This window comes from Podarcis filfolensis (genome assembly GCF_964270895.1).
Source record: "Podarcis filfolensis genome assembly, chromosome: 14".
Classification (NCBI taxonomy): domain Eukaryota; kingdom Metazoa; phylum Chordata; class Lepidosauria; order Squamata; family Lacertidae; genus Podarcis; species Podarcis filfolensis.
Genome location: NC_139616.1, coordinates 47064385 through 47350454, shown reverse-complemented (window position 1 = coordinate 47350454; position 286070 = coordinate 47064385). Strand labels below are relative to the sequence as shown.

At 46.2% G+C, this 286070-nt stretch overlaps 5 protein-coding genes and 2 long non-coding RNA genes across 30 annotated transcripts in view; 3 read left to right on the top strand and 4 right to left on the bottom strand.

Moving 5' to 3' along the window:
- Window positions 1-41315, top strand: part of CHLSN (cholesin) — a 139975-nt gene extending 98660 nt beyond the window's left edge. For all 9 annotated transcript variants that reach the window (XM_083585918.1, XM_083585917.1, XM_083585915.1 and 6 more), the window contains 3 exons: window positions 13495-13682; window positions 38835-38916; window positions 40128-41315. In XM_083585918.1, the coding sequence (XP_083442044.1) occupies window positions 13495-13682; window positions 38835-38916; window positions 40128-40310 (453 nt within the window). In that variant the 3' untranslated portion in view covers window positions 40311-41315. The remainder of the gene's footprint in view (window positions 1-13494; window positions 13683-38834; window positions 38917-40127) is intronic.
- A 4301-nt stretch (window positions 41316-45616) lies between these two features.
- LOC310749202 (cytochrome P450 2W1-like) lies at window positions 45617-80140 on the top strand. 2 transcript variants are annotated; one of them, XM_083585803.1, is made up of 12 exons: window positions 45617-46002; window positions 46128-46223; window positions 55952-56149; window positions 60203-60410; window positions 67425-67587; window positions 69978-70127; window positions 70233-70390; window positions 72034-72210; window positions 75152-75293; window positions 76533-76717; window positions 77592-77733; window positions 79598-80140. In XM_083585803.1, the coding sequence occupies exons 2-12, from the start codon at window positions 46174-46176 to the stop codon at window positions 79777-79779; spliced, it is 1755 nt and encodes a 584-aa protein (XP_083441929.1). In that variant the 5' UTR covers window positions 45617-46002; window positions 46128-46173; the 3' UTR covers window positions 79780-80140. The 2 variants fall into 2 exon arrangements, 1 of the variants encoding a protein (XP_083441929.1); XR_014541510.1 differs by lacking the exons at window positions 45617-46002; window positions 46128-46223; window positions 55952-56149 and having other exon boundaries at window positions 60122-60410; window positions 79598-79868; window positions 79985-80140.
- Window positions 80141-95708: 15568 nt separating this feature from the next.
- Window positions 95709-96292, bottom strand: LOC310749317. The gene is made up of 2 exons (XR_014541564.1): window positions 96012-96292; window positions 95709-95905 (listed from the first exon to the last, which is right to left on the bottom strand). It is a non-coding gene; the product is annotated as an uncharacterized lncRNA (long non-coding RNA).
- Window positions 96293-96719: 427 nt separating this feature from the next.
- MPRIP (myosin phosphatase Rho interacting protein) lies at window positions 96720-250245 on the top strand. Of its 15 annotated transcripts, XR_014541485.1 has the most exons (26): window positions 96751-98288; window positions 122320-122397; window positions 124440-124505; window positions 172230-172381; window positions 178120-178204; window positions 188695-188905; window positions 192009-192168; window positions 203311-203452; window positions 204485-204598; window positions 214877-214933; window positions 216556-216624; window positions 216878-216967; window positions 219062-219171; window positions 225214-225805; window positions 227259-227375; window positions 230556-234368; window positions 236763-236910; window positions 237052-237169; window positions 237624-237783; window positions 238983-239102; window positions 239258-239344; window positions 240339-240501; window positions 241076-241161; window positions 242579-242644; window positions 245333-247813; window positions 247858-250245. XR_014541485.1 is itself a non-coding variant. In XM_083585526.1 (25 exons), exons 1-25 carry the CDS (start codon window positions 98169-98171, stop codon window positions 245402-245404), a joined length of 6969 nt encoding a protein of 2322 aa, XP_083441652.1. In that variant the 5' UTR covers window positions 96751-98168; the 3' UTR covers window positions 245405-250245. The 15 variants fall into 15 exon arrangements, 11 of the variants coding, with proteins under 11 accessions (XP_083441649.1, XP_083441648.1, XP_083441652.1 ...); XR_014541484.1 differs by lacking the exon at window positions 230556-234368; XM_083585526.1 differs by lacking the exon at window positions 242579-242644 and adding an exon at window positions 222225-222263 and having other exon boundaries at window positions 245333-250245.
- LOC310749321 lies at window positions 220291-222235 on the bottom strand. Its single transcript, XR_014541567.1, has 2 exons — window positions 221782-222235; window positions 220291-221553 (listed from the first exon to the last, which is right to left on the bottom strand). It is a non-coding gene; the product is annotated as an uncharacterized lncRNA (long non-coding RNA).
- Window positions 250246-253141: 2896 nt separating the features above from the next.
- Window positions 253142-255474, bottom strand: PLD6 (phospholipase D family member 6). Its single transcript, XM_083585891.1, has 2 exons — window positions 254758-255474; window positions 253142-253655 (listed from the first exon to the last, which is right to left on the bottom strand). The coding sequence occupies exons 1-2, from the start codon at window positions 255287-255289 to the stop codon at window positions 253363-253365; spliced, it is 825 nt and encodes a 274-aa protein (XP_083442017.1). The 5' UTR covers window positions 255290-255474; the 3' UTR covers window positions 253142-253362.
- Window positions 255475-258043: 2569 nt separating this feature from the next.
- Window positions 258044-279487, bottom strand: FLCN (folliculin). Its single transcript, XM_083585717.1, has 12 exons — window positions 279327-279487; window positions 277820-278090; window positions 275769-275915; window positions 273691-273912; window positions 270716-270876; window positions 269005-269096; window positions 266854-267044; window positions 264648-264761; window positions 264111-264234; window positions 261912-262043; window positions 260676-260781; window positions 258044-260036 (listed from the first exon to the last, which is right to left on the bottom strand). Exons 2-12 carry the CDS (start codon window positions 278066-278068, stop codon window positions 259835-259837), a joined length of 1740 nt encoding a protein of 579 aa, XP_083441843.1. The 5' UTR covers window positions 278069-278090; window positions 279327-279487; the 3' UTR covers window positions 258044-259834.
- Between the last annotated feature and the right edge of the window lie 6583 nt (window positions 279488-286070).

Genomic DNA, 286070 nt, shown 5'->3' with positions numbered 1-286070 from the left:
TTCACGGGACCTTTGTGAAGATAAAACTATGCTCAGTTACTAGTATGAAAGGACCAGGGGTGCAATCATTATTATTTTTTCCCTGCATTTCATTTTCTTCTGACCTCTCTATGCACAACCCCCTCCACCCTGAAACTCTGGACATATGTGTTTGTGTGTATGTATATATCTTAGAATAACACGTGCCATAATCAATTTGTTAGTCTTGAAGGTGCCATACTCTTTTGTTTTCTCTTATTTTTTTATATACACCAGCTATTATGGATAATTATGTGTTGCTCAGAAAAATGTTTAGTTCAGTATGAAGTGGCATCAGGGCTAAATAGAATTTTAATTGAGTACATGCTGGCTGCTTCAGTGTGCATCGTAGGAGTAACAAACACGTGTGTGTGTGTGTGTGTGTGTGTGTAGATGCACCATTCTCCTTTTTCTTTCCAATAGTTGAAAGTTTTCCTAGCTCAGAAAGGTACAAAAGCTTTCATTTAAATTTAGCTTCCTGGAGAATGTGTTTGGGGGTTTACTGCTTGAGTTGCATATAAAGCAACCTTTCTAACTCTCTAGCTAATGTAATTTCTTTCCAATGTTTTTCCCCCTGCCAAGCATTCTGTGAGATATTTTGAGGAAGGCTATTTAAAGTATTTTGCAAAGGATGACACTTGAAATATTTTCCTTCATTAGTTTGAATATCTTATTCATTGTTCCTTATTTGTTAATTTATATCTGGCCATTTGGACCTGAGGAGAAAACAGCAAAGACCTGATGAAGAGAGCACAGCAGAGATTATATTTTCTGAGAATCCTCCGGAAAAATAATCTCTCAAAGGACCTGTTGATGGCATTTTACCATTGTACTGTTGAGAGTGTATTAACTTATGGTTTGGGAGCTGCATGGTCAAGGAAAAAACAATGTTGTCCAGGGTTGTAAAGACTGCAGAGAGAATAATTTTGTGTGCTCTCTCCACCTTGGATCAAATCTATGCTTCCAGGTGCCATAAGAAAGCTGCAGAGATAGTGCAGGATAGTGCGCACCCTGGAAATGATCTCTATCAGCTTCTGCCTTCTGGAAGAAGGTACAGGGTTATAAAGACTAGGACTAGCCGCCTGAGAATAAAGATTATCGTTTCGTATCGGACTGTATCCAGGCCTACAAGGCTACTATTAACTCCCCCCCCCCCAAAAAAAAAAAAAAAATTCCATACAATTTTTTAAAAATTGCCACACTCAAGAATAGTTATAAAATCAGTTTTAAAACCACAGTGATGAGTAATAAAATCAAGAACCAGCATATACCTAGAAACCCACAATCAGCCACATTTTCCTCCAGGCTACTCTATTTCTTTTCCCTCCCACCTGGTTTTGCATCCCCGTGCGCCAATAATCTGTTACCCTCCTGTGACCACTGAACACTCTCAGTTCACATTGGAGATTTGGGGGTTAGTTCTCCCATAGGAATCCCCTCCAAGATTTTTTGTACTTCTCTAAACCTTGGGGTTTCCTGCAAGTCTAAAGATACCAGCAGCACGGCCCCTGTATCCAGCAACAATCAAGTTCAGCCCTCTGAACTTGCATATGTAAAGACAGGCACTAATCTCCGAACTTAAGAAATATGGAAAATGATTGTTTTTTGAACCAGTTATGTTTAATTTCACAAACAGTACAGTAGATTGATGGAGGGGGGGAAAGAAACATGAGGAGAGCCATCCTTTGGGAGAAATCACCATTTTATTGGGAAAGTATTACTATTTGGAGCGCCAGTCTGTTTCTATCTTAGTGAAATATGAGGTCTGAGATACGTTCATCATACTCAAGAGTAGATCATGGAAAGACCACTTACCGTAAATTTCGCTCCAAAACACGCACTTTTTTGCTCCTAGAAAGTAAGGGAAAATGCCTGTGCGTGTTATGGAGCGAATGCACGGATCGGAGCCATGGCTGCCATCAGTCAAGCAAAGCGGGAGCCGCTTACACACTCTACGAGGCTCTCGCTTTGCTTGCTTTAAAGCGACCTGGAGCCGGGGAGGAGGGAGGGAAGGAGAGTCATGGCAGCAAAGCCGGCAGCAGCCGCTTACACGGGAGGAGGGACGGAGCTAGCAAAAGTCCGTGCGCTCTCTAAACAGAGCAGTGAGGCTGCAGAGGGATGGCAGGAAAGATAAAATTTAAGCAACCAGCAGCAAAATAAAACCAACCTCGAGCTCTGAGCCAGCGCAGTGAAAACCAGGAAGTAAAAAAAAAGGCTGGGGAGGGCATGAGGGAGAGGGGGAAACTTCGCAAATCCCCCCCCCCCCCCCGCGTCTCAGCTGATCCGCGGGACGGAGCAGCTTATTTTCAGGCAGGATAGATTTGAGCATTGTCTGGGTCCTAGTGCCCCTACCGCTTTTTTGTGCTCCATTCTATTGCTGCTGGTGGCTGCTTATCATTCAGGCTGCAAGGAGGAGCGCTTTTACACAGCTAATGGCGAATCCCCTGCAATCCAAGTCCTCCTCACTTGCTCAAATCTATTCTGCCTCAAAACAAGGAGCGGAAGGAAAAGGCTGCAAACTGTTAAATGGAAAAAAAACCCAGGCACAGGGCAAATACCTTAAGTATACCTTTAAAGCAACAGTGCTCTTCCCCCCCCCCCCGCTCAGCTCGCAGAAAAGCTCCTTCTCCACACACCCCACGCGTGCTCCTTGTCCCTTGAGTTCTTTTCCTTCCCTCCCCACTTAAAACGTGGTTACAAAGCATGGATCCACATGGATCCTCAGGATTTTTGCACTGGGTCACCCCAAATTCACCATCAGATCACATAGCATTTCCATGGCTATAGCCTGCACCAAAAAACACACACGCACCCACTGTTTCATGGGGCCGCAATGGCGCAAAAACGTTACAAAGCATGGATCCACATGGATCCTCAGGATTTTTGCATTGGGCTACCCCAAACTCACTGTCAGATCACATGTCTGTGGCCACAGCATGAACCATAAAAATCATACATCCACTGTTTCGTTTAGAATATTTTTTCCTTGTTTTCCTCCTCTAAAAACTACATGCGTGTTATGGTCAGATGCGTGTTATAGAGCGAAAAATACGGTAATTCAGTGGATCTGCTCTGAGTATGACTAACATTAAGTATCACCTGAAACTCTTTATGAATTAACAACAGTGTAGTAAATATATGGAACATGATTACTTATCATGGTTATAATCAGTAACGTATCAGTGCACACACCCCAGGACATCTCTAAAAATATGTGGGGTTTTCAGGTATTTTGGTAAAAGACAAAACATTTTTTGAGGGGTTTTTGAGCACAAGTGGGTGGAATGTTGCCTCCTATTCCCCAAAAGTCCCACCCAAGGTGTGGTGGCAACAGATGGTGATGAGGGTTCTCTCTGAGGTGGTGAGCTCACCCCACCATTTGTTTTCTCTTTCCCCCAAAGCACGGCTCTCTCCCCTTTGGTGGGCTTTGCTGTCAGGGGACAGTTTTATAGCTGCAAGGATGAAGAAGTGGAGATCCCATTTTGAATCAGCCTAGCCCAAAGGAGCCTGGTCCTAACTTGAAATGGGGCCATTTCAGGGGTTTGTATTCTGAACTCCACATACACATGGCGTTTTGCACTGTCTCTAGTTTTAATTGTCTTGATTTGATTTGTATGGCGGTGGGGCAGTTCTTTGGCAGAGCCTCAGTTAGTTAATTATCAGTGAGCCTTTCATCATTAATATACCACCTTGAGATCTGCATAATTTGGCAAAACTGTTTGGACTTCTGTTCAGCTGTTCTGTATTTTAGCTGGAGTATTGCATTCCCATCCATTTATGGGACTCAGGGGAAGGAAGGGAATAGCTCAAATGTTTTCTTGTCTTGTCTTTAATAAGTGGATGGAGACTGCTTATGGACAAATATGAAAAAGGCTTACCAGGTGAGCATCATCTTAGCACATTTTGATGAGCTAGCACCTGGTAATCTATATTCAGGCACTGTATAGAATGAACATCAGTATTCTTTGAACTAAGTGCAGGGCAATGAATTTTTCATTTATTTATTTTCTTTCACAATCTCATCATATTGTCATTTGCCATAAAAAATTCACAGTAGTCAATAGTATTTCCTTAAGGGTGTTTGCAGTGTATTCTTTCTTAGATATTTCACAGTTTTCAGTTTCTTATTCATTCTGTGCTCCTCTTCTGAAGAATAGTTTTATTTTACTTATGTACAGTATGAGACTCAAGGTGGATAACAAATCCATATATGACAACAATATTGAAATAAATAACAGTCCCCATTAAAATATTAACATGGGGGGGAAAGCAAAGTAAGAAAACATCAAAAGATAAAGCATAAAAATAATCAGCCAAAGGCCTTTTTAAATAGCCATGCTTTTAAGGTAAAGGTAAAGTACCCCTTCCCGTCAGGGCCAGTCGTGACCGACTCTAGGGTTGCGCGCTCATCTCGCTCAAGAGGCCGTGAGCCGGCGCCGTCCGAAGACACTTCCGGGTCATGTGGCCAGCGTGACGAAGCTGCAGCTGGCGAGCCAGCACCAGCGCCGCACATGGAAACGCCGTTTACCTTCCCGCTATAAAGCAGTCCCTATTTATCTACTTGCACTTAGGGGTGCTTTCGAACTGCTAGGTTGGCAGCAGCTGGGACCGAACGACGGGAGCTCACCCCGTCGTGGGGATTTGACCTAGCTTCATAAGTTTCTTTGCACCTTTTAGCAGTATGCTAATTCTATTCCTCAAGCCTTACCTGTTCTGTATCTATAAAATCCAGCTTTCTAAATTCACTGTTTTCTCATCTTAGACTCCTTAAAGGCCTGCTATGGTTAGGGCCCTTCGTTGTAACTGGTGAATCCCAAGCAGTTTGCAAGCAGTACTTGGCATAGCAGTTTAAAAATCCTTGCATATGTGACTCAGAGTTGCTATTTGGTGTGTGTGTTTTGCATGTTTGTAGTTGCTGTGAGTCTACGGGGTTATTACCTAGTCAAAGTCTAATTTGGAATGGTGGTGCAAAGTTTGTGGCTAATTCGCAAAGGCAGATCATAGAAATAATGCAGCACAATCTGTTCTGTTATTCTCTGAAGAGGCTGTATTCCAAAATAAGGAGTAAGCAATATTTGTAGGACTGGCCCTAGGCCTTAGAGACAAGCATAGCCCACTGTTTTGATGCTTCTAATAGTCCTGTCCAATAGCTACCCATATTGTCCATCTATTCTCAGAAGTATGCTTCCTCCCCTCACACTTATGCTCTCCTAGTGTGCACTCCATAATGACTTTCTTGCCACTTCTTCATAGGCATACGTCTTAGTTTGAAAGCCCACGTAGGCCCTTTGCGAGCTTTCACAGCAGTAAAGATTGTTCTTCTTGCTCAGGTAAACTGTAGGAACCTTCCCTGGAAAATTCCACATCAAGTTCCTAATTAGTTACTGATTGATGCAGCCTTAAGAGGATGTTTTATGTGAGCCCAATAAAAGTGGGAGAAAGTATTGCAGTAGCGTAATCTAAAAGCTAGGGACGTGGGTGGCGCTGTGGGTTAAATCACAGAGCCTAGGACTTGCCGATCAGAAGGTCGGTGGTTCGAATCCCCGCGACGGGGTGAGCTCCCGTCGCTCGGTCCCTGCCAATCTAGCAGTTCGAAAGCATGTCAAAGTGCAGGTAGATAAATAGGTACCGCTCCTGCGGGAAGGAAAACGACGTTTCCGTGTGCTGTTCTGGTTCGCCAGAAGTGGCTTAGTCATGCTGGCCACATGTCCCGGAAGCTGTATGCCGGCTCCCTTGGCCAGTAAAGCGAGATGAGCGCCGCAACCCCAGAGTCGGTCACAACTGGACCTAATGGTCAGGCGTCCCTTTACCTTTTTAACCTAAAAGCTGGCTTATGTAGTAGACCAAGATTCTGATATACAGTGGTACCTCGGGTTACATACGCTCCAGGTTACATACGCTTCAGGTTACAGACTCTGCTAACCCAGAAATATTACCTTGGGTCAAGAACCTTGCTTCAGGAGGAGAACAGAAATTGTGCTCCAGCGGCACGGCAGCAGCAGGAGGCCCCATTAACTAAAGTGGTGCTTCAGGTTAAGAAAAATTTCAGGTTAAGAACGGACCTCCAGAACAAATTAAGTACTTAACCCAAGGTACCACTGTACTGTTCAGGAAATCCACAATTTGCATCTTGCCTCAGCCAAGAACTCTCTTGAGTAGCCACTTTCTCTCAATCTCTACTTCCTCCATCTAGGATGATAATACCTACTTTGCAGAGTTATTGTAAGAATTACTGAGCTAATGCTTATGCCATTATTTATTATGGCCTCTAGCAAGCCACCCTTTTCCAAATCCAACAGCTTCATTTGTGCAGTAGTGCTAGATGTCTGATAGGAAGGAATTAGTACTTCTTGCTCCAATAATCCAAAAGTTGCCACTTGCTGAGTTTTAAACTCACCTGCCCATATTTTTTTTTTGTCCTCTCCCTTGTTGTTGTTTTGGTTTTTTTTTTTTTAAGCTTTAAGCTTCTGTGTGGACACCTGTGCAGAGCCTTGTCTTGGAACTTTCTGGAGCTAGTCCAGTGTTTTGGCATTGACTGCCAAAACTCTGGTCATTCTTTTCTACCTTTGTATATTTATTTTATTGTTATTCTATCTTACATTTTGTTATTTGCTTTATTTGGTTACAGTATAACTGCTGCTATGTGTACCTGTAAAAAAGCCCATATTTTCTGAACCACTGTTGCAGATACTCTCCCGGGGTTTTGGATAAATGCATCTCAGAAAAAAAGGCTGGCTCAGCCCTGAATTCAGCTACAATCTTCACTTTTGTGGAAAGAGACCCCCTTGTCGTCACTCTCTACCAAAGCCTTAAATTGTGGGGAAACAGTCTACCAGGCCAACCTAGAACTGTATATTACTGAATTAAATACAATAATAATATTCCACAATATGCAGAAAAGTGGATGAGGGTATCATTAAGAGCAGAAGGCACAGAGCAATTAGTGGTGCTTGAAAAGTTATAAAAATATTTCACATTCTCTTAAATACATGCGCTAGGAGGCTTGAATCTGAAAGTTTTGTAGGTCTTGCTTTAATGTAGTTGGAATACTGGCTGTTCCCTTGGAGGTTACCTGGATGAAGGAATCCTTTACTCACTTGGGAAAGCCCCATGACAAGGGAGAACAGCACATAGCTTGTATAGATATAGGGATGTGATTACCATATCTTCCAAATGGAGGTGTTTACAAGGGTCGGTGTTCTCCTGGGGTCTTGCTACAGAACAACAGTTGCTTGTATAGTTTTGGTTGTTTCCCACTGCGGGAGGGGGGGAACAGAGGAGGACTGCAAATAAAGAGATTTTTGATAATGTGAGGAATGTGGAGGAGGGAGAGAAGTGATAAGCATATATTGTAGTGGAGAGAAGGAAGGCCTATGTTATCAAATACATTCTCATGAAGGAATTAGTCTCATTTTAATTCAAACGCTTTGCAGTTGAGGCAAATACAAACAATTAGATTGTTCCACAAAGAAGACTTAAGTCAAGTGTGTCTAGCTGTTAAAATAATCTTTAAGAAACAGTTTGGCAATAAGCAAACTTCTTGCTGTTCCCTCCCCACACCCACTTGGTTCTTGTTTCGTTAAATAGCGTTCCCTAAACAATGGCTTATTGTATGAACATTCTGCATCCTGTGATACAATTATTTCCTTACTTTTATTTGAGATCTTGATTCCACCCCCATCTTCAGTTATTATTCAGTTATTCTGCCAACAATTGCTTCCCCTGTTTTTGATGCTTACAATCAACCCTAATATCAGGTAAGCCAGTGGTGAAACTCCTGTGGACTTTGATCTCAGTGTGGCTTTGACCTCAGATGTTTTATCATCTCCCTGTGCAACATGTGACGGGTGAATCTTTGTGTCATGCTTTTGACCTCTGTTCAGTTATTTATTTAAAAATGTCTCTTTCCCCCATATCTTTGAAAGTTGCGCTGTAACAAACTGAGGAGGTGGGACACGGGTGAAAGCAGAGTGAACATTTAGCACTAAGAAGCTGGGTTAACATCCAGCCAGGCTCAGGAACAAGGTATCTGACATCTAATCAATTCTAAAAGGAATGGGCATCGTCTTGTTTTTCCTGCTTGTACTCAAGATTTACAGCGAGGGTTGCTACAGTAGCTACAGGTAGGGTGTGTGTAGGGCATTAGTCATAACCTCCAATCAGGAGGCTGAAGTGTGTGGTTTTTTTTTTGTGTACCCTTAGAAATGGAATGTGGGAAACTGAGTTATTTAGAAAAGGTGTCCTCTGCCTTTTTTGCAGTTGTGGTGCTCAGGGCAGCTTGCAACTTTCAAAAATATCCACAAGAAACAAACAAACAAAAAATCAATACAGCCATAAAAGCTTTAAAAAACACACAAAGCAGCAGATCAAAACCCTTTTTAAAAAAATGATGCTAGTCTATTAAAAACACGCAACCTGACATGTCAGAACAAACATTTTGACCAAATAAGAGATGATTAAGAGTAGGGGCCAACTGAACTTCCTAGAGAAGGGGATGCCGCTGTTTGGGCTCAGCCACAAAAGAAGGACCTCTTGCCATCCTAGCCATTCAGTCCTCCACCACTATCAGAAAGCAAAGAAGAGCCTCCCCTGTAGATCCTAATTTCTGACTTGACAAGTGGGGTGCCGCAGGGTTCTGTCCTGTCTCCATTGTTGTTCAATGTCTTTATAAACTACTTGGATGAAGGAATTAGGGGGATGCTGATCAAATTTGCAGATGACACCAAACTGAGAGGGGTAGCTAATTCTGCAGAAGACAGAATCAGAATTCAAAATAACATTAACAGATTGGAGAACTGGGCCTGAGCTAACAAAATGAATTTCAGTAGGGACAAATGTAAGGTTCTATACTTAGGCAGAAATAATCAGCTGCACAAAAATAAGACTGGGTACACCCAGTTTGTCAGTAGTACATGTGAAAAGGATCTAGGGGTCTTGGTGGACCACAAGCTTAATGTGAGACAACAGTGTGATGTAACAGCAAAAAAGGAAATGTTATTTTAAGTGACATCAACAGTAGTGTCCAGATCAAAGGAAGTAATAGTACCACTCTATTCTGCCTTGGTCAGACCATACCTGGAATACTGTATCCATTCTTGGCACCACAGTTTAAGAAGAATGTTGACAAGCTGGAACGTGTGCAGAGGAGGGCAACAAAGCTGATCAAGGGTCTGGGTATGTTTAGCCTGAAAAAGAGGAAACGGAGAGGAGATAGGATAGCCATCTTCAAATATCTAAAGGGCTATCACATGGAAGATGGAGCAAGCTTGTTTTCTCTTGCTCTGTAGGCTAGGATTCAAACCAATGGCTTCAAGTTACAAGAAAGGTGATTCTGACAAAACATCAGGAAAAAGTAGTAAGAGCTGTTTGACAGTGGATTGGTTTCCCTTGGGAGGTTCTGGACTCTCTTTTCTTGGAGGTTTTTCATCAGAGGTTGGATGGCCATTTGTCATGGATGCTGTGGCTGAGATTCCTGCATTGCAGTAGTTGGACTAGATGATCCTTCCAACTCTATGATTCTATTAAGTATTTTGTCAATTTAATCCCACAATTGGATTAAATTATTAACAGGGAGCAGGCATATTTGCTGGATATCAAATATTTTGGAGGTCTAAATCCCCAATTTTAGCGTGATTAGCACCCATTATTATCAAAGCCTCAGGTGAAAAGCCCAATGCATATATCTTGTTCCAAAGCAGCTTTCATTGATGCAAAGCATAGTTGGCCAAAAGAATGTGTTACAGTATAATCAAATCGAAAGGTTCAGGGTAATGAGCGCTAGAGCTCACTGGTTGAAATCCAACTTACAAATAAAAAGCTGAAGCCCCAACTCCTTTAAGAACACCAAGAATAGACCAGAGGATGAGTGCCTGCACGGCATCCACATATGGCCCAGCATCTTTAATCCAGATTGCAGCTCCAATCAGCAACCGGATAACAGAGTTGGCCTTAAAAAAACTAGAGCTCAGTGTTTGTGGAAACCACTGTTAGTTTAACAAAAGTGGACAATTGCTAAAGTAAAATATCACTTTTAAAAGAGTGAACAGAAGTGGAGAAAACACACATCCTTGATATACTCTTCTTGTAGTTGAAATTGGATCAAAGAGGTTCTCACTTGTCCACAGTGAACCTACATTTCAGTTTGACTAGACATTTTCCAAATTCAAAACAAAGGCCTCTTGTGAATAGACAGGGCCTCCAGCTTTACACATAACAAATTCCTTGGAACTAAATCAAAAGCATAGAAAGGTTAACGCCTCCGCCACTTTGATTGGAGTACTCTGCTGCATGATGGTACAAAAAGAAACAGTGATCTACAACTGTATGGCTTGGTCTGGAGCCAATTTATTCATCTCCAAGACTTTCAACTTCTTACTTCCATATCTCTCCCCCCCACCCCATAAACATTACAATTGCCTTATGATATATGGGGAGCACAGCTCATCTTAACATACAACGTGTAAAATGATGCTAAAAGGGGCACCTGTCGACTCAAATTCTCTTTTAGTACAGATGGAGGAATACTATCAAGCCTGGATGCCTTGTTCAATTCACACTGTGAAGTTAAATCATGGACATCATGTTACATTTGTGCAAGTGTGTCTACTTCACACATGAACCCTAAAACATGCTTCCTAGAGAGGTGAGGCCTTTTGTGTGAGACAGTCACATGCTTCTCTGAAAATTTGTCACACCAAAGTATCATTGGACACACAAGCGACACATACGGTTATTGAAATTAATCCTAAATTGATATCCTAAACAACGAAATTAATCCTAAATTGATGAATGCAGTGCAGCATGTACAGTGAGATGAGGTGGGAATTGGAGGCACAGCGTTATGGTGGTTCCACTCGTACCTAAAGGTTGATTTCAGAAAGCAGAATTCAAAGACGTCTGCTCAACGTTTGTGCTGCAGGGTCCTGTAAGCTTTCAGTTCTCCCATGCTTTTTAACATCTCTGTGAAACCTCAGGGTGGGGTCATTAGAAGATTTATAGTGATGTGCAGTAAATGTGCTGGTGGCATTTGTCCCTGTTTCTCATTGTCAGCTGAGTCAGGTGAGGTGGTCCAGGTGCTTAGAACTGATAATGAGCTGAATGAAGGTTGAATCCTAACAGCATGGAGGTGTTGACAGGTGGTTTCATGCTTTTAATGCTTTTTGTATGTGTATTTGCTCTTTGCATTGCTGCATTTTATTGTTTTTGCTTGTGATATAATTATTCTAAATAAAGAAACAAAATTGATAAGAAGCAAATATCACTTAAATCACAGTAGGATTTAATTCTGAGAAAACATTCTGCTAGCTTTCTACTGTTATGACCAAAGCAAGCCTATCTGTTTGTTTTTATTTTATTTCTAATTTTATTTCGAATGTATGTGAGATATATGTATGTATGAGATGAAATCTTCCTTGGGCACCACTAAACTGATGTGGGTAACCCAAGTAAAAATATTTTTAATTTGTAAATGAATATTTAATTTTAGTTATCTAGGGCATGTATGTCCAATGTGTTGACCACGATGGACTTGGGGATAACTTGAGGATTTTGGTCGATCACGGCCGCTTCAAGCACCTGGCTCAGCCACCGGCTTTGCCCGACGCCCAGTCAGATGGCCAGCCCAGACAGGCGCAAGGCTCCTGCCTCCGTCTCCTGCAAGCTGCAGCCCCGGACAGGGAGGCAAAGCTGAGGTGTGCGGGCTCTGCATGGGCTGCAGCTGCGGAGGTGCCCAGTCAGCTGGCCATCCGGGAAAGGCACAAGGTGCCTGCCTCCACCCCCTGCAAGCCGCAACCCTGGGCAGGGAGGCGAAAATGAGGTGTGCGGGCTCTGCACAGGCTGCAGCTGTGGAGGTGCCCGGTCAGCTGGCCAGCCAGGAAATGGAGCCGAGGGAAGGGCAGCGTGTGAGAGAGACCATGACGTTTCTCCTCCCTCTCCCCCCTCCCGCCAGTTCCCATGGAAAGAAAACCCTCTCCCTCCTAGGTCTGCATGGATGCTGAACTTTCCCCACCTTTCCAGCTCCAGCCTAGCTGCATTTATTCAAAAGTAAGCCACTGCTGCCCCTTCCCACGTCGCTTTTTCATCTGGTAAAGGGGGAAGTGGACATTTTGGGGCATGTTAGCTTCCCATGTGCACCAACGGCCCTGTGAAGGGGCTGGTGTGGGGGTAATAATTTGTTATTCTTGTATAATCATAATTTATTATGTATACCCCGCCCCTCTGGCTGGGTTTCCCCAGCTAAATATAATATGTTTAAGTTGAAGAATGACCATGGGAGAGTGTGGTAGATCACTGCCAGTTTTTTATATTGGATGGTGGATTGCAACCTGTTGGATGTTGGACGTGCCTCATCTAGGGTTTTCAGCATTCATTTTGCAGAGGTGCTAGGTGCGGCAAAAGCCACGAAGAGTATTGTGTTAAAGACTAAAAGGTTTATTATGGCATAAGTTCTCTCTCACTTTCATGAAAGCAAAATGCTGTCACGCTGTAGCATCATGGGAAGGAATGGAAACCACAGTGAAGATACTGTAGGTGAATAGGTAGGGTTTTGCAAATGAAAGCTTGTTCAGTTCTCAGTGGCTGTCACAGTGTGCTGATTATGATTTAACTCTGCCTTGGACTATTGTCTCTCTTTTATTTGTGTTATAATTTTAATGTGGAAGGCAGTTCAGTCAAACCTCAGTTGTTGAACATAATTCGTTCCAGAAGCCCGTTCTGATTGGCTACAGGAGCTTCTTGCACTCAAGAGGAAGCTGCATCGGACGTTTGGCTTTCGAAAAACTTTTGAAAACTGGAAAACTTACTTCCGGGTTTTCAGTGTTCGGGAGCTGAAACATTCCAAAACGGAGGCATTTGGGAACCGAGGTTTGACTGTATAGCTAAGTTTTTAATAAATAATTAAAATTCAGTTTGATGGAATGAATTAGGTGGGCTGTGGAGTGAGCAAAACTCACCCCTTACTCCAGGAGCAGGAAGCTGGTTTGTTTTACTTACCTCAGTGGTGTCTCTATATGCACCTCTTTTCTTTTCTCCCATATAAGTGAATGGCTGCTTTTCATTCTGCACACGGGAGCATTGCTGTATAAGGTAAAGATGTCTCCTGACAGTGGATGGTTCTGCCTCCATTGACAAGATGGGAACAAATATGTATCTGTGTGCTGTTCATAAACAGATACTATACAGCCTACCCTGACGTTTCTCCAGCATTTAGGCCCTCCCCTCACATCAGTGGCGTAGCGTGGGGGGTGCAGGGGGGGCCGGCCGCACCGGGCGCAACATCTGGGGGTTAGGGTTAGGGGGCGCAAATCCACGGGTTAGGGGGCGCAAATCCACGGGTTAGGGGGCACAAATTACTTGCCTTGCCCCGGGTGCTGACAACCCACGCTACGCCACTGCCTCACATGCACCCTGTCTATCAACATAGAAACTGGAGCATTTTCTAGTAAACAGTAGATTGAGTATTGTACTTTGGTTATTCAGGAAAAGAAACCGGAGGAGGATACAGATGAAGAACTTTCTCCAGAGGAAAAGAGGACGTTGGAAAGAAAGCTGAAGAAAGAGCGCAAGAAGGAAGAAAAGAGATTAATGCGAGAAAAAGGGATCGTAGTTAAGAAAGTAGAACCTAAGAAACCATCACCATCAGAGTTGGCACTAAACTATTTAACTAGGTAAGTTCAATAGCTTTGAAGATTCCTCAAGAGTTGTTGGCTTCCATCTGTCTCAGAAGACAATGGAGTGTGCCTTTGGGGTGAATGTTCAGAGTATGTCATCTGATTTTGTTACTGATTTTTATTCCTGAAGCACCAAATGGAGGCAAATTCCAGTTATTTCAATGAAACTTGTTTCCAGGAAGTTTAGGATTAGGTTTAAATGGTGATAACTTCAACAGGTTGGTTAAAGTACAAGTTCTTAGAGTTGAGGTTAATATTGGGAGACCTACTTCAATTGGTGTGGGACTGATGCAAGCCAGACTTTCTGACAGTCCTTTCAACAAGAGCATATAAAATCTATGCATAGAGTGATACAAAATGAATGATTGGGTTACAAATTGTCTCCTTATGCTCTCCTAAATGGCTTTCTTGCTTGCTTGCTTGCTTGCTTGCTTGCTTGCTTGCTTGCTTGCTTTCTTAACTCAGTGACCCCATATGCATGTGCACAGTATCACAAACCACTTCTACAACTTCTTGCAATTTCAAAAGCAGCGTCCCATGTGGCAGTATGAGGAGTGGGACTTGCGTTATAGAAAAGCAAATTTAAATCCCTCATGGGCTCATGGAACTGGTTCTGTGTATGGATCCCGGCCTATTTACTCCTCCCAAATTCCTGGTTTATTTTGTATAGTTGTCTCCCACTCTCAAGCTGGCATTTGTAGGATGCACAGGTAGCCTCCCATCCAGGTACTGACCAACCACAGATCTGCTTAGTGTCAACATGGTTGTTGTAGCACACACATGGTCTGAAATTGAGTGGGAACCCTTGTTCAGCAAGTAACTGCAGGGAAGTTGAGTGCTGACATTTTCCTTAACCACAGTTAATGCAGAAGAGGCAATTCACTCGCAAGAGGGAATGAGAATGGGAAGGGGTAGGGTGTAAATCTGGAGGCTGGCTCTCAGTTTCTGAATAGTACTTAGGAGGGAGGCAACGTCATGGCTGCACTGATCCAATAACAAGGTGACATAAAGCAGGCGAAACCAATTATATTCAGGCCAGACGTCCTCCTGCAAAAGTGGGCAACACTATTTGTGCCTTGAATCCCAGAAGAGGTTTGCAAGAGAAGAAAAAGAGAGAGATCAGAAACCCTAAACCAGACCTTTAGAAACACATATCAAAGCAGCAATAAACCAAAACGGTTGCAGCACACACTTTGAACATTCACACAACCTTTGTGCAGTTAAATATTTTGTATTTAATAAGATGACTAAATGGAGATAAGTCATTGTTTTTCTGTATGCACTGAAATTGCATGAAGTGTCTTAAAGTCATGCAGCTTTAATGATTCGAGGCAAAGTATTTCATAACATTTGGTTGATAGAAAAGAGCTAAAAGGGTTGTACAGTTTAGAAAGTTTGGTGAAGAACAAAGCCTTATATTTGAATACCAGGGTTTTATAATTATATGCCAGGGTAAGTGAGTGGTTCCAGACTTCAAATAATGATTTACTGTAATTAGATATTGGGCCAGGGTGGGGGGGGACGACAACTTAAAATTCCAGTAGGGGATAAAAGGGAGAGGGGGTGGTTAAAAGTAAAAAGCTTCCATGACAGGCTACAGCCAATTACAGGACCCAGATAAACACAAAGGTGGTGTTTATTTTTTCCCAACAGCAACCCAGTTTCCACTCTAAAATCCAGAAGGCTAGCATGTTACAAAATATAGGTTACCACTTGAAATAGCTCCAGTATCTGATCTCCAGCAGTACTGAGGACTAGAACACACAGGCAGGCTAAATGGTTGCTTATAACTTTTTAGTGTGGAGGGAGGAAATTAATTGCCTTCCAAGCTGGGGAACATGTGTTTTTTGTGACATAACCCTCATAATGGAGTGATAGCAAAATGACAGCAATATTCTCAATATGGAGCATAGCTGGGATTCTTCACCATTGTTTGAAATGGCAATTGGATGGGCAAGTTATATGCCATCTGCTCAAAAAGTACTCTGGAATGTACCGGTAAGTGATTACTGCAGTATTAGCAGTCAGGTTTGACGAATAAAGGATGAAACTGTGGCCTCTTTTAGTCAATGTTTTATCTATTTTGAATATAGTCCTATTTTGAGGACTATTTTGAGTATAATTTTCAACTGACATTAAACAGGAAATCACTCATAACCAGTGTTCGAAACTCCCATTCTTTTAGGCGCATTTTGCGACAGGGAATTTCATTAGCGTGAGCAGTTTCTGAGTTCTGGGGCTCAGTACTGCACCTAAGATTTCTGATTAAAACTGCAGAGTGGAAGGAAAGGGAGAACCTTTTTCTGCCTCTCCACTTCCAGCTTTTCTCTGAAGACTGGAGAAGAGACCCTCTTAAGAATATTAGGGGGGTGGGCAGGGAAGGACTAGACCATATGAAAAATGAACATAATATTTTAACTGCAGTTCATTCTTTTTCAGCTTTGTTTTCTTGTTATAAAAAAGCTCGACTAGACATTCCGCTGATGTGCTAATAACCTAGGTATAAGAAAGCTCCTAGCTTTCATATCTCAATTTCTAACACTGCTCATAACATACTAGGATTGGCTGACATCATTACATCTTGGGAGAAAATGGAAGAGTATACCTTTGGGGGTGAAGTCAAACAATTGGATAGTTACAGTGCCTGCTGTCGCTGTAGAAACCTACACGGGAGAGATGGGTTTTGTTGCAGCTGTGGCATATAAAGGCATTTGGTTGTGTTGATGCAGGTGTACCATGACATTTTCACGATTAAAAAAAAAATGCCATTGTACACCTGCATCAACACAACCAAACGCCTTTATATGCCACAGCTGCAACAAAAAACCTGTATCTCAACAAAAGAGATTTAAAGACTGTCTCAAGGCAAATCTAAAAAAAATGTAGTATAAACACCGACAACAGGGAAACACTGGCCTGTGAGCACTCCAGTTGGAGAACAGCCTTTACCAAAGGTGTCATGGGCTTTGAAGACACTCGAACTCAGAATGCAAGGGAGAAACGTGCTAAGAGGAAGGCATGCTTGGCAAATCTACACTGTGATCAACTCCCACCCAGGAACCAATGTCCCCACTGTGGAAGGACATGTGGGTCCAGAATTGGCCTCCACAGTCACTTATGGACTCATTGTTAAAACTATGTTTATGGAAGACAATCTTACTCGGCTACGAGTGATTGCCAAAGAAGAAGAAGAAATCCATGGCATTTATTCTTTCTGCGCTCCTCCCTGCAGTCATTCTTCCTCTTGTCACTGTTGTGGATACACACCTGACTGTCTCCGGGTACTGTAGTAGTCTTTAAGGGATTTCCCCATGGTGGGAGTTAATGTTGCCAGTCTTCATGTCACTTTTGCAGACATCTTTGTAACACAGAGTCGGTCTGCCAAAGAACCTGGTGCCTGAAGCCAGTTCCCCGTAGAGCACATCCTTGGGGATCCTGCCATCTTCCATCCTGTGGACATGACAAAGCCAACGTAGACGTAGCTGAGTATGAACATGTTGAGAATGTGGGCTTTGTTTGAGGTTCTGTCCTGCCATGTGATGCCCAAAATCTTTCTGACGCAGCACACGTGGAGGGCATTAAAGCATTGCTGCTGGCAGGAGTAAGTTGCTCACATCTCACTACAGTGAAGCAGTGTGCTCAACATTCAAGCCTGGTAGACCTTCATCTTGGTATTGGTCATTAGCATCACATTCTCCCATGCTGTTCTGGAGAAAACACAGCCCTGTTCCACACTGCTTTTTATAGGGAAGGCATCCAAGGATGAGCTGTCATAGTGGAAGGTGCTACACATGTTCTTGTGGAAGGACAACCATCTTGTGGCGCTTAGGTGGGCATCCTATCATATTGAGTAATGAAGCGTCCTTTTCGGTTGACGATGTCAAAGTCCTTTGTCAAGTCTTTGGAGGTGATGTACAAGGGGCGACTCTGCTCTCAGCATTTCTCCTGCAGCTGACGCAGTGTGAATATCAAGTTGACTGTTGACCTCTGAGCTTTAAACCGGCTTTGTGACTCAGGATAAACCCTGTCAGTGAGTAACTGTAATTTGTTGAGAACTACATGGGCAAAGACTTTCCCCACAGTACTCAGCAGGGAGATTTTTCGGTAGCTGTTGCAGTCATAGTGGTCACCTTTGTTCTTGTAGAGGGCCAGAATGCTGGAGCCGCACTTGTCTTGTGGCACAGATCCTGTTTCCCAGCATTGCAAGGGAAGGCCGTGGAGGTGCATCATGAGGGAGGAGTTGAAGCTGGCTTTCAGCACTTCACTTGAGATTCTGTCCTGTCCTGGGGCTTTATCACTTGCCTGATAGTTAAGGAAGGGAGGGACATCCAGCTCTTCCAAAGACAGGCAGAGTCTGGATGCTGTCAACTGCTGTGTCAGCAATCATGTTTTTCTGCAAGTGCTGTTCTTGATAGTGCTCATCTGCTTGCTGCAGTCTGTGATGATCTCTCCAGACAGGTTTTCCTGACTGTTGGTCCAAAGGCTTTCTTCATGCCTTCATACATTTTGCAAGTGAGTTGAATGCTCTGACACAGCTTTAGCCAATAATCATTGGCATACCGTCTGGCAATCCTCTGGGCATCACTCCTTGCCTTTCTCAGTGCAGACTTTAAACAGGAAATCACTCATAACATAATGGGATAGTCATTACAAATTTCCATGGTTGAAGGAAACACCTTAAAGTGACTTCCGATGCTAATAACACCTTGTAATTGAAGGAGTGTGAATACCTGCAGTATAAAGAGCAGATTAATGAAAGAACTTAGTCATGCATGACTATTTAGATGAGAATCCGCCTAAATTTTCAGAAGCCATGTCAAGCAGCAGCTTTCCACAAAGAAAGCCAACTGGAACCTGTGTTTTGGTATAACTAATGCTAAAAGGGTGGAGTATAATTTTAATAATAAACAATAAATAAAATAAAATAAAATAAAATGATGAATTAAGTTGTGTAGTGTGGTGTTTGTTCGTTCCTGGTATTGTTCACGATTACTTGTGTTCAGTTATTAAGCAGAAATATCTGGCATTGCTTTCTATTGGCATCATAATCTTTGTGTTGTTGAGCTACACTCTCTTTAAGTCAGTTGAGCCTTTGGAAGGGCTGAAGTTGAAGAAAAAAATCAACCTCAAAATTTTGAAAAGCTTCTCAAGTTATTTGATTATCTACATTTATCTTGTTTTTTCCCCAAGAGGAGAAGATGGAAGACTTCTAAGAACTGATCCAGCTAAGACTTCCTTATTTGGGGGGGGGGTGTATTTTCAGGAATGAGAAGACTGATAATTCTGCTTTTGATGTAGAAGAAAACAGGAAATAATGAGATAACATTCTTAACAAGGAAGTAAAAAAAGAAGGGTTCGCCCACAGTTTCCCAAGTGTTCTGTTTACTGTTTTATTTGGGCTGATTGTTCTGGATAGATCCTTATGACAAGCATGTTTAGATGTTTTTGCATCAGCCGCAAAGATAAAAGTGAGTGGGTGGGAATTGCAAATGTTAGCTAGCACATGGTACCTTATCTAGAAATGGTCACTTTTGACCTGGGCCATGTAAACAACTCTCCAGTATCTGAAAGAACCAGCAGAGGGCAGAATTAAGTTTTCTCCGACTCCCTAATGAAATGCGAATATGTTTGTCCCTTAGTATGCTTTGGCCAAAATGCTCATAACAGGAAAATACTCTCAAAAGCTTCTGGTGCATTTTATTTAAATATTTCTTATTATTCCTCTTCAAAAAGTGATTCCCGGGTGGTATACAACTGAACTGAAAAAATATACTATGAACTGCATATACAACACACCATAGAAAAAAGAGCAAGCAACAGCATTTGAAAATCCTGAGTTAACTTTGCTTTTTTAAAAGTTTTAACCTGGAGTCTAAAAATAGTATTGGATGCTTCCTTAGGCTTTCACCATGCCCTGCTACTAATTTTAAACCTTTTAAAAAAAAAGAAAATCACATTTTCAAAATAATTGTTACATGCTTCCAGTGTTAGTGAAAAATTCCTACAGATGTCTGAATAGAATTCACTTTAGGTAAAGATGGTGAAAGGTGTGGAAGTGTGAATTGCAGCAAACATGTGCCTAAATGGGCTCCTTCGCAGCTCTGTGTCTTCTAGAGAGGTCCCTGTCTGTGTGTCACATTTAGCAAGTTCTCTTGTTTCCTGGGGGACGCCGGTGGCGCTGTAGTCTAAACCACAGAGCCTAGGGCTTCCCAATCAGAAGGTTGGCGGTTCGAATCCCCGCAATGGGGTGAGCTCCCGTTGCTCAGTCCCAGCTCCTACCAACCTAGCAGTTCTGGTGGGAAGGTAAACGGCGTTTCTGTGCGCTGCTCTGATTTGCCAGAAGCAGCTTAGTCATGCTGGCCACATGACGTGGAAGCTGTATGCCGGCTCCCTCGGTCAGTAAAGCGAGATGAGCGCCGCAACCCCAGAGTTGTCTGCGACTGGAGCTAACGGTCAGGGGTCCCTTTACCTTTACCCTTTACCTTGTTTCCTGGAGATTTATATATCCACTGTTTTCTCTGGGTGTGATGCCATACTTGTAGTGATCAAATGAGGCATAATATGGGGGGCGGGTAGGTGGGTGAGATGGCCACGTTGCTGATTTAAGCATTCACACTGTAGATCAGCAATAGTTTGCTCTGTCTCCTAAATCAGGGTGGTCCAACACATGGCCCAAGGGCCGCATGTGGCCTTCAAGACCTTTTGAGGTGGCCTTCAGCAACATTTGATGCCCCACAACAGCCATTGCACTGCCTTCCCAAAGCGGGGTAAGAATGGACTTGGGCTTTGGGCAGGAGTCACAAGGCTCTGACAGGGTTCTAGAGTCCACCTTCCTCCTTCCCAAAGCCTAGTTAATGCTTTCCCAGCTTTGGGAAGGAGGTAGCAGGGTTCTAGGACCCTACCAGAGTCTCGCACCTCCTTGTCAAAGCCTAGTGCCAACATCAAATTTTGGCTTCACTATCTCCTCCACCACGCAGCAAGGCAGTGTGCATCCCATGGGTTAATGTTGAAGGACTCCTGCAGGCCACTTGGTAAGAAAGTTGGCCCACCCTGTCCTAAATGGATTTCCTGGTGTAAATCATCATAGCACTATAAATCACTAGGAAGTCCCCATTTCAAATCTCCCTGTAGACATCAGGTCAATAGGCAGACTTAGGCAACCTGCTCACTCAGCCTCCACTGCTGATAAGCAATATGAGGATAATTGTACCTTGTAGGGTGGTTGTTAGATTCATTGAGCTAGTATTATCTCAAATGCTTTGGATGTTCCACAGCACTATATAAACAGTAAATATTACTGTCATATTTTGGACTCCTCCATGGGAATGGGGTTGCAGTCTGGACAAGCCGCCTATGATCTCCAGGCCCTAGTAAAGTGTACTCTCTCGCTGTGGGCCCTCATGTCCACCACACCACTGTGTTGCCCCTGACTGGTTAGTCTACTTTGGGGCTCATTAAAAAACAAAGTAGATTCCAGATGTCTAAAGTCTTCCCACCCTCAGATCAGACAGGAGAGCAGTGAAACCAAATCTGGTTTGCCAGTGCTTATTATTTATTTTTCTTTGTTTCCTGCCTCTTGCATGTGACACTCAAACCTTCTTAGGACCTAAGTGTGTTGGTTGGTTGGCATACCAACATTGTCGGAAGACGATGTTTGGCTGTACTTTGTTTGCAAAGGAAACAAGTCAACAAGGTAAAGAGTTTGAAAACCAATTTCTTCTCAGGGGGAGCAGCAGGCTCCTATAGCTGAGGACATTTCTCTCCCTCCCTCCATGTGATTGGAAGTCAGGGTTTGCGTGGAAAGCCCACAGAATGGCACATTCTGTTTACAAATTGTTTAAATTATGAATTCAGTATTAGGCCATGGTATAAGTGGAAAGTGAATAACCCACTGCGGAGGGGGAAATGCTTTCAACTAACTTTAAAGAGACAATTATATATGGTAATTAAGGAGGAATTATGTGTGGTGATAGAGGTGGGGTGCCTTCCAAAAAGGTTATTTAAAGTGCCTTGAAAGAGGTGCTTATATGGCAGCAGCTTCAGTTATCCTATAATAATGTCTAGGAATGCCATGTCTTTTAAACAGGTATTTGATCAAATTGTCCCAGTCAGATAGCAAAATTCAGTAGGATTACCTTGTATTCCCTGCCAAGTAGGCGGAGAATTTGCAGTCTCTAATATACAGGCAGGAACCATTTTGCAAGGGTTCCCGGCCCCGATACAAGTTGGTGGAGTGCATATAAGTTTTGTCCCCCATTCCACCCCTGTTCTGCCTTCTTCAATTGGCCTAAAATGATTGCCGCCTGTATTGTAACTTTGCAGTGAACAGTTAAGTTTATATCAGGCAGATACCAATACAAAATCTTTACTGTATCTGTTGAAATCAGCACTACTTCAGAAGGCCAACCAGGTCTTGGCTGTAGCACAGTGAAGGACAAACAGAAGCTTGACTAGTTTGATTATCTGAATCCAAATCTAAGCATAAAAATGCCACAACTGAAGCTTAAATGTTTGTTGATTAATCCGATAAGTTATTAAAAACAGCAGACCAGTCTACAGATTTAAGATTATAAATACCACACACAGAAATACCTAACTACAAATGCCTTGCATTGTTTTAGAAGAGAGTCATTCCTCCGAATGAGAAGTGAAACTTTTTTGTCATGCAAATATATGCAGTTTTCATTAATTAATCATCTAGAACTAATATGATTTATTAAGATTTCCTTATTTGAGTGACAGCCCTAGTAACAAATGATTTTTTCAGGGTGGGGTTGGGGAGGTTGCCACAGCTGACCTGGTTTCTCAGATCCCAGAAAAAATTACTTTGTGGCACAGAAACACAACACTCTTTCCTTCCTCTGCCCCTTACTAGCAGGAAATATGAATACATATTTGTGTGTGTATTATAGTTCTTTTAAATAGTGTGTTGTTTTATATTTTATTGAATGCTTTGTAAAGTCTGGATTGAGCTTTTTAAAATTTTCCCTGTCCTAGATCCATCACAGCTATCATGCTGCCTTGAATTATTGTTGTTTGCCTGCTTGAGTCATGGAAATTTATCTAATGTTGTTTGGTTACATTTATATAATGCATCATATTTTAAAACATGTCAACAGTTTATATGACCGGACAAGAGGCCCATGCTGAGAAAAATCTGGACTTAATTATATAAAGCTAACTCAGTCTCAGCAGGTGTGTCTAACAATATACTTCTATCAAAATTTTGGGCCCCTGTGGGACTGCTTTCTCTGCCTCTGAGAACATAATTTTTTTGGTTCTACTGACCTTTCTCAACTCAAGTTCGTCAGTGAGGAGCTTCTTGTAAAAGATGTCAGTTTATTACACTTGAATCTATCAACATTTTCTTTAATACTTGTTTCAAGAAAACTTATGTTCTCGTCTAAGAAGTTAGGATAAACTAGTGTTTTCTTAACTAAGAAGTTAGTAATCTGCTGTAAATCCTAATATCCAATTTCAGTATATTTTGTCTCAAGTTCACTGCAAAATAATTTTGTGTACTGGTACTTTTCTTTTACAAAACAGATTAGCAATCCCCATTTAAGTAGTACAATACAGTGAACAGTAAAGCTGTATCTGAATCAACCCTAACACTCCTTTGAAGGGAGGGACTGGAGAAGTAGACACACTTTATAAAATCTAGTCAGTAATTTTGGACAAAACTTCCTTTCATTTGGTATCACCACTGGATTATTAAAATAAATCATTTTTGTAAAGAAACAAAACAAAGCTAAGGGTCCTGATTACCAATAGCTGGATGGATTCTCCTTACACAGATTATTTACTGAGCCTGAACCTTTCTGATGAGGGAGAGCCATTGACCAGCCTAAGTGGGCAGATTCACACTGAGGTCCAGTGCCAAGGGCCTTCTGGCTGTTCCCTCACTGCGAGAAACAAAGTTACAGGGAACCAGGCAGAGGGCCTTCTCGGTAGTGGCGCCCACCCTGTGGAACGCCCTCCCACCAGATGTCAAGGAAATAATCAACTATCTGACTTTTAGAAGACATCTGAAGGCAGCCCTGTTTAGGGAAGCTTTTAATGTCTGATGTTTTAATGTATTTTTAATATTTTGCTGGAGGCCGCCCAGAGTGGCTGGGGAAATCCAGCCAAATGGGCAGGGTATAAGTAAAATTATTATTATTATTATTATTCTAATATCTGGTGACTCACCTCATGTGCATAGAGTGGTGGGTTGCTTTTGAAAGAAAAATAGTCAAAGGGTGTAGTCCGCTTGAAAGTTCTCCCGCAGAGTAGTGTTCTTGCACACACCCCATTCATTTTAATGGTACTTGTAGAAGTTATCTTCAAAAATTCCACTATGTGCTCCTAAAGTAGCTCTTTGATTGTGCTTAAGTAGTATCTCATTTTTAAAATAACCAGAAAAATCAGAAACGAATCTTTCTTTATATTTGTTACCAGATTTGTTTCCCATTTTCTGATATCCAATTAATATGGGGCCACAGGAAATTTAATTACCAAACTGAATGCATGTTTAACTGTTGGAGATGCTGAGTTATTTATTGTCTGCAACCTTGTTCTCCTGCCATCGTGTCTGCATACAGCAAAGCTGTCACAATATTTATGCAGTTTTTTCGGTTTGAACACACTCTTTGGGGTTGCAGCATACAATAGTGAATGGTATGAAGAATAATAATAATAATGCCTTAGGTCTCTGCATGAAAAATACCTGCTGCTTACAGAGTCAGCTGGTGTTGTTTCTGTTGCTAATAGGAGGGGCCTAAGGCCAAAGTACAAGAGGGTATGTGTTTTGCAAAACACCATCAAGACTTGGATCTCAAAAAATCATTTACTTGGGTTAAGTCAGTAAGGCTAGTAATGCCAGGGTCAAGGGCAGTGTCCTACATTTCATTTCTTTTTCCATATTCCCAGTTCTATTTTCTAGAAAAAGAGATACTGAAACTTACCACCCGGGAAAACCAGGACTTATTTTTTCTCCGCAAACTCACTTTTGGGAATATGGCAACCCTATGTGCCACAGTTGCCCAGATATGATTAGTAGTAGGAACACTGGAGCCACTAAGACCATTAGAGAGTGCATTAAATTTTGAGCTAGGTAATCTTACCTTTGGTTAAAAAAAAAAAAAAGGAAATTCGTTTTACCGTTTGCACTGTGAATTTCTGTTTGAAGATGCTGCTGAAGGATATTCTTGATAGGGATGATGCCACCTACAGGAAGGACCAGGCAGAGTCCCCTGAAGCCTTTTGCCTCCTCTCAAGGGGAGAGGCTAAGCCGCCCCACCCTGCAGACCCACTGTTGAACAACCCCTTGACCCCTAAACTTGAGAGTGGAGCAACAGCCTTCTAGCTACAGAACTAGCAATTCATGCACAGCATGTTCTTTACCGGAGATCATTTGGGGTGGGGGAAGGGACTGAAGGCTTTATTGCACAAGGGTGTTATTAACGGCCTGTTGGTGAGGAACAAACTGCACATCTCCCTAGTGCACCTTCTTTCCCAGAGAACTGATGACTTTATTTGTAGATCATCTTGCGACCTTCCTTAGGATATAAATATGCTGCAGGCCATATTAGAAAGGAGCAGGAGAGAGAAGCAAATAAAAACAGATTAAGAGCAGGTGCTAGTTCTGTATGTCCATTAAAAAAAAACCACTTCCACAGGGTTGGGACTTTTAAGCAAAACTATATTGGAACCTTAGCATGTTATGAGACAATTTTGCATGATTAAAAAAAAACAGGTCTTACTCAGAGCTCGTTCCTAGCCCTACTCCTCAAATGCTCTTCCTCCTTGAAGGCACCTGTGGCTGTTAGGGAGAAGGCACAATCTTGCTACATTTGCTCTCCTGTAGTAAAAGAGGAATTCTGAGTGAAGATCGTGATGTGTAATGTTGCTTGTCCTTGAGCTCTGGGATCTGTTTAAATTTGTTTTTATTTTGAATAGTTCTAAGGTCAGTTGCAACATACTGGCAAGGTGGATCTGTTGTTTTGGTTTAATTATTTACTTGTGTTTTATCTTGTATTTTATTCTGAGAACTGCCCTGGGATCTCTTGATGAAGAGCTATATATAAATTTAATAAATAATAATATATGTTTCGTTTTACATTTAGTTTAAGTGGTATGGTTTCATTTGAATGGCAGTAATGGCTGTATAGCACACAGAGTGGCCCTCTACGCACTAGCTGGGGAAAAAAATCAGGAAAAAAATATTGAAATAAAATCGCTATAAATAGTAGTAGTGTTTTGGAGGTTTAATTTGAAATCAAGCTGGATTTGAATTTGTTGGTATTTCTAGTAACCTCCCTCTTACCTCATGCCTGTTGGTTCATATTATGGATGTATGATTTGTATTGCTTTATTGGTACTTTTGCTGCAGGTTTGTCATTGCCTTTGGCTAGAAGAATAAACTTATATTGAAAATGAATTGTAGTAGAAGAGGTTCCGAGGATGTCTGAAAAGTGACTACATGTTGCCTTGTTAGACATTTCAAAATTAACTTACTATATTAGGACTTCATTTTTTAAAAAAATACAATAATCTGGTATTTCCTCCCCCCCCCCCCGCTTCAGTCTGGTCCATGAGTTTATTTAATCATAAACATTCTCAGATAAAATATAACAGCTGTAAAACTGAATTAATATTGAAGCTAGCCATCCTGCTGTGAGCACTTCCTCCAGCACATAAAAGTACGTAACAGGTGTTAAATATCTGAGTACAAAGCTCATATTTCTCTGCCTGAATCCTTCCTGCAAAATAGCAGTTTAATTTGCAAATTTAATTCCAACAAAATACTTTCCTCCTTAATGATTCTCATTTCCAGCAAAATAAAATGTTGTGTAAGTGAATTTTCTTAGCAATTCATTAAACTTCAGGGTATGTAGTAATTATGTTAGTTTAATTGACATTTGCACTATGCACAATGCAAGAAGCTCTGAAACTGTTAAGCATACTTGATGTGAATTTTCTGTGTCTCTGAACAGTTCTTTACTAAACTTGAAAATGTCACAAAAGGGAAATGAATCAGCATCTGGCTAAATCTAGAAACTGACCTTCAGTTTGAGTGTTCACACTCTTAACATAATCAGGGACACTTAACAAATGGCCATTGCGTATTTGCATCAGACTTCTCTTCCCCTTCATACAAACAGCTCCATCACATCTACTTATCTGTATGCAAATTTTCTTTTTATATGGAGGTGCATTCCATCTATGAGTGTCATACTGCAGTCTTGACACTAGTTTATCTCATCTGTTATTAGTGAGAAATAGGGCAGAATCTCACTGTCCTGTGCTATAGCATAACCACATGAAATACTGAACTTTGATTACTGGAGGGATAGCTCAGTTGGTAGAGCATGAGACTTAATCTCAAGGTTGTGGGTTTGAGACCCACATTGGGTTAAAGATTCTTGTATTGCAGGGGGTTGGACTAGAACAGGGGTCAGCAACCTATTTCAGCCGTTGGCGGCTCCACCGTCCCTCAGACCATGTGGTGGGCCAGACTATATTTTGGGGGGAAATATGAATGAATTCCTATGCCCCACAAATAACCCAGAGATGCATTTTAAATAAAAACATGCTGATTCCCGGACCATCCGGCGATTGGGCGGTGTAGTGGCTTTAGGGGTTGCTTGTGCATAAATAGCCGCCGCTCTGGGCTAGGTTGGCTGGTTAAACCATTTCTTGCTGGACAGCCATCCACTCTGTGGCTGTTCAGTCGCTGGCAGAATCCGTCAGTGGGCGTTTCTTAAACCTTTTCCAACATAAAAGTTGTTTGACGCCCAGTCTCCTCCTACTCTCCCTGTGCGGAAGTCTTCTGTGCAGGGAGGGCGTGGGTAGCGGAGGACCTGTGCTCTCCCCGCTGGTGTCCAGTGAAGAGTCCCGGAGCCTGCTCTCTGCTTCCCCCATTGGCCCCCCTCTATCCCTGGTGTTGCGCTGATTTTCTTCCCCAACAGGAGACTTGCCCCTCTCCCTGCTTGGCCCCTCTCCAGCATCGTTGTGGGGCCTCGCCTCCTCCTCTAGTTCCGATGGCAGTTCCCTGACAGGCGGCATCTGGGCCCTAGGCCTTAGGTTGCCTACCCCTGGACTAGAATGATCCTTGTGGTCCCTTCCAACTCTACAAGTCTGTGATTTCTTTCTTTCTCTTTCTTTCTTTCTTCCAGAGGAGGGTCAAACCACACTTCATGTGGGAATACTATAGCTATGATTCTTAACAGCTTTTTAATTTACAAATAGTAGCTGGAAAGACGTAGCCCTTATCCAAACTGGTGTGTCCCACATCAACTGCCCTTGGCAGATTTTTGTAATAGAAAAAGATACTGGGAGTTCCAGTTATAGAACACCCACATCACATGTGCTTTGACCCTAACTTGGGCAAGAATCCAAGGGGCTGGTTTAGATTGCCCAGTGGGATTTTAAAAAAACTTTAAAAATTTATAGTCTTTAAAGAACAGGCACCACTCTGACATATGGGGTCTATGTGTGAGTGTGTGCACGTGTGAGGAAGAGAGAGAGCGCTGTCCATTTAATAAATCAAATGTTGGTCAAGTATTTAAAAGAGTAATTTGTCCAGATTATAGAGAGCTCATAAACAAAAACAACAACCCCACTGCCAAGATCCCAAAAAAACAGTGCATCTCTCTTTCTGGATCCTTGCCCAAATGTTCCTTTGCAGATACTGGTTCCAGCTGCATTTTCTCTGCATTCCAGTACATATTGTTATGTATTGTGAATTATTAAATAATGAGGGATCTCTGTCTTGCCACTGGTGCTTACATATTTCTCTGAGCTGCCCCAGTCATCGACCCTTTCCTCATGCCGACTTTCTGCAGGAAGTGTTTTCGTGGCACACAGGCTCAGTGTGTGGAGTGGTGTAAAACACTTTAAAACCATGTTGGCAAATCAAATGGGTAAAATAAAAATTTATCTGAAAAAATATTTGTTGACTTAGTGTGATTTACTAACATTTTCCTTGTTGAACAGTTTTATACTACGTCTTGTAAAGAATTAATAGCTCTGACTTACTCCTGGGAAACATGAAAGCTCCTCGTTTATGGCCCAGCCCTGTGAAATACACTAGTCCATCCTTGTTCCAGTGAAGCATTTAAGCTTGTCAACCAAAGATAAAATTAAAATTTAAAACAGCTGAACATGATTATTAATCATTCAGCTCCAGGGAGTCATTAAAATTTCCCAACCTCTGAGTACAAATAATAGATTACATCTATAAATACATGAAGAATTTTCATACAATTATTACTTCTTCCATTTTTCATTAAAGGGGTGGTGCCAGAAAAGGTGTAGTTAGTTTTAGAAATGTAGCTATCTTAGTACAAAGTGTTCCTTCTTTTTCTTCTGAGTTCATCTGCCACTGCCACAGGAACAAAGATGGGGGGGAAATGAGATTTCTCTTTTCAGCTCGGGAATATTTTTGTGTTTAAATTCTTCGATAAACTTTCAGGCTGCTTGAAAATTTCTTATGAATGTCTGCTGCATTACTTTCTTTGTACCTTAACATTTTGGAATTGTGAAGGAGAAGTGAAGGAGCCTAGGCCAGGGAGCACACATACCATCAGCTCCTGAAAGAACCATCAAGGACCTGAAAGAGATGTTGAGGCAGTTCCTCTTCCACCATCCCTGGGGCTGCAACAGACCAGGGAGCACACATACTAATGGGTCCCAGTTGGCCTGAGAGACCTCTGTCACTCTAAATTTGTGTTTGTGCGTGTTTCAGAATTCTAAATCACATTGGGTGCCTTGGCAGAAAGGTAGTGCATAATTCCACTAAATAAATAATCGCAGGACCAGATCCGTATGTGGCATAAGTTCTATTGAATTCATGCCTGAGTTCCTTGTTTGTCCCATTTTGCTTGGGAAGTGAAAGAGAAATGCAAAATAGGTCAGCCATTGTGTTTTTGAACAATGTTTTGTTGATGCTGGAGTGCACCAAGTTTTGAGCGACTCAGAACTTTCCATCAGTTGCCGTGGCTAAAAGTTGTTTTAAAAGTTGCCTCAAAAGCTAACAAGCCACATTCAGGGTTGCTGAAAATTAAAGATTGGTCTGGTCTGTACCATGGAAGGTGGCTTGCTAGTTATCCTGGTCCCAGGTTGTTTGCACCTTTAAGATCTTTTCAGGAGACCCTGCTGTACCACAGGGATGTCCAACCGGTCAACCGCGATCGACAGGTCGATCCTCGGGTGATAGCGGTAGATCGCGGGCTCATTTTCCTTTGGAGGGGGGAAAGAGCATCCGTGTGCATGTCATCCTGACCTGGTGAGCATCTCTCATTGCTCGCCCACCGGCGCTGGCGCCCTGCTACGCTGGTGTGTATGAAGCCCCTGCCAGCAGGCTGTGTCAACTTCACTCCAGCAGGAGCCTTCACGGATCCCTGGATGTGCTGGTCTACCCATGTGATCGGGCGTTGGTAGACCGTTCCTGGTGCCCGTCGTCCTCTTCCCTGCGATGGCCATACCGAAGGCCTGCCTAAGTGCTGTATCGGAGGTGAGGTGGGAGCGGCGGAGTGTACAGTGGTACCTCTGGTTACGCACTTAATTTGTCCTGGAGGTCCGTTCTTAACCTGAAACCGTTCTTAACCTGAAGCACCACTTTAGCTAATGGGGCCTCCTGCTGCCGCTGCGCCGCCGGAGCACAATTTCTGTTCTCATCCTGAAGCAAAGTTCTTAATCCGAGGTACTGTTCCCGGGTTAGCGGAGGCTGTAACCTGAAGCATATGTAACCTGAAGCGTATGTAACCCGAGGTACCACTGTATATTCTTTTGTAAGTGATCTATGGTGTACCCCCCCCAAAAGCAGAAGAACTGTGGTGCCCACCCCAAAAAAGCTCAACAATTTTGGCCTGTCCCCCCGCCCAAAGAAAGCTCAAGAATTGTAGCCTGGCCCCCGAAAAGAAGCTCAACAGTTTTGCCCCCACCCCAATGGGTAGATCACTGCTGGTTTTTTATTCCGGGAGTAGATCGCAGTCTCTTGGGAGCTGGACGTCCCTGCTGTACCACAACCAACAAATTATCACTTGGTGACAACACAGAAGCAGGCCTTCGTGTTGATACATTCAATCCTCTAAAACACCCTCTTTCAGGTAATTTGTGAGGCAGAGACAGTAATGACCATTAAATGATACTTTAAAACTTTTATGTATACCCAAGTTCTCCTGCACTCTTAGTTTTTAATTTCTTTGTTTTATATATGGCTCAGTTTTATTTGTAAGAATCGGCTGCATTTTGTTTTTATCTCATTTTTAGGAAATGTTGTTTAAGATTGTGCTTTCATGTAAGCTTCTTAGATATTTTTGTTAAGTGGCAATTTTTTTATAAATAAAGCAGGAGCAGCTGTCAGTACAAAAATATTATCATTTCTGTTCTGCATTCTTAAAGAATGCATGCTGCTTATCACCAAAAAGTTGTTAAAATTTGCCCTAACTCTCAGGATACAGAGCAGGTTAAAAGTCTAAAGCCACAAACACACTTGTATAGGGTAAGTTTTGTGGAGTCTGAGTAAACATGCTTGGGGTTTTGCTATAAATAAATAAGGGTCCTGCAGCAAATTTACCATCTTCCATATGAACTAGAGTTGATAATGACATTGTTAAAGTATTTCACTTAAATGCATTTCTGCAAAATTTGCCTTCATGAAGATGCAAGAACTAGGTGCTTTCTCTTTTTACCATTATAATCCCTAGTTTTCCCTTTGTCCATTATGGTGGAGGAAGGACTGACTAATAGAAGAATACACGGCCTAAAATTTTATTAGAAACATCTGTTCATTCATATTAGGCAGTGCCTGATTACCAGTAAGTCTTAATCAGGGTGATGTACCTTCTAACAGCTACCCAGTTTCAAATCTCTTAAAATAGACCAAGCATGAGAGTAAACAGCACAAGTTCCTTACGAAATGTGCCTGGTTGTAATCTGGTCTTTGGCATCCTAGCAACGCCCAAAGTCATCTGAAGAGTTTCAGATCTCCAGTTGCTTTATAGCTCCTCTGTTCTTTTTACTCAGTTTCAACTTGAGTAGTGTTTTTTACGATACAGCAGAAACACTTCAGAAAGTTATCTTAATAATTTTGCTGTAATGTCATACTGATGGCGAGATGCTCATATTATAATGCTACATTAGATCTTGTAAGGACAACATCAGACAGTGTCAGATTATTAACATTCTTCTGCAGGTTTCTGTTGGATAGAATATCTTTGCTAGAGATTGTGTATAGACAAGTTTGATACTACCTGGGTTAGTATCAAAAAGTATCTTAGGATTTGTTGGCTGCATTTGTATGTACAGTGGTACCTCAGGTTACATACACTTCAGGTTACATATGCTTCAGGTTACAGACTCCGCTAACCCAGAAATAGTACCTCAGGTTAAGAACTTTGCTTCAGGATAAGAACAGAAATCGTGCAGTGGCGGCGCAGCAGCAGCAGGAGGCCCCATTAGCTAAAGTGGTGCTTCAGGTTAAGAACAGTTTCAGGTTAAGAACGGACCTCCGGAACGAATTAAGTACTTAACCCAAGGTACCACTGTAATGTTTTAGCAAGACATGAACAAGCCTAACCACCTTCCAGGCTAACACACATTCTCCTCATCCTCCTGTATGGCTGGAAAGGAGTAGTTCAGAAGCTCTTCAGCCAAACTCCTTGTTCTGAAAGATTCTGGGAGGTGTTCCTGCGCTTACATTGCACAGGGTGCTGTTGTGTCTCACCATTGTGACCATGGACTGAAGGTGTGATTTTGAGCACCTAATACAGAGAGAGAGAGAGAGAGAGAGAGAGCGCACTTCATTGAGGTCCATAGACCCAAATACACAGTACAACAATAGAATATATTAAAAGTTATTAAGGTGTAAGTTCGCTCTTGCTAGCCAACGGGGGAATGTTTAGCCAGTACATACTGTACAGTGGTACCGCCGGTTATGAACTTAATCCATTCCGGAGGTCCATTTGTAACCCGAAACCGCTCGTAACATGAGGCGCACTTTCACTAATGGTGCCTGCTGCGCTGCCGGTGTGTGACTTCCGCTCACATCCTGGGGCAAAGTTCGCAATAAGGGGCATCTACAGTGGTACCTCGCAAGACGAATGCCTCGTAAGACGAAAAACTCACAAGACGAAAGAGTTTTTCGTTTTTTGATTTGCTTCGCAAGACAAATTTCCCTATGGGCATGCTTCGCAAGACGAAAATGTCTTGCAAGTTTGTTTCCTTTTTTGAGCCTTTTTTGAGGTTTTTGAAGACCTTGGTGATTTTTGAAGCTTTTCCAAAACTTCTTTTGCAGCCATTTGGTAAGTTAAACTTTTAAAACTTTTTTGGGGTTTTTGGATTTTGGGTTGGAATCCGTGCTTCTCAAGACGAAAAATTCGCAAGACGAAAAAACTCGCAGAACGAATTAATTTCGTCTTGCGAAGTACCACTGTACTTCCAGGTTAGCAGAGCTCGTAACCCAAAGTGTTCGCAAGGAGTACAGTACGTAACACGGGTTTCCATTGTACATATAAGCCAAATTTCTCCTGTGACACTGCATTTTAGGGAACAATCTGTAATAGCATTTATATAGTGCTCTGGGGTGAGTGTTCAAAGCACTTTTCATATATTATGTTGTCCTTTACAACAACCCTGTAAGCTAGGTCACCATTATCCCATATTGCACTTGGATGGGGGCAGGAAGAGCCAAGGCAGAAGGAGTGACTTGCCTTGGGATGCCTGTCATGGGACAGACTACAGACATGGGCTACTTCACATGTTACAAGCAGCTTCTAACCCAGGAGGGAGGCATTTTCATGTGTGACACCATTGCATGGGGTGAGCTATGTGTAGATTGCACATTAACACCTTCATAGAAGAACCTTTTGTGTGAGGATTTTGTGATGTGCAAAGTATTCCCTGTGCCTTTTTCTGTCATCATCGTTATCCAGCTGCATATTATATCCTACATACTGCTTAGACACTGCAAATTATTGTACAATGTACAATGAAAAAAGCAAAAACTAACTTGCTTGTTTAAAAAGTCATCTTTTGAGATTTCAAAGAGAAAATGGTGAAGCCGAATGAGGGGGACACTACAGCACTTGGGACCTTAGAAGCTGTTCAGATACATAATATGTGACATGGTTTTGGGTGTTTTAATGAGAGCACTTTCCCCTCCCATATTCTTCCATGTTGTTTTTCCTCTTAAAACTCAAATGAGGCCAGGAAGAAGGGGGGAGGGTGGAATCCTCTCCAAATGAAAAATAAATAAAAAATGAAACCAACCAGAAAACCCTCTAATCCGTTGGAAACATCCAAAATAAGCTGTCAGGCTTAGCCAAGCTCAGATCTGCTCCCCACCAAGAATATTTTTAATGCATGTATCAGACAGTTTGTGACATTGTGGTATTGCGGGGGAAGAAGAAAATGAGACAGTATTATGCCTCTTTTTTTTTTTTTTTTTTTTACATTCCCCTGAGGCTGGTAACATATCCATCGCCTGGTGGTTGTTTTAAAAAAATGTGTATAAATGAGAGGGATTAGCCACCCTGTTTGTAAATGATCCCGCATGCTTGAGTGATACTCGTGCCAGCAGTTGGGGCCCACTTTCCCCTCCGCAGCTACCCCCCAAGATGTTCGTTGTGGGAGGGAAATGAAAATAAGTTGCTTTTCCTCTTTCATGTTGCAGTGTTGCCTAATCAGTGCTGACCTCAACCCTGAAGCTGACCAGAATTAGGTGTAAGATAACATGGACATCTGGACAGAACTATTAGCACATCTGCATTGTCTCATAGTCAGCACAGAATAAAAATAAGTAGTCTGATAAATATTCTAACGCTATGCAGATAATGGCTTTACTAATTCTGCACAGCCAGGCTGGGATAGCAGGCTTGTTGGTTTTTGAATGTCTGATGTAGATTTTTTTCAATTTCATTGTTCTGTATGGGACAATGACAATAAAGATTATCATATTGTATCGTATGTAGTGGGGACACAAATTGACACAGGACTGGTCCATGCAATGAGATTGGGGCACACCTCTCATATGGCAGCCTTATCAGGCCTTTGCATGCCCCTGTTTGGACATGATGCTCAGTGCATAGGTGTCTGATGGAGCAGCTGGCTTTCTCCCAAACCCACATGTAGGTTTTACACAGTGTTTGCACAATAATGCCACACACATGGGCAGCCTATAAGCTAAATGACTTCCAGTTGAAGGAGGTGGGTGATAGGAGTCATACTGACATGGTAATGTAATCATTTCCCTGTTAAATTTCCTTGGTTTACTGTGTGCGGGTCTTTCTCTTAAGATTGGACCTAGTAGCTACTGCTGTAGTTACTAATCACAGAAGGTAGAAGGTTTATATTCAGCATTCATCCTTTTTTAATGTCCTTTATGCCCTTCTTTTTGCAGTAACAACAAGAGTCTGAATCCCCATTCCCACCTTACCAGGAGCTATATTTGCAGGGGGGTCAGAAGGAAGCAGAAAGCCTCCAGAATCTATTTGCAGTGGGAGGCACTTTGCTTAGACATGTCCATCGTTGGTTGGATGTCAAGATTTGTATTGTATCGTTTGTATGTATTTTCATGGATCTGTTTATTCTTGGCAGCCTTCTTGGCTGAAAGGTGGCATAACTTAACAAGATTGGATACTCACTTTTTCTTCTGTTCTGAGCAGAGGGTAGGAGCAAATCTTTTCACTCTGTGAGCAAGTGCAGAGATGGCTGATGTAAGTGCCTCTTTTCCCGGTGGAGGGGGGCACACCTGCACCACCTCGTAGTTCTGTCTTTTATTCTGCTCTTTTAGATGTCACAGCCATTTTGTGTTATGCCACAGTCCCACAACAGCCATTTTGTGACCAACGCTGATGGCCCTTTTTCAAAATTTCAAATGTGCCCATGGGCCCAAAAAGGTTCCCTGTTAATCTTTGCTTTGAATTCCAAGCTCAATATTGAAATGAAGGGTTGCAGTGATTGACATTTGCAAGACTGCTCTGCTTGAAACTTTATTTTGGACACACCTGGAGGCTTACATATGTCCAATAAATTGTGGCTTTTGCAACTTATTGATTCAGTAGTAGAGCTGTTGTTGGAGCTGCTGTTGGAGAGAGAGAGTTTGTTGCGTATGGCACCTTACAGACCCCGATAAGCTTACAGTACAGTGGTACCACGGGTTAAATACTTAATTCGTTCCGGCGGTCCGTTCTTAACCTGAAACTGTTCTTAACCTGAAGCACCACTTTAGCTAATGGGGCCTCCCGCTGCCGCTGTGCTGCTGGAGCACGATTTCTGTTCTCATCCTGAAGCAAAGTTCTTAACCTGAAGCACTATTTCTGGGTTAGCGGAGTCTGTAACCTGAAGTGTATGTAACCCAAGGTACCACTGTATAACATTCTACACAAGGCAAAAGACAGAAAGGTGGAAGCTGGGGAAGTATATGCATTTATTTCAGATACACATACTTTGGCTTAATTAGGATATAGTGTCTAAGGGGCTATGCCAAAGACTTTTCAAACTTTGAATTCAGTTAGTGTTCTGAAGCTATTTTTTGTGCTATATTATATATTTCTTTCCTCATTGTTCCCATTGTTATTTAAGATAGGTATACATTGTATTGTGTAAGTGCTCTGGCTGAAAATGCAGCCCAATCAACCCATTTTCCGATAATTTTAGGGACTTTTGAGTCTAGAAAAGGAAGCGGATATTTTTATATTTAGTTCTCACAAAGCCCTCCTGGCCAAATCTTGCGATTATACTGAGTTCACCGAGCAATTTATTCACTACGGTAGAACAAATTTAATTTGTGGTCTGTTTCAGTGTATCAGACTTGACAGCGTTTGAACTATATTAGCACTCTTGCAGAATTCCCTTTCCAATTTATTTTTGAGTTTAATATTACTATGTCAAGTGAAGAATCGTACACTAGATCTTCCTTGCACCCATACCTCTACAAAATAGTGGTTGAGGCTGTAGGAACATTCAATTTTAAAGTTTCGCATCTTTAAGTTTTACATTTCACCATCCTCTCTCACACACCGATAATATAGACAAAAAATCTATACTAGAATATTTTGTAATGAGAGTTCAACTTCAGTTCTTTTCTTCTCTCTATGAGCTTGTCCACATGGGAGTTTAATGTGCCTTAGCCTTTTCCCCCTGGTGCCAACATAACATTCCCCCCTCATGCAAGTGGCAGCCTGCACCTTTTCCCCAATTCAGATTTTGCCAATCAACAGATGGTCCGATGTGGGGAGAGAGGGATCCAATGCGTGTTACCTGGATGTAGATGTGCTGAAGCACATTATAAGACCACATTTTGGTGGGTGATATATGTGGTGGTGTTTCATCGGGTGGTCTCTATCACCACACCCTCTGCTTCCATTTGCTTCTCACCTGAGCACATCCTAGACATTTTCATTTTGTAAACCAAAAGGAAAGGAAACAGTGTGCCTACTTCCACTTACTGTTGGTGAAGCCACTTTCTCAGTAAATACACACATATAGTCATTTTTAATGCAGCTGTTTTGCACAAAACTGGCCTTTCAGGTCATAAACAAAAATCTATTTGTTATCCCATCCTGTCTTGGCTCTCTCTCTCTCTCTCTCTCTCTCTCTGTGTGTGTGTGAGAGAGAGAGAGAGAATCAATCTTCTTATTTTATTTGTAATACATACCGTAGGTTTTGTGTAGATTTACAATGGCTGTTGAAGGCAACCTCCTCTAAGCCATCCCCTCTGCTTTCTGTGTGTGGGGAGGAAAGGGTCTAGAGCATGGGTAGGCAAACTAAGGCCCAGGGGCCGGATCCGGCCCAATCACCTTCTAAATCTGGCCCACAGATGGTCTGGGAATCAAAGCGTTTTTACATGAGTAGAATGTGTCCTTTTATTTAAAATGCATCTCTGGGTTATTTGTGGGGCATTATTTCCCCCCCCCCCCAGAATATAGTCCGGCCCCCACAAGGTCTGAGGGACAGTGAACCGGCCCCCTGCTGAAAAAGTTTGCTGACCCCTGGTCTAGAGAGTGAAGGTACCTCCTTCCACCTGTGCACATGCCCTCAAAGGACCTCAGGTTTCTCTAACAGAGAAAGCAGTAATTGAGGGGAAGGGCAAGGGTCTACCATCCTAATATAGCCCATCAAGCACTGCCCACTAGTGTGAATGGGAAATGTCAAGATAGATTTGGGAGGCTTAAGGCTGAAGGTGCTCATATGTGGGCAGAGTTAAACAAAAGTGCATACAGGAAAATCGGTTCTGTTCAATCCGTGTACATAGCACATGGTTAAACTGTGAAACTCACACAGGAGGCAGCGATGGCTTTAAAATAAGATCAGACAAATCAGTGGAGGAGAAGGCTCCATGATGGCTGTGCTCTGCCTCTGCAACTGCAGCAATGCTTCTGAAGAGCAGTTGTTGGAAACCACAGGAAGAGACAGTGCTCTTGTGCTGAAATCCTGCTTGCGGGTTTCCTACAGGCACCTGGTTGGCTATTGTGAGAGCAGGATTCTGGACTTGATGGACCATTGCCTAATTCCAGCAGGCTCTTCTTAAATGCTAAAGCCTTAGCATGGATACAGCCTCAATTTCCAGCAACATGCATTAGCTTTTAGGCCATGTTTACTCTGTAACAATTGCACAGAAAGCAGCTTCATGTTGACACCTGAAACCCTTGAACTATGTCTGTATATTTAAAGTTTGCCAGTGAGATATTTTGGAAAGCATTTGCAGATATTGCAAATAGTTTAATATGTACAGTGTGTAAAATAAAACAGCTAAAAAGACCACATCTCTTTGGGGCAAAAAATAAATACATACACCTGGAAACACAAAGCGCCAATCAAACTGTGTTGGCAATTGAACTCCTTGAATTTCACACAGCTGGAAAGGGACTGAAACTTCTGAACTGTTTCTGCACTCAGGGACAGCACCAGAGGAGTTTTCCTCCCAACACTGTTGGTGAACCTGTGGCTACTTGAAGGAAAGGTACTTTTCACATGCTTCTATCCTCCCAATCTCTGTGTTCTCCAGTGGTTTTCCCCCTCCCTAGTGCAATCTCTGTTTGAACTAAGGTATGGTTTTGGAAGGTTTGAGGCTCTCATTTAAGGTTGCATGAGAAACAGAAGTTCATTTTCTTTTTTTATATTATAATGTTGAATTACTTCAATTTATTTCTCTTCATTCAGCTGGTCTGAAAATCCCAAAGAGTGGAAGTTTCAGAAGACAAGGCAAACTTGGCTTCTTTTACACATGTATGAAAAAGACAAGGTATGTTCTGGTGCCCCCCCCCTTTAAACAGTAGCAAAATGTGCATCTTTATATAGTCACGGGGCTGAGCAAAAGTCTTGTTGCATGTTACATGATAAAACAAACTACCAGCACATAGTTAATCATTAATTTGTTAGATTATACTGCATATTCCTAACCCATGGCGCGGCACCTCCTCCTGTGCAGATTGAGCAGAGTCACTTACAGCCTTTTACCTCCTCTCCAAGGGGAGGATGCATCCTGCGCTCCAGAGTGAGCCTAAGGTCAAAGGAAGTTGGGTCTAAAAAGTTCTCTTTAGAGGCTTTCCTTTTGTGAAGTCTCCCACCCTCTGTTTTATCTGCAATCTACCCTTCATTCTGACACTTCATTTTGAACTTTTCCCACAGTCTGTGTTGTCACGTTTCCACTCCTTTTTGTGTGTGTGGTTCTATGTCGTCTTTTCCCTAACCCCTCCCTGTTTCCAGTTTGGGCATGGGGCGAGCTGGCTACTGGTTTCTTAGAAGGCACCGCATGGGTATAGTTGGAAATTAAAAGCCTGGGATCTGTGCTATGCCTTTATATCTGACTTCCAAGAATTTCATCAACAGGAGAAGAAGGAGGGGGTTGGCTTAATGTGAACTCTCCTAGCCCTCTGTATTCAGTTCCTTTGAAGACTGTTGGTCCAGTGTGGCAGCAGTGGTGTTTTTAAGGAAATCGCCATTGTGTACTTTGTATTTTTATCCCACCCTTCCTCCAAGGAGTTTAAGCCATTGTTCTATTTTAAAAACAAGATGTGAAGCAGGGTATGCTGAGAGATTTGGATTGACCTCAGTCATGCAGTACATTTTATGGCTGTGTACTTGTATAAGTTTTTTTGTGTGTGTGTAGACAACAGCAAATAAAAAATAAATAAATTATCCAGCTAAGTTTAGAGTGAACTTTTAATACCCCTTTAAATACTTAGCTCACATCAATATGACCACATGGAAGGTTCTGAAAAATGTTTTCTTGGGGTGGTGGTTGCTCCTCATGAAGGTGATAATATTGAAAATCTTAGAATCAGTCCTGTTGCCTGCACAGTCGCCATGAAAAGTCTTCAGTAAAAAATATTTTTTTTTCCCCAATGGGAGGGATGGTTTAACTTAAGCACCATTCTGTCGGTGTTGCTGGTGTCTCAACCCAAAGTCATTGAGTAATGGATCCTTCACTTTCTCTTCCTTTTCATCGTAAAGGTCCCTGATGAATATTTTTCCATTTTGCTGCGGTACCTTGAAGGACTCCAGGGCAGTGCGCGAGACGTAACTGTGCAGAAAGCAGAAGCTGTCATGAAGGAATATGACAATTCTGAAAGAGAAGATTCAAGCCAACTGGAGAAATGTGAGCGGATCCGAAAAGTTCTACAGTTGTTATCATGAAAACATCATCCTATCAAGCGTTCCCACACCCATATATTTTATTACATTTTATTACAGGACCAGAGCTGAATATGGTTCCTAGCCTTTAAACAGTCCTGTGAAATTCAGATTCTCTTTCAAAAGCAGTGTTCCCCCCCATTTTTGTCCTCTCTCATTTTTAAGCAAATTTCTTCCAGTATTGCAAAGGTGATGAAAAATAATTGATCCGTATTAAAACAGCAGCAGTAACAAGACTTTGATTCCTACTGGTATTTTTCTGCTCTTCTTTTGGGAACTATTAACTTTAGCATTTTCCTACATAATTATTATTAAGGGTTTTGCATCTGTTAGTGGCAATTCCCTCCACAATAATGGTTTTAAACCCAACTGAAATGATTAACTTCCATTGAAGCAGCTGAAATCTTTAATTGCTTGAGGCGTCTTTAGTCTGTTAACTGCAGGTTTCATTACTCAACTTGTAGTCAAAGTTGAAGGTCTGGAAGCTGTTAGCTTATGTTGGTCTTCCTTTATTTTTCTTGAAAGTTTTGTTTCTTTTAATCAGCAACCACAAAATAGTGCTGAAATGCACACAACTGTAAGAACAACAATTATGAGAAGTTTACAGTAAAGTAGACAAAGTATCATCACACTTGCAAAGTACATTTCAGCAAGGCTTACAAAGAACCATAAAGCACAAAAGTAATTGTACTGTATTGAAGAATGCTCCAAGCATTATTTTAAGCTGACAGCAGACAGGCTTCCAGATAAGGTCCTGTTTTGAAGATCTTCCTCAGATGATAGATATCACCTCAAAAACATTTCAAGGCCCTGATTGCAGTTTTCAGCTGGGAGGACTTCAGGAATGTTTTTTCTCCAAGAAGTTACTCGATTCCCAGAGGATAATATCACTTCAAGGGTCCAAAATTCTGGCAGATTTTTATTTTAATTACCTACATGCTCATGTGAGATAACAAAATTGTGGACTCTTTCATGTGTTATGATCAATAAAAGGATACATTTTTGCCATTTTGGTGCATACCTGGCCTTCATACTGTCCTTGTGTGATTGTTTTCCTGATGAGTAAATCTTGCATTCAGTTGTTTTGTCTGACAGTCCATCCTTATCATAAGAGAGAAGACTTCTGCAAATAGTCGTGCAGGAATAGTGAATTCAGAGAGCTGGAATGACAAACATATCTATTACTAAAATGTCACAGGTGTTAATTGAACTGTTGTCTAACTTTGGTTACCAGATTTTCGAAACCTTTTACTGTTTTTAATTGTAGCATTTGTCTAGGTTTTTGGCAACCCATCACCAGCTTGACTTGCTAGAGTTCTTGGAAAAAGCATGGAAGATATTAGGAATTCTGAAAGTTGCTAACATATTGCATTCCCTTTAAGACAACTTCATCTGAGAGCCAAATACTTAAGTGAATCAATATGTGCTATGCTAATACAGTAACTATAATGGAATTTAATATACTGGAACAAGCCAAGGTATATATGAATCAGAGAAAAAGAGAGAGACAGAAAGCAAAGCAGTGGGAGGCAGCAAAACCCATCACATACATTTTCTGGACTACCTGACTAACTTTTCTATTGTTCTCTTTCATTTCCTCCCTTCTTCTTGTGTCTTATATTCCTCAGTACAGTGGTACCTCCAGTTGTGGATGGGATCCGTTCTGGAGATCTGGTCGGATCCCGAGGTTTTCACAACCTGAGGACCGCTTCTGTGCATGCGTGCGCGACGAAACCCGGTCACATACTTCCGGTTTTGCTGCTTTCGCATCCTGAAGTTTACATAACCAGAGGGTTACGTAACCGGAGGTACTACTGTATATTGATTGCCAGTTCTTCAAAAGTTAATTTTTAAAAAGGAACTAGTTCTGAGTCAAGTTCATCCTCTCCAAAAAGGAAATAGTTCTGGTTCAAGCTCATCCTTTCACAAAAAGAACTGGTTCAAGGTCATCTAAACATTAGTTCATAAAAAGTTCATTCTTGGCAGAAAAAGAAAATCAGAATTCAGAATTCAGTTGCCGTGCTGAAGTATAGGATTCAGAAGCAAATCAGGGCCACACACTAGCAATCAAATTTATGACAGACAGCTTTTCTCATAATTGTACTTACATACTAGAAAAAAGATTACCCTGCCTCTACACAGCTGTTAAAGGCACAAGCCATCATCCGCTTTGTTCCTGAACCTGCTTTGTTCCGCTTTGTTCCTGAAGCCAGAGAATCCTTTCAGCAGGGAAGATGCTGAAAATACCTTCCATTGCTTCCTTCTGATTGCTTAGCTACAGTGATTAAGTGACTTAAGAGACCGTAGCAACAGCGGTTATTCCATATCTGCCTAATAAAGCTTTAGAAAGTTGCCCAAAGTTTTGCTTTCTAACTTCCTTTATAGATATGCAACTGACTTTTTTAAAAATGAAAACTAATGGCTCAGACCAGCTGTGGTTGGATGGGCGAAGTGAATGTGAACTAGAAGAAAGTTCTGCCCCAAAATGAACTTAATTCACCTTTAGTTTAGGCAGCAGTTATGAGAATGATTTTCGGGTGGCATTCACAGATTTTTGAACTGGTTAAGTGAACTTTGTTCAACTGAACTAAATAATTCCAAGTACTGTTGATCACTTAAAGCAGAAAAATCAAAGAACACAAAAATAACAGGTGATTTGTCTCCTATGTGCAATGCAGATCTTTATTAAAAACAAAACTGAGGTTTGTGTGGCACCCACATCCCTCAGATGTGTTCACTACCTAAGTTTGGAGTTTATTTGTTGGTAAAGCTGCAAATATTACAACATTCAGAGTCTTCCTTTGGAATTGGAAATGTACCTATATAGACCACCCAGGATGACCCAAGTGATTATAATGTTCTGCTGTGAGAAGACTTTTAATTGTCATTAATTGAGCCATCTTTCTGTACCACTGTATCACTTTATGGTTGGAATGTGGATGACATCAATTCCTTAATAGCATGATTTCACTATGTCTGAAACCTTAGGCTCAGTCATGCGGAGATCCAGGAACTCTTTGGGTTATCTGGCCTGTTTGCCTGCACATTTATATCTTCCAGTTATTTCTTTTAACATGGTCTAGCGAGAACTGGGGGCAGGGTTCAGCAAAATTATGTGAGTCAAATCACCCTGTTGTGTTAATAATAAACCTAAAATCCAAGACAAAGAGTATATGCACAGAGCACAAAATTGAATGGTCATTTGCCAACTCTAATTGGCTCTCGGATGAGTTAATCATTGTGTATGTGTGTCTGGGAGAATTCATATATGGTAGTAAGAGAATGCTGAAGTCAGGGATTGATGCAGTATAAAACCAAATCATTCCTGAGGACTGCTGAACCCAGTAGATCTGCCTCTGATTATGGTGCTAATTGCTAAAAGCAGTGTCAATGTAGTGGTCTTCCCTTTAATTTGACTGGTCTTTGCCACACATTGTAAATTTCAGAGATCTATGATGTCTGTTCTCATTTTTAATTTGAAACCATTGCTTTATAAATAAAATTGTACTAGGGAAATAGATCCATCATCTTAAATTGGGAAAGATGTATTGCGTATGTATTATTTAACCAGCACTTCAGAAGTCTGGCCCATTGCCATTAGTTGAACTGTAGAGAAAGGTGAAAGTAGATTGACCTCACACTTTGCCAGTCATACTTCAGTGTTTTATAAACTTAGCATAATAATCGAAAATGAGCAAGAAAATTAAACAAAATCTCCTTATTGCCATAGTTGTTGCAAGAACACAGACCTCCCACATTCTCCTAACGTACAAAGCTGAGATATTGTTTGAACGCCAGTTCTGATTTTTGAAGCATTTTTAAAACAAAACAAAGCACCCCACTATTGAATTTTCTTAGGACTTGTGTAAAGTGTATGCTATGGAGCTGCTCATTTTTTTACAAGGTTGATGATATCTTCTTTGGCGATCACTCATAACCAAGTAAGATTGTCTTCCATGAACATGGTTTTAACAGTAGGTCTGTAAATGACTGTGGACGGTTTGCCAAATGTACTTTCCTCTTAGCATGTTTCTCCCTTTCATCCTGAGTTGGAGCATCTTCAAAGCCCACAACACCTTTGGTAAAGGCTGTCCTCCAATTGGAGCGCTCACAGACCAGTGTTTCCCAGTTGATGGTGTTTATACTTCAGTTTTTATATTTGCCTTGAGAGAGTCTCTAAACCTCCTTTGTTGACCACCAGCATTACGCTTTCCATTTTTAAGTTCAGAATAGAGTAATTGCTTTGGAAGACGATAATAAGGCATCCACACAACATGACCAGTCCAACAAAGTTGATGTTGAAGAATCATATGGTTAATTGTTAGAGTGAAATAATATGCATAAATCAGTCATTCTAATGTTTATCTCATCCAGTTGGCCACCCATATGTGAAAGACATTATAGATCACTGCCAGGACCAGGCTAGAGCTATGCACAGCTGTACTCAATACAAATCTAAAAATGCATATTCTCCAGCACAATGTCCCTGAGGTCAGTCGTTTTGAGTCTGGGGCTGTAAGGCGGGTCTTGAAAGAGCAGCAAGTCCTGAGCTTTTGACCTGGCAATGGCAGAATACCTGGTTTTGATGAGACAAGACCAATACAGAGGATTTGTGCTGCCTGCACAGGTTTGAGTGTTGCCTATTGAGGTTCCCTTCTCTGCCTGTAAAGGGCTCTGAGGCTGGGGTTCACACAGTCCACCCAGGTGTCAACCACAGGCCAGACCCAAAAATCCTGAGAACCTGATAACAACAGTTACAGGCATGGGCAGCCCTTGCATGATGCCAGTGGCGTAGCTAGAGGGGCACGGAGGGAGGTGGGTCCCCTCAGGGGGCACTTACCTTTTGGGGCAGCACATCGGGCACAGAGTGGAAGGTGGCACGCAAGCCCGGGCATCCCGAAATCCCAGTGCACCCGCTCACAAAAGCAGTGCAGGGCTGGGCTTGCAGCATGCCCGAACTGCTGCTCCCTCCCCTCCCTGCAGCCTCCTGGGCGCCTGTAGGCCCACCACTGACTGCAAAAGCAGTGCGGGGGCAACGCACACCCACTGCGTCCCCGGCCAACCATCCTCCAAGTGGAAGGCACCCAGGAGGGATGCGGCAGCTCGTGCACCCTGCAGGCCCAGCACTACCCCCAAAAGCAGCATGGGGCTGGTGCACTTACATCACATCCCCCTCGGCCGAGCTGAGTAAGTTGCAGCTGCCCACTTGCCACCTGAGGCTGCAGATATAAGCCTCCAATTGTTACAGTCTTATTTCTTTCCGTAGGCCACAAGACAAAAGCTGTGTGGGCATATTGGAAGCTAAAGCCCACTGTCAAGAGAATAGCTATTCAAATGGCTTCTCCTGTCTCTCACACTGTAGAAAAGGCGGCTTTTACATAATGATGTTGCTGATTGTTGGACGCTTTTACTTGTAAAGAAAAGAAAAATCCTATTTTTCAAGATGTAACTCTCTTCCAGTGAAGAGTAGTATGCTTGCTAGAGGCAGCCAAGATGCCATGATGAGCCCGAGGGTTGGAAAGGCTGCAGGGAGTGTAACCCCACACAGGGCCACAGGCAAGACTCTTGGCTACCACAGGTTCCAAAATTAGGAATATGGCTTCTTGCTACAAGAACAGAGATGATTCCTGATACGAAGAGGATCATTAAACATTGCTTCACCAGTTTCTTCAGTCCTCTTCCCCAAAAGTCACATGTAAGCTTCTACCCAGTTCTGTGTTGGGCAGGATGCTATTTTAAAATGTTTCGTCAATTTTTGGAAAGGAAGGTGTAATACTCAGGTCCCATCACTGATTTCTCTCCATCTTCATTCTATCACAGTACAGTTTTGAAGAGAGGCAAATACATTTTAACCCACAATGGCAATATGAGAAGCAGCTGGAAGAGGAGAAGTGTGCAGAGGGCAGAGAAACAAGGGTGAGTGGAAGGGTGTCTTATTTGCTGTCATTGCCCGCCCCCCCGGAAACTTGCCAAATCTGCTTTATCTTGGTACTGGCAAGCCTAAAGTGAGAGACCAGGGCGAGGTCAGCAGTTTACAGGAACCCTCTTCTTAGTGAGATTTTGTGGGTGAGCTGTGAGCTTGTTTAGGTGCTGGGTGAGAGCCAGAGTGGATGGGTGGAGCTCTAGGTGAGAGAGAGCCAGGAGGCTGAGAGTGAAGGTATTTCAGAAGGAAAAGCAATTGCTCTTAGCCTATATTTATTAGTCAGTTGTATGAATGTAACATTTGTATACATAGCTGTGCATTTCTGTAGGAAAATTTCGGCACAAATGGAAGTGAAGATGAACCCTATCTTGAAATGCTATCATTTCACTTGCAGCTAATTAGCCACCTCCCCAGAGAGGTCATTTCGGTGCTGCTCACACAGCAGTTTGACTTCACCCCAGAGGCGCACTCCATTGTCTCTCATGACAGACAGATGCCAACAACAACAAATTATCCACCTGCAGTCCTTGTTATCATAAAACCTATGCAGGCATAACACTCCCAAACCTGACCCATGGCTGGAAGAGGGCTTTTATGGATGTATGCATTTAATTGCAAAAATTGTAATGCTTCAAGGTGGCTTACAATAATAAAGCACAGCACAATGCAATAACTGATTAATTAAACAAAATGAAAAGGCAAACCAGCAAGAAAAGGCTTTCTATTACAAGCTATCAGTGCTAGAACAGGGAACCTGCTGTTTTGCCTGAGACCACCCTAAGTGAAGTAACCTCAGGTTATGGGCTAGTCTTTGGGACTTCCTGGGCAGAAATAATTGTAAATCAATTTGTCTGGAACCTTGCCGGAATAACTGCTGTCTTCCTCGCTCTGCTGTCTTTAGATTTTCTGTCTCCTGGCTTTGCTTCCCAACTCTGAACCCCCAGTAGAGCTCCTGGCTCTACTCTGACAGCTGACTACAGATCAGCTCAGATACAGTTAAAAGCCCAGAATAACATTATATACTTAATTTTGGCCTAAAGGATACCAGAGCTGCCATCAGAGGGAGATGTCCATTATTAGGGCTCCACCACAGAAGACACCTCTGTGGCGTTTGCCTCCTAGGATGGGTCATAAGGAAAGGGTTAAAATAGGTGTGATGTGATTGGCCAGTGAAAATGCAAGGGGGGGGGATAAAAGTTAGAGTGGGAGGTTTTGAAAGTCAGGTGGTTGATGTTTGGGAGTTGAAGAAGGAAGAGGGAGGTTTAGGTGTGGGTTGGTAGAGTTGTATTGTGAGAGAGTGAGAGGAATTGTTAGGTGGAGTCAGATAGATAATTGGAATAATCAGTTTGGAGTTGTTAGGAACTAAGAATAAGAAACTGACAAGAGAAAAATTAACTGTAACCATAAGCTTGTTCCTGCATTTAAAAATAAACTTGATTATTTGTTTATGTTAACAACTGACTGGACTCCGTGTGTCCCCGTGAGATATGGGGTGGTGGCAGCGGAAAAAGCAATCACAGTGTGATCGCCACAGCCTCTCTGCTAGCCTCCCACCTGGCTACAGAAGGTGAGGATACTTGGAGAAGGGTCTCTAGAGAAGATCTTAATTGATAGGCAGGCTCTGGTAAGAGAAGGTGGTCCTTTACTACTATCCCTTCCCTTTCTCCCTAGTCCTTCCTCTCTTGCATGTGAATTCTCACAACCTGACTTAACAGTGGTTAAGTCTTACATTAGCACCACAGTTAACAGTGTTAAGAATGCCTGGTTGACACAAACGCAGTGCCAGTTGAAACCAGCTTGAAATCATGGTTGGCTTTAAAGACAAAGTAAGAGTCATGCTGGATCAAGCCAGTCCTCTGCAGCACCCTCTTCTCACAGTAGCTGACCACAGTGGCGTAGCGTGGGTTGTCAGCACCCGGGGCAAGGCAAGTAATTTGCGCCCCCTAACCCGTGGATTTGCGCCCCCTAACCTGTGGATTTGCGCCCCCTAACCCATGGATTTGCCCTAACCCCAGATGTTGCGCCCGGTGCGGCCGGCCCCCCCTGCACCCCCCACGCTACGCCACTGGCTGACCAGATGCCTTTGGGAAGCCAGCAAGCAGGGCATCAGCACAGCAGTACCCTTCCCTCCTGCTTTTTCCAGCAACTGCTATTCAGAAGCATTGCTGCCTTCAACTGTGGAGGCAGCACATAGCCATCATGGCTAGTAGCCATTGGGAGTCTTATCCTTCATGAATGTGTCTAATCTTTTTAAGCCATCCACATTGGTGGCCACCACTGCTTCTTGTTGGAACAAGTTCCAAAGTTTATGCACTGTGTGAAGAAGTACTTTCTTTTCTGTCTATCCTGAATCTTCCCACACTGAGCTTCCTCGGGTGTCCGCAAGTTGTAGTGTTAAGAGAAAGGAAGAAAAACAAAATCTCTATTTACTTTCTCCATGTCACACATAATTTTATCTCTTATCACATGCCTCATACTCGCCTTTCCTGTAAGCCAAAAACCTGCAAATGTGGTACCCGTTCCTTATGGGAGAGCTTCCTCAACCTCTCTTGATCATTTTGGTTGCCCTTTTCTGAACGTTTTCCAACTCTACAATACCCCTTTTGAATTGAGTCAATCAGCACCATACACAGTATTCCACATGTGGCCACACCATAGATTTGTATAATGTAGGGCTGCCATACGTCTGGAGTTTCCTGGACATATCCAGGATTTGTCTGGGCGGAATTTCTGAAAATCAGTTAAAATGTCTGGGAAAATCTGGCCATTTGGCAATACATGTCGGGAATGTTGATTTTTTGGCTAATCCCCCCCCCCAAAATAACATCAATATCATCATTGAGATATCTATTATGACCTCAAGGTCTCATTCCTAGTCAGCCACCACCAGTTCAGTTCCCATGAGTGTATACAGTTGTACCTTGGAAGCCGAATGCCTTGGCACTGAATGCTGCAAACCTGGAAGTGAGTGTTCCGGTTTGTGAACGTTCTTTGGAACCTGAACATCCAGCGCGGCTTCCGATTGGCTGCAGGGGCTTCCTGCAGCCAATCGGAAGCTGTTCTTTGCTTTCCGAACGTTTTGGAAGTTGAACTTCCAGAATGGATTCCGTTTGATTTCCGAGGTACAACTGTATATGAATTTTAAGATTTTTTTTGGTCCTGACTAGTTTGCAATGAGTCAGTCACAGCCAGTTCATTAGATTTCCTGATGAATGTGGAGGGTTGCTAGGAATTCATAGACACAGGAGAGGACAAAATAGTCCTGTTGCCCTCTCCTGATCCCTCCCTAAAGGAATTGAGAGCTTTGAATCTGCATAAGCTCTGTACAAATGCCGATTGTTGCTTTTCCAGTAACGGGAAGGAACACCTCCCTTGCTGGTTTTGGTGCCTGTTAATGGTTGTGGGCAATACACAAAAGGAGGAAAAACGTGTGTGTTCCTATCTCAAGGTTTTATCACATGCAATGTGTTTTTTGTTTTATAACAATGGATAAATCTTTGACAAGCGGATGACTGCACTGAAAACGTATCCAGTCTCCTTTCCTTTCTTCCTGTACCAGAATTTCCTGAACAAATTAAAGCTAAGCCTAATTAATAGGTGAAAAAATGTATCTAAGCAAATTTGCATGTGAGACCAGAAAGAATTTTTTTTTTATCAAGGTTATGGAATAATCCTTAGGCATTAAAGGCAGAAGTTGGCTTTAGCTTCAAAACAGCCTGGAGTGCTGTTTAGATTTCAAGTCTTCGTGGTATTTAAATAACTGAGGCTAAAAGTGACCATCTGTGCAATAATTTGAAACAAAGTTGTATTCTACATTATATTATAGTGGCTCAGTTTTTTTTAAAAAAAGTTGTGGTTGCAAACCATATATATGACATGAAAAGTACAGTAATTTTTGCTATTGTTTCCAGAAACTGGCTAAACTATATAAAATTCTCAGCCTGGCAGCTTTTTCTTTTCCAAAGGCATCCCTGTCTTTGTTTTCTAAATCCATTTGAATATTATTTCAGCTGTCTCTGAACAAAGCAAACCAAAAAACCTACAAATGCAAAGATCAAGAGTACAAAGTACATGAGAAATTACAAAGTTTTATTGGCTTTTCCACGTTAACATATAGGAGCCAAAGAATACCAAGGGTGGGGAAGAAACCAGAATGAAAGAAGTTAGAAGTTAATCCATTTACAGGTTTGAGGGCGTAAGTGAAAAAAACTATTGGGAAAAGTTTTTCCAAGATACTTCTACTGCAGAGAAAATATTTGGGGTCATTTAAGAGAGTCAAGATGGCTTCAGGATTGCTCTGTGGACTCAGATAAAGTGTATTTATTTTTCTGGGAATATTTCCTAATTTTGAAGGGTAACTGGTTGGTTTTCTGTGGAGTGTGGCATACTGTGTGTGTGTACCTTAAAATTATAATAATAATTCCGACTCCCATCAGCCCTAGCCAATATATTCAGTGGTCGGGGGTGATAGCAGTTGGAGTCCCAACAACCTCTGGAAGGCCACAGATGTTATTGTTGTTGTCCCCATCCCCCCCCCCCCCGTTTATGGACATGAGTGGTGGACCTATTAAGATGGCCTTCCCCTGGAGGCCAATGGATTTCTGAGGATGGCGGCATGCAAATAGGTGGGCATGAGGATTAGCAGGTTAAGCTAAAACTTTTGTGCTGTAAGTTTCGCAGAAATTGTGGTTTCTGAGCAAGGATTTGAAGGGAGAGGTGACTCCACACAGAAGCTTGAGGGCAGAGTTCCATATATAAAAGCGTTAAGGGAGAACGTATCCCAGAAGTAGCAGAGTCGAATGTGTGTTCCATGGCACTGCAAAAAAGCAGCAGTGTTGGGAAGTAGGTTGTGTGCTGTGGGGTCTGATGTTCTGAGATCTGGGACAATCCTTTAGCATAAAATGGTCACCTAGCACTAGCAGCAGAATGGTCTACAAGGAGATAAACTTTCCATCTGCATGCTCTCTCTCTCTCTTTCTGTAAAGATTTTTATTTTTATTTTTTAAACTTGGAATGTAGTGCTGATTGCACTGATACAATACTAGAGGAGAAAGAAGAAAGGCCAGAAGAACATGGGGTGAGTGAGCATTCTCCATCAATGCTGAAGTGCATCCAGCATCCAGCAGTTCTGGGCTGTTTTTCAAAATATGCTTTGTGATTACTATCTTTGAAATGCCAAAATATTAAGAAGAAGGCAAGAAGAGTTTGCTGGTCCATCTAGTCCAGCACCCTGTCCTCACAGTAGCCAACCAGATGCCTCTTTTGGAAAACCCATGAAACAGAACCCAGGTTCCCCCCCCCCCCGTGGTTTCCAGCAACTGGTCTTCACAAATATTACATCCTCCAACATCATGGTTAGTTTTTTATAACGGTAGTTTTGCATGGCTGGAGCATCTAGAGCAAACCCTTTCCCTTAAGTTCCCATTGCTGTCAAAGTAGGAATTCATGAGTGATTTTACTAGACTCTATTCAATCTGGATTATCCACAATTCGGAGAGATTGTTTCACATCCAACATAATTAAAAGTTTTGATAGCTTCAAAGAATACCTTGTGGTAAAGGGAAGTGCATGCCTAAAATATTGACTGACTTTGGATTAATGTAGTGTTCCTTATTCCCCCCCTAATAAAAGCTCAACAACTTTGGTCAACCCTCCCCTTAAAAAAAAGCAGCTCAACAACTCCTGGCAATGACAATGGGTAGATCACAGCCGATATTTTTATACTGGGAGTAGATCGCAGTCTCTTGGGAGTTGGACGTGCCTGCTCTAGATCAGTGCTTTTCAAACTTGTTACCTACAGGTAGCCCTTTCCAGATTGCTTGATCTGCCATGGAATCCCTCTGTGTTGGAGGAACCCTGATAGATCAAACCAAAGCTCATCTAGTCCATCCTGCTTCCGGCAGTCGGGACCAGCCCAAGGCATTTTGGCACCTGAGGCGAACCACACATTGGTGCCTCCAAGGGGTGAGTGAAGATCTGCATCAGGAAAAAGAAATAAAGATCTACATTAAGAACAAGGGTGGGAGACCTGCAATGACTGCTGTTCACCAAAAGACTGCTGCAGAGGCAACACTGGGGCTGCTGCTAAGGAGGCAGAAGATCCAGCTCCCAATGAGCGCACCAAACCTGTTACTGCTACCACAGCAGCAGCATTGGGCAATATATTCCCTGGAGGCCAGATCTGCTGCCCCTGTGGATCCTGCTGCCTGAGGCGGTCACCTCAACTTGCCTCATGAGTGGGCAGGCCTTACCTACAGATAATGGTCTTTCCATTCAGGAGCTGCCATTCAGTGGTGTGCTTCCTTGTGACATGAAACTGCTATGGTTCCGATAAGCTATTATATGGCTAGTAGCAACTGGTAGATTCAGTCTTCATAAGAACATCAGAAGAGCCTTGCTGGCTCAGACCAAAGGTCCTTGTAGTCCAGCATTCTGCTTCCTGTGCTGACCAAACAGATATCCCAATGGGAAGCCCTCAAGCACAAAGGGAACAGCCCTCTCCCATTCTTGCTCTCCAGCAAATACCGTATTTTTCGCACTATAGGACGCTCCGTCCCATAGGACGCACCTAGTTTTTTTGGGGGGAAATAAAGGAAAAAAATTTTCCCTTTATTTCCCCCCCAAAAGCAGGTCAGGGAAACCGAACAAGGTCGAGGAACAGCGGGATGGTGGCGCTGCGCCTCCCTGCTGTCCCCCGAGCTTGTGAGGCTGGCTGATGTCTGCCTGGCGCGCGGGGCGCTCTGCTTCAGCGGGCCCCACCCGCCAGGCAGCAGGCTGCTATCCGCAGCGTGGGGAGCCCTGCGGGGAACTCCTGCAGGGCTCCCCACGCTGCGGGTGTCTGCCCAGCGTGAGGGGCGCTCTGATTCAGGGCGCCCCGCCCGCCCGGCAGCAGGCTGCTATCCGCAGCTTGGGGAGCCTTGCGGGGAACTCCTGCAGGGCTCCCCACGCTGCAGATGTCTGCCTGGCGCGAGGGGCGCTCTGATTCAGGGCGCCCCTCGCGCGGGCGGCAGGCTGCTATCCGCAGCTTGGGGAGCCTTGCGGGGAACTCCTGCAGGGCTCCCCACGCTGCAGATGTCTGCCTGGCGCGAGGGGCGCTCTGATTCAGGGTGCCCCTCGCGCCGGGCGGCAGGCTGCTATCCGCAGCTTGGGGAGCCTTGCGGGTAACTCCTGCAGGGCTCCCCACGCTGCAGATGTCTGCCTGGCGCGAGGGGCGCTCTGATTCAGGGCGCCCCTCGCGCCGGGCGGCAGGCTGCTATCCGCAGCGTGGGGAGCCCTGCGGGGAACTCCTGCAAGGCTCCCCACGCTGCGGATGTGTTCCCGAAGCGCCGGGCGCTCTGCTTTCAGGGCGCCCGACGCTCCGGGAAACAGGCTGCTATCCGCAGCCTAGACAGCCCTGCGGGACCTCCCGCAGGGCTGCCTAGGCTGCGGATATGTTCCCGAAGCGCCGGGCGCTCTGCTTTCAGGGCGCCCGACGCTCCGGGAAGCAGGCTACCATCCGCAGCCTAGACACGGCTAGCGGAGCGCTGCGCTAATCCCGAAGTTTGGGGCGTGCGGAGCTCAGCGCGCCCCAAGCTTCGGGATTAATGCAGCACTCCGCTAGCCGTGGGAGAGCTGGGTCTCCCATGGCTAGCGGATAGCTTCCTGAAGCCTGGAGAGCGAGAGGGGTCGGTGCGCACCGACCCCTCTCGCTCTCCAGGCTTCAGTGAAAGCCTGCATTCGCTCCATAGGACGCACACACATTTTCCCTTGCTTTTTAGGAGGGAAAAAGTGCGTCCTATGGTGCGAAAAATACGGTAGTTTTCAGCAGCATCCTAGTGGTTCCATGTCACCATCGTGGCTAATAGCCATTGCTAGACCTCTTACCTCTGCATTTGTCTAACCCCCTCTTAATCCAATTTCAAAGCAAATTTTTGTAGTTGGTAGGCTGAGATGGTAGAAATCAGGCCTTTCCCAGATCAAACTGCAATACAGAGGCAGCACGTTTTAGCAAACTCCTTGCATGTAGTAGCTACAGCATTTGCTGAAGCACTAGCTCTCCATATCTGCTAGCTTACTAGACGCAGGAAGAATTCCTGCTTCAGAAAATTAATTGCTTAAGACTTATAGAATTGTAGAGTTGAGAGGAACCCTGAGGGTCATCTAGTCCAACCCCCTTGCGCTGCAGAAATCTCAACTAAAGCATCCATGACAGCTGGCCACCCAACCTCTGCTTAAAAACCTCCATGGAAGGAGAGTCCATTCTACTGCCAAACAGCTCTTACCATCAGAAAGTTCTTGATGTTGAGTCGGAATCTCCTTTCTTGTAACTTGAAGCCATTGGTTTGAGTCCTACCCTCTGAAGCAGGAAAAAAAACACACGTTTGTTCCATTTCCCATCTGACAGCCTTTTAGTTATTTGACGATGGCTATCGAAACCTGTCTATGATCTTCCTTTTACTGTTGTTTATTAGTAGTTAAATAACGCTTTCGACTGACAAAATAGGACAGCTTTCCAGAGCATGTTAAAATCTGTAAAACATGATGGGACTGGGGATCTATTGCCTCTGGGAAGAAAGGGAGGCTTGTTCAGTCACTTGCTCATTGCTTGAGTGAGCGAAAGGAGTACAGAAACTCCTGTGGCTGAACAGTTTGTGTTGCTGGGTATATCTCTTGATGCTTGTCGTGATGTGGCAGTGACATCTGGTGGCACTAAGACTCTAACAAAGAAGTTAGAACTAAGTACCGTACTTTTTGCTCTATAAGACTCACTTTTTCCCTCCTAAAAAGTAAGGGGAAATGTGTGTGCATCTTATGGAGCGAATGCAGGCTGCGCAGCTATCCCAGAAGCCATAACAGCAAGAGGGATTGCTGCTTTCACTGCGCAGCAATCCCTCTTGCTGTTCTGGCTTCTGAGATTCAGAATATATATTTTTCTTGTTTTCCTCCTCCAAAAACTAGGTGCGTCTTGTGGTCTGGTGCGTCTTATAGAGCGAAAAATACGGTATTTTTGAAGTTTGTTTTTCTAGTCCTTTCCCCCTTAGTCGCAAAGTATATTAATTATACCAACCTCTGATCTTCTTAGAGTTCTTTGGTAAAAGTCATCACCATTTTTCATTTAACATTTAACTGTCCACAACTGCATTCCAAAAACCTCTACAAGTCCCCCCACCCCAGTTGCTGGATTGCTATTACCGCTGAATAGCTTACATTATGATACGCTGATAATTTGATTTGACTCAACTTTGAAACTGTATTATTCTTTTTTTTTATTAGTATTATGTATATAGTGCCTTTCTCCCTAGGCAATGGGGCAGTTTACAATCCCAAGACACCAAAATAAACACATTATGTAAAATGAAGACCAAAGTTTTGGTGCATGTGGTTTTAGTTTTTGCATGCCCCGAAACCTGACTACCAAGCCATCTCAAGAGAAAAAGCATCTGTCTGTGGCCCAGAAACTGCAGCCTTTCAAAAGGTAAGGATTGGAATGCATGCACTGCTTGTAGTAAGAAAATGTCCTGCATTGTCCATCCCCCTTTGTTAAGGAAAAAACTGCAGTTTGAATTTCACTGTGGAATTTGCTTTAATCTTGATTTTAACTGCTTATTTTCCAGACTAGTGCGAGGTTGAAAATCTGGTGATTTTGGTGCTTTGAACAACTTTTTTCCTGGAATATGTGTGGGTGAGAGAGAAAGAGAAAACCTGCAAATCGCCTCACGCGTTTAATTTGGAAACTTTTCAGATGCTGTGGTTTCGTAAAGGAAATTGGCCTAACCATCAAGCTCTGTGATGCTGTCAAGAGGAGAGCTTCTAGAGGACCACCCACGTCTCCTGGCCTGGGAATTCATTCCCCTTTTGAGGCATTATTTTTCACACTCCATTTGCATCTCAACTCGAGCAAGCTTCGCTCCAATTCTCCTTCCCTGGCTCATGGCCTTTGGTGAGTATTGAGTTCCTCTAGAGAATCCTCTCCAATATGCATTTTTGCAGTGGTGAGATGGAGGGTGGAAGGGAACTGGCAAGCTTCCATATCAGTCCTCTTGGGCCCAGCTGGACTAAGAAAACAAACTTGGCAAATATATTCCCAGACCACTTGGCAAATGCAAAAAAATGAAGTCAGGGTACTCCATGGACACAGTATATTCCTATGCCATATATAGGGCTAAAAATAACTTTATACAAACAGTCGTATAGCAATTGGCCAATGAGCTGTACAAATGCAAACAATCGTTTACCGCTTCATATAAAATAAATACATATGTTTGCACAGAACACATTACAGTGGTACCTTGGTTTGCATACATTTTGGATTACAAGCACATCAAACCCAGAAGTGTGTGTCCCGGAATGCAAACTTTTTTTGGATTACAACCCAGTTTTTTTCGAGGCCCCATTGGCAAAAGCACGGCTTGGGTTACAACCTGTTTTGGTTTACAAACGGACCTCCGGAACGGATTATGGTTGTAAACCAAGGTACCACTGTACTTTGTGTGATTATGTACATTTATTGTATTTTATTGATGTGAAGCTACACAGTATTGATTGCATTTGTATGTCTCATTGGCCATATGACTGTTCTTGTGAAGTTACATACTTTCCAGCTGGAATAAACTTCTGTCTTTAAATTTTATTTTACAGAATCCCTCTACCTTCGTACTTGTAGCACTTTATTTTAGTGGTCCTCACAACAAGCGTGTGAGGTAGTCCATTTGGACACCCCTCCTTTTACAGGTGCATTATGGGCACTGAGAACAATCCCCGCTACACAGTGCCAATTCCATCATGTCAGTGCCAAGTCCACTGCTGTTGCAGCAGTTAATTTTTTTTGCAAGGGCTATTGTAATGGCTTTAGGGGTTGCTTGTGCGTAAGTTGCCACCGCTCTGGGCTAGTTTGGCTGGTTAAACCATTTCTCGCTGGACAGCCATCCACTCCGTGGCTGTTCAGTCGCTGGCAGAATCCGTCAGTGGGCGTTTCTTAAACCTTTTCCAACATAAAAGTTGTTTGATGCCCAATCTCCTCCTACTCTCCCTGCGCGGAAGTCTTCTGCGCAGGGAGGGCATGGGTAGCGGAGGACCTGTGCTCTCCCCGCTGGTGTCCAGTGAAGAGTCCCGGAGCCTGCTCTCTGCTTCCCCCATTGGCCCCCCTCTATCCCTGGTGTTGCGCTGATTTTCTTCCCCAACAGGAGACCTGCCTCTCTCCCTGCTTGGCCCCTCTCCAGCATCGCTGTGGAGCCTCGCCTCTTCCTCTAGTTCCGATGGCAGTTCCCTGACAGCTATTGGCTTCAAGGTTACTTCTCTCTGTTTTAATATTTAACCAGGGGCATCTACTTTGGTTTATTTTATGTAGGTCAGCCAAATTATTGAAGAGTCAGCAGTGCCCCTGTTGGAACTGCCTCAAGGCCATGTGTGCTAGTTAGAAATTCACTTTCTATTGACAGTTCCCATCTGTTCCACAAGGGAACATAAGTGATTGATTTGGTGAAGTCCTTTGGACAGACCTCCCTTACATCACCCAGTTCTGCATCCCATAATACGACATATCTATGGACCAGCTTACTGTTGTCTGTAAGTGGGGAGGACCTCTGGCTCTGTGGTTGTGAACTTGCTTCATATCAGGGGGTGGTGAACTTGTGCCCCCCCCCCCCGATGTTTCTGGGCATCAGCCCCAGAGAGCGTGGAACGTGGCTTGGAGTGATTAGAGTGAAGTTTCGCAACAGCAGGAGAGCCATAAGTCCACTAGTCCAGTTTTTTTACACAAGGCCCAAGATTCATTCTTTAGGTTTTAACCATCTGAAAAGGGTTTCCAGACCCTTCAAATGTCCCTATTTTCCAGAGACAGTCCTGGATTTACAGAAGCCATCCCGGTTTCTGACTTGATCCCAGAATAGTCCCGCTTTTCCTTAAGATGTCCCTATTTTCATGGGAGAAATGTTGGAGGGTATGGTAGGACGTCCCTATTTTCATTGGGGGTGGGGGTGGTATGGAGTTACATGACCACCAGAGATAAGTATCTGTACAACCTTTAGAAGACATCTGAAGGCAGCTCTGTTTAGGGAAGTTTTAAATTTTTTTATTATGTTTTTATATGTGTTGGAAGCCACCTAGAGTGACTGGGGCAACCCAGTCAGATCTGTGGGGCATAAGTAATAAAATTATTATTAATAATAATAATATTATGGAATAGGACATCCCTAATGATTGGAGAAATGTTGGAAGGTATGGGTTTTCAGTAGCAGGACTAAGAAAGACCTGAGATGTAGACCATGAAGAACAACTGCCAGTCCAGACACACAGTTCTGGCTTATAGGTGGACCTTTAGTCAGTATTTAGTTGCTTCAGATATAGATAGAGAGACAGAGAGATATATTCATATGCATGTCATGGTGAATTTATTACTAATTTATTACACACAAAAAAGAACAATACAACTTTGCCCTTCCTCTGAGGTGCTCTGGACAGCAGACATGGAGTTTTAGACTTGATTTATTGATTTAACCATCCTTCACAGGCATTTTGGGACGTGGGTGGCGCTGTGGGTTAAACCACAGAGCCTAGGACTTGCCGATCAGAAGGTCGGCGGTTCGAATCCCCGCAACGGGGTGAGCTCCCGTTGCTTGGTCCCTCCTCCTGCCAACCTAGCAGTTCAAAAGCACATCAAAGTACAAGTAGATAAATAGGTACCACTCCGACGGGAAGGTAAACGGCGTTTCCATGCGCTGCTCTGGTTCTCCAGAGGTGGTTTAGTCATGCTGGCCACATGATCCAGAAACTGTACGCCGGCTCCCTCGGCCAATAAAGCGAGATGAGCACTGCAACCCCAGAGTCGGTCACGAACTGGACCTAAAGGTCAGGGGTTCCTTTACCTTTACCTTTACACAGGTATTTCAAACCTACTATATATCTGCCAGCCAACTCATTTCCTATAATTTGATGTGTGGAATGCCCACACCAAATTGACATGTACAGTTATGATCATCATAATAATAATTTTATTATTATTTTCCCCAACCCATCTGGTTAATCAAGATACATGCCCAGACTGCCTCACATCTGGTCAAAGGCCAGCATTCTTGGACCACAAAAGACTTGCCACAGTACTTTAAGCCAGGGTTTCCAAAACTTAGGTCTCCAGCTGTTTTGGGGTTACAACTCCCATCATCCCTAGCTAGCAAGACCTGTGGTCAGGGATGATGGGAATTGTAGTCCAAAAACAACTGGAGATTCAAGTTTGGGAGACCCTGCTATATGTGCTGGTTGCTTTGAGACTGAATTACTGCAATGCACTTTTTGTGGGGCTTCCCTTGCGCTTGATCTGGATGCTGCAGTGAGTGTAGAATGCTGCAGCACGATTGCTACCAGGCCTCATCACCATATAAAACCTTTGCTGTAGAGGTCTACACTGGTTGCTGGTTGCTACCAGGCCAGGTTCAAGGAGCTACTCTTGGTATATAAAGCCCTTAACAACTTGGGACCAGTTTACCTGTGAGATTTCCTTTCCCTTCATGTGCCCACTCATCTACTAAGTCTGGTAGAATTGACATTTGTAAGAACTCATTTAGTGTGGTATCACCCACGCTTTGGAACGCCCTCCCTGTTGATAGCAAGCAGGCATCTTTACTGTATTCTTTTTGTCAGCTCCTAAAAGAACCCCAAAACATTATTGTTTAGGCACACCTACCCAGATGCTAAGAAAGTTGATGTGCCAAGGATAAAAAGGTGGAAGAATGCATTGGAACAGTCCATATCTTGGAAGCTCTAAATGGCAACTGGTGAAATCCTCATGGATGACATAGGCCTCCTTCAGTATTGCCTCATAATGTTTGGCTTTCAGCGGATGGGAAGACTTTGCCCAGGGCAAAGCAAAGTGGAGTGCAGATCTTAGATGTTATGTAATGTGCCCCCACCCCCATGCAAAACAAAACGCTGAGCAGATAAGCAGTATTTGAGAGTTTCTCCATCAATTCTTGCTCTCACTCTCTTCCTTCCAAGTCAGCCTCAACATGGCTCTGTGGACCTTAGTCCTCCTTGACCCAGTCTCAGTTTTCTTGCTGCTTGCACTGATCTTCCTAACGACATTCTGGTTTCTGAGCAGCAGCCATGGGAAACCACCTCTGCCCCAGCCTCCAGGTCCTCGTCCGCTCCCAGTCATTGGCAATTTGAATTTGATAGATATCAGAAGACAAGATTTATCATATATGAAGGTGAGATGTGGTGATGGCTTGTGGTGGGAGGGAGGGAAGGAGGTGTTGGTTCTGTTTTTAAACCTTCCCATTTCAGCGCAGCCAACATAGAGTTTGTTGTTGTTGTTGTTGTTTAGTCGTTTAGTCGTGTCCGACTCTTCGTGACCCCATGGACCAGAGCACGCCAAGCACTTCTGTCTTCCACTGCCTCCCACAGTTTGGTCAGGCTCATGTTTGTAGCTTCAAAGACACTATCCAACCATCTCGTCCTCTGTCGTCCCCTTCTCCTTGTGCCCTCCATCTTTCCCAACATCAGGGTCTTTTCCAGGGAGTCTTCTCTTCTCATGAGGTGGCCAAAGTATTGGAGCCTCAGCTTCACGATCTGTCCTTCCAGTGAGCACTCAGGGCTGATTTCCTTAAGAATGGATAGGTTTGATCTTCTTGCAGTCCATGGGACTCTCAAGAGTCTCCTCCAGCACCATAATTCAAAAGCATCAATTCTTCGGCGATCAGCCTTCTTGATGGTCCAGCTCTCACTTCCATACATCACTACTGGGAAAACCATAGCTTTTACTATACGGACCTTTGTTGGCAAGGTGATGTCTCTACTTTTTAAGATGCTGTCTAGGTTGATCATTGCTTTCCTCCCAAGAAGCAGGCGTCTCTTAATTTCGTGACTGCTGTCACCATCTGCAGTGATCATGGAGCCCAAGAAAGTAAAATCTCTCACTGCCTCCATTTCTTCTCCTTCTATTTGCCAGGAGGTGATGGGACCAGTGGCCATGATCTTCGTTTTTTTGATGTTGAGCTTCAGACCATAGAGCATAGAGTTTAGCTTTCCGTAAATCCCTGAGTATCGTTTCACAGCGTGATTTTCAGAGCAGATCACTTGCGATTATGATGGTGAAAATGTTAAACTCCTTAAATAATATTCGAGGTCCAAGGCTGTAGTCCTACATTCCATGGGCAGAAAACCAGGGTTCAGAATTAGAGGGCCGCTCCAGGTCTCCCCCACCTCAGAGACCACCTACCAATTTTGGCAGTGGCATGAAGAGAGCCTGGGGCATGACTGCCTGCAGCAGCACCTGATTTGTAGAGCAGAAGCGAATCAGTTACGTAAGTTTTCTGGGGTATTTTGCAGCTTCATCCATCCTGACCCAGTGCTGTGATCAGCATCTGATGAGTCATCCAGTGAGATTGTCGCCACTCCCCTCGCCGACACCTTGGCCCTCTTGACAGCTGAGAGCGCAGTTTTTGGAGAGGTGACAGGTCACAAGGATCTAAAGTGGCCAGGGAAGATGCATACTTGTTTCCCTGCCGCCACCAACAAGGCCTTTTTTCCAGCTGTGGGGCAGGAGAGATAAAATCCCCTCTTTTGCACTGGTTTATTTGACTGAAAATATTCATACACCGCTCTTCATAAAAAATAAAAAAAGACACCAGGGCAATTCACAATTGGGACAATAAAACCATACAATAGAAACCATATTTAAAAACTTAAAATTAGAAATCAGCTGACTATGGCAGAAAGATATCTTCTTCATTGCCCACATTTGTTTTCAGCAGGTGTTTAAAAGGTTGAAATAGAAGGTGCCTTCTGAATCTCTATTGGCAGAGAGTTGCACAGGGCTGGGCTGATGACAGTGGCTCGGTTTCATGTTGTTGTCAAGTGAGTCCTGACAGTGGTCCTGGCAGTGTGGCTACGTGAAAGGCAATAGTCTCTGTGTGCCTGGAAATCCTCATTCTCATTGGTGGGGTCTGGTGCGTCACCTCCCCTCCCAGAAGTTCCCGGCTGTCGATGGTGGTCACTTGCAAGGGAAAATCCAGAGGCAGCAGGTGGAGTTGGTGTTCTAGAGCGAAGCTCTTGCTGAAGAAATTGCAGGAACTGCCTGAATCCAGCAGCCCCTTCACCTTGACTGGGTGCCCATTTGGGAGTTCTAGCACCACTTCTATGGCTATAGCTGCCCTGGGAGGGTCTGGTTGGGGCACTTCTATTGGTTGTTGGCTTGGCTGCCGCCCCCGCTGATTGGCAGCCAAGCTTGGCCGTTTCCCTGGTCCTGATCCGTTTCCTCCTTCCCCTCACAGCCCACAGCTCCCACCATCCCTTGCCAGGCCTTTCTTTGAGGGCAGACCCTGGCAAAATGTCCTGGCCTTTGGCAGAGGAAACACTTCTTGTGGGTTTTCCAATCCTTTCCCTCCCTCTTGTGCCCTTCAGTGGTGTTTGAAACCTCATGCGCGCGCCATCTATTTCCATTGGCTCAGCCGGCTGGGGAGGCTGCCGCGGTATTTCAGGAATGCGGTAGTCATGGTAACGTTCCCCTCTCCCTTCGCTCTTCTCCTGCGCCCGCGCTTCCTGTCTCGCTCCAATCGCAAGCACATCCTTGGTCAGCTGGTCCATTGACTGCGGGTGGGGCGCGCAGGAAAGCTCATCCTTGACCGTTGGGGACAACCCCTCCTCAAATAACATCTGAATGGGTTCTGCGTCCAGATCCCACCCAAGCCGGTGGATTAACATCGCAAAGCGCGACCAGTACTCTCTAACAGATTGGCTCCCCTGCTTGCACCCCATCAATTGCCGCCGAACCACATTTTGCTCCACTTCGCTTGAAAACATTGCATTCATCGCCTGAAAAAATTCCCTGACGTCTTTCAAGGCGGCATTTTGCGTTGCCATTAGGGGCCTGATCCATTCCCGCGCCCCATCCTCCAGATGCCCCACAATGTAGGCCACCCTCTCCCCATCATCCGCAAAGTCATCATGCTGCAGTTCCAAAGCGTACTCTATTTCCGTTCGGAACGCGTTGTAGTCCTGGGGCTTTCCCCCAAACTTGTGCACCAGCCCCGGTACCTTCCTTGCGATGGGGGTGGGTCTGACCTTGGCATCCTGAGCCCTCCGTTCTTCCAGCCTCGCTGTCAGCAGAGCCACATGCTGTTCTAAATCTCGGTTCCTCTCCACCAGATTCTGCACTCCAGCTGCTCGCTCCGTGGCGCCGGCTTCTCCTGTTTGACTCATTATGCTCCCCTGCCTGTCGCTGCGCACAAGCAACTTCAGGGACTGACGGATTGCTGTAATGGCTTTAGGGGTTGCTTGTGCGTAAATAGCCGTCGCTCTGGGCTAGGTTGGCTGGTTAAACCATTTATCGCTGGACAGCCATCCACTCCGTGGCTGTTCAGTCGCTGGCAGAATCCGTCAGTGGGCGTTTCTTAAACCTTTTCCAACATAAGAGTTGTTTGACGCCCAGTCTCCTCCTACTCTCCCTGCGCGGAAGTCTTCTGCGCAGGAAGGGCGTGGGTAGCGGAGGACCTGTGCTCTCCCCGCTGGTGTCCAGTGAAGAGTCCCGGAGCCTGCTCTCTGCTTCCCCCATTGGCCCCCCTCTATCCCTGGTGTAGCACTGATTTTCTTCCCCAACAGGAGACTTGCCTCTCTCCCTGCTTGGCCCCTCTCCAGCATCGTTGTGGGGCCTCGCCTCCTCCTCTAGTTCCGATGGCAGTTCCCTGACAGGTACCTTAGACCCAAGTTGCCCAGAGCTTTAATTCAGGGACTTGAACCTGGCTCGGTAGCAGGTGATAGATGGAGTCACATGGCCACTAATAATGAACCATATGATGTAGATATTACTGCAAATTTATTATGCTGTTTTTGTGATGCAGAAATGACATGAGGAGATTTGGTATACTTATTTGTGTCATTTATTATTCCTATGAGCTTTGTTCATGAAACCCATTAAAAAATTGTTCAAAACAGCTATTCTATACCCATTGGAGCTTCCGAACAAGCTCCAAGGGCACCCACACATAGGGCGCATTGCAGTAATCCAGCCTCAAGGTTTCCAGCAGCAGTCGGACTATCTCTGATCACTTGTTGTTCATGGGGGGCGGGGGAGCAGAAATCACTGACCCATTGAAGGTTGCGCACACACAATAAATCACATTACGCACACAGAAGTTCACATTGTTTATCAATTACTTATTATCCAGAAGATAAATAAGGTGCATTTTGAGCTCCTAAAATTTCCTGGAAACAAACTCGCAATCAGCACAGCTGTGGTTTTGGTTTTTTTAAGAAACTCTCCTGACCCTTTTAACCTGGCAAACTATTTTCTCTTATTGTTTTGAAATTTCATGAGGTTCTGAATATCAGAGAATGAGCACTTTAGCACATAAGGTATTGTTTGTAAAAAAGAAAGAAAGAAAAGAAGATCTGTTGTAGACATAAACAGCCCTCTTATTTCACCTAAATGATTCAGTGGAACTACTTAAAAAGTATTGGAGTCTCCAGCACAAACTGAAATTAGGTTTTTTTTATTAAAAAAAAGGAGGATCCGTTTCAGTTTGGGCCGCACCACTGTTTGCGGTGGGAACATCTTAAAGCAGATTGGAAGCAGATTCTTTCTCCCAAAAAAAAATTTGGGCACTTTAGTTTACCCCTCTCAGAGTTCCAATTCCCAGCAACAAACTACAGCGCCCAGATTTCTTTGAAGGAAAGTATGGGCTTTGTATGTGGTTTTAAAGGTCCAGCATGTACAAAGCCAGAGGCAGATTTAGGACTGCATGACCAGTTCCGCTGGACCGGGCACTGAGCCTAGTGGGCGCCGTAGGGTGTTGCAACCATGATGTAGTGAATTTAGCAGAATGGAGGGCAAGAGGCAGAGGGGTTCCAAATTTTGGCCTTGCACAGGGTGCTGCTGAAATTTGAAAGCTCAAACTTCCCAGAGTGGTTTAACAATCAATCCCTCTTCCCAGGGAACACTGGAAACTGTAGTCCTTTGAGGGGAATAGGGGGTCTCCTAGCAACTCTCAGCACCCTTAACAAACTACAGCTCCCATAATTCTTTGGGGGAGGGGGAGCCATGACTGTTTAAAGTGGTATCAAAGTGCTTTAAATGTACGGTGCAAATGTAGCTGCTTTTGATCCTACTTTTCCAATTGAGCCCTGCCTGTGACCATTGCTCCTTCACACCCATGTTCCCCTCACAGAACTACAATTCCCAGAGTTCCCCCCTTCTCTGAATTTCCACCACCACCACCACTCTTGTAGCATTGCTGTGTGCTTTGGCTAGACTGAAAAAGAGATGAAAGATGGAAAGCAAACCATCAACATGCCCTGCCTCATTGTAAAGTTCAACACAAAGGCAAAGAACAGTTGTATGGTGATGTAAACAAAATCTGCTCCTTTTGCCTTATGGGGTATCCAAGAGCCTGTGTAGGAGGCTCAGTAGGAGAAAATAACAGAGGCCAACCAGAGAATATTGAGAAGCCAAGCAGCTAGTAAGCCTGATCTTTATTAAACTGTTGCAACAGGGTCCTCACTCACCACACGCAAGAGGGAGGAGGAACCCAGAACAATGGTGTGCAAGCCCTTATATAGACTTTTGAAATTGCCCACCCCGTAGCTCAATAACACCCCCCAAAATATCATACATACAGCACAGAAGGAGGCGGTCTACAACAGAAATCCTGTCTGCCAGGATACCTGACAATGACCAGCGATTGCTTACTTGGGCAGCCTGGCCATTTTTTTTGTGATAGTAAATACTTTAATTCCTGAATCCAGGTCACAGGCTCACCCTATTCATACACAAAGATGCCCTAAAGACAGGTAAGCAAAAGACAATAGAGAGGCTTTTCCGTTTCCTTGCAGAGAAACATTTGAGGTCAATTTGGGAGAGTCGGAATGGTTTCAGGATTGTTCTCCTGTACTATTTCAGACACGTAGTTTACATACTTATGTATATGTTTGCCTTGTAAATTTATGAACATTTAATTTATATATTTGAGACCTTAAGTTATTACAACAGTGGCATTAAAGTATGGTGTTTTATATTTGCTTGGGCTTCTTTCAACCCCCCCCCCCGAAGTGGCACCAAAGAATGATTATGAAAGGAGATAAACTTTCTTTCATCTTCACAGGAAACTTCCAGCTTCTCCAAGTAATTCATCTTGCCCTATTGATTTTCTCATGCTCCGACAAGGCAGCGGATCCTCTTCCCCCTCACTGGAATGGCGGAGGGGGGGGCAAGAATGGACTATTGCAACCCCACCACAGCCATTCCCCAAGAGCCGCACAACTGCAGAACTGTTGCACAACAGAATGCTTTTCACCACTTGGAAAAGTTGTAGAGCTTAGCTCTTGCATCCTCCTCTGGCAGCCTGCAGCACTGCATGTGGAATTTTTCAGCTTTCAAATTCCAAAATTGAGGGGTGCTGAAAAGTTGTAACATGACTTGGGAATTCAAAAGATATTTTGGTTAAATTAAAATAATTTAGTTAGTAAGTAGTAAGTAAGTAAAATGTGTGTAAAATTGCATAGAAATAATTAAAAACGATTGCCAAGTACTTGCAGCTCCCTCCCAAGGGAGTCTGTCCCACTGTCGAACAGCTCTTACTATAAGAAAGTTCTTCCTGATGACTTAAAATAAACAACTTATATAAAAGAAAGTAATATGCAACGATCTATTAGCGTGTAATAGCATGTTATAGAATTAACTCTTGAAACATTGATGTAATGGTTCTAGGGGTTGCTCGTGAGTAAGCCGGTGCAAACACCTGGCTGGGTTGCCTGAGTGAACCTTTTCTGTCCAGACAGCCACTCACCCGTGGCCGTCTCAATCGCTGGCAGAATCCGTCAGTGGGCGTTTCTTAAACTTCTTCCAGCAAAGAAGCTCTTTGACGCCTAGTCTCCTCCTACTCTCTCTGCGCAAAAGCCTTCTGCGCAAGGAGGGTGTAGGCAGCGGAGGACCCCTACTCTCCCCGCTGGTCCCCGGCAAGGAGTCATGGGACCGCCTCGCCGCTTCCCCCATCTGCCCCCCTTCTCCACTGGTGCTACGCTGATTCTCTTCCCCAAAAGATGGGCTGTCTCTCCCGATCCCTGGACGCTCTCTGGAATCCCTCTGGCTTTTGCTCTCTCCCTCCGGCACTGATGGCAGTTCCCTGACAATCGACAAACAGAAATTCACTCTCAACAATTGCAATAAATCATGACTTAAATTTTAATCAAGAAAAACGTACCAACAGCAAGCTCATTTTCTCTTCCAGCTTTCAGAAAAATATGGCCCAGTCTTCACGGTCTATTTAGGTTTCCAGAAGTTTTTGGTGCTGACTGGCTATGAGGCTGTGAAAGAGGCACTTACGAGCAAAGGCAATGAATTCATCAACAGGCCTCCACTCCCAATATTCCAGCAGATGCAGAATGGACACGGTAAGAGCAACATGGGAGAATACTTTCTGATGCATAGTGTTCCTAAACGGGGCTGCAAGGGCAGCTGAAGGAAGGGAGGGAGAAGCACTAGAATTTGGGTGCTGTTAAAGGTCAGAACTTGTGTCTGTTCCTTTTAACTAGTTGTATCACAGAGTTTGAATTATGCTTTTGAATTATGGTGCTGGAGGAGACTCTTGAGAGTCCCATGGACTGCAAGAAGATCAAACCTCTCCATTCTGAAGGAAATCAGCCCTGAGTGCTCACTGGAAGGACAGATCCTGAAGCTGAGGCTCCAAGACTTTGGCCACCTCATGAGAAGAGAAGACTCCCTGGAAAAGACCCTGATTTTGGGAAAGATGGAGGACACAAGGAGAAGGGGACGACAGAGGACAAGATGGTTGGACAGTGTTCTCGAAGCTACTAACATGAGTTTGGCCAAACTGCAGGAGGCAGTGGAAGACAGGAGTGCCTGGCATGCTCTGGTCCAGGGGGTCACGAAGAGGCGGACATGACTAAACCACTAAACAACAACATCACAGAGTTGGCCCCCACAGAGCTGCAATTCCCAGCACCCATAAAGAGCTACATTTCCCAGGATTCTTTATGGGTGGTGGAAATGTGCTTTGAATGTATGGCGTATATGCAACTCATGTCCCATATCTGAAGGACTACCGAAGCCTGCCTAATTTTTCAGATCCTTTGCCAAAGCCCTGCTCCATGCGTCTGTGCGTTCCAGTGTGAGGTAGCTGGCTACTTGGGAGAAGGTCTTCTCTGCAGCCATGCCTCACATGTGGAATTTTCTCTCCAGACATGTTCTACTTCGCTAGCATTTGCAGGGGTGGGGTGAAGGAAGAAGAAGCCAAGTGGAGAGAGGGGCGGAGAGTGGGGAGCAAGAGGGTCTTCTCCCTTTCCGATTAACTCACTTGCTTTCCCAGATGTGCACATGAGTGTGTGAGAGAGAGCAAGGGAGATGCCTTGCATGTGTTTATGTGTGAAAGAGCTGTGGGTCTATGTGCATGTGTGTATATTTACACACACACACACACACACACACACACACACACACACACACTTGCCTGCTTGTTTCCAGGAGCATCTGATGGGACCCTCTAGAAAGCCGCTTGCTGGACTAGATGGATCCTTCGATCTCATCCAGCAAGACCCTCTTAGGTCTTCATGTTCTGATCACTTAAGCCCCCACAGAACTAATTTATATATCACTTGGATTGGATAACTCCCCCGAAAATTCTGCTTTGTGTCTTTCGTTTATTAATACCCTCAAACAATACATTTTTTCCCTTAAAATTAACAACTCCCCTCTAACCTATCAAAAAGGATGTTTCTGGTTCAACCTTGCATACGGAGATCTCATTTTCCTGCTTACCCAGCAGCATACCTTCCTGGCTTGCTTGTGGATGTACTGGCTCGGGCTGATGGGAGATGTAGTCCAAAACCTCTAAAAGAGCACCACATTGGCAAAGGCTGCAGCAGAGCAGAAGGAGCTGGGTAGAAAGAGACAATGCATCAGTCTTACTGCTTCTCTGGCCCTTCCTGGTACCTTGGTAGGACTTGACGAAGAGCATGCCTCAGTTATTGCTTCCTGCTCCTGAGTATTTTTTTCACCGACAAAAGGCTTTGTGCTGCTGGGCAGTGGAGGCTGGTCCATTTGGGAAGATGGGGCACTGCCCTACCAACCTCAGCCAGCCTCCGCTTACATCCAGCCCAGGAGGTGTCACTGCCTGTCATCTTTCTCCTCCTCCTCTTCAGTCTCGGTGTTGCCCTTACAGAACTCAGCAGGGAGGAAGATGGGGGCAAAATTTGAATTAGTTGACTCTGCCAGTCATCAGCTCTGGTGATGTTAGCCTCCCTGCCTTCAGGGTCAGACTTTGGGCTCTCACATTTCAGCGGCGCCCTGTGTGACACTAAAATTCAGTGACCCCTGCCTCTTGCATGCTGTTCTACAGCATTGTTGTGGTGCCCAGTGCGGCTGCACCAGTCACTCTACCCTAAAACCACCTCTGCTGTCCTCCACCCTACTAGTCGCATTGGGCACCATCCAGCACTGCTGCTAGGTGTGTGTCGGGGCTGCTGCTGCTCTGCAGTTCAGCTTAGGCTTGGTACTGCGCCTGCTGCTGAGGGATGAGTGTGGAAGGTCAACTAGGCCGTGGCAACTAGGCAGTGGCACCTGCAGCCTGGCTGAGAAGGGTCTTTTCCAGAGTGGGAGCTTCCAGGGGTCCTGCAGGATATGCCATATGTGCAACTTCCCCCTCCCCATATGTGCTAGAGCCAGAGGTAAGAACGTTTCCAGACAGGTAGGTTGGGATCCCAGTCCACACAGCTTCTTGTGGAAGAAAACGTCATCCTTGTGTTTTCTGGGTTGTGTTCCTCAGGTATAATTTTTGCTGATGGGGAACTTTGGAAAGCCACACGTCGATTCACCTTGGCGAGCTTGCGGGATCTCGGGATGGGGAAAAAACGGATAGAAGGAAAGATTCAAGAAGAGCTGCAAATCCTGGTTGAGCTGATCAAGTCTTTTAAAGGTGATGCATTTTTTTCACTTTTATTGCTCCTTTTCTATGCTTGCCATCTGGCAAGTGCCACTGTGTTCATTCTCCATTCTTTTCTTCTTCTTTTATGTTTTAAAGGTGAACCCTTTCCGCTGAAGACATTAACTTTAGCTACAACAAACGTCGCCTATGGCATGGTGTTTGGAGACAGGTTTGACTATGCCGACGAGACTTTTCTCACTCTGTTAAAACACATTGATGAAGTGGTGGTCCGCCTGGGAGAACCACAGCTGCAGGTAGGCAATCCTCCCTGCATCTTCCATTGCAAAAATAGTACAGACTTGGTTGGTGGTTTTAGAAACTCCACATGCTGGCCAGTGGAAAAGGGTGCCGTGCCTTAGAAACTGGTTTGATGCAGTCTAGAATCCCGGAGATTTGTCAGGTACAGTGGTACCTCAGGTTAAGTACTTAATTCGTTCCGGAGGTCTGTACTTAACCTGAAACTGTTCTTAACCTGAAGCACCACTTTAGCTAATGGGGCCTCCTGCTGCCGCTGCGCCGCCGGAGCACGATTTCTGTTCTCATCCTGAAGCAAAGTTCTTAACCTGAGGTAATATTTCTGGGTTAGCGGAGTCTGTAGTGTATGTAACCTGAAGCGTATGTAACCCGAGGTACCACTGTATACACTAATCATTTTGTAGCAGTAAAACCACAACCAAGTGTGCTTTTTAAACACACCACAGGCAAAGCAACGATGTGATGGGCACTTAGATACCAACAACTTTTATTATTATATATGTTGACATCCTGCCTTTCCCCCAGACTGGGACTTAAGGCGGCTTACAACCAAATTAAAAGATCACCGATAAAATACAAAAAGCTAATGACATTTAAAAGACAACCATTAAAAAGTAATGAAATTCAAATAGCATTAAAGCAAGCATGAATAAACTGCTTCTGGTGCATGGAACAATGTGATGAGTGCCAGTGTGCGTGCAAATGCTGTTTATCTTCCTGCCGCAGAGATACCTATTTATCTACTTGCGCTGGCGTACTTTCGAACTGCTAGGTTGGCAGGAGCTGGGACAGAGCAACGGAGCTCACACTGTCACGGGGATTCGAACTGCCAACCTTACGATCGGCAAGCCCAAAACGCTTGGTGGTTTAGACCACAGTGCCCCCTGCAGAGCAGCTGTACGAAGCTGGCTTTACTCTCCAAGTGGAAAACTGGAACTGTCCTTGAGTCAGGCTGGAAAGAAATGTTTTTATTTGAAGCCAAAATGAGATTGGGCTCCCGTCATCTCTCTCTCCCCGCTCTCCTTACTGAGCGGGGGCCTAGCCTGTAGGTTCCTGCCAACCCATCTACAAACATCAGTTTGTCCTGGACATCTTCACAGCCCTCCCACGCAGATCCTGTTGCACAGTGCGTAGCTGGTGTTTAAATTAAAACCACATGTAAACGGAGCAAAGCCTTTTTAGGCTGGGATTAAGCCACTGTTGCTCCACACATCAATAACCTTTCAAGCCCCAAATCTGAAAGTCTTTGTGTGGGTTCTCCTCACCATTCCCCCCCCCCCACTTGCCCTGCCCTATCCCTCCCTTCAAGGGGCACTAACACGCTTTGGGTGACTGGGAAAGAGATGGAGGACAGAAGGCAAATCTGTGGTGCTAAGCTCGCGCTATCTCTCCAAAATGTCAGATTCCAGTGAGACATTCCGATAGCCTTTCAAACGGTTCCCCTAATTCAGTCTCTATCGCATAGCACGCCACTTTCAGGAATGCCACCAAGATGACTCAAAGGCCCCTTGCACAAACCCAACGCGAAGAAATGGGAGTTGTGCAAGAGCACTCTATCTGGCACAGAATTACTGTCACATCTTTCTTGCATGCAATCTTTACTTGACTTTTCATTTACTTCTCTTTTTGGGTTCTTCTCTAGGTATATAATGTCTACCCGTTCCTTGGATTCCTTTTAAAACCCCACAAGATGATCTTGGACACAATGGAAAAGACCCGTGTCATTCTGAGGGAATACCTTGCAGCAGGCAAGCAGAGTATCAATGGGAACCTCTTACAAAACTACTACGACTATATGCTAACCAAGCAACAGTCAGAGGTATATCTATCTATCTATCATCTATCTAGATATAAGGCCAACTTTCCCAGTGCTTATTTGGTGCTTGGTGGGGTGTTTGTGTGTATCTGCATGTCTGTTCCCCAGTAAGTTATGTGCAGAGGATAAATCATGTCCCTAAAAAGTGCATGAGCTGAGTTTGAAAGTGGTACAAAATTCAGGGAAAGGGACAGAAGTGGGCAATCCCAACCGTGATGCTGAGTAAGTCTCAGAACAGCCTGCCAAGGTTAGCTGGTGGGCCAATGAGAGAATGGCTAGAGTGAAAAATGAGAAATTGTTTATTTGCTTGTTGAGAAGATTCAGTATTTATTTTCCCAGGGCAGTTGTTGGTCAAGGAAATATATTAGCAGCAAATTCATCAGCTGAGATGACCACCCTAGTGGTCCCGGGCCCTAAGGAAGTTAGATTAGCTTCAACCAGAGCCAGGGCCTTTTCAACACTGGCTCCGGCCTGGTGGAACGCTCTGCCTCATGAGACCTGCAGGATCTGATTTCTTTCTGCAGGGCCTGTAAGACAGAGTTGTTCCGCCTGGCCTTTGGCTTTCCCTCCCCCCCTTTCTTCTTTCTTTTTTCTTTTTTCTTTCTCCTCCTGTGATGAGGCTGCATTTTAACATTTTAATGTTTTAATGTTTCAGTGTTTTAATGTTGTATTTTAATCTTGTTTTTAAGTTATATTCATTCAACTTGTTTTTATTATTGCTTGTTAGCCGCCCTGAGCCCGGTCTTGGCTGGGGAGGGCGGGGTATAAATAAAAATTAATATTATTATTATAAGATAACCTTTTGGCTTATTTTCCATTCCTTGCCTTGAGAAGCAGATTTTGCCATTCTGTGGTTCATCGGTTCTGCTGTTTTACTGTGTTGTGATATTGTTGCACATCACCCCAATCTCTGAACATTGCAAGTTTCCAGGGGTTCCAGGCACACTTACCCAGCGTTCGTGTTTCCTTCTGGCAGTGAGGCATCTTTTTCTGTCTCATTCACATTATAGCAACCCTAATTCTCTCTAAACTCCGGCTGTATATGTTGAGGGAGAGAGGGGCCCCATCTATTTGCCTCTCAGACAGAGTCCCTGGATCCTTTGTTCTTCCTAATGGCTCATTACCCAGGGTATCACCTCATGAAGAAGTTAACCTGGCTTAATTAGCTCTTAACACTTGGTTTAATTAAAGGATTAGAAGTGTCTAGCACACAACTTAATGCACACTGGCTTAATATATACGGGTCTGGCACCTAGTCTTAACACCAAGCCCTGATGAAATTCTAACTCCTGCTAGACCCAGAAATTTAGGGTGTCTAACACCCACAAACTCATAACAGTATTTTCCTGTTAGCCACTCTGAGCTTTGTGTCCTGGCTCTCACCCTGGATGAAAAACTCAAGCTTGGAGCATGGTTCATTCCATAATATTTAATGCTCTTCAGCATGATAACGTAGGCAAAGTAAGATTCAAATTTAAGGCAAGTGCTGTGCTTGGCTAATAATAATAATAATAATAATAATAATAATAATAATAATAATAATAATTTAATTTAATTTATACGCCGACTATCTGGGCGGTTTACAGCATATCTAAAAACATAAAACATCAAGCATTAAAAACCTCCCGATACCGGGCTGCCTTCAGATGTCTTCTAGAAGTTGTGCAATTCTTTATCTCCTTGACATCTGTTTTTTTTTAAAAATATATAAATATTTATTGAATTTTCCAATTTTATACAAACACAAAAAGAAAAAGAAAAAGAAAAATATTAAAAGCAAATCAGTTTCAATGACAGTTTTTCAATAACATGTTTCTTTGACTTCCTCATACCTCCCCTTCTTGTTTTCTAGTTCAAGTTGTTAATCCAGCAAATCCTAATCTCTTAACATTCCTTTTAACTAACACCTTATTTTCCAATCAACTTTTTAAATTTTATGACTTAAACCATATTAATCCCAGTTATTTTTATCATAACAGCTAGAGACCACATAAGTTCAATCCAGCATCTTTCAAAGTTCATTAGTTTTGTAGTATTTTTGTAAATAGTCCTTGAATTTCTTCCAATCTTCTTCTGCCGACTCTTCTCCCTGGTCGCGGATTCTGCCAGTCATTTCTGCCAGTCCCATACAGTCAATCAACTTCATCTGCCATTCTTCCAGAGTGGGTAGATCTTGCGTCTTCCAGTGCTTTGCTATAAGTATTCTTGCTGCCGTTGTAGCATACATAAAAAAAGTTCTGTCCTTCTTTGGCACCAAATGGCCGACTATGCCCAAGAGAAAAGCCTCTGGTTTCTTCAGGAAGGTATACTTAAATACCTTTTTCATTTCATTATAAATCATTTCCCAGAAAGCCTTAATCTTTGGGCACGTCCACCAAAGGTGGACATCTGAAAGGAGGGCATTCCACAGGGAGAGTGCCACTACCGAGAAGGCTAAGCAAGCTTGATCCAACAAACAAACATGCCTCCTGTTATATGGGAATGGGGCAGGCACAACTTCAGCGCAGCAGCAGCTGGCACCAAAGCCGGCATGTGACTCAGGGGCAGCGCAGCCAGGGAGATGGAGGAAGGAACACAGCAGAGCACTGAGAGACTGCACTGCTAAGACCCTCCCCAGGAACTGATTCCTTGTCTGTAACATAATGAAAGTGCAGGCCTGCATCTTTGTTATATATCTTTAGGTGCCAGGCAAAAACATTTCTCTTCAACTAGGAATTTGACTGATTAACATTCTATGGCTTTTAAAATGTGTCGGTGTGTATGTGTGTGTGTATTATTTGTTTGTTTTTGTTTTATTATGTTCTCATTTTGTATTTTTCTGCTGGAAACCGCCCAGGGATCTTTGGATGAAGGTCAGTATACAAATTTCTTGCTGCTGTTTTGTTTTGTTTTGTTTAAATATAAATAAACCACAGCATTTGCACCTTGCTCTTCTTACTCCAAGGAAAGGAGCAAAGACAGGAACTCGTTCCATGATACCAACATTGTGGCCGCAGTCTTTGACCTGGTCCTAGCTGGGACAGAGACCACAGGCACCACACTGCAGTGGGGTATCCTGTTGATGATGAAATACCCCGCTATCCAACGTAAGCCATACTTTTGTGTCTCAAAGTTGGACAGCGTTGCATTCTGATTTTTACTATGAACCAGCCAAACTCTTGTTGCCATGACAAAGATGCACTGGGAGGGATGAATAAAAGGAGAGGTCCTATTGTGGATCATGGTTTGAGTAGATCGCAGGAAGCAAAGAGTAGGAATAAATGGACACATCTCCAAATGGGAAGATGTGGAAAGTGGAGTCTCCGAAGGATCAGTATTGGGACCTGTGGTTTTTAACTTGTTCATGAACTATCTAGAGCAGGGGTCAGCAACCTAAGGCCCATGGGCCACAAGCGGCCCACGGGGGTCGTTTAACCGGCCCATGGACCCCTGCTGCCCGCTCCTGCAGCCAATGGGAAGCCAGAAGGAGCGCCGGAAATAGCATTCGCTCATGTGTGCAGTCTCTGTCTCTGTCTCTGTCTCTCTCTCTCTCTCTCTCTCTCTCTCTCTAACACACACACACACACAAAAAACACACACAGAGTCTCCGGCCCACCGGGACGTCTGTAGGACCATGAACGGGCCCAAGCCACAAAAACTTTGCTGACCCCTGATCTAGAGTTAGGGGGGATCTGTGAAGTGGCCAAGTTTGCTGACGATACTAAATTGTTGAGGGTCATTAAACCAAAAAGAAATTGCAAAGAGCTCCAAGGGGGCCTGTCAGGGAACTGCAATTGGAACTAGAGGAGGAGGAGGCGAGGCTCCACAGCGATGCTGGAGAGGGGCCAAGCAGGGAGAGAGGCAGGTCTCCTGTTGGGGAAGAAAATCAGCGCGACACCAGGGATAGAGGGGGGCCAATGGGGGAAACAGAGAGCAGGCTCCGGGACTCTTCACTGGACACCAGCGGGGAGAGCACAGGTCCTCCACTACCCACGTCCTCCCTGCGCAGAAGACTTCCGCGCAGGGAGAGTAGGAGGAGACTGGGCGTCAAACAACTTTTATGTTGGAAAAGGTTTAAGAAACGCCCACTGACGGATTCTGCCAGCGACTGAACAGCCACGGAGTGGATGGCTGTCCAGCGAGAAATGGTTTAACCAGCCAACCTAGCCCAGAGCGGCGGCTATTTACGCACAAGCAACCCCTAAAGCCATTACAGGGCCTCTCCAAACTATGTGAATGAGTGATAAAGCAGCCAATGCAAGTATAAAAGCCTGCGTTAAGTTGTTGCATTCATACCTGGTTTCACCTCTTTTTTTATAATAACTGTCAGAGAACTCCCGTTTCAGGGCAGGCACGAGAGGAAATCGAAAGGGTCATTGGGCTGGAACGCCTGCCCACTTGTGAAGACAGGAAGCAGCTGCCCTTCAACAACGCCATAGTCCACGAGGTGCAGAGGTTTGCCAGTATCCTCCAGCAGTTTCCCCGCTGCACCGCAGTGGACACTTGCTTCCGCGGCTACTTCATTCCCAAGGTAGGAAGTTTGCCCTGCTGGCACGGCCAAGTGGGCAAGGTAGGCTGGGAGTGCGCCGTGTCTGAAAGAGGACGTCTGGCGTCACAGCTGACCTCCGAGGCTGCATTCACACAGCATGTTCCTCTTTCCTGATCTTCCCTGACCTGTCAATTTCCATGTTTCATGTGATCATTCACACAGTGTAAAGTGGGATCTAGCAGAAGCTTAGTACTAATTACCACGATAATGGTGTCCAGGGGGAAAATCCAGTTGCAACCCATTAGCTCAGAAAATCCTGAGGTGTGCTTGTTTGTGTTGGAATCTCACGTAATTGGAATTTCCCAACATTTAAGCTTTAGTGCACCATGGTAGTATATCAGTCAAAAAGGCCCAGTTCTGTAACGCAGCAGGAACTGCAGAGTAAAAGGGATGTTGGAACTTACTACAGAAGCGCTAGCATTATAACCTGGAGAAGTAATGCAATAAACTGCATGTCTGAATGCAGGCTGAAAAAGGAAGTTGTCTGAAGCCTTCCCTGTGTTCCTGCTGTGAGTTTTTCTTCCTTGAGAACTTGAGAGGCAGTGTGGAGTAGTGGTTAGAGTGTCAGGATAAGACCTGGGAAACCAGAGTTCAAATCCTCACTTGGCCTTGAAGATCAATAAGAGGCCTTGAGGCAGTCATTATTTCTCAGCTGAAGCTGATAAAACAGACAACCAGGTATGCCACCTTGAGCTGTTTGGCAGAATGGTGGGATTATAAATGGAATAAATGATAATAATAATAATAATAATAATAATAATAATAATAATAATAATAATAAGCTGTGGGCAATGGAATGCCTTCCCTCCAATTCCCCCCCCCCCAATTAACAATGTAAACTCTGCTTGCCTCCCAGGGCACACCCGTGATCCCCTCTCTCACCTCCGTGCTGTATGACAAGACCCAGTGGGAGACCCCCACCCAGTTTAACCCCAACCACTTTCTGGATGCCGAGGGGAACTTTGTGAAGAAGGATGCCTTCCTGCCCTTCACTATAGGTAACACAAATTCTTTCTGCAGGCAAAGAAGGTGCTTGATGACGACCACCCTATCTTCCAAGGGTATAGCTATGTTCTGCCTCCACTGTCAGAGGCCTTGTGTCTCTGACTACCCATTGCTGGGAATCACAAGTGGGCAGAGCGCTGTTGCGCTCCTATCCAGATCTCAGGCTTCCCGCTGGGGCATCTGGTTGGCTGCTGTGAGAACAGGTTGCTGGGCCAGATGGGCCATGGGCTCGTGTTCTTACACAACAGGCAGATTCCCCTCCACTGAGTCAGTTCTTGGAAGTTCTAGGCGTGAGACGTGGAGACCACCTGGGAGTGCCGTGTATGTGACCTGACTTTATTATGCGCATGAGATGAGGCCATAGGGAGAGATCAGCTTCTTGCGGCCCCAGACACAGCCCTTGAGGACCAACAGGACCACAGCTAGCTAGGAGAGCAAGTGGCTGATTTGGTCTGAGTGGCTGAACCTCAGAAAGCTCCAAGGGGGAGTCTGCACACCTGCAGCTTTGAACCGCATCGCCACTCTGCCAAGGGTACCTGTGTGCGTTGCCAGACAGGGATGGAGAACGAGAGTCTATCAGTGGTTCTTCTGAAGGTTCCCTGCCAGGGGTGACTGGCTTGGAGCTGGAGGCTGCTAGGTCCTGCCTCAGTGTCAGAGTCTGTGCCACTTCCCACATCACAGCCCCTCTTGGCTCCCCAGGACTTAGGGCACCTTCTTATTATCAGTGCTCCAGTCACTGCGAATAGCCCAGGGTCCCAGCGACACTCCCTTGGAGTGTTAACACAGGGCATGCACTCACCAAATAATTGATAATGTTGTGCACAACCCTAGTCTCCTAGGGTTCAGTTTCCTGGAAACTAAAGTCCATGGAGACTGTGGTGTCTTTAGGACGTATGGTTTTGTTGTTGTTGTTTAGTCGTTTAGTCGTGTCTGACTCTTCGTGACCCCATGGACCAGAGCACGCCAGGCACTCCTGTCTTCCACTGCCTCCCGCAGTTTGGTCAGGCTCATGTTTGTAGCTTCAAGAATACTGTCCAGCCATCTCGTCCTCTGTCATACCCTTCTCCTAGTGCCCTCCATCTTTCCCAACATCAGGGTCTTTTCCAGGGAGTCTTCTCTTCTCATGAGGTGGCCAAAGTATTGGAGCCTCAACTTCACGATCTGTCCTTCCAGTGAGCACTCAGGGATGATTTCCTTCAGAATGGAGAGGTTTGATCCTCTTGCAGTCCATGGGACTCTCAAGAGTTTCCTCCAGCACCATAATTCAAAAGCATCAATTCTTCGGCGATCAGCCGAAGAATTGATGGTTTTATTTACACATATATGTAGCATGAGCAATGGATGAAGGGTCTTGCAGCATTAACACACCAGCCGGTCTTGCCTCCCCCTTAGGGGTCCAGGGGATTCCCCCAACTCAGGTTTGGATTCAGCACAGAGCAAGATGTGCCTCTGTTTCTTTGGCTTCCAGCATCAGCCCAAGTCACACACACTCACAACTCTCCCATACACAGTACCTCCCCTGCCTTGGCCTTGTCGTTCTCCATCCTTGGATGAGAGTGCCATCCAGCCAGGTGAGGTGGGAAAAGCTCCACTCATTTGTCTCTATGACAACCTCTTGTGAATGGACATGTGAATGGTGGCACTTAACTGGCCGACTAAGACCACTACAGTAACAAAGCAACCAGGTTGACTGATTGACCAGGTTCCTTCACAAGTTTGGAACTGACCCATGGGTATCATCCGGACTACCACTGCCCCGCCCTGCAAAAGAACTTACAAAAATAATATTGCAAACTGTTGGACTCTTGCTTCTATTTGCCGTTTTCATTGAAAGTCCAAACCACTGGTTTGTTGCAGGCCGTAGGAATTGTCCCGGAGAAAGCCTGGCCTTGATGGAGATCTTCTTGTTCTTTGTTGGGTTGCTCCAAAGGTTTACGTTTCGTCCTCCTCCTGGAAAGACTGTTTCAGATTTGGACCTCACCCCCGAAGTCACCTTCACACTGAGGCCCCAAGCGTACTCTACCTGTGCTGTGCACTAAAAGGAGAACAGCTTGTCCCAGTGGAAGTGTTCTTTTGTCTCATTTGCCCAGGTGAATGTTCAGATTACAATATGCACATCTGCTAGTTAGTGCATGACGATGCTAAGGACTACAGAGTTATATTGCTAGATAGAGAGGGAGGAAGTGAAGCCTTTCTACTACCTTTCTCTGTGTATGTGTGTGTACCATGTAACGAGACAGACAGGTGTGAGCTTGCTCCCAAGCTTACAGCACATGCTTAGAATTATATTCTGTACTTTCTGTCCAAGAGTGTTCTGCTTATGCTTTCCCCCGCAGCTGCATAGAACAACACATGTATCAGGCCTATGAATATGTAAGTAAAACATTCTAAACTTGCTTAGTAGTGTGTGGTTTGTTCCTTGAAAAAGGGATAGAAAGAAGAGAGCGTCGTAAATGGGATAAGAAGGGTCAAACAAACTATATTCCCAATGCTTCACAGTGCTGCTTAACTTTTGTGAGTTTAATATTTTTCCTACTGGGGGCTCTCTTGTGTGCAGGCCTTTTGTTTCGAATCCAGGCACATAGCTGATTCTTTAGTTGTTCACCCACACAGTGGGTCCACATGGATTAATAAATTTCCTTCCCGACACAGAAGTCATTATCCTGAGACAATAACCCTTGTCTGTACAGAGAGGGGATTCTTGGAATTGGTGCTTCAGAAACGTATCGGCTCTCTTGGATTATCTACAGATCACAGCTTTCCCCCCCCCTTTATGGAGTGATGAACTCCAACCAGCAGAGGGGACATCCATTCTTTGTTCCTCGTGCTCAGAGCCTTCCTGCCCACCTCCTGGTCTCTTCAAACTCCTGCTCTAAGCCTCCTTTTCTGTGCAGCCTTCAACCTAACCTCCGACGGTTATTTCCCATTGATGCTGAAACTGCACTAGCACTCCACCACTTCAGGCTGCTACATCACTCTTTGTAACTGGTGGTCCTCAGGGCTGGACCTGAGACCTGCATGCCAAGGACCTTCCGCCTTGCCTGGGGAAAGTGAGAAAAGGCCTGTGTGTGCACACTATACAGTGGACGCTCGGGTTGCGAACATGATCCGTGTGGGAGGCACATTCACAACCTGCAGCGTTCGCAACCCGCAGCATCGCGTCTGCGCACGTGCGGGTTGCAATTCGGCGCTTCTGTGCATGCGCAAAGTGCAATTTAGTGCTTTTGAGCATGCGCCGAAATCCAGAAGTAACCTGTTCTGGTACTTCCGGGTTCGGCACAGTGCACAACCCAAAAACGCACAACCCAAAGCGTCTGTAACCCGAGGCATGGCTGTACATGGAAACCCCATTCCTTTTTTAAAAAATTAACATATAAAACACATACATTTACATTTACACAATACATATACACAACACACTATCCTATTTTCATAGCATAAAACATACCTACATTACTCTATATAATACCTACCTATACTAGACATATCAACATACCTACACACCTACCCCACATGGACACCCACCAAGTGACTTGACTTCCAGCCGTTCTTGTTACACTACTTTATTTTTCCAATTAGCTTAAACGCATTTCATTAATTTATTTAATCTCTTCTATCTTAATTTTACTCTCCTTTCACTCTAATCATTTTCTGGATTCACTCAATATCTGTCAAAGGTTCGACTTTTTCCACATAGATTTTGATGTATTCCTTAAAGATAGCCCACTCCTTATTGACTTTTTGTACCGTATCTTCTCTTACTCTCCCTGTTAATTCGGCAATATGAAAGTATTCCATTATTTTAGATAGCCAGTCTGTTGGACGCTGCTGCTTTTCCAATTTTGGGCAATTAATAACCTTGCCGCCGTAGTTACATACATAAATATTGGTCTGACCGTTCTTTTTATTTCCTCTGACATGATACCTAGGAGAAAGAATTCTGGGTTTTTTTCAAATGAAAATTAATTGTATTGATTGTTATTGTTTTATGGATTGTTTTAGGAAACCACATTCCTGGCACATTCTTCTCCTCAAAGAATCCCCGGCCCTGTAGTTTACCATCCTCAGAGTTACAATTCCCAGCAATCCTCAATGAACTGCAGTTCCCAGAATCCTTTTGAGGTCCGTTCTTAACCTGAAACTGTTCTTAACCTGAAGCACCACTTTAGCTAATGGGGCCTCCTGCTGCTGCCGCGCCGCCGGAGCACGATTTCTGTTCTCATCCTGAGGTACTATTTCTGGGTTAGCGGAGTCTGTAACCTGAAGCATATGTAACCTGAAGCGTCTGTAACCCGAGGTACCACTGTATAGTGTTTGCACAGCCTTAAGGGTCCACAGATACAGTTTGGATTAGGAGTAGGGCCTCGTCAGAAAATCTGAAACATATACACTGGCTGCGCATCTGCTATTGAACCAGATTCAAAGTCCTTGCATTAATTTACAAAGCTCTGAACAGCTTAAGTCCAGGCTACCTCAGTGATCACTTGAACCCTTTCATCCCAGCTCGATCACTGAGGTCATCTGCAGGAGCATCTCCTTTCCTTCCCCAAGTTGGTGAGGCTCAATTGACCACAAGGAGAAACTTAGCCTTTTGTGTCATCGGTCCAGTCTGGTGGAACTCCTTGCCAGTAGAGATTCAGCGGGCACCTTCTGTGCCAACTTTTAATACATCTTTCCATAACAGTTAGCTGATTTGTAAATGTGGCTTTTTATCCAGTTTTTATTGTATGGTTTCATGTATAATTGTTGTAAACTGCTCCATATTTTCTTAAATGAATAGTGGAATACAGTCATACCTCGGGTTACAGCTGCTTCAGGTTGTGTTTTTTTGGGTTACGGACCGCCAAAACCCGGAAGCACTTGAACGGGTTACTTCCGGGTTTCGGCAGTCGCTCATGCGCAGAAGCACCAAATCACAACCCGCGCGTGCGCAGACACGCCACTTCAGGTTGCGAACACTGCGGGTTGTGGACATGCATCCTGGACAAATAATGTTTGTAACCTGAGTGTCCACTGTACAAATATTTTAATAACTAAATAAAATCCGAAGTTTCCAAGAGGAGATTATAGACATCTGCAGGAGGGTTTTATAATATTGTTTTATGCAATGGTTTTAATAATTCAAGACACACACACGATATTAAGTGGAGCAACAGTTGCATTTTAAGTACACATTTAAATTTTTCTGTGCAAAGCACTGTATACCCTTTATGTTTGTGCATGCACCGTGGTGATTGTATGTCATTTATTGCATGATCATAATCTGCAACATCATAACATTGGGGGTGAGGGAAAATAGACAGTCCTTGCTGGTCCTTTCCAACCCTACCACTCTGATTATAAATGTTCCTGCCACAATCTTCTTTGTTTAGCTGGTCCTTCCTTGCTTGTTTCACTCTGCTGCCACCTCGTGCGCACCTTAGGTTACAGCCATCCAGTTCGCTGTCTACTCTCTGCTTCCACCTATTGACTTATTCATTCAACAGGAGCTCATTTCTCCCAAACGGTTTGCTGTAAAAAAGGGGAGATCATGGATAGAAGCAAGCAAGTCAGCAAGTGGGAACATACCTCTGCAAAATGCAAGTTATCATGCATGAGTACGTCACCAGATCAGAGGCTCCCTTCCTGCAGAAAGATTCGATCCTCATATGAAACAGCTGCATATTCCTGTATTCCAGGGGGTTGGACTAGATGATCCTCAGAGGCCTCTACGTTGGGTGTCTAGGCTCCCAGCTGGATTCCCCCAACCCGGCTCCCATCACTCCCAAGGAAAGATGACAGCTTCAGATCCAGAGGCAAAGCACTCAGCTTGCCCCATGAGGATACCCATCATATGGGTTTACTGGGAGGAAAAGGATGTCCATGTAAATTTCTGCCTAGAACAGGGCCTGCAAGTCACGTACGTCTTAGCTGAGGATTCCTTGGAGGCCCTGCCATTGCACTAGACCTTGGATCAGGCTTGATATGGGGCTTAGGAGGCAGGAACCTCGGATGAGACTGAGTAGGGGGCCATCTCTGACCTCAAGTGTGGGGCAAGTGGATAAAACAGCCTCACAGTCCTAATGAGGACCCTGCCAGACTTAATTAGGTCCACGGGTGGGAGAGGCTCCCCACCACTGACCTGCTGCAAGCCACTGAGACATCTCCCAGTATATCCCAGTCTACCTTCTGTTTGGTCCTGCTTCGTGAATCTCAAAGACCAGCATTGAACTCAGGCTCTCAGGCTCGGGTCCCCAGTCTCTCGTCTCGTTAGCCCAAACAGAGGAAGCATCTTTTGTCACAAAGATGCGAGACTTGCTGGAACCTCACATGCAAATGCACGACTCTGCGAGATGCAGAACAGGCTAGTCCTGCTTCTCTCCGCTGCAATTTCGTTCCCTTCTCTCAGGTTGCTACAAGGCACCTGCAATGTGTCCTTTCGCCATCAGCCATTGTGCACAGAAGGGTGTGTTTTAATACGGCTGGCGGTGGCAGCAGCCCTATAGCAAAAGTCTGGCTGCAGAGGCCAAGTCTTAGCTCAGCAGCTTTTAGCATCGCTCGGGCATGTGATGCTTAAATGGGAATGATTCATGGCTCGGTGAGTTCATTGGGAGTAGCTTCTGTGCCCTAGGGTGGCTCTGCTACCTTTTCCCCAGTGCTCAAGTGGTTGCAAAGCACCATTCACCTGAGGGATGCAGCTGTTTTGCATTTTCTTTAATTGCAAGTGCTTATTCTGCAGCCTTCAAATGTTCTCTCCTCCACGAAGAACCCCCACCCCCCCAAAAAAAATATTGGAGACAGTCTATGAAAATTTTGCATGCCTGTTCTTACATTTTCTCAAAACATATTTTACCAGTTCCAGCTTCAGGTTGCTCCCAATATTATCCACCTTAGGTGCAAACTCACTGGGGACCTGGGTGCTTTTGCACACACAAAATTCCCCATGAAGGGGCCAGGCACCCACAAATTTTGGTGCCAGGGCCATGCACGCTGCATGGCACCCATAGCCCTGGGCACTCCTGTAATCCACTAGGGCAAAAGAGTGCTGTGCAGAGTTTTTTTAAATGACATTAGACACCTGGAACTGCATTGGCTGAATTATATTCCTGCCAGCGAGCATCTGATAATAAGAATTTTCCATAAAGAGAAGCTGCAACATCTGTGTTGGTTTAGGGGTGCCTTCTGGACCCTGTGCAGTAATGCACATGTGGCACCCGGTCTTTGTTCTTTAAAAAAGGTAGTCAGAAAGCTCACCTGAAGTGTAGGCGTAAGAGGACACAACACCGATAACTGACCTGGGATTTGACATGATGGGCAGTATGTCTGTTGTGTAAACTGCAAAGCTGGGACAAAGTAGGGCTCCTGCTTTAGGGAAAAACCTCAGGTTTGGGGGTGAAGTGTGGCCCTCCAGGCATCTCTCTGGCCCTCAGGACTGCCCCCTGGGTTCAGCACCTGCTCAGCCACATCGTCTTTTCTCAACCATGCTCCGCACCAACCCCGATTTTCCCTCTCCTGGAGTGATTTTGCCTGGAATTGGTCCTTAAACTCTAATCATGCCTCTTGCTTGGAAGACCGAGAAGGGTGTCTGTGGAAAACAGCATACTAAATATATTTGTTGCTCTGCTCACTTTTGCCTGTGGCCCCCGGAAGGCGGCACAGAAGGGAAGGTGGCCCTCAAGCTGAGTAATGTCCCTCACCCCTGCTGTAGGTGGGAAAAACTCCAGTTGATTTCTCTTTACATATGCCAGTCTTCTGCTTGTAACAGAATCCAATTACTTGACAGTTTGTTTGCTTATTGCATGTACATCCCACCTTTTCCTCCAAGGACCTCAAGGTGGCGTACGTGATTCTCCCCTCCCTCATTTAATCTCCACAACAGCCCTTTGAGGTAGGTTAGGCTGAGAGGCAGTGACTGGCCTATGTTCACACAGAGAGCTTTACAACTGGGTGGGGATTTGAACTCTGGTCTCTCCCAGGTCCCAGTCTGATGCTCTAATGCAGTGTTTCTCAAACTTAAGTCTCCAGTTGTTGTTGGACTACAACTCCCATAATCCCTGACCACTGATGGGATTTGTAGTCCAACAACAGCCAGAGACCCAAGTTTGAGAAACACTGCTCTAACCACTCCACCACATTGGCTTTCATATTTTTCACGACATCCTGGCTGGGCGACCAGAGGTTTCCAGAACAGGAAAATGTCACAAAGGCCTCTCCCTTTCCTGCTTTGCATATGGGTCTCTGCAACCCCTCCTGCTTCTTGTGACACGCAACAGCAAGAAAAGGTAGATAACCTTTCCCACCCTGTGTTTGACGTAAGTTAGACGGTAGCTGCAAATTCAGTGATATCATGATTTCTCGAGAAACTGCCGCCGGTGGCTACTGGCATCAGAGATGCCCCATTTCCAAACAGCAGGGGGTTAATGATAATCGAACACAGTCAAAGTCCATTTCCTGCCTGTACGACAATTAGTCTGAGCTTTGAATGAGTGCATTCCGGCCTCCCAAAGCTTCTTGGAGGAATGGTGGAATATGCATGTGAAGAAGAACTTGTTTGTATATAACTATCATGTCAGGGATTCTTTAGCTACGATGTCTGCATTTGCAGAGGGTTGGACTAGAAGACCCCTAGGGTCCAATTCTACAGTTCTATGAGTGGTAATAATAATAATACAGTGGTACCTCGAGTTACATACGCTTCAGGTTACATACGCTTCAGGTTACAGACTCTGCTAACCCAGAAATAGTGCTTCAGGTTAAGAACTTTGCTTCAGGATGAGAACAGAAATCGTGCTCCGGTGGCACGGCAGGTTAAGAACAGTTTCAGGTTAAGTATGGAGCTCCGGAACAAATTAAGTACTTAACCTGAGGTACCACTGTAATAATAATAATAATAACAACAACAACAACAACAGCAGCAACAACAACAACAACAACAACAACAACAACAACAACAACAACAACAACAACAACAACAACAATTTATTTATATCCCACCCTCCCCAAGCAAAGCCGGGCTCAGAGCGGCTAACAACAGTAAAAGTCACAATCAATTAATTGAAATACATTCTAAAATCAATTCATTCTAAAATCAATTCAGAGTCAAATTAATGGCAACCATTGGGCTAGAGTTCTATGAGGATTACCAAAGGAGGGGGTCAGGCTGTGCCCTGGCCAAAGGCCTGGTGGAACAGCTCTGTCTTGCCGGCCCTGCGGCAAGATGTCAAGTCCCGCAGGGCCCTAGTCTCTTGTGACGGAGCGTTCCACCAGATCGGGGCCACAATTGCTGGCAAAGAAGGGCAGAGATGTTTGTATGTGTATATTCTCAAGCAGGCACTGCTTTAAAGACGCAGATGTTCAGACAGTGGAAGGGAACTATCGTCTTGTTTCGTTATTGCTCTTATTATGTACTTGGTATTTTTATGCCACAAACAGCCCGAGATCTTTGGATGAAGGGCAGTGTACAAATTTAGTAAACAAGACAAAACTGAAGCTATTCAGATGTATGTATGTTCGTTTATTACATTTTATATACAACGCTCCCCCCAAAACAGCTCAGGCCCTCCTTCTCTTCTGTTTGGTCCTCACAACAACCCTGTGAGGTAGGTTACCCTGAGAGGCAGTGACTGGCCCCCAAAGTCACCCTGGGAGCTTCATGGCTTGGGGGGGGCGTTTGAACCCTGGTCTCAAAGGTCCCAGTCTGACGACACTCTAACCATGACACAACACACTGGTTGTCAAACTCCCATCCTGCCTGATCATGAATCAGGCTGGCTGAAGCTGATGGGAGTTGGGATCACCTAGCAGCACCCATGAATGAATGAATGAATGAGTGAATGAATGAATGAAGAGCTGCTCGATAAACGTCAAACTCACCCAATGCCACATCACCTCCATGCTGCCTGACCTTTGCCACAGACAGCTGCTGGTGCAAATACGGCAGATCAGTGAGTCGATGTCCCATCACTTTATTTTTTAAATATTAGCTAGATTCTCTCTCTTACCTCATTAATTTATTGGGTTTGCGGGGGGAGGGTTCCCCACCCCCATGTTCATAACCCTGTTTTGCACCGCAGGTCCATCACCCTTCCCCGTTGGTCATGCTGGCAGGGGCTGGAGCAATTATAGAGTCTTAAGAGTTGGAAGGTAGGGACGCAGGTGGCGCTGTGGGTTAAACCACAGAGCGTAGGACTCGCCCATCAGATGGTTGGCAGTTCGAATCCCCACAACGGGGTGAGCTCCCCTTGCTCGGTCCCAGCTCCTGCCTATCTAGCAGTTTGAAAGCACGCCAGTGCAAGTAGATAAATAGGTAGCGCTCTGGCGGGAAAGTAAATGGCGTTTCCGTGCGCTGCTCTGGTTCGCCAGAAGCGGCTTAGTCATGCTGGTCACATGACCCGGAAGCTGTATGCCTGCTCCCTCAGCCAGTAAAGCGAGATGAGCGCCGCAACCCCAGAGTCGGCCACAACTGGAGCTAATGGTCAGGGGTCCCTTTACCTTTTAAGAGTTGGAAGGGACCCTGTGGATCATCTAGTCCAGGCTTCCTCAACCTTGGCCCTCCAGATGTTTTTGGCCTACAACTCCCATGATCCCTAGCTAGCAGGACCAGTGGTCAGGGATGATGGGAATTGTAGTCTCAAAACATCTGGAGGGCCGAGGTTGAGGAAGCCTGATCTAGTCCAACCCCCTGCAATGCAGGATGATGCAGCTGTCCCATGCGGGGATCAAACCTGCAGCCTTGGCGTCATCAACACCACACTCTAACCAATGGAGGAAGTTGGAGCCCTGAACACCTGGAGGGCACCAGGTTGGAGAAGATAACATCTCTGATCTTCTGACAAATCTGCGCTTCATAGCTGTGAACTGCCCTCACCGCTAGATGGCTCCAAGTTTCTTTTTGCATCCCAACTGATTGGAAAGAGGAGAATTGGCTAATGGGGCGGACAATCTGGCCTCCTCCAGATGTTTAAACCCCATTAGCTCCAGTCAGCACAGAGCAGGGACTGAGAGTAGCTGCAGACCCAAACATCTGGAGGGTTCCAGGTTGAGGAAGGCTGCTCAAAGGCATGGATAGAGTTGGAAGGGCCCCCGAGGGTCATCTAGTCCAACCCCCTGCAATGCAGGAATCTTTTGCCCAACATGGGACTAGAACCCATGGCCCTGAGATTACGAGTCTCTTGCTCTACTGACTGAGCTATCCAGGTGGGGAACCTATTTGGGAGACCAAGGTTCAAATCCCCGCTTGGCCATGAAGCTCACTGGGTAACCTTGGGGGCCAGCCCCTGTCTCTCAGCCTACCTCACAGGGTTGTTGTGTGAATTAAATGAGGGGAGAACCATGCATGCTACCCTGAGCTCTTTGGTGAAAAAGGTTGGGGAGAAATGCAATGATTAAAATAAATAACCACGAACCCCTCTCTCGGTATTAGTGATTCTCAAGCTTTTTTCCTCTGAGCCACACTTTCAGAATAAAAATCTGCTTGCGCCACTCCAGTTTTTTATTGAAAAAAAACAAAGAAGCAACTTCAGCAGTGATTGATTTATAACATAGAACACAACTATTGTATAATATGATCGTGGGACGTCCAGAAAGTATAAAACAGCGCAGCTGCATAAAAACATGAATCATTCCCAAAATATAATATTGATTGTCCCTTCCCTCCATACTTGCCCTCCTCTCCTGCCACACCAGTGTGGCGCATCACACCCTGTGAGAACCACTGGTCTATGTACTTCTGCCACCTAAGGAGAGTTTGGAAAGAGCTTATAAACCAATTCCACGCTTCCCCTTTGAGGGCACAATTGGACCAGCTGACAGCCCACCTGATCCACACTTGCAAATGCACCCCTCCTTAAGTAGGAAGTTGCATAGCACTGGGGGGCCTCCAGTCCCACCTGAAAGGGTTGTTGTACGTCTTGCAGCCAAAGCAATGCACACCAGGTGCGTAGAACACACACAAATGCTCTCCCAGTGCTTGATCTCATGATTAATAGTATCGGTCATGCACAGAAATAAACGAGAGGTGGGCGGGTTTCAGGAGTTGCAAAAACGATCTTTCAGCAGAGCCGTTCGGCTCCTGCCTCTCAAAAAAATGCATCTTTAATTCATTTCCTGGACGCAAGTGGTTTTGGTGACTCACCCGCTTGGTGCCGGCCTGTGTGGTAGGTCTGACTCAGCTGAAGTGGACCAGAACGGGGCGGGCAGAAGATCATACTAGCTAAATCAGCCATTGCCAACCTCATGGTTGCCAGATCTTTTGGACTACAAATCCCATCAGCTTTAGGCAGCATGGCCATGTTGGCTGGGGGCCGTGGTTGCAGTCCAAAACATCTGGAAGGTACCTGGTTGGAGTAGATTGTTGTTCTTCAGACTTGGGTCCTCAGATGTAAGTGGACTACAATGCCTATCATCCACAGCCAGCTTAGCCCAATAGTCAAGGATGATGGGAGTTGTATTCCACCCACATCTGGGGACCCAAGGTTGACGAATATGGGAGTAGATTGTGTGCGTGCATGCACAGACTGCTTTAGAGCATGCGATGTTTGTGTGCCTGCATGTGCCACTGTAGCATATGCTGAGCATTTCCAAATATTGTGCTCTTCATAGGATTGGGGAGAAAGCCCTCAAGGGAGATGCACACTCACGAATCAGGGCACCAGGAGGGTCATCTAGTCCAACCTGCTGCAATGCAGGAATCTTTTGCCCAACGCGAGGCTCAAACCCGCAACCCTGAGATTAAGAGCCTCATGCTCTACTAACGGAGCTACCCCCTCCTTCCCCTCTCTGGCCCGATGGGGCTGAGGGACAGGGAGGAAAGCTATGAACACAACTCCCAGTCATGCAGAGCAACAGGCTTGTGTGTGCCCATCATCATAAAATAAATACTTAACCCATCAAAGCAATACACTCTGTTGCCTAGGAAATGCTCGCACCAGAAACAGCAGGAGGTGGTGAACTATTTGGTAAACTGTACAAATTTCACCCTGGAGCAATAGTATCCTGCAGTTGCAAATACCTAAGTAGGCAGAGGGCTTTCTCAGTAGTGGCACCTGCCCTGTATCAGATGTTAAGGAAATAAACAATTATCTGGCTTTTAGAAGACATTTGACGGCGGCCCTGTTTAAGGAAGTTTTTAATGTCTGATGTTTTACTGTATTTTTAATATTTTGTTGGAAGCCACCCAGATGAGCAGGGTATAAATAATAAATAACTACTACTACTATGTACTACTACTACTAAAGGCTTCTAGATTGGGGTGTTGTTTTTTTAAATGAACAAATAAGGAAAATCAATTTAGAATTGATGTACCGTGTACTGCAATGAATTTTTGCTTGTCTATCTCGTCCCTGGGATTCTTTCCATAGGATGGCGTGAAATGCATCTGGAACACAGAACACTCATAATTCTGACCCAGAACCATTCAGCAGAAGGTAACATTCAACAATATGTGGTGCTTGGTGCATTAAAAGTGTGCATTTTGCTATATAAGGGTTTAGCAGTTGCCTGTGGTATTCATCGTGTTAAATTTTTAGTTTATTAATTGAATTTCTATGTAGCTCTTCGTCCTAAAGGTTCTCACGTCAGCAAAAACCAGCCCAATTAAAAATAAAATTAAAAAAGCAATATTAAAAAGCTGAAGCTTCTTCTTGTTGGCTGCTTTTCTGGGCTGGCCTTGGATTTTTGATTTTGGCAAAAAAATAAAAATTATTTTAAAAAATGGCCCAGGAACTGGAGACAGGAGTGATCTTCTTGCCCCTTCGTGGGTTTATTTGCCTTTCAGTGGAGGAGAATAAACGTCCGCCTCCCAGCCAGGCGCTGGTGGTTAAGACGGTGTGGAGGTGATCAAAGCCACCTTTGACACACAAGAGAGCTCCCTCCCAGCTGCAAACAAACCACAATTCTATTCATATTTATTTACCAACGTTATGACAATATGGAGGCAGGCTGGCTGGCTGGGGCAGGTCTCTGGGCCCTGCATCAAACAAGGCAGGCAGCATCGCTTTAGCAAAATGTGTCAGCGAGATGCAGGACGGCATCTTCTGCAAGGAAATATAGCCTGGACTCTGGAGATTTGGGATGTTGACGCTGCTCACGCCTCCTTTTAGAGGAGGGTGTAACAGTCCTCATCTTTTGGTGGCGTGGCATAGGATCCAGTCTTTTATTTCATAAAACTTGCATACTGCTTGATTGTAAGGAAAAACAGAGCAGTTTACAAACAACAAGAATTGTAAATAAAAACAGTTAAAAACAGCTGTTTAAAACAGTCAAATAATAATTAAAATAAACAATAAGCTAAACACAGATTAAATCATGTGTCAGCATTTTTATAGCTTTATAATAGTAGTTTAGCCGTATTTCAAGCCACTTTATGAAGGATCTCTCCCCCCTACTTGAGAAACAGGATATTAATACCTAAATATGTAACAAAATCATGTTTTAAAGAAATCAGTGAAGGACAGACTGTGGCAGAATAAATAAAACATATGGTCGTACCTTGGATCCCGAACACCTTGCAAGTCAAACGTTTTGGCTCCCGAACGCTGCAAACCCGGAAGGGAGTGTTCCGGTTTGTGAATGTTCTTTGGGACCCAAACATCTGATGTGGCTTCCGCGGCTTCTGATTGGCTGCTGGAGCTTCCTGCAGCCAATTGGAACCTGCGCCTTGACTTCTGAACATTTTGGAAGTCAAACGGACTTCCGGAACGGATTCCGTTCGACTTCCGAGGTACCACTGTGCAGGATACTGGTGGAAGTCTTCAACACTATAAAATTCATCGAGGGAGGAATAGGAAAGAGAATGAGAAAAGCTGTCTGAGGGAGTGGGGGCGGGGGAGATGTCTTTTACTTTCACCTGTGAAACGTTGGAAGGGTGTGGGAAATACCTCTGAGCATGTACAAAGTGTCTTCCCATTTCCCCACTGACTAATCACAACTCATGAACATGCACCTGGGCTGTGTAGGCAACATACGTTTAAGCACACCCACCCCACACAAAAGAATCCTGGGAACGATAATTTATTCCCTCTCAGAGCTACAATTCCCAGCACCCTTCACAAACTATATTTCCCAGGATTCTTGGGCATGTGCATTAAATGTATAGGTGCACTCCTGGCTTTAGGGCAAATGCTTCCAGGAGAGCAGGTTGCATTTCTTCTTCCTCCTCCTCTTCCATCCTTCCTTCCTCTCCGTCTCTCCGATTATATATACTTTCGAAATTAAGCCTTGGGTGGATCTTGGTGCTTTGCCACACGGTTAAAACAATCCACTAAACTAAAGCAAACAGGAGGTTCCAGGCTGATGGTGTTTGTAATGTAGGAGGGAGTCATAATAGTGCAGAGCAAACTCAGGGCAGGGAGCGGCTGTCCCAGGAAGGAATTTTTGCAGAGCCCTCCTCCCAAGAAAGCACCTTGGACCTTAAGGCTGAAACGCTCTCGCGGGGTGGTTAATGAGCCAAGGGGCCAAGCGAGCACAAAGGGTGCCTTTCAAATTCGCAGCGTTGGCACCCAGCCAGAGCCACCACCCTTGGGAGCAGGCAGAGGGAACTGGATGAAAGGGAGCTGAAAAAAAAAGACCAAAAAAAACCACCCCTCCATGTTCTGCACCTGTTGTCCTGGCAGCAAAATGGACCTCTCTCTCTTTGCACCATTATGAAAGGAATCTAGCAAGGCCTCCGCTAAGTCACCCTCCAAAATTTCACAGGAGAAGTCTGGTTTCAATGTACAGTGGTACCTCGGGTTACATACGCAGCAGCAGCAGGAGGCCCCATTAGCTAAAGTGGTGCCTCAGGTTAAGAACAGTTTCAGTTTAAGAACGGACCTCCGGAACAAATTAAGTACTTAACCCAAGGTACCACTGTACTTTTTTGGAAAGCAGCTATGAGATTTTCTTTTTCTTTTTAATGAAAGAGTGGCATAGATTATATAGTGGTACCTCGGGTTACATACGCTTCAGGTTACATACACTTCAGGTTACAGACTCCGCTAACCCAGAAATAGTACCACGGATTAAGAACTTTGCTTCAGGATGAGAACAGAAATCATGCAGCAGTGGCGCAGCGGCAGCGGGAGGCCCCATTAGCTAAAGTGGTACCTCAGGTTAAGAACAGTTTCAGGTTAAGAATGGACCTCCGGAACGAATAAAGTTCTTAACCCGAGGTACCACTCTATATATGTAAAGAAATAAAGGCTACGTACATGTTACGCCTTTAAAGCTCACTTGAATCACATTTCATACCCTCAAAGAATTCTGGGTGCTGTAGTTTGTTAAGGCTTGCTGGGAAGGGGAACTCTGTGAGGGGTAAACTACAGTTCCCAGAATTCTTTGAGGGAAAGAGTGTGCTTTAAAGCTATGGTATGCACATAGAGAGAAGAAAGGGGAGGGAAATGATAGCAATGAGTGCCTTGGCTGAAGTGTATATAGCATATGCATCGATTTAAGCGTAATGGGGTAGCTCAGCTGGCAGAGCATGAGATTCATCATCTCAGGGCCTTGAGTTCGAGCCCCACGTTGGGCAAAGATTCTTGCATGGCAGAGGGTTGGACTAGATGGCCCTTGGGGTCCCTTCCAAGTCTATGATTATATGAAAGGGGGCCTGTAGCCCTCCAGAAGAGGCTGGACTCCCAACTCCCATCAGCCCCAGGTAGCATGGCCAATGGGCAGGGGATGATGGGAGATGAAGTCAATCAACATCTGCATACTGCAGGCATGGCCAAACTCGGCCCTCCAGCTGTTTTGGGACTACAGCTCCCATCATCCCTAGCTAACAGGACCAGTGGTCAGAGATGATGGGAATTGTAGTCCCAAAATGGCTGGAGGGCCAAATTTGGCCATGCTGTGTACTAGTTGAATGTGGCACTCCAGGCTTCTCTGCCCAGCTCTCAGAACTCTCCCCAGGCACACCCTCTTAATGGCCTGCATTGCACCCTCCTGGAGTATTTTGGTCTGGCTGGGATGTGCCGTGGACTCAGACAAGCCCTCCTGCTTGCTTGGTTGGAGGATAGAAAGGGGAAATTTGCATTCTATTCATTGCTCCTCCCGCTCTTGCCTCTGGCCCCGCCTCCCCTTGGAAGGCGGCCCCTGGAAGGCTGCCTAGCAGAGAATGTGGCCCTCAGGCTGGAAAAGGGGAACAGGGATGAGCATACTCAGGGGTGTTTTTAAATAGAAATTTCCAACTAATATATTTGTGCGTTTCAGAAACAGAAATGGTAAGCAAAACGCAGCGACTGAAATCTTGCATCTTTACAATCCAGGGCGCATATGCTAGGGAAGCAATCTGATGATGCCAAGGTTGCAGGTTCGATCCCCACATGGAACAGTTGCATACTCCTGCATTCCAGGGGGTTGGACTAGATGACCCTGGGGATCCCTTCCAGCGCTGCAATTCTATGATTCCATTGTGCTCAGTGGGGCTTACACCCCTATGAAGCCTGCTTAGGATCACTGTAGGATCCTACTGAACTGGATGGACTTGGTACAGAACGGCTCCCTAAAATGTTCAAGTCCATAAACGCTTTCCTTGGTGGCATTGACTTCTGCATAAACACATATTGCAGATAACATCCAAGGAGAACACATTTTTTAATTAGCATTATTAGGACATTTCCCCATCTGTTGGTTAACGCCGCGCTTGATAAATAACAACACAAACGTTTGAACACTTCTTAATTCAGAACTAATAAGTAATATTTTTCCATCTTGCAAAAAAACCAACGTTTCCAATCATTTCTGGGTTTTTTGTTTGTTGTTTAAAAATCATTTACCGTATTTTTTGCTCTATAAGACGCACCAGACCATAAAACGCACCTAGTTTTCGGAGGAGGAAAACAAGAAAAAAAATCTGAATCTCAGAAGCCAGAACAACAAGAGGGATCGCTGTGCAGCGATCCCTCTTGCTGTTCTGGCTTCTGGGATAGCTGTGCAGCTTGCATTCACTCCATAAGATGCACATACATTTCCCCTTACTATTTAGGAGGAAAAAAGTGAGTCTTATAGAGCAAAAAATACAGTATATGCATACCCCTTAGATTTAAGCAGCATGGAATTTCTTCTTCCAGAGAAAGCTCGGGATAATTTTATACAAAGCCAGAGCATCCATTTGCCTCTCCGACCAAGTGACACACCTTGGTCTTGTCAATGTAATAACTGTTTTTGTAAGTTTGAAATTGCTCTAGTAGAACCGGACCGGGGGACCTGCTGGTGAAAAAAGGGTATTATTGTTATTTATGATTATTCAGCACGTGACACAAGCACAGGGAACTGCGATACTTCTGTTTCTCCTTCCTTTCTTCCAGGCATCTACCTGTACAGCGGGGATTATTGCGCCAAGGGCGCCTGGGGCGAAGCCGTGACGATGGAGCCACCCTTCCCCGCAGATGCCGGGCGCGCTTCGTCCTCCGTGGCACTTTCCGACGTGCAAACCACGCACCCGTGTTCCCTCGGGATGCGAGCGGCCTCGATCTCCAGCGGGCTTCCTGCCAAACAACTGCGCTACTTTTTATTTGCTTTGAAACAACGGGCGGTTCGGGCGAGAGCGAGCCGGGAAACCAAGCAGCGTGGCGTTTGCGCAAAGGTGCGCGCCAGAAGCGCGCTTTGCAAATGCGGACGCCTTTCCCGATTTCACTGCGAAGGAAGAAACCGCCGTTTGTAGGAGGAAAAGAACAATGAAGGAGGCCCTTTTCCTTTGCAAAAAGGGCTTTCAATCTCCAAATTATGCTGCTGCTTTTTCATGGGGGGTGGGCGGGGGAAGGACCGGCGTCCGGGAAGCGCAAATCAATCCACCACCGGTGCCAAACGCACGCGTCCACCAAACCCGATTTTAAGGAGTGGGGTGGGGAGGAAACAGCCCAGCCTCCAATCCCACCCCCATCTCCGCTTTTGGGTCGCATGCATTTTGCACATTGCGCACCAAACACCCCTCCCTTCCCTTCCCTCTCTCTGGATTGGGCAGCGTCTCCTTTTGTTAGCATCCACTCGCTGCCTGCCATTGGATATCCCTCCACGTCAATTAAATGGGAAGAGGAGGAGGAGTAGGAGTGCCCCCTCCCCCCAAACCCGGAGAGCGCGTGAGGATTCCCTCCCCCGCTCCCCGCCCCCCTTTAAATTCCTCCTCTTCTTTTTTTTTTTTTGCTTGCAAACATTTGGTGCAAAGAGGGGGAAAGGGGGAAAAAAAGCTGGGGGAAAGAGAGAGAAGAGAGCGCGGGGGCTGGGTGGCTTTTGCATGCAAAATGCCCCCCTGCAAGCCCTAAAGCAGCAGCAGAAGAATACAGGAAAAGAAAGGGGCGAGAGGAATCCAGGCGTTTCCTCCCCCCCCCTCCTTCCTTCCCTCCCCCTTGGAGGGGCAGCCCGAGAGCGGGAGGAGGCGGTGGCGGCTGGAGCGGCGAGAAGGCCTTTTGCAAGGCGCCGGGAGGACCGGGCTCCGTTCCGGATTGGTGCTGAGGCCCGGCAGGATTCACCCCCCCCCCTTGCCTCGCCGCCTCCCGGCGTTGGGGAGAAGTTGGATTATTTGGCGAGGGAGACGGGCGCCCTCCTCGTCTCGCTCTTTTTTTCTGGGCTCAGCTGCTGTTTCGGGGTTTGGTTTTTTTTTTTGCAAAGGTTAACTTAAAAGGGGGAGAAATCACATTACCTTCTGGATTTATCCCTCTGGATTAATTCCTCCTCCGGACGGTGGGGATGAAGCGGCGGCGGCAGCAGCAACATGGATCCCCTCTGGAAGCGGCGGTCGGCCCTTTGCAAGCGCGCTTCGGGATCCTGCGCGGAAATTGCGCCTGAGGACGCCGACCAGGATAGGAGCAAGTCTGCGCGCAAGGCTCTCAGCATCCCTCCTTCGAAAGCGCACCGCTGCTCCTCGCTCCTCTCCTCCGGGATCTGCCCACTTTCTGCTCCGTCGAAGGCCGACCTGCCCTGACAGCTGGGATTTTCTTTTTTTCTCCTCCATCCGCTTTTCTCTCTCGCTCCCTCTTTTTTCTGGCAACCTCCTGGAGCCTCAGAGATCCAGATTTGGGGAGCTGTTTGGTTTGCAAGCCCCGATCTGCTTTATCTTGCCTGCTCCGGGGCCACATAATTTTTTTCCCTCTTCTTACCATTTCCTCCACGCCAGTTTTTGTTGTTGTTTCGTTTGCCTCTGGCGAAAAAATAAATAAAATCGGGATGTTCTTGCACGCCAGATTCTCTGTTGCTCTGGATTGCTCGCGAGGAGGTGTTTGTGGCCTAGCAGGCAGATGAAAGGGATTTGGCCCTGGTCGGTTTCCACTCTTGGTTTTTAAAAGGATCCTGCTTTTTTTATACATAGAGAAATATTTATACAAAGGAGAACGAAGCTTGCACATTGTGTGTTTTTGGGTCCCTCCCCTTTATTCCTCTTTTAAAATAGTGGACGAAAGTTGGGAAAGGAGAAGCTCTGATTTCTGGCCTCTTTCTCGCCCTCCTGTTTTCCTTTCTTCCCTGGGTAGACAACGCCATGTCTGCTAAAGATAATCCCTGCAGGAAATTTCAAGCTAACATTTTTAACAAGAGCAAATGCCAGAATTGTTTTAAGCCTCGCGAGTCGCACTTGCTCAACGATGAAGATCTGAACCAGGTGAGACGTGGGTTGAGAGAGGGCGTTTTGGTGTCAGGAGGTGGAGGATTCTAAGCGCAATATTTGCAGTTATTCCTGTACTTGAAGGTGGCTCCTACTGAGCGCTGCTGCTGCTGCACACATTGTTAAACGACAGCAGTGGAGCAGGCCTTGCCTGCCTGCCTGTTTATAATACTGAAGTAGTGGAAGAGGGAGGATGTAATTTGAAAAGGCCACTGGCCACAGTTGCTTTATTCTTTTGCAAACAGGAAAAGAATGTATCTGTGTTCTTTCCTCCCCTTTTGACTTTGACCAGAAGTGTGACCTCATAACCGTGACACGCGCACAACAGAACCACTTTGTGATGTCAACACTTTCTGAATCATTTATGTAAAAAAAAGGAGATTATATTTTTTTATTTTTGGGGAGTGGAATCAAAACGGGTTTCTCTTCTCTTCCTAATCTATTAATCTTTCTGACTGGAATTGTTAGCCTGCAGAAGGGAATTTTAACATCTACGCGCCACCCATGCAAGGCCTCTGGATTGCTAACCAGGACACCAGCTCTTGCTGCAAACATTTCTCTCCCCGTCACCTTGAGGGTTAGAACCTTAAAATGTTTCCAAAAGCCTGTCTCCACCATATCAAAGGCAGGCAGAGCCGGGCGTCTGGGAGAGGCTATTTATTTATTATTTTTTTAGGTAAACCCTTTGTAAATTTGCCCTTGCAATTTATTTATTTTTAAAAGTCGTGTAGGTGTAAATGGCAGAATCTGGGACCATTGAATTCAAGTGCGGTGCAGAAGCATGTCTTTAAAACACACCCTCCTCCTGTTCAGGCTGCTGTTGATAAACACGATATTCTGTATATGCACCCCATAAGTAGTGGCGGGAGGGGTGTGGGTGAAGCACATCCCTCCCTGGGCTGATGATCAAACAATCGGTTGCTTCTGTTCCCACCCTCCCCCTCCTCATTCCACACTACTTCTGACATCCATGGTTACAATCCTATTATGGAAATGAGATCAGTCATATTGCAGAGCTGGGAGGGGGAGGGGGCACACACACACAGAGAGAGATAATGTAATCTGGAAGCTAATATGGAAAAAATGTATTTCTCTGAGCAGCTTTGTACAAGTGCATAACTGATCAGAAGTGTTTGCACAAAGCCTGGAGGGGCTCAGGGTTTGGCCAGGGGTTCTTCAAGCAACAGCAGCTGCTTTCTGGTTCTTTGCAAGTTCTGCTTTTCTCTCCTTCTTGCTGTTTAGGGTGAATCATGGAGCAAATTTGTGATGTGGCTAATTTCTCTCTTTCCATCCATTAAAAAAAAACAACAGAAGAAAGCCCGACAGATAAATAACTCTGCATTTGTTTTGCTGAAAAGGGGTATAGTTTCACTCTCTTGTTCAAGGGAGGGAGTTTTACTTATATATTTATATCAAACTTATTTGTCACCTTTTTTGTAAACAAAGTGTAACTCAAAAGCATCTCATGACAATAAACACATTAGATCCAGCATAAGACAGAGGGTGGGGAATCAAATGGGAACATTTTGTTAAAGGCAGGATTTAAACAACCTTCCTGCTTAAGTTCCTTGAGAGCCAGTGTGGTGTCCTGGTTAGACAAGACTAGGACCTGGGAGAGACCTGGGTTCGAATCCTCACCTGGTCATGAAGCTCCCTGGGTGACCTCAGAAGCCAGTCACTGGGGAAGAAGTTGGGCTATAGATGTGTTCAGTAAATAAATACACATGTACCCTGCCTACTTCTTAAGATTAGGGTATTGCTTGGTAAGGTAGCAAGCCTGGCCTGGGTCGCTCAGGTGAGATGATGAACAATGAATTAAATTTGCATGCTGCCCTGTACCTGCAGGTCTCAGGGCGGTTATGGTCACCCTGTTTCTGGAACTGCACCCCTTGAATTTTGGGTCGGGGGCCTGCCACGTGGTTGAGCGCATCTCTGTGCACCTCTCAATTGAAAAACCACACCCCCCAAAGTAATGTACATAGAATAAGAAGATCGTGTGTGTGTGTGTGTGTGTGCATGTGCACATGCACCAATCTGTTGGGTCCGGTGGGTGTGTTTGCACACCTGTCATGCCAGCCCTTCCCACGCGCCAGCCAAGCACACGTTCTGCTCTAGTGTGTTGGCTACAATGGAATGCTTCGTTCCTGCCTCATTTCAGCAAGGCTGGGTGGGTGGCCCTGCGGGTGCTGAGAAAAAGCCTCTATGGGCAGCTGTGCACCCCGGGGGGGCGTGTTGGTGAGTGCCAAGTGCCCTTTAAACTGCTGCAGGTTTATATATATAACGGGGGGAGCATTCAAGCGTGTGAACCGACTCCCCCCCACCGCCGCCGATTCTGAAGTGGTAGAGCCCTGACATAAGCGAGCCACCTCAACATCATCTGTCGAGTGTGAAAAGTAGGCCGTTTTTGTGTTTTTCTGCATGGTTTTTTAAATAACCAGTTTCTGCGTTTTTGTGAATGCGCTTCGCTCAACCGAGAGCTCTTTAGGGACCCAGCTGGTTTGTTTCTGTTGCGTTCAGTGCCTGTTTCGTTTTGCTGATGATTACAGGACAAGGGTTTGGTTTGGGGGAAAACACACCCACCTAACGCATCGTAAATTTACCATGCTACCTTGTTTTGAATCAGGACAATGTTCATCCTGTAGTCTGATGCCACAGTTAGCTGCAATATCAGCAGGTCTAGGTGCCTCTGGGGAGCCCCACAAACAGGGTGCGAAAGCAGCCTCCCCCTTTCTTCCTGTGTGGGGAGTGGGACCCAGTGTCTTCCAGTTGCACTGGGGCTACCGACTTCCATCAGCCCCAGTCAGCATAGGCCCGATGGTCAGGCCTGGTGGAAGCTGGAGCTCTGCAGCATCTCGAAGACCACAGGTTTCCCAGCTTGGGGCTGAATAAGGAAAACGGAGCCTCCCATTTTCCCAGGAGGGTGTTATGTGTGAATGCCATGCGCTGGGAAGAAAGTTTTGCTGGCTGCGTTTCCATGGGGCATCTGGGTGGGAAAAGAAGGCTGGAACAGATGGGATAGCTCAGTTGGCAGAGCGTGATGCTCTTAACCTCAGTGCTTTGGGTTCAAGCCCCTCGTTGCGCAAAAGATTCCTGCACTACATGGGGTCAGACTAGATGGCCCTCGTAGTTCCTTCCAATTCTACAAGTCTGTGATTCTATCTTGGGTCTGTCTACTGAGGCGATTCCCTACGAACCTGAATGCAGAATTGCTTTAAAAATTCCAAGTGGCCCACATAAAAGATCAGGAAATGATGGTTTGGGAGCAATTTAGTACAGAGTTCACGTTCTACTCTTTCCTGCCCTGATTTCAGCCCGTAAATCCACTTTTGTAAGTTGGCACTGACTGTGGGTGGCTGCTTCTGATGACCATGGGCCTCCCTGTTCACCTTTGTCAATCTGCAGGGTGTGTTTCTCCTGCTATCAAATTGGGAGCTGATCCCTAGAAATACCTGGCTGTGTGACAGGGCAGGTTATCCCTTCCCTGGTCAGAGGCTACAGACAACGTGCTCCTCACTGGTTGTAAGCTCAACTCTACAGCAAGGAGCCGCTGCTTGCTTGCCTTCCTGCACTAAATGGGCTGAGAGTTCTCTTGCATATTCCATTGCATAATCTCTGTGTGGGTTGCAGAAGATGGGCAGGTGTTTCTGAACCTTGGTTGTTTAACCATAGCAACAGCTGAAAGGACCTTAACCTAGGGTTACCGGACGTCCCCGGTTCCCAGGGACAGTCCCCAGATTTGCAAATCTGTCCCCGGAGCCAGCCTGGTAGTGCAGTTGGCTCTGGCTGGCTCCGGGCTGTTGACTGCCACTGCCACCGCCACTGCCAAGGGGGAACCGGGGACGTCCGGTGGTACAGATCTCCTGCCCCCTTCCCCCTTTGTTTTGACTGATGGGGGAGGCTTGGGAGTCGTGGGCGGGTGGCCGTTGCCAAGGAGGTGCACTGTTTCTCTGTGGGCAAGGTGCATAGCCCTTCTTTCGCACCCTGTGAAACATAAATGCGCAGAGTTTTTTAAAAACTGGGCAACAGCGTGCTACCTGCCCATGACTCCTGAGCCTCCCCCGATCTCCTGGCCCCTTCCCCCTTTGGTTTGACAGATCGGGGGAGGCTTGGGAGTCGTGGGAGGGCAGCCGTTGCCCAGTTTTTTAAAAACTGTGCATTTATGTTTCACAGGGTGCGAAAGAAGGGCTTTGCACCTTTATACAATATGCATGTGTGATTGGGCCCAGGGTCTTTTGCCTCACCACCCCCACTACTGACTCCCTCTTGCTACTCAGCTTCAAAAAAGAAAAAAAAAAAGTGTCCCCGGATTCATTGAAAAAAACTGGTAACCATACCTTAACCTCTAAAGTTGAGCTGCTGAAATCAGTCTCATAGAGTTGGAAGGGGTTCCGAGGATCATCTAGTCCAACCCCCTGCAATGCTTAGGAGAAAACTAGGAGCGAAAGCGGACTCTCTCTTCCTGAGTCTTTCCGCTAGTAGGAGGTTGAAGGAACCTTTTGGTCTAACCCTAGGTGTGTTTTTGATTGCATTCATATCGTGCCTTTTTCTCCAATAAGATCAGAGTGCTGCACATAGCTCTCCCCATGTTATCCTTACAACAGCCCTGTGAGGTAGGTTAGGCTGAGAGACACAGTGATTGCGCCCCCCCAGGTCACCTAGCTAGCTTCGTGGCCAAGAGGGGATTTGAACCCTGGTCTCCCAACCCTCTGACGGCTGCAAAAGGCTTGCAGACCCAGTTCGGATCCTGCAGACAAATCCTTTGATTGAGCAGGTGGTTAATCTCAAAATTCTCCTCCTTAATCTGAAATTTGCGGCTCTCTACCCAGACTTCACCTCCACACCATGCATTTAAAAGCATGGCTCCCCTCCCTCCCCAAAAAAGAACCCTGCAGTTTACCTGCACAGAGCTACAGTTCCCAGCACCCTTAAGAAACTACAGTTCTCACAATACTTGGTGAGGAGTCATGTGCTTTAAATTTGTGATGTGGGCGTGTGACCAGATCACATGAGTCAGATCATATGGTGACGGGAGCAAGTCAGCAGTAAATCACACAGAGAAAGTTGGAGTTAACTCTTTGTTAGCAGAAACAGGATTGACACGAGGGTCAGGACTAATGAGTGCAGCAACTCATCTCCAAAAGGCATTGCCCCCCCCCCTGAAGCAGTTGCTGAAAGTCTCTGCCTCCTCACAGCTGCCTAAGTCCCTTCCTCTTCAGGGTTTCCCCCAAGCAATCTGAGATTGCGCTTGCATGAAGCTAACTCCTCCGCAGCCCTTTTCATGCCTCTTCTGGTTCTGGGAGACAAGTGGGGAGGGGAGCTTGTTGCATGAAGGGGAGACACCCGTACCTCTTCACCATCCAGACTCCTCTCTGCCTCTTGGCCTCCCTCCTCTCCGTCTTCAGCTTCTGCCTCTGAGTCTGGACTGCTCTCTGCCATAGACTCCCCCCGCTCACTAAGCCCTGTTCCCTCTTCAGCTCCCAACACCTCCTCTTCCCATTCTTCTCCCTCTGACCACTTGTTGTCATCCCACCACCAAATGCCTTGGTACTCAAACAACTTGGAACCCAAACACTGCAAACCCGGAAGTAAGTGTTCCGGTTTGTGAACATTTTTCGGAAGCCGAACGTGCTCCGTTTTGAGTGTTACGCTTCCGATTTGAGTGTTACCCTGAGGCCTGTCTGTTTTTGTATTCATTCTGCGTTTTCGTTACTGTGTGGAACCCAGTTCAGCTACTGATTGATTGATTGTGTGACTGCAGTACTTTGTTTATCGCTTTCATTTTATGGATCAGTGGTCTCGTTAGTAAAATTCATGTTAAATTGCTGTTTTGGGGGTTGTTTTTAAAAGTCTGGAATGGATTAATCCATTTTGCATTACTTTCTATGGGAAAGCGCACCTTGATTTTGGAACGCTTTGGTTTTGGAACAGATTAAGTTTGAGAACCAAGGTACCACTGTATAGGAGGTTTGTGAGTCCCGCCTTTAAGCAGAGGGGTGTGTGATTGGTGAGTTGCAAATTGCACTGTCATGACTTAATCGGCACTTTTATTTATTTACTAGGGTTTGCGTCCAGGCTTGCTCCACTCTCTAACCTCCCTGCCATTAACCCACATTAACCCACTTCCATGCCACAGCCATTGAGGTTGTGCATCGCACCAACCCCTATCCCGACTTCATGCAAATCCAGGATTGTGATGCAGCACTGCTCATCCTCCAGTGGGGGCTGTGTGACGACAGCCTTCCATTTTTATGCATATAGGAAGATACATGTAATTTTATGTCCTTCGTTACAGGGCCCCTGGAGCACATTACTATAATTAAAAAGCATAAACCATTCAGAAGGATTAAAAACACAACACGCGGTTCAATAAAACCTTTCCCCCTTAAATACTTGTTTGTACAAAAAAAGGGGCTATTATACACTTCAAAGAAGTGTAAGCATTTACAAATACGAGTTTAAGCTCTAATGAAAGCCACAAATATAAAAATGTTTTGATATGGAAACAGAAATAAAAACCTAAATTAATATCGCAGCGTAGGGAGAAAAACCTCAAGGCTTGATTTCATCTTGAAATTTGTTATCTGAAAAATTAATAAACAAAGACCCTTTTTCCAGACTTATCTATTCGTCTTCTTAAATGGCTTCCAGAAAAAATAAGTTGGTTCAATCAGCAATATAGTGTACCATGTTTTTCTTAACTGCTCTGTGATTGCAATGGTTTGTCTAGTTCCAGATTCTGTGATCTGTATATCAGTTATGCAGATTCTAGCAACGGCAAGTAAATTAAATAATAATTCCAGTTACAGATAGGTAGCCGTGTTGGTCTGCCATAGTCAAAACAAAAAAAAAATTTTTCTTTCCAGTAGCACCTTAAAGACCAACTAAGTTAGTTCTTGGTATGAGCTTTCGTGTGCATGCACGTGTGTATCTGACGAAGTGTGCATGCACACGAAAGCTCATACCAAGAACTAACTTAGTTGGTCTTTAAGGTGCTACTGGAAAGAAAAAAAATTTTTTTTGTTTTAAATAATAATTGTAGACCATTTCTATTTTTACATATCCCATAATAATTCCCCATCCTTGGCTGTTGACCGTATGGCCTGGCGCTGATGGAAGTTGGGAGCCCAAGGACACCAGGAGGCTGCCATACATTGGCAACACAGGCATATCGTGGGCACCGGGGTGGCGTGTTCTTGCTGGGCCAGGGATCTGGCGAGCTCCATTCTTGGGTGCCAGGAGGAAAAGCATTATGGGAGAGATTTGCTTGTGCTCCTTGAATTCTGGAGGAAGCACCAGCGTGTGGCAAGCTTCCAGATGTGTTGTGGCGCCCTTTCCTGCAAGGTCGGATCCTGCCAGAAAAGTAGTGCTGTTGCAATGCGAGCTCCTTGTGTTTGGGTGTTTTTTTGCAAAAGAGGATCGGCGGCATTTGCATACAATTTGAAACTCAACAGCTGGCAGCCTTTGATGTGTTCAAAGACTTGGCGGTCAGATCAGATTGAACCCCAAGGGTTGGGCTTTGCTAAATCACACACTCTGTATTTCCTGTAGCCTGAGACCACAGAACTTGATAAGGCTTTTTCTTCTCCGTTTCCGTAAAATATGCTTTTGCTGCAAGGAAAGGAAGCCCCGTAAGAAACCCGGGAGACCTGCCCCGGTTGCTGATTTGCTGTCCAGCCAAGCTCAAGGGGTTATTATTAGCATATACAGTCATACCTCGGGTTACAGTCGCTTCAGGTTGTGTTTTTTCGAGTTGCGGACCACCGAAACCCGGAAGTACTGGAATGGGTTACAGTGGTACCTCGGGTTAAGTACTTAATTTGTTCCGGAGGTCTGTACTTAACCTGAAACTGTTCTTAACCTGAAGCACCACTGTAGCTAATGGGGCCTCCTGCAGCCGCTGCGCCGCCGGAGCACAATTTCTGTTCTCATCCTGAAGCAAAGTTATTAACCTGAAGCACTATTTCTGGGTTAGCAGAGTCTGTAACCTGAAGCATATGTAACCTGAAGCGTCTGTAACCCGAGGTACCACTTTACTTCCAGATTTTGGCGGTCGCGCATGTGCAGGAGCGCTAAATCGCACTTTGCACATGCGCAGAAGTGCCGAATCACGACCCGTGCGTGCGCAGATGCACCACTGTGGGTTGCGAATGCTGCGGGTTGTGAACATGCATCCCACACGGATCACGTTTGCAACCTGAGCATCCACTGTAAAGCTCTGAACAGTTTACCTGCAAGATCACTTTGCCCCATATATGCCTGCTTGTCTGCTTTGATCTGCAGAGGTGGCCCTGTGCCACTTAATACTTGTTCCGTGTTTGCAAGACATCGATCTTTTAGTGTGGCAGCAGCTACACTTTGGAACTCCCTGCCTGTTGACATCAGGTGCCTTCGATGCACTCTCTTTGGTTCCAGCTGAAAACATTTTCGTTTAGGCAAGGCTCTGAATCTCAGGGTTGTGGGTTCGAATCCCGTGTTGGGCGAAATATTCCTGGGGGATTGGACTAGATGATCGCCGTGGTTCCTTCCAACTCTACAGTCCTATGATTCTAAGTCTCCCTAGAAATGTAGAATGTTGATGTATATTTTAATGTTCTCAGTTCACCGCTGATTTTGATTTTTCTCAGTGTTTTAGATACAGTGGTACCTCGGGTTACATACGCTTCAGGTTACAGACTCCTCTAACCCAGAAATAGTGCTTCAGGTTAAGAACTTTGCTTCAGGATGAGAACAAAAATCGTGTTGTGGTGGCGCGGCGGCAGCGGGAGGCCCCATTAGCTAAAGTGGTGCTTCAGGTTAAGAACAGTTTCAGGTTAAGAACGGACCTCCAAAACGAATTAAGTACTTAACCTGAGGTACCACTGTAGTTGTTTTCAACTGTTTTTACTGATTTATTTATTTTTGTAAACCACATGGAGGGTTTGGTGTGGTTTTGTTTTTTTTTTACAATCAAGCGGTGCATGAATCTTATGAAATAAAACAAATAAAAATAAATTGTAGAGTTGGGAGGGACCATGATGGTCACGTAGTCTAGCCGCCTGCGATGCAGGAATCTTTTGCCCCCCAAAAAAGCACACGAAACACCAAATATTATTGCTGTTACCACTACTAAAATAATACAGTCACCAGCCTTTCTGCTCCAAAGTGTCATTATGTCATTTTACCCTTGCAAGCGTCTTCTGAAGGATGTTAGGCTAGGAGAAAATGACCAGTTCAAAGCCACATTCCTGAGTGAGTCGTAACTTGAACTCAGATCTTCCCAGGCCAAGTCTGCCGCTCTGCAGGATGGCTGTGTGTGTGTGTGTACACAGAAGAGAGTCTCAGTGGCTTTAGTCATTCCTGTATTTCAACTTTCCCCAAGTTGATGTCCTCCAGAAGTTGAATTTCCTTTCACGCCAGCCCCTGGCCAGCATGACTAGTGGTCAGGGTTCAGGGGGTTGTAGTCCAGCAAAATTTGAAGGCCACAGGTTAACTTGGGCCCAAGATAAGCAAAAGCAAGCTCAGTTAGAAGAAACGGGTGTGCTTTGGTCTTCTAGCAACTTTGTAATGCATAGGATTCTATAGTCCAGTTTTGTTTTGTTTTCGCCTTTTTCCCCATCTCAAAGGAGCCACACAACAGGTTTATTTTAATTATCGCTGGAATACTTGAACGTGCTTTTTTCCCCTTTGATGTGTAATCTTGTGTTGTTGCAAGAGGCTGATAATGATTGATAGTAATTTTTACCCTGCTGTTTCTGTTCATAAACACTCAGAGGGGGCTGAACAAGCAGCAGCAGGGCAGGTTAGAAATGCGGGGAGAAAATGGTAGCAGAGCAATAAAATCCCAGTGTTTCACAACTCAAGGGCAGAGCAGGCTTTAAAAATAGCCGATCATCAAATGTTAAGAGTGTCGCTGGAATTTTTTTTTAATGCATAAAAGCTGGTCCCCATGGAAAGAGTACTCAAAATCTTTCTGACACCACCAAAAATACCAGAGATTTGAACCCAATACCTTCTGTACGTAAGGCGGGTGGATGTTGTGCCACTGAACTGCAGCCCTTTCTCCAGAGGCGCTGGCCTGCTTTAGAGGGATGGCTGCAAGTTTTGCACGCACACAAATAGTTTACGTGAAGCACGGAAGTGTCGGATGCACGCTGAGTTGTTGCTGTGTCCACTTCTGAGTTTTGCACTTGTAATGATATGGGGCAATCTGAGGGCAGTGAAGATGATCAGACTGGCTGGGCCGTGGGCTAGGCCAGATTTATGTATATAAGCTAAACAAGCTATAGCTTAGGGCCCCACTCTCTTGGGGGCCCCCAAAAAAATTAAAGGGGAAAAAAACCTGGATGTACATTTCCAAAACATAAGATAAAAAACAAATAAAATAAAACCTACATCCAGCAACAGTGTTTTGTGTTGTGTACGCTCCTATGATGTAAGTCACGGGCCCCGCCTGCTAGCCTGCTCCCTCAAATATCACTGGTTTGCTCATTTCTATATACAGTCATACCTCTTGTTACGTTTGCTTCACGATACTTTTTTTCAGGTTGCATCCCGGGTTTCACCACTTGCGCATGCGTAGACGCACAAAATGACGTCATGTGCATGCGCAGAAGCGGTGAATCGCAACCTGCTCATGCGCAGACGTGGGTTGCGTTCCTTTCAGGTTGCGAACAGGGCTCCAGAACGGATCCCATTCGCAACTAGAGGTACCTCTGTATAGGGTGCCTCCATTCTGCATGGACTGGATGCATGGCAACATGTGCAAATGGCTTTAGATACCTATTAGGTCCATAAATTACCATATAGCAGGCATGGCCAAACTTGGCCCTCCAGCTGTTTTGGGACTACAATTCCCATCATCCCTGACCACTGGTCCTGCTAGCTAGGGATGATGGGAGTTGTAGTCCCAAAACAGCTGGAGGGCCAAGTTTGGCCATGCCTGCCATATAGCATATATGCAACACAAAAAAAGCGACAATTTGTTGTTGACAAAGGACAGCTAGACATATAAAGGGCCCCATTACCTTCAGTAGCTTAGGGCCTCATCAAACCTGAATCCGGCCCTGTCCGTGGGCCTGATCCAGCAGGTTCTTCTTATGTGGTCAAATTCTCTTTCCACGAAAGATGCTTTGAGTTGGGTCTCAGATACCGGTTGTGGAGTTGCATCTGGCAAACTATCTCTTGAGATTCCTACATTTCAGGGGGTTGGACGAGACCAGTGTTTCCCAACCTTAGTTCTCCAGCTGTTTTTGGACTACAACTCCCATCATCCCTAGCTAGCAAGACCAGTGGTCAGGGATGATGGGAACTGTAGTCTGAAAACAGCTGGAGACCCAGGGTTGGGAAACACTGGACTAGACAACGCTCAGGGGTCCTATTCGACTACAATTTTCTGAGTCTGTGAGCTGCAGAGGTTGGACATAGCTTGTTATGTTTAAAAGAGAAGACTGGGGGACTGGACAGGTTAGAACAGGCACCCCCAAACTCGGCCCTCCAGATGTTTTGGGACTACAACTCCCATCATCCCTAGCTAACAAGACCAGTGGTCAGGGATGATGGGAATTGTAGTCCCAAAACAGCTGAGTTTGGGGATGCCTGGGTTAGAATTTTTCTAAAATACCCGAAAGGTTGTCACGCAGAAAATGCGAATTCCGTGCTTATGTATGGTCAGAGGCATCAATGCTTCCGAATACCATTTGCTGGAAGCTACAGGAGGGGAGATCGCCGTTGCTAAAAACATTGTATTTCACCTATGTTTTTAATTTGTGTAAAGCCGCCTTGATTCCCCCGTCAGGGACATAAATAAATATAAGAAGAATAATACAATAAATTGAAAAACGTGTGCGTCATTGGGCTGTTGGCACCAATCCTGTCTGTGGCTTGTGAACAGGCCTCTTCAACGGATAAGAGTTTCCTTCTGCCGTCATGAGGACTAACACCACGGTTGAGGCTGTGTGTAACCCTCTCCCTTCCACGGAGTGGGGGGTCACTGCACAGGATGTCAGTGTGGGAAGCAGTAGCTTGTGGGTCCTAAATTTAAATATTTTCCAAGAATCCCGCTTTGAGTTCACAGGGCATTTTGGATGATAATGGAAGAAGGAGATAAAAGTGAGTCACAGGACAAAGAACGGCGGACTTCCAGACAAAGAGAGCTCAGCAGACAAAACTTTGACCGCACCGTAAATGGAGGATTATTCTATGCAAACTGTAAACAAAGCTTCACAATTCGTAGCGGAGTCCTTACAAAGGCGCTTTTGTGGGAAAGGGTGTTTTTTATGGCATAATAGGTAATGCAATGGGTTTCCCAACAAAAGAGACACGTTGCCCAGGTCTAGGGTGACAGTTCAGAGCTGCGGCTTTGCGGAATCTGCCATTCTCCCCGGCCTCAACTTTCCCATCTGCGGGATGGGCGTAATAATGCTGGCCCACCTTACAGGGCTGCCGCAAATTTGGAGATATTGAGCATGCTAGGAGAGGATGTTGCCTGGTGGTGGAAAGGATGTTTTGCAGACATAGGGTCTCTAGGTCACACGCAGCATCACTGGGGAAAGACTCATATCTGATACCCTGGCGATAGGCTGCCAGTCAGTGGAGGGGATGGATGGCCGAATGGTCTTCCTATGAGACGTCTGCGAGACATTTGCTAGGAAGGAACTATCATGTGACCTTGATCTTGGAACCTTTGCACAGATCTGATTCACACATGCTGGTGTCTGATTACCTGGAGTCAGAGCTGGTGTAGGTTTCGTTTTGGTCAGCTTTGTGGGCGAGGTGGGAATGTTGACCCCAGAGGGCCGGTCCACTGTCCCTTAGACCTTGTGGGGGACTGGACTATATTTTTTTTTGGGGGGGGGAGAATGAATTCCTATGCCCCACAAATAACCCAGAGATGCATTTTAAATAAAAGGACACATTCTACTTATGTAAAAACACGCTGATTCCCGGACTGTCCACGGGCCGGATTGAGAAGGCGATTGGGCCGCATCCGGCCCCTGGGCCTTAGTTTGCCTACCCATGGTCCATAACTTCAATCTCTTGGGGAACGATTTTCCAGTTCTGGCTGTGGACTCCACTCACCCAGAATGAGCATTGTATCCTCTTGAGGGAGGAGGGTTGAGTATAGAAGGACATCCTTTTCCAGCTGACCCTTCCTGGATCATCAGTGTCTATCTGAGTTCCAGTACCTACGGGACCGCCTCTCCTGGTATGCCCCGCGGAGGACCTTAAGGTCCACAAATGACAACACTTTGGAGGTCCCAAGTTGCAAGGTGGTTAGATTGGTCTCAACGAGGGCCAGGGCCTTTTCAGTACTGGCCCCGATCTGGTGGAACGCTCCGTCACAAGAGACTAGGGCCCTGCGGGACTTGACGTCTTTCCGCAAGGCCTGCAAGACAGAGCTGTTCCACCAGGCCTTTGGCCAGGGCACAGCCTGACCTTATGTTTCCCTCCCCTTATGGTTTTGATCTATGGCCTACTATTAAAATGAGACTTCATTTTAAATTGTATTTTAACCCGTTTTTTAAATATTTCCTTTCCCCCTCCCCTATTATGTTTTTTTTGTGATTTTACTGGTGTTAGCCGCCCTGAGTCCGGCTCTGGTCGGGGAGGGCAGGGTATAAATAAAAATTCGCTATTATTATTATTACTACAGCAGTTTTCACTTCAGGTCTGGTTCCGACTTCAGGCCTGGTCTTAGTTGCTCATTCCAAGCTCACGACTCTCTCCAAACACCTTCCCATGATCCGGTTCCTGACACCCTTTTATATCTGGGTGCAGAATTCTAGGATCACAGCTCTAGGCGAATAACGGTTATCCTCCCAGCCGGCTTCCACTCTTGTTTCGTTTTAGATAAATGTTTCCTGAAAAGAAGCCCTGGGTGACTGTCCTCACTTGCTCAAATTCTTCAGCTGGTGGCCAGTGGCATCATGCTGGAAAAATCCAGCTGTGTTTGGGTAATTATTAGGATTAAACAGGGCGAAGACGTTCTGCAAAATGTCAAGCGAGCTTCTGCCATAACCCTGTTCCGCCAGGCCTACGCAGGCAATTCAGAATACATCTTTCCACAATGCTTAATTGATGTGTAACTTTTCTGTATGGTTTTATGCAGCGCTGTTTTTCCTGGAAAAAAGAGGTGCCGGAACTCACCATGAAATTTTCCCTTGTCCTATTTGAATGGGAACGGCGCTTGCCTGAGAGTTGCCAGAGCTGAGTTCTGGCTGGGGAAAAAATAAAGCCCTGGTTTTCTGCAGATTGTATAAAATGATGTGTGTCCTGGGGAAGGTGGAAAGCTGGAAGATTTGGGACACACAGAAGAAAGTCCCTCTTCCTGCAGTGCAGTGTTAAACTGTGGAACTCGCTGCCCCATGGCCACCAACCTGGGCGGCTTTAAAAGAGGATTAGGCCAATTCATGGAGGGCTGTCCATGGCTACAGTTGCAGGCAGCGGTGCTTCTGAATGGCAGACGCGGGAACCATAGGAGGAGAGAGGGCTCTTGTGTTCGAATCCTGCTCGGAGGCTTCTAAAGAGGCATGTGGTTGGCCACTGTGAGAACGAGGATGTGGGACCTGATGGCCCCCTTCTATTCAGGACCCCCCTTGTCCGTGGAAGTGGAAGGAACCCCGGGATACTCTGGAACACAGTTAGAAACCCTCTTGAGTCTAAGGCCTCTCCTCCCACTCTTCTGCTCCTTCTCTGCCCCCCAGCCAGGAATTTTTCCTGGTGAGTAATGTGAACTTCTGCAGCATGTTTTGACGGGTCAGCCGCGCAGCTCCCGGCGAATTCCTCCTCCTCCGAGCTCCTAAAAAACATTTTCTCATGATACCCTTGTTTCCTAATCCCTTTGGCATCGCGGTTAGGGACTGCGCCAGGTGTTGTTTTTTAAATTTCGGGAAGGCAGCGAGACGGGGCTTAAATTGGATCAAACCTCCGTCGGGAGGGATTCTGAGCGGGACGGGATGATGGAGTCCCAGAGTTTTCTGCTTCGTGATGAGCTGTTTATAAATAAGCGCTGACGTTTGGGTCATCTGTCAGGAAGATGGCACAGTTCCTGCAGGGGCTGACATTACCTCCCTGGCACGTCTGACAAGCCAGGCCTGTGAAATGTCGCTCGCCTAGGGTGAACCGGGAATGGCCTCCAAGTGAGCATAGAGACGTTTTCTTGGGGTAAACTAATCATGGAGTTTCTCTCTTTCCGTAAACAACTTAAACTGCCATTCATGGGTGGACGGACTCCTCAGATCTTTGGAGGCAAAATCACCAGTCTGGTGGCACCTTTTAAAAGTCAGGGTTTTTTTGTGGCATAACCTTTTGAACATGTATAGCAGACTTGTATAAAGTTTGGGGTCCACCTCTGACCATTACTGTCTCTTCCAGCGGGCCAGAAGCAGCTCTTTAAGGTCTTTCTGGGGGTGGGAGAGGAGAGATATTCCTTTCCTTAGCTACCTGATCTTTTTAGCTAGAGGTGCTGAGAACTGAACCTGCGGTTTTCTGCATCTGAAGTAGGGCTGGGCGATACCTGGTTTCCAACATCGCGATACATCGTCAGCTAAACATCGCGATAGACCAATATATCCCAATATCTGAAATAAGGATGGAGCTCTTCTGGGATAAAACAAAGTGTTTCTAGTTTTCAACACCAATCTAGGTTATTTCTTCCTTCCATGCTTTACTGAGACCTAGCCAGATACCTAATTTTGAGCCAGTGTTGTATAGTTCAGGAGTCGGCAGGAATTGAGCCTTGTGGGCTCAAACTAAGTTTTCTTTTCTCCACTGATGGGATTTAAAAGCCAAATGGTGGTTTGGGAGGTGGAGCCAGTTACCGGCTGCCTTGCATGAGCAAAAACTGAGGTAAACGGCATATAAAAGGTAAAGGACCCCTGACAGTTAAGTCCAGTCGCAGACGACCCTGGGGTTGCGGTGCTCATCTCGCTTTACAGGCTGAGGGAGCCGGCGTTTGTCCACAGACGGTTTTCCTGGGTCATGTGGCCAGCATGACTAAGCCACTTCTGGTGAACCAGAGCAACGCACGGAAACGCCGTTTACCTTCCTATTATCTACTTGCACTTTTGATGTGTTTTCAGACTGCTAGGTTGGCAGGAGCAGGGACCGAGCAACGGGAGCTCACCCCATCGCGGGGATTCGAACCGCCGACCTTCTGATTGGCAAGCCCAAGAGGCTCTGTGGTTTAGACCATAGCGCCACCCGCGTTCGATATGCATATGCAGGTGTACAAATCTACACCTGAGGTGCCGGTTGCTTTGGGTGGCGGCTTCCGTCAGCCTTATTGGGGAACCAAATTGGGCCAATCATGCTCTCTCGGCCCAACTTTCCTCACAGGGTCGTCATGAAGATATAGGAGGTGGGGGATCTCCTTTCTAGCTCCTTGGAGTTGTGATGGGCACACATGTGAGGAATAAGCATTGTTTGCTTGTTTGGGTAGCACCACCAATGTGCAACAGGCTTTCTCAATATACAAGGAGACAGGTCTCTGCCCCAAGGATCCTTCAGTCTAAAAATAGACCCCCGAAAAGGAAAAGGAAGTGAACGCAGGGTTAAACCAGGGAAGGATAATGCACATTCCTAAATAATAAGAGAGCAAATGATGAGGTTAAATTGTCCCCTTCTTCCTTGGCAGGGAGATGGCATAGAGTCTCAGGTTTCACTGATTCCTTGGGTGGATGTGACCCATTTCTCGTAGATGCCTGGGATGTGTCAGGGCAGCTCTCTGACAGCCTCATGTAAACCCGACAGCCGGCTTCCTGCCCTGCCTGTTTCCTATCGTAACTGTTCCAGCCGGCTTTGAGGAGGCCAGACCCAAACAGCCAGGAGGAGTGAAGCCGAAGGAATGTGCAGAGCAGCGGGGAGTGGAGTTTTGTTAGTTGCTGGCTCAAAAACTCCAACTTGTGCCGCTGTTTGCATAGGCCTCTTGCTGCAGCAACCCTTCCTTCTAATAGTGAACTCAGGGAGCAGGTGCCGACAGCAGTGGTCGAAATTAGCCAGGCGCCAGGAGCATTTTGCACCTGGATTTCAACCATTTGCGACCATTTGAAGAGGCCAGGGTGGCTTCTAACATCTCTCTCCACCATCTGGAGGTGCATGCCTGGCGATCCTTGAATCTGGACTGTTTTCACACACTAGTACCCTGCCCTATAGAATTCTATCAGTTATATTTTATCTGCAAAATCAGAACGAATTTCAGGAAACAAAATGCCTTTTCTGTGCAGCCTGGGCAAGAGAAGTTGACAGTGTTATACCACAGTACCTTGGAAGTAGAACGCCTTGCGAGTTGAATGTTTTGGCTCCTGAACGCTGCAGACCCGGAAGTGAGTGTTCCGGTATGCAAATGTTCTTTGGAACCCAAACGTCCTACATGGGTTCCTATTGGTTGCAGGAGCTTCCTGCAGCCAATCGGAAGCTGCACCTTGTTTTCTGAACGTCTTGGAAGTCGGACGTACCGTATTTTTCGCCCCATAGGGCGCACCGCCCCATAGGACGCACCTAGTTTTTTGCGGGGGGGGGGAATAAAAAAAATCCCCCCCAGGCTCGGGGCTGGCGCATGGGAAGCCCGAGCTTCCCCCGACCCCAGCCCCCAGAACAGCCTGCTATCCGCAAGCCTAGGGAGCCGCGCCGGTCTCCCCAGGCTTGCCCATATACACGTGGACTGTCTGTGGATCAAGTAACCTTTCATTTTGTAAGTTCCCAGAGTTCTTCACTTAGCTCAGTAACTAGCCAGGTGTTTAAATCAATCACAGTCAGTCCATCATTTGAAAAATAAGACTTTAGAGTCGTCTTGCCCCCAAAATGGCAGCTGGATGTTCCGTTTTGGCGACTGCAACCCTTGTTTACGGAGCCATTTGACCCCTAGCTTATATACCTGATTTCTAACCCTGCTTGGGAATTAACCCGTGTGGTTTGGCGAGGGATGTTTTCTTGGCGTCACAGAATTGTAGAGTTTGCGGGGGGACGGGACCAGAAGGGCTATGCAGGAATCTTTCGCCCAAAGTGGAGCGTGAGCCCACAGCTCTTGAGGCCAAGAGTCTCGCGTTGCACCGACGGAGGAGCTGCCTGGTGTCGTTTTTGCAAAGGAGCTGAAAGGACGTAGCCTCCTCTGAGCAAGCGCGGAGGGAGTGACAGGTGCGTAAGTGTGCAGAGTTCAGGAGAGGGCGAGGCCGCTTTGAGCCGCAGAGGAGGGAGACTGCAGGCAGGAGGGTGTGTGTGCATGGGGGCGTGGATCCCTGGGTGTGGATCCCAGGAGCCTCGCGGAGGAAGAAGGTGCATCATCAGCCGAGAGGGAAAGGAGAGAGGGCAGAGGATCCAAAGGAACTTGGAAGCAGAGAGCCATGAACCGAGGAAAAAGTGCCCGTGCCAGGAAAGCGTTTGACGAGTTGGGAGCAGAAGGCAAGGTCCGTCTGAGCTTCGCAGGCCCGTCTGGGCAGGGGATGGGACGCCGGGGCTTAAATGGTTAACCTAGAGAGGTGTGGTTCAGCAATGTCTGGGGTGAAAGTTTTACCCAGCATGGATACATGGCCAGAAGCAAAGAGGGATCAGTTTGAGGGAGAGTGTTCATTAATTCCCATACCCTCTCCTCGCTTTGGAGGGGCAGTGCCGAGGAATAATAAATCACGTGATATTGGTCAGGGGGTTTCCGGGGTGCTTTGATCGTTTGCTGTGATCCAGTCTCACTCTGCACCTGCGTGTTCTTCTGCAATCTGGATTCCTTTACGTAGGCCTGTTCTGAGTTGTTCCCTGTTGTTCTCTTGAAATCAGTACAGATCGTTAGAGGGAAAGATAGTTTTGGAACCAGGAGGCAAATTGCAGCCAGGCGATCGGTTTAAAGCTGTAGTTTCAAGGTTTAGTTAGGTGGTAGGTTCACTCTACCCAAAGTGGCTTAATGGATTAGGAAGGTTTGTTGTTGTGAACTGTCCTGAGATCTACAAATGAAGGGCGCTGTACAAATTTTAATATTATTATTAATAATAAAATAATCATAAATGAGTAATTAATAATAAACAGGTCCTCAGTCAGTTGGCAGAGCTCAGTTGGTAGAGCGTGAGATAATTGATCTTAGGGCTGTGAGTTCAAGACCCATGTTGGGCGAAATAGATTCTTTCATTGCAGAGGATTGGACTAGATGGATCCCTTCCAACTCTACAATTCTATGACTTGAAAAAATATTCAAGAATCTAGTGCTCACACAAACAAAAACTCTCCAGGTGCTGTCTTAGATGATATGTTCCTTTAGCAGGAGGGGGGGTGCCTTTTTCAAAACGTTGTGGCGAGTTTCCTTCTCCCCCTTATTTCCTCCAGAGCGTCTTGTTTTATCATCCATTCGCATGTCTGTTCAGGTTTATTTGACTTGATTCTCCTGTTTCTCTTTTCTGCAAATCTGGACTGATTAACCAGAGCTGCCTGCTGTCTGATCAAAGAGACCTGCGACTTCTAACTGCAGTTCCCAATTATTTTAATCAATCAAAACTCGTGTGGCCTACAAGTTTTCTTTAATTTGGAGATAGCCTTGGGACCTGTGAGCACAACTGACTATCCTCTAGTTTTAGGACTGCAGTATTCTGAACTGTGTATTTTCTCTGTATCAGTGTTAGTACCTTGGTGCAGGGGTTCAGGGGCCTGGGTTTGGGGAGAGGAGGGACATGGGTTCGAATGTGGACCCAGCTGCTTTATCTGGGTGGCTTTTATCTTCCAGCCCCACTTCCCTGAAGGGAAAGAATAGGGCAGGGGTAGACAACCGAAGGCCCATGGGCCACAAGCGCCCCACAGGGGTCGTTTAACTGGCCCACAAGCTGCCCACTCGGTGAGTCCCCACACACTGTGTGGCGTAGGGACTTGCTTCTGCAGTGCCAGAAATCACATCTGCGCATGCTCAGACACCAAAAATCACGTCTGTTCAGATGCAGACATTAAAAATTGTGTCTGCGCAGATGCAGGCGCCGAAAATTGCGGCCACGCACACGCGATCCGACCCAAGGAGGGCTCTCTGCTGGAGTGAACCAGCCCAGGCGAGGTAAACCTTGCCGACCCCTGGAATAGGGTGACCCCCACCCCACCCTATACCACCACCACCCCCGATTTTTTGTGAGGGCAGGATAAATATGGGGAAGATGAAGTTAAAAGCTTAAACCGGATTTTTAGCTTACATGGATTTGAACCCTGCGACTTTGCGCAGCAGACCAAACAATCCTGCAAATACCTTCGCCCCAATTTTTACGCTTCTGTTTTCCTTCTGCCAGCCATGAGGAGGGGCAGTTTGCTACGAAGGGAGGTGGGTCGCTCTGGGCCTTCGGCATCTTTATCCTTGGCTCTCTTGGAGATTTCCTCCCTGGCTTTGCCTTTCACGCAATTCCCCTCACAGTTCATGAGGCCTAGCAACTTGCTTTCTTACAATACAATCCTTGGAACTCCGGATGTTGCACACTCCTGCTGTTTGACGGTGACATTCTGGAAGCACAGTTCCTGTTAGACTGTAAAATAAATTAAACGTTGTGGAGTGAAGAGCTGCGGAACCAGATCTGCCTTGCAAATCTGACGGGTGGTTCTCAGGGTTTGAAGGAGAATTGCGAGTGAGACGCAAAATATTTTTTTCTGCCAGTTGGTGGTGAATGACAGTTGCGTATTTGTATGTGTGTTGTGTGTTGTGTGGACTCCCTTGGGAGCTGGTGGACTCTCCTTCCTTGGGAGGTTTTGAAGCAGAGGTTGGATGGTCTTCTATCATGGATGCCTCTGTCCAGTATACCTGAAGGAGTGTCTCCACCCCCATCGTTCAGCCCGGACACTGAGGTCCAGCTCCAAGGGCCTTCTGGTGGTTCCCTCGCTGTGAGAAGCCAAGTTACAGGGAACCAGGCAGAGGGCCTTCTCGGTAGTGGCACCCGCCCTGTGGAACGCCCTCCCACCAGATGCCAAAGAGAAAAACAACTACAGTGGTACCTCTGGTTGCGAACAGGATCCGTTCCGGAGGCCTGTTCGCAACATGAAAAGAGTGCAACCCGCAGCGGCGCATCTGCACACACGCGGATTGCGATTTGGCGCTTCTGTGCATGCGCGTGACATCATTTTGCGCATCTGCGCATGCGCAAGCAGTTAAACCCAGAAGTAACCCTTTCCGGTACTTCTGGGTCACCGCGGGACGTAACCTGAAAGAACATAACATGAAGTAAACGTAACATGAGGTATGACTATACCAGACTTTTAGAAGACATCTGAAGGCATTCCTGTTTAGGGAAGCTTTTAATGTTTGACGGACTATTGTATTTTAATATTTTGTTGGAAGTTGCCCGAGTGGTTGGGGAAACCCAGCCAGATGGACAGGTATAAATAAATTATTATTATTATTATTATTATTATTATTATTATTATTGACCCCTGTATGGCAGGGGGTTGGATTGTATGACCCCCGGGTTCCCTTGTGATCCTGTGGTGTTCATGTGGCTTAGTGGTGAGGAACGTCCGACCCGTGGACTGAATGTGGCCCTCCAGGACCCTCTGCCTGGCCCTCTCCAGGCCACACCTGCTTCTTGGCCACACCCTCCTGACATATTTTTGCCATGCTGGACTGTGTCCTCAAACTTCTGATACTGCCTCTTCCTCACCTGGGTGGAGGTCAGAGGGGGAAGTTTGTGTGTGCGTGTGTGTACAAATGAGTCAACTGTACAAAGGTAAAATTTGCATTCATGGCTCCATCCACTCCTGCTGCTGTCATGTGCTTCCTGGAAGGAAATGTGTCCCTGAGACTGAAAAGGGTTCCTCATCCATGCGCATTTAAGGCCGATCTCCCTTCCCTTCCCTTCACATCACCTCAAGACACACCAGTCGTTCACTGCAGTCAGTCCACACATTCATTTAAGACAGCGGCGCCCAAACCTTTTTCAAATAGGGCCAGATTTGATGAAGTGAACATGTGTGAGGGCCGACCAAAGTTGTTGAACATTTTTTTTAGGATTGAAATTGCTGAGCTTTTTTTAGGATTTTACACCAGGACATATACTGCCACAGGGCACTGGATTAAATCGACCAGCAGGCCGGATCAGGCCCCCGAAACAGACTTTGGACATGCCTGATTTAAGAAATGCAGCGATGTCCGTGGATGTGTGAATCGGGCCCGGAGTGTGTTGGGTCAGGGGAAAGGCAGGAACCAAGATGAGCATTGTATATTTCTCAAGAAAGGAAGGAAAGAAAGAAAGATCGAGCAGGTTTTATTTACCACCATTTCTTTCAAGGCCCTTTCATGGCTGTCAAATGTGGCTTTACCCTATTTCTCGCAAGTGAGACCCGCAACAAAATGTTGCAGCGTGGGGTATTTCTTTTCAAGGCGCCAGCCAGCCATGCTCGTTCAGGAGACTCCATTTCATTTGTGCGCTCCTATTTTCAGCACCGCCTCCCAACACTTTTGGGTGTTCACTGAGCTTGAGCAATCCTTATCAGACTGTTTTTTGGAGGGAGGGTTCCCCCTTACTTTTCCCTCCCCCGTCACAAGATTTTTTTGCCTTTTTTGGGAAACCTCAGTGTTCCCTATCAGCCCTCAGCCAACCATGTGATGCTAGGAGAGTTAAGAACTTAATATGTTTTTAAAATTGCCCATGATTTTCTTGTTTTATACATTTGGTGTGTTAACACTTTCCCCATGTATCTATATATGGAGAGACAGATTGTGTGCATGTGCATATTTTTTAATGTTGTGAAATCTTCTACTTGCACAGCAGGTATGTTGAGGTGTTGCTAAATCCTCTCTGAAGTTCATGTTTGCTTTTAATAAATAAATAAAAATACATTTTTTATTCTGATGCTTCACAGTTCCGAAAAGAAAGTATCCTGGTTATTTTTCTTCTTGGTTTCAGATTTCCAAATCTTAAAAGACTGCAAGCGTTTATGACGTCTTCCTTGAGTTTCTGGTTTCTGTTTATTAATGTGGAATTATTTTAGGCTTCCTTTGCAGGCTCACTTTAGTATGGGGAGGAAAATTGCGTGCCGTGGGGATTGTTGAAAGGGAAAAGGAGAATGAACTTAGTCCTTGTACCCCGAGAACATAAGAACATAAAAAGTGGCTTCTGAATCAGGCCAGTGCCCATCTAGGCAGCATTCTGTTCTCACAGTGGCCAAAGGGAAACCTACAATCAGGATTTGAACACAAGAGCAACTCTCCTGTGGTTTCCAGCAACTGATATCCGGGAGCATTCCTGCCTCTGGCCACGGGAACAGAGCATAGCCATGGATGGCCCTCTCCTCCATGAATTTGTCCAATCCTCTTTCAAAGCCATCCGAGTTAGTGGCCATCACTGCTTCCAGTGGCAGTAAGTTCCATAGTTTAGTTCTGCCCTGGGCGAAGGAGGACTTTATTTTACCTGTTCTGCATCTTCCAGTATTCAGCTTCATTAGACGTCCACAAGTTCTAGCCCAGTGTTTCCCAAACTTGGGTCCCCCGTCTGCTTTTTGACTACAATTCCCATCATCCTTGACCACTGGTCTTGCTCCCTAGGGATGATGGGAGTTGTAGTCCAGAAACAGCTGGAGATCAAAATTTGGGAAACGCTGTAGAGGAGTCTATCCACTTCCTCTTGGCCATCTATAATTTTATAAACTCCTCATTTTTCTAGACTAACTCCTTTTTTCTTAACTAACAAGTCCCAAATGTTGCAGCCTTTCCTCATGGGAGAGTCGTTCCATCCTCTCAATCATTTTGGTGTCACGTTATCTGAACCTTTCCCCAACTTTGCAGTATCCCTTTTGGGGTGAGGCGACCAGAACCCCACACTAATTCCAAAGGAGGCCACACCTGAGATCCTTTTAATGGGAGATTCCGCCAGCCATTGAACCTGTGGCCTTCTGCCTGCAAATCCCAGGCCCTGGCCATGAGCGATGGGCCATATATAGAGTTTTGCGGTGGTTTCTTCTGTCCTGCAAATAGCCAGGGCTCTGTGCCAGCTCCCATAGCGGGTCCTTGCTGTCATTTGCGTCACTGAGTACAATGCCCCCCAGTTGTACCTTTCTTAGAAAACAAACAAAGCTGATTATTTAATTGTTGTTGTTTCCACTTCTTTTCCAGGCCAAGCCCATTTATGGTGGATGGCTTTTGCTGGCGCCGGAAGGCACTGATTTTGACAATCCCGTGCACCGCTCTCGGGTAAGGATGGGGGGGTCCCTCTACTGAGTCGGGGGGGGCGTTTAAGGATAGTCACAGCCCAGGTGGCCTGGTGCCGGGTGAACTGAGTGCAGCAGGAGTGAAGGAGAAGCGTAGGATAGGACCTTAGCCACATAATTCAGTTCTCCCCTAGCAAAAACAAAACCCACAGCCAAGTTTCTAGTCCTTAAGACTGCTCCAATGTTTGAAAAACAAGAAATCTCAGAGGTAGCGGAATAAGATTTCCAGGAGTCACGGGGCAAAATGTCAGGGTAGCGAAAACTGGAATATATTATGCAAAATGAGGAGGGAGGAGAGTATTGAAATCTGCTCGGTTTTGCCTAAATTAAACAGGGAATGTGGTGCAGTTTTGCTTGGGTGCAGAGTTATAGTGGCTTAAAGGTAAAGGGACCCCTGACAATTGGGTCCAGTCGTGGACGACTCTGGAGTTGCACGCTCATCTCACTCTATAGGCCGAGGGAGCCGGCGTTTGTCTGCAGACAGCTTCCGGGTCATGTGGCCAGCATGACTAAGCCACTTCTGGCGAACCAGAGCAGCGCACGGAAACGCCGTTTACCTTCCCACTGGAGTGGTACCTATTTATCTACTTGCACTTTGAGGTGCTTTCGAACTGCTAGGTTGGCAGGAGCTGGGACTGAGCAACGGGAGCTCACCCCGTCACGGGGATTCGAACCGCCAATCTTCTGACCGGCAAGCCCTAGACTCTGTGGTTTAACCAACAGCGCCACCCGCGTCCCTTAGGTGCAGTTAAAAAGAAAAGGAAAAATTAAGAGCATTGACAACTTCCCTGTCTTGTATTTCCCAACAAAAGTCTTGGTTGTCCCTCACTTCCTCTGAGTTTTCAGAGCTGTCAGGGATGGCAAGGACTGTCATTTGAGGCTAGGTGGGAGGAATTCAAGCTGCCCTCTTGCCTGCGCAGGGAGCTGAATGGGGAGTGAGTGGCGAATCAGTCTCATTCTTCACACAAGGCTTGGGAGACACTTAAGAAGCGGCAAAAGAGATTCTCGCTGCATTTTGAGTGTTTGCAGGGTGCGCCAGAGGTCTTGGGGAAGGACGAGGTCAGCGATCGCCACAAATAGCGGCTGACTCCTCCGGCCGACCCACATTTGTGAATCTGTGGGTGGAGGGCAGAGTGCCTCTCCTCCAAGCATCACTTCCCTCTCTGCTGGGTAACGGAGACATCTGGATTAAGCCCTGACTAAGCCGGCATGAGCCTTTCTCTTTGCACCTGGCTTCTAAGGCTATATCCGCACCAGACATTTAAAGCAGTATGATGCCACTTTAAACAGTGATCATTCCCCCCTCCCCAAGAACCTGGTAGTTTGTGAAGGCTGCTGAAAGTTGACCCACGTTCCCCTCGCGGCGCTACAGTTCCCAGAGGGGTTATCAGCTAGACTGGTCACCAGCTAGACTGGGGGCTGGGGGCGGCCGCCAAGACCACATAACACTGGTCTTGAAAGACCTACACTGGCTCCCAGTACGTTTCCGAGCACAATTCAAAATGTTGGTTCTGACCTTTAAAGCCCTAAACGTCCTCGGCCCAGTATACCTGAAGGAGTGTCTCCACCCCGATCATTCTGCCCAGACACTGAGGTCCAGCGCCGAGGGCCTTCTGGCGGTTCCCTCATTGTGAGAAGCAAAGCTACAGGGAACCAGGCAGAGGGCCTTCTCGGTGGTGGTACCCACCCTGTGGAACACCTTCCCATCAGATATCAAGGAAATAAACAACTTCCTGACATTTAGAAAACATCAGGGAATTTTTTAATGTGTGACATTTTTATGTATTTTTGATCTTTGTTGGAAGCTGCCCAGAGTGGCTGGGGAAACCCAGCCAGATGGGCAGGGTACAAATAATAAATTATTATTATTATTGTTATTATCCTCTCTTCCTGTGGGACTCTGGGAATTGTGGCTCTGCAAGGGGAACAGGGCAGGTGCGCTCCTGACAAAGATGCAGGGAGGAACCCCTCTCAGTCCGAAGCTTCACGCGTCCCCTTTTCACGCCTCCTTTTCCTCTCTCCTAGAAATGGCAGCGCCGGTTCTTCATCCTCTACGAGCACGGCCTCCTGCGTTACGCCCTGGACGAGATGGTGAGTGGCGGGTGTCCTTGGCGGGTAAAGCGAAAGCTGCCATGTTCTTGCGCCTCTCCTCCTTTAGTGGGTTTGCTGCGGGAAGCGAATTTGAGTTGGCCGCAGGTGTTGCTGTTTTCCGCGCAGCCGTGGTGCGTTCTGGGTTGCGCGTGCTCCCAATTCTCCTTCGGTGAGGTGCTGCGCTTGGGATATGGACAGGCCTCCCTGGCCGTCCTGCACTTTGTGAGCTGGATCCGTCGTCCCCCCACTTGCTTCTTCCTTAACTGTTGTGGGCGGCTGTTCAGAGGACGCTGGGTGAGGTCTTCATATCCCAAAGTGGCTTGACAGGTCTCTGTTCTTTTTTAGCTTTGTTTTCTTTAAGTAGTGGGTGCAGCCGGCCACATGTGGTGTTGGTGTTGTGTTTCCTGCTCTCCTTGCGGGATTTGGTGTTTATTCTGCCCTTCTGGGAGTGTCTGGGCAGCATGCTGTACTCTGCCTCGTAAGCCTGGGCTTAATTTAAATGGTTGAGTCACGCAGTGGTCACTGGGTCTTCTGCTACCCCAGGTGGCTGCTTACATTTTACGCCTCCGCAAGTGGTTGTGTTTGGGGTCACAACCCCCACCAGCCCCAGTCAGTTGCTCATAACGTTATACAGTGGTACCTTGGTTCTCAAACGCCTTGGTACTCAAAACAACTTGGAACTCAAACCCTGCAAACCCGGAAGTAAGCGTTCCAGTTTGCAAACTTTTTTTGGAAGCTGAACGTGCTCCGTTTTGAGTGCCACACTTTCATTTTGAGCATTACGCTGAGGTCTGTCTGTTTTTGCTATTTATTTTGCGTTTTTGTTTTTGCGGCTCTTTTTCTTTTGTTTTTGTGACCGTGTGGAACCCAGTTCAGCTACTGATGATTGATTGTGTGACTGCAGTACATTGTTTATTGCTTTCATTTTATGGATCAATGGTCTCGTTAGATAGTAAAATTCATGTTGAATTGCTGTTTTAGGGGTTGTTTTTAAAAGTCTGGAACGGATTAATCCATTTTGCATTACTTTCTATGGGAAAGTGCACCTTGGTTTTAGAATGCTTTAGTTTTGGAACAGACTTCTGGAACGGATTAAGTTTGAGAACCAAGGTACCGCTGTATAGCAAAGCTTAGCTAATCACATCACATGCCAATGGGAGTTGCAGCCCCAAACAGTTGAGCCCCCATTTATTTAAAGCACTAGGAGGCCGTCAAGGCTTCCCCCAAAGCATTTTGGGAGCTGTAGTTTGTTAAGGTTACAGGGAAGCAGGGAGAGGGCCTTGTCGGTGGTGGCACCTGTCCTTTGGAACACCCTCCTCTAAGATGTCAAGGAGATACTGTACAACGTTTAGAAGTTATGAATGTTTTTATTATGTTTCTGTATCTGCTAGAAGCCTCCCTGAGTGACTGGGGCAACCCAGTCAGATGGGTAGGGTACAAATAATAAAATAGGGCTACCATACATCCAGATTTTCCCGGACATTACCGGGATTTCAAAAGTGGAATTGATGTCTGGGGGAAATTCAAGTCAATTGAAAAATTGTGGGGGGGGGGTTGTCATTTTTTTTTGGGGGGGGGAAGCTCAATAACTCTGGGGTTTGTATGTAAAAAAAAAGCTTAGCTGTTTGGGGGTCTTCCTAAAAAAACGCTCAACAACTTTCAGGGTGTCCTGGCTTTTACTTTCTGAAGTATGGCAATCTTAAATAAAATAATAATAATAATAATACTAAAAGCTGTTGTTGTCATTAGTGTGGAGAGTTTATAGGAGGCCCCTATTCACCTCCCAGAATAGCATCTCCCACAGTTTCTTGTGAAAAGGGATTGATTGTTAGCCACAGCTGCCAACATGCTACATGCAAATGCACAACTTGTGGACATTACTGGGATCACACAGTTCCACCATTAAAAGAGGGGGGAAAACCCCCACCTGTTCATTTTGCTTGTTCGCTGGCAATCTGGAATCGGCCCCACTCTCTCTCCTGCCCTACTGAGAAGTAATAACATTAATTTGGGGCGGGGGAACCACGTGCATTTTAGCCTCCCATTTTTTTAAAAATGGCATATTATTATGTTTTTATTTTACTATTCCTGGAACAGCTTGCTTGGCAGACAGAAGTTCAACAGGCACAGCTGTGCACATGGGTGGGCCTGTTATTCTCCCTGTTATTTGACTTTCCAAGGAAAGCGGCACCTGTTGGATTTCAGCCTGCTTAAAAGACCAGGAGCCTTGCCAGGAAAGACAGGAGAATCTTGTTCTATGTTTAAACTTAATATCGGGTCCAGGGTGGGGTGGGGTTGTTGCTTTTGTTTGTTCCTATCCTGTGTATTTTTGTGTTTCTGCATTGTAAACTGCCCTGTGATCTGTGGATGAAGGGCAGTATAGAAATACAGTGGTACCCCTGGATGTGGACGTGATCCGTTCCAGAGCCCCGTTCGCATCCTGAAGCGAATGTAAGACACGACTGTGCGTGTCGCATTTCGCCGCTTCTGCGCATGCGCGTGACGCCATTTTGAGCGTCTGCGCATACGTGAGCGGCAAAACCCAGAAGTAACGTGCTCCGTTACTTCCGGGTCGCCGTGGAACGCAACCCGAAAATATTTAAGCTGAAGCGTATTCATCCTGAGGTATGGCTGTAATAATAGTAATAGTAGTAGTATTAATAAAAATAAAAATAAAAATAAAAATGGACCATGTGAGCAGCACCTGAAGCAAAGGATGATAAGGCTGTACAGTGGTACCTCAGGTTATAGACGCTTCAGGTTACAGACTCCGCTAACCCAGAAATAGTGCTTCAGGTTAAGAACTTTGCTTCAGGATAAGAACAGAAATCGTGCTCCGGCAGCAAGGCAGCAGGAGGCCCCATTAGCTAAAGTGGTGCTTCAGGTTAAGAACGGTTTCAGGTTAAGAACAGACCTCCGGAACGAATTAAGTACTTAACCTGAGGTACCACTGTATCTGAAGAAGCACCTCCGTGTTTCTTGGATATGTTGTTTTATAAATATAAAATAATTTAAAAGGGTTTCTAATAATAACTCAAGAAGAGAATGCACCAGGTTGGCATGTGCTGAGATTTGGTCCCCTTTTCCACAGATGCCCTATATTGGAAGTTTTATTGCTGTGTGGGATTGGTGACCATGAAGCTGTCAATTTGGATTACTTCCCTCAGCCCTTCTACCTGTGCTGTGCGGAAAATAACCTTGGCCGGCCCTGCAGGGGTGCTAGGAAGGATTGCCGGGCTGATGCCTGTGGAGTTAATACTGTATGCTAAACATTCTGAGCAATAATGATGCCATTGTTCTGTCTTTAAAAAATAACCACATTTGCTCTGCTGGGGTTGGGAGGACTCTGACCTAGGCAGGTAGAGACGCTTTGTTCTTTCGTCAGGCAATCTGTTGAGCCACAGGTAATTCTTGTTATTACCTTGCGGTAAGTCAGGCTAGTAACTTTTGCAGACATATTTGCAAGGCTGCGGTAACGAAGGGCTGCCACACCCTTTCGGCTGCTTTGGAGCAAGCGCAGGGATGTGCTGGGAGACAAGACCTTCCCTCCATTTCCCTCGCAAGTTCTGAGGTCTGTTTGTTTGTTTCCCTGCCTTTAAGGAGCCGCATTTTGGCTTCATATGAAAAAGAACTCTCAGATCTGCAAATTGGGGCTCTGGAACTTCATCCAGATCCTTTTAATCATCCGGGTTTGAGCGCCGTACATTTCTCTCCCCTGTCTCCAGGCAACCTGGCTGCTTTCACTGGGATAATACCGTATTTTTCGCTCGATAACACGCACCTGACCATAACACGCACATAGTTTTTAGAGGAGGAAAACAAGAAAAAAAAAATCTGAATGAAACAGTGGATGTATCATTTTTGTGCTTCATGCTGCAGCCACAGACATGTGATTTGACGGTGAGTTTGGGGTAGCCCAATGCAAAGATCCTGAGGATCCATGTGGATCCATGCTTTGTAACCACGTTTTTGCACCATTGCAGCCCCAGGCAACAGTGGGTGCGTGATTTTTTTGGTGCAGGCTGTAGCCATGGACATGCTATGTGATCTGATGGTGAATTTGGGGTGACCCAATGCAAAGATCCTGAGGATCCATGTGGATCCATGCTTTGTAACCACGTTTTTGCACCATTGCAGCCCCAGGAAACAGTGGGTGCATGATTTTTTTGGTGCAGGCTGTAGCCATGGACATGCTATGTGATCTGATGGTGAATTTGGGGTGACCCAATGCAAAGATCCTGAGGATCCATGTGGATCCATGCTTTGTAACCACGTTTTTGCACCATTGCAGCCCCAGGAAACAGTGGGTGCATGATTTTTTTGGTGCAGGCTGTAGCCATGGACATGCTATGTGATCTGATGGTGAATTTGGGGTGACCCAATGCAAAGATCCTGAGGATCCATGTGGATCCGTGCTTTGTAACCATGTTTTTGCACCATTGCAGCCCCAGGAAACAGTGGGTGCGTGATTTTTTTGGTGCAGGCTGTAGCCATGGACATGCTATGTGATCTGATGGTGAATTTGGGGTGACCCAATGCAAAGATCCTGAGGATCCATGTGGATCCATGCTTTGTAACCACGTTTTTGCACCATTGCAGCCCCAGGCAACAGTGGGTGCGTGATTTTTTTGGTGCAGGCTGTAGCCATGGACATGCTATGTGATCTGATGGTGAATTTGGGGTGACCCAATGCAAAGATCCTGAGGATCCATGTGGATCCGTGCTTTGTAACCATGTTTTTGCAGCATTGCAGCCCTGTTTTTGCATCAGATCATTGCTATGTAATCTGATGGTGAATTTGGGGTGACTCAATGCAAAGATCCTGAGGATCCATGTGGATCCGTGATTGGAACCACGTTTTAAGTAGGGAGGGAAGGAAAAACATAGAAGCGACAAGGAGAGGGGTGTGCAGAGAAGCAGCTGGCTAAGAATGCAGGAGAGGGGTTTTACCGGAGGGAGGAAAGGAAGGCAAAAGTCCCCCCCCACAAGCCAACCAGCTCTCTCTCTCCCCCCCCCCCCCAACCTGCATGTTGCCTTCGAGTCCCAGACGCACGGAGAGGAATCTGTTTTCCACTCTGCTTGCCTGGAGGGGAGGGGTTTTCTCTGCTCTTTGTTCCGTCTGAGCAAACACAGTAAGGAAACAGAAGCGGGTGGGCAGTAAGACCCTGAGGCAGAATGCAGGAAAGCAGCAGCTTCCTCTTTCCTCCCTTCTCCGGACGATTTGATATTTGCCTGATTTTTGCCTTCACTCGCGCTTGTCAGCTCCAGGGACCACACATTCGCTCTATAACACGCACAGACATTTCCCCTTACTTTTTAGGAGAAAAAATCTGCGTGTAATAGAGGGAAAAATACGGTATTTCCTGAAATGACAATGGGGAGACAGCTGGGGATGGGGTTTGGGAGGAAGAAGGAGCAGGGCAGAAATCCCTTGGAAGGCCCAGGAGCCAAGACAGCACGAAATCAGCAGGACAGGAAAAAAAACAGAATCATTTCCATTTCGTTTGTTATCTTTCTGTGCCTCTTTTCACTAACTCGAGTCACAAAGCGGCTTGCATGCGGTAAATAACAACATAGCAGAACATCACAATTACGACATAAATTCTGTAAAATAGTTAACAAATCATTGGTAAAACAGTTACAAATCAACCACCTTCTGTTGATTGATGAAGCAACTTAAAAAATATACTAAACAGCCCAGAAAAGTCATATTATAACCCCACAAAGGGGTTGGTGGTGTCAGAGAATCTCTAATTCGGGACGGTCCAACTTTTCACGCCAAGTGGGCTGCGAGAGGACTTTGACACAGAACCCAGGGCGCACACACTGAATTAACTTTCCACATTGTCATTTAAAGTATTTGTAATTTGCATTTAATATATTTAATATACACAATCAATGCATGCACACAAATAATAGATTTAACATATTCAATTATGAAACAAATTTAATAAACAGATGTACCGTATTTTTCACCCCATAGGATGCACTTTTTCCCCTCCAAAAATGAAGGGGAAATGTGTGTGCGTCCTATGGGGCGAATGCAGGCTTTCGCTGAAGCCTGGAGAGCGAGAGGCATCGGTGCGCACTGACCCCTCTCGCTCTCCAGGCTTCAGGAAGCTATCCACAAGCCTTGCAAGCCCGGCGGGAGTTCCCGTGGGCTCACAAGGCTTGCGGGCAGCAGCCTGCAGCCCCGGCGAGTGTCCGCAAGCCTTGCGCGGCAGGCGGGAGGTCCCGCCGAGCGCACGAGGCTTGAGGCGGCAGCCTGTTGCCCGAAGCACAGGGAGCCCTCCGGAGGGCTCCCCGTGCTTCGGGCGAGTGTCTGCAAGCCTTGCGCGCCCGGTGGGAGGTCCCGCCGGGCGCGCGAGGCTTGGGGCGGCAGCCTGCAGCCCGAAGCATGCGGAGGAGCCCTCCGGAGGGTGCCCCGTGCTTCGGGCAGGCGTGTGCAAGGCTTGGGGCGGCAGCCGCGGCTGGGGGGGGGGGAATAAATTTTTTTTATTCATTCCCCCCCCAAAAAAACGAGGTGCGTCCTATGGGCCGGTGCGCCCTATAGGACGAAAAATACGGTAAGCGCTTTTGTTAACAACACATGACATCGAAAAATTACATTTTAAAGACTTTATGGTGTTTTTTTCTTGAATGTAGCCGAGGGTCGACTGTGGTTTGGACCACCCTGATGGAACTGATAATTGACTTTGTGTTTTCAAAGACAAAGGGCAGACCCACACTCTACATTTAAAGCACACCCAATGAACATTGAAAGCACATGGTCCTTGTGACCCCTACCAACTCTACAGTTCTGTGTCTTCTTCCAGAGAACCCTGGGAACTATAGTTTTCTCCCACAGAGCTACAGTTGCCAGTCTCCTTAACAATCTGCAGTTCCCGGAGGGGGGGGGAAGTCACCCACTTTAAATGTGCATTGGATGACCTTTAAATGTAATATAATAAAAATAGTAATAATAGTAATAATTTATTATTTATACCCTGCCCATCTGGCTGGGCTTCCCCAGCCACTCTGGGAAGCTTCCAACAAAATACAGTGGTACCTCTGGTTGCGAACAGGATCCGTTCCGGAGCCCCATTCGCAACATGAGCAGAACGCAACCCGCGTCTGCGCGTGCGCAGGGCGTGATTCGCCGCTTCTGTGCATGCGTGTGATGTCATATTGAGCGTCTGCGCATTCCCTAAACAGGGCTGCCTTCAGGTGTCTTCTAAAAGTCTGGTAGTTGTTTGTCTCCTTGACATCTGGTGGGAGGGCATTCTACAGGGCGGGTGCCACCACCAAGAAGGCCCTCTGCCTGGTTCCCTGTAACTTGGCTTCTTGCAGTGAGGGAACCACCAGAAGGCCCTCGGAGCTGGACCTCAGTGTCCGGGTAGAACAATGTAAGGTGTGGATCTGCCCCACATGATGGGGGTTCAACCACAGAGTGAAGATGGCGCCTAAGGAGCCATGCCCCACGCTCCCGACTCCGCCTGGTTCAAATTCTTACTGCTTATCCTTGTTTGCTATCAACTCCTGCTTCGCATATGGAAAAAAGCTCCGCTTTTGGAACGGAATTGACTAGGAAAAGAACAGGGGGGAGGTGAATTTACTGGCACAAAGGACTTGGTGGCCCAGGGATGGGATGTAGGCTTGCCTCAGCTTTGCAGTTCTGGAAAACAGCTTTGTGTGTAAGACGAAGGGCAGGGGAGGTCAAGCCACAAACTTCCCCCCTACTTCCTGAATTTGGCCAGAATTCAGAGGAGGACAACCAAGGACTATAATCAGGGCAGTGCAAATAATCAATTCCTGCATCGTTTTTTAAAATTATTATTAGTATTTCTGGGATGTTGGCTTTATTTATTTAATGCATTTATATCATGGGACGTGCATGGTGCTGTCGTGTAAACCACAGAGCCTAGGACTTGCCGTTCAGAAGGTTGGCGGTTCGAATCCCCGCGACGGGATGAGCTCCCGTTGCTCGGTCCCAGCTCCTGCCAACCTAGCAGTTCGAAAGCACATCAAAGTGCAAGTAGATAAATAGGTACCGCTCCAATGGGAAGGTAAACGGTGTTTCTGTGCGCTGCTCTGGTTCGCCAGAAGCAGCTTAGTCATGCTGGCCCCATGACCCAGAAGCTGTATGCTGGCTCCCTCGGCCAATAAAGCGAGATTAGCACAGCAACCCCAGAGTCGGCCACGACTGGACCTAACGGTCAGGGGTCCCTTTACCTTTATCCTGCCTTTCTTCCAAGTTGAGATCTGTGGTGGCTTAACAACATTTAAAAGCATTGTTTAAAAATGCAAAGTCATAAAAAAGCAAACTGGCGAAAAGCAATAGTTAGAATACATTGAGACGGATTAAGAACCAGCATGAAAAAAACAGCTGCTCCTGCTGCTTAGATTCCAACAGCCTGAATAGGAAGCAAAGAAGGAGCCCGTCTGACCTCTCCTGGGAGGGAATCCCACCTTCTGGGGGCAGCCACAGAAAAGGCCCACACCTACCTGTTCCCCTAGAAACAGTATTTCTGTCTTTCCGGGAGTCAATCTCAATCCATTTGCTGCCATCCATGCCCCCAACCACAAAAAAATTAATTTTTATTTTTTAAAAAAAGACCTTTTGTGTTTAGGAAAATGTGCTGAAAAGTTTGTGACGAATGAAAGATGAACTGTTAGGCATACGCACCGCAAACAAATAGGGGTGAAAGCTATTTTCTTCCCCCCACCGCAAAGAAGTTGAAAGAGATGCTTAATAAACGCAGGATGCTGTCTGACTTCCCTTAAGTTTTGTGGACTCAGATCGGGATGGTTTGCTCAATAAACAGGCCGCCTGGAAGAGCCCATCTTGGCTCAGTGCAGAGATTAGTAGATCTTAAGGCACGTGGAATAGCTTATCTGCGGGGTTGGGGTTGTGTATGTCAGGAAAAAGGTGCTTCTGAATCTCGCACATTAGAAATTGGAGGGAGGGGTGGAATTAACTGGGAGGGAGGGGTGTTATCTCTACAGAAAGCATCTTTGGCTCGATGCAGAGGCAATTGGGTTTTCAGAACTGACAGTCCTTTTTTTTATAAGATATTTATTAAGATTTTTTAAAGTATTACAATAAAAATGAAAAAAATTAACAAAAATACAAAATAAAAATAGTTAAAAACCCACAGATTTTCCATTGCTTATTTTCCTTTAGCTTGTTTCCCGGACCTCCTCATACCTCCCTTTTTTGTATTCCACTTCAAATTGTTGGTTCAGCAAATCCTTACCATTAGATTTTTACCTATTTATAACCCTTTTTTCATATTCTCTTAAAGCATTACAGCTGGAAACCACTTAATTTCTATCCAACATCATTCTAACATTCATTAATTTTACAATATTTCTGCAGATAGTCTTTAAATTTCTTCCAATCTTCTTCCACCGACTCTTCTCCCTGGTCTCGGATTCTGCCAGTCATTTCTGCCAATCCCATATAGTCCATCACCTTCGTCTGCCATTCTTCCAAAGTGGGTAGATCTTGTGTCTTCCAATACTTTGCAATGCGTATTCTTGCTGCTGTTGTAGCGTACATAAAAAAAGTTCTGTCCTTCTTTGGCACCAATTGGCCGACTATGCCCAGAAGAAAGGCCTCTGGTTTCTTCAGGAAGGTATATTTAAATACCTTTTTCATTTCATTATAGATCATTTCCCAGAAAGCCTTAATCCTTGGGCACGTCCACCAAAGGTGAAAGAATGTACCTTCAGTTTCTTTACATTTCCAACATTTATTATCGGGCAAATGATAGATTTTTGCAAGCTTGACTGGGGTCATGTACCACCTGTATATCATCTTCATAATATTCTCTCTTAAGGCATTGCATGCCGTAAACTTCATACCTGTGGTCCATAACTGTTCCCAGTCAGCAAACATAATGTTATGTCCAACATCTTGTGCCCATTTAATCATAGCAGATTTCACCGTTTCATCCTGAGTATTCCATTTCAACAGCAAGTTATACATCTTTGACAAAATCTTAGTTTTGGGTTCTAACAGTTCTGTTTCTAATTTTGATTTTTCCACCTGGAAGCCAATTTTCTTGTCCAAATTATATGCCTCCATTATCTGATAATAATGAAGCCAATCTCGCACTTTGTTTTTTAGTTTCTCAAAACTCTGCAGTTTCAGTCTATCTCCCTCTTGTTCCAAAATTTCCCAATATTTCGGCCATTTGGCCTCCATATTGAGCTTTTTCTGGGCTTTTGCTTCCATTGGTGACAGCCACCTTGGGGTTTTATTTTCCAATAAGTCCTTATATCTTATCCAAACGTTAAACAATGCTTTCCTGACAATATGGTTTTTAAATACTTTATGCGCTTTGACCTTGTCATACCACAGATATGCATGCCATCCAAATACATTGTTAAAACCTTCTAAGTCCAAAATGTCTGTGTTTTCCAGAAGCAGCCATTCTTTCAACCAGCAAAAGGCTGCTGATTCATAGTAAAGTTTAAAGTCTGGCAGGGCAAATCCACCCCTTTCCTTTGCATCAGTTAATATCTTAAATTTTATTCTGGGCTTCTTGCCCTGCCAGACAAATCTAGAAATATCTCTCTGCCACTTCTTGAAACAGCCCATCTTGTCTACAATTTGCAATGTTTGAAACAAAAACAGCATTCTAGGCAATACATTCATTTTGATCACAGCAATACGACCCAACAGTGAAAGCTTCAGGTTCGACCAAATTTCTAAATCTTTTTTCACTTCCGCCCAACATTTTTCATAATTATCTTTAAATAAGTTCCCATTTTTGGCTGTCATATTAATCCCCAGATATTTCACTTTCTTAACCACAGTCAAGCCTGTCTCATTCTGAAACCTCTCTCTTTCAATCAGTGTTAAATTTTTCTCTAAAACCTTAGTTTTCAACTTGTTCAGTTTAAGTCCTGCCACTTGACCAAATTCTTGAATTAGTTCTAAAACCCTTTTAGTACTAGATTCTGGCTCCTGTAACGTCAGTACTAAGTCATCTGCAAATGCTCTCAGTTTGTACTGTTTGGCTCCGACCCAGAACTGACAGTCCTGAACCAGCCCCCCAAATCCGATTCCACACTTGCTCTGAAGAAGAGAGAGACCTTCATTCCCCGCCTGGGGGGCCTAAATTTACTCATGCATGCTCCAAAAAAATTGACGTCACTCTGAACGTCGGCGCGGATGGTTCTGGAAGGAGATGGATGAGCTGCGGAGCTGAGCCCTGGGACGGGCTGATCTCTCCTCTCCTCCAACATTCCTGGGAGAGGAAGGGAGTTATGGCAGGGGCCAGATAATTCCTCCTAAGTTTATAAAAGGGGGGGGGGAGGTTAAAAAAAATCACTGTAGAACTTAACCCCCCCCCTCAGTTTACCCAATTCTGCACCGTTTCCACAAGATGTTGTGATGGACACCAACTTCAAAAGGAGGTTGGGGAGGGGGGAATTCATGGAAAACAAAGCTTTAAATGGCCATTAGTTATGGCGGCTTTGATGCTACTCCACTGACGGAGGCAGTATACCTTGGAATTCCAGCTGCTGTGGATCACAGGTGGGGGACAGCTGCTCTTGAACTCGGGACATGCTTGCAGGGGCATCTGGTTGGCCACGGTGATTACAGGATGCTGGGACTGGTGGTCTTTGGTCCTCATCCAGTAGGGCTCTTAGGTTCTTAGCGAAAACCGTTGCCTGAAAATGGTTCTCCACCCCTGCTACAACAGGGCAGGAATCTTCTTGCTCTTGTTTTCTACCCATATGCAGAACCATGATGGTTAGCTGAGGAGTCTGGTAATTTTTCTTTAATTGGGCGATCGCTGTAATATGCATTGCATTCGCTCACTCCTGCCCATCCTGCGTACTGTTTCTCGTAGGTAGGAAAGGACCCGTCTACGTTTATCCTCAGGCATGAATTCCTTGGCTGGTGGATAACTAGGTCGGAAGGTTCATCTGCACTGCTAGTTAGCCATGATGTAGTTGTGTTGGGTTATCTCCACAAACGGAGGAAGGAGGCTTAAGAGGAAAAGAAGAAGAAAAATTCCCTTGCCCTCTCCCCCAGGAAATGAGACCTTCGGCCTCGTTGGCAGAGGTGGGGGGGGGGGAATTGTTTTGTTTTTCCTTGTGAACAAAATCTTGCCCTTCTTTCCCTGGGAGGCATTTATTCCCAGAGGAAGTAGGCTGCAGTCGAAGCTCCAACTTTGCCGTAAAAACAGGGAGGAGATGGTTGTGGTAATTGGATCCCAAATGTGGTTAGTCTGGGCTAGGAAGAAATTAGCCCATTACCCGTCTATGGTGGAGTTCAGGCGAAGGCAAACAGTAGACAACACAGAAACCTGGGTGGTGGCTACTGGGTCTCTGGTTCTGGCTAGTCATTTTTTTCCTGTTTTATGAAGTAGGGTGGAGCGATGGGGCCCTGCCTTGGCAGATGTGTCTTGAGGCTGTGGATTGGGGTCACGTGCCAGCCGTTGGGGGGTCTGTAGGCAAAAGTGGGGGGCAGATCAACAGTTGTTCACCCAAGTTTATAAGAGGCATAGTTTTTGCTTGCCGGCTTAAGAAGAAGAGGATGGTCTGGAAAAAGCCCTGAGGGCCAGATGGAGAGATCTGGAGGGGCCGCAGTTGGGCCCCTTTGCATGAGGTTGTCTTTCTGAACACAAGAGGATTGTTGGATCCCCCCGCCCCCCTCCCCCGATGGAGAAGGGATTTCCCTCCTCTTGGGACAGTTCCCAATTCAGACTGCAGCTGCTTGAGAAAGCAAAGTTGGTTTCAGTGCTGCAGGGCGGAAGATTTTCAGGAAATTAATCCAGCGCAAAAAAAAAATTCCGCGCCAGAAACTTTCTGTTTCATAAGCTCGTTAGCAAACAACGAATGGGTGCCAACTGCAAGCACAACGTTCAGGTGAGCTTGGCAGTTCTGAAGCTTTTAGCTTTGTTTGCTAAATATGAGCAAAATAAAGGCGCTAGGTTAAGTGACTTTTCAGGGCGGCCTCTGCCAGACTAGGCCCTTCCCGAAGTTTGGGGCTTACAGATCCCATCAGCCCCGAATTTTTTCCGGTGTGGATGAGCCTATTTTGCATTGGGTAAATTTAATTGGAATTTCCCCCCGGAAAACTTTCCCAATTAAAAAATTTCCAGAAAACCCACAGCACGATTGGCTGATTTGTGCCAAGTGCTTCCCTGTTCGGTTTTGGCAACTTGCCCTCAACACCTCCTTTCTCTCTCCTTGCGCATTTTGGGTGCACGGTGAATGCTCAGGCATCAAACTGTGTGCACAAGCTCATCACGTTGGGCAGCCTCTGCACAGCTGCAATTTTGAGAGACTTTGGTGCCACTGGATTCATGTGCCAGCGGAGGCTTGTTCTTTTGCAAGGCAAGTAGCTTCCTCCTCTCTTCGCCCCCCACTGAATGCAAAAGTGCTTTTTGCAGGCGGTTTAGGGCTACATGCACAAATTGGAATGAGCCTGACTAAAGAAGCCTTTGGCTTGGGTGCTGTCCTAGCAAGAGCCAGGAAAAAGGCTGCAAGAGTCCAGGCTTGGTGTTGGGTCCAAACCAGAGATGATGGTTTAAAACAAACACTGCTCAGATTCTTCTTCTTTTTTAATACTTAAAGCACTGTTTGTTTATATCATGCATTATAACTCAGGAAACTTTAAGCAAGCAAGGAAAGTACAGTCATACCTCAGGTTGAATGTGCTTCAGGTTGAGCGCTTTGGGGTTGCGCTCCGTGGCAACCCGGAAGTAACGGAGTGCGTTACTTCTGGGTTTCGCTGCTTGCACATAGGCAGATGCTCGAAATGACATCATGCACGGAAGTGGCAAAACGCAACACGCGCAGATGCGCAGTCGCGTCTTACGTTCCATTCAGGATGTGAACGGAGCTCCGGAACGGATCCTGTTTGCATCCTGAGGTACCACTGTATACCTAAATCAACCAATGCAAAGTAATTTCTAATCACTTAATGATTTCAAATGCCTTTCATGCTTGGATATTAGTATTTGCTGTAAAGAAAAGTTCTCATATATCTATTCGTTGAGTGTACATGGTTAGGATTGCTCTGTACATCTCTCTTTAATTTTTAATTTTATTATGACAAAGTAATCATCATAAATAAATAAGAATAAAAATGTGCACCCCATCACCAAACCAAGCCATTGTAACTATTCAACCTCCCAGAATTTCAGCACCTCTTGTGATGGTTTGACTCCTTTCCTTTTTAACAGTACAAATTCCACGAACACCCTCAAAACCATTTCTCCTGCATATACCCCATCTTACCTTAACGGCACGTGTTTCAGATTCTAACTAAGCCAGCTTTGAACCACGAGGAACAAAGCCGGCTGGTTTAACTGACCAGGGTGTGCCATTAAGCAACAGTTTCAAGTCAGTATTACCTGGAAAGGAAACCAAACGATGCGCAAGACCTGGTCCTGGCTGTACAGGGAGGGTGAGCTTGCTGTAAGTATGAGGCTTGCCTTGGAGTTGTGCAAAGGGTGAGAAACCAGGCATGGGGAAAGCTGTGTTGTCCTTCCGGGGGCATTCTGCCCTGTGGGATTTGAACCCAGATCTTCCTTAGCCGACTTCACGCCTCTTGGTCCTCAGTTGGTCACAATATGGGGGTTTTGTGTGTGTCACGGAAAATCAACTTGCGTTGTCGTGTGAGAGATGTTGAGTTGCAAATAACTGGCAAAACGCGGGTGCAAGCACAGATTGTTAACTCCTGCACCCTAGAGATGCCCATCTCCTGGGCTTTTCCAGAAATGCATGCAATTGGCTCCCAGTACGTTTCCGAGCACAATTCAAAGTGTCGGTGCTGACCTTTAAAGCCCTAAACGGCCTCGGTCCAGTATACCTGAAGGAGCGTCTCCACCCCCATCGTTCTGCCCGGACGCTGAGGTCCAGCTCCAAGGGCCTTCTGGCGGTTCCCTCACTGCGAGAAGTGAGGTTACAGGGAACCAGGCAGAGGGCCTTCTTGGTGGTGGCACCCGCCCTGTGGAACGCCCTCCCATCAGATGTCAAAGAGAAGAACAACTACCTGACATTTAGAAGACATCTGAAGGCAGCCCTGTTCAGGGAAGTTTTTAATGTGTGACATTTTGATGTATTTTTAATCTTTGTTGGAAGCTGCCCAGAGTGGCTGGGGAAACCCAGCCAGATGGGCGGGGTACAAATAAATAATAGTTATTATTATTATTATTATTATTATTATTATTATTATTATTATTATTATTATTTGGAGACTGTAAGTGTTGCCTGCTAAGCATGAATTTGCACGTGCGCCAAACTCTCAGGGAAGTGAGCAACTGCTGTGAAAACCCCATCCAGCTTGGTATTGGTTTGGGACTTAAAAGGACCTTCGCGAGGGGTCTTGGCCTCCTTATAGCTTCTTGCTCTCCTTGCTTTCGTCTTCTTCCATTAAATGAGACGCATTGATCTGAACAAATTGTCTGGGGATGTCTTGAGCGCCGCTGAGCTCCCGGGGCCGCCATCCTGCTGCCGAGGTCACAACTGCCGCGGAGCTGGAGGCCGGCTGCTCAAGAAAGTGTTGGCCTCTGCCTGGAATACGCAGGGTGTGGCCCGACCCACTCCTTTTCACAGCCACTGGATCTTCCCATCGTGCCAATTCCTGCTCCTGGCCCAGCTGCGCTTGCCTCTGCCCCTTTCTTTCTTTCTATTTGTAGACCCCCCAAAGGGTGCAAAGCGGCCTGAAAAAGGCCTTCTAGTAGAGCAGAGGCTTGAGTGGGCGCTGCAGCTGTTGGGAGTTGTAGTCCGAAACATCTGGAAGGGGGCATCAAGTTGGGGGGAAGGCTGGGCTGCAAAGCCTTCTTGCAGTTCCCCATCCATCTTATGAGAATCAGAGGCAGGAGCAGAGGACGTACCCGGTGGCACTTCAGGATTTGAACTCGGGTCTCTCACAACTGATGTGCCGGGCCTCGGTTGGTCAGCATGTGGGGTGTTTTGTCTATTTTTGGAAGCAGGGGGCGTTAATTTCATATAGAAAGGAAACCCCAACATTCCCCCACTGCTGGGTCACATCTACACCATCTGTATCTTTAAAGTGAATGGCTCCGCCACAAAGAATCCTGGGAACTGTAGTTTGTTACGGGCGCTGGGAATTGTAGTTTTCTGAGGGGTAAACTAGTTTCTTTTTGAAATAAATAAATAACCTTTTCACAATGCAGTAAGATAAAAGAAACTACAGTGGTACCTCAGGTTATATACAGTGGTACCTCAGGTTATATACGCTTCAGGTTACAGACTCCGCTAACCCAGAAATAGTACCTCGGGTTAAGAACTTTGTTTCAGGATGAGAACAGAAATCGTGCTCCAGCAGTGCAACAGCAGCAGGAGGCTCCATTAGCTAAAGTGGTACTTCAGGTTAAGAACAGTTTTAGGTTAAGAACAGACCTCCGGAACGAATTAAGTACTTAACCTGAGGTACCACTGTACTCTAAATAAAAAAGGGAAAGAAAAAATATAAAATACAGATTCAGAGGGGTAAACTACACTTTCCAGAATTCTTTGGTGGAAGCAATGGGTTTTAAATGTAGGTGCAGCTATTGTAAACGGAATCTGAAATATTTTCCTTTAAGTTTGAATTTGTTTTATTGTGGATTGTTTTTGTTGAAATTTTAATGTGCTGTAAATCGCTTTGAGATTTTTTTCTTTAAAATATAAAACGGTATAGAAAATAAATTAATAATTTCATTGTAAAATAATGGCACCTAGACATTCTGTTGTGTTGACTGTGACCTAGGTTTAAAGTGCCGTTTGGCAATTAGCTTATATATCTGAGTTTCTAACACTGGGACTCAAGCTCCTATGGGAGGGAGGGAGGATTCTTTTGTTTTCCTTTATTATGTATTATCTGTTTTCCTTTCGTATTTTTATGTTGCGAACCACCCTGTGATCTTTGGATGAAGGGCGGCGTGCAAGTTTATTAAATAAATAGAAAACAAATGAAGTGTAATAGAATTGTCAATCGAAAATTTTCTGATGCCCTGCAGAGCGATGTAATTTAGCATGTTTGTTTCACCTGCGTTTAGTAAGCAAAGCTAAAAACCTAGACCAGGCATAGGCAACCTTTGGCCCTCCAGATGTTTTTGAGACTACAATTCCCATCATCCCTGACCACTGGTCCTGTTAGCTAGGGATCATGGGAGTTGTAGTCCCAAAACATCTGGAGGGCCGAGTTTGCCTAAGCCTGACCTAGACATTGCCAAATGCTTGCCTGAACAAACTTCGCTCACCTGAGTCTAATATTGTATATTCCACTGTTGCTACATGGTTTTCCTTTTCTTTGTGGGAAAACAATGCACTGGAAATCTTTTCCTGAAAACTTGTTTTCTCCTCTTTGCCAAACTCAGCGACACGAACAGCACTGTTTGCCTTACCGTAGCCCTAGCTGCACATCCCTTTTGCAGCTTGCATCTAAATATATAAAGGTAAAGTGACCCCTGACCATTAGATCCAGTCGTGACTGAATCTGGGGTTGCGGCGCTCATCTCGCTTTATTGGCCGAGGGAGCCGGTGTACAGCTTCCGGGTCATGTGGCCAGCATGACTAAGCCGCTTCTGGCGAACCAGAGCAGTGCACGGAAACGGCGTTTACCTTCCCGCCGGAGTGGTACCTATTGATCTACTTGCACTTTGACATGCTTTCGAACTGCTAGGTTGGCAGGAGCAGGGACTGAGCAACTGGAGCTCACCCCATCGTGGGGATTCAAACCGCTGACTTCTGATCGGCAAGTCCTAGGCTCTGTGGTTTAACCCACAGCGCCTCCCATCTAAATAGATACCTAGTGGAAATTTTGCCAGCGGCACTTCTGGCTGGACCCTCAGGTGAGCGAAGTTTGTTCAGGCAAGCATCTTGCTCTCTAGGAGGCAGATCTAGATAGAGCTGGTTATACAAAGGCCGTATTCTCTTTCCCCGCCTCCAGTTTTCTGCAGCTGTGGTTGGAGACAGGGGTGTGTGGGGGGGGGGGGAGATGGGGAATCTGTAGCCCAGCCGAGCATCCTGTTCCCATGGTAAGAAGCCAGGGAGATTTAGGCCTGCTCGTTTTTCATTGCATTCTGCAAACCTGCGTAAAAGACTCGCGATGATGTAAAGGAGGCTGCGATGATGAGACGGTTTTTTCCACATATGGCTAGAGAAGCAGCTGGGAATCGGCGCTTTCAGATTAATTCCTGGGAGAGAGGAGGGGGAGTAGAGAAAGATGGTGGATGATTTATCCCGGTCCCTTCACCCTTTGCAAAAGAGGAAAGATATATATTGCCTGGGAAAGGCTCTCTGCAGAAGATTGTGTGAGCACATGGTGTGTCGGCTCTTCCCTTTGTTACCATTTTTCTCACCAAGATTGTGTTGCCGCTCTTGGTTGTGTTCTGTCCCCCACCCCACCCCAAGCCCCCTTCCAAGGATTCAGTTGCTTCCCCCAATGTCAGATTCAGGTGGTTCAGATGTCTCCCTGACCTCCCAGCTCTTAGTAGCACAGCTTGTAATGGCCATGGGGTTAAAGTAACACTTGCTCTTTACGCCTGTCTTCCTTGAGCGGCCGCCGGGACCACATAACACTGGTCCTGAGAGATCTGCATTGGCTCCCAGTACGTTTCCAAGCACAATTCAAAGTGTTGGTACTGACCTTTAAAGCCCTAAACGGCCTTGGTCCTGTGTACCTGAAGGAGCGTCTCCACCCCCATTGTTCAGCCCGTACACTGAGGTCCAGCTCCGAGGGCCTTCTGGCGGTTCCCTCCCTGCGAGAAGCCAAGTTACAGGGAACCAGGCAGAGGGCCTTCTCGGTGGTGGCACCCGCCCCGTGGAACGCCCTCCCACCAGATGTGAAGGAAATAAGCAGCAATCTTCTCTTTAAAAGACATCTGAAGGCAGCCCTGTTTAGGGAAGTTTTTAATATTTAATGCTGTATTGTTTTTAACACATGATTGGAAGCCGCCCAGAGTGGCTGGGGAAACTCAGCCAAATGGGCGGCGTATAAATAATAAATTATTATTATTATTATTACTACTACTACTACTACTACTATTATTATTATTATTATTATTATTATTATTATTATTGAGGTCTAGAAACCTGCTGGCTTGTTTTTAAAGCACGGGATTCCCAAGGTGTCCAAAACAGTGCCTGGTCTCAGTTGACCGTCCATGTCCTGAGCCCATATGGAATTGCAGGACCCCTGAGGCATCATTAAGGCTGCCAGAGCAACCAAACGCAGCATGTTGATAACAAGGAACCCAGGCTGTGTTTTGTTTTTTGATGATGTTCTGGGGGCTGCCTGCCAGGGGCGAGCGCATCCAGAGTCAAAAGCAAAGCAGATCAGTGGGGGTTGACTCTTCCCTTTGCACAGGAGGGGCTCCCCCAAACGGCCGTCTTTATTTAGAATTTGTTCTGATCTGCTTGCCTAAAGCTCGCACGGAGGTTAGACTGTCCCGTCTTTCTGGAAAATCTGTTCCGATGTCTTTGCAGGGATGTTGTGCAACAGCGAGCCTTCATTCTGGTTTGCTTACGTGGTGTTTCTATTTTTAAAAAATTTGTTTAATCATTTTTTGATGCAAACATCAACCGCAAAAGACACATCCAATAACAATAACACAATTTGACAATTCTGATTTGAATACACTGATATACCTACGACTACACCTTTTTAAACAATATTTTCCCACCTCTCTCTCCTCCCCCTACTTCCCACCACTATCCGCCTTATCGCTTAAATACTCGTTCCAGATTTCTTCATATTTATCCATTCTTATTTTGCATCAACATGCAATTGTTTGTATGTAGTTAATCTGTCCATATTATCAATCCATGTGCTCAATGGAATCTTTTTGCGGCTCTTCCAATTCATCAAAACAAGTTTTTTTGCTTCTAATATAGCATGGTACATCCATTTTTTTTTGACCCCTTGAAATCTCCCACGTTTCCAGAATATAATTTAGAATTAAATTCAGTTCCCCTAAATAACAATTTCTTTTTATTACTCTTGCTATATCTTCCCTGTTAATTGTTCTTTCTTTTTAAATATTAATATTAATTTTTATTAGTTTTCAAATTTTAACAAATCCATCCTAATTATTTGAATTTAATACATTTTTTCCAAATTAGGTTTCCCGCTCCCGTTGCAAACATATGTTCATTAAATTCCTGATGTTACCGCTTCATCCTCCTCCTTTGATCTCAACCTTCTACTAGTTTTCATCCATTTTCATAGCCAGCCGATTCTGTTACCTTGCAAACTGTACCGTTGTTATTTCCAAAATTCCCCGTTAATTTTTCATCCCACGCTTCGTGAACCCTGTCCCTTTCCTAAGCGCAAAAAGTATGGGGGTGGTTTTGCCCCGGTGGGTCTGTCTGTCTTTTCCCCCCTTACACTGGCGACTTGCAACCAGAAGGGCAGGAGGGGAGCCTGGCCAGGGTGGAATGGAGCTGGCTGGGGTTCTTTCTGGCAAGAGTTAAGAAAGCCGGTGTAACACTTGGGTTGAAATGTAAATAAGTAGGAGAGGCAGGCACGGCAGAGGCCAGCTTCGAAGAGAGAGGCTTGGCAGTCGACAAAAGAACCACATCTGGATTTGCGCAGTTCCGTTTCTGTAGTTGTTCACGTTTAGCCTGGTCCAGAGGCAAACAGAGCCGCTCTGTTAAATATCTAAAAGCTTGAATCGATTTAAGGCAGCCTTCCCCACCCCCAGATGTTTTGGAACACAACTCTGCTAGGGCAGATGGGAGTTGTAGTCCAAAACAGCTGGATGAGGCGCCAGCTGGACCTTTTGCAGACTGCTGGATCAGGGAGCTGCCATTTTTTTTACTTTCCAGGGCTCAGAATTAAAGGCACGCCTCCTTATTCTTGAATCAAAGAATCGTGGAGGTGGAAGGGACCCTCAAGACTCATCTAGTCTAACCCCTTGCAAGGCCAGGGATCTTTGGCCCAACATTGGGCTCAAACCCGCAACCATGAGATCAAGGAGTCCCATGCTCTCAAGAGTTCTGTGTGACACCAGTAATCTGCATATTGTCTGGTGAACCTTGACGGCAGTTTACTAACCTTGTGGATAGGTCCCAAAATGGCTTCCTGGTTTTTAAATTTTATGTTCGTTTGCTTTCTTTATGGTAGGGTGGGATATTTAAAGAGACACTGAAATGACTCCCATCATCCCACACTCTCTCACAGTTATTTCATAGAGCATGTCGTCATAGCTATTTACGGAAAAATTGCCATTCACCCTTTATAGTTCTTTGCCATTACACTTCAGTGGCTCTCCCCCTTTTTTCTTTTTTTAAAGAAATCGTGATTTATTTTATTTTACCAGCGCCGCTTTTTATATCAGAGCTGTTTACTTAATCCTGGAGCTGAAAATGAACCGTTTGTCAGGAATCGCGAACAGCTGTTTAACCCTTTCGGCTCATCCCAAGTGTCAGCCGAATTGTTCCCAAATTGTGTGTTTAAAAACTTTGAAAGAAAGAAAAAATACCCTGGAAAAAAAGTAACCACAAGCAGATTTCCCCCTTGTGAGTTGAATCCTATTAACTGCTTCCAGATTTTTCTTCCTTTCGGTTTCTGATTAGCATAAAAACTTTGCCTCCGATCCAATATCTGCTTCCACCTCCGCCCCCCCCATAGTTCATTGACATTTTAAAAAGGGAACGAAACAGAAAGGCTTAATTTATAATGACTGTGAGAACGTGTGTTTGTGTGTACATACAGTAATTCCCATAATAGGCTGCCTGGAATGTAGAAGCTCCAGCCAGCTGCTGCTGAGTTCATGATTCAGAATTTAAATGTCCAGGACTTGCTTTTGTAGACTCCTTGGGGCTTGTCCAACTTGCTTGCTCGGATTATCCTTTCCTCTGGACCTCCTTCTGTATTCTGAGCAACACACACTGGTCTTTTCAGCAAGTTTTGGCCATGAGAGAGCTGACTTTGCATTTCCCAGACAGCTTTAGGATGAAAATAGAAATCTGCGTGTAAAGTCTGGTGCTGAATTTGCCTGTGTCCATTCACGGGATGGGACTCCAAAAGGACAAGTCTTCTAGGGCAGCCTTTCTCAACCTGTGGGTCCCCAGATGTTGTTGAACTACAACTCCCATCACCCCTAGGTAGCAAGGCCAGAGCTCAGGGATGATGGGAGTTGTAGTCCAACAACATCTGGGGACCCACAGGTTGAGAACCACTGGGTCTTCCGCCTTGGTGATTTTGCTACCTCTGCTTCTCAACCTCCCCTTGCTGTTTGGCACGCGGGTTCCTCTCTTCTTGCAGGTTTAATAGAATCGTGAGAGTCAGAAGGGACCTTTCCAGGTCATCTAGTCAAACCCCGTACTCAGCGTAGCAGCTGCAGTGTAGTACAGTGGTACCTTGGTTCTCAAACTTAATCCATTCCGCAAGTCCGTTCCAAAACCAAAGCATTCCAAAACCAAGGCTCTCTTTCCCACAGGAAATGCAAAATGGATTAATCCATTCCAGACTTTTGAAAACAATCCCTAAAACAGCAATTTAACATGAATTTTACTATGTAATGAGACCATTGATCCATAAAATGAAAGCAATAATCAGTGTACTATACTATGCAATAAAATAAATAAGACAGATGATAAAAATTAAAATTATTATTTTTTCTTACCTGCACTGATGATAGTCATTGTTTGGATGGGGGGCTTTTATCCATTTTTGCAGTCACACAATCAGTCAGTCAGTCAGTCAGTCAATCAGTAGTTGAACTGGGTTCCACACATAAAAAGCCTCAAAAACACAAAATAAATAGCTAAAGCGCCAAACTTCACCCCTTCCAGAAGTCCGTTTGACTTCCGAAATGTTCAAAAGCCAAGACGCAGCTTCTGCTTGGTGCAGGTGCCCCAGAAACAATAGCCGACAGCCACACTGGACATTCGGCTTCCAAAAAGCGTTCAGAAACCGGAACACTTAATTCTGTGTTTTCGGCGTTTGAGAACCAAGGTGTTTGAGAACCAAGGTACCACTGTACATGTCTGCAGCATCCCTAACAGGTGACTGTCCAGCCGCTGCTTAAGCACCGCTGTCAAAGATGCCTAATTTGGAAAGTTGCATTTGAGGGGGGACTATGCGGCTTTGTATGGAGAGGGTTTCAGCTTTATTCCCGAGCCCCTCCAGTTCAAAAGGGTCATGTAGCAGATGATGAGAAATGCCTTTCTCTACCTGAGACCCTAATGAGCTGCTCCCAGTTAGAGGAAGCAGTACTGGGCTAGTTGAACAAATACTTTGACCTAATATAAAGCAATTTCCTCTGTTCTACTCTGGACGGGTTGGACCCAGTGTTCGAAATTAGCCAGGCGCATTTTGCACCTGGATTTCGGCCACTTGCGATCAAGATTCCTCAATATGTCTCTCTCCACCTTCTGGAGGTGCATGCCTGGGGATCCTTGCATCTGGACTGCTTTCACACACTAACACCCTGTCCTGTAGAATTCTATCAGTTATATTTTATCTGCACAATCAGAATGAATTTCAAGAACCAAAATGCCTTTTCTGTGCAGCCTGAGCAGGAGCGCTGAACAATGTCATAGTTAAATATTGTCACTTGTCTTCACTTACCCCATCCCAGTGCCCTGCTTACTGTTGTGAATAATGTTCTTACGTTATGAATGGTCCATGTCACCATTAAGAAAAAGAGGTAGGAATAGGCCCACATATAGGCTAGTGCAGCCTCCTACTAGTGTTGTGAACCGCCCTGAGATTTGTGGATGAAGGGCGGCATACAAATAGAAAGAAAGAAAGAAAGAAAGAGAAAGAAAGAACTGTCCCTAGATGAAGTGACTTTTCTTCTTTAAATTCTCAGAGCTCTTAAACTATCTCAGGGTTGTCATCTGAACTAACCAGATATTTAACTGAGAATCGATCACAGTCAGTCCATCATTTGATGGTTACATACCTCAGGTTACATACGCTTCAGGTAACATACGCTTCAGGTTACAGACTCCGCTAACCCAGAAATAGTGGTTCAGGTTAAGAACTTTGCTTCAGGATGAGAACAGAAATCGTGCTCTGGCGGCGTGGCGGCAGAAGGAGGCCCCGTTAGCTAAAGTGGTGCTTCAGGTTAAGAACAGTTTCAGGTTAAGTACAGACCTCCGGAATGAATTACCGTATTTTTTGCTCTATAAGACTCACTTTTTCCCTCCTAAAAAGTAAGGCGAAATGTGTGTGCATCTTATGGAGCGAATGCAGACTGTGCAGCTATCCCAGAAGCCAGAACAGCAAGAGGGATCGCTGCTTTCGCTGCGCAGCGATCCCTCTTGTTGTTCTGGCTTCTGAGATTCAGAATATTTTTTTTCTTGTTTTCCTCCTCCAAAAACTAGGTGCGTCTTATGGTCTGGTGCGTCTTATAGGGCGAAAAATATGGGTAAGACTTCAGAGCCGACTTGCCCTGAAATGGCAACAAGGCATTCCGTTTTGGCGACCGTAAGCTTGGTTTATAAGGAGCCATTTGGTCCCTGGCTTATATCTGAGTTTCTAACACTGCCATTGTTCCTTTTCTACCCGGAAATTTTGGAGCTGTCATTGCAGTGGGAGTTTGGCAGGTGACGTGGTGCTAGCAGTCTTTAAACTGATAATTCTTTGCACTCTCATCAAAACTGCAGTTGACAGGATTCTTTTTAGGGAAAGTCAAGACTGTGAAATTTGCTGGCACCTGGTATAAGTTTGCAGCTTACATTCTCCCCCCCCCCCCATTTCTTGCTGCCTCTCCCCCACACCACATGTCACAAGCCTCTATGTACTGTTTTGGTGCAAAATTACCCCAGGTCATGTACGCTCCTTTTTTTTGTCCTTGCCACAGGTAATTTGCCTTTTCTGTTTTCTGAACCACAGCATGCCATTTAGAGGCCTAGTCTGAAATTGCAGGCAATTGGTTCATTATACAGAAAAGGCTCCTTTGGTTAATAAAGATTGCAGTGGAGATGCAGGAACGCCGTTTATCTAAGTTTTCCCCGCTTAAGAGAGTGGCTTTGATCTTTTTCTTGGGGCAGGGCTTCCAAACAATAGTCGTTTTGTGCATTGCCGTTTTCTGTGCTTAAAACCTCTGGTTGTCGTTCCCCTCAGCCTTCCCTTTCCCCTCTCCCTCTTTCCACGGCCAGTAACATCTTATTATCTTATTGCCACAGTGCTTGGATATATGTTAGAACAGCTCACTTGAGGATGAGGCCTGGAGCTTGCCTTCTTAGAACCTTGAAATCCACACACTCGTCTTTGAGCATGCGCAGAGTGCTTTCTCCTTAACCCAGTGGGGGTTTTTTGTTTTGCTTTTCGGGGTGCTTCTTCGCAACTGCTTTTCAGAGTAAATAGAATTTAAATTGGGAACTGGGGACCTAAGCTGGAGGAAAGAAAATGTCTTAGCCCCAAAGCCACATTTCAGTGCCAGAAATAAAACTGGCCCCACTAAAGCAAGTATCAGGTGTGCAAGAGACCTCATTGCAGTTTAGCGACACATTCCAGCCACGCAAAAGCGCTTTGGGTGATGAGAGTGGGATGCTGTTGCCTGGGAGAGTTTGGAGGGCCAGATGTAAAAGCCTGGAGGGCCACATTCAATTTCCTTTCGGACCTGAGTTCCCCCACCCACCCTGGCCTGAACGGTGCTGGAGTTATTAGATTAGGCATGCTTATGCGTTCGACATCGGGTATGGAAGCAAGTACAGTGGTACCTCAGGTTACATACGCTTCAGGTAACATACGCTTCAGGTTACAGACTCCGCTAACCCAGAAATAGTGCTTCAGGTTAAAAACTTTGCTTCAGGATGAGAACAGAAATCGTGCTCTGGCGGCGTGGCGGCAGAAGGAGGCCCCATTAGCTAAAGTGGTGCTTCAGGTTAAGAACGGTTTAAGGTTAAGTACAGACCTCCGGAATGAATTACCGTATTTTTTGCTCTATAAGACTCACCTTTTGCCTCCTAAAAAGTAAGGGGAAATGTGTGTGCGTCTTATGGAGCGAATGCAGGCTGTGCAGCTATCCCAGAAGCCAGAACAGCAAGAGGGATTGCTGCTTTCACTGTGCAACTATCCCTCTTGCTGTTCTGGCTTCTGAGATTCAGAATATTTTTTTTCTTGTTTTCCTCCTCCAAAAACTTGGTGCGTCTTGTGTTCTGGTGCATCTTATAGAGCGAAAAATACGGTAAGTACTTAACCTGAGGTACCACTGTAGCTGTTCCTCCTGCCCGTTTCCTGTTTTCGAAAGGAAGTGCGTAATTAATTAAAAGGAAGGCATCCTCTTCGCTTGGATTCTCTCCGTGGCGCGTAATCAGCTCCTTTGCTGGCTCTTTTGTGTGTCTGTGACTCTTCCCAGCTCAGCTACTCTGCGCTAATCCCCTAAAAGCTTGGGCTATGGTAATGAAAAGCGGAGTTACGTAAATAAAACTGTTCATAGTGGCGGATCAGATGGGAGGAGCGAAACAGGCTGGGCTCCGAGCACGTTTTTAAAAGGAAGACGCACAGCCTGTGTCCTCCAATCCGCTGGCCATTAAGGCAACAGAGAAGGTTTCCAGGTTTGTCCCTTTAGACTGGGATTGTCCAGTGGCGTAGCGTGGGTTGTCAGCACCCGGGGCAAGGCAAGTAATTTGTGCCCCCTAACCCGTGGATTTGCGCCCCCTAACCCTAACCCCCAGATGTTGCGCCCGGTGCGGCCGGCCCCCCCTGCACCCCCCACGCTACGCCACTGGGATTGTCTACTCCAGCGTTTCACAAACTTGGGTGGACTACAACTCCCATCATCCCTGAGCACTGGTCCTGCTAGCTAGGGATGATGGGAGTTGTAGTCCAACAACAGCTGGAGACCTGAGTTTGAGAAACACTGGTCTGCTCTGACTTGCAGTGGCTCTTAGGCAGGTTTGGGGAAGCGGGGGGGCCTCCAGTTGTTGCTCCCACAGTCATCCTTGGCCGTTAGCCATGCTTGCTGGGGCTGCTGGGAGTTGTAGTTCAACAACATCTGCATAGCCAAAGGTCCCTCACATCCAGGCACACCAACCCCTAGGGGCTGAGGCAGTCATCCCCCCCCCCGTATTTTTTGGAGAGGGCCGAGACTCCTCTATATTCTGGCCTCCACCCCCTGGCTCCTTGTGGTGTTGTGGACATGACGTGTGGTGTCACACACATGGCCTTGCCCCAAAATGGCAACTAGACATTCTGTTCTGGCGGCTGTAACCTTGGTTTGCAATGACAAACCTAGACAGCATTTTAAAAAGCAGAGACATCACCTTGCCGACAAAGGTCCGTATAGTCAAAGCTATGGTTTTCCCAGTAGTGAAGTATGGAAGTGAGAGCTGGACCATCAAGAAGGCTGATCGCCAAAGAATGGATGCTTTTGAATTATGGTGCTGGAGGAGACTCTTGAGAGTCCCATGGACTGCAAGAAGATCAAACCTATCCATTCTGAAGGAAATCAGCCCTGAATGCTCACTGGAAGGACAGATCCTGAAGCTGAGGCTCCAATACTTTGGCCACCTCATGAGAAGAGAAGACTCCCTGGAAAAGACCCTGATGGTGGGAAAGATGGAGGGCACAAGGAGAAGGGGATGACAGAGGACGAGATGGTGGGACAGTGTTCTCGAAGCTACCAGCATGAGTTTGACCAAACTGCGGGAGGCAGTGGAAAACAGGAGTGCCTGGCGTGCTCTGGTCCATGGGGTCACAAAGAGTCGGACATGACTAAACGACTAAACAACAACAACCACCTTGATTTAAGGAGCCATTTGGCAGCTATCTTCTATATCTTAATTTCTAACACTGCCTTGCAGTTCAAACTCAGCCATCCTATAGAACCAGTGAGATGGCCAGAGACACCTAGCACTTCTGGGAAAAAAAACAACAATTTATGTGGTCTAAAGCATGCCAATGACCTACACACATACACACACGCACAGCTCCGCCCTACCTAAACAGACTTGTGAATAATTCTGCCGAAGTTACTAGTTCACAAGGATCTTTTGCTACCCTTTCGTGGGCCTGAAAGAAACTTCTGAATCTTTTCCCCCCCCTTCGTTGCAAGAGTTGCTTCTTATCTCCCCACAGCTAACCCAAGTGTGTGGCAATTTCCAGGCTTACCCCAGATGGCATCTGCTTTGCTTCAGAGCTGCGTTTGTGGCCTCCATTTTAACGGCGTCTATTTTTACTCCCAACTGCAGAAATAAACGGTCTCTTAGCAACTTCCTTTCCTGTCTCATCTCTTCCTCCACGCCTCCCCCCTCTGCCCCTCCGGTCCCACCTCCCAAATTATTGTTCGTCTCAAAGATTCGTTTTTCCAACATCCTGCCTGTCCTTTTTTGGAGAGGAGTGGGTGGGGTGTTGTGCATGCATCTGTTTGCTGGGGGGGGGCCGATAGAAAAAGGGGGTCTGGCCTCTCAAATTGTCCGTAAGCTCTGGGAAGGCCTTACGGGTCTCAGCTGTTCCAAAAGTTGGCGGCGGGGGGGGGGTGTAGAGTGTGGTTTGGAGCTGGGAAAACTAGAAGTAAATACTCAATTAGGCAGGCATCCAGTGTTCCCAAACAAGATTGGAGGATGGATGGAAAGGAGGGGGGTGGGTGGAAAGGGACACACACAGAGCCTTGCTTGCAAACTCCTGAATGCCTGAGAAAAACAGCAGCGCCCCAAGGCAAGATCTGAGGTTGCTTGCTTCCCACAGACTCCCAAGGCCTCTGCTGACCAGGAAGGGCCAGAGGCCTCTGTGGAGCCTTGGATTCCCACATCAAATGCTAATAATGGGAAGCGAAGACTCCCTTTAGCATCCAGGGCATAAGGCGAGGAATGAAGATAGCTCCCTCCTCAGCTCCTCCTGCCGCCCTGAGCGTTCGTCATCTTCTCTGAAGGGAATACAGTGGTACCTCGGGTTAAGAACTTAATTCGTTCTGGAGGTCCGTTCTTAACCTGAAACTGTTCTTAACCTGAAGTACCACTTTAGCTAATGGGGCCTCCCGCCGCCACCGCACGATTTTTGTTCTCATCCTGAAGCAAAGTTCTTAAAATGAGGTACTATTTCTAGGTTAGCGGAGTCTGTAACCCGAAGTGTCTGTAACCCGAGGTACCACAGTACGCTTGTCAAGCGAGACCAAAAAACAACAACACTACGCGCGCACCCACCCCTTTCCCCAAGTCTCTCTCTTTTTTTCTGGCGGTGGAGGAAAAATAAACCTCTGCTTTGCTTTCCTTTCTGCCCCTTTGGGAAGCAAAGGTTGACGCCATTCTCCATCTTTTTCTCTTCCGTTCTCCTTCCCTTCCACCCCTTCGCAATAGCAGAGGTACCCAAAGGTTTAATTGGTGCAGAGAAAGGATTTTGGAAAGTTTTCTCATCTCCTTGGTTCCCTCCAGATAATTACTACTACTACTACTACTACTACTACTACTTACTTACTTACTTACTTACTTATTTATACATACCCCGCCCATTTGGCTGGGCTTCCCCAGCCACTCTGGGCAGCTTCCAACTAAATATTAAAATACAATAATCCATCAAACATTAAAAGCTTCCCTAAACAGGGCTGCCTTCTGATGTTTTGAATGTCCAACTCCCAGGGCAGCCGCAGTTTGAAACATCTGGAGTAGGGTTGCTAGGTGAGGAGCACTCCAGATCCTGAAATTTCAGGGGCCAAACCCAATATCTAGGAGCGGGCCCTGGTGATGTCACGGGGAATGGCCCCTGATGATGTCATGGGGATGGCCCCTTGTGATCCTTCCTCTGTGTTCCCTCCCACCACCGATCCCTGGAGACGGAGGTTAATTGGGAGAGAAGTGGAGGACTGCGGCAGGAGGACCTTATCTCTGCTAAGTATATAAGCAGATGCGTTACATAACAGTAGTTTTGAGGATCTGATCAAAGACTTTGCAATTACAAAAAGTAGGAGAAACATTTTCAGATATGAAGTGGAAGTAAACAATATTTTCCATCCTACCGTAGGTTTTTCTTCATTTCGAAAAATAAAATTACAGCTTATCACTGTTTATATTTTGAATTAGATGTTTACGGGGGCACCAAAATCTTTAAAGTGCTTAAGGCCACTAAAGGGCTTAATCCTACCCCGAGGGACCCATCTCTTGAGAGTCTTTGCAGTAATTTGCAGGTGGCTCGTGCTGAGCTGAAACTTGCAAACAGCACATAGAGAACAGAAATGAAGATTTAAAGGAACTCCTGCCTACCTGGGGGATCAAACACTCCCCCTGCCACCTGGAGGGGGCAAGGCAAACCTGAGGACTTCAGGTCAGCTCTGGAGGCCTGGCAACCCTAATCTGGAGGGCACCAGGTTGGCAAAGGCTGCTCTAGGGCAATGGTGTTAGGGACTCCCTGTTGTTGAACTCCTCTCCCATCAGCCCCAGCCAGCATGACCAATGGTCAGAGACGATGAGAGCCAAAGTCCAACAACATCAGACTGAAGGGATAGCTCAGTAAGTAAAGCATGAGAATCTTAATCTCAGGGTTGTGGGTTTGAGCCCTACGTTGGGTGAAAGATTCCTGCATCGCAGGGGGTTGGACTAGATGACCCTCGGGGTCCCTTCCAACTCTACAAGGCTATGACCCAGCAACACACAACTGGGTTTGTTTGCCATTCCTCTTCATGAAGGAAAAGGAGAATTTAAAAAAGCTGCAGCTCACTTTTCAGCTTTTGGTCTTTTGCAGAAGAGAAAAGAAGAAGCAACGCCTGAGTTCTGAGGGCAAGATATAATTAGTATGGTTTCCTTCCGTCCGCTGGCGGTGATTTGTGCGTGAAACAGATGTCTTTGAGGAAGCCCCTTTAAAAAATAATAATTGCCGAACTTGTGCAATAGTTGTTCATGTTAACTGTTGATGCTTTTGCGTTCTTAATAGGGGGCAGTATGGATGGGGGAGATATTCCACCCGGTTTGCATTTACGAAAACAATATACGAAACACATCCTTTGAAATTTGCACTTCTCTGGGTTTCGCGATGCAGCGCCCCTGCGAAAATGGATGCGTTAGGTGGAAGTGTTTATAAAAATCCATACACTGCTGGAAATATACATGGGAGCATTATATGAGGGGGAAATGATTTGTAAAAAAAGAAAGAAAAGGCAGAATTGGAAGCAGAAATGTGTTTATTAGGGGAATGGTGAATTTTCTGGAGGACTAAAACACACACACAGAAGCTGATAGAGAAATGTGACAAAATGAAGATTGGAAAAATTAGAAACTGGAGAGAAGACAAAATTAAGGGATCCATCTATCCTTCGTTGGCCTTTGGACTGGTTTTGCATCTCCCCCGTTAAGGGATCTGCCAAGGCCAGAACGGCTCAGTTCCTCCTCATCTGCCACCTCCGCAGTATTTATCATTTATTTATTAAACTTGCTAGTCACTTTTCCTGCAAAAGCAACTCAAAATGCAGCTTACAGCAGCATACAAACATGTCAAAACCAGAATTTCAAAAAAGTTTTTGCTGATAATCTGATTGTTTTATCTTTTTTGTAAGCCATATCTGAGACACAGCCATATTTTTTAAAAGGCAGCGTTGAAACATCCCCCTCAAGGAGGCCATGGATAATTGAGAACCAAAGGCCTGGCGGAAAATATATTTTTTCAGCCTGGCGCCTAAAGATATGCAATGATGGTACCAGCGGACCTCCCCGGAGAGGGCATTTCACAAGCCACCTCTGAAGAGGCTGTTCTCGTGCTGCCACCTTCGGGCTTCCTGTAGAGAGGGCACACAAAGGAAGGCCTCAGGTGACAAAGGCTGGGTCTGGGTCATTTCCTATGGGGTGAGGCGGTCCTTCAGGTATTGGCAGGCACCTGCTGAGGAAGGCAGGAGGAGCAGCAGGAGCTGCTTTCAAAATTCGCCAAGCACATTTTGCACCTGGCTATCGGCAACTGGTCCCATCACCTCCTGGCAAATAGAAGGGGAAGAAATGGAGGCAGTGAGAGATTTTACTTTCTCGGGCTCCATGATCACTGCAGATGGTGAACAGCAGCCACGAAAATTAAAAGACGCCTGCTTCTTGGGAGAAAAGCAATGACAAACCTAGACAGCATCTTAAAAAGCAGAGACATCACCTTGCCAACAAAGGTCCGTATAGTTCAAGCTATGGTTTTCCCAGTAGTGATGTATGGAAGTGAGAGCTGGACCATAAAGAAGGCTGATCGCCGAACAATGGATGCTTTTGAATTATGGTGCTGGAGGAGACTCTGGAGAGTCCCATGGACTGCAAGAAGATCAAACCTCTCCATTCTTTAGGAAATCAGCCCTGAGTGCTCACTGGAAGGACAGATCCTGAAGTTGAGGCTCCAAGACTTTGGCCACCTCATGAGAAGAGAAGACTCCCTGGAAAAGACCCTGATGTTGGGAAAGATGGAGGGCACAAGGAGAAGGGGACGACAGAGGACGAGATGGTTGGATAGTGTTCGCAAAGCTACCAGCATGAGTTTGACAAAACTGTGGGAGGCAGTGGAAGACAGGAGTGCCTGGCGTGCTCTGGTCCAGGGGGTCACGAACAGTCAGACATGACTAAACGACTCAACAACAACATCGGCAACTTTCGACCAAGTGAATATGCCCGGGTGCCAGAACGGTGCCTGACGTCTCCACCATCTGGAGGTGCATGCCTGGGGATCCTTGGATCTGGACCGGTTTCACCCACTAATAGCAACACCTCCTGTAGAATTCTATCTGTTATATTTTATCTGCACAACCAGAATGAATTACAAAAACCAAAACGTTGTCTTGAAAACATACAACTTTTGAGCTCCCTGGCCGCAAGATGGCTACTAGACGTTCCATTTCGGCGACTGTAACTCTGGGTTAAGGAGCCGTTTGGCAGCTATCTTCTATATCTGAGCTTATCTAATACTGAGCTGCATGAATAAGCAGATTTCTCCCCTTGCTCTCCTGCTTCTGGGCGCAGAGGTATGGATTGGGGCTGGAACAAGAGAGTAAGTGTTTGGGCAATTGCAGTGGTGGCAGAGAAAGTCGAATATCACATGGTGTGGGGACCTATGTAGGGTTTCCTGGCTTGGCTGAGGCTGATGGGAATTGTAGTCCAAAACATCTCCACTAGGTTGATGGAGACTGGCTTAGATGGTCCTCATTCCTGCTTTCTTTTTGTCACATCTGTTTTATTATGTTGCATTTGGGAACAGATTGCACATCGCAGTCAAGCAGAGCGTTAATTGTGTTGTCTGGACATTCATGATGTCTGCCTCAGAGACAATTGCCTTGTGTGCTGTTCTATTTGCTGGTTTGGTCTGTCTATCTGTCTGTCTGTCTGTCTGTCTCTTTCTCTCTCTCTTTATCTCCTCATTGGCCAAGCTTGCCCAGGGAAGCGAAAATAGAGCTGTTGATTTGAGTGATAGGAAGAAGAGAAAGGGGTGGGGTTGGGAAATCTTATTCACAGTCACATTTGGCATCTGATGGTTTGTCTCCAAAATGCACTTGGGGCATGCATGAAAAGTTCGCTGGCTGGGAGGAATCAGTCTCCCTAGCACCAGTTTGATTTTTAATTTTGCACTGAACTGGAAAACAGATGCTGGGCACCTGCAGAACTGCCTCAGGGTGGCAGGTGTGTTGTAGTAGATTTATTGTCATAGAATCATAGAGTTGTAAAGTTGGAAGGGAGCTGAAAGTTCATCAAGTCCAACCCTTGCAGTTCTTCTTGTTAGGAATATAAGAAGCTGGCACTCCACTCCACTATATGATTAACTCCAATATATGTAACTCTTATATATAATTACAGCAGCGAGATTGTTCCATGCACAAAGATGGAAAGATACTGCCTTACCCACTGTAGACTAATGGCGGATAAAAACTATTGGACTTATCTGAGATGGCAAAGTTAACGTGTTTAATTGGAAAAAAAATCACTACTGGCATTATTAAGGATTGGACTTTTTCATATCAGGATTTGAAGACTGAAAAAAATGCTAGTTTACAGAAGACAGAAGGGTTAATTCACTCACTTAATGAGTGAATACTATATCTAGCTGCAAGACAGAGAAACACAAGGTTGTTTTAATCTTTTCTCTCTCTTTTGCTTTCTCTCTCTTTCTGTCTTTTTCTTTTCTTCTTTCTGCCTCTGTTCTGTTTTAGATTAAGTAGCTATTTTATTTCAGTGTATTATAAAAATATGCTTCTTAACTGATATGAGCTTTTATATATCGTTGAATAAATATCAATATATATTTACTGGTCTCATCAGGCTACTGGTCCATTTAGCAGCTGTTCTCCAGGGTTGAAGCTGGGACTTATAGCATCCTAAGCATGGCCTCAGGGACGCAGGTGGCTCTGTGGTCCAAACCACAGAGCCTAGGGCTTGCCGATCAAAAGGTCGGCTGTTCGAATCCCTGCAATGGGGTGAGCTCCCGTTGTTCGGTTCCAGCTCCTGCCCACCTAGCAGTTCGAAAGCATGTCAGAGTGCAAGTAGATAAATAGGTACCACTCTGGCAGGAAGGTCAACGGCATTTCCATGCGCTGCTCTGTTTTTGCCAGAAGCGGCTTAGTCCTGCTGGCCACATGACCCAGAAAAACTGCAGACAAACGCCAGCTCCCTCAGCCAGTAAAGTGAGATGAGCGCCGCAACCCCAGAGTCGTCCACGACTGGACCTAATGGTCAGGGGTCCCTTTACCTTTAAGCATGGCCTCTGCCACTGAGTCTCTCAACCCCATCTCCCTTACATCCTTCTCTTCCCCCACCCCTTCTCCCTTGAATAGTTAGCTTGTTTGGTATTTTTCTGTACCATGGTTATGTAAACCTTGCCTAAGGGCCTTGAAACGAAACATTTGTTGGGGACACTAATCCCATTTGAAAACAGCCGCCTGGGACGTCTCCCTCTAAGGCTCGGAGGAGACACGGCGCTTCCTTTCCCCTATGGGAATATCCAGGCTTTTAATCCTCTTTGTTAGAAGTTTGGACCGTTTCCTTCCTCCCGGCGCAATCCTTTCCTGAGCCAGTGGCATCCTTAAGTCAACATGGCTCCGCTGAACCCCAGAAACATCTCCTAGGGACTGGGCTGAAAGCAGGAACTGGAACCCGCTGCATTCATCATATTACAAGAAGTGATGAGAAACCCCATCGCTTCTCCCTGTGCCAGTCTCCCATTTTAGGCACCCAAGTTTTCCTTTCTGCACGTGGGTTGGTGAGCTTTAAACCTGACTGGCTCCTGCTGTTTGGAGGATGTAGCTCAGGGGTCAGCAAACCTTTTCAGCAGGGGGCCAGTCCACTGTCCCTCACACCTTGTGGGGGGCCAGACTATATTTTGCAGAAAAAAATGAACAAATTCCTATGCCCCACAAATAGCCTAGAGATGCATTTTAAATAAAAGGGCACATTCTACTCATGTAAAAACACGCCGATTCCCGGACCATCCGCGGGCCGGATTTCGAAGGTGATTGGGCCGGATCCGGCCCCCGGGCCTTAGTTTGCCTACACATGGTCCATAACTTCAATCTCTTAGGGAACGATTTTCCAGTTCTGGCTGTGGACTCCATTCACCCAGAATGAGCATTGTATCCTCTTGAGGGAGGAGGGTTGAGTATCTTTTAATTATGAAGATTGCAAGATTTCTGCTCCCTCCCCGCCCCACATTGTGGGGACCAGGCACACTCTTGAGCAAAACCTATCCCGAGTCTTCCAGAGCAAAATCTGACATCTGTCCCAGATACCTTGAAGTAAGTTTGGGGTGGATACCCAAGATCATAGGAGACAGCGGCTGTTGTGACCAGCTCACCTATACACACCCCTGATTCATAGAAGGGACCCAAGGGTCATCTAGTCCCACCCCCTGCGATGCGGGAATCTCAGCTGAAGCACCCAAGACAGGTCACCTCATCCAACCTCTGCCTTAAAACTTCCAGGGAAGCAGAGTTCACAACCTCTGGGTTAGGTGGTGCTCTCTGGATAGTGTTTGACTCCAACTCCCATCAGCTCCTGCCAGCATGCCCATTGGCCAAGGACAATGGGAATTGTAGTCTGTCTACATCATTGGCTTCCTTCATCTTGGCTTGTGGATATTGACTAAGCCGCAGTTTGGTTTTTGAGCTCTTACCTGTCATCACCCACTTATTTCTAATAGGGCTGCTTTTATCACTTAAGGCATCTGTTGATGTATTTGTAACCAAGCCGTCTAACCTTTGCATTGGGAATAAAAACAATAGTTCGGGAGAATGTTAATGATAATAAGAAGTACCACATTTCTCTTCTGATTTTCCCTTTTGAACTAGACGCAAGCTGGCAGGCGAATGCGATAAAGAAGAATGAAATCACCACAAATTTTGAAAACTGAAAATCAAATAGCAATCCATAAAAACAGCACAAGTTAATAAAAAAGTGATAATTCATAATCAGATGGGACTTATGTGTAGTCTCAGAATTCCCTTCTGCATGCAAATGGAGAGGAAATAACTCTTCTTGGAACTGTGTATAAATTGTGTTGCTTCTAATAAAATTGATCTGCGGTCTTTAATCAAGGCAGCAGATTTTAAATTAGCTAATTAATTACGGTAATCAGTGCTTTTTAAATTAACCGAGCAATTTTAAAAAGAAAAAAATAGGGTTCAAATCTAATTTGTCCCCCCTCACCAGATATTATGGAAACATAGCCCCTGAAAGGATACTATTTAAATACTATTTAAATCAGGCTTCCTCAACCTCGGCCCTCCAGATGTTTTGAGACTACAGTTCCCATCATCCCTAACCACTGGTCCTGCTAGCTAGGGATCATGGGAGTTGTAGGCCAAAAACATCTGGAGGGCCGAGTTTGAGGGAGCCTGATTTAAAACAACAACAAACTTGTTCATCCAGCCTGATCCTTGTAGCTTGTTGCTACAGTCTTTGCAGCTGGTGGCTGATTCTGGAGCTCTCTTTGTCTTGAAGGACTTGCACTAGGGTGTAATTACGCAGGACTATGTGACTATTGGGTTTTTGTTTTGTTTTTGTCACCCGTCCTTTCCACCCTTCCTTATTGGCACGTGATGCAAAGAATAGCTTTTGGAGCCTCTTGTGAGTGTACCCAAAGCCATTCTTTGTCCGCCAGCCGGTCCTGGGGGCATTGAGCAAAACGCACAGCGACTTTAATTTTTGTTTTTTTGTTTTTCTTCTTCTAATTGCCTCTGGGTTTTGGTCTTAATTCCATAAGCTGCTTGGTGAAATTAAATGCCCTTCCAGGAGAGTCTGTCTTTGCCGCTCCTGAGACTTGGCTTTTGGGGCTAATTTGGCAAATTGGGACGGTTATGTAAGGCAGGGAACAAAAGCTGTACCTGATACCCTTTTGAAGTCATGGATACTTGTGTTTTTAATGTGGAATGAGAAAATTCCACAGGAACTGGATAGGAGTTCTTCACAGGGTTCTGTCTCTCTTGGCTGAGAACTAGTCGTTAGGCTTTCCTTTTTTAAATAGAAAACCAAACTACAAGAGGCACATTATTAAGATTTGCAGTAAAATTAGTGCACCAACAGTTCACAACTTGTAGTTGATTAGACACTGAGGTCCAGCGCTGAGGCCCTTCTGGCAGTTCCCTCCCTCCCTGCGAGAAGCGAGGTTACAGGGAACCAGGCAGAGGGCCTTCTTGGTGGTGGCACCCACCCTGTGGAATGCCCTCCCATCAGATGTCAAGGAAATAAACAACTATCTGACTTTTAGAATACATCTGAAGGCAGCCCTGCTTAGGGAAGTTTTTAACGTTTGATGTTTTATCGTGTTTTTAATATTCTGTTGTGGAGCGGCCCAGAGTGGCTGGGGAAACCCAGGGTATAAATACAGTGGTACCTCGGGTTACAGACACCTCAGGTTACAGACGCTTCAGGTTACAGACACCTCAGGTTACAGATGCTTCAGGTTACAGACTCTGCTAGCCCAGAAATATTACCTCGGGTTAAGAACTTTGCTTCAGCATGAGAACAAAAATCATGCTCCGTCGGCACGGTGGCAGCGGGAAGCCCCATTAGCTAAAGTGGTGCTTCAGGTTAAGAACAGTTTCAGGTTAAGAACAGACCTCCGGAATGAATTAAGTTCTTAACCTGAGGTACCACTGTAATAAATTATCATTATCACTAAAATAGAGGGTTCTCTTGGCTCCAGCATTGACACTGAGGGATCAAGTGGCCTTGGTGTCTAGGAGTCCCTGTTTCCAGCTGTTTCTTAATCTCTGGGTCGTGGGTTCGAGCCTCACATAGGGCAAGAGGTTCTGGCATTGCAGGGGGTTGGACTAGAGACCCCCCCCCCCGGGCCCCCTTCCAGCTCTACAATTCTATCGTTCTGAGAAATGCTTGGTATTTTTTTCTTAGCATTGGTGGGGATGTGAAAGATGGGATTGCACTTGTATCCTACTTTTCTCCCCCTCATTGAATCCCCACAACACCCTTTCAAGGTAGGTTGGGCTGAGGGGCAGGGACCAACTTCCGAGGTCAGCCATTGAGCTTCACGGCTGGGTGGGGATTTGAACCCAGGTCTTCCACGTCCCAACTCCAAACACTGGTTACACCACAGTAGCTCCAGAGTTTCTTTTAGAGGTTGACTGAAGGGGTATGTAATTGTGGCGTGTTCTGGGATGGGAAGGGAAGACTAAACAAGGCAACAGACCCATGCCCTCTGATGGTAAAGGTAAAGGTAAAGGGACCCCTGACCATTAGGTCCAGTCGTGACCGACTCTGGGGTTGCGGCGCTCATCTCGCTTTACTGGCCGAGGGAGCCGGTGTACAGCTTCCGGGTCATGTGGCCAGCATGACTAAGCCGCTTCTGGCGAACCAGAGCAGCACGCGGAAACGCCGTTTACCTTCCCGCCGGAGCGTTACCTCTTTATCTACTTGTACTGGCGTGCTTTCGAACTGCTAGGCTGGCAGGAGCAGGGACCGAACAACAGGCGCTCACCCCGTCACGGGGATTCGAACCACCGACCTTCTGATCGGCAGGTCCTAGGCTCTGTGGTTTAACCCACAGCGCCACCCGCGTCCCTCCTCTGATGATAGATGGCAGAAATAAGGCCACAGAAATTCTCACTTCTCTCACACACTTTGGTTAGTCTTTGGTGCACGCCTGAGCCCTTGGAGGAAAACGGCAGCAACACACAGCTTGACACACGCAGATAAATATGTATATATACATATTTTAAGAACGCCAACTTGTTTGTCTGGAAGCAGTTCTTACTTGCTCCCAGCCGAGTGTGTAATTTGCAAACCTGAAGTGCAAGTTTTGAGGGACAGGTAAGGCAGAGGAGTAGCATAGAGGCTCCCTCCAGGGGAACCCTAATGGATGGGACAGGACTTGGGGGAGCATAAGGACCCCCCCAGGGGGAAATCCAGGGAGGGGGTAAAAATCTCAGGGCGTGGGGGACTGGTGCACTCTTGTCGCCTGGTGTGACTATTATCTGTCCAGGACTTCTAAGCTGTAATAAAGGCTTGTCCTGCCTTAGGGAAGGGCCATAGCTCAGTCATAGAACATCTGGATAGCTCAGTTGGTTAGAGCGTAGTGATGATAACGCCAAGGTTGCAGGTTCGATACCTGCATGGGACAACTACATATTTCTGCATTGCAGGGGATTGGAACAGATGATCGCCGGGGTCCCTTCCAACTCTACAATACTGTGATTCCCATTATCCATCTCCCTTAATTGACAGAAAATTCTGGATAGATAGAAAACGGAATAACTTTGATTCCTATGATCTGCTTTGCATGCAGAAGGCCTCAGGTTCTTTCCAGGTAGAATCATTGACTTGTAGAATGGGAAGGGACCCCAGGGTCATCTAGTCCAACCCCCCGCAATGCAGGAATCTTTAACCCAACGTGGGGCTCGAACCCACGGCCCTGAGATGTAAGAGTCTCATGCTCTACCGACTGAGCTCTCCCATATAGGGCAAGGAAAGAACCCTTCCTGAAAGCCTGGACACCTGCTGCCAGTCCGTGCAGACAGTATGGAGGCAGATGGGCCAGTGGGCAGACCAGGGGTCCCTGTAAGCCAGCTGTGCTGGGTACCACATCTCTGTGTGTCGCCAGAAAGTTGGCACGTGGCGGTCAGTGTACAGGGCAGATTGCTCTGTTTTCAGGATCAGATTTCGGACGTTCCTTTCACCGGAAGCTCTCTAGATCTCTGGTGCTTTTCCCCAGTCCTACTGCCAGGAAAACGCTTTACAGGGTGGTCTTGGAATTTGCTTGCAAAGTTTTGCTGCAGCAAGTGGGTGTTTCATTCCCTTCGTTGCAAAGGGATGGCTTTGATAAGAAAACTCTGATTGTGGACACTTTCCTGCTTTATCCAGCTTTATGGATAAAATTTTATGGCTGCTTTATGCAACTGCAGCCTCTGTCTTAAGGTTGCTACAGAGAGAGGTTAAGCTCACCTCCCATCTCCCAAGGGGCGGGGGAATATTTGGGAGAGATCCCAGGATATCAGGTTCAGCTGAAAAATGCAGCCTTCTCTCTGTTGTGTGTAGGTAAATAGATGGATGTTACTGGGAACAGAAGGATCAGTCTTATTTCCAGTCTGCGTCAGTTTTACGTGTGTTCACAAGTCTGTTATGTCCTGTTTCCCCATCAATCTGCAAATCTTTTTTTAAAAATCCTTGCAAAAATATGCATTCAATCTCTTAATTTCTCAATATATGCATCTCTGGACACATCTGTCCCTAAATAGGCAACTTTTCACTCATTTTGAGCAGAGAAGTGCATCACAAAAATTCGGAGAAGTTCAAAATCCAAAGGATAATTGCATTCTGATCCGTGTCCATCACCCAGGAGAGGTGCAAATGGGGGCAGTTTGCTTAAAATGATGGACTGAACACAATTCCCCTCCCTCCCTCTCTAGTCACTCCTCTGTCGCTGCTGATGGCATTGGTCACTCTCCCTAGCAAGTGCTTAGACCTCCCTAGGAAGGCCCTCTTCTCATTCAGAGCATAAGAAGATCCATGCAGGATCAGACCAAAATTCCACCAGATCTAGCATCCTGCTTTCCACAGTGGTCAGTCATTTACTTCTGGAAAGTTTGCCAGCAGGGTGTGGAAACAACCACCCGTCTTCTGCCAATATTTGCCTCTCCCCCCAGACGGCTCCCAGGTGCCTCCATTTTGGAACATTTAAAACCTGGAAGTGAATGCTCCAGTTTTCAAATGTTTTTCGGAAGCCAAACGACCGACGCCTCAGTTGCCGAACATTTTGGAACCGAACGGGCTTCTGGAATGGATTACGTCTGACAATCGAGGTTTGACTGTACAGTGGTACCTCGGGTTACATACGCTTCAGGTTACATATGCTTCAGGTTACAGAGTCTGCTAACCCAGAAATAGTGCTTCAGGTTAAGAACTTTGCTTCAGGTTGAGAACAGAAATGGTGCTCCGGCGGCAGCGGGAGGCCCCATTAGCTAAAGTGGTGCTTCAGAACAGTGGTGGTTAAGAACAGTTTCAGGTTAAGTACAGATCTCCTGTACGAATTAAGTACTTAACCCGAGGTACCACTGTAATTACTATTGATAGCCTTGTTGTCTCTGCGTTTCCCTAATTTATGACAACCAAGAGCAGGCCTTCACTATACATTTAAAGTACACGGCCTCACAAAGAATTGGGACAGGCTGTGGTGGATTGAGCGGCTGAGAAACATAGTGGGTCCATGCCCGGTTTCTGAGTAATCTGTAGTGCAGCGGTTCTCAACCTGTTGGTCCCCAGATGTTGTTGGACTACAACCCCCATCATCCCTGAGCTCTGGCCTTGCTATCTGGGGTTAAGGGAGTTGTAGTTCAACAACATCTGGGGACCCACAGGTTGAGAAAGGCTGCTGGAGAGGGAAGTAAGGAGCAGATGGGGCTCGGTCACCTGGGAAGGTAGCCCATCTAGGAGAAGGAAGACCTGAACCGACATTGCCCTGTGGAATATCTGAGGGAGAAGAAAAGGCTCAGGAATAAACCCTACGCAAATCTGGAGTGAAGTTCCAAACATGGTTGGATGGCACCTTGTATGCCTCCTCCTGTGGCCAAGCTGGTGCCAAACGTCTTGCTCCTTTGGACCCCATCAGCAAGGCCGAGAAGGGGGTCTTGTCGTCTGGGCAACCCAGGACCTCCAGACACACTACCCAGGCTGGCACCCTGGGGCGGTCACTTCGGTGCTCGTAACGCAGCAAAAACAATGCAGGAAGCAGCAGTTATGAGCTACCGGTTTCTGCAGCCACAGCAGGCGCTGTGATTCTTCAGTGGTTTGACGACTTCACCCCTGGAGGAGCACTCCATTGTCTCTCAAGGCAGACAGATGCCAGCAATTGTAGTTTCTGGAATTAAAGTTGCTGGAAGTGGTGTTGCTCTATGAACGGGGGAAACTGCCGTCCTCCAGGACTCTTTGCGTTTGAAATGTGTGTTGTCCATGCTTTAAATGCAGCGTGCAGCTCTGCCCAGATCCGTGAAACTGCTTCCATCTTCCTTTGTGTTGATGATTTCCCTGAGGTTAATTATTTGTTAACCTTCTGGTAGCTGGACTTGTGTTTGTGTGTTGCAGCTGTATCTGGAAAGGAGTGGAGCAGGCCTGTGGCAGAGGTTTGCTGGGGGTGAATCGCGGCTGCGAAGCACGATTACAGCTGCATGCGAGAATTCCCCATATAAGGTCAAAACAGCCTCGGAAAAATAAAAGCTTGTTTGATTCCATCAGCCCAGGGGAAAGAGAGGGGCGGGGGCTGCTTCACACATGGCTCTTTTCTCCCTCACATTATTATCCTTCTGGCTGATTTCCCCACAGCCGAGAAGACAGAAGCCACCTGGAATAAAAGAGACCTGCCCCATCTCCCGGCTCCCCGTATTTAAACTTACAAGCCTCCCCACACACCCCTTTGCAGCGTGGCTGTATGCAAATACTGCAAGCAGGAGTTTTAGGGGGGTTTTGTGGGGCAGGGGCGTTTTAAATATGGAGGGTGCCCAGACCCTTTATCCCAGGTGGCATCCATCTTTGGGGGCCAGAATGACAATTCCCTGGTTTATTTATTTTGGGGGGCATTTTGTACCTGGCTGTTGGCCACTTGTGACGAAGTGAATATGCCTCGGCGCCATCAGACATCTCCACCATCTGGAGGTGCATGCCTGGAGAACCTTGGATCTGGACCGTTTTCACACACTAGCAGCACATCCTGTAGAATTCCATCCCTTATATTTTATCTGTGCAATCAGAAAAAATTTCAGGAACCCAAAATATGACTTTTGAGCCGTCTGGCGCCAAAACGGCGACTAAACATTCAGTTTTGGCGACTGCAACCCCGGTTTAAGGAGCCATTTGGCACCTAGGTTATATATGTGAGTTTCCATCAGCGGCTGCAAGTAGTTAATGAAGTCAGAGCTTCTGGAAGCACCTGTGAAAGAGGTTCCCTGCTGCACCCCTGTGAGTCTATGGCCATTGTGATCGGATTGATCAGTTATCCTGACTTTGTATTACCCTTGCCTTGTGAGACGACTGCCCTGGTTGGCCGATGCTTGCACACTTCTTTGGGATGTGAGGGGTTGTGTGACTCTAGTTTTAATCGGGCGGGTGGGAGGGCTTCTCACGCAGAGCAGCGTTGGGCAGAAGCTGGATTGGGATCTGCTGGCAGATCTCGGGGTGATTTGCATCACGTCAGCAAGGGTTTCCGCAATTTGCTCAGCAGCAACAAAAGAGTGTTTGCCTATCTAAACCAGCCTCCTGGAGCTCAGTCCAGTTTCTGGTATGGAAAACCTCAGCTCAGAATGAGCTCAGAGATGCTCCTTTATTTAATTCTTAGCTGTAGCCACAGGGTGGCTGTGAGCATAAATGAAGGGCAACTCTGCAAACCCACCCCACACATTTAAAGCACCATTATACCCTTCAAATAGCCACAGCCTCTCGCAAAGGGTCTTGGGGATGCAGGTGGTGCTGTGGTCTAAACCACAGAACCTAGGACTTGCCGATCAGAAGGTCAGCGGTTTGAATCCCCATGATGAGGTGAGCTCCCGTTGCTTGGTCCCTGCTCCTGCCAACCTAGCAGTTCGAAAGCACAAAGTGCAAGTAGATAAATAGGTACCGCTCCGGCGGGAAGGTAAACGGCATTTCCATGCGCTGCACTGGTTCGCCAGAAGCGGCTTAGTCTTGCTGGCCACATGACCCAGAAGTTGTATGCTGGTTCCCTCAGCCAGTAAAGCAAGATGAGCGCAGCAACCCCAGAGTCGGCCATGACTGGACCTAATAGTCAGGGGTCCCTTTACTTTTACCTTTATTCCCTTCACAGAGCTATGTTTCCCGGAGTGGTTTAACATCCGTTTCTTCTTCCCAGCAAACTCTGGGAACTGTAGCACTGTGAGGCGACACTTCTCTGCATCCTTAACAGACTACAGTTCCCAGGATGCTTAGATGGGTAGAACCCACAAGTGTTAAAAGTGGTTCGAGAGCGCTTTTTGTGGTGTCGATGTGGTGTAAACTGCCTCGAACTCTTCTGAGGGCAGGGTGAAAATACAAGGATGCTGAGCAAGTTTGGGCATCCGACAGGGTTAAGTCCTCCTGGCTCTCTTTACGCTTGAGATCCGCCTGCTTCTCAGTCTACCTCTTTGCTCCCGGCTGGTCCGATTGGCTGTTTAGACTTGCTGTCTGCCTTGAGTAAACTTTACGCCTCTTTTAAAAAATGTCCCCTGGCTGAACTTGCCATCCCCGTCCATGAAATGTTGGGAAGACAGACTCTCTCCCTCCCCGGCCAAAAAACCCTCCCCAGATTCTGCTGCTACTTCAATTTCCACCCTATTTCATGGCTGTGCGTTCAGGTGGCTGTTCCACTTTGCAAGGAGTCGTCCATTCTGATGGTGGCTCCGCAGCTCCTGGGGAGACTGGTGTAGTGGTCAGAGTGTGAGGCTAGGACCCGGGAGAGCAGGGTTCGAATCCTCCCACTCGGTTCACTGGGTGACCTGGGAAGCCAATTCTGTATATCTCTGTATTGGACTGCATGCAATAATCCTATAAGGGAGACCATTATTGATCTGGTTTGGGAAAACTGGTTTATTCCTAGCTTACCATTTTCAAATGCATCCACCTTGGAGTTAGACCCATCCTGTTCCCGCATTGATTTGTGATTTTTCAGAAAAATCTGCTTGAATATTTGCATCCAAATGCACATTCTAAGCCTATTTTGATATATTATTTGGTCTGTGAACTGGGTTCAGATACTCCAGAAGCATGGGGAAAAGGTGGATAGCTTAAATTTCAACCTGCATGTTGATCTAGGAGGGTGAGGTTCAGGCGAGCACATCCTATTAATTTCCAAAGATCAAATTCCTCCGACATCACTGATACTATTATCCCCAAAATTCAGAAAGTTTGCCCTTGTAGATTTAGATGGTGGTATGTACCAGGGAACCTCTGCGTAGGTTTGCGGCCAGGGCAAGGTTTGAATTATCCTAGCTCACTAGGTAGAGCATGAGATTCTTAATTTCAGGGTCGTGGGTTCAAGTTTGGGCAAAAGATTCCTGCATTGCAAGGGGGTTGGACTAGATGACCCTCGGGTCCCTTCCAACTCTGCAGTTCTAAGAATTAGCTGCGGCACACCATAGACCTCGAAACAGCCCAGCTTGCTCATGTTTAAAAAGCACAGCAAGCTCTCTGCAATCTTGGTTGCTCCAGGCATGCCTTCTACAGTGGTACCTGTCAAGAAACCATTAACCTCTTGCACCAGCAAGCGCCTGGCTGTGGGAGGCCCAGCTGTGTGGGGCGAGAGCAGCAACGCTGCCACCATTTCCTCTCCTCCTCCTCCTCCTCCTCCTCCACTTTCCCGCCTGGCATCCTTTCCAAGTCTTCTGAGAAGCTTACTGATGATTTATACTGGTAGAAAACGCTTGTGTGTGTGCCTGCCTGGCTTGTCTGCCACGCTGCTCACCAAGGTTTTTCAACTTGGCAAGACAAGGCGGGCTTTTGGGGGGCGTTCTTTGCGCATGTAAACACAAATCGGCCATGTCCCGGGGCGGGGAGGGGGAATTCTGATGCAGGCTCCTTCTCCCTCCCACGATGCTTTGCCAGTGTGCCTTTGCTGGCATGTTGTAAATCAGGGGTCCCCAAACTAAGGCCGGCGGGCCAGATAAGGCCCGAGGGACTTGTTTATCTGGCCCGTGGCAACACCCGCCGCCTGCTCTTACCGGCGCTGCGCAGCTGCACACTTCCAGGTCGGAGGAGCACCGGAAATAGCTTCCGGGGGGCGGGGGGGAATGGGGAATAGTGTTGTATGACTGGTCGTGGACCCGTGCAGAGGGGCCATTTTTGTCAAGGGCTAACATAATCCTAGCATGTGGACAGCGGCCTTGGGAGTAGTCTATCTGGTTGAAAGAAAATGTTTTTTGTGTGAATTGCTCATATTCCACGACCTCTATTTGTAGTAAGCGGAGACGTTACGGCCCATTTTGGTGTGGAGGGAAAATTGGCCGTCTGTACCATTAGGCAGGTGTGAGGGCAGCGTCTTGGGCGGCAGATGTTTTGGGAGGGCAGCAGGAGAAGCCCCTCTGACTGTACTTTGCTGTTTCAGCAGGAGATGCCACACAATCTGTCCTGCGCCCACACACAATGCGTGCCTGGGAGGACACAATCCCCATTGCCAGTCTTGAGATGGCGGATGCTGTGGGTGGCGGATGCAGAATCTTGTCCTTTGCCTTGGGCAGCAAAATACCTTGAGCTGCCCCTGAGATTGGCCTTTGGTTTAAAAAACATGGTGATTTCGGGTAGGGTGAGGGAAGGAGCAAAAATCAACAGCGAGTGTGTTTTGGAAAGAAAAGGCAACCCAGAAGAATTTGTTTGGCAGGTGTATATAGCAATGCACTGAGATGACTATGTTGGCTAATAATAAGCTATCGTGGTGACTATTATGTCCTAGGATAGCTCAGTTGGTAGAGCTAAAAAAAGAGAGAAAAAGACTTCTGATTCCTTGTCTGTCAGCTTCCTAGACTTGGGCGACACCCTTGCTCCCAAGTAGTATCCAGCTCTTCTACTTTCCACAGACTAACATTTTTTTCAAACCCAGATACCGCATATTCCTTTTCCTTTTTGCACAAAAAGTCCATAAGGGGTTTCCCGTTATTAATAAAGGGCAATGATGATTTTTCTATAACTAAACACGTCAACTTCGCCGTCTCAGCCAAATCCATTAATTTCCGTCACCATTCTCCTGTAGTAGGTAATAGCAAACCCTTCCATCTTTGTGCATATAACAATCTTACCGCTGTGATAATATACAGTGGTACCTTGGTTTACGAACTTAATCCGTTCCGGAAGTCCATTCTTAAACCAAGGTGTCCTTTCCCATAGCAGCGGGGGACTCAATTTACAAATGGAACACACTCAACAGTAACCAAAACACATTCTGCTTCGAAGGCAAAGTTCACAAACCAAAACGCCTACTTTTGGGTTTGCAGCGTTCTTAATCCAAGTTGTTCATAAACTAAGCTGTTTTTAAACCAAGGTACCTCTGTATTTCAATATACAATTCTAGGAACTGTGTAGTTATTTAAGGGCGCTGGGGGTTGTTCGGAGACACCTATTCAAATGCCCTTTTAAAATATGTTGGGGGGGATTAATGGGTTGTTCTTGTTTTTATTTTTATTATGTATTTTAAGTTTATATATTGTGATTTTGTCTTGGCAACTGCCCTGAGATCTGCGTTCCAAATTCAATATATATAAAAAAAGAGAAAACAGAAAATAAACTACAGCTCCCATCAGCTCCAACCGGCAGTGTTACACTGATGGGAGTTGTAGTCCAAAATGTCCGGGAGGAGACCTGGGTGGCAAAGGCTGCTGTACAGAAAAACACTGAACATTTGAAACATGCTCTCATCCTTCCTCCTTATAACTTTCCCGCTTCCATTTTCCCTTCTAGCCAACCACCCTTCCCCAGGGCACCATCAACATGAACCAGTGTACGGATGTCGTGGACGGGGAAAGCCGGACCGGGCAGAAGTTCTCCCTCTGCATATTGACGCCTGAGAAGGAACACTTCATCCGAGCGGAGAACAAGGAGATCATCAGCGGGTGAGTTGCCAGCAGTGTGTTCTCGGAAGAGGGGCAGCGGCAGAGAAGGCAGGAATCGAGAGAGGCCACGGCATGCAGCAAAATTCTCATTTCGCTGCTGGAGCAAGAGGGTCAGGGGGTTCAAGGAGGGGCCGTTTCTGCACCTCGTGATGCTGAGCGCCCTTTGTGGTGTGCCAGGGACCCCCACATTTTGACTCTCACATCCTTGGTTTGTTCCAGGTGGCTTGTGGGCTTGTGTGGATGTTTGGGCGATGTCGCCCTCTTCAGGCAAAGGAGGGGATAAGAATGTGCAACGCTGGCCTCTGCGATTGGCTGTCAGTCTGAAGCCTCTGGATTGGCTGGGCCTTGCGCAAATATTGGGAGCTTGGCCTCCTGCCCTTGGCTAGTCAACAGCTAACACCCTAGTCACCCCTCCACCCCAAGTCTTTCCAAATGTCGTTGAACCCAGAAAATTATATATTTGTATCGGGGTGGAATTGCGCACCAATTCCACACCAATGTGGGACATTGTATGAACATATATTTTAAAGAATCGTCATTCCTATTGCAGCTCCAGCAGCTGGGTAGCCCTTTGCCGAACAAACATAGACAATTCCAGTAAATTATATGAGTTTTGGTTGTATGGGTCTTAGTCTAAGGTCTAGAAACACGCTTGTTATAGAACTTAGCACAGTTTCCCGTTGCTTGGTCAATATTGACTTAGGGTTGCCAAAGTCTGGGTGCTAACACTTAGAAGGCCCTGTTCCACATGCACACTGGCTTCACCATGGCCTCCACCTGCTCTCTCTTTTTTTAATAATTTTTTTTATTAGATTTTCCATAAAAAAAAACATTTTTACAAAATTATACATCCATTTTTAACTTAAACCCTTTTTTCCAGAACTTCCCTCAGCTTGTCTGATAATTTTCCGTTTTATCCTCGTCTCACATTTCCCAATATTATATTGCACTCAAATACTCTTAATCACATCATATTTTTTAAACAATATTTCTAACAGTAATTTCACAGAGCTTTTTGAAAGCCAACGAACGTTATTTGATCATCACAAATTTTTTTGATATACTCTGTAAATTTCTTCCAGTCTTCGGAGAATCTCTGGTCACGTTGGTTCCTAATTCTCCCCGTCAATCTGTCCATTTCTGCGTATTCCATCAGTTTCATCCTCCATTCTTCTTTCGTGGGCATCTCTTCCTGTTTCCATTTCTGTGCCAGCAAAATTCTGGCTGCTGTTACTGCATACAGAACTAATGCCTCCACCTGCTCTCAAAAGTTCCAGCAGTTCTGCAGGGAGTCGTTTGCTCCTGGGAATGTCGTACACAAGCCAGTCTTATTGCAGTTCCGGCACACTCTCTCCTCGGCCTTTTCTGGTTCTGACTTGGTCTCTGTTCCCCTGCTGTCCCCTCTCCCTGTGTACACAGCTGTTCTTCCTCTCTTTCCCAAGGAGGACTGACCTTTGGAAGGAAATTAAAATGAAATATTCCTCCTCCATTCCCTGCAGCCTTGCAATTTGGCAAATGCTGAACGGTTAGGCGTCTGAATAGGGAGATCTCCCTTTGAGGCGCAAATCCACCCATCTGCCTAGGCCAGACATAGGCAAACTCAGTCCTCCAGATGTTTTGAGACTACAACTCCCATCATCCCTGACCGCTGGTCCTGTTAGCTAGGGATGATGGGAGTTGTAGTCCCAAAACATCTGGAGGGTCGAGTTTGCCTGTGCCTGGCCTAGGCCTAAAATCTCAGCCTGTCTCCCTCCAGAGCAGTTTCTTCGCCCAAATTCTGAGCAGTGAAGCACACTTGCTTTTTCTGAGTTGGTAATGTGCTCCTGAAAGGATCTACTTTCAGAGGCAGTTAAATTCCTTTTGCAGACGTTCCCCACCCTAAAGTTTACATTCTTACGAAGGCCCTGGGTTAGCCTGCTTTTAAAATCAAGGTGGGCGTGGATCACTGAGGACTAGGATCATTTCCAGTCCCAAGCCCACGGCAGGCTAGAATCCTTATGCAAAGAAGTCTTGAGCTCAGCAGGTCTGCATGGAGCGGAAGTGGCAAACCTGAATTGCCCTGAGCTGCAGCCGGCTAGCCTCTTTCGTTCTATTTTTTTGCCTCTTAAACCTGCAAATCCTGAAATAGGCATTAAAACAAAGGGGGGGAGGAAGATTGAAATGAGCACAACAGACAGGGAGAGGCAGAATCCAGGCTGCAGAATTGGACCTGACCTGTTGAGCAGGTTTTGCTTGTTTCCTCCTTCTCCCTGTCACAGCTGTCCTGCCCAAGTCAGGCTTGATCTGCGGGAATTAATTGTTCCCTGAATTTCTTGCCCGTCTCTCTCGCTGGGGCCAGAGTGCTCCAGCCTCCTGCAACCCCTTTCTTGGAGAAATGCTTCATGCCTAAAGAAATGTTCGGACTATGTACAATGCACGGTGGGACGAACCTGTACGGTTCTGTCAAAACTGGGGTTAACGGGCAAATTGGCCGGCCACTTGACCTTAGAAACCGAACTGGCGTCAGTTTTGTTCCTTTGAGGAGTTATCCGTCACAGAGCTCCTTGCGCTGAGTCACGGCGAGATTTTTATGTGCTTTATGGACTGCTTTTAAACTATTTAAAGCGTGCTGGAATGCTGCCAGAGCAGAGGGCAAATTGGCCACATCCACACAACACATTTAAAGCACTATCATACCACTTTCGGCAGAATTCTGGGAGCCGCAGCCTGTTAAGGTGCTGAGAGTTCTTAAGAGGTTCCCTGCACAGAACTACAACTCCCAGCATTCCCTGGGAAGAAGGATTGATGATTAACACAGTCTGATAATTGAAGCTCTGTGAGGGGAACAGGGGCCTCTTTGCCTCTTTAACAAACTACAGTTCCCAGGATTCTTTGGGGGAAGCCAGGACTTGAATGCTTTGCATGAGGCCTGAGCCTCGCCAATTCTTGGAATTCTGCTGTTAAGAGAATGAGCCCAGAGCAAAGTCTGTGGTCCTAAACAATGTTAGAAACTCAGATATATAAGCTCATCATCAAAGGGCAGCTTAAGTCTGGGATATGTTTGCTACAATGGTACCTTTAGGCATGGATTGCCAGCTCAAATTGTCTGAAACTCAAATTGGTATCGCGATTTGAGCGCCGTGCCGGTTTCAGGCAATTTATCAATATATCGCCCATCTCTAGTGTCAGGATCAGACTCTGGCACCTCCAGAAACCCTGGGGTCAGTGTTGACAAGACTGAGTTAGATGGACCCAGTGGTTTCACTCTGTCCAAGTCGACTTTTTGTTCACCTTGGGAAGGGAGGCAGAGAGCAGTTGCTCCCTCCTAAGTGAGCCGTCTCAGGGGCTGTTGGCGCAATTCAAAGTGTTGGTGCTGACCTTTAAATCCCTAAACGGCTTCAGCCCTGTATACCTGAGGGAGCGTCTCCACTCCCGTCATTCAGCCCGGACACTGAGGTCCAGCTCTGAGGACCTTCTGGCGGTTCCCTCGCTGCGAGAAGTGAAGTTACAGGGAACCAAGCAGAGGGCTTTCTCGGTAGTGGCACCCGCCCTGTGGAACGCCCTCCTATCAGATGTCAAGGAAATAAACAACTACCTGACTTTTACAAGACATCTGAAGGCAGCCCTGTTGAGGGAAGTTTTTAATGTTTAATGTTTTATCGTGGGAGCCGCCCAGAGTGGCTGGAGAAACCCAGCTGGATGGGTGGCAAATTAATAATAATAATAATAATAATAATAATAATAATAATAATAATAAAAAAGGTAAAGGGGCCGACTCTGGGGTTGCGGCGCTCATCTCGCTTTATTGGCCGAGGAAGCTGGCATACAGCTTCCGGGTCATGTGGCCAGCATGACTAAGCCGCTTCTGGCAAACCAGAGCAGCGCACAAAAACGCCATTTACCTTCCCGCCAGAGCGGTCCCTATTTATCTACTTGCACTTTGATGTGCTTTCGAACTACTAGGTTGTCAGGAGCAGGGACTGAGCATCGGGAGCTCACCCCATCGCAGGGATTCGAACCGCCGACCTTCTGATCGGCAAGTCCTAGGCTCTGTGGTTTAACCCACAGCGCCACCCGTGCCCCAATAATAATAATAATACGTTGTTGTAAAACCACTGGATTTCCAGCAGCTTGATTTCTGAGAGCAGGCTGCTTCTGTCATGCTGCTCACGTGAAATCCCCCCCCCCGCCGCCCTCCATTGAGGTTGGAGTGGGTTCCTCTTTGGCAACACGACGTCCGTCTGTCTTAGGTTTGCGGCTGCTGGCTTGGGGGTGGGGGTGGTGTGGGAATTCGGGGTGGTTATTATTACGATTATACGCTGTCTTCCGTGCCCTTGCTGCCTCTTGAGAAGTTTGTGCCTGGGAGCTTGTGCAGTTCAGAGTCACTAGAGAGAGAGAGAGGCAGGCTTTTATTTTCACGGTGGCGTTGAATAAACTCCTGAAAAGTAGAAGCTTAGCCCTGGAAAACACGGACGCCACCCCAAGCACAAACAGTGCATCCTGTGCTTGTGTGTGTGTGTCTTGGAACGGAGATTAGAAACCACCCCACCGCTTGGGAGGGGAAGAGAAGGCATTGAGCAGGGGTTTGGGGTGGGGAAGGGGGCACAGTTACTGCTCTGCTTGCACCAGTGCCCACGTTGTTGCTGTTTGCACAGAGAAGATTTGAGGAGTAATGGGAAAAGTTGTAGCTCAGAGGTAGAGCATCCATTTAGCATGCAGAAGGTCGCAGGTTCAATCCCCAGTGTGGTGGTGGTGGTGGTGTTATTAATATTATTTTTAGGGTTTGCAATCGTAGAAGAGTTGGAAGGGACCATGAGATTCATCTGTTCCAACTCAGTGCAATGCAGGAATCTTTTGCCCAACATGGAGCTTGAACCCCTGACCCTGAGATTAAGAGCCTCATTCTCTCTTGTCTGAGCTATTGCTCTGCTGGAAAATGGTACCTGATTCATAGAGGGCAGTGGAACATACACAACCATCCTTTTCATAACCCACAAGCCTTCATAGTCTATTCAGATGAGCCATACCTTTCCAACGTCTCCCTTATTTTGAACTGCAGATGTTTGGAAATGGACTTGGGACAATTCGCATGCAAGTTGTGTGTTCTGCCACCGCATTATATCCTGTCCCCCAGAGCAATAGCTGCCTGGATGTCTCCAACGTAAGGGGGACTCTGTGTGTGTGTGTGTGTGTGTGTGTGTGTGTGTGTGTGTGATTTGAACACAGAGTCATGGCAAGACTCTTATGTTGTTTTCCCTCAAGTCAGATTTCCTGGTTAGTCCATTGACTTAAAATTGCAAATGTTAAAAGCATTGGGAATACCGCTTCTACCCCCTCCGATCTACCCTGGTGTTGCACAAGCCCAATACAATGGTACCTTGGTTTACAAACTTAATCCGTTCCAAAAGTCTGTTCTTAAACCAAAACCGTTCTTAAACCGAGGCACGCTTTCCCTAATAAGGCCTTCCGCTGCCAGTGCCCTTCCACCGTTCGGATTCCGTTCTTAGACCGATGGTAAAGTTCTCAAACCAAGACACTATTCCCGGTTTTGCGGAGTTTGTAAACCAAATCATTCTCAAACCGGACTGTTCTGAAACCGAGGTACCACTCTAATCCACCTCTTTCTTTAATAGATGCTTGTAGCCAACCTGCTCCATGAAAGGGGGAACCACTGCCAGTCTCACCTGGCTCTCGGAGCCTTTTCCGGATGCTTCCCGTGACTCGATTCCTAACTCTCCTCTCTTTTCTCTTTCCTCCAGGTGGCTGGAGATGCTGGTTGTCTACCCAAGGACGAACAAGCAGAACCAGAAAAAGAAGAGGAAAGTGGAGCCCCCGACTCCGCAGGTAATTTGGTAGAAAGGGGGAAGTGATCCCCACCAGTTACAGTGAGCAAGATCTGGGACTCCCTTTGAAAAGCACGCCTCTGAAACGAAAGCAGCTTTTCACAGCTTGCTCATGGCTTTGCAGCACTCATCGTTTCTTTTTCTTTTTTTTAAACTAATTTTTTTTATTGAGTTCCCAAATCTTATCAAATCAGCCACAAATTAAGACAGATTTAATACCGTTATTTCCAACAATGGGTTTCCCGCACTCCATTCTTGATGCGTCTAAGGTTTCCTTTTGTCGCTGCTTTATTTTCCTAGTTGCTTCTAGTTTACATTACATTCCTTACAATTCACCTTACATCGTATTGGCCCAAATATAAGCCGTACATGCAAATAAGCCTCACCTTTAAAATTCGGGGGGGGGGGGACAGACAATACCTGAATATAAGCCGCTCCCTTAAAATTCCGCAGACACTTACACCCATAAATGGCAAATGTAGAAGAAAATCCTACAGTGATATCATAAAAGCCCATTTTTGTAAGGTCGCAAATTTAAGCCGCACTTTAACTTTTGACCGTCAGAATTTGGGGGGGGGGGGAAGTGTGACTTATATTCAGGCCTATACGTTATTGCAGTAGTTTTTGTTTTGTTATTTTAAAACTTATTTATCCTTATCTGTCCACTATCTACTTGCCAATTCTTGCACGTATAATCTTTTAACATTTGCAATACCATCTTGCGCTCGTCTTTTCAAGCGAGAAAGAAAGTGGGGTCGGGAAGGAGCACCCAGAACCACATTCTGCGCTTTCTCTGTGGAAGTGTAGGACTTTGCCTTAGCCTGAGTCCTGCCTCTCGCTTGAGGAAGAAGTACAGTTTTACTGCCAAGATCTTTGGTATTCAGAACCATGCAAAACAGGGTTCAAAGGCTCAGCAGGAGCTGTGCATGGCTGAGCAAGCTAAGACATTGGTCCGGCAAGCCACACGCCCTCTCTAGTCCCGTTATGTGGGAATGGAAGCATGGAAAGTGAGGCTGTTCATTGGACTGGGCAAGCAAACGGGATCTCCTCCTGCGAGGGATGGACCTGGGCCATCTGTTCACAACCTGGCATCTCTGTGACCCAGAAGATGGAGGACATGACAGCAGCATCTCCAAACCAGACCAAGCAGAATTTTCCTCCTGGGAGGCTGGGCTAGCGGTGGGTCCTGGAGATGGTGCCAGAATGGGAGGCAAGGCCAGCGCAGGAGCCGGGAAGATACAAAGTGCTTTAGTGATCGTAGGATCATAGTAGAGTTCGATGGTCAACCCTCTGCAATGCAGGAATCTCAGAAAGTTCTTGCTGATGTTGAGTTGGAATCGCATTCTGGTAACCAGAATCCATTGGTTCGGGTCCTAGACCAGTGCAAGTAGATAAATAGGTACTGCTGTGGCGGGAAGGTAAACGGCGTTTCTGTGCGCTCTGGTTTCCGTCACGGTGTCCCATTGCGCCAGAAGCGTTTTAGCCCTGCTGGCCACATGACCCAGAAAGCTGTGTGTGGACAAACGCCAGCTCCCTTGGCCGAAAGCGAGATAAGCGCCACAACCCCATAGTTCCCTTTGGCTGGACTTAACCGTCCAGAGGTCCTTTACCTTTTTTACTACATGGTGTTCATGTGCATACACAGAGTGACACCCTCCTGCAGCAAGGCAGACAAAGGCTACTTCCTGGTTGCTGCCTACAGCCTTTCGGCCCCCTTTTCACAGCTGGAAACAGGGAATATATTGTTGACTGTCCACAGGCCTCTCCAGTTGGATTGGATTACCCAGCGCTCTGGTTTCCCTACAGGAGAGAGGTTCCCTGGAGGTGACTCGGGGAGTAAGAGGCCACAGCTGAGGTTGAGGCCATTCCTAGATCTTTTGGGGGTTGGGACTGCGTTCTCTGGGGATCCAGTGACATCGTTGGTCTCTCTTTTTTTTACTATAAATGGTAAAAAGAGAGAGAGAGAGACCCAAAACCCTGGTGCAGGACCATGACTCATTCTTTCCTGCCGGAGTCTGTGGGGGGTGAGAATTCAGCCCCTGATCCTGTCTGAATAGCTGCCTCTTCTTCTCTGGGACTAAGGCTTTGTTTAAGTCACACAGCTCCCCACAAAAACTGCTCAGGACTGTGGTTTATCCCTTTGAGAGCCTGAAGTTTGCAGCACCCATAACTAACTCCAGTTACCAGGATTCGGGGGGGGGGGGAGTTGTGTACTTTGAAAGTACAGTTGTGTACACAGACCTAAGGCTGAGATTTTGTTGCTGGGTTGGGTTAACCCAATGGGTCAATGGCATGGATTTGTGGGCCTGCCCAGGAAGATTCTGGCATTTGGGGTCACGAGATGGGAGCCACATGAACATCTCCCCAGCTTGTTGTTGTTGTTGTCATTTGTATACCGCCCTATACCCGGGGGTCTCAGGGCAGTTCACTGAATAAAATCAAGATATAAAACCACAAAATTCATAATAAAAGTAAAAACAACCCAATAGCTTTGCCCCCCCCCCAAAAGGGCATAGGATGTAAATGGCCTGGTTAAAAAGGAACATTTTTGCCTGGCGCCTAAAGGTGTACATTGAAGGCGCCAGGCAAATTTCTCTGGGGAGAGCATTCCACAGATGGGGAGCCACTGCAGAGAAGCAGTGTTGAGTGGAGAAGCTTGCAAAGTGAATTGTGCATGGTTTAATTGTCCAACTGTGAACTTTCTCCTTGGTTGTGACAAGGCTTAAGCCCAACTGGAGCGATTTCACAGAGCTATCATAATGTTGTGAGGAGCTGAGAGGCAGGTGTCGTCTACTTGTCTTCCTCCCCCTCATCGTAATTATTATTACAGTGGTACCTCGGGTTAAGAACTTAATTCATTCCGGAGGTCCGTTCTTAACCTGAAACTGTTCTTAACCTGAAGCACCACTTTAGCTAATGGGCCCCCCTGCTGCCGCTGTGCTGCCGGAGCACGATTTCTGTTCTCATCCTGAAGCAAAATTCTTAACCCGAGGTACTATTTCTGGGTTAGCGGAGTCTGTAACCTCAAGCATCTGTAACCGAAGGTACCACTGTATTAATTAAATTTGTATACTGCCTTTCATCTGTAGATCTCAGGGCATTTCATAACATAAAATTGCAATATAAAAAAGCACAAAATACATAATAAGAATAAGAATGAAAACTAATCAATAATCTCCTCTCCCATAACGCATTTTTTCCCCTGAAATAATTTGTATTGGTTTTACACATACAAAATATAAATGAACACAAACTGTAAAAACAAATCTATATAAAGAGATTCTCTAAATCTCGAAACTTCCCCCCACCCCGTCCATGGGGTCTCATTTTCAACACCTACAACTGCATATTCATCCGTACTCCAGTTTTTATATCAAACCATATCGCCCATAATAATTTTTACACGACAAGTGGGTCAAAATCCTGTTCTTGTTTCCGTCTGCTTACGGTGCTTTCCCAAATAACTTATAAAAATTTCCCATTCTTTTTATAAAGTTTTTATCCTCTTGGTTTCTGAGTTTTCCAGTCAGCTTTTCCCATAACACATTTAAAAGGACATCGGATGTCACAGCAAAAGGCCTGGTTGAAGAGGAACATTTTCGCTTGGCACTTAAAGGTGTATAAGGAAGCTGCCAAGCGAGCCTCCCTGGAGAGAGCATTCCGCAAATGAGGAGCCACTGCATAAAAGGCCCCGCTCTCGTGTTGCCACCCTCTGGACCTCTCGTGGAGGAGGCACATGGAAGAAGGGCTTCAGAGGATGATTTTAGGGTCCAGGTCGCTTCATGTGGAGAGAGACAGTCCTTGAGCTATTGTGGTTCTGAACCACTTAAGGTGCTATAGATTAAAATCATCGCTTTGAATTAGGCCTGGAAACTAATGGGCAGCCAGTGCAGTCGGGCCAGAATTGGCGTAAGATGCTCAAACCACCTTGTCCCAGCTGAAATTTCCGAACCGTCTTCAGAGGCGGCCTAACGTATAACGCGTTGCAGTAATCCAACCTAGAGGTTACCAGAACATAGACGACAGAAGTTAGGCTATCCCTGTCCAGATCGGGGCAGAGTTGGGCCGCCAGCCAAAGCTGATGGAAGGCGCTCTGTGCCACCGAGGCCACCTGAGCCTCGTGTGACCCCACTTCTCCGATCTTCTGAGCATCTTCAAGTGATCTTCTCCATCGCAGGCTGTCCTTCCAAGTTCTGGGTGGGACCCAGGTGCCCTTGGAAATCAGGAGAGGTCAGCTGCTTGTGGGCTGCCCTTTGCAGCTGGCTTAACCCCCCCCCCAAGGTGCCCAGATGCCTTCCAGCTCCTTGAGGGTTCGTGAGGCAGAGTCGGACACCATCTCCAGAAGGAAGCTGAGCTAACGCTTGCGCTGCGCTCCGTTCTCCACCTAGGAGAGGGAAATGTTGCAAGCCACATTAGTGCAAACTAAGCAAGTTTGCAGAGGCCTGTTTTGCAGAGTTCTGCTTCTGCCAGTCAGGGAGGAGATGGTAGCCAGGCCCCAGAGCCCTTGAGATCCTATTCAGAAGGCACACACCCTGTTTCCACTGCTCTGGAGTAGTTCGTGTATAGCTATCAGACCAGAAGGACTACAGAACTGGGTTTTCCGTGTGTGCGTAGAAGATGAGATTATCCACCCAGCACAAAACTTTGCAACTCATTCTGAATGCTGGATTATTATTTTTTAGGAAATAAAACTTTATTCGCATTAGCCAATGGCCATAGCAACCTCGAAGTTCAAAAGCATGTCAAAGTGCAAGTAGATAAATAGGTACCACTCTGGCGGGAAGGTAAACAGCGTTTCCGTGCACTGCTCTGGTTCTCCAGAAGCGGCTTAGTCATGCTGGCCACCTGACCCGGAAGCTGTCCGCCGGCTCCCTCAGCCAGTAAAGCGAGATGAGTGCCACAACCCCAGAGTTGTCCGTGACTGGACCTAATGGTCAGGGGTCCCTTAACCTTTACCTTTATAGCAACAGTAAAACATTACATGCTGGATTGCATGCATCCTTGGGTTTGCCGATTTAGGCCCCGTTCCATCCATTCTCAGCCGATTTCTCCCACAATGGCTTGTGGTGAAATGGTTGGTGCTATCCTCTCCTCGGTGCTGTAGAGCCCTCAGATGGTTAGTGTTTGCGTTCCAAAATAAACCAGGCAGGCAGCTGCTTTTTCCTGCCCTTTGACTCGAAACCTCAAGAGTATTTCGGGGATTGCGGGTGCTTTGCTTGAGGCCGGCAAAGAGGAAGCCCCCACACAGCACGATCCCAGCGCCCCCTAAACCGTTACCCTTTTCTTCTTTTCTGTTTTTGGAAGAGGAACAAAAATTGGGAAGGGGCTTAAAAAAAAAAAAAAAGTTGGCCAAATAATAATCATATTTTTGGATTGCACTTGGTTGCCGTGGCAACCTCTTGGAAACATGACAGGATCTGAGCTCCTGAGCACCAAATAAGGTAAGTAGGATTTTGGGGGAAGATGCGAGGCGAGTAGAAGCATCTGCTGGTCTCTTCCCAACCAGGCTATCTCCGGAGATGATGCTGATTTAGGGGCAAAGCTTGTGCTGTCTGGGTGCTTCTGCTGAGTGGCAGCACAGATGATAACAGGAATAATAATTTTATTATTAATATCCTGCCCATCTGTCTGGGTTGCTCTACAGGCATGTTACATGCCTAGGAAAATTTTTGGGAGGGGGTTCTGGTTCCAGTAAAAGGAATTATCTGGATGGGGGTTTGAGATTGTTCTTTATGACATTTTTTCACTTCACGATGCTCCAAGTCCTGCTTGCTTGCACACTCTGCTATTCCAGAGGGAAAACCGATAACTACCCAGAATGCTTTGAGGACTGTAGTCAAAAGAGGGAGCCTGTCTACCGGGTTGGTTTGGGGCCTGTGGGAGAAGCATCCCTCCCCCTACTAAAACTGCAATGTGGGATTTGGCCACCAATGAAGCAGTGGGACGAATTTTACCTCGGGCTGAGTTCAGGTGTGTGTGGTCACCTTCAGCCTCTCAGAGAGCGGGGGATTGCTTGTGATCGGGGGCGATTGTAAGAATATCCGCCTCACTTAAAAATCCCCTCAAGAGACGTACAAACTCCACTGTGAGGCACTTCCTCATTTGGGGTGTATCTCAAGTGCATACAGTGGTACCTTGGTTTTCAAACGTCTCGGAAGTCGAACATTTTGGTTTTCGAACGCCAAAAACCCAGAAGTAAATGCTTCCATTTTTGAACACGCCTTGGAAGTCGAGCGGCTTCTGCTGCTTTTACTTGTTATTTTTCTCAGTTTTCTGCAGGCCTCCCTTTGCGCCTCGGTTTTCAAATGTTTCGGAACGCGGAACGGTCTTCCGGAATGGATTATGTTTGAAAACCGAGGTAGCACTGTATTTGAGGCATTCATTTCCTACTTGCGAGGGTTGCCTTTGAGGTTGACACCAAGCAGTTTCTTTCCTGGCTTGGCAGTACCAGGGGCAATGCAGGTGTGTGAGAGTCGTAGGGGCTTCTGCCATGGCGACATCCCCACGATATACTCCAGAGGGGTTTCAGGGATGCAGGCAGTCGCGCAAAGCTCGTCATCCATCTCTGGAAGGGCTTAGCGAAGTCCTCTGGACCAGGTTTGTTCACCTGACTGAAGTGAGGTTTGTGTGCCTTTCCAAGTCAACGCAATGCCATACATTTCATAGACAGGGGTCATCTATTCCGGTCCCCCCGTAGTGCAGGAATTGTGCCCCTGGGTGGGCTCAAACCACCGACCTTCTGGTTGACAGCCAGACACACACCTGGCCCCTTGTGCCGCTGGTTAAACTGCTATTTGTACCAATTTAACAATGTCTTCTCATTCATGTGACTCTGCAAGTTCTCTCTGAAACTCATGGCAAGTTTCTAGGTTTTTTTGACTGAGGAATTGACTGAGGTTTATAGAGAAAAATACAAAGCTTAATATCTCACCCCTTTTTTATCCAAACTAAGACTTTGATCTATATACAATAAAAACATAAAAGGGGGGGGGAGAGAGAAGAGTAGAAAAGAGGTTAAAAGAGAAATATAAGATTCAGAAAGTAAAGAACTTCCAATTCTTCATCTTTCCGCTGTGTAAAAACAACATTCACTTTGTCCCGTGAGGCGAGTTTCAAGTTCTCATGGCCACAGAGAGAAAGATTTATCTTTGTTGCTTTAGCTTTGTAGCTGTGACACGCAATGGTGTCTTGGGGGTGTAGGGGACCCCTAGAAAAGGGTGAGGTAGATTTGCCTTCCTCATCCTTGAGGAGCGACCCTGATGTGTTCGTGCGCCCAGGCGCACCGCTTCTGGAAGAGATCCAAGTGGTGTATTTCTAAAACCACCTTTTGCTCTTCTCTTCCATTTTTTGACTCCTGCCCCTTGCGGGAGAAGACTATTAAAAGCTCCCTCCTCTTTTTGAAACTCAGCGCTTAGCCCCCCGTTGCCTCTGGGAAGTCTTTCATTAACCATTCCCTGGTGAGGCTGCCTTTGCGTCTGGCAGCTTCACAAAATCTATAAATAAGATATTTGTCTGCACATGTTATTGTGGCCCTCAGCTGTTTGGAGACTGGGGTGGGAAGAGGTGTCTTGCTGGAAACCAGAATGCAGAAGGAATAAGGGAGCTATGAAGGGAGAATGTTCATGTTAGATATGCAGAAATAGAAAACTACTACCCTCGCTAGCTCCGTTCACCAACCCCACTCCCATTTCTTCCACATTAATGACCCAGATTTTCCCTTTTCCCACCTCAGGCAACTATACCAAGCTTGCTTTTCACCTTCCTGACCTGATTTCTTCATGCAAATGCAGGATTGTGGTGCAGCACTACAAATCCTCCAATGGAGGCTGTGCGACGACAGCCTTGCATTTTTATGTATATAGGAAGAAAAGTGGAACCCGTCCTCCGACTCCTAATCCACCCCCTTCAGCAAGATAGGCTGTGACCCCTTCCCTCCAAACTATCTGCGCATGCTAATAGCTTACTTTATTTTGAAAATATCAGCATTGTCTTTCCAGTGCAAAAAGCTTGAGGCAGTTTACAGTAGCAGAAACACTTAAAAACAACGAAACCAACATGAAGTTATAACCAGGAAGAGCATCAACAATGGAGAGAGGCTCAGAGTCCTTCTGGCCAAGAACACTTTCAAGTCTGTAAAAAGATTGAAAACCACAGATGCTAAAAAGCTAAATCTAGGCGGTGCGGCAGAAGGAGACACTTTTAACCTGGCATGTAAAAACTATCCAAGGATAGTTGGCGATTCCACAGCAGTGGCTGTACTCCAGAGTTTGTTCTGCTTTGTGAAGCCACGGTTTTATTTTCCCATCGGTATGGCTTTTGGAGCATGGCCTTATCGGGATTTTAAAGCACAGGTCCATTTCTGAGGCCCAGGGTTTCCTTAACTGCAACCAGCCTGCCACCCATCGGGTAGGGCGGGCTGCAAATACAACATTACCAGTATCACGATGTCATTTTCCTCCTGAGACAATTGCAAGACAAAGATGTCAGTGCAGGGACAGCAGGTAAAGTGATGTGCTGTTCTACACATTTAAGATGCTAGGTCTGCACAACCCCCATAGCTCAGTGGTAGAGCATCTGCTTTGCATGCAGAAGATCGCAAGTTCAATCCCTGGCATCTCCAGGTGGGATTGGGAAAGATCCTGATCCGAGACCTTGGCATGCCTCCTTCAGTTATAATTGCTGATGGTATTGTTACGATTAAACTTATTTATTGCTTTTTGTCGCAGCAACTCAAAGCGATTTACGGAATTTTAAACAAAAATCTTACTCTGACATACGTAAAAGCCAACATTTTAAAACATGAAAAGACAAATCCATTAAATATATATATAGATTAAAACATCCCACTCAGGCGAAAAGGTAGTTGATAGTTGAAAGCCTGATGAAGAAGGAATCTTTTTCCTGGCGCCTGTAGATACGTAATGGTGGTGCCAGGCGAGCCTCCCTGGGGAGAGTATTCCACAAGCAGGGAGCCACCACTGAAAAGGCCTGTTTTTGTGTTGCTACCCGCTGGACCTCCTGTGGAAGGGACAGAGGAAGATGGGCTTCAGATTATGATTGCAGGGTGCAGGTCAGTTAATATGGCCAGAGTTGGTCCTTGGGACACAGGGGCTCTGAGCCACAGAAGACTAATAATAAGCCAGATGGACCTATGGGCCGACTCTGTATACAGCATCCTCCTAGTTTTGGCACACTTACCCAGGTCTTGAAATGATCAGGCTACATGGTTTTATTTATTTATTTATTTACAGCTATTAGCCCATAAAATATGTACAAACATAAAAACATAAAAACACAGGGACATAAAAACAGATATATCTGACAACAGAAGGTGAACACCACGATGCAAGGGTGGGTCATTGAGCAGAGCCAAGTGACAGCTTGGGGCCAGGAGAGCTCCAAGGGACGGATCACAGAAAAGGAAAACTGAAGACGAACTCCGACATGCACTCTCATCATAACAGTCCGATTAGTTTTGATGTTGTTGTTGTTTTTTGGTGGTTTTTGAGTGTGAGATAACCGCATTCAGAAATCTCGCCACCTGCAGAGTTACAGAAGGATCTGTATCCTGCAAAAGCAGTGCGGCGTGTGACTCAACAGGCCTGCCAACCAGGCTACATGTTGATGGGGAAACTCCGGGTTTGATGACATTACTACATGAGCCAGTGCATGCCTAAACGTAACAGGGCTGCCGTTTTTGACGGCAAAGTGTGTCTCCTTCAATGAAATGCTGAGGTGCAACTCAGCTTGCATTGAAGAGAAGACCCTCCAGACTCCCTAGCTCGTCCTTTAAACCTGTGCTAAGTGCTAGACCAGGGGTAGGCAAACGAAGGCCTGGGGGCCAGATGCGGCCCAATCGCCTTCTCAGTCTGGCCCGTGGACAGTCTGGGAATCAGCATGTTTTTACATGAGTAGAATGTGTCCTTTTATTTAAAATGCATCTCTGGGTTATTTGTGGGGCCTGCCTGGTGTTTTAACATGAGTAGAATGTGTGCTTTTATTTAAAACGCATCTCTGGGTTATTTGTGGGGCATAGGAAATCATTCATATATTTTTTTTCAAAATATATTCCGGCCCACCACATGGTCTGAGGGACGGTGGACCGGCCTATGGCTGAAAAAGCTTGCTGACCCCTGTGCTAGGCTGATGCTCTCAAGGTTGCTTTCCTCATTCTTCACATCCTTCTCCTCCTTCCTCGCCTTGGGAGAGGAGACATCTTTGTGTGTGTCTCTTGCGGAGCACAAAGAGCAGGCATGGCTCCGTTAATAGTCTGGCAGAACTCAGGCCTTCCCTACCAAATATGTGTTTCTTATTTTCTTTAACTCGGAGTGATTATAACCAAGGGCGAGGTGTGTTCTTAATCCAGCAGGGGATCCAGCACTCAGTTCAGCTTCCAAGCTGCATGTTTACATTCCATGACATAAGTTGGTGTGAGAGAAAAAAATTGCCGGTGAAATTCACGTCGCCTGACGGTTCTGCCTTCTCTCCTAGGAACCCGGCCCGGCAAAGATGGCCGTCACCAGTAGCAACATCCCTGGTGCAGAGAAGGTCCCCACCACAAAGTCCACCCTTTGGCAGGAAGAAATGAGGAGCAAAGACCAGCCAGATGGCAACGGGGGACTCAGCCCAGCCCCAAGCCCTGTGCAAGGCCAGGCGCCCCCTGGATGCTCCTTGAAGGAGCCATCGCTGGACAGCAAGGAAGGTAAGGGTTGAATCCTGAACCCAGACAGAACAGAGAGGACAAGGCCGGCACAGAAGGTCTGGGGTCAACCATGTTTTTTGCACATGGGACGTGCTGTGTTAGCACACCTGATATCCCACACCTCCGCGTTTCGGAAGATACCTGCGTAAAGCACGGAGGCCTTGCGAAGTTTAAGCACAGAGACCCTGTCCCTCCACTTCTCTTTGCGGCTGCAGAGGATTGTGTAACATCCAAAGAGAAGAAGTCAAGTCTCTCCTGTTTTGAAGGGGCGTGTTGACTTCCCAGTGACCCTGTCCGAATATGTTATGGCTCTGGCCTGCTGGAGCTGGGATAGTATCAGAGAATAGCAAAGATAAATCCAAGGCTAACACGCCGTAAAGAGAACGGTTTGGCAGAGCTGCAGGGGCTGATTTGGGTGGCTTCAGGCGCGTCCCAAGAACAGCATGTTCATCGTGAGAGTCAGCGAGGTTTTAGTGGTTAGGTTCCCGGACGACGTAGATGGCGGGGGGGGGGGGGGGGGAGAGAACCTTGCACGCCACCTTGAGCTCCTCGGAGGAAATCATGGCATGAAATGCAACAATAAAAAAAAACCTTGCGTGAGGCCTGGGTGGGGGTGTGCAGAGGAGGGAGTCCGAGAATTGGGAAGGGGCTGCAAGGGAGCTTTGCAAGCCCTGCCCAGCTGATGGGAGACCACTGTTCTTGTCGGTGGAGTCTGCATCAAACTCTGTGGATGGCATTGTTGGACTGGCAGGGCTAATAATAATAATAATAATAATAATAATAATAATAATAATGTTTTATTTATACCCCGCCCTCCCCAGCCAAGACCGGGCTCAGGGCGGCTAATACCAGGTATAGAACAGTTGATTAAAATACAACTTTTAAACAAGATTAGAATGGAACATTAAAATGCAGCCTCATTTCAGTAGTCAAAGTCAAAAACTTTTTGGGGATGAAAACATCAAATCTTCACGCAAGTTGCCCAAGTCCAGCAAATCATTTTTCTTTTTTGCATGCAAGGAAGCAAAAGGCTGTGTGCTTGTGACTGGGGACCCCCCCCGGGGGGAGGGGGGAGCTAAACTCTGCCTCCAGATGGCTCCCCGTGTCTCGTGTGTTGGGCTTTGACACCCTCTCGGCCGTCTCCCAAACCTGCAGCCGGGCCTCTCCTTGCCCATTGCGAGCATCCTGACCTCACTCTGAGTTCCGTTTCTTGACGTGACACTCAAGACCCTCTTTACCTCGCGCTTCCCCAAAACGTTGCAGAGTTTGCGAACTGGCGACGTTTACACAATTTAAATAATGCGAAGAGGTGTCTGGATCTTGAATGTGTTTGCTAACCCACCCACCCCATACCACCTCTAGATAGGGGGCAATAGGACTTTTGCCTTCAACTGATAATAAACTGCAGAATGCCTTGATTTTATTTTGCATCTCTTGGCTCACCACCTGAACTACCCTGCATTTCTTGTCAAACAGTGAGTTCCTCTTTCGTTGCCTCATCCCACTGCCCCCCATCTCCTCTGATTAGTTTGCCAGCAGCTCTGCTGCATTGTTCTCCGCGAAACAATAAGGGCTAGGGATCTGCTTCCTGTTCAGGATGATGAGTTTTCCCCTTGGCTACCTAGGAAGAACCAGTGTTTCCCTCCTCCTTTATCTGTGTTTCAAGGCCGGCTATCAAAAGCGCTTGTTTTCTTCCTTGCCTTCCTCTCAGGGGGTTCACCATTCTCGCATGAGCAATGCTTGGGATTAATCAAGATGGGCTTTTTATTTATTTTTTGCCCTTGATACCAAAAATGTTAGACTTCCCACCCCATTTTTCATGCCCAATATCTTCTCTCTCTTATACCATCATATCCATACTGTATTCTCTTAATTCCTTCTGTTGCTCATATTTCAAATCCTGCTTGTGAGTTCATCATACTACGACATTTTCTTGAAAGGGCTTCCATTCTCCCACAAAGCAATTGTTATTAGAATCTCTTACTTTGGCAATTAACTTTGCCGATTCTGCATAGTCCCTCACCTTACTTACCCATTCCTTGGTGGGAACATCTTCTTCCTTCCATTTTTGTGTGTGGAGAACCCTAGCTGCCGTTGTTACATACACAAACTTTAATGCTGGTTTTAAATGGTGTTTTGATGTCCTTTCAACTTGCTGTTTTTAGCCAGTTTGCTTCGTATTTTATAACGTTCAGTAGTGCCGTAAGCTGCCTTAAATCCCAATAATTATGATAATAATAATTTTTAGAATAATATTTATTACTTTTCCAACAATTTAAACACTACAAAAAAAGAACAATACAAAAAAAGAACAATACAATACAAAAACACTACATAACACTAACACATTAAGCTAACAAAGCAAAACAGAAACAGTTTAAAACACATCAAACAATTTCAATATCTTATCTTTCATTCACTTATTTCAACGACCTCCTCACATCTCCCTTTTTTGTATTCCACTTCTATTAATTGTTTCAGCAATTCCTTTCCATCTTCCTCTGTTTTCTATCCTATAATTATCTTAACATATTCTAACCTTATTTTTTCCTTTAATACTCTATTAAACTATTTATACTTAATTCCTTATAACATTTCTACTAAAGCCATATAACTTCATTCCCACATTTTTCTAACATTCATTAATTTTACAGTATTTCTGTAAATAGTGTTTGAACTTTTTCCAGTCTTCTTCCACCGACATACATACATACCCTGTCCATCTGGCTGGGTTTCTCCAGCCACTCTGGTTGGCTCCCAACAGAATATTAAAAACATGATAAAACATCAAACATTAAAAACTTCCCTAAACAGGGCTGCCTTCAGATGTCTTCTAAAAGCCAGATAGTTGTTTATTTCCTTGGCATCTAATGGGAGGGAGGGTGCCACTACCAAGAAGGCCCTCTGCCTGGTTCCCTGTAACCTCACTTCTCGCAGTGAGGGAACCACCAGAAAGCCCTCAGGAGAAAGGTGGGTGGTGTTTATAATATTAAATAAGCAAGTCCCACCCCACCGATCTACAAAGCCCTTAGTTCCCTGCGAGGAGGGAGGGGGCACCCAAGGGCAGCCCAGTCACCTCCAGCTTCTCCTTGCCTCCTCGCAGACGACAGCAGCATGCACGGCGACCGAAGCGACAGCGGGCGGAAAACCCGGGTGGAGAGCGGCTACTTCTCCTTGGAGAAGACAAAACAGGATGGGAAGCCGGACGAGCAGCAGCTGCCGACCCCGCCATCCCCTCCCAGCCCCAGCACCCCCAACAACAGGTACAGTGACTCCCAGTCGCCCTCCCCGGAGCAGAGCTGCCCCTTTCCTTCCCCAGGTGGCCCCCCAGGCAGCCGAATGGTGTACAGCTTCTCCCTCAACTGCCTGGACTTGACGAGCGACTACAAGGACTCGGCAGCGAGAGACGGGGCGAGGGGAGCCGAGAGGCCGGGCCGCCCTCTTTCCTTTAGAGCAAGCCGGCAGTACGCCACCCTGGCCGATGTCCCCAAGGCTGTCAGGATTAGTAACCGGGAGGCTTTCCAAGCGGAGAGGAAGAGGCTGGAGCGGCGTTCCCGAGCTCGCAGCCCCGGAAGGGAAGAGGTGGCTCGGCTCTTTGGCAGCGAAAGGAGGTAAGGAACGGGCAGCAGCGCCGCCGACGGGTTTCTCGCTTGGAGGAAGCCAGTTGGCTCCTGGCGGTGCCTCTTGCAGCGTTTCTCCAATTCGGGTCTCCTGTTGTCGGACTACAACTCCCATCATCCCTGGCCACTGGATGATGGGCCTTGTAGTCCAACAACAGCTGGAGGCCCGAGATGGAGAGATGTGGCAACGTTTGAGTGGGGTTTTGAGCTGGCCTGCTGGGCACAAATAGGGCAGCCTCTGCAAGACCACTTTTGCTGGGTGGGTGGTGTTAAATGTGGCCCAACCAAGTGATATTTCAAGAAGTCGCTCGATTGTGCAGAGGAAGGGATAGTGGGAGACGGCAGGGCAGCCAGGAAGCAAAAAGTAGGTGCAGGCATATCTCTATTTATGTGTGGACCCCCCCACCCAGTTCTTGGTTTAGCTGCCTCTCAGAGCACCACACCCAAGCCCTGAAACTATATCACTGCATTCAGGATGCAAAGAACTCCTTTTCCGTGGACATGACTTTAATGCAGGGCTTTTGCGGGTATCGCACAACATTGGCAAGGAGTCTGGTATCTGGTTCGGGGCTTGGAAAATGTTAGCTTTCTTCGGAAAGAAAGAAAGGCAGAGCAAGTTGCTGGACCTCATGCTTTTGAAGCAAAACACAGAGAAAGCCTCCAAAATTAATGAGTGGCTCGGCACCAGGTTTTAACTCAGTTGGCGGTTGAGTTTAAAGCATTGCACAACTGCCTCTCTCCCCTCTCCACATATTTCCCTAGGCAATGCATGTGTGGGGAGTCTGGCATGTATGCTGGCCTAGCTTAATGAGCTATGATGGAGACTCAAGGAGACGTCGTTTAGTGGAGTTGAATAAGCTGTAAAATACCTTGGTATATGCACAATAGCTGGATTGGTGCAATAGCTCTGCTGATTTGCAAGGCCCATATCTGCAGCTGCAAAGGTGTCTTGCAGACATACAACCATGTGTGTGTGTGTGTGTGACATTCCAGACCCCTCACATATAATAGTTGAAACTTGCCTTTCCAAATTAACTCTCTCTGTCTCGTTTTCTCGGCATGATGAGGCCTGCAGATAAAATGACAAGAGAGCAGGAGGCGCAGGACCAGAGGGGAGAAAGCTGTCTTCTCTCTTTCGCTCGCTCTTGATTCCCGACAGGCGTGTTCACTCGAGCAGGTTTCTGACGAGTGGCTGCGGGGTCTTTTTGCATTTGTCTCCAGTATGCACAGAATCACAGCAGTTGGAAGGGGACCTGAGGGTCATCTAGTTCAACCCTCTGCAACGCAAGAATCTTTTGTCCAGCGTGGGACTTGAACCCGCGACCCTCAGGTTAAGAGTCTACCCCAGACAGATTATGCTGTGGTGTTGACCCTCGCACCAAGAGGCAAAAGTATACAAGGGGTGGCAAGAATATTGGGGGATTCTTGGGCCACGTTGGTTAGGCCACCTTACATTTAAAGCACTATTGTACAACTTTAAACAGCCCCAAAGAATTCTGGGAGATGTAGTTTGTTAAGGGTGCTGAGAGTCGTTTGGAGACCCCTATTCCTCCCACAGAGCTGCGATTCCCAGAGTGGCTTAGCAGTCAGTCCCTCTTGCCAGGGAAATCTGGGAACTGTAGGTCTGGGAGGGAAAGAGGGAGTCTCCTAGTAATTCTCAGCATCCTTAACTAATTACAATTCCTGGGATGCATTAGGGAGAGAAATTATTTCTCAAGAGGTATAAATAGTGCTTTAAATGTAGGGGGTTGTATTCTGTTAGATTTTACTCAGAGAATAATTGGCCTAATTTAGTTGTCTTCATTACTTCCAGTGGGTCTCCTCTGAGTAGCCCACAGTGTGGATGTGGTCTTAGTGTAGAAACAACCAGGACATTCTGCAGGTCATTCAAGATGCATCCCAGGTGCCTAGAAGTTCTCACCAGGGACCCTACAGTGATCCTAAGCTGCTGCTCGCATGAGATCTAGGAACTTCTTGCAATGGTAAAGCTACATCTTTCAGGACGACCCTTTTAGCACCAGGTACCAGTCTCCGTGCACGCATGGGTGGGGAATTCCCTCACAGGTGAGACCCTCCTCGTGTTTCTTTCCTGACGTGTGCCCAGAAGGTACAGGCTTCATGTAACTTCGAAGGCCTAGCAGGTGGCTGGGCCCCCTCTCTCAGAGCCGCTCAGCTGAGAGGGTGACACACCTTGTCGTGTCTTTTGAAAAATGGAGGGAGAATGTACATGCCCCAAGAAGTGGTCCCCTTTCACAGGTTCCTGAATTTCATCATTAGTGTTGCTGTGGAACTGGGGAAATAATAATAATAATAATAATAATAATAATAATAATAATAATAATAATAATTTATTTATTTATACCTCGCTCATGTGGCTGGGTTTCCCAAGAGAATTAATGGTAATAATAAAAAAGCGATAAAACATCAGACATTAAAAGCTTTCCTAAACAGGGCTGCCTTCAGATGTCTTCTAAAAGTCAGATTGTTGTTTATTTCCTTGACATCTGATGGGAGGGCGTTTTACAGGGCAGGTGCCACCACCGAGAAGGCCCTGTGCCTGGTTCCCTGTAACCTCACTTCTCGCAGTAAGGGAACCGCCAGAAGGCCCTCGGCGCTGGACCTCAGTGTCTGGGCTGAACGATGGGGGTGGAGACGCTCCTTCAGGTATACTGGGCCGAACGCCATTTAGGGCTTTAAAGGTCAGCACCAACACTTTGAATTGCGCTCAGAAATGTACTGGGAGCCCAAAGGAAACTGGGCAGCTTGTAGAGCAGGCCAGGCCAACTTCTCAGACCAAGTGGGCCACAAGAATCCTTGGAACAATGCCTGGCTCAACGTCACCCAGTGAGAGCTTCATGACCGAGCAGAGATTTGAACCCTGGTCTCCCAGGGTCCAACACTCTAACCACTGCTCTGTGCTGGTTTAGCCTTACGTGCAAACCAGCTTGGCGTGACTCCACTCCCGTCGTGAGCTTCTCCTGCCCTGCTAGCAGCTGCCAGTGATTGCACAAGTGTAACATCTGAATGAAGTCCCAGAATGCAAAGAAGCATGGATTTTTTTTGTGGTGTCATTAGCAAAATATCCAACAGGAGATGAATGGGGCTGCTGTGCAAGGCCTCTCTGGTTACCCTCCAGCCATCTTGGTGTCTGAAACTCTCCTAAGAGGCGTGCAACCCTTAAGAACAGCTGGATCCAGCCGGCATCTGGCTTCCAGAAATGTCTGGGGAAACTCTTCACCAGGGTGTGGATGCTGCAGCCTTATTGCTGCTGGTCCCTTAGTGTCTGCTATTGGGATGTGCCATGTTCCCTCTGGCCATGGAGGTCCTCCTGAGCTGTCGCGGTTAATAGCTGTCAATCAGCTCTCTCCTCCGCAAAGGCGTCTTCTGTATCCAGGTGGGCTGGCGCAGGACGGTTTTCCGAGCCCTGCCTGCGGCCACCTGCAACAGCAAATTAACATTGCCCTGCAACCCCCCCTTCCCCTTCTGCTTGGCTCCTGGCTGCTTCTCTGCTTTCCCCACTTTGCTTGTTGCTTATTAACATTCTTCTCCCACCTGTGAGTTGGTTCTGTTGCCGTTTGTGGAGCTGAGCAAACTTGTTCCAAGCATCTGGTGTCTGTTTTTGCACCTGGATTTTCCTCCTCCTCTATTCGTGCCTGATCTCCGTTTGCGCATGGGAGCCCACTCCCCACTTACCACTCCCACCCCTGTCACAAACACATACTGCACACGCCAGGGTCCCAAGGAACAGACCAAGCGCTTTAAAAACAGCCAGCAAAATCCCAACTCGCATACTGCCTCCTGCCTTAGTCCCTCTGGGTCTTGGATTTCTTGCGCCAATTCTAATGTTCTCTGAGGGGCTGCAGGGTTATTCTAGCAACAGCCCAGAGCAAACAGTCCTTAGAGCTAGTTACAGGTAGGTAGCCGTGTTGCTCTGCCATGTTGTTGTTGTTTAGTCGTTTAGTCGTGTCCGACTCTTTGTGACCCCCTGGACCAGAGCACGCCAGGCTCTTCTGTCTTGCACTGCCTCCTGCAGTTTGGTCAAACTCATGCTGGTAGCTTCGAGAACACTGTCCAACCATCTCATCCTCTGTCATCCCCTTCTCCTTGTGTCCTCCTTCTTTCCCAACATCAGGGTCTTTTCCAGGGAATCTTCTCTTCTCATGAGGTGGCCAAAGTATTGGAGCCTCAGCTTCGGGCTCTGTCCTTCCAGTGAGCACTCAGGGCTGATTTCCTTAAGAATGGATAGGTTTGATCTTCTTGCAGTCCATGGGACTCTCAAGAGTCTCCTCCAGCACCATAATTCAAAAGCATCAATTCCATAGTTGAAACAAATTAAATTAAATTAAGTTTAAAAATTCGTTCCAGTAGCACCTTAGAGACCAACTAAGTTAGTTATTGGTATGAGCTTTTGTGTACATGCATGTATCTGAAGAAGTGTGCATGCACACGAAAGCTCATACCGATAACTAACTTAGTTGGTCTCTAAGGTGCTACTGGAAGGAATTCTTTTTTATTTCATTTTATTTTATTAGTCCTTAGAGCAGCAATTTTCATACTCCTTTCTCCCCACCACCCCAGGCTTCCTTGGAAGCATATCAGGGATTCAAAACCAAGGAGATCATTAACAGTACGCAAGTTCGTCTGCCAGATCCACCTTCCCCTGGTTTGTTCTTTCTCACGGGGAGATTCAGTTGCTAAACAGAGTGCGAGAGGCATTGTCTGTGACCAGAAAATGCAGTGGTTGGAATTAGCCAGGAGCCAGGCGCATTTTGCTCCTAGGTATCGGCCACTTGCAGCCAAGTGAGGATGCCTGGACACCAGGATGGTCCCTGACATCTTCACCATCTGGAGGTGCATGCCTGGGGATCATTGGATCTGAACTGTTTTCACACACTAATAGTCCATCCTGTAGAATTCTATTTTTTATATTTTAACCTCATAATCAGAACCAAATTTCAGGAACCAAATTGCTTTTTCTGTGCAGCCTGAGCAGGAGCAGTGAATGACATTATGGTTAATTGTTGTCTCTTGCTTTCCCTTACTCCACCCCAGTGCCCTGCTCACAGTTGGGAAGAATATTCCTATGTTATGAGTAGTCTGTGTCACCATTAAGAAAAATAAGTAGAAATCGGCCAGTATATATTTGGAGTGTCCCTGGATCAAGTGATTTTCCTTCTTTAAGTTCTGAAAGTTCTTAACCTAGCTCAAGGTTGTCATCTGAACAGATGTTTAACTGAGAATCAATCACTGTCAGTCCATCATTTGAAAAATAAAACTTTAAGCTGTCTTGCACCAAAAAAGAAAAGAAAAGCAACAAGACATTCTGTTTTGGCGACCGCAACCTTGGTTTAAGGAGCCATTTGGCACCTATCTTATATATCTGAATTACTAACACTGAGTATAAGCCCCACCTGGACTTTTTCTGGCTTCAGAGAGAGGCTAACCTGCAGCAGCTCCAGGTGTTGTTTGTTGGGACTCTCACTCCTGCCAGGCCATCAAACATGGCCAAAGATCAGGATTGATGGGACGCGGGTGGCGCTGTGGTCTAAACCACTGAGCCTTGGGCTTGCCGATCAGAAGGCCGGCGGTTCGAATCCCCACGACAGGGTGAGCTCCCGTTATTCGGTCCCTGCTCCTGCCAACCTAGCAGTTTGAAAGCACCTCAGAGTGCAAGTAGATAAATAGGGACCGCTCCGGCGAGAAGGTAAACGGCGTTTCCGTTCGTTGCTCTGGTTTCGCCAAAAGTGGCTTAGTCATGCTGGCCACATGACCCGGAAGCTGTACGCCGGCTCCCTTGGCCAGTAAAGCGAGATGAGCGCCCCAACCCCAGAGTCAGTCATGACTGGACCTAATGGTCAAGGGTCCCTTTACATTTACCTTTACAGCCCAGCATCGACTTGGGGGTTCACTTTTTTAGGGCTTCCTCTCCATCCATTTTCAAACCTTTCTCTATACCATCAAGAGGGCTAGAAGTGTGTTTTTAAAACGCAGTATTTGGCTGAGAAACACACACACACACCCCCGTAGCATGTTCACTGGCAGAGCTGAGATTCAGTGGCTGGCTACAATTAAATTTTCACAATCCTCTTTTTTTAAAAGGAATGGATCAGGAATTCCGCACTACAAAACAGCATGGTTTAGTCCAGCTGAAACACAGATTAGTGGCACATTTGCAAGCTGGTATAAACGTCTGTACTTAAGCCAGCTTCAGATGGGTTTGGAATTGCTGTAGTTGTTGCAGAGGAATTGGGAATTATAATGTTAGGGTGGTGCCCCCTTACCCACCTTAAAGAATTATGACTCCTAGGTGGTCTTGAGAGCAAAGGGTGGCTCCTAAACTGGTTTGGAACCGGTTTAAATTTGTAGTGTAAATGTGTCCTAGGATGAGAGAAAATGTATATTGAATAGGTGCCACTTGGAGGATATGTGACCAGCAGATTACCCATCCTGGTTTATGCCAACCTTGCCAATTTACAAGAGCCTTCAAGTGGCATGGGATTCATCTCTGGAAAGGCGTGTCTCACAGTCCATTGGTGTCCGCACTCCCCCTGCTGGTAGCATAGATTCATAGGATTGTAGAGCCGGAAGGGAGCTTGAGGGTCATCTAGTCCAACCCCACCCCACCCCCAAAATGAAGGAATCTCAACTCAAGCATCCGTGACAGATGGACATCCAACCTCAAGGAACGAGAGTCCACAACCTCCCAAGGGAGACCATTCCACTGTCAAGCAGCTCTTACTGTCAGAAAGTTCTTCCTGGTGTTTAGTCACAATCTCCTTTCTTGGAACTTGAATCCATTGGTTCAGATCCTACCCTCCAGAGCAGGAGAAAGCAAGCTTGCTCCTTATTCCATGGGATAGCCCTTTAGATATTTGAAGATGGCTATCATATCTCCTCTCAGTCTCCTCTTTTCCAGGCTAAACAGACCCAGCTCCTTCAACCATTCCTCATAAAGCTTGGTTTCCAGACCCTTGATCATCTTGGGTCGCCCTCCTCTGCACATGTTCCAGCTTGACAACATCCTTCTTAAATTGTGGCGCCCAGAACTGGACACAGAATTCCAGGTGTGGTCTGACCAAGGCATAATAGAGCAGTATTATGACTTCCACAACTTTTTTTGCCAACTCATTTTGTTGTGCAATGGAAATGGAAACTGAACTGTTCTGTCTACATTTTACTTCCCAATAGGTGCATGTTGTGTTTCTGGATGAGGTTTTTGGTTTCATAGGGAAGGCTAAGACTGCACAGCAACACGTTTTCAGAATCTCTTATCTTTTTGTCCCCAAAGCTGCGGGTGGAGGGGACGCAGTCCTCCCAGCTTGGCAGTGTTTGATTACAACCGCTTTTGTCTCTAAAATGGTAGCTGTCTTTCCAGATAAAGACCACTCCTCACTTAGCGACTGAGCCCTTGCCTTCGACATACTCTGGTCTAAGTTGCAGGTTCTAGTGCTGCCGAGAGATGCTTGAAAGGGTTTTGGCACAGCTTGCTAAAATCTCAAAAGCCAGGAATGCCCAATCAGATTTGGCATTCTGGAAGTTGGGCTTCCATGTGCCTCGGTCCCTTTCTGCAACCAGAAGAACCAGAGCAAGTTATGTAAATTTGCTCAAAGGTTGCAGAATAAATTCAGCTTGCAAAACGTAGCAGCAGCCCTTGTCTCAGAATTGGCATGGAGTTGCATGCAACCGCGACTGTTTCTCATTTTTCTCCTTGAGAGACTAAAACCCAGCATAATGGATGTATGCTGGTCACCTCTTGACCGTCTTTTAGATCAACGAGCTTTAAACATTTCCTGGTGGATTTCCACCATCTTCCTATTATCCCTACACACAGGTACACAGATGTGCTCCTTCTCTCGGTACATCCCTTTTGTCCCCTCTGGCTGTTCCTGACTCCTCACCTCACTTCCTGCGGAATAATAAAAAAACCAACCCAATGAAACCGCTTTCAATCAAAAGCAAATCACTCTTATCAACTGCCCATTGACTCCCTGCCACATGGAAACCCTTCTAACCCTGGAGCGTGGCCGTCTGCCACAAACTAACATGCATGGGGCTCCCTTCTCTTTTCCTCCCTACCTTTTTAACCCCCCTCCCCCAACGAGAGCATGGCATCCCATGCCCCAAAGTCTTTAAATAACTCCTCTTTTTGTTTTACGTTCCTCAGCAGACCCGTTGGCCAGACCAGGCGTTCAGCAGCGGCAGATGCAGGTTTTAGGGATCCTGCTGCTCCCCTCCTTACAAGGAGGGTTACGAAGGCGTGGCTTTTGCAGGGGAGAAGCGGTGATGGGAGGAGCTCTCATGCACTCCCTGCCCAGCCGGTTCCAGACTTGCCTTGAAGTTGCCCTCGAAAAGCAGCTGGAGAGCAGCAGACTGCTGTGAAATAGCTGCACAAAACAACAGCAAACTTCTGGTTATGTGAAACATATTCAATAAACACACAAGACATAACATGCTGTACGTTTGAAAAAATAATATATACTATTCATTGTACTGAATTGTACGTTTCAAAAGAAGTAGCTCATAAAGTTCAACGAAAAAAGTAGCAGACCCAGTGGATCAGTTCTGAGGATATTTTTGAACCGTTTAACCACTGGGTCAATATATAGTATATATTATTTTTTCAAACGTACAGCCGATTACATCTTGAGAAATAGATGCGGGCAAAGCAGGAGACAGACCACCCCTTCTCACCGGCTAATTCTCCACTGCAAACCAGTCTCTCTCCCCCGGCCACTTTTGAAGCCGGGTGTCGTCTGAACGCCTTCGCTGTGCCCTTTGCCTGCATGTTCTTTTTTGGCAAGCTCTCGCAGGGGCTGCCTGGGCAAACACAGATTCCGCTGGGGAACAGGGATTCCTTCTCCTGCACCTCTCCCCGAAACTACTCACCCGGCCCCTTTCCTTAATGATCAGAATAACCACTCACAGCGGGGATGTGATTTTTGGGGGTTTGCAATGATTATAATTTCATTTTGCTGATGATTTGTATTTTTTTGTTTTGTTTCTTTCTTTTTTTTAGAAATCTTGGAATGATTTTAATTTTTATTTGTGGGTTGGGGAGGAGGAAATATAATTTTGTCTGTTCATTCATTTTCCAGCTTTCTTTTCTTCCAGGTCTTGTTGCTCTCCACCTTCTGCTGTGTGACGTGTCCGCCCTTTTTACTCCGCCTGCTTCGCTACCATCTCATCTCCAAAAAAAAATAATAATTTAAAAATTCGAGCTGTAGACAACCTGATGGTGCAACCCCCCTTTCCATAAGAAATCAGCCTGCTTTGTTTCCTTGGGTTTTTTTGTTCCGTTTCCTTTTTCGTAAAGAAAATGAGCCCCTTTGCCATTTGACGGAGACAAATGTCAATTTGATGACCCTTCGCTTTTCATCCCTTTTTGCAAAACTGAGATGGAGGGAGTGGGGGAAAGTGGGGGTTCCTTTCTTTTTTAACGAAAAGGCTGCTGTCAGTTGAAAAAAAACATATTGCAGAGTGTTAAAATATGTGCAGCACGGCTTATGAAGAAAGGTGTTTTGCGGGGTCTTTGCCTTCCCTGGGAGTATCCGGCAGGCCTCTTCTTCAGGCCTCTTGGTGTTGGGAAAGCTTTGGGTGGCTCTCTGTCCCTGCATGTGGCATGGCCTGGTCTTGACTGTGGAGGCTAACCTGGAGGGGGTTCCTTGGTGGGGAAGCTCCTGCCTCAAATGTTGGGACTCTGGATTTTGTGATCATCTGGTCCCTTCCAGCCCAATGTTCCTCCCTTATTAGCAGTTAGTCTTTTTTATTTTGTTTTATATTCTTTATTGGGGGAGGAAGTACAAAATTACAAGTGCACAGCATAAGATAAGACACACACACAAAAAGAAGGTACAAGAAATAGTACCCATGTAGAAAACAAAACAGGACAACGACGAGATATTGTGCACATTACAAAAAAGGGGTATTGTTATTGTAGTTAACCCTGAATTACTAGCACGGCTGGGATCCGTTCGTGTGGGAGGCAGCCATTTCCCACAGCAAGAGACCGGAAGTCCCTCTTATTGTAGTTAACCAGACCTTAATCTCATACGGTATTTACTCTTATAAAACAGACTTCTGGAAGTTAGTCTTATAAAAGATCCATCAGATCCAAGCCTCCTTCAACTGACACAGCTACAGTGGTACCTTGGTTGTCAAACTTAATCCGTTCCGGGAGTCTGCTCAACTCCCGGAACCGTTCGAAAACAAGGCACAGCTTCTGATTGGCTGCAGGAGCTACCTGCACTCAACCAGAAGCCACGTCGGGTGTTTGGCTTCCGGAAAACATTCGCAAACTGGAACACTTACTTCCGGGTTTGCGGCATTCGGGAGCCAATTTGTTCGGGAGCCAAGCTGTTTGAGTACCAAGGTACCACTGTACAGTGGGACATAAGATTCCAGTCTCCAGAGAAAACGCTACTTTTCATTTTGAGAGTAACGTCAGGCATTTCTTCATGTCGTCTAGCTAGATGATAATGCTTTCAAAGTGATAAGTGCTTGCAAGCAAACACACAGATACATGTGTATTTATGTCTTGCAGGCGGGCTGAATCCCAATAAGTTTATTCCCGGTCATATTCCTTCTCCCCTCCCACCCCACTCCCCGGCAATAAATCCAAACAGGGCAGAGTGAGCTGTTTTGAAAGGGTTGCCATTCCAATACCTTGAGAACGCTCTCGTTGAATTGGGGTGAGAGGGATGGAGCTGCTGTGATTTACCGAGGATTGTTGCAGCTCCTGTCTTTTGGAAAAAACAGCCCTGGTTTCCCCTCTTATCTGTCTTGCAGGCGGTCCCAGGTAATTGAGAAATTTGAGGCATTAGATATCGAGAATGCTGAACACATGGAGACCAACGCCCCCTCTGGAACTGCCCTCTCCAGTGAGACCCGGCAGGGCAGGAGCGAGAAGAGGGTTTTCCCCAGGAAACGGGTAAGACCATGGGTAGGCAAACTAAGGCCCAGGGGCCGGATCCGGCCCAATCGCCTTCTAAATCCGGCCCGCAGACGGTCCAGGAATCAGCATGTTTTTCCATGAGTAGAATGTGTCCTTTTATTTTAAACGCATCTCTGGGTTATTTGGGGGGCCTGCCTGGTGTTTTTACATGAGTAGAATGTGTGCTTTTATTTTAAATGCATCTCTGGGATATTTGTGGGGCATAGGAATTCGTTCTTTTCCCCCCCCCTTCAAAATATAGTCTAGGCCCCCACAAGGTCTGAAGGACAGTGGACCAGCCCCCTGCTGAAAAAGTTTGCTGACCCCTGGGTAAGACAGTGGAACAATATTTTTCTGCATTGCCTCATCTTTTCACCAACCCGGTGTCCAGAAGCCCCACAGGGCTGTTCAGGGGGCATTTTCCACATTGCATAGTCCTGGATTGCAGGGTGATGCACTAAATGACCCTCAGGGTTGTGATCAACTTTTTTTCTTCTGTTTTATCCCTCACAACTTATATCGTTCACAGCTCTTTGCCAGGCCCATTGTTAGCAGAAAAAAATATAGTGGTACCTCGTTTTGAGTCCAGGATCCGTTCTGGACCCCCGGGCACTAGACATAAAGGATGCACAACAAAGCACTGCTCTGCACACACACACATGGAGCGGTTTGTGCTTCTGCGCATGCGCAATTTAGTGCTTCTGTGCATGTGTGAGCAGCAAACCCGGAAGTAACTCATTCCGGTACTTCCAGGTTTGCCGCGGACATTCAACAAAATGGACGCTTGCCGAGGCGGACTCAAAATGAGGTACCACTGTAATTAAATCCAGGATGATCTTTGTATATGTGGAATTTTTGCTTCTCTTGGGGAAAAGTACACCGTTCTCAGGGTTCAGATTCATTTCAACTTGCTTTTGACCCCTGCTTCGCAGGCTTTCAGCGGAAAGAGTTCTTTGGTGCTTAAGTTTGATCTTTAGAGCCAGAGCTCTGCAGATTTTCCCCCAGCCTTAACCTCCGTGTTTGTTGCAGGACTTTGCTGCCGAATCGGCAACCAGCCCCATCCTGGACGTCTCGACTTCTCCCTTGTCCCCGCACCGCAGAGCCAAATCGCTGGACAGAAGGTCGACTGAGTCCTCCATGACGGTGAGCCCCAAGGCGTTTGCAGTTTTCCGCCGTGCGTGGAAACTGGCATGGTGCCCCAAAGGAATGAATGGCGACGCTCTCCTTCGCAGGTGTCCTCTGCAGGAGAAGGGAGCGCCCAGGGAAAAGGCAGGTGCTTGACGAGGCAAAATAGGAGACCTGGCATGACATTAGCGTGCTAATTGCTCGGCTGGGAATTTGAGCCAAAAGTTGCAGCGCCCATTAAGGCTGGATAAGGATCTCAGAATTTGCAAAGCCAGGGCTTGCTCTGCAGGTATTCCTATCCACCTTCAGGCAGCTTTGTTATTTGTTCACCGCATTTATATTCCTTTCCGCCAGTTCCTCCAAAGAGCTCAGGGATGCATACATAGTGATCCTCCTGCCCATTTTATCTTCACAACAACCTTGCGAGGTAGGGTGGGCTGAGAGTGAGTCGCAGGCGCAAGGTTACCCAGCAAGCTTGGTGACTGAGTGGGGGCTTGAACCCTCTGGGCTTGAACCCCGGTCGCCCACATCCTCAGTCACTACATCACACGGGCCATCATTGCACTTGCGATGCACAGGGACCTGAATTGTGCCACTTGGTGTCTTTGGGGAAAGTGGGGCTATTGCAGGGCCTTTTCTGCAGTGGCTCCCTGCTTGTGGAATGCTCTCCCCAGGGAGATGCCTTCCTGATGTCAGTAGGCAGGAAGTTATGGCCCTCCCCGTACTGGTTTTCCTGGGTGCATGCAGTTTGTGCCATTCTTAGGAGGTGCCCAGTCCTGTTTAGAGATGGGCTGTCTTGTCTCTTGTTGAAGAAGCCAGTTCAGTGATGTAAGTGCCACTTGAATTGTGTCAGCTGAAGGTGATAAAACCCAGGGTCCCCCCCCCCACCTACGTGCCCCTCCATTCCCACCCAAACTCTCCCTCGGCTTCAGGTTCTTTTGCTCAAGCTTCAGATGGAACAACCCCTTCCCCACTGTCTCCAAATTCACAGACGAAGCATACTAGCCTTGTGAGTTTCGGTGGTAAACCTTTAACCAGCATTTGTTCTGTGTGAATACTAATCACTTCACCGTTGCAAGAAGTTACATGGTGCGCAATCGGCGAGGAAACCTCCTAGTTCTTGCTTCATCTGAACGGTTTTTCTTCAGCTGCAGTGAAACGCTTTTGAGGCGGCAGCTCACTGGCTTCTTTCTCCCTCTCTCTGCACCTCTCTCTTCCATCTCAAGGCTTCCTTGAAGACTGAGTTGACCTTATCAGAGGGGAACATTTATCAGCAGGCAAGTCTTCCCGTGCCTGTTCAGCAAGATGAAATAATGCGGCTTTCTCCACAGTGAACCACGTGCATGACTTTTCACAAAGAAACATAACACTCTTCTCTCTGTGTGTGTAGCTTGCCTGTCACATTGTCCCCCTCTTGGTTAGCCTGGGCACCGCTTCACAGGGTGGTTTTCGGAACACACTCTTATCCCTGAAGCAGGTAATTTTAAGGAATGAGGCAGGAACTCAAACAGGAAGCGGCCGTTTCCGCTACAAAGGACTGTAGTGAAGGACCGCAACCCAGTGACAGAGCATCTTTGTGTGCAAAGCATCCCAGGTTCAGTTCCCAGCATCTCCAGGCAGGGCTTTCAAGGACTCCTCTCTGAACCTCTGGAGAGCTGTTGCCGGACGGTGGAGACCATGGGTCTTCAAACACTGGATTGGCACCCACTGGTGGGTCGCAGCAAAGTCATTGCTGCCGTGTTGGATTCCAGCCAAGGCTGGCCAGACCAAAGAAGCACTGCAAACGGTGCCTGGGCTGGGACACGTTATCCGACGAGGCCCTCTGTTTCTCTGTTTCCATGAGTGCTGCAATACGCCAGGAGAAAAGCGTGAGCCGTTTTTTAAAATAAGATGTGTATTTCTGGCCAGCCACATGCCCCACCTCCCTATATCTATGCCTCCATTGTGGGTCCTCCACTGTGCTTTTTCCCCCCTTAAAAAGGTGTTTAGGGGTATTCTTATTTTCCTGCTCATATTGAAATACTGCCCCTCAATGAAGCCAAACTTAGATTCACAAAATGGTTAGGGGTATGCGTCCCCCTGCGTCCCCCCCAGAAAAAAAGCACTGGTCCTCCATATTGAGCACATGTCAACCTTCTGGTCCATTTCCAGACTCCTCCCCAGAGTGCAAAATCGCTGGTTTTCAAAAGCTGCTCAGCCTTTCACCTGAGATCAAGTGTAAAAATAAATAAATCCCACTGCTTTTCAATTGGTGACAATGCTAAGGTATTAAGTAGAAATTGTTAAGTAGAAATCCAAAGTGAAAATGCCACAACGGTTGCCATGTTGTCGGTTGCAAGTCAGAGGTGTGGACCAGTGTGGGAAACCACAGGTGCAGACTGTATTGAGCCAGGTGAACTAACAGTTTGGCTCTGTCTTTAACACTTTATGGCTGTAATGGCTTCAGGGGTTGCTTGTGCGTAAACAGCCGCCGCTCTGGGCTAGGTTGGCTGGTTAAACCATTTCTCGCTGGACAGCCATCCACTCCGTGGCTGTTCAGTCGCTGGCAGAATCCATCAGTGGGCGTTTCTTAAACCTTTTCCAACATAAAAGTTGTTTGACGCCCAGTCTCCTCCTACTCTCCCTGCGCGGAAGTCTTCTGCGCAGGGAGGGCGTGGGTAGCGGAGGACCTGTGCTCTCCCCGCTGGTGTCCAGTGAAGAGTCCCGGAGCCTGCTCTCCGCTTCCCCCATTGGCCCCCCTCTATCCCTGGTGTTGCGCTGATTTTCTTCCCCAACAGGAGACCTGCCTCTCTCCCTGCTTGGCCCCTCTCCAGCATCGCTGTGGGGCCTCGCCTCCTCCTCTAGTTCCGATGGCAGTTCCCTGACAATGGCATTATGTCTTTATGACATTCCTGGAATGTGCACAGTTCAAAGGACTTGGATGATGTCCTGTTGGAACGTACGCTTAATGTATTCACCAGCAGTTCAGTATGGACCACTCCTTCCTGGGGCAGCTGTCACTCGCTATGTCTTTTGCAGCACCCCAAAAATAATGGAAGGGATGCAGACTATGTGTGTGTGCGTGTGTAGCTTTGTCACTCTACCAGTGTGACGGGCACATCAGCACTTTTTCCTCTCATGCCATTGTCACTTAGATAAATTGCCCCCACCTCACTGAACAACCAACCCTTTACCCAAAGGTTTTTTTCCCTTACCTCTTAAAATTCTAGGCCAGAGTATCCTATGGGGGACCTTTGTGAGGGGCTAACTAGTAAGTTGGAGTCTCAGACAGGTTTTCTTTAAATAAACAAGAAAGATTTATTCAAGGCACGACAGCATATAACACAATTGGATTAAACTTAGGTTACTTCAAGAATGCAGTGCGATTTCACTTTAATTCGTCCTCAGTTGTTTTTGCGTCATAGGTTTAGTTCCTTTATACGGTGATTCTTTCAGTTATCCACCCCTTTTAACAATCCTGCTCCTGAGGTACTTTAAGTAATAGACCAAAGGGTTCTCCACACACACACACACACACACACACACACCCTTCACTGGGTTTAGGAGTTTCTTCTTTTCCTTGGAAGAATCTCTCCCCTCCAGACTAGATTTGTTTGTTTTTTTTATAAATATTTATTCAAGTTTTCAATTTTATACAGACAAAAAAGAAAAAGAAAAAAAAATATTAAAAACAAATCAGTTTCAATATCAATTTTCAATAACATGTTTCTTTGACTTCCTCATACCTCCCCTTCTTGTTTTCTAGTTCAAATTGATTATCCAGCAAATCCTAATCTCTTAACATTCCTTTTAACTAACACCTTATTTTCCAATCAACTTTTTAAATTTTATAACTTAAACAATATTTATCCCAGTTCTTTTTATCATAACAGCTAGAGACCACATAAATTCAATCCAGCATCTTTCAAAGTTCATTAATTTTGCAATATTTCTGTAAATAGTCCTTAAATTTCTTCCAATCTTCTTCTGCCGACTCTTCTCCCTGGTCGACCTCCAGACTAGATTTGAGTCCCAAGGAGGTTGTTCCTTTCCAGCTCCTACTTTTCCTGGCTCAACCTCTGCCTCCCAGTGAAATTATGGTCTGTGCCTCCTACAGGACACCACACTCTGTCCTTCACAATCCGCTCAGAGCAGAAGTTGTTTTCCCCCAAAACCAACTCTTTCTCCCATTCACTCTTTCTACCTCAGCCTGTCTCCTAACCTGTCTCCCTACCTATCTCCTAACCTCCAACCTCAATCCCAACCCTCTCAACTAACTGTCTCTCCTCAAATCCTCTCCTTTTAAACTCTCCCTCCTGGAACCACAGCCAATCAGAGGCTTCTGTTCATTAACCATTTGCTGGCAGGGAAAGAAAGAAAAAAGAAACACTGGTTGATTCAACCTGTCCAGCAAAACCAACTTTTTTCCGTCACAACTAGCTTCTGAGGACAAGTTCCTCTCCGTGGGGCAGCCCCTGGGCCTCACCTTGTCCAGAAATGGTGGGAGGTTGCGGGTGGCTTGACACACAAACATGCATGTCACTTGTGTTTCGCTTGGCCACCTGGCACGATGTGTGAATGCGCTCCACTGACAAGCACTGTGACTCACATCCCTTAATGTTGCTCCCACCAGGTGACCCAGAGTTGTCTCCTTCAGTCCAGGTGTATCTGGTTTCTGACCCCCAGTAAGGCAGACTTGGGCAAGCGGGGAATCTAAAACTGCTGGATGTGGCAGGTTGTCCTTCCTTGTCCCTCTTCATCTCTTTCTCCTCCTGAATACACTTCCCAAGTGTGCAAGGGAGGCCATTTTGAAGCCTGGGACCCCATCCTCACCATGGGGCTGATCTTCTGTATGGAAGAGCCAGCAAGATTGTCCTGTGGCCTAAAACTCATTTCAAAAACGGCACCGGCAGCAAGGGCTTGTTGACGGCCTAAATCCTTTGAAATCCAGAGGCTGCTTTCTTAACATCCGGAGTGGGTTTATCCCAGCGGGTCATGTTACTACTGGCAGTACCTCGCTTTCTATTTCCGAGACGCTATCAGCTTCTCCCTGATTGCATGGCATTCTGAAAACGGCATTCAGGGATCATTGCTCTGGCTGTGTGTGATTTAAGGTTTCCTTAAGGGAGTCTTCAGCTCAAAGGAGGAAGCAGCTCCCCCATTCTCTCTCTCTCTCTCTCTCACCGCTCCCCCTGCAGCTGTGTTGAGTGGCTGCGGGGGGACGGCTTTCTCCTAAATCTGCCCCCCAAATCTGCAATTTGCTCCACTGGCTAGATCCCGCAGCGAGTTTCAGAAACCTGAACTCCTGGCGCAGATGGTTTCTCGGCACCAGGTTGGGGCCTCCTTATGAAAGGATGGTAGGAGGGATATTGCTGATCTGCAAAAGGTGCCAAAAAGAGCAATTGAAGCAATCAATGGCCGGGGCACCTTCACTATCTGGAAAGAGTAAAACGGGGCATTCCTTTGTGGGAGGAAAGAGTGGTTAATGTGAATGCATGGATTATTCCTGGGTGAAGAGATACCCACTCCCTCTTTCCCCTAATGCATAACTTGGGGCAGTTTATGAAAAACGATTAGGCTGCAGATCCGGTCAAAAGAGGGGACAATCTTCACATATGACATGCTTTGTACAGAATTTGCAACCTTCACCAGCTTAGATGGCTCTGAAAGGGGTTTAGCTAAATTCATGGGAAAGAAGGAGAGGTTGTGGACTCTCCTTCCTTGGAGGTTTTTAAGTAGGTGTTAGGTGGCCATCTGTCAGGGATGCTTTAGCAGAGATTCCTGCATCGCAGGGGGGTTGGGCTAGATGACCCTCAAGGGTCCCTTCCAACTCATTGATTCTACGAGATAATATTTCAGGCAGCTAAGTGGACACTTGCTAGGGACAAGCTGTCGCTTTCATGCATCACCTCTTGGGCTTCTTGAGAAACTAGGTGCTGGGCTAAATGAGAGTCAGTGGTAGTGTGGTTTAAAGTGCTAGGCCAGAACCTGGCAAATGAGGATTCAAATCTCTACCCCGCCATGAAGCTCTTGATGGGTGACCGGTCCCTGCTTCTCAGCAGGATTGGTGGGTTAAACAAGGGGGAGGAGAGGAACCATGCATGCTGCCTTTAGCTCCTTGGAGAGAAAGGTGGGATACAAATGCAATAAATGATATAAATATAAAACAGGTGGGCCTCTGGTCTGATCCCACAGGGCTCTTTTTAAGACAGCGTTTCTCCAAGCTGTGGCATTTGTGATGGAGCCATTGGAAGAGGAAACAAGGGTTGGCTAGATGGTTTTGCACTTACCGGCGGCAAGTTTCCTGTGCAGTCGCTTCATTCATTTAGCCTGTTCTCCCTCCTTTAGTGACGCGGGTGGCGCTGTGGGTTAAACCACAGATCCTAGGGCTTGCCGATCAGAAGGTCGGCGGTTCGAATCCCTGCGACGGGGTGAGCTCCCGTTGCTCGGTCCCAGCTCCTGCCCACCTAGCAGTTTGAAAGCACGTCAAAGTGCAAGTAGATAAATAGGTACCGCTCCAGCGGGAAGGTAAACGGCGTTTCTGTGCGCTGCTCTGGTTCGCCAGAAGCGGCTTAGTCATGCTGGCCACATGACCCAGAAGCTGTACGCCGGCTCCCTCGGCCAATAAAGCGAGATGAGCGCCGCAACCCCAGAGTCGGCCATGATTGGACCTAATGGTCAGGGGTCCCTTTACCTTACTCACACCTTTCTCCCTGAAAGTTGTCTGCGGGCGGCTTGCAACGTAAAATCTGACGAAAACCGCAGTCCTTAAAAAGCACCGACCTCCTTCCAAAGGCCACCATAAATAAAATAAATGGACACTCCTCTTGAATGGCAGGAAGAGGGATTGCCTGATCTCCCCCCATCCCCGACAGGAGGGGATTCCAGAGATGGGGGGCGACCACCTCTAAGGAGAATATGGAGAATGGTACATGTGGAGAACGGCAGAACCTCCCGGGACTGTTCTCGGCAGTGCAAAGTAGCATCTCCCTGGGTGCAGATAAGAACATTGGTCCATCATCCTGTTCTCACAGTGGCCAACCAGATGCCTGTGGGCAAACCCACAAGCAGGACCCCTACCCAAGTGCACTCTCCCCTTCTATGGTTTCTGGTATTCAGGAGGATTGCTGTCCCTGGCTGTGGAGGCAGAGCATAGCCATTGTGGCTCATAGCCACTGATAATAACCCTCTCCTCTGCGGATTTGCCTCGTCCTCTTTTAAAGCCATCTAGCTTGGTTGCCCATCAGCGCGTTCCTGGGGCAGTGAGTTCCACAGTTTAGCACCGTGCTGCTGTCCACCCTCCCCCCCATCCTGAATAAATTTATTTATTTATTTATACATACATACATACATACATACAAACATACGTACGTACGTACATACATACATACCCTGGGTTTCCCCAGCCACTCTCGGCAGCTTCCAACAGAACACTAAAATTCAATAACCTATTAAACATTAAAAGCTTCCCTAAACAGGGCTGCCTTCAGATGTCTTCTAAAAGTCTGGTAGTTGTTTTTCTCTTTGACATCTGGTGGGAGGGCGTTTCACAGGGCGGGTGCCACTACTGAGAAGGCCCTCTGCCTGGTTCCCTGTAACTTGGCTTCTCATAGTGAGGAAACCGCCAGAAGGCCCTCGGAGCTGGACCTCAGTGTCTAGGCAGAACGATGGAGGTGGAGACGCTCCTTCAGGTATACTGGACCGAGGCTGTTTAGGGCTTTCAAGGTCAGCACCAACACTTTGAATTGCGCTCGGAAACGTACTGGGAGCCAATGTAGGTCTTTCAAGACCGGTGTTATATGGTCTTGGCAGCCACACCCAGTCACCAGTCTCGCTGCCGCATTCTGGATTAGTTGTAGTTTCCAGGTCACCTTCAAAGGTAGCCCCACGTAGAGCGCATTGCAGTAGTCCAAGTGGGAGATAACCAGAGCATGCACCACTCTGGCGAGACAGGCTGCGGGCAGGTAGAGGAGCCGGTAGACAGCTGCCCTGGACACAGAATTGACCTGCACCTCCATGGACAGCTGTGAGTCCAAAATGACTCCCAGGCTGCGCACCTGGTCCTTCAGGGGCACAGTTACCCCCGTTGCTTCTGTTCTCTCACACCGCTGAGAGGCTAGAGGCCTCCTGCAACGCAAGGGGGCTTCTTTCGTCTCCAAAGTTGGCAGCTTTTCTTTAAGGCAGGTTGTCCCTTAGGATCTGCTTCAGGGGGAGAAGAAACGGCAACAGCAACCCTGACCGGTCAGAGCAGAAAGGCCAGTCCCTCTTCCGCCGCCCCACCTGCCAAATTTCCAGTGTATTTTGAGGCCTCGTAAATAGGAACCCTTGGGAGTAGCTTGAATCCCGTCGCACGTGACGACCACCTGCCAGCCCTGCAGAGTTTATAAATAAAAGCCGGGGAATTGTGGAGCGAGACCTTGAAGACTCTTTGAGTTGGCAGATGAGCAGGGAACTGCATGGATAAGGTAGGCAGTCTGTGTGTGTAGGCGTATATATTTATATACTGGTCTGCTGGCTGCAATGGGCAGCACTGAGCCGTTTTGCCTCCTCCAGAAAACATTCCCTGCATCAGATTTCCCTGCTGGCGGAATCCTTGCCTTGCTGGAGAGGGAGTGGCTCCTGTTTTTAAGACGCTCCCTGCTGGCCGGTACGTGCAACAGCAGCGGCTCACAGCTTCAGCCCCAGAGCAATCGATTGGTGCCTTCTCTGCTTTTATGGAGAAGGATTCTAGTTTATCTGTGCAAGGGTGGGCTGCAAAGCCATTCATTTAAGGTTTGGTGGCTGGGACACCCAGGGAGCTTCCCGGCTGAGTGAGGATTTGAACTCGGGTCCTTCAGACACCCAAGTCCACACCGTCATACTGGTGCACTCCCTCCCTCTCACTTTTGCTTTGGGTTTCCCTCTTCCATTTCATTAAGTTGTTCAAAACCCCTTGGGCCTGATCCTGTCTGCACCTTGTATGTGCAGAGTCCTCTGCGTACGGGACTTGAGCTGGTGGGAGCGCCCCAGAAATATTGACTTACCTGCTTCTCTTTGCCCCCAATACCTCAAGGACTGCCTCTTCCCATATGAATAGACCTGGACCGTGAGATCATCATCTGAGGCCCTTCTTTGTGTGCCTACTCTGCGAGAGGTCCAGAGGGCAGCAACGTGAGAACGGGGCCTTTTCTGTGGTGGCTCCCCATTTGTGGAATGCTCTCCCCAGGGAGGCTCGCCTGGCACCTTCATTGCATATCGTTAGGCAAAAACATTCCTCTTCATCCAGGTCTTTGGCTAATTAAAAAATCTATGGCCTTTTAAACTACACACATTTTTGTGTTTTTATATTGCAAACCGGCCTGTGATCCTCAGATGAAGGGTGGTAAAGAATACACACACACACACACACACACACACACACACACACACACAAAAACACAAACACAAACACACACACACACACAGCTATCCTTCTCCCACCCACTAGTGGTGTGAAAATATAGCCTTTTATTTTCCTTCCAAAACCAGCCCACCTACTAGTGGCTCAGGTGCGGTATTCCAAAATCCTAGTTTCTATTACAGTATATATAAGGAATTGTTGGTATTGTAAGCTGGACCCCTTACGGGCGTTAGAACTCCATGGGAACCAGATATGGGTCTTATTATCTCAGATAGTAAATGGAATACTATCTGTTCTTCTAAGCCATACAGGTGTGTTTCTGCATGCATCTGGGAAGGCTCACTGCAAGTTTGACACAAGTGACATCACAGAGAAACGCAGGTGCCCTGTATGAATTTCAGGATTGCACCGCTTTGCTGGCAGGGACATGGAGTGCGACATTATTTCTTTTATGGTGGGAGGGCTTGCTGGTGAAAAACGCCGTCTTGAAGACCACTGTAGCTTTCATTTCTAAATATAGGGGATGGTTTTACTCTGCAGTCTAATGAATTCACAGCACGGCTGCTGGCAGCAAGAACAATATCCGTAGCACAAAAGTGGAAGGATTTGCAGATACTTCTGTGATACATAAATGCACGGAACCTGGCGATGGCACAAAAGCTTCCTTGGATCCCAGCACACATACAATGCTGTTCCTTGCCGGGGATGGTTTTGAAAACAACATACATAGTTTTAAGTAACAGAAGTAGCTTGTTCTGCTGTGGCATCCTTGTTCAGTGCAGACTGAGTCTCCCCTCGTTTCCTTTTGGCCTTGTGGAACTGCAGACACCGTCCTTGGATGAAGATAGCGTGTTTTCCCTCTCTTGGAAGCTGAATGTGGCCCCAGTCCTGTCTGAGTTTTGCAAAGGACTCATTATCTCCTTTTCCTCTCTCTGCAGCCTGACCTGCTGAACTTCAAGAAGGGATGGCTGACCAAGCAGTATGAGGACGGACAGGTAAAATCCCGGATGAAATTCTAATTTAAGGACCTCTCCTCCAAATAAAGGGACGCGGGTGGCGCTGTGGGTTAAACCCCAGAGCCTAGGACTTGCTGATCAGAAGGTCGATGGTTTGAATCCCCGCGATGGGGTGAGCTCCCGTTACTCGGTCCCTGCTCCTGCCAACCTAGCAGTTCGAAAAGCATGTCAAAGTGCAAGTAGATAAATATGTACCGCTCTGGCGGGAAGGTAAATGGCGTTTCCGTGCGCTGCTCTGGTTCACCAGAAGCGGTTTAGTCATGCTGGCCACATGACCTGGAAGCTCCCTCGGCCAGTAAAGGAAGATGAGCGCCACAACCCCCGAGTCGGCCACGACTGGACCTAACGGTCAGGGGTCCCGTTACCTTTACCTCCAAGTAAAGAGCTGGCTTTTGTTATGATCTGGTTACAGTTTGTTGTACTTTTTTCTGATTTATATCCCACCTTTTTCCTCCAGTAAGCTCCAGTTGGCATACATGGTTCTCTTCCTCCCCATTTTAATCTCACAACAGCCCTGTGAAGTAGTTTAGGCTAAGAGACTGACTCCAAGGTCAGCCCGGGAGCTTCATGGCCGAGTGGGGATCCGAACCCTGGTCTCCCAGGTCCTCCTTGCCCATATGCTGTTCCCTGAGTATCCAGGCAGCCTTGGTTGATAAGCAGAAGCCAGAGCTGCCAGTTTCCGCTGCAAGATTCACAGGCTGCAGCTACAGCAGCAGCCTCTGAATACTGAAAAGGGCATCTTGAAATACAGTAAGGAAGAGATTGGATTAAAGCAGAATGCCTTGGAGAGAGGGTGTCCTTAATGGAAGAGCCAGCTGCTCTGGTTTCCCCAAGGCAACGTGGTTGAATGTTCCCTTCCCAGACCCAGCAAGCTGCCAATGTTATTGATTGGAGAGCGTGTCCTGTCGAAAAACGGCTCCCCGCTCTCTCCTGTTGCTCAGGCTTTCTCCTCCATTCCACCTTCTTCACTTGTTTATGAAATGCATGTATTATTACTTGGCTTGCATTTTTTCTCCTGGTCAAAAATCCCCTAAGCGGTTGTCAGAAATCACAGATCCAAAATTCAAATTGAAGCACAATAAATACTTTCGAAGCCCATCATTTAGAAGAGCACATCAGGCAACCCAACAGGGTTAACACTCTCAAACATCCCCAATAGGCCCGGGTGAACAACCGAGTTTTTAGGAGGTGTTGGACACCCGAGAGACGGAGGTTCCGAAATCTCATTTGTGGGAGTGTGTTCCAGAGACTTGTTGTTAAAATTGAAACAGCCTGCTCTCTCGGAAACATTTCCAGATTGCAATCTCTGGCCACCATACGACCAGTTGCGTCTCCTCTGATCGCAGAGGACAAGGTTGACGATCATAAGGGAGGCAGGCTGCTGCTTCAGGAGTTGTTAATGTGTTTCTGTGACTTCTGTGTACTTGCTCCCGTATACAGAAGTTTATGTGTGCTTTGCACAGAGGCACACATCGCAAGACCTAGTGTCTAGAGTCACAGTATGCTAGTGGGGCATTGCACAATAAGGACTGGGGGGAATGGCAAGAGCACAGAGATCATCTGAGCAGTTTGTAAAACAGCTTGTCTTGTTTGTTCCCTAGTGGAAGAAACACTGGTTTGTGCTGACAGATCAGAGCCTGAGATACTACCGGGATTCTGTGGCAGAGGAGGTAAGCTACAATCGCCAGTGGTAGTCGAAGCTCCATTTCCCCCCTCTGATATTCAACTCCTCGCATTCTCCTGCTTCCATTTCCCTCCCCTGCTGAATTTTAGACTGTAAGCTGCTCTGGGCAGGGACCTATCTTTTGGTATTTTGTAAAACACCGCACACATGCTGCTTGAATAAGCAAATGATCTACTTTGTCTTGTTGGAGAAGAGACAAATAAAGCCTCACACATTTCTTCTTTGTGATGTTTTGCCAGGCTGCTGATTTGGATGGGGAAATTGATTTGTCAACATGTTTTGATGTCACGGAATACCCCGTCCAGCGGAACTATGGCTTCCAAATCCATGTAAGAAAAACTTGCGGGGAGCAGGATGGGTCATGCAGTGAATTTAGGAGGTGGCTGCGGTTGCAAAAAACAGTAATTGCTTCTGTAGCTTTCATCCAGTTTCAAATGGAATTTCACTTATCCTTCAAAGGTTGAGGTCCATAGCTTGGGAGATTGCCTAGGTCGAGGTTTGTTTAAGACTGCTCCAGTATCTCCTGCAGCACAAAGTTGTTACTCTTCATCCTGGCCACAGTTCCCCATGCTTTGGTTAACATCCAGGCTTGACTACTGCAATAAGTTGCACATGGGGCTGCCCTCAGAAAACATTTGAAAACATTATCTGATTCAAAAGACTCCTGACTGAGGCTTGCTGGAGTGGTCACAACATATATCATAAATATAATAAACTTATTTATAAATTTTAATTATAATAGTATCATCATGACAATTTACAATAAAATCGTAAATAAAAAAATCTCCTCCCAGTTCCCCAACTTCCTCTTAAGTTAGGCAGGCAGTTACTGGGGAAGATAGTCTTGGTTATGCCACCCCAGTTTTTAAACTCCCAGTTTGCCTGGCGCCTTTTCTTAATGCCCTTGAGGTGACAGACAAAGACCATATTTTACAGACATTATAGCTTTAGTGTCTTTCTTTTCATTTTTGCTGTTAGGTTTTATTTTCTTCTGTTTCAGCCTTAGTACAGCTAATTTGAGATTGTGCATTCTTGTTTTTGTTTTTTTAAAAAAATAATTAGATTTTTGTGTGTGTGCTGCAAAATTGTACACACACAAATCATAAAACATAACATGGCTGAGAAAAATTGGTGACGGGGGCGGGGAGGTAAAATACTAAACATATTATTGTACAGTAAATAATAACAAGTTCACAGTAAAGCAGTTCAACGAATTATTCAATAAATCAACTTGAAAAGCAGTGATAGGAGTGACCTAATGAGTAGTGCTATGCCATATTGCAATATATGTTGTAGGCATGTCTCGTCCGTGCGTTGTTTCATTTGTATTCTTACAAAAGTGTGCTGCATTGCTCTTGTTCTAATAATCCAAATGCGAGACACTTGGGGATTCTGTGAATAGAAAAGCAGGGCAAAGACCTCCCTGAAAAAATAAACCCCAGTTCTGTTTCGTTAAACTGGGTCCATCGGAAGTGGCTATCTCCATCCCTTGAAAAGGAGGGTGCCTTTCTGACTCCTTCTGGGTGGCCAGCCTCTGTTTTGCGTCCTATAAATAAATGGCTCCTCCTTGGGGAAAGAGAGGGGGCAGCAGATGCATCTTTCTCTGCAATCCTTTCTGGAAACCCCACTTAGGAACATTCACCAGGTAACCTGCCTTGGCCCTGTATACCTGAAGGAGCGTCTCCACCCGTATCGTTCTGCCCAGACACTGAGGTCCAGCTCCAAGGGCCTTCTGGTGGTTCCCTCACCGCGAGAAGTAAGGTTAAAGGGAACCAGGCAGAGGGCCTTCTCAGTGGTGACGCCCGCCCTGTGGAATGCCCTCCCTTCAGATGTCAAGGAAATAAGCAACTATCTGACTTTTAGAAGACATCTGAAGGCAGCCCTGTTTAGGGAAGCTTTAAATATTTGATGAATTGTTGTATTTTAATATTTTGCTGGAAGCTGCCCAGAGTGGCTAGAGAACCCAGCCAGATGGGCGGGGTATAAATAATAAATTATCATAATACAGTGGTGCCTCGCAAGACGAAAAGAATCCGTTCCACGAGTCTCTTTGTCTTGCAGTTTTTTCGTCTTGCGAAGCAAGCCCATTAGCGGCTTAGCGGCTTAGCGCTATTAGCGGCTTAGCGGATCAGCTGATAAGCGGCTTAGCGGCTTGGGAAAAAGGGGGGGGGAGGAAAAAAACCCCGCAGGAACTCGCAAGACATTTTCGTCTTGCGAAGCAAGCCCATAGGAAATTCGTTTTGCGAAGCACCTCCAAAACGGAAAACCCTTTCGTCTAGCGGGTTTTCCGTCTTGCGAGGCATTCGTCTTGCGGGGCACCACTGTATTATTATTGGAAGGGGATGCAAAGGATGCTTCGTTCTAGATGAACTGGTGCTCAGTATCACCTCTTCCCCTTGTGTTTCTCTTCCTTTTCGGCGTAGACTAAAGAAGGCGAGTTCACTCTCTCTGCCATGACCTCAGGGATCCGCAGGAACTGGATCCAGACGATTATGAAGCACGTTCGCCCCACCACTGCTCCAGATGTGACCAGGTAAGAAGAAAGGGGCTTTTCAGGGCAGTCTCCTATTCACTGGGCCTCCACACCTTCCAGTCTTTCTCTGTCTCTCTTTCTGCCTCTGTTCTTTCTCTCTTTCTCCATTCTCCTTTACTGACCCCTCCTTTTGATCCTCACACGGCTCAGAAGCTGCTGTTTGGTACCTCGCTGCCAAATTTCTCGGCCACGGCTTGTTCTGATTCCACGCCGCCGTGTGGCACAACGGCTGGAAGTGTTGGGTGGCTCTGGAGCCAGGGAGACACAGACTTAAAAGTCGGCTGGGTTACAAAGCGCTCTGGTGGACCCAAGGCCGGTTGGTCGCTCTCCCTCCCTCACAACCTTCCTTCAAGGAAGGGCAGGATCCGAGGCTCACACACCTGTTTTAATCTGTAAGACACTGAGGGCATCTTACCGAGGATTTCTCATCTGTTTAGGAAGACTTGTGAGGAAATAATGTGATCAAAAGTCGCAGAATAGTTCAGAAGCAAAAGTTTACTCCAATAAATTGAAAAGCATAAAGAGCCCAGAGTTGATTGATGAGATCCCTCAGCCTTGGGCAATTTAAAGAGTCCTCATCTCTCCTTTGGAATCCGCACTGCATTGCACGGTGGGTGTTTTTCTCCTTGGGAAAGATGTCACTTCAGAATTGACTCTTAGAATTATCTGTCAGACTTCGTTGATTGCGGGTGTTTAGGAAAAACTCGAAGTCCCACTTGTTTCTGCCAACTTTTTCTTGAGCCACATTTGTTGTGTGTTGTATTTTAGTATTTGGGGGGCTTTTTTCAAAAACTGGCTTTTAATTATTTTGTTGTACTGTATTTTAATTGTACACCACATTGGGAGGAGTCTCCCGACCTTAAAGGCCACATAAAACTATTTTAAATAAAGCCTTGATTCTCAGCTTTGCTGAGGCTCAGGGAAACTGCCTGAATTGCAAATATTCCATTATTTATCTAATGTTTTTCAGTGTACAAAGTGATTAGCAGAAGAATACATATAGTTGTGGGGAAAGGAAACCGCCCCCTCTTTGAACATAAGACATAATAACAATCATCTGTTCCTATAGCAGGTCTTAAAATTAGGTAAATGCAGCTTCAGATGAACAACAAAACATGGCATATTACACTGTGTCATGCTTTATTTAACACAAATAAAGCCAAAATGGAAAAGTCGTGTGTGAAAAACTAAGTACACCTTATGATTCAATAGCTTGTAGAACCACCTTTGGCAGCAATAACATGAAGCAATTGTTTTTTGTAGGATTTTATCTGTCTCTCAGATCATTGTGGAGGAATTTTGGCCCATTCTTCTTTACAACTTTGCTTCAGTTCATTGAGGTTTGCTGGCATTTGTTTGTGTACAGCTCTCTTAGGGTCCCACATAGCATTTCAATTGGGTTGAGGTCTGGATTTTGACTGGGCCATTGCAACCCCTTGATTCTGTTCTTTTTCAGCCATCTGTTGTGGATGTGCTGGTGTGCTTGGGATCCTTGTCCCTGTTGCATGACCCAATTTCAGCCAAGTTTCAGCTGTTGGGCAGATGGCCACACATTTGACTGTAGAATACTTTAGTATACAGAGGAGTTCGTAGTCGACTCAATGACTGCAAGGTTCCCAGGTAAACATGGCGCTGTGCGTTATGGCCAAACATCTCCACTTTGGTCTCATCTGTCCAAAGGACATTGTTCCAGAAGTCTTGTGATTTGTTCAGATGCAACTTTGCAAACCAAAGCTGTGCTGCCATGTTCTTTTTAGAAAAAGGAGGCTTTCTCCTGGAAACCCTTACAAACAAACCATACTTGTTCAGTCTTTTTCTAATTGTCATGAACTTTAACATTTAACATGCTAACTGAGGCCTGTAGAGACTGAGATGTAACTCTTGGGTTTGGTTTTGGTTTTTTGCAATTTCTCTGAACATTGTACGGTCTGACTTTGGGGTGAATTTGCTGGGACGTCCACTCCTGAGAAGACTGGCAACTGTCTTGAATGTTTTCCACTTTTGAATAATCTTTCTCCCTGTAGAATGATGGACTTAAAACTGGTTGGAGATGGTCTTAGAACCCTTCCCAGTTTCATGGGCGGCAGCACTTGCTTCTCTAAGAGCACTGTGTTCTCTTTCCTCCTTGGCATTGTGTTAAAACACACCTGAATGCTCCAGACCAGCAAACTGCTAAAACTTCAGCTTTTATAGAGGTGAACATGCTGATGATCAGTTAAGCAGGAGCATTTGATTAGCAGCCTCTGTCTGCTACTTAGCCTCTTAATTCCTATAAAGGATGTACTTAGTTTTTCATACATGATTTCTCCATCTTGGCTTTATTTCTGTTAAATAAACCATGCCATGGTGTAATATGTCCTATGTTGTTGTTCATCTGAGGTTCTATTTACAGTGGTACCTCAGGTTACATACGCTTCAGGTTACAGACTCCGCTAACCCAGAAATAGTGCTTCAGGTTAAGAACTTTGCTTCAGGATGAGAACAGAAATTGTGCTCCAGCGGCATGGCAGCAGCAGGAGGCCTCATTAGCTTAAGTGGTGCTTCAGGTTAAGAACAGTTTCAGGTTAAGTACGGACCTCCGGAACAAATTAAGTACTTATCCCAAGGTACCACTGTACCTAATTTTAAGACCTGCTAAGGAACAGATGATTGCTATTATCTCCTAATATGTAAAACTGCAGAATTCAAAGAGGGTGCACTTTCTTTTTCCCATGACCTATGTAACCCGCCCTCTTAAGAGTCAATGGAAGCACCGCCTGGGTGTGTTTCAGTGGGTGTTCTTTCAGTTTGCTGCCTCTTTCTTTCCTCTTCTACCACTTGCATTCTTCCATTCTCTGCCCTGTTCTGATCCCTCCCTAGCAACCGCTTGAGGACGCTCTTGCTTTCCTTCTTTTGAGAGCTGTGATTGGAAAAACGCAGCCCATGGTTTCAACCCAGAACGACCCATTTCCCTTTCTGCTCCGCACATCACCCCATTTCTCTCTGGGTGCTTCTGAACCCTCTTTTCTCTCTCTCCTCACTCCTTCGTGTGTTTAATTTCCATGCGATCCCAGGAAAAGCTTCTCTTTGAAACTATCCGTGCTGAAGCCCAGGTTGGAAAACTGTGTTCTCTCCTGTATTAACGTTTTGTGGTTTGTATATATCTCGTGATTCACTGCATGCCTCCCCTATATTTTTTGCACTCTGGAGGGGTAAAAAGTCCTGCTTTTCTGCTTTGGGAACAAACAGTGGGATAGAGGAGAATGGGGGAAAGAGGCAGCTCCCAGTTTCGCTGCTGATTATCCTCCTTTGGCTCAGCGATGCTTTCCCCGTTACATCTTGACAACGAAGGCGCACTCCTGCAGCTGAGTCCTGTGTTCGAAAATGTCACATGGGAAAAGCAATACAAGCTGCTACCTCTGCGAAGGACACAGAAATGACCCCATGTGTATGACGTTACCTGTGTCTGCTGGTCACCTTTCCCATGTGACGTTTTCACACATTCTTGGAAATGCCTCACGGGCGTTTGGAAACATTGGAAATGTTTCCCTGGAAAAGACTCCTGGTCTGATCAGGTCTGTGCCTTGGAAGGGGGCAACAGCCGAAGATGCAGAAAGTCTCTATAGCACAGCAGATTAGCGTTGAAACTTCCCATTAAGAGATTGTGGGATCTCTTGCAGGTACTGTTTGTCTTCAGAAGTGTAGGGAAATGCCTCTTTGCCATCATTTTGCTAAGCGACTGGTATCCAGGCTTCAGTTCCAGGTTGGGCAGTGCTTGGACCTGCCATGTTACCAGGGTAGCTGGTACCTGTAGCCAGTACTGGTATCCAAGGCAGCGAGGGCCTGGGCATCTGATGAATCCTTTTGATGGATCTAACCTGCAAATTAGATGCTGTGTTGAAATCCTTAGGCCCCTGGGACATCTCTCCAATTCTGGGCACCACAATTTAAGCAGGATATTGACAAGCTGGAACATGTGCAGAGGAGGGCAACTAAGAAGATCAGGGGTCTGGAAACTAAGCCTTATGAGGAGTGGTTGAAAGAGCTGGGTATGTTTAGCCTGGAAAAGAGGAGACTGAGAGGAGATATGAGAGCCATCTTCAAAGATCTCAAGGACTGTCACGTGGACTGTCAAGCTTGTTTTCTCCTCTGGAGGAGAAATCCTGAACCAGTGGATTCAAACTTAGTCAGAGATTCTGGCTAAACATCAGGAAGAACTCCTCTCCTATTTTTTAAACCCAGTCTGCCACTTTGCATGCTGAAGGCTGGCATGTGTCATGTTTTGTCCATAGGCCTTGTCTGGCAGCTCCTTTTAGGTTCTCCTCCGATGTCTGAAACTCTCTTCCTCCACCTTGCTTGTCTGCTGCCTGTGTCGTCTGCCTCTTTTTCTGTTCCTCTCTCAATACTGGCATTGAGGGCTGCCGCTTTCCTTCTTTGGTGTCGGCAGTAGCTTGCGTTAGGCCCTGCGCTGATGCCTGTCGTGTAGAAGTAGCGAAGCAGTGTGCTGTCTCCAAACGCCAGGACTGTTGACTGCAAGCCAAGGCCCTCTTCGCACATGACACTTCCCCCGCAACATGGGTGTAGTCAAATGTCCGCCTTGCCCGTTGCCAAAGTTGCCAAAGTGTCTGTCCTGCCACAGTCGCATGGGTTTAGAAGTTGCTGTGTCCGCTACCGTTTCTGGCCACACACACACAATGGTGGCAAAAGTAGACGTTTGTATGCTTTTACAGCTTGTATGCTTATTTTTGCTTCATACAGACGACAACTCTGAAAGGCTTTGGACCTGAAAATCCCACGCAGGCAGGTCCACTTGCTTCCTGGTTTTTGTCTGCCAGGTGGAAGTTGTGCTGCCTGTGTGGGATTGCTTGATCTGAAGCCACCCACTTGAGTGGGGAAAACACTAAGAAAACCTGAGTGTTCAGTACAGAGAAGAGCTTGGAGATGTTTCATGGAGAACCTTTTCCAAGGAATCCATTTAAGCACGTCTACCAAATTTCTCTGCAAACCGATGTTTACTTTTGTGCGATCAGACTTCCCCCTCCACTGTTAAATTGAAGCCTGACAGCCAATGTGCCCAACTAAGGCCATGTCCTCTCCTCTTTGGGAACTGAACTGAGTGCAGTGGTTTAAAGTAAAAAGAAAGAAGGAGGAGTGATCGGGGGTGCCTGTATCTCAATGGGCAAACAAGCCCAACGTTCATCTTTTATTATCATTTAGGCTTTATTCTGGGGTAACGTTTTCCTTCCCTGAAGATGGGTCCCATTGAGGAACCTGTTAAAATAAAAGCACAGGAATGTACAATCAGTGTACCATTTTTGTGTGTGTATGTATGGTAGGGAAAATCTCATCTTGTATTCAGCCCTGAATTCTGTAATTTAGGAGGGTTTCTGTGAGGCTACTCGCAGGAATTATTTCACCTTGCAGTCACCAGCAACAAAGCTAGTTTTCTTTTGAGGACACACTAGATCAAACTGTTGAGAGGAATACTTTTGTCTTTGTGGGGTTTAATGAGAATTGGGGAAAACCCTGGCAGAGTGTGACCAAAATCAGGCCAGTTTGGGAGAACAGTTACACTTCCCACTTAGTAGAAAGCAGATTTTCACAAAGGACCTTCCCTGGTCGTTCTGATTGCCATACTTCATAACTGTTTGGTTCAGAGCATGTGTGTATGTAGCCCATAATGCTCAGGTGTGTTCTGAACCACCTTGAAGTCCTCCTCTAGCTTGGAATGCAAAAATGAATTTGCAAAGCTTCTAAGCTGCTTCAGACTTCAGATGAAGGGGCGCTTCACCACTCACTAGTTTTGATAGGCATCAAATGCTAAATCTTGCAAGAGGGAGATAATTTCACAGGCAGATCAAGAGCAATAGCAAAAAGCTTCAGAGATAGCATGGCCCTGGACATTTCAATGGGCTTCGATTCTTCCCTCCCTGCCCCCACTACCTTCTGGCCTACAGTGGTACCTTTACATAGCAAAACTGAAACATAGATATACAGATAGGAAACCAACACCAGCGCTGATGGTTTTTCGCTCTCTTGTCCACTTTCCTCCCTCCTTGCCAGTTCGTTGCCCGAGGAGAAAAGCAAAACCAGCTCGTCCTTCGACGCCTGCCCCAAGCCGAGCGAGAAACAGGACGCCGAGCAAGCGGAAATCGACCCTGAGCACAAGCGCAGCCGCGCCCGGGAGCGCCGGCGCGAAGGCCGCTCCAAAACCTTCGACTGGGCCGAGTTCCGCCCCATCCAGCAAGCCCTGGCTCAGGAGAGAGCCAGCGTGGCGGACGCTTCCAAAGGCAGCGGCGCCCCTTTCGCCAAGGAGCCCGGCTCCACGGATGCAGACCCTGGGGAGCTGGAGAGGGAGCGTGCGCGGCGGAGGGAGGAGAGGCGCAAGCGGTTTGAGAGCCTGGATGCCCCCGACGGGGGAGGCCCGGAAGACTTTTCCCGCATGGAGGTGGACAGGCTCCCGGGGCTGCCCAGCCCTTCGGAGACCAAGCCGCAGAACGTCCACGTGGAGATCGAGCAGCGGTGGCACCAGGTGGAGACGACCCCCCTGCGCGAGGAGAAGCAGGTCCCCATAGCCCCTCTACACCTCGCCCATCCGGATGATAGCAGCGAGGCTCTCCACAAGCAGCACCTCACCACACTCCTGGAGAAGGAGGTAAAATGGAGGGAGGGAGGAGGGCAGGTGGGTGGGACTTGGGCTCTTCCAGGCAGCCTGGTTTAGGACTGATGGGAGTTCAAGAGGCCTAGCAGCGAGCCCTGGCAGAAACAGGGGGATACGAGGTTAAAGCAGGGGGCTTCGGTTCTCTTGCTCACACTAATCTCTTCCCACCCACCCCTCCGTTTGCTTACTGTCACTTTAAATATGGAAGAGGCACGTTAAACTGGCTTACCTTTCCTCTTTAACTCCCGATAGGGCAGGGCTAGGGAACTGGATCTGTTTCTGTCCCACCCTTTCACTGCCTACCTGTCAGATCACCTGGCATCCAGCGATGGGGCGTTTGTGAAGTCCCCACCATGGTTGTGACTTCAAAGTGCCACACTGGGTTTGCAAAGAGCCCTGGGCTGCACTTTGGAGTGGCAACAGTCAACGGGTCATTGGTGCTTCAAAGCACCAAGCAGGGCTCTGTGCAAGGAGCAGGGAGCTTGCAAATAGCTCTGCTCGGCACTTTGAAGGCCCTTTCAAGGACTGGCTTGCCACATGCAGCCAAAGCGATGGATCCCAAGTCCAAGCTCCGCTCTCTTCTGGGATCAGCCATCCTACGGAGTTCCCTCGGCAGTGACTGCCAAACTCTTTGGCCAGGATACAATCGGGAGCACCTGTGACATCATGCGTGGGGCTTGCATGTGGGCATGGCTTGTGGGAAACGGCCTTGCAGGGCAAATTGGAATTCATGCTGGGTCACATTGTTGATTTTGCAAAGCATTGCTCTCATTGTTGTAATCCTCTTTTGAGCATAATCTGGGAAGGCAGCATGCAATCAAAGGGGGTGGTGCTGAAATTTGGCCCATGGGCCAGAGGTTCCCCATAACCTGTGATAGGGCCATAATTACTGGTCCTCCTCAATTATCCAGAGATGGATCAAAATTGGCAAGCCTCCCCACTCTTGTGGGATATAAGAAACCATTCCCTCTCTTCCCTTTACACGGGAGAGAAGTGTCCAAGTGTGTTGACCTCCATGGCTTCATTTACTTGGAGAAGCTCAGCTCACCTTGGCACTTCTGCATCTTCAGCAAGTGAATTATGTTTAGTTTATCTGACCTTCTGCTGTCCTTGTAGAATCTGCTGTTAATGAGCCAGTCCTGGGGAAGGGGAAGGAAAATGCAAGCCAAGTCTCACCCACCATCTAAGCCCATGCCTTTGGGGAGAAACTGGAGATGGAATGGCTTCCTAGAGCACGATGGTTCCTGGAGAAGTTCTTAGCTTAGTTCCTGCCCCAAAGCTTGGTATAGAGGAGGAGGAGAAGCTCCTGTTAGGAGGTTGCAGGAGAAATCCATCCAATTCACCCACCCAGTTTGTATAGGGCAGCTGGTCACCTTGTGGGTTTGGAGTTGTGGATGTTTTTGAATGACGTCTTTGTGGTCTTCTCCCTTCCCTCTTGTGCTTGCAGCTGGAGCAGAGCCAGAAGGCAGCCTCTGAACTCCTGGAGCAGAACCGCGCTCTGCAGGACCAGCTGAAAGTAGCTTTGGGCCGGGAGCAGAGTGCCCGGGAAGGTTACGTCCTGCAGGTAGGAGAGCAAGGCCAGCGTCCTACTTGGTTGCCATTGCTCGAATTTAATCTGTGGGACTTCAGTCCAGGGTGCTTGTGGGGACGCACCTGGGAGACACAGTTTGCAAAACCTTCAGTCTTCCACGTCGTAGGGGTGAGAGAGAAGCTTTTTGCATTACCCTCTTTTCTGCAGGTACAGAGCAAGCTCCTCTTTTCAGTACTGCACTAAGCAGCCTTGTTGCTCGGGAATTCTGAGAAATCATTCCAGTTTTGAAAGCAATGGTTTATATCAGAAGAGTTTCGGAAGGTTCGGTCCACCATCTCCATTGATAACCACGTCTGGTTGTATCCAAACATAGACTAAAACCTGCCTCTTGATCTTAGGAAACTTCATGGAAAATTGCGTTGCAGTATCTTAAGAGGTGTCAAAAGTGATAGCAAACAAGCCACTTTCCAAAGTATGTAGTTGACAATGTAATTTGTTTCTAGGGCTGTGTGTGCCCCCCTCTCCTACTAACTGATCCAGGGCTGCAACTCAGGGAACACCCAATCTGGATCTGATCCTGACTCATTTTGGTCAGTGGGGTTAATGTTTAATTGGGGTTTTAAAGCCTATATGGGCAAGAGAGAAGGACATACAGCATCTTCTCCCCCACCCTGCTGACTACACTGCTGAGAGCAGGAGGGTTCAATCCTGATGGGTCCTACTCTTCTACCATGTTCCCTAGCTGATGAAGCAGACTTCCTGCATGGGAGTAAACATAGCTCCCAAGCTGGTGTGTGCCATTGTCAGTTTGCATACATTTCAATTAACAATAATTGAAAATTTTAAAGTATTAGTTGCTTGATTAAGTGAGGGTGCCTTTGGGTTTATTAAAATGTGTTTCAATTTAATGCCCACTCTTCAGAGTTGCAAGCCTAATATTTTTATTTTGTAAGTAGCTTTGATAAAGAGCGAGACCATGCTGCAGAGGCATCCTTCCCTTTTCATAATGTGTTCAACCTCCTGGAACAGTTGGCCTTCTGTCCAAGACTACCCAAGTCTCCTGATGGAGAGAGATCATCTTTTGGAACAGAATCTCTTGCATACTGACAAAAGAAAGCAGATGCTGCCCATTTGCTAGGTTATCTGTTGTGCCTTCAACCTGATACCCTGCACCTATGGCTCCTTGCTATTTTGCCATTTGTGTAGGTGACAGAGGTGGCATTGTGGTGTGGGGTGAACCTCCTTTTCCTGGGGGACACTGGCAGATGAAGATCACTGTACAGATTGCCAGGCTCAGAATAATGGGACGAATTCCATCAGGTCGCACCAGATAACCTAAATGCTTCCTCTCCTTTTAACCGGGCCCAATAGGAGTACCTTTGCTTGTAGGACTAAGAAGCTAACGATGTGGTCCTATGTCTCTCTACTCGGATGTAAGTCCAATTAAGTTCAGTGGGACTTGCTCCTGGGTCAGCGTGCATAGGATAGCGCTTTAAGAGACCTTGAAGAATTGGTGAAAGACCAATAAAGCAGGCATGCTGGTCACCCCAGCGGGGAAGCAAATGACCCTTGTGAAAAGCAGATGGTTGCAGCTTCTGGGGAGCGTTTTTGCCAGACTCCTCCCAAAACGGCAGAGCCCGGGTGAGCTCCTAATCCTTTGCCTCCTTCCCATCCCCGGTTCATAGCGCTGATGTTGCAGAATGTTCTGCCCAACAAGACACTGCATATCTATCTACAGGACTCGATCCGCGTGCATGTTGAACTGAGCCCCTCTTTGAGCTCTTGCAACGTAACCTTTCCCGTGTGTGTCCTGCCTTGAGCTCGATGGCAAATGGAGCTTCTCCAGCCCATTCAGTGCTAACAGAAGTTGAGCATGACTGTTTTTCCTCTCTTCCCCCCCCCCCAAGACACCAGTTGTATCTTCTGCCTCCTTTGGACGAGGGTGGAGAGGGTCACTCTACTAATCTCTCTTGGGTGTGGATAATATTGCATGGGTTGTTTTTTAGGGGTTTGGTTTTTTGTTTTTGGTGTGGAAGCATGTAATCTGACTTATTGTACCTGAGTGTCACATCTATGGGCTGTCCCTGCCAGCGATTACGGTACAGCAAGACAGGCCAAATTATCAGGCTTAGCGCTGTGCTCCTCTTGCCTCTTTCTGTTTGTGTATTCTTCAAGCCACATGATTTCTGTCCGACTCTTGCATGATTCTCTGTGTGTTTATTCCCCCGCCCCCCTTGCATGCAACATGGCTTTGGTTTTGAATCTCTCTGAGGGTTTCCTTGTTCTGACTTTTATGTTCTCATCATACTCCTCCTTTCCTCTCCGCTCGTCTTGATTTACAACAAAACACGGGTAGCAGACAGATCTAGAACTTCCGCATTTTAAACTTCATTCACATATTACACACACAAATATATTTTCCACGAGTAGGAAAGCTATAAGACGTTTGCGGCAGGGATCAGTTCGCAGCTGCCATCTCTTCAGGTGAGGGGAGAGCAATTGTGACTTCTCAGTGGCCTTCATTCCTCCAGGACTTTATTTACCTGAAGCTCTGCATCTTTTGCTAGGCGAAAACATTATGCTCTAACTGTACACCTGCACACACAATCCAGCAGTTAGACTCACAGGTCAACCCACCCCTAAAAGTCAGGGTGGGTAACACAAAAGTGAAAATAAAATCCCAGCAAAACAAGATAAATAATGATTTAAACCCATCCTTTCCAAACTTAGCCTCAAGCTGCAAAGGATAGTTCTTAGCAGGTAGGTCTCCCAATGCTTCAAAGAGTTGCTTGTTTTATCTTAGTATATTCGAATTGCCCGCTCCCCTCACAATTTTCACTCCTTTCCAAACCTTTTTTCTACTTGTCCCAAGTCATCATTTCTCCTGTGGTGTTCTCTTCTCCATCATTTTGTTTTGTTTTGTTTTAATTTGTTTTGTTCCTCTTAGGCTCGTTTGCGTTCAAGCTGTTTCAATGTTTTATCATCCGTGTTGTCTGTTAAACTTGAAGAAGGGTTTCCTTGTTTCCCTGAGCAAAAGGGATTTTATAAAAAAGAAAGCAGACAAAACTGAAACCATCCAAAATTGGAACAGATGGGTAGTGATCATACCTATGCAAGGAATTGTTCTGTGGCCCAACTTGACCAGAGGTGTGACACTCAGAACTGGGAACCGAGAGTGCTACTAATCTCCTATTTAATCAATTTTTTTTAAAGACCGAGGTGGCCACCCCCCCATCGGGGGCCTGGCAGAGGCTCCATAAAGTCAATCGAGACCTCCAGAGTGAGCTCGAAGCCCAGTGTCAGCGGCAGGAACTGATCAACCAGCAGATCCAGTCACTTAAGCGTAGCTATGGGGAGGCCAAGGATGTGATCCGGCACCACGAGGCGGAGATCCAGAGCCTACAAGCGAGGCTCAGCAATGCTGCCGCAGAGCTCTCCATCAAAGAGCAGACTCTGGCAAAGCTGAAGAGCGACCTGAAGGCCGAGCGGAAGAAAGCTCAGGAGCAGATGGAAGAGTGGCAGCACAGCGAGGAGGTGCTGAGCTCGCAGCTGAAAGCCAGCGAGCAGAAGCTCAAGAACGCGGAGGCACTCCTGCTGGAGAAGACCCAGGAGCTGAGAGATCTGGAGACGCAGCAAGCTCTGCAGAGGGACTACCAGAAGGAAGTGCAGCGGCTCCAGGATCGGATCGCTGGCCTCAGCCAGCAGCTGAGTGCCAGTGAGCAGTCCCAGATGCTGATGGAGGAGAAGCTGCAGAGGAATTATGAGGCTTTGCTGGAGAGCTGCGAGAGGGAGAAGCAGGTCCTCATCCAGAGCTTGAAGGAAGCGGAGGACAAAGCCAGCGAGTACGAGAACCAGCTTCAGAACAACGAGCAGCAGATGGAGGTTCTGCAGAAGGAGAAGCTGTCCGTCAAATTTGAAAGCAGCGAAATTGTCCACCAGCTGGAAGAGCAGCTCGAAATGAAAGAAGCCAGCATCCAAAAGCTCGCCGAACACATCAAGAGCCTTGAGGAGGAAAGGGATCAGATCAAATGCCGGTTCCAAGAGCTGATGAACCAGGTTGCCGAGTCTGATAACGAGGTCGCCAAGCTGCAAGCCAAGCTGCAGCTGGAGGAGAGCAACTACCATGCCCTGGAGCACTCCTACGAGGTGGTGTCAGGGCAGTTCCAGAACTTGCAGGCGGTGCTGAAGGAAAAGGAGGAGGAGCTAAGAGTGGTGAGGGAAGCCCACTCGAGAATTGTGGAAAATAAGGACCAGGAGCTTGCGGAACCTTTCTTAAAAATAGCTGCCGTAAGTAGCAGTCCAGAAAACGTGGAAGATCAGCAGACGCAAGACGATGAGTTGAAAACATCAACTGGTGAGAGCTTAGCACCATGTGTTGCAACGGAAACAGGTGGTCAAGTTGTGGAGCCAGCACAACATTCACAGCTTCAAAGAAGACTTCCAGTCTCAGAGTGCATGCTCACTGAGGATCAGGGCCCCAATATCAGTCACAGGCAGATCTGTGAGCACCCAGCAGTGAACCCAGAAGAGTGTAGGTCTACCTCTAAGTCTACAGACCTTCAAGAGAGAGAGATTTGCCAGAAGGACTCTGCAAAATCGGACACAGAAACCCCCGGAGCCAAAAGGCAAAGGATACGTTTCTCCAACATCCAGTGCCAAAAATATATCCACCCTGATGGATCCGAGAAGATGTGGACCAGCAGCACTTCATCAGACACCAGCCAAGACAGGTCACTTTCGGAGGACAGTATGTCATCAGAACCAGCTCCGAGTTACCCAGGCACAGGTGATTCGGAGACTTACCTGTCTATCATCCACGCCCTGGAAACCAAACTTTTCATCACAGAAGAAAAGCTCAAAGATGTGACCATGAAACTCGAAAGCCAGCAGGGCCACAATCAAGACACCCTCATCACGCTTCACCACCAGTGGGCCAGCACAGAAGCACAGCTGAGGGAGCAGCTTCAGGAGAGCTTGGCTCAAGTCAGCAGGCTGGTCTCACAGCTGGAGGGCGAGAAGCAAGAAAAACACAAGCTGCTTGAGAATCACATCCATGAGCTGGGAAGGTTCCATGGGAGAAACAACCAAGCCTTGGTGTGCTTAGAGCAATGCAGAGAACAGCTAAGAACTTTGTCCAGATGTGAGACGGAGCAAGAGAGAGAGGTGCTTTTGGGTGTCCTGTCCAATACGGAAACTTCTTTATCGGATGCAGTCCTCGTGTTGCAACAGGCACTTTCTTCGCCTGGTCATCTGGCAGAAGAATTGTCTGCAGCCCAAGCATTGCATGCAGAAGGCAGCAGCTTGGGGGAGGAGGAGAAAGCTGCCCTCCAGCAGCAACAAGTAGGGTTTTCTGAACAAGACCAGCTGCGGATGCTTTCCAGGAGGGTGGCTTTTGAAGCCAGCTTGATCAACCAGATAGCAGAGTCTCTGACAGATGCAACCTCCAAGATTTCCTTAGCCCTGAGAGAGATTCATGGTACGGTGGATGCAGTCTTGCTGGAGCCTTCAAATATTTCACATATTGCAGTGGCCTTGGCTGACGTCTTATCTAAAAAGCTAGTGTTGGAAGATGAGTTTTGGAGCCAGGTGGAGGAGCTAAGGAAGAATTTGAGTGCCAAGGAAGAAGAGGGCAAGGGAAAGGGGGAGGCCCAGTGTTTAAACATTCCTCAGTGCCTCATTCATTCAGTGGCAGACAACACGCTGATTAAAGCAGAGCTCAGTTTTGTTGCCCAGAAAATGAGAGAGTCATTTCATCAGAGATTAAAGGCCATCGAAGAAGACCTCCACAACACCAGAACAGCCCTTCAGCAGCACAAGTGCATGCTGGAGGAAATCATTAAAGCATACCAGGCTCCTGAATTTGACAGCGTTATGCATCAGATTTCCAAAGCCCTTGAAATCCAAGAGGGCACTTCAGCTTGGGATGCCAGCCTTCCTGGCTTCATGCCAGAAGCCCACACTTTGCAGGATCTTGGCAGTCAAGCTCTAGCTGCCGTTCAGGGCGATCTTGCTCAGCAGCTCAAAGACAGAGCAAATGTCCTGAAAGAAATATCTGCTGCTCTCCTGTCTCTGTCCCCTGACGAGGCCCTGAAAGACTGCCGCAAGCTGCTAAGGATTTCTTCCAGTCCTCCCTACGATATGTGTCTGGGGGATCTTGAGCGCTACTCGTCTCTGCTTGTTCAAGATGCGATTATCCAGGCCCAGGTCTGTTACGGGGCTTACAGGGCAAGGCTGGAGTACGCCAAGGAGGCAAGGCTGTACAAAGAGTCCCTGCACAATGTGGATGCTCTGTGTCAGGAACGCATCAGAGCAGTTGCCACCCTCCGAGAGGAATACGAAGAACTGCTCCGAAAGCAACAGGGCAAGTATGCCGAGATGATTGCTGTGCTTGAAAGGGAGAATTCGGAGCTCAAGGCCAAAGTGGAGCAGCTTGATAATCAGAGGAAACTCCTGGAAGAAGAAGAACATAAGCAGAGCAAGAAAATACTGGAGCTTCAGGACACGTATGAAGAGGAGATCCGGAACGTGGTTGAGCAGCTTCACAAGACCGAGGATGCTCTGAAATCAGAACAGACTGAAGGGCTGCAGCGACTAGATTCTCTTGCGCGGGATAAGCTGAACTTGGAGACTTTCCACCTTGAGCAGATCCAAACTCTAGAGGACAAGTTTCAAGTCAAGATGAAGGAACTGCAGGTCTTCCACAATGAAGAGCTGCTGGCCTTGCAGAAGCGCTACGAGCAAGAGCTGCACTGCTTGCAAGCATCTTTAGAGCAGGACCAGAATCAGCACTCAGAAGCACTGCCTGCTGTGGCATTGGGTGCAGGAGAAGCATGGGCTGCTGATAACCCCGACGGTGGGGTGCAGGGCTCAGAGAGCGAGCTGGACGCCATGCACGGCTTGAGAGAGCGTATTCAAGAGCTGGAAGCCCAAATGAACATCATGAGAGATGAGCTGGAGAACAAGCACCTTGAAGGCAATGCGTCCACTCTGAGGGAGAAATACCAGAAGGACTTTGAGAATCTTAAGGTTTTTTCTTCTTCACTGCACTTAATTTCAATAAGTCATGTGTGTAAATCTCTCCTCGCCCCCCACCCATGGCAATGCAACAATCACCTTTTTGTTTAAAGGCAAATAGAATTCTATAACTTGATGGCCAGAGGATAGATAGAATGCTTACAGACCACAAGACTGCCCCCTAAGAACACTAAATCAAAACTTTGCATTGCAACATAGGAACAAATTGTCCATCTTGGAAGCCCAATATAATGTCCTTGAGGTGATATAGCCAGAGCCCTAGGGATGTATGTCATCTTCTGCAAACCTCCACAAGATCTTTTTCACCTTTAGATATCAGATTTCCTATAACTGTCCTTCAAAACACCTCTCCTTCTATCGAACTTACATCCTTACAACCTAAAACCAATGAAACGGTAGTATCAAAGCACAGAAAAACAAAGAAAACAGGAACACAAGCACATAAAATAGGGTCTGGCCGGGGAAAGCCTGTGCAAAAAGATAAGTCTTTACAAGTCTTCCTTTTAATCACATTTTATACCCGCCCCCCCTTTCCTAAAAGAAGCTCAGAGGGTAAATGGGATTGCATCACCTTATCCTTGGAAGTGCCCTGCAGGCTAGGCAAGGCTGAGAGAACAGAGACTTGCTTCAGCTGAAATTCACAGCTGAGCCATGATTCAAACTCGGGTCCCTCCAGTCTAAGGCCAACATTCTGCCCACGGACACCCTCCAGTATTAATTGCTGTAGCACATGGCCATATAAAGGGGCGAATGGGAGGTAAATGGTACGTCACATCATGAAATGATGATAGTAATGCGAGAAGCAGTCAACGGTTCTAGGAGAACATTCTTTTCCAGGCATGGCTGAAGCCTGCCTTCTTTTTTCTTTTGCCTTTCATAAACCTTATTAGCATTCTCACATTCTCCACCCTTCAGCAACAGAGCCTTTTCACAGCTCACAAGGTTTACCATACAGGCCGATTGCACTTGCTGGCATGCTTGCACTAACGTAACAGAGGGTGCTTTTAAATGTCCCTTGCAGAACACTGATCTCCCCCTGGACTAACATTCTGCCATCCTAAAAAGTGTTGCCTTGGCTGACAGATCTGCAGCAAGCACTTCTGCAGCCCACAGCTGGTTCAAGGGGCAGTTCTGTGCTTATCAAGGAACAGAGAGCAAAGCGGCATAAATAAATCCCAGCCCACCAGCTAAGATAATAATAATAATTATTATTCTGGCCTCAGTGTAAAGAGCTAGGAACTGAAGCTGTACATGCCTCCACAGATGTGTTTCAGGAAGGGCATAGGCAACTTATATAACCACAGCTTTGCAACATGTTATTTACCATATTTATATAGGCTGGCCAGTAAGCTATATCCTTGCAGCCAGCTGCAGAAGTACCATTTTTAAGCATTCATGCAGAAAAGACCCACCTTTCATTTTTAAAGAGCCCAGTTTTTGTCCTTTTGTAGTAGCCAATAAAAATTCTGAAGATATTTAAAGATTTTATTTAAAGTATTAGGCTAGGATCCTAGAGGTATCTTAGGTATATTTTAAAGAGGAGTGTGTACACACACACACACACACACACACACACACACAGATGCTTTCCTCCTTAAGACTCAGCAGACACCCTGTGTGTGTTCTACATGGGTACAAAAAATTGCATGAGAAGCAGCTGTTTCCTGGCAGCTATGAATTAGGGTGCATGCTTCACATTTTACACCAGAGAAAGAAGTTGTACAGTGCAGAAGTGGGACAGACAGCAAACCACATTCAGTACCTCCCAAGGAGTAGGCTAGATTGGTGCAGGTGAATTTAATATATCCAGGCCACTCCAAATGATTTTGTGGTTAAAAGTGTGCATTTAAGCTTCGTACTTCCATCAAACAACTCTGTGCAGCAATACAGTGACGCTGGGTTGTGTTGTCTCTTCCTAGTCTTATCTAAATGGCATCCCAAGTTAAGCCTAGATCAGGAACAAGGAACCTGCATTCCTCCAGATGTTGTTGAGTGGTTGATGGGAACAGGCATTCAGCAACACCTGGAGATCTACAGGTTCCCCATTCCAAGTCCAGATGGAGTACCAGTGACAAGGGCTGCTTCCTAAGGCTTTTTGGAAGTCCCCATTTAAGTGGGTTTTGAACTAACCCTCTTCCTAGTCAATCAGATTTCATGTAGTTTTTCTATCAGGTTAAGATTGAAGAGGCATGTTAGAGCTCCAGTCTAGACCTTCCATGCATGCTTGTCCATCAGCTCCATGGCTTTCTCCTCCTCTCTTTGTTTGTTTGCTTGCCTGCCTGCCCATACAACCTAACACAATCCTAACATTCAACCTAACACAATCCCTGTAGGTTCTGAGGCCGAGAAACACAAATTCAGTTCCCCTGCCCCGTCTTTTCCCAGGCAACTTGCGAACGAGGGTTTGCAGCTATGGAAGAGACCCATCAGAAGAAGATAGAGGACTTGCAGAGGCAGCACCAGCGAGAACTGGAGAAGCTAAGGGAGGAGAAAGACCGCTTGCTAGCTGAGGAGACGGCAGCCACCATCTCAGGTAAGAGGAAAGAGAAGACCATAAGCAGTCATCAGTAGCAACATCAGAAGGTGGTTTTGTTCCCGAGGTGAGATCAGAAGACGGGAGTGTTTCTTAGAGGAAGACAGCTTATCTGCAGCCCTTGCCTCTTTTCCTACACAGCCATAGAAGCCATGAAGAACGCCCACCGGGAAGAGCTGGAGCGGGAGCTGGAGAAGACTCACCGCTCACAGATCAGCAGCATCAACTCAGACATCGAAGCGCTCCAGAGGCAATACTTGTAGGTGCTCCTCTGTATTTTCTAGATTTGTTGAGGTAGGAAATGTGGAGCAGCTCTTGGCACCTGGGTGGCGTTGGGTGGAACAATTTGTCATTCTACACCACCCACACTAAACAGCCCTGCTGGATCAGGCCAGAGACCCATCTAGTTCAGTATCCTGTTCCCACACTGGCTGACCCTAATGGGGATCCCATCTATAGACAACACAAATGTTTAGTCTAGTCAGTGCAATCAAACTGCATGCCTAAGTTTGCTTTCCTGGGAAAGCAAAACTGAACGTGTGGGATGACTTGAATGCCCATCTTGTTTGTCCACAGCCAGAAGGTTGTGCAATGCCTCCTTCTCCTCCGTGCATCCTAGTCTCTGATAGTTGATTTTATCCATTTTGGGGATTGCAGTTGGCCTTGCAATCTTTATTTTTTGTTTTTACCCCCACCCCCCTATGCCCAATCAGGGAGGAGCTGCAGTCTGTCCAGCGTGAACTTGAAGTTCTCTCCGAGCAGTATTCTCAGAAGTGTTTGGAAAATGCTCACTTGGCCCAGGCCCTGGAAGCAGAGAGGCAGGCCCTCCGTCAGTGCCAGCGGGAGAACCAGGAGCTCAATGCACACAACCAGGTAAAGCAACACCTGTCCAGCCTTATTCAGCTGCCTAAGAGAAAAGGGTCATTTTGGGGCTTTTTCAGAATGGCTTTCAGCCAGGATTTGACTTGCAGGGCAGGGGAGTCAGTTGGTCAAGAGGCCTGATAAGCAGTTTCAGCAGGACCAAAATCATAGCAATTCTGCAGGGCAGGATTAAGACCTTCAAAGGCCCTAAGCACTGAAGAGAATTGTGGTGGAGCCCGCATATATGTTTTTAAAAATAAAAACAGTACTAAACCGTAAAATATATATTTTAAAAAACCATAAATTTATTGCAACACCTGGCAGATCTGATTTCTGCACATGTTTTCAATCTAAGTTGGTAGGAAGCCCCCTGGTTTAGGTAAGGAAAATGAATTAAAAAGATGGTACCCCAGATGGTGTTGCTGACTTAACCAGGCTTGTAAACTGCCTTTTGCTTGGTGGTCTCTGAAACATAGGATCTTCTTTTTACGAAATCCACCACAGCTCCAATTGTCTTGAAATACCAGGTCAGGGGTGTCTCAAGGTGTCTCCTCAATGGCGTTTTGTTTCCTGGGAAAATATGCAAGATGGAAACTGCTGTGTTAAAGATGACATTGTGCAAATATGCAAGCTCCATAGTTTTAGATGGTGGTTGCATGTGCAGTTTTTGAAATCCTGTGGTTTGGTTTTAAATCCTTTTGTGTGCTTATTTTCGTCACCAGGCCTTGTGACACAGCTTTTTTATGAAGTGTTGATAAAATGTATGCTTTCTAAAATCTTTCTTCTTTGTCACAATCACTTCAGAAGAATCAGGCTTTCACCACTAGCAATAGATATTTATTTTAAGTCATTATTTCAGGCTATTGGTATATTATGACCAGTATAGATATACATGGGTTAATAAAAATGTTTTAAAACTCTGTGAACTTAAGAAATGTCCATCTTTAGAGGGGGGAAACAAATGTGTTGGTTGGGCCACGTTTGCGGAAATACCGAGCTCAATCCCTTCGTCTGCTATGCAGAAGTACAGATAGCGGCAAGGAAGGCCCAAAGAACCACAAATGCTGTTTTGTACTGTTTGGTGAAAACTGAAGCCATTTATATCCTTGAGGTCGCCATCCAAAAGCAAAATAGGCATGTTCAGTTGCCTAGGACTGGGGAGAGCTTTATTCATAACTGCTGCTCATAGCCATCTTGTGGTCTTCTTACAGGAGCTGAACAACCGCCTGGCTGCAGAGATCACACGGTTACGGACCCTGGTGACTGGGGAGGGTGGGATCGAGATGGCTGGCTCACCTCTCACCCAAGGCAAGGATGCCTACGAGTTGGAGGTGAGTGTGCCCTGCCTTGATTCCAGATGTTGGAGTTCAAGGGGCATGTGAAATGGACTTTCCTTCTTGCTCAATGGCTTAACTTCCCCCCCTTCATTTGTGCATAGTTGCCTAACCTAAAAAGCATCTGCCTGGGTTTCCCTCCTCCTTTGCAGGTCTTGCTGCGAGTCAAGGAATCAGAAATACAGTACTTGAAGCAGGAGATCAGCTCCTTGAAGGATGAACTGCAAACAGCATTGAGGGTAATAGTTCTGGAGGAGACTTGCCTTTGCATCATACAAGCAGACAGCAAGTGCCTTTAAATGCGTATGAATTCAGCTGACTCATGTATATACATACTGCTTGTAATTATGATAATAGGTAGTTCACAACATAAAACAATTCAGTAAAATTCAACAAAAATGTATTTCTGTAGTATCCACAAAGCAGTGAAACCAGTACAGTGGTACCTCAGGTTAAGTACTTAATTCGTTCCGGAGGTCCGTTCTTAACCTGAAACTGTTCTTAACCTGAAGCACCACTTTAGCTAATCGGGCCTCCTGCTGCTGCTGCGCCGCCAGAGCCCGATTTCTGTTCTTATCCTGAAGCAAAGTTCTTAACCTGAAGCACTATTTCTGGGTTAGCAGAGTGTGCAACCTGAAGCGTATGTAACCCAAGGTACCACTGTATTTGAAACATGCCTGAGCAGATAAAAAAAAGTCTTTAGTTCCGTCATGAAACTCAGAGCAGCGTACATTTGGTTTTCGGACCATCTCCCAACCAGACCTGCATAGCCTCAGAAAGACAGCTGCGTTTTGAGCCTTCAGTCTGTATAGCTGCCAATTGTTTCCAGTGTAGAAGAGTCTGTATCAGTGGCAAATGCAAGCTGTACATTGGTTGCCCTATGGGAGTGTGTGATCTCCCTCCCCTTGAAATACGTACTGCCTTACTTTGAGTGGATGGTTGTCAAGAGTAGTTCACAGATTTGAAAGATGCCATATACAACTATTTGGTCAAAACCAAATTGTTCTGCTTTTTAAGAATGGAGCCTGTCTCGGTGGGTTGCAGTGTTCTTTTTTTAACCAAAGCCCAAACCAGGAAAGATAAAAGAGAGTACATATGGCACTGATTGCTACAATATGTGTTGTTGGGTTGAAATCTGCCTAGCCCTTTGGCAATATTTGCTGCTGCCGATCTCCAAGGCCGAAGGGGACTGAAAGCATTTCCTCGGCTGAAATGCTGTTGTCTTTTCTAAAGGACAAGAAATATGCCAGTGATAAGTATAAGGACATTTACACGGAGCTCAGCATTGTGAAGGCCAAGGCGGACTGCGACATTAGCAGGTTGAAAGAGCAGCTCAAGGCGGCCACCGAAGCCCTTGGCGAGAAGTCCCCAGAGAACACCACTGTGTCTGGATACGGTCAGTCTTCTGTTAGCTGGTTTGGCTTTTTCATAGGTGCAGATGAGGATTCCAGATGAAAGCAAGGCCAAGTTTCTGGCTTTCGCTTCGGGTATACTTACGTGGGCCATACCAGTTTAGGGAGCCAGCTCTGTAACTGGTGGCAAATGGGGGTCCCTTTGGAGACTGTGTTCTGGGGTAGGGGTGGCCCTTGCATAAGGTTAGGTGAAGCCATTGCCTTTGGCAGCAGATCCACTCCCTCCCTGTGTTCACAGTTACGCTGCTGCCAGCCCTACTATGGTTTTGCCCACACCATCAACACAGTACCGTTGATCTTACCAGTCTCAGTGATGGGGCTGGCGGCAGCGTGGGCACAATGACTGGGCCGGGGGGGGGCGGGGACCCAGATCTTCAAGGGGGGTGTTGGAACATTTTGCCTACAGTGGCAAAATGTCTCTGTCAGGCCAGTGTTGTTCTTTGGGCCCATTTGACAACCATTTGTTTTCCTTTTTTTCCACGGTGAGGGAGGAAATGTTGCGCTTGTAGTGCTTTCAACGGTAAGGTAAACTGGCTCTGTTTCTCCTCCTCCACCTAGATATTATGAAATCCAAAAGCAACCCTGATTTCTTGAAGAAAGACAGGACCAGTGTTGGCCGGCAACTGAGAAATATCAGGTCAAAGGTGAGTGTATGGTGACTTCACCCAGCTTTCCAAACGAGGTTATGCTACGTCGGATGCCATAACAAGTCTATGAATGATATGTCTGCTGTGTTCTGTCTGGGTTATTAGCATGTGCAGAGTTTTTTTTCAGCCGGAACTCACTGGAACTCAGTTCTGGCACCTTTTAGGCAGGTGCCATTGCTGTTCTAAGAGAACAAGAGAGGTGTTCATGGTGAGTTCTGGCACCCTTTTCCCTAGAAAAATAGCACTGAGCAGCTTTCTAGATTCTACTCCACCCCTGGGTCTCTGGTTTTGGGACTGTTGGTGGTTTCAGTTTTCCCATTTTTCAGTGCAGGGCATGAGAGCTTTACTAGGGCAGTTCAAGGTGTGGCCTTGAGGCCTTCTTGGGTCGCCCTCAACAACATTTAACACCCCACACAAACCCTCACACTGCCTTTCCAAAGCTAAGTAAGCAAGGCCCTGGGCTTTGGGAAGAAGTCATGAAGGCTCTGACAGGATCCTAGCGTCCTCCTGCCTGCTTCCCAAAACCTAGTTTGAACTTTCCCAACCGTAGGAAGAGAAGGAAGGGCTCTAGGACCCTGCCAAAGCCTTTTGCCTCCTTCCCAAAGCCAGGCACTTTGCTTAGCCGGCTCTGGGAAGGCAGTGCAAATGTGTGTGGTGGTGAAATATTCCCTCAACTCCCCCCCCCCCCCGCACGCATACAAAGCAGTGTGTGACCCACAGGTTTCATGTTGGAAGTACTGTTGCAGCCCCCTTGGTCTGAGAGGTTGGATCACCCCGGCTTAGAGGGATATGCTTTCAGCTAGGCCACAAGGGCAGTACTGTTGGGTGTTTAACAGGCTTGGCCTGTGTTAATGAACCACCCTCCTGCCCCATGTTTGAGCACCTGTGCTGGTGTGCAGTTCCAGGATCAGTAGCCTGGTAGAACTGGAAGGAGGGAAAGTTACACACAACTCTCCTCACCCTGAGACCAGGCTTCCCTGAGCTGGTATGGTAGGAAGACTGCCGCAGCAAAAGACATACACACACACACACACACACTTACACAAATGTTGTGATAATCATGCAGTTCAGTCCTGGTGTCATTTGTGATTTGCCAGTTTTGTGTGTACGTGTGCACTTCGTTTTGGAGTACCCCAATTTTTCACTGTGGCGTAGCTCCTCTTTGTTACAAAGTGTTGTGCTTTTTATTTATAGTTTCCCTTCTGTGGCTGATTTTATGTACTGAGTTTAAAAAGCAAACTTCTGACCTTGCAGGCCATGAAGACCCCCAAGCTGCAGTTTGCCTTTTTTTCCTCCTTGCTAGGGTGGGAGGGAGTATGTTGGCACTTGGGAATTTCCGGAGCAATCAGGATTCATGTATTTCTCCTATTTCTGTTTTCTGTGTTGTTGTTTTTGTCTTTGCTTCCAACAACAGTCCGTTATTGAGCAGGTCTCATGGGATAACTGAAATGCACCAGATTCCAGGTTCCCTGTCACATAGGTAATCCAAACAGCACCTTCCAAAGAACACTGCACCTCTTGAGGGGCAGCCCACTTAATGCATGCCCGGCTCACATCTCCATGGCTAATGAGAATCTATCTCCCCTTGCCTTTGAATTACATAGAGGTTAAGTGGGAGGAGCAAGAGGCAGAATTTCGAAACTTAAGTTCATGCCAGATTAAATGGCTGTTTCTGTGCCTCTTCCATCCTTTTGCTTCTCCCTGCCCTCACTGATATCCATCACTGGAAGGATTTCTGCACCTCCTAAGACGAACAACAGGGTGCTGCATTGAAGGCATGGGACAAAAGAGTGTGCATGCTGAATGAAAATGCATGCTGTGGACTTAACTCTCCCAAATGGCAGTGTGTACAGGCAGAAGGGTACTTTTTGATTCACTAATTATGTCCTCTGGAATGGATGAATTTTTTCCAACCTTCTCCTAACAAAGGGCAGACAGATGTTATGTGAAAAGCCAGTTGCGCTGTCCACAGATCAGGTTTCTGGTCTCTACCTTTCCCCCTTTAAAAATCATTTTTACCCATTTCTTAAATATTCTGGTACTAAATCAGTTGATCTACCCAACCCATACTGGTTTATTTTCCCAACCATCTTAGTTGTGATATTAGTTGTCCCCCACAAAAAAAGATGACCCGATAGGAGAAAGCGGTTGATTTTCTGTAGATTGTCAGAAATAACTGGAAAAATTAGGTCACTACTGTATAAGAGGAATAGTGACCTTCTCAAAACATGGTTTCATTCCTGAATGAGGTTTAATTTTCAGAAATTAAGTGTATTGCCCATCAAGCTAAGTACCGCACCTGACCAAAAAGATATCTACATTTTGACACAGAAAAAAGCAATGTTCTATATCATAGGCAGCTTGGTTTGGATGTACTGTAAGCATTTTCCTCTACAGCCACCTGATTTGGAATATAGGGAGGCAATTTTAATACAAAGAACAAACAACTGTGGATTTTTTACTGGCATTAAGAGCAGTTTAAATGTCTGATACTAGACTAACTGCATTTAGCTTTAGTCTACAGTGTCCCTAGAGCTCTCTTACAAATACCGCAGAATTGCACGGTGCTGCTTTTGTTGGGACTCTTTGTCACTTGAGTTTTTGTATTGGGGAAATGGTTTGCATGTTTCAACACACACAATAAGAAACCCTTTCACACAGAGCAAAGCACATTAGAGCAAAGGGTTCTAGGCTAGCCTTCTCCTTGTCATCCATGACAAAAATTCCCTGCACACAAGGATAAGTATAAAAACAGATTTGATCCTGAAGTGACACAGTCCACCTGCCACTGCATCCCTTGATTCAGTTGCCTGTAAATCAACTGATGCTGCCATTCCTCTCCATCAACTTCCCCCAGTTTGTAAGGTTTTGTAATTAGATTTGATGGGTGGAGAGAAAGGCTTCTTTCAAATGGCAGGAAATGGACATTGGCACAAGATGATCAGAAACTGTGCATCTCCTTGTCTCATTGATTTGTGGTTGGATCTCATTGTAAGAAATGTATGTTCCAGTGAAAAATAGCCAGTGTTTGACATGGAGATTCTTCTTTCAAAATAACTGCTAAAAATTCAGAAGAGTGATTTCATAAGGTCCAGACAGAGATCCCCCGACTTTATCAACAATCTCCCCTCTGGAATCCTGGGTTTAAATAAGGGGTGCCTTCCAGATGTTTTAGACTCCTAGTTCCCATCATCCCTGTCCGTTGGCCATTCTGCTGGGCTGGTGGGAGTTGAGAGTCCAAGCATACCTGGAGGCCACCTGGTTCCCCAATCTTGATGTAAACCCTTAGATCATATCACAAGTAGCTCCAGAGAACATGACGTGAGATTACCAAAACACTGCAAATGTTATTTTGGCAGCTAGAAGCTTTCAGGCTGTGCTTGGCTTTGCCCTCATGAAATAAAAAGGGCCCAGAATGGACCCTTAACTTGGGGGGAAGTTTTAACTTAGAAATTAACATATTTCTCTGATCAGCAAAAAGCAGACAGAAAAGTATGGCATCATGGTCTATCAAGACCGGCTGCTTTATATCAGGATCAAGATAGGACTTTGAATCATAGAATTGTACAGTTGGAAGGGACCCTGAGGATCATCTAGTCAACTCTCTGCAATGCAAGAAGATGCAGCTGTCCCATACAGGGACCGAACCTGCAACCTTGACATATCATCACCATGCTGCAACCAGCTGAGCTATCCTTTCTCTCCAGAACCATTTAGCTTTCACCAGGATTAACCATTGTAGGGGCATAACTGCTTGTTAAATGAATCACTCAGGGCAGCTGTGCTGATGAACTGTTGAGCCCTGGACTTGAGTGCTCAAACAAAAGGGTTATGGGAAAAGTGCAGTTTTGAGGCGCTGATGAGCTAGCAAAGGCTTTTGCAGTTGCCTCAAACATCCAAGCAATTACTCTCCCAACTAAGTTAGCTGTGCCTGCAGTCATCCAGTTCATTTGCCGTCTTTCTTCACCGCAGATTGATTCACCAATAACACCACTCCATAATGGTGCATTTTCTTTGAAGCATGTCTTTCTAATCTTCCCATTGAGGATGCCATCTTTTGCCTTTCCTTTGCCTGAGCATCTGTGTCATCTCTCTCTATTGGACTTCTGCTTTCCCCACCAGAATGGCATTTAACGGTTTGCTCTTCCTTCTCTCCTCCCATGTACAGAGTCTGAAGGAAGGCCTGACCGTGCAGGAGCGCCTCAAGCTCTTTGAATCCAAGGACTTGAAGAAAGACTAGTTCTCTCCTTCCTATTTGGCTTGACCACGCACACCTCCCTGCTTGCGGCATCACAGCACAAGCACCCTTCTGTTTTTTGTTCTCTAGGATCCTCACTGCTGTTGCTTGTGTGTGGGTTTTTTTCTGTTGTTGTATGGATGCTCCAGAAGACTGGAAAATGCTGGGAGTTCTTCTGCCCACCATCAAATGAACTTCCCAACTTCTTAGTCCTAACTTACAAAGCTTTTAACCTTGGCAAGAGGGCTGGGAGAAATTGGGGATATGCTCCCCACCCCCCTTGGCTCTCTACAAAAACATCCTTCCTACTGTATATCCATTACACTAAGTGTCAGTATTAAGGCTCAACAGCCTGTTGATAAGCTAGCTCTGTTTTACCAAATTCTTTGGTGTAGTGACAGGGCCCTGGGATGGGGGGAGGGAGGCAACACACTGTGCTTAGCTCTGCCACTGTTGAGAGGAATCCAGCACTTAAGTGCATGCTTTGGATCAAATTTTGAACCACTGAAACAAGACATGCAGATCTGTTTTTGGCATAATCAGTGCCCTTAGTGAAAGCTTGTTTGTTGCAACAAGATAATTGGCTTAGAAAAAGACATTTGTGGCAGTCCTGATTTGTAGCTTGGTGTTTAACTATGTGGTCAGTTTGGAATTTATTCCCTTAATGCCACTTAGATCTTCTTGAAAAGCTTTTAAGTTGCTTTGCATACAAACAGTTGCAGGCATTGATGTGCAATCAGCTTGTGATGAAATTAATCAGTGCAACTTAACTATTTCTCTTGGAGAAATAGGGTGGTCTCCTTCCACACACTCCTTCTGGCAAGGCCATGCTAGAATCTGCACCGTTTCTTAGACTTTCAGTGGGATGTATCTGCCTCTATGTCTGTCATACAATGTGACCCAGACTTTTATCCCACCTAATTTGCTGCAAAACAAACAAAATTCTTCTGCCCAGAAGTTCAGAGGTGTTTTCTTCAAGATGCCTTTTAAAGAATAAATCTTTTGCAATCCTTGCTCTGGTCCTCTGGAGGCAGTAAGAGCATTTCTGCCATGTAATCGGTAGGAATGGTTCAGAATTCTAAGTAGGCAGGGCTCTTTTACAAAGCAAGAAGGGCGTGGCTTGCTGATAAGCAAGAGGTATTTGGAACAGTACAGCTGAAGTCAGACCAGTCCTCCAAGCAGGTCAAGGCAGAAATTGGGGCTGGCTTGCCTTTGGATTGACTTAATGGGTCTCAAAACAGTTGAAGAGAGTCTTCTGTATGTTCATGTAAGCTGGTAGCATCTGCATGTGGAAATACAGTTGCAAGATGTCAGTGGAGAGAGAAGTCTAAACAGGGGAATGGCAAGTCACAAGTAACCTTGTTAAAAGGGGGCATTTGAAAAGTGGCAGTCCAAATTTTTGAAAACATCTTAGTGCCATTGTTTATCTGAAACAAAGCAGTTGTCTGGGCCCATTTGTCCTCCTTACCTATGAGGCCCAATAACAGAGGCATTGAATATTTGATCTGTTGGGTTCCAGGGCCAAAAGGCCTTTCCCAAGCAGAATAATGTATATAGAGAAGCTTTGAACAATGCATGCAATTTTTTATTCCAAAAGCAGGTGAACATTGCTGTTTTGAAAAACGTATAGGAAGTGTTGGGAAGTTAATTCTACAAGGTTTGTGGGCAAGGTGGCTTTTGGTATTTTAAAAGTCTTTTTATGCCTTGCTCAGGTGGGGTGAATCTGAGGTGGCGTTTTGCTTTTCAGTCTATTCAGACTAAAATTGTTGATCTTTTGAGCAGACAAATCTGTAAAGCAAAGTTTTGCTGTTCGAGGCTAGGGAGAGCACCCTGTCCCTTTTAGTTTCATCCTGTTCTTAATTGGACACACATTGATTCTATTCTGTGGGCCCTTGCTGCTGATCCATGCTGAAGCAAAACAGCTCTTAGCATCTTTGTTTGTGTTATATGCAAAGCAATGTTCCTTCAAAAGCTGTTGCTATTTTGGAGCAGGGGGGTCTTCACAGCAGAACATTTGCTGTCTTCTTGGTGTGTGTCTGGCAGTTTCTTTTTAAATTAGGTATGAAAGGGATAGGGTTTGGCTGTCTTGCATTGGTGCCTCTAGCAGTCTGTCCACACCGTCTGACTGCAGAGAGTGGTTAGCACATAATGGAAAAGCCAGCATATTTTATCCCCTAGGGTGGCTAAGGAAAGATGGTTGTGCTTCAGGCCTAGATTATTTTCTTTCTCCTCTAAAATCATTAACTAGGCTCGTAGCTTGGCAGAAGAATCTTATTTTTCCTTAAGTACCTGCAACTTGAGAGAAACCGTGCCACTGGAATGAATTATCTTTGGATTATGTTTATGTTTAATCCATACACTTCTTTAATAAAACAAACAAATGTCCTATGTCCTCTAAGATTAGAATAGCCAGTATTTCACAAACATTAAAATTGGTGTAAAATAAAATAAAAAAGCAACCAAGCATCTTTTTGCTCAAGAAAGTCTGTACTGCTGTGACCAAGTTGCTCTTCATACACAGCAAAGCAAGTTGGCATTCTAGTTGTATTTCTTGAATGGCTTTTAAAAGGCACAGTATAAACATTATGTGAATAAATAGGTATGTTCTATTGCAAGCTGCTGCATTTTACACAAACCTACACTACAAAATAACTGTGGTCTCAGTGAAGTTCAACACTAATGGATGTACAGTATAAATATACTTGCATAACAGCTTCTTTAATCTTGCCTATTGCAGGTTTCTTTATTCGTCTCTCCTTTTGAAACAGAATTGAGTGTTCTGTTAATGAAACTCATTTTCCTTTATCCCATTAAAATATGGAAAAGGGGGATTGCCGATGTGCAGATCCCAAGCAGGCTGTTTTTCCTGTGGCAGAGGCTGCCTGCCAGCAGCCCTACGCGCTGTTTCTTAATAAGTGTCACTTTTTGTAATGACAACATACTTGATTAGAATCCCACTGGATTTTTTGCTTTTTGGTGGCTCATATGCAGTACTTAGTTTGTTGTGAACACTTTTAAGCACATGCACGCTCAGTGTAGCTTATACTTCCTTTGTAATTTCTTTCTTTTTTAAAAAAAGCTTTGTTATTCTCTTTAAAAATAATTTAAAACCTGTATAGTATTCAAAGCACGCAATGTAAATATTTATTACTCAAAAAAAAAAATAGTGGAGGGGTTTTGGGGGTGAATTTTTTTAAAATCTTGTTCTAATACAATGTCTTTTTGACTTGGAAAAGGAAATTAGTGTAACCCGATAAACCCACTCTATGTTCCCTTAAAGAATGTCTGTTGGTTTGTTTGAACATTATAAATATATTTTTAAATTTCTCTGATACCTTTTTAGTTTTGGAAATGCCTGTCCAAAGAAGATGTACAGTGTTTCAAAACTTCAAGCCTACTTTACATTAATTTCCTTACCCTTTTCAGTTCAATAATCTTAGAGCTGACAGTGGCATAAACAACTTTTGGGTGTGCATATATATGATTGCAGAGAGTAGTATTTCTGTATATTAATGGTGGTAGTTATTCTGTCACTAAGCGTACATCAGTATTCTTGCATGGTAACTTGGCGCTGTTGCGGAGTAAACCAAGGATTTCGATAAGGGAATGGAGTAGATTTATATTCCTGCAACCCTCCCATCATTTTCAGGTTACATGGCATGGCGGTGTAACAGCATGACAGAATACAGTTAACGTAGGATGATTATTCAATTTACTGTAACACTGTATTTCATTGCGATGTAGTTTCAACAGAGTTACAGTGCCGGGGTCATCTTTACCACTAGACTATGGAAAGTAGATGGGAGTCCATTACTGACTGCATGCCTTGGAAAACAGTTATATGGCACATTAGAAAATGTCTTGCTTTTTCGAGCAGTGCTCAGCAGCCTCACGCCATGCACTGAAGTCCACTAAGGAGTAAATGAAACTGGGAATTGTTAGCAGAACCCCTCTAGTGCCAAGTAAATTAACCCCTCTAGTCATTGAGGATTGATGTAGGGTTCTCATTTCAGTCTGCCAGTAGAAGAACACAGCTTCTAATTGTGTATTAAAACAGTCACCTCTAAGAGAAATCAAAGCACTTGAGAAGCTATCAGCTAAGTGTTCTTGAGTAACAAAAGCCTGCATTAGTACACTCCTCCAATGTGGTACTTGTTTGGACAAAATGTGTATATGGCTAAGAAGGTGAGGCAAGCACTGTACACACACAGGTATCCCTATTTGAGCTCTTCCTCATGCCCACTCAACACCAGCTTCCTTTTAAAAGATACTGAAATCAGTCTGTATTATAAACCTGCTTAATCGACAAGCAAGCCTACAGAAGCCTCAACTCCTAATTGACCACAACCAAATTGAATTCTAAAGTGGTCATCCAAGCATCAAGCATGAGGAGAATGATCAATTACTCCAGCCCTGCAAGATTCGGAGCCAGAGCAGCCGTGGGATTCGGCAGGAAAGCTGCTAACCCCAAAAACTGGAACTCACATGCAAGAGAAGCAGAATCAAATAAAACGAATTCACTGGGGGAACATAATCTCTAATTTGCCTGGTGAACAAACATGTCCAATCTGACTTTCTTTTTGCAAAGATGAATGGTTTGAGCCGCCTCCTAGGAGTCTGAAAGGTATCTTTCTCCTCTTGTTTTGTTTTCATGCTTTTAAGAGCTATCTCCTCCTTCAGCTGTTCACTGTAATAGAAGTATCATTTATGTCACAGTATTTATTCCTTACAAACCTTGTGTGACATGCTAGGGTTCCCATGGATGTAGCTGATGATTATTTTGTAAATATTAATTACTTAACTATACATAAAACTGTATCGTAATAAACTATTTTTGCACCACCCTTGGCATGCTGTGGAGAAGATTTTTGTTAACACTAGAGACAGAGAAGTTCTTGAAATAGCATTCCAATGTTTTTGCATCCTTCAATTAGGAATAGAAGACAACAGTCAAGGATGCTATGCTTACTAATAAAAGGATCTATGCAATACAATTGTGGAAAGCCTCCAAGTACTTACATCTGCTCTGGAGAGGCATTTCAGGGCAGATACACAGCAAAAATAGCACACATGAAATTATTAAATGTCCAAAGAATTTAATAGTACACAAGGATGATTGTAGCAGCTATGCCACCTGCAGTTACCCTTCAATATGAGTAAGTATTAAGAAACATTTTATGAACTATCATTGGAAGGCCACAACGATTACAGGACACCAATTACTTAACGGCTTCAAGAAAGGCTGGGCATTCTGAACTAGTGATAAAGGTAAAGGTACCCCTGCCCGTACGGGCCAGTCTTGACAGACTCTAGGGTTGTGCGCTCATCTCACTCTATCACTCTATAGGCTGGGAGCCAGCGCTGTCCGCAGACACTTCCGGGTCACGTGGCCAGCGTGACAAAGCTGCTCTGGCGAGCCAGAGCCACACACGGAAATGCCGTTTACCTTCCCGCTAGTAAGCGGTCCCTATTTATCTACTTGCACCCGGGGGTGCTTTCGAACCGCTAGGTTGGCAGGCGCTGGGACCGAGCAATGGGAGCGCACCCCGCCGCGGGGATTTGAACCGCCGACCATGCGATCGGCAAGTCCTAGGCGCTGAGGTTTTACCCACAGCGCCACCCGCGTCCCTGAACTAGTGATAAATTACTATTAATTACCACATATTGTTTCTGTATGTGTTTTGCTAACAGTTTTCAAAAACTAAAAGCTAAATGAATATAGCTGCTTTAAAACAGCATATGGCCCTGGAGAAAGTTTTATGACCGTGATCCACTATCTTCCTCCCTCCTCCACTTTGAGGAGCACACAACATATTTATTTAAGTCACTACAGTGTACCCACCTCTTGGGTACAATGGAGTTTCTACTGTATCAAGAGTACTGTGATAACCACACATATGCTCTCTTTGGAACAGCTTCAATACTTTTGGAAACTCAACCACTGACAGACTGATTCAAAACCCTTTAAAACACTAATGTCTATAGAATCATAGAGTTCTAAGTCCAACCCTGTGCAATGCAGGAATCTCAATTAAAGTATCTATTGACAGATCGCCATCTAACCTCTGCTTTAAAACCTACAATGAAGGAGAGTCCACATCTTCCAAAGAGAGTCTGTTCCACTGTTTTAACAGCTCTTACTTTCAGAAAGTTCTTCCAGATGTTGAATATTCATTCCTACCTCAACAGTTCCTTCCCCAAACTGGCACCAAAAAAATACGCTTACACCAGAGTTGCATTTCTACACTTGGGATATTGGTTATGGCTACAACTTACATGCCAACATAAGGTACCTCTCAGCCTTATTCTGCACCCACCCATTTATTAGGACAGGCAGGTGTTTTTTGGTATACCCTCTTCAAATGTGATATTCCAGCTGATGTTGGCTGCCCAATGGCCATCAGTCCCACCCAGGATGGCCAGTGGTCAGGAATGACAGTGGATAAAGTCTTAACACCTGTAGAGTCACAGCTTCCCCACCCACTGCTATACCAAGTTTCAGTTCGGTTTGAGATTCCTCCATTACAGAGAGTTGACCCTTAAGGTCCCTTCCAACTCTACAATTCTGTGATTCTAGGGCTGAATTCTACACATGTACAGTCATCGAATCATAGAGCTGTAGAGTTGGAAGGGACCTCCAGGGTCATCTAGCCCAATCCCCTGCAATGCAGAAATATCAACTAAAGCATCCATGACAGATGGCCTAAAAAACCCCAAGGAAGGAGAGAGCACCACAACCTTCCAAGGGAGTCCATTCCACTGTCTAACATCTCTTACTGTCAGAAAGTTATTCCTGATGTTTAGTTGGAATCTCCTTTCTTGTAACTTGAATCCATTGGTTCAGGTCCTACCTTCTGGAGCAGGAGAAAACAAGGTTGCTCCATCTTCCATGTGACAGCCCTTTAGATTTTTAAGATGGCTAACCTATCTCCTCTCAGTCTCCCCAATTCCATGCTAAACATACCCAACTCCCTCAAACCGTAAGGCTTGATTTCCAGACCCTTGATCATCTTGGTTGCCCTCCTCTGCACATGTTCCAGCTTGTCAATATCCTCCTTAAACTGTGGTGCCCAGAACTGGAAACTATTCCAGGTGTGGTAAGACCAAGGCAGAATAAAACAGCAATACTACTTCCCCTTCCACACATGAAAGAGCAGCATATGAATTATCTGTGAGTTAAGCACACACATTCATTCCCATTCACACACTGGGCATTTATTTTCAAGTAGGTCTCCTGCTTTATGCTGCTCACCTACAAAGGCAAATGGTTCTATTCTTATTATTCTTATTTTATTTACACCCCACCCATATGGCTGGGCTTCTGGATGGCTTACAGCATATCTAAAAACGTAATAAAAACATCAAACCTTAAAAACCAAAGGGGACAAAGCTGTTCAGGCAGCAACCATTTTAGGTGCATCCGATATGTGCACAATCACGCACACAAGCATTGCACCGAACTCGAAAGTAACCCGAAAACATCACAAAAGGGGGCGGAACAGAGTATTTGCAGGCTTTTTCAATTGTATTGCAAATATATGTGATTTAACTTAAACATGCAGTGCCTTGGAATGTAAGCGCCACATAAATTTGGGAGTTGGCTGTATGTTAAAAAGGTCCCCGCCCCCCAGCAACATCCTGCATGTGGATGCTAGGGTTGCCAAGAGAATGGCAGAATAAACACTCTGCTTGAAATGCTATCTACATGTGGGGACAGTTTTTATAACAGAAACATATGTATTAGAATTTAAAAAGCATGTTTTATTGAGAACAGGTATAATAGCACATAAGTACAGGCCATCTATTTCTCAGAAAATAATTCAAACACAATATGTTGCTTGTACAATTTTTTAAAGGAGCATAAATTTGCATGTAGTTACTCCTAAAGCAATTTATGCCATTCTCAAACACCTAACTTAGGAACTAGTCTTTGGACTAAAAAAAATACTGCTTCAAAATAGTCATTTAAGCTGCAATTTTGTTTGAGGAATAGTTTTATCCTTTTTCTGTACCTGCTGTTCTTCTTTGAGGAAAAATGTGTAAAGAGCCGGATTGTAGTCCTCCCAAATCCTTTCAAATTCTGCCAGGAAAAGATTCACACAGTCCCTGTCTTCAATTACCAGCAGGTTCTCTCTGTTGTTTTGAATGGCTTGAGTAGTCCAGTTCAGGGAGCCAGTAAGCAGCATTGTTTTGTCAATGATGGCAAACTTATGGTGCATGTAGCCACTATCCTGATCGTGACGTACCTGAATTCCTGAAAAACCAGCACACCCTATTCAGTGCCACAAATCACTTTTCCATCTTTCCACGAAACTGACTTAGCTCCCAGCACTATACTTAGTGTACTGAGAGCTACATACAGAAATTCAGTGGCTGAAATTTCTTAAGTGCAAACTTATGAGAACACAGGGCAACTTGTGGAATTATACCCTGAAATGACATAAAAGTTAAATGGCCGCCATACAGGCTGCCCAGGCTTGCACCCTGGAGAAGTAAATTCAGTGCTGCTAATGCAACAAAAACAACACAGGAGGCAGCAATTAATGAGTTACCAATCTCTGCAGCCACAGTTTGACTTCACCCTGGAAGTCACACTCCATTTCTCTAAGACAGATGGAGGCCAACAACCAAGTGGTTCTGCTAGGGTTGGGTGGGACTGCTGAACGTTGACTGTTGTATAAATAAGTGAAAACAACAAAATACTTGCAGGGTGGGGTATGTAAATGACAACTCTGCTACCAAATTCAGCATAATTATTATTAAATGTATTTTATACCCCGCTTTTCTCCCAAGCTGGGACCTCATTACAAATTATGAACATCATTCATATGAAGAACTTTAGGAGAGTTCCACAGTGGAACCAGACTCTCTTTCATTTGAGGATTTTAATCAGAGTGGTGGGGTTTGTTTGTTTCTAAAAAGAAAATGCATCACAGAGATTTGCAACGATATAAAACCAGACAAAACATAAAACCAGTCAGTGGCTCCCTTTTTTGTGGAATGGGAAGTTCGTCCTTTACCGGCCTTTTAAATGTGTTTGTGGGAGGGGGGTGGGGACGGGGTCATTGTTTTGTCTTGCTCTTGTTCTTCTTTTTACTCTTCTTGACTTTATTATGTCGTTTCTGGGGTATGTTTTTATTTAAAAAAAAATCTTGTATTTTTATGTTGTGAGCAGCCCTCAGATCTGCGGATGAAGGACGGTGTGCAAATTTAATAAGTAAACAACGGGTTAAAATCCGCCCGTCGGGTGTTTTCTGGTTTGGGGCGCCCGCCTCGCCGGGGGTTGGGCTAGACGACCCTTGGGGTTCCCCTTCCGCCTCACACCTCCCTCCCTCCCTCCCTCCCGGGCGACTCACCGGCTCTCCGGAGTTCGCCGATCCGCGAGCCCTTGAGGGCCATGTAGTCGGTGTCGGTGACGACGCGCACGTGGACGCCCCTCTGGTGCAGGAGGCAGACGGCGCGGCCCAGCTGCGGGCTGGAGAAGGCGAAGACGCACAGGTCCAGCGAGCGCCGCGCCGACAGCACGCGCGCCAGGAGCCGCCCGAGCGCGCTCTCGCCGTGGGGCAGCAGGCACGCGCACGGGGTCGCCGCAGCCGCCTCCTCCTCCTCCTCCTCCTCCGCCAGCAGCGACTCCACGCACGTCACGCGCGACGGGAAGAAAAGCACCTCGCGTACCGGGGAAGGCGGCCGCCGCTGCCACCACCACGACAACGACGACGACTGACCCAGCCGCCCTATTAGCCAGCAGGCCAGCGCCTCGAGAGCCATGCCGAGTCCCACCGCTAGCAGGGCCTGCGCCTTGCCGCGCCACATCGTCGCCTCAGGGCGCCACGACGGCCAGCGTCCCCGCGCGCTCTTCCAACCGCCTTTTTTTTCCCCACCGCGCATGCGCCCCTGCGCGCGCGCTATCTCAGCTGCCTTGTCTGTTAAATTGCCACCAGCGCGTGCGCTCCGTCCCGCTCAAACGTGCCTTCCCACGCCACGGCGCATGCGCCCGCCAGCGCGCGCTCTTTTCCTCTCAGCCGCTTTTTCTTTTAAACTACCGTAGCGCATGCGCATTCTTCACCTCAGCCACCTTTTTTTTTAACTTCAGCTCAAGTGCTTTGGGGTTTTTTGACCCCTCAGAGCACTGCGTCCACTACAGCGCATGCGCTGTTATTAAGGCTGTAGGGAACATAAAACGGCAGGCGCGGACAGGTAGCGCATGCGCACACGCCATCGCTTCCCAGCGTCTCGTTACGTCACGTCCAGCTGCGCTTCGTGTTTCGTTTAAAAGAAAGGAAGTTAATTTTATGCATTTATAATCCTCGGCTTTCAAAACAGCATCCGCCCAAGGCAGTTTAGGATGCAGTCATTGCAACCGCTAACAAACAAGTGAGAAAGAAAGTTAACCATAAAGTTTAAAAAAAATTATATAGTGTTTAATTCTATCAATATACTTTTATAATTATTTTTTTCCATGTTGTAAGTGGTTCTTATTTCTTTATCCATAAGCCACCTTGAGTCCCTGCCAGGGAAAAGGTGTATAAATAAATATAATAATAAATTTCACTTGTGCTATATATGGAATAAAACAGGCTCTGATATTATTATTATTATTATTATTATTTATTATTAATTTATTTATACCACCCATCTGGATGGGTTTTCCCAGCCACTCTGGGCGGCTTACAGCAAATTAAAAAATTGTAAAATTTTCAACCTTCAAATTTTCAGCCTTCAACCTTTTCATTCATTGAGAGACCAGTTCCTTAATTTTTTAATTTTCATATGGGCATGACTGCAGATGCAACCCTGTTTCTTCGTTCCTTGCACTTTTATGCCAAGGCAGTTTACCATTTTAAAGGACTAAAACAATATAACATGTAAGGTGGGGGGAGCAAAGGTGATAGCCCCCACTGGAGCAGGCCTCGATGTTCCCTGCACCTGCCTCCCTCACCCTCTTATTATTTTATTTCTTAAAAAAAATATTTATATACCGCTATGCCATATATATATATATATATATATATATATATATATGTCACAGCCGGTTTCCAACAACCTAACAACACAAAAGCAAACAGTAGCATCAGAAAAAAGTTAAAAGCAAAAGTAGATAGATATAAGATAGGGGCTATCCCAAAAAGCTTACTTTGGGGTTCAGGGACCTTTTAACTTTACATTTTTTATCAATGTTTCATACTTTCAAGCAAATAAGGAATTGGGAACTAAGAAACAACTTAAGCAGTGTCTCTTTACATATGCTTAAAACCACGCCAACCTGATTTTTCAAATCAAAAGTTAGCAACTTTGCTTCAAAACTACAAGACACAGCAGGTGTGTCTTGCAGAACTGAGAGATGCTGCATGCTCCATTTAAACTCTCAAGGTCGGCTGATTCAGTGGAGTGAAAAAGGCACCTTAACCTTTTTTTGTATCCAGTCAAGATACAAAGCCGGCTTATGCGCTGTGTAGATGCTGCAACCATCTAGGGCAGGGAGGTCCAACTCCCAACAGACTGCGATCTACTCACAGTATTAAAAACTGGCAGTGATCTACTCATTGCCGTTGGATGGACCAACGAAATTTTTTTGGAAAGCAAAAGTTGCTGAGCCTTGCCCCCCCACAACAAAAAATCCTGGCTACGCCCATGACTGAGAGTCCAGCCCCCTTTCATTTTAGAGTAAGGAGGGATCAAATTCTTAACCAGCCTCCCACATATTAAGCAATTCAACAAGCAGATAGCTGATTTGAGGGTTGTTGTTTAGTCGTGTCTGACTCTTCGTGACCCCATGGACCAGAGCATGCCAGGCACTCCTGTCTTTCACTGCCTTCCGCAGTTTGGTCAAACTCATGTTTGTAGCTTCGAGAACACTGTCCAACCATCTCGTCCTCTGTCTCCCCTTCTCCTTGTGCCCTCCATCTTTCCCAACATCAGGGAGTCTTCTCTTCTCATGAGGTGGCCAAAGTATTGGAGCCTCAGCTTCAGGATCTGTCCTTCCAGTGAGCACTCAGGGCTGATTTCCTTAAGAATGGATGCGTTTGATCTTCTTGCAGTCCATGAGACTCTCAAGAGTCTCCTCCAGCACCAGAATTCAAAAGCATCAATTCTTTGGCGATCAGCCTTCTTTATGGCCCAGCTCTCACTTCCATACATCACTACTGAGAAAACCATGGCTTTAACTATATGGACCTTTGTTGGCAAGGTGATGTCTCTGCTTTTTAAGATGCTGTCTAGGTTTGTCATTGCTTTTCTCCCAAGAAGCAGGCGTCTTTCAATTTTGTGACTGCTGTCACCATCTGCAGTGATCATGGAGCCCAAGAAAGTAAAATCTCTCACTGCCTCCATTTCTTCCCCTTCTATTTGCCAGGAGGTGATGGGACCAGTGGCCATGATCTTCGTTTTTTTGATGTTGAGCTTCAGACCATATTTTGCGCTCTCCTCTTTCACCCTCATTAAAAGGTTCTTTAATTCCTCCTCACTTTCTGCCATCAAGATTGTGTCATCTGCATATCTGAGGTTGTTGATATTTGAGGGTATGTTACTTCAAATGGGCAGTGACTTGTCCATTAGGCACTGTTTTACTGGGCTGAACAGCAAAAACCACACTCTTGGAAAAGCCCCATTTTCCCAAAACATTAAATCCACATTTTCCTCATAGGGGAAAAAATACAACATTTTTTTTTATTGGTTCACATTTTTATACACTCTTTGAAATAATTAACAAAAAATCACTAAGGAGCTGCTAACATCTCCAAAATGGAAATAATAGCTAGTTTTGTTAGAGGAATCTTCCTGTAGAGTAGATTAGTATAAATATGTTAACCGCATACGCCAAGATAAAAAATGTTAAAATCAGACACCGCAAACCTAGGCTCACCTATTATTTTTTTCACTTCTCCCCGTTTTAAAATAAAACATTAAATATTTTAAGTTTAGGTTTTCTTTCCCAGCAAAGGAGATTTGTGGAGTTTGCCCACCATCACCTTAGTTATGCAATTAGAAATAAAAACTTCATGGGGTAAGGGAAGGGGGGAAACTAACTAATGTTTACGTTCTTGAACACGTTTCAAAAGAAATTATTTCTGCAAATTCCATTTCACTAGAAATAGGCTGTGCAGCAGCAAAAGCTACTACCTCCTAGGCTGGGTACAATTGGGTACAATCCATTCAAAATTAATCCTTCAAGTCCCACTGAAACCAACGGGAGAGAGTTAATGGCACCCTTGAAATATTCTCCCATTTTGCAACTGAATGCATGAGCTCTTGCACAGGGAAGTAGTTTAGGAAGAGGATCTGGGTATGTAACCATGCAGGATATAAAGCTGCAACGCACTTGCAAAACAATTCTTTTGCTTCCTTTCCTTGTGCTACTGGCAAATAAGTCTTAGTAAGTAGGCAAGAGTCAGATCTTGCTAAAAGTGCAAGGCAACAACATAACTCTGGGTAACAGGGATGCAAGTTCACGTTGCCTTCCTCCAGAATACAGTACAGGACCTTTTGGTGCAAGATTTCATTTATTTTTAAGTGTCAGCTTCTGTTTTGCTGCAAGGAAGAGGGCATCCTGGAATAGGGTGGTCCCCTCCCCACTTGCTCCGCTAGGCAGGTCAATATGCAAATTGGGTATCATCACCTCACCTGGAAGGGTGGTCTTCCTTCCCAGTTCTCTCCAGCCTAGCTTCCCACGCAGGGCGGGTGACAGGGCTTCCTGTCCTCCCATTGCCTGAGAAGAAGAGGTCTCCACAAATTCGTTCAAATTAGAGCAGCCAAACATGTCTTTTTCAGCGTCTCAGCCTGCTGGACGGCTTTTCTTGGATGATTCTTGAGATGGGGAGTTTGGGGAATCAAAGGTCACTTCCCACAATACAGGCTTGCTTACTGGAGGAAGAACTTCCAAACGTGGGGGGGGAACAGGATGGTTGCAAACTGGTTCCTAAATGCAGACGTCGGGACAGGCGCCCCCTCAGGAATAGTCCTGTCTGTGAGTTTGGAGGGGCATCAAATAGTAGCCACTTAATTTTGCTTAGATGCTGCAGGGCATTTGAGATACCATTTCAACCCATCCCTAGACTAATTCAGATTCTCAGGCTGCCATGTGTGGTCACCAGATTACGAAAGGTGTCGATGAAGCCTCACCAGGTAATAAAACACCTCACCCCTCTAGCCTGGTGTCACAGAGGAAGAAGTCCAGAAGCCCCCTCAGTCCTCAGATTTCAAGAGGAAACAGCTTTCTTGCCAAAGAAGCTTCACCATCAGGAGGAAGGAGAAGGCGCTCCAAACCTATTGCAAACCAGCACACAGAAGCACGCTCTGATCTGCGGAGGATACGCCATGAGATTCTGTGTCCCCTTGCATCCTGAAACAGCCAGGCTGTTCTGCTGCACGGAGAACATCCAGGCTGAAGGTTCAAGTGAAGGTTTCCTCAAGCAGAACCGAAAGAGTTCTAGTTTCCTAGTTTCGAGACTCCGAAGAAGTCGGGCTGCGAACCGTCGACATCAGGTGAGACTTGTACGTCTTGCTCAGGCCGGTCATCCAGAATTTCAGCAGCTTCACGTTGTCCTCTTCGGCCGCTCCCAAGATGCTAAGCAGCTTCTGGGTGTCTTCTTTCGGCCTGCTGTCCACTTTCGTGAATTTGAAGAGGACCTTCACTTTGCTGCAGAGGGGAAAAGGAAAGAAAATTCATACGCACTTCGCGTAGTGGAATGCCGTACAGTCATACCTCATGTTACGTCTGTTCATGTTACGTCCTTTTAGGTTACGTCCCGCGACGACCCGGAGGTACTGGAAAGGGTTACTTCCGGGTTTCGCCACTCACGAATGCGCAGAAGCGGCAAATCACAACCCGCGCTCTTTTCATGTTGCAAACGGGCCTCTGGAATGGCTCCCATTTGCAACCAGAGGTACCACTGTATAATATTCTGTCTCTAAACATCTGAAGGCAGCTCCGTACTGGGAAGATTTTTAATGTTTAATTGTTTTTATATAAGTTGGAAGCTGCCCAGAGTGGCTGGGGAATCCCAGCCAAATGGGCAGGGTATAAATAATATTTATTATTATTATTATTATTATTATTATTATTATTATTATTATTATTAAGCTGAGGGTTTGATAAAGCCTCTGAACAGTCATTGCCATGAATCAGAAGCAGGGGATAATTGCTGTTGCATTCAGGTTGTTGCTTGCAGGCTTCCCAAAGGCCTTTGACTGGCCACTGAGAAAACAAGGTGCTGGGCTTAAGACAGGGCTCTGGCCTCATCCAACAAACTTTTTCTCAAGGCCCCTGGACACTTACTTCATCCACTCCTCCTTAAGGCAGACAAGGCATTGGTCCACCACATCCACAGAGAGGTTCTGGTTTGTCAGGGCCGCTTCAATCTTGTTCAAGATGGTGGGACCAACTGGAACCGGAAAGAAAAATACTTGGCTGTGCTCTGGAAGCAGGCAGTGCAGTGTTGGGCAAAAATATGTACTTACAAAATTTCTATCACACGCAGGTACCTCCTCAAAATCCACCTTGTCCTTTGGCACAACCCCATAGCTTGCATTGTCTTACTACACGGGTCATTAATCCAACCTCTGCAATACAGGAATCTCAACATGCAGTCCCCCATCCCATCTGAAACCATACCGGACCCTGCTTAGCTTTGCAAATGTGCTAGCAGTTTTCCTGCTGCCCCAAACTTCCATGCAGGTACCATATTTTTCCATGTTTAAGGCTAGGTTATTTTATTAAAATATTATGCTAAAAACTTGGGGTCATCTTATACACGGATAGTGGAGAGGTGCGATTGGTGGCTGCCGCGAGCAGGATATTGTCCATGCCGTTTTTGCGGGTGATTGGTGGGTGCTGCAACGTCTGCTGGCTATTGGCTTCTGCAGCAATTGGGCCGGCGATTGGTGGCATCGCCAATATGTATGCGATTGGCTGCTGTGTTCCTGCGGGTAAGCGATTTTCGGCAACCCCCCCCCCCCAATAAAGCTCAACAACTCTGGGCAATCTCCCCCCTCCCATTTTCTCTATTTGGAGTCTTATACATTGGGGCATCTTATACACGGAAAAGTACGGTATTTCATGCCACAAACTTGACATCTTTCCGCAGGGCCTGCAAGACAGAGCTATTTCACCAGGCCTTTAACCAAGGCACAGTCTGACCCCCTCCTTTGGCAATCCTCACAGAACTCTAGCCCAATGGTTGCCATTAATTTGATTCTGAATTGATTTTAGAATGAAGTGATTTTAGAATGTATTTCAATTAATTGATCGTAATTTTATGTAAACTGTGTTACTTTTACTGTTGTTAGCCGCTCTGAGCCCGGCTTCAGCTGGGGAGGGCAGGATATACATAAAAATTTATTATTATTATTATTATTATTAACACAGCTTCTCTTTTTGTATACCTAATTCCTCTCCTCCACCCTCCCCTAAAACAAACAACAACGTGGTAGGTGTCTCTGATTTATCGTGGTGACAGCCGTTTCAACGTGGCTACCACAAAGGACTCTGTTCTTGTTATGGCACGCTACGTACCTCTGTCTGCTGCCACGGGGCTCCCACTTGTGACCACAAATTCATATTTGCTGAGAGGCTGCTCATCGTCAAACAAGACAGGGTAGAGGCTCGACCGCGTGGCCGTGCGGACTTCCACAAGGACAGTGAACTCTAAAAGGGAAAGAAAGACCACACCAGCGTTTTGCAAAGAGTAACTCACCACAGTGCAGCCTTTGAGACACGTCTCTAAATTAGTCACAGGATAGTTAGTTACCACACCGAAAGACAGTGCAGTAGAATGGTTAGAGCAGGCATGGGAAACCAGGAGCCTTCCAGATTCTGGACTGCTACTCCCATCAGCATGTCGTGTCCAACGTTAGTCACAAGGGTAGACCCACTGAAATCAATGGGCAGGAATGCTAACGACTAATGCTGGATTCAGCCCAGAGATTGTGCAGGAAAATAAAGTAAAATAAAATCTACCATTGAAAGCTTTATCCTGATGGGGTAGAGAGCAAAGTAAAGCAAAGAAGCAACTGGAGAGAAATAGTGCTCATGGCGGTCTCTCAACATTGCAAGTGTACCACAAGCAGGACTGGATTGAGGTTTGATGAGGCCCAAAGCTGCTGAAGGTAGCGGGGCCCTTTATATGTCCAGCTGTCCTTTGTCAACAACAAATTGTCGCTGTTTTTTGTGTTGAATATATGCTATATGGTAATTTATGGACCTAATAGGTATCTAAGGGTGGCGCTGTGGTCTAAACCACAGAGCCTAGGGCTTGCCGATCAGAGGGTCGGCGGTTCAAATCCCCGCAACAGGGTGAGCTCCCGTTCCTCGGTCCCAGCTCCTGCCCACCTAGCAGTTCGAAAGCACGTCAAAGTACAAGTAGATAAATAGGTACCGCTCCGGCGGGAAGGTGTTTCTGTGCGCTGCTCTGGTTCACCAGAAGCAGCTTAGTCATGCTGGCCACATGACCTGGAAAAACTATCTGCGGACAAACGCTGGCTCCCTCGGCCAGTAAAGCGAGATGAGCTCCGCAACCCCGGAGTTGTCCGCGACTAGACCTAATGTCAGGGGTACCTTTACCTTTAATAGGTATCTAAAGCCATTTGCACATAACAAATAGGAGCCTACACAACACAAAACACTGTTGCTGTATATAGGTTTTATTTTATTTGTTTTTTATCTTATATTTTGGAAATGTACATCCACTTCCCCCCCCCTTTAAATTTTTTTTGAGCCCCCAAGAGAGTGGGGCCCTAAGCTATAGCTCTTTAGCTTATACGTAAATCCAGCACTGACCACAAGCCCCAAATGTCCCCCCCCCCGGCTACCTGGTACTTTTGACTGGAGACACCAGGATCTGACATCCTCCACCTTCTGCCTACAAGGAATGTGCTCTACCACTGAACTACAACCTGAGCTTTATTCTTTCTTGTTGGCTCAACTGTCCTTCACCAACACTAATCCCCAAGGCAGCTTGCGAACAAATCAGTAAAACACAGATAAAATTGATACATATTTTCAGCGGCCACTCCATCTCTAGTTCCAGTCAAACACCCTCAATTCCCAATTATTCTGATGAGAGTTTGAGTCGAGCTGTGATAATGATAAAGTGCGGTGCCAAGGAAGTTTTATATATATATATTTTTTAAAAGCTGAGCAAAGTTGAAATGATCTGCAAGGGGGTGAGGATCTGCCACATACGATTCAGAAAGGCAGTGTCATATAGTGGTTAGCGTGTCAAACTAGGACCTGGGAGACCTGGGTTCAAATCCTCTACTCCGCCATGAAACTCACGGGGCCTTCTTGGAAGTGGCGCCTTCCCTGTGGAACGCCCTCCCATCAGGTGTCAAGGAGATAAATAACTACAGTCATACCTTGGGTTACAGACACTTCAGGTTGTGTTTTTTCGGGTTACGGACGCGCCGAAACCCAGAAGTACCAGAACGGGTTACTTCCGGGTTTCGGCAGTTGCGCATGCGCAGAAGCACTAAATCGCTCTTTGCGCACGCGCAGAAGCGCCGAATCGCAAACCCATGCGTGCACAGACGCGCTGCTGCGGGTTGTGAACGTGCATCTCGCACGGATCATGTTCGCAACCCAAGGCGTCCACTGTATACAACTTTTAGAAGCCACCTGAAGGCAGCCCAGTATCGGGAAGTTTTTGATGTTTGACGTTTATGTATGTGCTGGAAGCCGACCCAAGAGAAAGAAAAGAGGTTAAGGTGCTCTTACCAGATGACAGAATGTGGGGCGGGATCTGCACGTGGGGAGCGAGGCCCAGAAAGTTGCACCGATAAGCCTCCTCGTATTTGTCGCTGTAGGGGATGATCCGAACGCAGCCAATGGGCAGCATGGTCTGGCGACGGAAAGGCAGCAGGGTGAGAACCCGCCCCAGGCACAGGTTTCGCTCTCGCAACCCACAGCTCTGCCCAGGGAGAGTCAGCAGCAGGCTGGAAGGGGACAAGGGCTCTCTGCCTGCCCCGCCCCCTCCTGTGACATCAGGGCAGCCCAACCAATCACCGCCAGACACCTCTCCGCCCCCAAGATGCACGGGCCCGGATGACTGAGAGCAGACACGGCTCTGGCAAAAGGGCGGTAGCTCAGTCGCAGAGCACCTGCTCTGCATTCGGAAGGTCCCGGGTTCGAATCCTGACATCTCTCTGCAGGGCTGGGAATTTCTGAAGTCCCACAGAGCCCCTGCCTTTCAGTGCAGGCAATATTGATCCAGGTGGACTGAGGGTTTGATAAGGCAGATTCTTAGGTTCCTACCCGAAGGACGTCGAAGGCGGACTGGACAAGGTCTGCGTCCCGCGCTTTCCAAATGACCTGGTTCCCCATGAGCACATGCCACGCCAACATGCGGAAAGCGGAAGGCCCCAGAACCTAAAATTAAAGCGGGGGAAATAATAATAATAATAATAATAATAATAATAATAATAATAATAATAATAATTATATCCCACCCTCCCCAGCCGAGGCAGGGCTCAGGGCGGCTAACAACAATAAAATAGTACAACATTCTAAAATCATTTCATTATAAAATTAATTCAACTCAAATTGATGGCAACCATTAGGCTAAAGTTCTGTGAAGATTGCCAAAGGAGGGAATCAGGCTGTGCCCTGACCAAAGGCCTGGTGGAACAGCTCTGTCTTGCAGGCCCTGCGGAAAGATGTCAAGTCCCGCAGGGCCCTAGTCTCTTGTGACAGAGCGTTCCACCAGCCTATCCTCTCTGTGGCCCGGGACCTTCAGGATGTAATGATGTAAATATTACCATCCATTCTTTTAACGCACCCTCTCAAGCTTCATACAGGGGTCAGCAAACTTTTTCAGCAGGGGGCCGGTCTACTTTCCCTCAGACCTTGTGGGGGCCGGAGTATTTTTTTTTGGGGGGGGGGGGGGAAATGAACGAATTCCTATGCCCCACAAATCACCCAGAGATGCATTTTAAATAAAAGCACACATTCTACTCATGGAAAAACACGCTGATTCCCGGACCGTCCGCGGACCAGATTTAGAGGGCGATTGGGCTGGATCTGGCCCCCTGGACCTTAGTTTGCCTACCCATGCTTCAACCAGTCATCTTTCCACTGCAGCCTTCAAACTCAGCCACCTATGTTGAGAAAACACTGTCCCTTTGGCTTACTGTTGTTATGAATTTAGAATACAGGCAGAATCTTTAAACGCCCTGCATTGATAGGGGTGGGGGCGGGGCATGGCAAAAGTGGGCGGAGCCACATTGCCTGATGAGGAGCGGTTGAAGGAGCTGGGTACGTTTATCCTGGAAAAGAGGAGACTGAGAGGAGATAGGATAGCCATCTTCAAATATCTCAAGGGCTGTCCCATGAAAGAGGGAGCAACCTTGTTTTCGCCTGCTCTGGAGGGCAGGACTCAAACCAGTGGCTTGAGGTCACAAGGGAGGAGATTCCGACTAAACATCTGAAAGAATGACGGTATGAACTGTCTGGCAGGGGAATGGACATCCTCGGGAGGTGGATTCTCCTTCCTTGGAGGTGTTTAAGCAGAGTTTGGATGGCATCTGCTATGGATACTTTAGTTGAGATTCCTGAATTACAGAGGGTTGGACTACATGACTCTCTTTTATATATACAATTAATTTTTGCATTTTCAATTTGACATACAATAAGCAAAAGGAAAGTAAACAAACACAATAAAAACATGAAATCCCCTTTGACTTTCCTCCCCGCCCCCTTTGTGGGGATACTCATATAACGATTTCCCCTCTGCTTCTCTTCCGTAACTCTATTATGATCAATCCTTTGCCAATCCATGGTTCCAATCTTCGGCCAAACTTGCCAATGAATGTCACTGTTTACAATAATTTTTCAAACAGATCATAAACTTTCCCCGTTCTTTATTAAATTTTGCCTCTTCCTGGTTTTCTAATTCTTCCTGTTAAGTTTGGCCATTTCAGTATACAGTCATACCTCGGGTGACAGACGCTTCAGGTTGCGTTTTTTTGGGTTACGGACCCGCCGAAACCCAGAAGTACCGGAATGGGTTACTTCCGGGTTTCGGTGGTCACGCATGCGCAGAAGCGCTAAATTGCGCTTTGCGCATGAGCACCGCTGCAGGTTGTGAACGTGCATCCCGCACGGATCACGTTCGCAACCCGAGCGTCCACTGTAGTTCATCAATTTTATCTGCCACTCTTACTTGGATGGAATTATTCCTTCTTTATAATAATAATAATTTATTATTTATACCCCGCCCATCTGGCTGGGTTTCCCCAGCCACTCTGGGCAGCTTCCAACAAAACACTAAAATACAATAACCTATTAAACGTTAAAAGGTTCCCTAAACATCTCTGGCCTAGCAGAATATGGGAATAAACAGTTTCATCTGATCAGATGGACTAGACAACTCTTGGGGTCCCTTCCAACCTCATAATTCTATGATTCTATGAAAATTTTAAAAAAACCTCATGCTGGCCCCAGGTCAGCACCCCACCTGTACCTGTCTGAGGTGCCGGAGGGACCGGAAGCCCTGGTTCCGGGGCGCCATGTTCCAGTTGCTGCAGTCCAAGGTGAGGGAGGAGTCCGTGGGGCTTTTGACAAGCTCTCGGGATTCCCGAGGGTCACCCTGGCTTGGAGCTTTCCCTTCCTCCTCCTCAGAGTTGTCCCAGCCTTCTGATTCTTCCTCAAGATCTCCAGGAGAAAGAGAGAAAGGCCTTAAGGAAGGAAATACCATTTCTATGCTCCTTCTGAAGAGGAAAGGAGCTGTTTGCATACATGCGTTAAGCAGTGAGTGTGGTACTAAGCTGGTGCTAAGAAAACACAATGAAAGTCGTGTGAGGGTGTTTGGGGAAGAAAGAGGGAGACGGGTGAGAGAAAGAGATGGGGGTCTAGTGGGGTAGGAGAACTGGTGGGGGAGGAAATCACATTTGGTAACCAATGTGTCCCTTTGGTATTAGATAGTACATGGGTAAAAAGGTAAAGGGACCCCTGACTGTTAGGTCCAGTCGTGGCCGACTCTGGGGTTGCGGCGCTCATCTCGCTTTACTGGCCGAGGGAGCCGGCGTACAGCTTCTGGGTCATGTGGCCAGCATGACTAAGCCGCTTCTGGCAAACCAGAGCAGCGCACAGAAATGCTGTTTACCTTCCCGCCGGAGTGGTACCTATTTATCTACTTGAACTTTGACATGCTTTCGAGCTGCTAGGTTGGCAGGAGCAGGGACCGAGCAACGGGAGCTCACCCCATTGCGGGGATTCAAACCGCCGACCTTCTGATCGGCAAGTCCTAGGCTTGGTGGTTTAGACCACAGCGCCACCCGTGTCCCTAGTACATGGGTAGGCAAGTCCAAAAAGCTTGGGATACAAATTTTCCTGGCCCTCTAGCAGCTATGGCAGCTGAGTTACCAGAAGTCATGTATTTAGCGTTCATTCTAGAAGCGTATACACTCGATTCTGACCAAACTAAGCCTCCTAGAGCAAAATATACCTCAGGGGGCCTAGTTTCGTGAAAATCAAGTTAATGCTAAAAAACATTACTTCTGATAGATGGGCCCCCTAACCGCTAGAGGACCGTGAAAATGTGTCTCTTGGGCTTTTTAGACTTGTCTCCCCATCTACTGTCTGAAACCCAAGGTTGCACTGATTACCAAATGCGAAATATATCGGCATTATTTTCAGCTCACCTACTGTACTAGTGAGAGAGAGAGGGAGGGAGTGTGTGTGTGTGTGCGCACGCGCATGATCTGAGTGAGAGACAAGAGAAGGAAAGGTGAGATATACCATATTTTCCTGTGTATAAGATGGCCCCCAGTTTGGGGGACTTCAAATTAAGAAAACACCCCCTCAGCACGACCCATGCATAAGACGAGCCCCAATTTCAAACCTAATTTTTTGGGTAAAAAAAAACCCTAGTCTTATACATGGAAAAATACAGTACATCCAATATATACATAAAATCAATATATAAACCCCGCAAGTTAAGAGGTAAAGATCCAACATGGACTTGAGGCCGGAGTTTCCTAGTCCAAGTTCAGCACTCATTCCTCCCAAAAAAAATTTGGGAGTGGATGGGGCTGTCAGTTTGCATTTCTTAGAGTATTGATCTGATGTGCAGAGATCTTTCCTATTCTGATTAATTCAAGAGGGTTCTGGAAGCTTTTTGTGTGAAAGAAACAAGCAGAATGTTCATGATGTTTGGGTTATTCCTTCAGAGAAGCTGAGTACAGCCAGCTTAAATTGATTATCTCTTTCTGTCAAGGTCATGCTGACTATAAAAGGCCTGAAGGAGCCTGGGTTTCACTCTTTCTATCTCTCTTCCTTCTGGTGTGGTGTTCTGTATATAGTGTTAAGGTTTAGACTTATTGTAAGTTCAAGTTAAGTCTGCTGCAACTGGATTTCTTATGGACAGGGCCAGTCTTGATTGTATTGGATTTGTGACCATTACTGCTCATTTGTCTTCAGTACCAAGTAAAAGCTCTGCTGGATGAAATACAATTGTCTCTGGTCTATTTTGGGGGAATCCTGCTACGGTTTTAAGTTTTTACTCCGCTAACTGTACGTTGAGGTTCTGTTCTGGATCAATGTTGAGTAGAACTGCATGACAACCGCTCCTCCACCCAACACTTTTTCCAATTCAAGCAGCCGTTAGCCTTACCAGCCAATTTCTCCATCTGAACAAGGGTATCCTCTGTGGGCGCACCTTCCAGAAGCTTCTCTGTCAGTCTGCTGCCGCATGCCTTCAGGAGCCTGAGGAAGCGAGAAAGGACCCCGGATTTAAGTACAGATGGCCCAGCAAAAATGTCACCTCTATGTATCAGCTGCGGGCGGGCAACGGTTTCAAGTCCTTCCGACAAATGTCTAGTTGGTGTTGATGTTGGTGCTGACCTTTAAAGCCCTAAACGGCCTCGGTCCTGTATATCTGAAGGAGCGTCTCCATCCCATCGTTCAGCCCGGACACTGAGGTCCAGCTCCGAGGGCCTTCTGGCAGTTCCCTCATTGCGAGAAGTGAGGGACCAGGCAGAGGGCCTTCTCGGTGGTGGCACCTGCCCTGTGGAACGCCCTCCCTTCAGATGTGAAGGAAATAAGCAGCTATCGTATCTTTAAAAGATGTCTGAAGGCAGCCCTGTTTAGGGAAGTTTTTAATATTTAATGCAGCATTGTTTTTAACACTCAATTGGAAGCCGCCCAGAGTGGCTGGGGAAACTCAGCCAGATGGGCGGGGTATAAATAATAAGTTATTATTAATTATTATTATTATTATTATTATTATTATTATTATTATTATTATTGGAAGCAGACTCCGCGGATCCTCAGGTCTGATCCGGCGCAGAGTCCGTTACAAATTTATTTGAGACTTAATCAATGCAACAGAATCCAAGGAAATTGAATATTCAATCAAGATCTTTCCTTGGCGGTTAAGCACAGCTGTCATACTACGTGAGCAGGGCCGGATTTAGGTCTGATGAGGCCCTAAGCTACTGAAGGTAATGGGGCCCTTTCTATGTCCAGCTGTCCTTTGTCAGCAACAAATGGTCGCTGCTTTTTGTGTTGAATACAGTGGCGCCTCGCAAGACGAATGCCTCGCAAGACGAAAAACGCGCAAGACGAAAGGGTTTTTCGGTTTTTGCGTTGCTTTGCAAGACGATTTTCCCTATGGGCTTGCTTCGCAAGACGAAAACGTCTTGCGAGTTTGTTCCCTTTTTTCTTAAAGCCGCTTGAAGAGGCGCAGTTGTGACGGACCGTGCTTCGCAAGACGAAAAACATCGCAAGACGAAAAGACACGCGGAACGAATTAATTTCGTCTTGCGAGGCACCACTGTATTTGCCCTATGGTAATGTATGGACCTGATAGGTATCTAAAGCCATTTGCACATGTTGCCACGCAACCAGTCCGTGCAGAATGTAGGCACCCTATATATAGAAAGGAGCAAACAAGTGATATTTTAGGGAGCAGGCTAGCAGGCGGGGGCCGTTACTTACATCATAGGAACCTACCCAACACAAAACACTGTTGCCGTCTATAGGTTTTATTTTATTTGTTTTTTATCTTATACAGTGGTACCTCGGGTTAAGTAATTAATTCGTTCCGGAGGTCCGTACTTAACCTGAAACTGATCTTAACCTGAAGCACCACTTTAGCTAATGGGGCCTGCCACTGTGCCGCCGGAGCACGATTTCTGTTCTCATCCTGAAGCACAGTTTTTAACCTGAAGCACTATTTCTGGGTTAGCGGAGTGTGTTACCTGAAGCGTATGTAAGCTGAAGCGTATGTAACCCGAGGTACCACTGTATTTTGGAAATGTACATCTTGTTTAGCTTATACGTAAATCCGGCACTGTACGTGAGAGACACGCAAAGTGGGTTACCAAGCAAAGGATGTGTGGAGGCAGGCCCACAGGTTCTCGTCGTTCGTCAGAGAGGTGAGGGAACGAGCCGCGTTTCCGTTCCGCTGGTGCAGGAAAGGCGTAAAGGCTGTGTTCATGCGCTGCGCCCGCTGGGGGCATCCGTACTGCTCAGCTTCAAAGACCTGTAGGACAGACGAGCGAGAATGAAGACGGACTGCCTGTGAGGAGGAAATTATGGCTTGCTGCAAAACTGGACAACAACTTAGTAATGGAGGGAATGGAAATTAAAGAAGAGAAGATGTGGCAATAGGAGGAAGAAACGGGCATATGTTTGCAACAGGAGTGGGAAACCTGATTTGAAGAAATTGTATTAAAGTAATTTGGATGGATTTGCAATAATGTGGAAAACTAATTAAAAAATTATATTTAAAAACAGAATGAAAATGCACTGAATCCTTTTGTTTTGTTTTTTTAAAAATAAAATTTATTAGTATTTTCCACACAACAACAGCACAAAACAATACACAAAAACCGACATTCAAAAAAACAAAAGCCAAATCCACATCTTACAAGTTAATAAAATAAACACTAGCACTGAACCCTTTTGTAATTCCAGACCACGCATCCTTTCCCTCTTGGTCTCTTTTATTATTGACTCAGTAACCTGAGTATGATAGTTTTAATTTTTAAAATTTATTTATACCCCACTTGTTTCCCTGCTGGGAACCTGAGGCGGCTTTAGGAACACCTGAGGGCATAGGGGAGGGGGGAAGACCACCATAATTAACAAAAAAACAATTAAACATTAACAAAATGAAAACTACATATGAAAGTAGAGTATGAGTCTCAGGGTTATGGGTTTGAGCCTCACGTTGGGCGAAAGATTCCTACATTGCAGGGGGTTGGACTGGATGACATTTGTGGCCCCTTCAAACTCTACAATTCTATGAATACCTGTTAGATGCATACAGATAACTGCAATGAAAACAGAATGGCACCAGCCAGCCCTTTCACTAAAAGCAGTCAGTTCCCAAAAGCCCGTTGAAATGAGAAAGTCTTCGAAGGACAACTAATAATAATAATAATAATAATAATAATAATAATAATTTATTATTTGTACTCCACCCATCTGGCTGGGTCTCCCCAGCCACTCTGGGCAGCTTCCAACAAAGATTAAAAATACATTAAAATGTCACACATTAAAAGCTTCCCTAAACAGGGCTGCCTTCAGATGTCTTCTAAATGTCAGGTAGTTTATCTCTTTGATATCTGACGGGAGGGTGTTCCATAGGGTGGGCGCCACCACCGAGAAGGCCCTCTGCCTGGTTCCCTGTAACTTGGCTTCTTGCAGGGAGGGAACCGCCAGAAGGCCCTCGGAGCTGGACCTCAGGGTCTGGGCTGAACAATGGAGGTGGAGACGCTCCTTCAGGTATACTGGGCTGAGGCCTTTTAGGGCTTTAAAGGTCAGCACCAACTCTTTGAACTGAGCTTGGAAACATAGTCAAATCTCTCTAGGGAGGGAGTTCCAAAGTCTGGGAGCAGGCACCAAAAAGGCCCTCAGTATCGCTATATCCTATACCAAGCCTTATGAGGCACAGTTGAAGGAGCTGGGTCTGTTTAGCCTGGAAAATAGGAGACCGAGAGCAGATAGGACAGCCATCTTCAAATATCTCAAGGGCTGTCACACGAAAGAGGGAACTAGCTTGTTTTCTCCTACTCTGGAGGGCAGGACTCGAATCAGTGGCTTCAAGTTACAAGAACGGAGATTCCAGATAAAGATCAGGAAGAACTTTCAGGCAGTAATAGCTACTCGACAGTGGAGCAGCCTCCCTCAGGAAAGGGTGGACTCTCCTTCCTTGGAGGTTTTTAAACAGAGGTTGGATGGTCATCTGTCCTGGATGCTTTAGCTGAGCTTCCTGCATTGCAAGGGGTTGGACTAGATGACCATTGGGCTCTACTGTAGATAACTCCACAATTCCATGACTCCCTTTTTCGGCAATTGTGACAACTTCTCCCTTTTCTGAAACTAATTTTTCTTCCATTTCTCTTTTCAGCAACCTGCTTCTCCTTATTAAAATTCAATTGATGGAGCCTATTGATGGATTACCTATCAAAGTATCAGTCTTTACCAAAGGTGTCATGGGCTTTGAAGGCACTCGAACTCAGGACACAAGGGAGAAATGTGCTAGGAGGAAGGCATGCTTGGCAAACCCTCACCGTGATCAACTCCCGCCCGCAAACCAATGTCCCCACTGTGGAAGGACGTGTGGATCCAGAATTGGCCTCCACAGTCGCTTACGGACTCATTGTTAAAACCGTGTTTATGGAAGACAATCTTACTCGGCTACAAATGATTGCCAAAGAAGAAGATCACCCATACATGAAGTTGCGGGCAAGATTTAAAATATTAGCAGTGGATTACAGAAAGAACCAATGATAATGAAGTTTAGATAATAAAAACACGTGTATTGTAAAACAGCTAATAAAAATGATGTTTGTATACCAGATTTTTTGCTCTATAAGACTCACTTTTTCCTTCCTGAAAAGTAAGGGGAAATGTGTGTGCGTCTTATGGAGCGAATGCAGGCTTTGCAGCTATCCCAGAAGCCAGAACAGGAAGAGGGATTGCTGCTTGATCCCTCTTGCTGTTCTGGCTTCTAAGATTCAGAATATTTTTTTTCTTGTTTTCCTCCTCCAAAAACTAGGTGCGTCTTGTCGTTTGGTGCGTCTTATAGAGCGAAAAATACGGTATATGCTGTAAGCCGCCCAGATGGGCAGGGTGTAAAAAAAATCAAATTATTATTATTATTAAAGTAAAAAACAAACACCAGGAATGTAGGGGTGGGAAGACAAGGAAGTTATGTTGGGGGAAAAGGGTTTTGCATATGACGATAAATGTTTTGGAATATTTTTGGAGATTTTATAAAAATGATATTTTAAAAATTCAATGAAAAATATTTGGGAGAAACAGCAGCGACCCCCAAGCTTGCTCCTACCTTGAGCGCTTTGCCCTGAAGCTCGTCGATGATGCCTCTGACTTTGCCCAGCAGGAAAGGCCAGGAGTTTATGAGGTAGATGCGGTCCATCATGATGGCAATGATGCTATACCAGCGCTGGAAGCCGCGCGCCAAGCTGTCTTTGATGAAGAAGGTGTGGCTGAAGACGAAGCCGTGCTGCTCGTCGCCAAAGAAGATGGGGCCTTCGCGTCCCGGGCAGACCTGGCAAAGAGATCAAACTAACACTAGAACCCACAGACATGCAATGGAGCTGAGCGCTGGAAGGTTCTGGACACATACGAGGAAGTACCGTTTTGACCCGAATATAAGCCGCACTTCCCCCCAAATTCCTATCGTGAAAAGTTAAAGTGTGGCTTATATTCACCACCTTACGCTGCTGGCAATGCGGCGCAGCTCCAACCCAGAGAACAGAGAAGTGGGGGGGGGGATGAGTGTTCAGACCCCTGGGCTCTCACTTGTGGGGTGTCTCAGGGTTCTATCCTCTCCCCCATACTTTTCAACATCTACATGCAGCCGTTGGGAGAGATCATCAGGAGGTTTGGACTGGGTGTTCATCAGTATGCAGATGATACCCAGCTCTACCTCTCTTTCAAATCGGAACCAGTGAAGGCGGTGAAGTTCCTGTGTGAGTGTCTGGAGGCGGTTGGAGGATGGATGGCGGCTAACAGATTGAGATTGAATCCTGACAAGACAGAAGTACTGCTTTTTGGGGACAGGAGGTGGGCAGGTGTGGAGGATTCCCTGGTCCTGAATGGGGTAACTGTGCCCCTGAAGGACCAGGTGCGCAGCCTGGGAGTCATTTTGGACTCACAGCTGTCCATGGAGGCACAGGACAAATCCGTGTCCAGGGCAGCTGTTTAACAGCTCCATCTGGTACGCAGGCTGAGACCCTATCTGCCTGTGGACTGTCTCGCCAGAGTGGTGCATGCTCTAGTTATCTCCCGCTTGGAGTACTGCAATGCGCTCTACATGGGGCTACCTTTGAAGGTGACCCGGAAACTACAACTAATCCAGAACGCGGCAGCCAGACTGGTGACTGGGAGCGGCCGCCAAGACCATATAACACTGGTCTTGAAAGACCTACATTGGCTCCCAGTACGTTTCCGAGTACAATTCAAAGTGTTGGTGCTGACCTTTGAAGCCCTAAACGGCCTTGGTCCAGTATATCTGAAGGAGCGTCTCCACCCCCATCGTTCTGCCACTGAGGTCCACTCCAAGGGCCTTCTGGCGGTTCCCTCACTGTGAGAAGTGAAGCTACAGGGAACCAGGCATAGGGCCTTCTCGGTAGTGGCACCCTCCCTGTGGAACGCCCTCCCACAAGATGTCAAAGAGAAAAATAACTACCAGACTTTTAGAAGACATCTGAAGGCAGCCCTGTTTAGGGAAGCTTTTAATGTTTGATGTATTATAAAAAAAAAATTTCTTTCCAGTAGCAGAATTTTTTTCTTTCCAGTAGCAGAAAATTTTTTCTTTCCAGTAGCAGAAAAAATTCCAGTAAATTTTTTTAAAATTTTTTTTTTGACTATGGCAGACCAACACGGCTACCTATCTGTAACTGATGTATTATAGTATTTTAATATTTTTTTGGAAGCCGCCCAGAGTGGCTGGAGAAGCCCAGCCAGATGCGCGGGGTATAAATAATAAATTATTATTATATTATTATTATAACAGCCCGGGAGTGTGGGGCAACGGCACCCATCCCGTCCGTGGCTCCCTAGCCTCCCCCAAGCTGCCGAATTTTAAAGGTGCGGCTTACTTGCGGGTGCGGCTTATATTTGGGCCAATACAGTACTTGTTTATGCACCACTACAACAAAAGTCGTATTATATGATTAACTAATCGATACGGCATTTATAATCTGTAAAACAATATTAACAACTTAACAAAATAGCAACTTTTTTTACAAAAAGCTAAGCACTCTTCAAGTTCATACACACTTTCATAACTCAGAATCTTCCACTCTGTTTGGTTCATTAAAATACACATAAAATACACATAATGCACATTGTTAAGCCAGAGGATGCTTCTGGCAATTATTTGCATGGTATGTGGCTCACCTCACAGCTGAGGCTGCGGACGCAGGCCTGGCGCACGATGCTGAAGAGCTGCGGGTGGTTTGGGTGCTGGTGGCTGACGTATTTGATGGAGGTCTCTTTGTCATGGCTGACGTAGCCCGGGTGCCCTGCAGGCAGAGAGCGGCACCCCTGGTGGCGGAAAGAAGCCGGAGTTAGTGTATGTCAGGGACCATGCTGAGAAGGGATGCACTGAGGAGGAATGGCGGGCGCCTTCCCCTTCCCCTGCTCCGGATCCAGATCCTGAGTATTCCCAGGATCATGAGGACAGTATAGATTTGGAACAGTGGCTTGCAGAGGGACACAGATCAGAAGGCAGTAGCTGGGAAATACTGGATGGGAAACAGCTAGGAGAAGAGACACTGGAAGAGAGAGGGTTAACAGATTCAGTGTCTCTGGGCAGCATTCACACCCCCTTCTCCAAAGTCACGGAGAGCTCAGAAAGTGGCAGAACAGAAAGCACAGAGGGTACGAGCTCAGATTACAAGACGCAGAAGTGACGTAGATTAAGGGGGTGTAGTCCTTAATTGGGAGCACCGCCATTCTAGGAGATGTGTTCTTTGTTCTCTCGCTGTGATTATTAAAGTTTCTAACTGGTAAGAAGACTCCTTTTCCTTTGTTCTGCTTCTCTACTGCCACGGGGGGGGGGGGGAGGAAGCCCTGAAGACTGACACTGTAGGAACACCACGGGGAAATGTACTTCCTTCTTTAGGTAAGGGGTGGTGAGGAGCCTCTTGGATGGTTTCCCATAATAGCTGCAGCCCATTAAAGGAGCCTAAGAACCTTGAGCTGCGATAATGGGTCTTGTTTGCCTGGTTAGAGAAGTGGAGCAAGGAACCTCTTGACTTTTACATGGCTGGAATATAGCGCACCGCTCACAAGACAAGAATCAAGCACAAAGCTCCATCCACTTTTAATAATAATAATAATAATAATAATAATAATAATAATAATAATAAATTTTATTTATACCCCGCCCTCCCCAGTCAAGACCGGGCTCAGGGCGGCTAACACCAAATATAAAAACAATTGATTGAAATACAGCTTAAAAACAAGATTAAAATACAACATTAAAATGCAGCCTCATTTCAGTGGAAACTCTATCAAAAACTTTTTGGGGGATGAAAACGTCAAGTCTTCACCAAGGCTAACTATCCAGACTGGTCCCACATGGGCCAGAAAAAAGTCAGAGAAGTCCCCAAATAGGGGTTCCATCACGGAAGGAGAAAGGAAAAAGGAAAGAGGGGAAGGGGATCAAACTGATTCCAAGCCAAAGGCCAGGCGGAACAACTCTGTCTTACAGGCCCTGCAGAAAAAAATCAGATCCTGCAGGGTCCTGGTCTCATGAGACAGAGCGTTCCACCAGGCCGGGGCCAGTGTTGAAAAGGCCCTGGCTCTGGTTGAGGCTAATCTGACTTCCTTAGGGCCCGGGACCACTAGGGTGTTGCTATTTATGGACCTTAAGGTCTTCCGTGGGGCATATCAGGAGAGGCAATCCCGTAGGAACAAGGGTCCTAGGCTGTGATCCTTTTGCCTTGCATATCTGCATATCTTTAGGTGCCAGGCAGAAACATTTATTTTCCACCAGGCCTTTAGCTTTCAATTATCTATGGTGGGTGGGATGTTATAATTTAGGGCTGCCATACATTTGGAATTTCTCCGACTTAGCCAGGATTCATCCGTTGAAAATGGCAAAAAATATCTGGGCGTATGGCAGCCCATATCAGATGTGTTGATTTTTTTGGTGATTTTCCTAAAAAATAGGTAAAAAAACATTTTTGGGGGTCGGGAGATTTTGCAAAATAAAAGCTATTATTATGACAACCCTATTATAATCCAGCTTTTTAAAAGCAGAATTGTCTTTTGCTTTTGTTTTTCAATGCTGGTTTCAAAATACGAGTTTGCTTGTTTCTCCATTCTGAGTCACTTTTGAGTTACTATGGTTAAAGAATGACCAATAAATTTAATAAATAATGGCAAGATATTGACACTTCCATTCTGGTGCAAGAGCAGCTCACGGTCTCAAATCTACTCGCCTCACACATGTCGGACTTCTTGGGCCCTGGGCTGCTGGAATCTGCGCTGGCACCTTCCGCCGGGCTGTGGGACCGGATCCTGCTGCTCATCTGAATGCCTCCTTCCTCCTCTTCTGCCTGATCGCTCTGCCCGGGGCTGTCTCCGCTGCCCGCCCCTTGCGGAAGAGGCGAGTGCAAGACCTCCGTGCAAAAGAGGGTGCGAGGCCCGTGCAACTCGCAAAAGTGGCAAAGGACAACAATGGCGTTCATTGCGGCTCCCCGGCAGGAATCCCTGGAGAATCAAGAGAGAGGCGCAGGTCTCAGACACAGACTTTCCAGAACCTGTGCCTCAAAAAAGAACCCACTCGCATTCCTGGAGGAGCAAAGAGTAGCATTTTCCACACTCTGCTCCCTGAAAAACTGGCAAACCCTCCCCTAGTATGCCCTATATTTAATATGTTATTTCTAATATTTATATCCCACCTTTCTACAAGGAATAAGGCAGCTGCCAACATGAAAACGTAACAGACAAAGCTCCTTGATAGTGGAGTGGGGTGAACTCACATAAATTTATATCAAGATGGTATACAGTGGTACCTCGGGTTAAGTACTTAATTCGTTCTAGAGGTCTGTTCTTAACCTGAAACTGTTCTTAACCTGAAGCACCACTTTAGCTAATGGGGCCTCCTGCTGCTGTTGCGCCGCCGGAGCCCGATTTCTGTTATCATCCTGAAGCAAAGTTCTTAACCTGCAGCACTATTTCTGGCTTAGTGGAGTGTGTAACCTGAAGCGTATGCAACCTAAAGCGCATGTAACCGAAGGTACCACTGTACATGATTCTCCCACCTCCATTTCCTCTTCACAGCAACCCTGTGAAGTAGGCTGGAACACCGGAGCTGGTCCTAAGGTCAGCTGTAAGTTACACAGCTGAGCAAGGACTCGAACCCTCATCTCCCCAGTCCTTGCCCAACCCTGCAACTCCTACGCAACACTGCCTCCCAGTACAAAATGAAACCGCATTGCTTAAATACGTAATCTAAAGACTGCAGTCAAAGGGCATTATAGCTGGCTAGCTATAGCACCAGGCACCTCTTAGCTGACAATCCAGCAAGTCTTCTCCCAATACTTGCCCTTCCCTGTCTGGGGTCTGTGAAAGCTCCTCCATCTTCTCACCCATTAGCTCTTCCCAACCCCCCTTCGTGTGTTTCCTCCCCCTGGGCAGCTAGGCAGGAGCAAATCACCTTGTTGAGCTGCGACCTGTTTCAATATCATTTCTGGTTGCTTGTTAGCTTTTAACAGCATAATAAGCCAATGCAAGCGAGTCTAGCCAAAACTGCAGCACAGGGAAGTTTTTAAAATGCATAAATTCTGGGGTGAGGACTTCCCATGCTGCTTGCCTTGAGTTCCAAACATGCTCGCTCCTTCTCTCTGCAGGAAACTTGAGCTTGACACGCATCCAAAGAAACACCCCCAACCCGCCATCCCTAGCCATGCTCTGGCATTCCCAAGCATTCCCCCAAGACCTTACCCCTTTGTTCCCTCCGCAGGTGCAAAACCAAGCTCCTAGTCCTGAGTGAGGTCGGCTTCTATCGCGGGTCCAGGGACAACATTCTACACCTTGCTTCCGCCAACCTTCTATGCGCATGCGCAGCTGTCCAGACTTCGGGTCCTGCCCGAAGCGCCTGACTCTGACTGAGCGGGACGTACCACTAGGCCCACTCTCCAAGGGGGAGGCAAGCGAGCTCTAGTCGCCTTTATTAAGGGCCCGCGAAGAACAAATGTACAGAGGGGAGAGTGGAAAGGACAGCTGTAGACAAAACTCAGTTCCAGAGCCTCGTATGTTAGCCTCCAGGCATTCTCCTCCTAATCGTCACTGATACCCCCTAGAATAGGAAAATGATCTCGCCCTCGCCTACTCCAGCCTAGAGAGAACGGGCGGGTCTATCTATGAAAGAGGGGGGGCTGCGCAGTAATATTTCCGCAATACAAATCTGGGATTCGTACCGTCTAAGGAAGAGAATGGAGGCAGAAAGGATGAAAATCTACGGGGAATAGGGAAGGCGATCAGAGCAAGTGCCTCTCAGTCACGGGCTCTTCTTTCTGCTCCCCCCATGCCCTTAGGGAGATGTTGCGAGCCAGAGAGTCCTGTGACAGTCATGTGACAGAAGCAACACAGAACAACAGAGTCACCTGGAGAGGCGAGATGCCTTGTGAAAGCAGATTGGGAAAAGTGCTGTGCCTTGAGTGCAATTGTTTTATTTATGTTTTATTGATTTAATATGCTGTAAACTGCTTTGAGATTTTTCTTAAAAATATGAAGCAGCATAGAAATTTTTAAAAAATAAAATATATAAAATAAATTGGGCTCCATGCCCTGGTGACTTCCAGGCTGGATTACTGCAGTGCTCTCCTCGTGGGGCTGCCCTTGAAGACAGTTGGTCCACAATTCAGCTGCCTGGGGTTCCCTTAGACCTCACAGAATCCCGTGTTTTCCAGCCAGGCAAAATCACCCGGGCTGCAAAACGGGGATGTGGCCTGCAGAAGGGTTCTGGGGGCCAGGTGGAGAGATTTGGAGGCCACATTTGACCCCTGCAACTGAGGCTCCCCAACCCTGGTATCCTACTATTACAGGGAAGGAACAAAGGGAAGTGGCCCAAGCTGCTCCCAAATCTCGTACCTTGTTTCTCCTAAGCAAACAGTGACTGGGAGCCTGAGAGCAAATGTTGGCTTTTGTTTTGTTTTTTTTAAAGATATTAGAATTTTCCATTTTATACAAACAAAGAAAAAAAAATTAAAAAGAAAAAATAATAAAAACACATAAAGTTCATAACTTATTTTCCAATAACATATTTCCCTGACCTCCTCATGCCTCCCCTTCTTGTATTCCAGTTCAAATTGTTTATCCAGCAAATCCTTATCTCATAGCATTACAGCTAAAAACCCCTTATTTTCTATCCATCTTCTTAAATTATTGTAACTTAAACTTTTACTTATATACAAAGAAAAAAGGACTATTTTTTCATATTCTTTTGTACCATTACAGCTAGTAACCACTTAATTTCAATCCAACATCACTCAATATTCCTTAGCAAATGTTGGCTTTTGAATGTGACTTGTTTGTAAGGAAACAAAGCAAAAGCATCAGGTTAATATCGGATACAGGTAAACCAATGGGCCTCAAACCCTTGGTGAGTTTGGGACATGTCCTGCATGCATAGACAGGCTCTGGTAGATTGAGTGTACAAGAGCAGCATTGGGTCCAACGGTCAAGAAGGTGGTTTCTACATGAGATATAGAGGGAAATGAGGGGCATGTGGGGCTCATCCACCTGGGAAGGTAGCCCATCTGGGAGATGGCAAACACTGGTCCAGGGCTGTCTTAAGCATATGCGGCGCCGGGGTGCAAAGATCCACCCAGCGCCCCCCCCCCCCCCGCTTGCCCAGTCCCAGGCATGCAGGAGGGCAGAGCCAGCCAGCCGCCTCAGCATCTCACTGCCTCGGTCGCCCTGAACTCGTGGCGTAGAGAAGAGCCCACCACGGTGCTCCGACCGACGGACGGGCTCTTCCCTGGTCTCAACTCTCAGGCCCCAGACACTCAGCCTGGCGCCCCTGAGAGCCTGGTGCCCCGCACCCCTTGCATCTATGGGTAAGACGGCCCCGCTCTGGTCCTAAACCTCCAGTGCCTTATGGCTACACTCATTTGTGAGAAAGGCTTTGGGAGTAAACTGCAAGGAAAAATCCATACCCACTGCCTTGTGGGACATCTTTAGGGGGAAAAGGGCTAAGGAGTACAGTGGTACCTCGGGTTAAGAATTTACTTCGTTCTGGAGGTCCGTTCTTAACCTGAAACTGTTCTTAACCTGAGGTACCACTTTAGCTAATGGGGCTTCCTGCTGCCGCTGCCCCATCGCCACATGATTTCTGTTCTCATCCTGAAACAAAGTTCTTAACCCGAGGTAATATTTCTGGGTTAGCAGAGTCTGTAACCTAAAGCATCTGTAACCTGAAGCGTCTGTAACCCGAGGTACCACTGTAAACCCAGAGTGGGTATGTGTGTCATTATTTGGTCTAAGATCTGATACAGCTACGTATATAAGAACAAAAAAGAATATCCAAAAAGGAATTCCATGCAGATGAATAAGGTGGTTGATGAAGGAAGGATGTAGGGTTCTTCTGCACCTAATATATACACCAATCACCCAGCACAGAAACAGGCTGCTGCAGAACAGACAGCACGCTCCATCTCTTTTTAGTGATTCCAGCGAGCTGGTAAAAATGTTTTGCAGGCAGTAACATTGGTAAGCTTGTTTGGAAGACTGCATTATCATCATGGGTTATAACGGTAGCATCATAAGAACATAATACCAAGCAGATCACACCAAAGGCGCATCTAGCCCAGCATTCCTCAGCGGCCAGCAACATGGGTTGGTGAGCCTCCACAAAACCCACAAGCAGGACATGAGAACAACATAGGAACATAAGATGAACTGGATGGATCAGGCCAATGGTTTATCTAGTCCAGCATCCTGTTCTCACAGTGGCCAGTCAAATGCCTGCAGGAAACCTGCAAGGAGGATCTGAGCACAAGAGCAACTCTCCCCTCCTGTGGCTTCCAGCAACTGGTATTCAGAAGCATTTCTGCCTCCAACTGTGGAGGCAGAGCAGAGCCATTGTGGCTAGGAGCCATTGCTAGCCCTCTTCCTCCATTAATTTGTCCAAGCCTCTTTTAAAACCGTCCAAGTAGGTGATCATCCCTGACTCCTGCGGCAGCAAGTTCCATAGGTTTAACTGTGTGCTGCATGAATAAATATTTTCTTTTATCTGTCTTCAGTCTTCCAGCATTCAGCTTCATTGGATGTTCACAAGTTCTAGTGTTAGGAGGGAGGGAGGAAAACGTTTCTGTATCCACTTTCTCCTTGCCATGCATAATTTTAAAAACTTCTATCATGTTGCCTCTTACTTGCCTTTTCTCTGAACTAAGGTAAAGGTAAAAGTTTTTGTTTAGTCGTTTCGTCGTGTCCGACTCTTCGTGACCCCATGGACCAGAGCACGCCAGGCACTCCTGTCTTCCACTGCCTCCCGCAGTTTGGTCAGACTCATACTGGTAGCTTCGAGAACACCGTCCAACCATCTGGTCCTCTGTCATCCCCTTCTCCTTGTGCCCTCCATCTTTCCCAACATCAGGGTCTTTTCCAGGGAGTCTTCTCTTGGAGCCTCAGCTTCAGGATCTGTCCTTCCAGTGGGCACTCAGGGCTGATTTCCTTCAGAATGGAGAGGTTTGATCTTCTTGCAGTCCATGGGACTCTCAAGAGTCTCCTCCAGCACCATAATTCAAAAGCATCAATTCTTCGGCCATCAGCCTTCTTTATGGTCCAGCTCTCACTTCCATACATCACTACTGGGAAAACCATAGCTTTAACTATACGGACCTTTGTCGGCAAGGTGATGTCTCTGCTTTTTAAGATGCTATCTAGGTTTGCCATCGCCTTTCTCCCAAGGAGCAGGCGTCTTTTAATTTCGTGACTGCTGTCACCATCTGCAGTGATCATGGAGCCCAAGAAAGTAAAATCTCTAAAAAAAGTAAAGTAAAAACCCATGACCATTAGGTCCAGTTGCAGACGACTCTAGGGTTGCGCGCTCATCTCGCTTTACTGGCCAAGGGAGCCGGCGTTTGTCCGCAGACGGCTTCTGGGTCATGTGGCCAGCATGACTAAGCCGCTTCTGGCGAACCAGAGCAGCGCACAGAAACGCCACTTACCTTCCCACCAGAGTGGTACCTATTTATCTACTTGCACTTTGATGTGCTTTCGAACTGCTAGGTGGGCAGGAGCAGGGACCGAACAACGGGAGCTCACCCTGTCATGGTATTCGAACCATCAACCTTCTGATCAGCAAGCCCTAGGCTCTGTGGTTTAGACCACAGTGCCATCCGCATTCTCTGAACTAACAAGTCCCAAATGCTGCAATCTTTCCTCATAGCAGAGTTGCTCCATCCCGTACATAGCATATTGAGAGAAAAAAAACCTTGGAAGTCTTGTGATCTTTTTTATTTGTCACTAAATAATACAGGGGTTTTTTTGGGGTTTTTAAAAAAGCTCCTCAGTACTGACCTGTCACAGCCATGCAAAACAAACCCTACATCTCTCCATATTATACAGCATATAATCCTGTGACAACACACATAAGACAGCTCACAATGGCACTGAGTAATAAAGGAAAACTTCTGCAACAGTATGGTTTTTTTAAAAAACAACAACAACACTAGGATGGAAATGGGAAGAAATTTAATGTAAACTGAAGGTGAAACCGTTGTGCAAGGTGCACACTGCAACATTGCTTTATATGGCATAGTACAGATTGTTAAAACAGCTGCAGATTTTAGCTTCGTCCTTTATGAGTCTCTGCAGGTCAGAGGGCAGCTGCCTTTGAGGCAAGCAATCTTCCGCTTGATTAAGGATCACAGAACCAAAAGGATTTTCGGATTAAGCTATAGATCACACAAGCCTTTCCTTCCAGTCATTAAAGAAGAGTCCAAGGTTGCTTAAAGCAGCCTTTTCCCAACCTTCCAGATGTTTTAGGTCACAAATCCCATCAGCCCCAGCCAGTGCAGGTTGTCTAAAACATCTGGAGAGCTCCTAGTTGGAAAAGGCTGTTCTATAGATAGTAAGGGGAACCTGGTCCCCTCCAGGTGTGGCAGGACTGCATCTCCCATAATCTTAGCCGTTCTCGGCTGGGGCTGATGGGAACTAGTCTAACATCTGGATAGCCTAAAGAGAACTTAGAAATACACCTCAACCTCTGTTATTGTTCTGTGGGATATCAAGTATAATGACAACTGCCATAGCACAGGAGCAACAGTCACAAACTATGGAACAATTATGGATGGAAATAAACTCGGAAAGATTTCTTTGGAAAGACAAGCAAATCAATCAAACCACAATTGTAAGGGCTAAAAAAAAAGGCGGTGTTTTAGATCTAATAAGAATTTCATGCCAATAGCGAATACTGAATTTCATGAATCAAGCTGCAAGCCTCTTTGAATCTTTCTTTCGCCATGAGCTCAATAGGTAGGCTTAGGAAAATTACCAAATCTCTGCCTCATCCCATCCCAGTCTGCAATGCCAGAATGCTTCTGACCTACCTTACAAGACTGTTGTAAGGTTTACAACATAGTGCACGTGGAACACTTTGAATATTTCAGTAGTGCCATACAAATATTAGTGAAGCATTTTCCACTGAAAGGAAGTCTTTGCTAGACTGCAAACCATGGCTTGCGCAGTACGGTTTTTGCAAACCATCGTTTGGAAATCAGGAGCCGCCCTTGGGGACCTGCACTCCTTTCCCCCTTGCCAACACTAAATACATGAGCATGCATGTTATAATCATGGTTTGCAAGCAACTTTTTAGGAGCAAGAATCTGCTTTAGACAGAGGGATCCTGTATCTTGCTGCTGTCTGCTCAGACTGGCAGCAGCTCTCCCAGGCTTGAGACGGGGAGTCTTTTCCTAGCGTACCTGGAGATGCCAATGAATGAACCTGGGACAACTTGCAAACCAGTGGGACAACTCACCACAACTTGCAAATCAGTGGTAACGTTGGGGAACCTAGTGATCAATCCCGCATGTGTAATTATAAGTCATGGTTGAAGCTGAAAAGTGGACGGCAAAACTTGCTCCAGCATGAGGTGTGTAGACACAACAGGAGTCATAGAATCGTAGAGTTCTATGAGAGAATGCAGGAATCTTTTGAAAGAAGACATCACCAAAGCTGGCTTCCACTTAGAAAGCCATCGTTTACACAGGGAACCAGAGCTACAGCTTTATCAAACTGTCTTTGCACATGCAAACTGCATGCAAGTGTCTAATAACTAGAGATTGCTCCCCCAACTCGCAGGCAGACTTCAGGGGCTGCAAGAAAGCGATTCAAAGTAATGCTTGAAGCTGAGCCTCAACATTAGAGCCGAGGCTGCATTGTAGATTTGACCTATCCTGCAAGATGGAAGGGTCACACTACGTCGGGCTCAGTAGCCAAGTATCTACAATTCACACATTGGCTTATAGGAACTGAAATTTATTTCCAGCATTGGCAACACAGCGCTTGCACCAAGGCTGGGCAGATCTACGTGGTCTACTCCAACGGTAGAATCCTGCCACAGCAAAGTGTTCAAAGGTTAGGAAGGGTCCGTAGTTAAGGTCACTTAGATCTTGCCCGACATGAGATCCTGTGTGTGGCGCTTCAGTTTAATACACATCCTCCGGACCGCCTAACAGATAA

Excerpts from the sequence above, each read along its gene's own strand:
- FLCN (XM_083585717.1), bottom strand. The coding sequence starts at position 278,068 with ATGAACGCCATTGTTGTCCTTTGCCACTTTTGCGAGTTGCACGGGCCT. Across the intron at positions 264,235-264,647 it reads CCGCCTTCGACGTCCTTCGG|ACCATGCTGCCCATTGGCTG; the intron begins GTAGGAACCTAA and ends TTCCGTCGCCAG. Across the intron at positions 262,044-264,110 it reads GCCCCACATTCTGTCATCTG|AGTTCACTGTCCTTGTGGAA; the intron begins GTAAGAGCACCT and ends TTTCCCTTTTAG.
- MPRIP (XM_083585519.1), top strand. The coding sequence starts at position 98,169 with ATGTCTGCTAAAGATAATCCCTGCAGGAAATTTCAAGCTAACATTTTT. Across the intron at positions 98,289-122,319 it reads ACGATGAAGATCTGAACCAG|GCCAAGCCCATTTATGGTGG; the intron begins GTGAGACGTGGG and ends CTTCTTTTCCAG. Across the intron at positions 234,369-236,762 it reads AGGACTTTGAGAATCTTAAG|GCAACTTGCGAACGAGGGTT; the intron begins GTTTTTTCTTCT and ends GTCTTTTCCCAG.
- LOC310749202 (XM_083585803.1), top strand. The coding sequence starts at position 46,174 with ATGAGAAGCAGCTGGAAGAGGAGAAGTGTGCAGAGGGCAGAGAAACAA. Across the intron at positions 75,294-76,532 it reads GAAATACCCCGCTATCCAAC|GGCAGGCACGAGAGGAAATC; the intron begins GTAAGCCATACT and ends CTCCCGTTTCAG. Across the intron at positions 76,718-77,591 it reads GCGGCTACTTCATTCCCAAG|GGCACACCCGTGATCCCCTC; the intron begins GTAGGAAGTTTG and ends CTTGCCTCCCAG.
- PLD6 (XM_083585891.1), bottom strand. The coding sequence starts at position 255,289 with ATGCGCGGTGGGGAAAAAAAAGGCGGTTGGAAGAGCGCGCGGGGACGC. Across the intron at positions 253,656-254,757 it reads CGGCGAACTCCGGAGAGCCG|GAATTCAGGTACGTCACGAT; the intron begins GTGAGTCGCCCG and ends CTGGTTTTTCAG.